The 224,398-nt window shown below is 39.4% G+C and overlaps 3 protein-coding genes and 1 long non-coding RNA gene across 5 annotated transcripts in view; 1 reads left to right on the forward strand and 3 right to left on the reverse strand.

Annotated features, from left to right (window-relative positions):
• The first annotated feature begins 39,096 nt into the window (after positions 1–39,096).
• Positions 39,097–176,893, forward strand: LOC146692790 (uncharacterized). Its single transcript, XR_014915288.1, has 3 exons — positions 39,097–39,224; positions 40,207–40,831; positions 176,436–176,893. It is a non-coding gene; the product is annotated as an uncharacterized LOC146692790 (long non-coding RNA).
• On the reverse strand, positions 63,982–72,324 carry LOC146692791 (uncharacterized). 2 transcript variants are annotated; one of them, XR_014915287.1, is made up of 4 exons: positions 66,133–66,399; positions 65,850–65,966; positions 65,630–65,733; positions 63,982–65,527 (listed from the first exon to the last, which is right to left on the reverse strand). XR_014915287.1 is itself a non-coding variant. In XM_085432978.1 (4 exons), exons 1-2 carry the CDS (start codon positions 72,285–72,287, stop codon positions 65,946–65,948), a joined length of 4,782 nt encoding a protein of 1,593 aa, XP_085289104.1. In that variant the 5' UTR covers positions 72,288–72,324; the 3' UTR covers positions 63,982–65,527; positions 65,630–65,733; positions 65,850–65,945. The 2 variants fall into 2 exon arrangements, 1 of the variants encoding a protein (XP_085289104.1); XM_085432978.1 differs by lacking the exon at positions 66,133–66,399 and adding an exon at positions 67,527–72,324.
• Positions 72,710–77,491, reverse strand: LOC146692792 (uncharacterized). The gene is made up of 5 exons (XM_085432980.1): positions 77,244–77,491; positions 76,813–76,952; positions 76,049–76,076; positions 73,547–75,620; positions 72,710–72,714 (listed from the first exon to the last, which is right to left on the reverse strand). Exons 4-5 carry the CDS (start codon positions 74,811–74,813, stop codon positions 72,710–72,712), a joined length of 1,272 nt encoding a protein of 423 aa, XP_085289106.1. The 5' UTR covers positions 74,814–75,620; positions 76,049–76,076; positions 76,813–76,952; positions 77,244–77,491.
• A 43,521-nt stretch (positions 176,894–220,414) lies between the features above and the next one.
• Positions 220,415–224,398, reverse strand: part of gja1b (gap junction protein alpha 1b) — a 4,665-nt gene continuing 681 nt past the window's right edge. The window contains exon 2 of the mRNA XM_085432984.1: positions 220,415–223,586. Coding sequence (XP_085289110.1) covers positions 222,404–223,570 — 1,167 coding nt within the window. The 5' untranslated portion in view covers positions 223,571–223,586 and the 3' untranslated portion in view covers positions 220,415–222,403. The remainder of the gene's footprint in view (positions 223,587–224,398) is intronic.

Consider the following 224,398-nt stretch of genomic DNA (forward strand, 5'->3'; position numbering starts at 1 on the left):
TCATTTATCAGAAACATGCAACTGAGCACACCTTGTCTTCTTACGTTCAGACAAATGTAGTGGAGCCAATATATTAAAATAACAACATTTGTCTCTTTTACATGCAATACATCCAAACATATTGTGTATGGATGCATTTATCTTTGAGATGAAGATATAAAGTGATATGAAATAGAAATAAATGCACCTTGAATTTGCACTGAAATCTAATGACTGCTGAATCTGTGGTGAAAAAACATGTCAAATGTTTGTGTTTTTGATTATTAATATTCTTCAGTTTAGTTAGTTTCTGGTTTTCTTTAATGATTTTTAGATCTTAGGTTGTGTCATTGTGCCTCTCTTGTGCTCCATGTGTCACATCTTAATCAAGTTATGTTTTCATGTCTGTGCTTCTCGTGGTTTCCTTGTCTTTTTTTTTTTCCCCCCGCCTGTCCCGTTTGGCTCTTTTGCCATCAGAATTATTGTCTAAAGGCAAAGAAAGATGCCCAACGGATTTACTTTACCAAATTGACCATCCCAGCCTTGCCATAATGGTCCATTTGATTCACCTTTTATTGTTTATTTTATTTTCACTTGCTGAATACGGGACAGATTTGACTGGGGGAAAGAAGGGGAGAAAGAAAGAGGGAAAGAAAAACAGCTGAGAAGAGGGACGGGGGAGAAGGGCAAAAAACAAAAACCAACAGAATGGGCAGAAAAAAAAATGCATATATCAATCACCTGGATCACCTGTTGAGAAAGAAAAAAGAAAACAAACAGAAGAGAACAAGAGTAATAGAATAAACAACATCACAATGATATATGGGAATATGACAGTAAATACTAAATATTAAACATTATTGTGCAGCACATAAGATCAACAGAACACAGTGTGCTTTGAGGTAGGAGCCAAAAAGGGTGTAGTTTGTGGGTGTGATCACCCGTGTGTACACCTGTGAGCATGGACGCGCTTTTTTTTTTCAAAAGGTTCCTTCATGTAATGATCTGCTAGAGGGTGTGGGGGGGCCACAGCCCCGTCCTCCAGGGCATGAAGCAGGTATGGAGGAGATCAAGACTCCAGACATCCAGAGGCCCCCAGAACACAAGAGACCAAGGAAGACCGACAGAGGGGCAGCCGCGCCACTGTCCCAGAAAGAGCTGAGGAGAGTCCCAGATGAGGGCTCACTCAGCAGCCGCGGAGCAGAAGCCAGGGGGAGTTGCAGTGACGCGCCCGTGAGCTCCGCCGGCAGCCAGCTGTGCCTGAGTGACCGAGCCCCAGGCCGAGAGGCCGGGGGCACCCCACCTCCGAAGTGGCCCGAGCGAGCCCCAGGCTCCAGGCCCCGATAAGCGGCCGCCAAGGAGTGAGCCGGTGTGTACCCGGACGCCCATCCCCAGACGTGGTTTCCTTGTCAATTCTGCGTCTCCGTGCCTGTCTTGTGTTTCCTGCTCTACTTTGATAGTCTTGTATTCAGTGTTTTCAGATTTTGCCTCCACCTTGTCTCATTATGTCAGATTAGTCCCAGCTGTGTTTCCCTCCTGTTTCCCATTTCCTCATTACTCTCTTGTGTATTTAAGCCCTGTGTTTTCCTCTGCACTTTGTTGTGTCGTACACCTTCATTGCTGTGTGTCTCCTTTGTGCTCCTGGTTTGTTTCCTAATTTTGAGTTTTGCATTTCTAGTTCCCAGTTAGGTTTTGTATTCAATATCTGAGTTTTTTTTTCCAGCAAATAATGCTTCTGTGTTGAGTTCAACCTTTTGTTTGAGTCCTGCGTTTGGGTCCTCATCCTGGCTGCTACACAGCTACACATGACAAAAATGTTGAATGAGCTGAAACACACTGAATCATTCATCTCAAAGCCAAAGTGCAGAACTGTAGAAAGCTGAAGTTCACATAGAAGTGGAAAGTAGCTGAACATCTTTAAAATGTACAGTAGAAAAAGCTAACTAATGACAAAAGAATAATTAGTCGGAAAACATCTGAATGAATAGTCTTTTAATTACTAGAAGAGTGGGATTTTAAATGTCTAAACTAAGGAATCTTAAAGTTACAAAAGTAAAACCAGACTATTTGCTTGTCTACTATAATCCGCTATGTTTAGATCAGTGACTTCCTCTCAAACAGGAAGTCAGTAAAATAAGGCTGAAGCGGTGGACAGCAGCCTCTTGCCAGAGGACAGTGTGACAAACAGTTCATGTGAGGCGTCATCAGCTTTTGTTGCTTCCTTTCAAACAGGAAGTGAGTGATTCACCTGAAAGTGGAAGTCCACAAACAGTAGCCTGACATAAGTTCCTTCAGAGTCCAGATTCTCTGTCAGAAAAGAACTCAACCAAATCTTTGGAAAGACATCAACTGACACTGACTAACCTGCTGAGTTTATGTCTGTGTGCGTATGCGTTTGTGTTTGTGCGTGTGCATCTGCGTGTTTTTGCAGGTAAAATAATTTTTTGATTTTAACAGTTTTTGTGGGTTTTATTTTCACTCTGAGTGTTAGTGGGGGGATAAACTATACAGATTAATAACAGAGACATTAAATTCAATTGGATGAGTTGAAATGTGGGAGAATCCACTATAGAAAGGTAAATGGTTTCATTTCTGATCATCCAGTCAGAAAAGATTATTCTAAAAGTCATCAACTGACTCAAACTGCCCAGATTTGAACTAATTATCTGCTGAAGACAAATCCACAATAAAAAATTAGCATGAATTTACAGTGGCTTGCAAAAGTATTCGGCCCCCTTGAACTTTTCCACATTTTGTCACCTTACAGCCACAAACATGAATCAATTTTATTAGAATTCCACGTGAAAGACCAACACAAAGTGGTGTACACGTGAGAAGTGGAATGAAAATCCTACATGATCCCAAACATTTTTTACAAATAAATAACTGCAAAGTGGGGTGTGCGTAATTATTCAGCCCCCTTTGGTCTGAGTGCAGTCAGTTGCCCATAGACATTGCCTGATGAGTGCTAATGACTAAATAGAATGCACCTGTGTGTAATCTAATGTCAGTACAAATACAGCTGCTCTGCGACGGCCTCAGAGGTTGTCTAGGAGAATATTGGGAGCAACAACACCATGAAGTCCAAAGAACACACCAGACAGGTCAGGGATAAAGTTATTGAGAAATTTAAAGCAGGCTTAGGCTACAAAAAGATTTCCCAAGCCTCCAATATCCCACGGAGCACTGTTCAAGCCATCATTCAGAAATGGAAGGAGTATGGCACAACTGTAAACCTACCAAGACAAGGCAGTCCACCTAAATTCACAGGCCGAACAAGGAGAGCGCTGATCAGAAATGCAGCCAAGAGACCCATGGCGACTCTGGACGAGCTGCAGAGATCTACAGCTCAGGTGGGGGAATCTGTCCATAGGACAACTATTAGTCGTGCACTGCACAAAGTTGGCCTTTATGGAAGAGTGGCAAGAAGAAAGCCATTGTTAACAGAACACCATAAGAAGTCCAGTTTGCAGTTTGCTACAAGCCATGTGGGGGACACAGCAAACATGTGGAAGAAGGTGCTCTGGTCAGATGAGACCAAAATGGAACTTTTTGGCTAAAATACAAAACGGTATGTGTGGTGGAAAACTAACACTGCACATCACTCTGAACACACCATCCCCACTGTCAAATATGGTGGTGGCAGCATCATGCTTTGGGGGTGCTTCTCTTCAGCAGGGACAGGGAAGCTGGTCAGAGTTGATGGGAAGATGGATGGAGCCAAATACAGGGCAATCTTGGAAGAAAACATCTTGGAGTCTGCAAAAGACTTGAGACTGGGGCGGAGGTTCACCTTCCAGCAGGACAACGACCCTAAACATAAAGCCAGGGCAACAATGGAATGGTTTAAAACAAAACATATCCATGTGTTAGAATGGCCCAGTCAAAGTCCAGATCTAAATCCAATCGAGAATCTGTGGCAAGATCTGAAAACTGCTGTTTGCAAACGCTGTCCATCTAGTCTGACTGAGCTGGAGCTGTTTTGTACAGAAGAATGGGCAAGGATTTCAGTCTCTAGATGTGCAAAGCAGCAAAAGGTGGTTCTACAAAGTATTGACTCATGGGGCTGAATAATTACGCACACCCCACTTCTCAGTTATTTGTAAAAAAATAAAATAAATGTTTGGAATCATGTATGATTTTCGTTACGTGTATACCACTTTGTGTTGGTCTTTCAAGTGGAATTCCAATAAAATTGATTCATGTTTGTGGCTGTAATGTGACAAAATGTGGAAAAGTTCAAGGGGGCCGAATACTTTTGCAAGCCACTGTAACTGGCCAATCAGAATGCTCTGTCTAGTTGTGGCCTACTCTGTGGCAAATGCCTGTCAAATCTTCCTCGGTACACCTGTTGAAAAACTGCTTCTAAATCCGAGATGGTAACTCCTATCAAGTCTGTGAAGGTTCTCAGTCATCCAGGTCATCGTAGTCAAAGGAGCTTGCAAAGAAAAGTAACCCCCCACAGAGCCCCACAGGCTGATTGGGACCCACGCCCAGTTTCACACCTTGGCTCAGGCGATTAGAGGATCATCAGGGGGTCCTTTTGTCCCTCTGTGGGGGGTTACTCCCACTAGGTTTATATCTGGGACTCGCGGATGAGAGGTGAAACGTCTTCAAGCAACTTAAAGAAGTCCAGACGCTTTTCTTTGCAAGCTCCTTTAACTCCTATCAAGATGACCTTTGAACCATCAGGATCCAGAGGACTTGTTTTAAACAACAGTGTTTTTTTTTTTTTGTTTTTTTTTTTAATATTCCTGGTGTCAAAAAGTGGGGTCTTTCATGCTGTTGAGCCAAACTCCTGACTGAAAATCCAATGTATTTCTATACATTTAGATAGATAGGTTAGAAGGTACTCCCTACACTTGGATCCACACAGTTCAAAAAGTTTACATCTCTTAACTTTAAGAGATGCATCGTTGGAAAGAGAGCAACAATGGCTACGTTTTGAGTGTAAAATGATGGGTGTAGAACGAACACTGTGGATACAGCAGCAATTGAAAAAGCCTCTGATGTAATATTTTTTTTCCCCATCATTTATTTTGTAAAATTACTGGCCTTCAGTTATCCAGGTATGGTATATTTCTTTAGTATATATGGAGTAAGTGTTATCACTCCTTGTTTATACTGGAAGTTAACTTTCACCAATTAGTTCTTGGAATACAGCAAGCAGAAAAGAAGCCAACTCTGTGATGAATGTTTTGTGAAATTCCCCTAGTAATCCATCATTGCTTGGTTTCATATAGAGCCAGTTACTTCAGGATGCTTAATTCACTGTCACATATTTCACCTGTCTGTGTATTTACTGTCAGTTCTCCTTGTGATTATGACAGGAGGGAAACAGTATGTGTGGAGAACAAATGAGATAACTTTTGGTTTGCATTTCTAAAAAATAACTGAATAGAAAGACAAGATAAGACAATACTTTTAATTATTTCCAAAGCTCGGAAACTACTGTTACTTTCTTGTAACACTGGCATGTTGTTTGAATCTGCAGTTTTGGTTATAGTGAACCTGCAGCCTCTTGTTGTTTATGAGATATTTGCACCAGAAGCGTCAGTGGGAATAAAAAAAGGGAAAAGAAAAACTAAGCAACAGACTATAGTGAGGATGAGGTCACTTAATGCTGCAAATAACATTTTCTGTTGAAAGCAGAAAAGAGACGGAGTCAGAGCTGGAAACTCCTCCTGTTTTATTTCCCCTTGAACACAGGGGCATTTTTATTAAGATATTTTAATGAGTTTACACCACAGCGTGCCAGTCTCTCTCTGCTGATGTGAGTTAATGCAGCTCACCCACCAGTCTCCTTTTTTCTCAATTTCTTATATTATTTATATACCTATGTCATATTTATTTAATTACACTCTTCATTCCAGTGGATGGCCAGTAGTGGTCAGATAATGAAAGATGGGGTATTGTTTTATTTTACACATGTGCATGTGAGAAATCCAAACGTAAGTGCCAACAAACATTAATTCAGTAATTACAAATGACTCTGGCTCATAAAAAAAAATGTAATCCTTGCACCTGGCACTGCGTAGAAACAGCAGGTGCGCCATCTGTTGAAACTGGTATGAAGCGCACTAAAACCTCCTTTAGTCGTGGCCACTTGATCTGGGTGTTTTGAACAATGCTTTGGAGCAGTTTTTCAAAAACCTTCAACAGCTTGACACGGTGTTTCTTTCGAGCTTTCCATCCCCACTGTTACAACAGGGAAAACACAAAATGACCTAGTTCAGTAAAATGCATATAATATCAAAGAACAAAACAGTTCAGAAAATTATACAAATGAAGAAAGTAAAAAAGAACCAAAAAAACTCCCAACATCTTATGGGCTGATTGTTACATAGAGCGCTTCTACTCTCCCTCACTCAAAGCACTTAATACAACATGCCACATGTTGCCACAAGTACTTTCTTCTACGCTTTTAAGTGCTTTCTGTCTAAGCACACATTCATACTTGGGGTTAATATCTTGCCCACGGATACTCTCCGTGGCAGACGAGGATTGAACTACCAACCTTACGATCAGTAGGCCTGCTTTACCACCTGAGCTACAGCCACCCTGAATGGGAACGTTACAAGTGAAATCTAACAAATAAAGTAATGTACTGTGGAGGCAGGAAGGATTTTTACTGATATCAAAACATTTAAAAAATGTATGCGATCACTTGGCCACTAGATGGAATAATTTGTTCATTTAAAAACAAGACTGAACACAACAGCCAGAATTGTTGTATTTAATGTACAGATTTATTTTTTTTTAGTGTTTTAGAGTCCCTCTGCTATAAGTAAATATGCAATTCCTTGCCTTCATTTTTGTGCTTACAATCTGCCTTTGTGAACTTGAGTTGGTCAGAGGCTCTGTATATATTATATTTTTAAATTTGAATTTATATATGTTCCATTCCTCTGATCTTTATTAGACTTTCAGAGAAATAGCAACATGCTAACTATAGAACTAAATATAGATATAGAGCATTTATTGCGTTATTTAATCTGTATGACATGTAATCCCTAGTGTCTGATAAACCATACAGAGTAACACACACTCAATATAAATACAAAACTAGGTAGGGTTTGATTGGTGCAGTTAATCAGTAGAGGTAGTCCAATGTGAATTTGAAAGAACCAGTTGCTGCCTGGAACTAACTTCCAGGTTAGCATAAACTGCTCATCAGTGTTGAGTAAAGTTGACAAGTGTTGGGCTAATTGGATTGGAGGGTAATGTTACATCAAAAGATGTCACCCGCTCCTGTAAAATGGCAGTAATTAGTACATTCTTTAACTCAGACACAGGGGAGATTATGGCAGGGCAGGAATCAGAATGTATTAGAACCACCCAGGTGATCCATAGAAGGGAGTTTCACTTCACATTGCAGTTATTCCTAATGCTACATCTCTCTCTGTCTACATCTATATATACAGATAGAGTGGGTAAAATAAATATTGAACATGCCACCAAATCAATATAAATACTTAAGTGTGCATGCGTCAACCAACATACTAACCTTTCTTCCTTTTTCCCTTTATCTTTTACTTAGTATTTCTACGGTTAGTTTTTTTAACAGCTTTCTGAGATGCTATTGACATGAAGTTCTCACCATATATTTGTAACAGACCATCCAATCCACACTTGCAAAGAAATCAAACCATAGATGTCCATACATTATGTGTAATAATGAGAAATGAAACAGGTAAACAAGTATTGAACATGCTTATTGAAACATATTTTTAGTGATGACAGCTTCAAGACTTCTCATGTATAGAGAAACCAGTGAGATGCATTGCTCAGGCGTTATTTTACCCATGATCACTGACAAGTTCTCCCAGCTTACCTTCTAGCTTACCTCTCATTATATTAAGCAGTTCATCCCTATAGGCGTTTCCTAACTTATCTTTAATTGTAATCAAATTACAAGTCTACTTAATATGATGAATGAGAAATGCAGTTTTGAGTAATGAAAATAATGAAATAATGTCAATGTCTGGATTTTTTTTGATGATTCAAAAGGCTTCTCACTGAGATTCTGTATGGAGTGGCTTGTTTGTGCTAAATGTGACCTCGGAGGCTGTGTGTGAAAAGGATGGGAGGGTGTCTGAGACATTGAGGAGACATTAATCTCAAAAGAATTTCTGACATTAACATGAATAAGTATACTGTGACTGACAAACACAGAGTTATGAAGAGAAAAAGTGAGAAAAAGTATTTCTGTGTAATTGAGTTAAAAACATGTTGGAATCATACACAGTCATGATACTCATATAAAAATTGAGCCAATGATAAATCCTATTGAAGTAAAATAGCATAAGATGAATGAGACATGAAGAAAAGTATATTCACAAGTGACTGAATGTTCATATGTAATGACAGCTCATGTTAAAGTACAACATAAAAAAGAAATATACATAAAAAGGAGAAACAGAGCATATATGACTATAAAAGAGGGATCCTAGCAGCATTCAGTGTTCTTCCCTTCCTCTCCTGTGAGGTTTTCCAGAACAGAAGATTGGATCAAAGAGTTCACCGTTCAGCACAAATGTCAGAGGGACCAAGTGCTGCCGAATTGTGGACTTACAATTAAATAAAATACAAAATACAAACATGTGTTCCTGCTGGATTACAACTTTCAAGGATTTCCATTGTTATCCTGTGGATTATAACTTTGAGAGGATTGGGATTGCCACTGTATTCCTGGAGAACTGAATATCCAAGGGATGCCGCTTTCCTGTTTGACTATATCTACACAGAACAGAGATAAGTGCACCTTCAGGCCTGGATGTGCCCATTCTCTCCTCAACCTCTCATCTTTGAAGATTAGCTGCTGATAATGGATGTGACTGAGGGGAGGGCTTGACCCAGGGGTGCCCAATCCCAGTCCTCGAGATCTACTATCCTGCAGCTTTTAGATGCATCCCTACTCCAACACAGCTGAATCAAATGGTGTGATTACCTCTTCAGCATGCCATCAAGTTTGGCAAAGGCCTGATAACAAGCCATTCAGTTGATTCAGGTGTGTCAGAAGAAGGATGCGTCTAAAAGCTGCAGGACGGTAGCTCTCGAGGACTGGGATTGGGCACCCCTGGCTTGACCAAAGAGCCATAATGGCAGGCATGCCTCCAGAGGCAGCAGGATCAACATCCACAAGCCCTTCTGTAATGCATTTCATGAAGACGGGGCAGATAAGAACGCCTTCTTTGCGAGCTCTGTATGAATAATGAAATAGTAAATGTAAGGCTGTCCTAAGACCACAGACTATGACTAAATTGTTTGCTTAACATGTATTCTGATAAATAAGAGGGGAGTAAACCAGAAAGCGATTGAAGATAAAAATGATACCAATGAACTGTCTACATAAGGCCAGTGAGGACCAGTCAACCAGAGAATATAAAGTACAATGGTGTGTTAATGGTTTAAAGCCGGTTATAACTCTTAATACCTTGTAATAAACAGATTCTAACAGAGAGCGAGATGGGCAGAGGCATTCATGTAAATTATATCACCGTAATCCAGGAGAGGTAAGAAGGTGAAAGCAGCAACCCTTGCAGTGAAAGAAAATACACAATCTGTTTTGGAAGAGGAACCATTGGTCTCTCTTCCAGTTTTTTTTTTTTCCAATGTTATGAACTGTTTGCGGTCTGAAAGGTCATTAGAAAACCAGCCAGCTGATTGATTTGACAGGCCTATTTCCAATAGCCTCTGACATAAAATGCCATGGTCAAAAGTGTTAAAGACACTGAATAAAGATTGAGAGGAAGACAGCACTATAGATATACAATGGTAATTAGGCAAAAAGGAAACATGCTGCTAGCAACCTTTAAGTGTTGAAAGGCTGCTTTTTCTCTGACCTCATGATGGCACTGTTGTTTTTGCTATTAGAAAATTAATATGGCCAAGCCACAGCAATAAGAAATCCAATTTTATTTGTTTCTTTTTCTTTTTTGGATACTGGACTTCATGACTTGAAGATAAAGATGTAGAAGAACAGTAATGGAATAAATAACCTGTCACATCTTTCCAACCGAGTAAAGAAAGCTAAAAATAACCTCTTAACTGTACTTCTTACAGAAACTGAAGAAGGCCTCAGTTTGATTTCCATTCAGTGACCCCTTATGCATTATGAAAGAGATAAAGAACAACTTGCTCTTAATTGCTTGCTCCTCTTCTTTCTAAGAGAACAAATGGGCCAAAATCATCAAAGCGTCATGGTTGCTGTACCTCCCTGGTTGGCTCAGCGCGGCCATAAATGTTATTGTTTTGATTTTGCCTTTCTCTCTCTCGCTTGCATCACTCTGCCTGTGCAGAGCTCATCACCGGCTCCTGCCTTACGGCCCACACACCTGCAGCTAATTAACTCACCTGTGGTTCATCACTCTGTTGGCTGGCCACTTCATAAGGCAGTGGCTCTGATCTACTCGTCGCTGGACTATTGAGTAACCCATGTTAGGTTAATCCCGGCTCTGTAAAACTTCTGTGTAGCTTCATATTTTATTTGGTTGCAACTGTTTGTTTCCGTACATAGATTTCATCTTGAACCCTGAACCCCGGAACCCTGAGTGCTGGCAGTTTGGCGTGTTGTGTGTGTGAGGAGGGATTCTCTGTGAGGAGCAAGCGAGCTGGCAGTGGAACGTGTGCAGATGAGTGCAAGTGTAAAGATCCCGCTTTTCCGAACCCCCCATGGATCCCTGGAATCCTGGCATTTCCCCCAACTTGTATATAGAGCACTTGGTGTTTAAATAAAGAACTGTTTAACTGCTGTTTCCAGTCTGCGCTTGAGTCTGTCACGCCTGTCATGACACAAAGTATATAAAAACAATAATAGAGCAACTACAGGCTCTCAACTGCAAAGTCTTTTTTTTCTTTTCTTTTTAACATAAAGGTACATAGTGATCATAACAGATATGAATCCTAATAAGGTATAAATACACACAACAGGCAATGTTTTCTTACTAAACACTGGCTTTTTAAAAAGTAATCTCCAGATCATTTCGTCACATCCTAAGATCTCTATATAACTATGTATAAACCTGTTAATATATTAATTGTAAACTAATTTTCACTGTATTTGCATTTGCCACCTGGAGTGTATATTGCTGAATAAGATATTGTGGAATGGCAGCGACAGAGCAGTTCAGGGGGCCAACCGTGTGGGAAGCGGCAGCGATGCAGGTGAATCACTACGGAGGCTGACCGCATGGGAAGGGGCGGCGGTTAAGCTGTCCGGAGGCTAAGCAGGATGTGCCGGCATGCTGACCTCTGGTGGAGGCAGAGCAGGACCAGATGATGTGCGTTTGGCAGAGATGGAGCTGGAACAGAGGGCCTGCTGACCTCTGGTGGAGATGTGGCTAGGCCAGACGGTGGGATCGACGCCGCAGACGGGTGAGTAAGGGGTTGAGCTTCAGGCGGTGGCATGGGAGCTGTGCGTGGCTGGACAGACTTTCCCGAGCCCCTAGTGGAGATTTGTGGTGGTATGGGAGCCGTGGGTGAAGTCACCAGAGCCCCCAGTGGAGACAGGTGGGGTCTGCATAGATTCCGCTCAATCCGCCGGGAAGGATGACGGTGGCTAGGCAGACTTTCCTAAGCCCCCAGCAGGAACAGGCAAAGGCTGGACAGACTTTCCAGAGCCTCCAGGTGACGAGGAAGATAGCTGGACGAGTTCTCCTGAGTCTCCAGGCAAGTCAGGTGGCAGCTGAATGGGTTTTCCTGAACCCCCAGCTGGCACAAAGAACTGACTCAACAGAAAGTGGGGTGTTTGAAACAGATTCCATTGTACTCACTGTGGTGGCTGTCTTGGATGATGAAGTAGCAGGTGGAACTTGGTACCCGAGGAATTGACAAAAGAATTGTCCTGCAGTGAGACCACCGTAATCAGACTGTGGCATGAACACTGGCGTGCTGCTTCCACTGGGAGGAGGGAAGTGGCGGGCCGGGCTGCGAAATCTCCAGCGGACTGGGCAGTGAAGCCTCCAACGTGCATAGCGGAGGCATCCAGGCTGGAGAGTGGTCCCCGCGGTGCTCCCTATGCGAAGGTGGAGGTCCAAGGATTTGGAGAAAGTCTTTTAACCAAGCCGGCAATAAGTGTGCATACTGGGACAAGGCCCGAACCAAACTGAGATCTTACCGCAGCTCTTCCTTTCTCCTGTCACAAACCTGGGGGTCAAAGTGGACTCTGAACTGAAGCTTGACAGTCACATTAAGGCAGTGGTAAAGTCAAGCTTCTCAGCTGGCTAAAATAAAGCCAAATCAAGCAATTCTTTCATGGCAGCACTTTAAGACAGTTATCCATGCCTTTGTTACCACTTGGCTGGATTACTGGAATGCACTTTAATGCCCTCCATGGCCTAACCCCATCTTATAGCTCTGAGCTGCTACACCGACCCGCTCTCTCAGGTCAGCTGATCAGCTGTTCCTGAATGTACCCAGGGCTGAGTATAAACTTAGAGGAGATTGTGCTTTCACTGTAGCAGCTCCCAATGTGTGAAACGGTCTGCCTTTAGAGTTTAGACAGGCCTCTTCTCACATGGTTTTTAAATCACTTCTGAAAACCCAACTCATCACCCTGGTGAGATGTTGTTTTTTAGTTTATTTTTATTTTAGTTGTTATTAAGTTGATTGGATGTGGTTTTATATTGGTTTTAATATGGGGCTGTTTTAATATTTATCTATTACGTGTTTTATTTATTTTTTATTTGTTGTTGTTTCGTTTTATCCATTGTTCTTAACTTATTTACTGTGTGGTACTTTGGTCCTGTGCTGGCTGTTTTAAAGTGCTTTATAAATAAAGTTTGATTGGATTGCTGGACTATGGAGATGTAATTTATATTTATGCTTTGTCAAAGTGCTGAAATTCTCTTGTGACAGTCTATCATGGAGCCTTGAGATTCATCACAAACCTCAATAGTCTGACCCATGATTGTATGTTGTAGCATATGTTCTATCGTTTCTATAGCATTACACCAATTACAGAAACCAGTTCGATGTTTTCCCAACCTAAAAAAAACGTGATTCAGAAAACAATGACGTGCTCTTATTCTATTTATAATTATCTCCTCCCACCTACTTATTCCTCTATTTCTTATAACTTTAACTGTATTTTGAACTTTATATAAATGTCTCCCTTTTACTTCATTATTTTATGCCATTTTCCATAAAAGTTTACTTTCTTTTCCAACCATAATTTTTGCCTTTGGATTTAAAGAATATCTACTCTTTTTAATAGCTTCTTTAACCAACCTATCTGCTTTTTCATTACCCCAAATATCTAGTCACTGTACTTGTTCTCCACTCTATTATAAAATTCTTCATAAATATCTGTTGTAAATTTCCTCTTCTTAATATCTGATAGTGATGTGTCTACATTAATGTATTTCCATGTCCATGTAGGCCTTAAAGGCCACAACACTGTCTGACTAAATTCTTTGCCATATACTTTAAATCAGCGGTCTCCAACTCCAGTCCTCGAGAGCTACTGTCCTGCTGCCATTATATTTCTTGACTCTGAAAATGATACCAACCACTAATTCACCACACTTTCCATCAATTTACTCATATTGGAAGTCAAAGTAATGGGTCTATAATTCCCAGGATTACTATGGTCTTTTCCAGGTTTCTTAATTGGGATAATTATTGCTACTTTCAATATCTTCTTAAATAACACGAACAATTTATTCCACGCTACATCACTTAAATGTTTCAGCATAATATAACATACTTCGTCTTCGTCTTTGGAGCACTATTCCTGGTTCTACCCAGAGCTCTTTTCATTTCTCCAATGGAAAAGGAACAATTCATTGTATCTTCAGTATTCTCTTTCCTTCTTAAAGCTTCAAGATTTCTTCTTTTAGTTCTCTCCCTTCGTCATTTATCCTCATCTGATAAATTTCTCTCACCATGTATTTCAACAAAAGTACTTGCTAATACAGACCTTCCCAAAGTGTGGGGCCCGCCCCCTGGGGGGGCACAGAGCCATTGCAGGGGGGGCGGGAGGGCGCGGTGTGAAAAGGGGAAAAAAAACAAAACAAGGCTTGGACACAGCTAGCACAGGCGCCTACACAAATGCAAACCAGGAGATGAAGCATCGCTGAATATGTTTCCAAACCAACTTCATTCTAAGCCAAAGACTAGAAAATATGATGAAGCATGTCTTCTGCAGAAGTGCCAAGGTAAGTCTCCCCTGCATAATTTGTTTTCCCTTCGTTGGGAGCAGCGCTGGGCTGTTTAAATCACGGACAAACAGTATCCCACGGTTGTTTATGTTTTTAAACCCATTTTGAACAGAGAGGCATTTTTTGACAAATGTATTGATAGCAATGTTGAATATTATTACACAGGAAAAAAATAACTACACGTAAAATAATCACATCGTGACGCCTCAGCCTTTCTAAATAGAGGGACAGTAACTGGGTGTGTATACGTAAGCCTGTAAAACCTGAAGATAGAGACAAAATACTGTTAATCTGACTATCTGCCATTCTGCAATTCATCTCATGTAAACAACGTGGCGCACAGCGTGACGTGAAAAAGGCCCATACCTTTGACGTTGCGTGACTAACTCTGTATTCCTCGTCCACACGTAAACGCAAAAAAGGAGTTTTAAAAAATCTCAGTTTTCGGTGATTCGAAACGCTGTTTATGTGTGGACGAAACGGCTGCGTTTTCAAAAATACCCGTGTAGGTGCGGACGTAGCCTAAAAGAGTTAGTAGTTTATTTTATTACTACCTGTAATTTATTGCAGATTACTTGTATTTGCTTAATTGTTTACTAAATGTTTGAGGTGGGAAATAAACTGCAATGGAGCAAAATATGGGTGTGTGTGGTTGGAGGATATGTTTGTGCGTGTGTGTGCGTGCGCGCGTGAACATTTTTCTTGTGCTAATAAATCGACTTTTCCCTGCTACTTGATTATTCTTATTAGGTATTGGATAACTCTATTCTCTTCTGTCTCCCCATTTTCCTGAACATCCCCCAAACTTCCCCTAGTTATCTATTACGACCAATTATATTATAGAAATCTCTCTAATATGTTCTCTTTGTACTTCTTATTTGTACTCCTGTGTTTTTTTGCATTCAATTAAATGTTAAAAATGATGAGACCTTTTGACCAACTTAAATGCTCTATTTCTTTCTCTTACTACTAACTTACACTCATCCTTCCACCACAGAACTGACCTCTCCCTAACTTTACCTGATGTCTTTGGAATAGACTCCTCAGCATCTATTCAAATGCTTTGACTAATCTCTTAATTCATTCCTGCAACACTCAAATGATCTTGAACCCGTAAGAGCTTCCTTTCACATAAACTATTAAAATTCCCCAATTCTTCTTCTTATCTTACCTCCTATCCATACCTCACTTCCAACATACTCTAAATCTCCTTCCCTGTCAATTATTTTATATGGAATACCTTCCATAAGACACCCAATTCCATTCTTTCCTATCATGTCTAACTGCAATATATTCATATACTCTAAAGTCCAAAAAAGGCTTCAACGATGTTTCCTGTATACAAATTATCTCAGGTTTTCTGTCTGATCGTATATAAACTGTTTAAAATCTTTACCATTTGACAAAAGACTCCACTGTAGGATTCTCCGTCGTGGACTTCTCGTGTTGCATTTATTACTTCTGCAATTAAATGTCACCATCTTCTTCTTCTCTTCCTTTAACCATAATTACTTGTTTAGCCCTGTCATTTTCCATTCTGTCTCTCTTGCTCAAAGATTTTACACACCTCTGCATTGGTCACTTTCCGTAGTACCCTTGTTTACTGAACAACTGTCTGCTGCCTCAGCACTTCACACCCCCAAAAAGCAACACTATGTTCTCCTTCACAACTACACTACAAACTAGCTCGAGGACAGAGGGAATTATTCGGTTTAGAGTGGCTTAGTTGGCAGGCAGAGCACAGCAGGCTCAGAGGGGGAGGTAAGGGTCCAGGTGAAGGGATTTCAAGAGAGATGGTGGCAGGAGAGCAGGCAGGCGTGTGTGATGGAAAAAGCGGCGAAGTGCCAAGCAGAGGGAGAGTGAATTCTTGCTGTGTTGACCACCATTCAGAGAGAACGAGAACTTAGTAAGCAATACTCTTCATCAGGAGAGGGGTAACTCCTGGCCTCGAGGGCCGGTGTCCTGCAGGTTTTAGATGTGTCCTTGATCCAACAGAGCTGATTTAAATGGCTAAATTACCTCCTAAACATGTCTTGAAGTTCTCCCGAGGCCTGGTAATGAACTAATCATTTGATTCAGGTGTGTTGACCCAGGGTGAGATCTAAAACCTCCAGGACATCGGCCCTTGAGGCCTGGAGTTCCTCACCCCTGCTCTACATGAAACATACATGCATAAAACACAGTGGAAAACTACTGGCAGCTCATCCAGACCATGACACCGTTGTGTTTAGGAATTCTCTCTGAATCTTGCACTTTTTTATACACTTACGTGCTTTCTAACATTCTTGCATATTCACACTCCGATTAACTTATACTGAACCCTGAGTTGGTTTGGATATTTCCTTAGGAGACTTATGTAGACTACAGCAGCAGGGGAATCCAGCCAACCTTTCGATCACACTAACTATACTGTTGCTCTCTCTCCCCACTCCCACAACTTTCCCCTCTTCCTAAGCAACCAAATGCCACGTGTTGCCACAATTTTTTGATCGATTGGCATGATGTCACAAGGCCAAATGGACAGTGTGATTAAGGAGCAGACCCAAAAACAGAAACACAAGTGACAGAACTGAACTTTAACAAAAAGCCAACCATTTATTCAAATAGCAAAGGCAAAAAACTAAACCATAACTTGAAATGGGAAAACTAAAGCTAGACATGGTAAACCTCTAAATATAAACGTGAACATGAACCCGAGAAAACATGAATTCCAGGAACATCAGGTGAGTAAGACAAATGACCTGACGATAAAAAAAGGAGTCAGAGGACTTAAATACACTGAAGGGTGAAACAAATTAGTAGAAACACACGGGGAACACAGCTGACACAAATGAACATGAGGCCACAGGGGAAGCAAAACTAAACACACTGAACATGGAACACAAGACTGTCAAAAATAAAAAAGGAAACGTGGAGGGACATAAGCTGGGAAGCGCAAGCTTGACACAAGGGTCGAGGGAAAGCAGACACGAGAGAGAGAGGGAGCGGGGAAAACGAGAAGAAAGAAGCACGAGAGAGTGAGAGAGGGAACGAGACATGACAGGCTGAAGAAACTTACACATGACAGGGGAGACGTGGAACGGACAGGGAGCAAAACATGTAGAGGAAACAAATATAACTAAACATACAGCAAATGCTAAGAATAACTTCATACCAAATAATAGAAAACTAATACATTACAACACAAAGAAATTACGAAAAGACCACGAACTCAAAAGCTGGGTCAAATGACCCAGAACCATGACACATGGTGCACTTTTCCATCAATGGGAGAGGTTTTTTTTGTTTTTTTTTTGGGCTTGCAATGACTTTGAGCTTGTGTGCTTTCCTTAGAAAATCCAGTTTTTACCTTTTCTTCCTGCACCAAATGTGACAACAGTATTCAGAAAAAGTGTAGTGCAAAATATTTATCATAGCTCTGGTTTTACTTGTCCTGTCAGCTCAATTTAAAAACTGGTCATTTGAAATCTGCACTCTAGACACAAGTTGAAATGGAGAGTCAGAGAGGCTGCGTCTTGCTGCTGTCTTAAATAGGTCATGTGATTTGGATGTGCTGACACAATGGCGACTCAAGAGAGTTAAATCACATTTTTTGGTTTTTACAAAAATGCTCTATGATGACGGCAAATGTATTTATTTTTCTCTTCTGGATGAAAATACAGTAAAAAAAAAAATAACAGTGTTCCTAATATGAATTATATGCAACAATCTTTTTCAGGTTTAATCTTTTTTTAATCTCTTAAAAGCATCGAGACATCCAGTGATGCCTGATGTCTGATCCTTGAAAACATCAGTTGTCAAAGGTGGACTCTAGACAGACTTCCCGGATCAGTAACAGCACTTGCAAAGACAGGGCGGCTTTAACAGCAATGTCAAGTGTGTTGATATGCTTTTTGGAAACTACAAATACATCTTCTCTTCTGTGGATGGAATTCGGCAGGTGTGTCACTACTGCCATACTGACTTCCCTAAACTCTGAGACATCCAGCTCATCCAGCTAAAGGACATTTTGGCCCAGATCCGTACTCGTTCCTCAGCTTTGGTTTGATGCAGTGCAGACACTTGTTAAACATGTTTCGCTGCACTCATTTCACAGCAAAGGATCCACTTAGGAGACTACAGTGAGAACGTTGAACACTCCAAACATGTAACATAGTGGTCATATACACAATAGGAGAATTCATAAAAACATATATGTGCAATGGATAAACTGGTGCAATTTGATGTTGCTCAGCAGTTAGATGATGGCGTTGTTGTTTATTAGTGAGAAGAGAAATTGTGTCCATGCCTGTGTGTGTGTGTTAAATGTGGCTCATGTCTGTGTTAGTGGAAAAGAAGTATCCCTGTTCTGTCGAAAACAAGCAGGCATGCGTAGTGAACGTGCATGTCAAGGGGCACCAGAGGCCAGTATATGGAAGTGGACCCAAAGCACAGACACCAAGCAAAAAAGTTTGATTGTGAACACAAGGATAACAATGACAAGGCGTGGGTGCGTAAAATCAGACGAGGTTAGGGGGTGGAGAATCACTGACGTGAACAAGAATGTAGTTAGATTTAGGGAATGAGGAGTGAGTACCAGAAGGTGAGAAGAATAATGAATTTAGTGGCTTACTTGCAGGTGGAGTCATTGAAGCTCTGGGGCAGGCAGCCAAGTGAGCGTCTGACAGGTGAGTGAGTGTATGAGGTTCCAGATGATTCAGAGAAGACAGTGGGCATGAGGACAGGCGAGTGAAAATTAAAAGGATTAGACTGGGGCAAGGTTTAACTGCAAGTAGTGATGTTACGTCTGACACTATAGCCCTGTATCGAGTAAAGGGGTCGTGTCCAAATGAAGTCTGTGTTGAGGCCTGCCTATTCTTCAGAATATCACCTGACCTTGGCCCTGTTTCTCTGAAGTGACATCACTGCCTCATTATGTGGTTCAAGCTGTTGAAAGGACACAGGGGTTCGGTTTTTCGTGTTTACTGGATCTGAGGTGATTCTGAGTATCATCACAAGCTTGCATGGAGATTGTAAGCACATTGTGGAGCCACTAAAAAGGTGAAAAATATCAGGAGTTAGTGAGCATGTTGACATTATCTCTCCCAATAATAACAGATCTTAAATCGGTCTCAGAGAGGATGGTTAGTTAGGGGTGTTTGTATATATAAAACAGGACCTCATATGTGTATTCTGCGATTTGTATGTCATTACGTTTACATATCCACTGGTATGTATCCCACATGTATTGTCACAGCAGGGATGCTGTACATCAAATAACCAGCAGATGTCAGTACTTCCAAATGAGCTGTTAAACAGGGCGTTTTGGTGAAGGCTTCATCACACCATCACTAACTGCAGATGAGCAAAGCGGGGACAAGATGAGGAGAACTGTAAATGCAGGTTTGAAGGGATGTTTTATTCCTTGGGAAAAAGATTAGTACTTGAACAGTTTGTATATAGTTATAAGCTCCAAACGCTAAAGAGCAGCATTTCAAAGCTGTGATCCACTGAAACATACACATTCAAGTGTCTTGATTTCTTTTTCTGCTTTTGTTACAATATATTTTGAGGGTTAGTTCTTACGATACAGAAAACGTCTTTAACTTACAAACATTTAAAACAGGGAGTCCCTTACCTTTAAAGGATTTGTTCTTTCTGTGACAGTGTTGGTAATGAGTAGCTCCCACAGAAAGCTACTGTGTTGAATAACTGACTGTAAACACTCAGGGAATGTTAATTAAGCCTCTCACAAAACCAAACAGATTCAGTGGATAATTATGCTCAGGGGACAGGGAAACCTCAAACAGTTCAGTACACTGCAACTTTGTTGAAAGCAAAGTGCTTCTATCAGTGTATTATGTAGTATTCTACTGAGCACTGACAGGTTAAAATGGTCTGAAATGTTTAATAAATTTAGGACCTCAGCCAGAAAAACATTAGAAACCACACTGTACAGACTATATAGATTTAATGGAACGTTTAGAGACCTGAAGTTTAGATAAAAGTGTAAAGATGATTTAGCTGTGCACTTAGTCAGACCTGGTGCACAGACCAAGTACTTAGCATTACATTCAAGCATGTTCTAACTTGTCCTTTTTAATGTGTGCACCTTTTTTGTGTGCCTTCCTCTTGATTTGTATGTGTTCTCCTTGCTTTGTTATTTGTTCCTGTTGTCTTGCTATTTATATTTGTTGCACGGTTGGGTGGCACACGCACAATTTCATTTTACATGCACATGAGCTATTTCTATTCCTATTGCTAAAAATGGTGGTGCTTAGTACAAACCATAAGGAAATTCAATGTCTGACATGGGAATTCAAAGCATTGCAGAGAAAGTGATTGTCACTAAAATAGAACCTGTATCATGATTCTTAAAACTTCTGCACTGAGAATCTCTGTGAACAAATACCTGAGTTCTCCATTTTCAATTCAATTCAGTTTTGTTTATACAGCTCCAAATCACAACAACAGTCGCCTCAGTGAACAGATGATCTGTTAGCTGTTTCACAACTACTCTTTCAAGAATTTCAAGAATTTTTGAAATAAAATGAAAGTTGCAATTAGTTGAAACATCTGCGTCAAAAGATGGCTTTTTAAGTAATAGTTTTAAGAGTAGGTGTACGTAATGATATGTCTGTGAGTTGTTATTAATATTATTTTCTCTAGTTATTAAAATTGTATTTATTCAGGACCACTACTACCAAGTAGTGTGTCTCATATTTCTGGTTTTAGTTTTATAGTCCCTTGTTTTGTGTTCACTGGTTTGCTTCCTCCCCGTCTTGTTATGTCCGATTAGTCCCAGCTGTGTCCCCCTCCAGTTATCCCCTTGTTATCCTCTGTGTATTTAGTCCTCACCCATCATTGCTGTGTTGTTCTCTGTGTTCCACGATTTTCTGTGCACTCAATTTCCAGTCTCAGTTTCCCTGTTTTTCTACGTCCTTGTTTTTGGTTTAGGTTTTTCCTTGTATGAAATGTTCGAGTTTTCTAACAGCAATAAAGCTGCCTTCTTTTGTTCATCCCTTTGAGTTAAGAGTCTTGCCTTTAGGTCCTACCTCTCCCTGCCACACAGTGCTACTTGACAGAATGGTGTGAGCATGAAATACAGCCAGCAGACATTCCTGAGGATCCATGGCAGCCATAGATGCGATAACCAGCAGGGAGCCGCACCTTCTTCAGCTTCTGACTGTTGTGAAGGCACTTAACCATCTGGTTCATCTGCAAGAGGGACTCGCAGGGGAGCAGGGAATCGCGCTCAAGCCCTGACTCAGGCCATCAGGACTTCCTCCTTAGCCACGCATCCACCGGTACAGTAGCAGCAACCCTGTGTGCAATTTTCACCTTCACTGCCTTGGTGCTCAGCAGCTGTTCTGGTGTTGCATGAGGTGGTCAGCACAACCTCACAGCTGCTATGCAATCCTTCAGCCGTCACTTCGCCACATGAGTGAGTTCGCTCTCCCTTGCCATGTTCTATCTACTCCTCCCCTGCCTCACTGCTGTCAAGAATATGGTCGGAGGATAAGGAACCATTCACCTCTCCGTCATTGCCTGTTTCCCTGCACCGTTTTCCAGGAAGAAGTGGCATCAGCGCCACCCACGCTCATCACCCTGGCCAGAACTTAGGACTTCCTCAAAGCAATTGGCCGTGGTGAGTGATTTTATCAAACTCCTTCAGAGCTTGGAGATAAAAACACTGAGGCCTTTTATTCCATGTTGGTGGATTTGAAAGACTCTTTTTCTTTTCAAGCCTGGAATTATTACTTCAAAGACAGTGTTACTTGTTTTCGGGCCTGTGTTTGAAAAAGGCTGTTTTCCAAGCCTGGAAATGAAAAGAAAATGCAAAGACAGAGACCTGTGAACAGATGATAAAACCTTTTGACAGGCCTGTTTTTGAAATCTTTTTTCTGGTACTGCTTGTTGCTGGGAGCTCAGGCAAGCCAACCCAGCCTCCTCTATCATCAGCTGGGGGCTGTCTCTGCCAGTTAGCCGGCGGAGATCCAGAAGAAAATATGTATTGCATGTAAAAAAAAGAAGAGGCAATGAGACATTGGGTTTTTTTTTTTTGTTTTTTTAAAGATATGTGGGTCCTAATCTGGTCCGTAAAAATCTATATTTCAAAAAATAAACGAAAACAAGTCAGTAAACGGTTCAATTTACTACAGTGACAAACATCTCTCCTCAGACTCCCCAAAATGCTAGTCTGTTAGCTCTGCAGTACTAACATTTCAGAGTCTTTGGAATGTTAAAGTAATTTTAAGATGTACTCTTGATCTCATGATTGCTTTCATTTCCTTGGGCCCTAAGGCTGCACATTCTAAAGGAAACTTTAATAAAAGAATAAAAAAATATCCTGTACATTTGACTCGGGCATTTTACTTTCAATTCAATTTTATTTATATAGCACCACATATCAACAACAGTTGCCTCAAGGCATTTTATATTGTAAGGTAGACCCTACAATAATACACACAGTGTCATGTTTCGGCTGTGTGCAGGCAGTTCACGGGGAATAAACTCAAAAGCACTGCTTTATTGCAGGCTCGAGGAAAAGATACAAAACTAAACTGGGAAAATACAAACTAAACTTCACAGTGAGGCACACTATTGAACACACAGCATGAGGGACGACGCGACATGGAACAAAGGGAGACTCTGACATAAATACACAGAAGGTAATAAGGGAAGTGGAAGCACACGGGGAACACAGCTGAGGACAATTACACATGACAGCGCGGGGAGGACATGAAACTGAAAATGCTGACACCAAGACATGGACCTTAAACATAACAGAGAGAGTACACAGAGAGAGGCAGAGAGAACATGACGGAAAGAGGAAAACGCAGAACACAAGTATGAACAAAGCACAATAACTCACACCACTATATACACGGCCACACAGAGGGAGACAAGGGGGATAAAGACACGAAGGGAAATCCAGTAAATTAACCTGAACAACTTGGGACCCATAGAATAACAAATGAACTTAACATGACACAGGAACACAGGAAAACTAAGAACGCTGGGTCAAATGACCCAGGATCCTGATATACAGAGGAAAAACTCGACAATCATATAATCCCCTATTAGCAAGCACTTTGGCAACAGTGGGAAGGAAAATCCCTTTTAACTGGAAGAAACCTCCGGCAGAACCAGGCTCAGGGAGGGGCGGCCATCTGCTGCGACTATTTGGGGAAAGAGAAGGAAGACAGGTGTTGCATCTTCAAAAAATAAAAATGAAATGACTGAGCCTCACACAGGAATATCGTTGCGACTTGTTTACTGAACCTTCTTTTTTAGTCACATGTACATAACATCAGTGTCCGTTCACTGCCTCCTACAGGACACTCTCTTCTTCCACTTTCTTACAAAACATTAATGTAACACAGAACCGATACTGCCTCTCCTGGCATTACCAGTGTAACACACACTCAATAACTATTATAAATACCAATATATTTATATAAACAACTAATTTCTTGCGATACCACAACAGGATAAAAGACATGCTCTGGTAGAGAGCCACATATTAGTAATAACTAATAATTAAATGCAGAGAGGTGTATAAACATATAGTGAGTGAAAAAAGGTTACTGAAGAAGAAATATTCAATGCCCCAGCAGCCTATTGCACCTATTGCAGCATAACTAAGGGAGGATTTGGGCTCACCTGATCCAGCCCTAACTATATGCTGATAATAATGAATTACAGTAGTCCAGCCTAGAAGTAATAAACGCATCAATTCGTTTTCTAGCATCACTCTGAGACAGGATATTTCTAATTTTAGAATTTTGCACAAATGGAAGAAAGCAGTCCTGTTTAATATGTGCGTTGAAGGACATATCCTGGTCAAAAATGATTCCAAGGTTCCTCATAGTGTTATTGGAGGCCAAGGTAATGCCATCCAGAGTAAGAATCTGGTTAGATACCATATTTCTAAGCTTTTCAGGGCCGAGTACAATAACCTCAGTTTTATCTGAATTAAGAAGCAGAAAGTTAGCGGCCATCCAGGTCTTTAAGACATTCCTGCAGTTTAACTTTTTTTTTAAAAAAAGCTGGGGGCTTTTTTTTTTATTGGTGTGTGTTATCTGGCTTCATGGATAGATAGAGCTGGGTGTCATCAGCATAGCAGTAAAAATCTATGCTATGTCTTCTGATGATACTGCCTAAAGGAAGGATGTACAATGTAAACAGAATTGGTCCTAGCACTGAACCCTGTGGAACTCCATAATTAACCTTAGTGTGTGAAGAAGACTCAACATTTACATGAACAAATTGGAGTCTACTAGATAGATATGATACAAACCACTGCAGTGCAGTACCTGTAATATGTACAGCATGCTCTAATCGCTCTAATAGAATATTATGGTCGACAGTATTGAACGCTGCACTGAGGTCTAGCAGGACTGAGATGAGTCCACTGTCAGAGGCCATAAGAAGATGATTTGTAACCTTCACTAAAGCAGTTTCTGTGCTGTGATGAGCTCTGAAACCTGACTGAAACTCTTCAAATAAGCCATTCATCTGCAGATGATCTGTTAGCTGTTTGACACCTACTCTTTCAAGAATTTTTGATATGAAAGGAAGGTTGGAGATTAGCCTATAATTAGCTAAGACTGCTAGCTCAAGGAATGGCTTTTTAAGCAACGGTTGAAGGCCTGTGGTACATAGCTGATTATTACAGATAGGTTGATCATTTTTAAACATTTCATACAAAAGCCTTTGTTGACAGGTTGGCTCTAGCTCAGTAGGTAGAGCAAGTCATCCACGAGCTGCAAGGTTGATGGTTCAATCCTGTCAGAATTTAGTTTGTTTTGTTTTTTTTCAAAAACCAAAGTTTCTTTTCAACATTGATTGCAATTTATGCTCATAAAAGAGTTGATGCACTCCTCATTAAAAGGTAAATTGCTGCATCCTTACACAACACAGTATCAGACAGGACAGGCTGCTTGGCCTTGGTGTATGATAACAGGGTGCTCTAGTCAACAAGAAATAGAGACTTCATTGTGTCAGATAAAGCTGACTTTAGCATGAAAATAAAATCATGATAACAACTGTAAGCAGGGAGGAGTTTTCTCACACAGGACAAGATCCCTGACTGGAGGTTAATGACTGTTGCCATGCAGAACGACCCCAAGCAGAACAAGTCAGAGAGCGCTAATTCTAAACCACAGCATGTCTTAATCAATAGCCAGTCACAAATATTTCCTGTTTCATTGTGTCAAATATATACTTTGAAGTATGAATTATACTTCACTTCTTCATGCACAGGCTGTCTGACATTGAGTGCTTGCAAGTCCACAGCTGTGGAAGGCAAATCTTTAACTGCCTGATAATAAAATAGTGTGAACTGGTAGATTGTCTCCTTAACTTCTCTCAGCAAAAGGAGAACACGACAATCCCTGGCTATTCGCAGTCTGCATACCAAGTTTCCTTAGCCAAGAAAAGTGCTTGTATGAATGAGTAAACGAGGCGCGTTACATAAAGAGCTCTGAGTGCTCAGGTAGGGTAGGAAAGCTTGTCTGTTTTCCATTTACAGATTCAAGACACCTCCTGTATGGAGACAGTCAAGTCACACGCATTGCACAGGTTCGATTGTGGCTTATTCTTCCACCTGAAGACTCTTCAGATCTTGAAGGTTCCATGGGCCCCTTCTTTGAAGTCTGAGGTTCAAGTCTTTATCCATAGATTTTCACTTGGATTCAGGTCAGGTGATTGGACCAGCCAATCTAGTAGCTTTATGTTCTTTCTCTGAAACCAACTAGTTTACTTGTGTGTGTGTTTGGGGGTCATTGTCTTCCTGAAATATTCACCCTCATTTCACTTTCATCATCCTGGAGGATGTCAGTTGATTTTTTTTTCAAGAATTACTTCTTACATGTTGCCATCCATTCTTCCTTCAATTATATGAAGTGTGCTAGTGTATGCTGTATGCTAAAAAGCAGCCCCACAACTTGATGTTTCCACCTTCAGACATCACTCTTGTTATGTTTGTTTTGAGATGATATGCAGTGCCTTTTGCCCTCCAAACATGGTGTGAGTTATGGCACCCGAAGACTTCCATTTTGGTGTCATCTGAGCAGGATATATTCTCTCAGTATTTCACAGGCTTGTCTAAATGTTGATCAGCAAACTCTAAATGCACTTCAACAATCATTTTCTTCAGCGATATAATCCTGGTGAGTGTATATACAAGCCATGGCGGTCGAGTGCACTACTTATTGCTTTCTTTGAAACAGTTGTACCTGTTTCTTCCAGGCCTTTCATTTAGCTCTCCACAGGGGGTCCTTGGCTCTCGGAAAACTCTTCTAATAATTCTTTTCACTCCTCTGTCTGAATTGGCTTCTTTCAAAATGTAAAAGAAACCACCTATATAACATAGAAACTGAACATTTACCAGTATTTTCTGAAAACCCTCTTTTTTCTGATCATTTCCTAATAACAATTACATTTACTGGTGGTGGTCAATTCTTGAAAAGGTAGTTTACGAGCAATTAATGTCATTTTTAGAAGAACATGGTATGTTAGAGGTTTTTCAATCTGGTTTTAAAGCTTTAGACAGTGCTGAATCTGCCCTTTTAAGAGTTTTTAATGATGTGTTTTTAGCAACTGACTCAGGTAACTGTTATTATTGTGCTTTTAGATTTAACTGCTGCCTTTGATACAGTGGATCATAAAATCTTAATTTCTCGTTTAGAGCAGTTGGTGGGTGTTAGGAGTATTGCAGTGCAGTGGTTCAGATCTTATATGGCAGAGTGAACTTTCTCTGTGAAACTTTGTATCCTCTGCTGCTTCTCCTCCATGTGGGGTCCAAAAGGGTTTAGTTTTTGCCCCCTTCTTTTCTCCCTATATGTGCTACCCCTTGACTCAGTCTTCAGGAAACATGGGATTTCTTTCAACTGTTATGCCGATGACTCCCAGATTTATTTCCCTCTTAAAAAGATAAATGGCAACATATGTATATGTTGCCTCAGCCTTCCTTTGTCACTTGTTATGCCATACTGTGTTCTTGCCCTGTCAAGAGCCTAGCATGTTTCTATCCTTGTTATGCTGCATTTTTAAAAATTCTGTTTGGCTTTTGTTTGGGATTTGTTATTTTTGGACATTTAAAATGCACAATAAAGGCTTGCTTTCTGTTAAGCAGTCTACATTTGGGTCCTCCACTTTGATACACCCCATTCCTGACAGGGAGAATCAAACAAAAATACCATAATCTGATACTCCAGAGAGACAGTTAGTGTTACAATTGGGATAGTTAAATGATGATTACATATCTAGAGAGGACTCCACTGAATTTGAATGCAGCAGACATTCAGTGTTATTAAAGAGCTTTTTATTCTTCTAAATAGCTGGTGTTATGCAACACTCTTTGGTAACCTCATGTTTTCAGCTCAAGTTTCCCAGCATACATGAAAAGCCCATCATTGAGAGTATGGATAGTGTGTGTATGTGTATTACTCTGTCCGTGTGTGCGTGCGTGCATATTCCCTGTGGATCAGTGCACTTTGTACTATTTGAGTTTGGCCAACAAGACAGAGACAAAGCAGTTGCTAAGCTGAATCGTTTGCTGCAGAAGCAATGCAGTGTTTGTGCTGGGTTGTTTCGGTGCCACTTCCCTGGTGATGCCCTGGGCACTAGCACCCTATCCAGGCCTCTCTTGGCTTTGTGATACCTCGAAAAGTATGTGTTCTTGTCTTGTTTATGTAATTTCAGTTATCAGATCTGGGTTAAATTGTAAAACAAATATTTGAATATATAGTATAATAATAATATTATAATAGACTGTGGGAACCCACCAAACATTTGGGGCGAAAAAGCCAGCTCCCTTAACATAAATAAATCTGTTTTGCATTTGTAATGGGGCTAAGGGCCCTTCTGGCTGTGATTTTGATACCCTGGGCAGACAGTTGGCACCATGGGATACATGCATCATTTGCACAATTTGAACAAAAGGGTATTTATGGGCACATTTATAGAGTCCTAGACATTCTTATATGTGCATCCATGTCTGCACATATATGACTGAAAAAAAGAGTTTTTAATCATGAGCTCATTCTTATAAGTACAAACAACAAGATTTGCATGTCTCGTGTTTGTGTTTTTCTGTGCCGAGACAGCCACACTTCCACACACAAATCATTTTGAAAAATATCTCCATTCACATGAAGTACAATATCAAGCAAGTGTTACTTAGCAGCAAGCCAAAACAATAACTGGCAAGACTTCCTTCACTGCATAGAAATGTTGGCCAATCGACAGCCTGCAGCCAATAACACCTACAAAGGGAGAAAAAAAAGTGTACACATTTGATGTTGCGAGCAAAAAAAAAGAGTTATTCTTGTCCTTATGTAAAGACAGAAGAGTACTGTGCAAAAGTCTTGAGACATCTCTTATGTTTCAAGAATATTTTCTACGTAAATGGGGGGAAAGTGCAGGTATTTAGTGAAACATGCATATATACATAGAAATACAGAATAAAAGGGAAAAACAGAGATGGACAATTCAAACAAATTTTAAAGTCAATTTGTAGTATAACAAATCCTCCATACAGTCTGAAGGATCTTAGGAAGGCTTTCTAGGACTTAGAAAAAAAATCTGCTGTACTCTTCAGCGTAGTGCTGAAGAGTACAGCAGATAATTTAATTTTTAAATTATTAGTATTACTAGTAGTAGAAGTAGTAGTACGTCTTTTGTGGGAAATCACAAAATTGACTTGACTGCTCCATTCCTGGATGTGTAAAGCTTGTTAAAAAGTCCTTGTTGCTTTGAAGCTTGTCTGGTTCAGATCACTGTTTCTACAGCATAAGTTTTTTATTTCTCTGTTCAAATGTAATTGTTAAACACAGCAACGTCTTCTCCACAAACTAATGGCTTTACATCTGACTTCAGTAAATAAATTATTTTCCTCTTTATTTATAGAATATGTCTATAAATATAGAATTTATAGACATAACAAGCTCAAAAAACAAATACCAAAGTGATACAAAGATATACATCAATACAGTTTAAGCCTTTAACAATTTTGAAGCTTCTTTTTGAGAACTACGGAAGCATCCCAAGGTCCAACCCAATAAAAGAAAAAAAAAAAAGCAAGCACACACACACACACACACACACACACACACACACACACACACACACACACACACACAAACTTCAAAAAAGCCCCCCCATATTGAAAAAAAAAAGTCCTTTAATAAAGCCTGTGTGTTTGGGGCAACTACAACTCCCTCTGCCATTATCAGTGACGGAGGCTCCATGAGGATGCAGTGAGGTGGCTGCACCCCGGGCCTTAGGAGTGGGAATTGCAGATGCTGGGGCAGGTGGTCTTGAAACAGTTTATGGAGGGGCTTCCTCCACAAACCGGAGGGAGTGGCATGTCGGAGAGCCATGGTGGGTTCGCTGCCACCGGTTGGTGAGCTTGGAAGCTTGCAGTGCGGGAGGTAGCCAGGCCTCCACAGGATTTGCTCCCTTACTCCCAAAGTTACTTGCCAAGAAGCAAGCAGTTTCGGTGCTGGGGAAAAGCCAAACCGAGCGACCAGGTTCTTCAACACTTTCGTAGTCAGACCACACCTCCACTACAATGAGTAATAGAAGAAACACACATTGTGTGGTGTAGCCCCATAGTTCTTGTAGTGAAGAAACATGGGTCTATAGAGTTCTGTATTGACGCAAGGTAAATGAAGTGTCACAGTTTGATGCTTATTCCGTGCCCCTGGTTGCCAAGCTCTTGACACTTCGGTTAGGCACTTCTTGCTTTTTTACGGCACTGGACTTAACCAAGGGCTACTGGCAGATTCCCTCATCTGCAGAGACCAAGGCAAAAACAGCTTTCTGCACTCTATACAGTTTGTCATGCTTCCATGTAGCTTGTATGGAGCCGTGGCCACTTTCCAGTGCCTCATGGAACAGGTCCTGCGCCCATGCACTGCATATGCTGCTGCGTACTTGGATGTTGTCATCATCCACAGTGATGTGTGGGCAGAGCATATGTAGCAGGTGGCCACAGTCCTGGAGTCCCTGAGGAAAGCAGGGTTCATGGCCAACCTGAAGAAGTGTAATGGGGGGACTGCCCTGTTGTGTACATCAGCCGGAAACTGTCGAACACAGAGACCAGATAGACCATGATGAAAAGGAGTGTGTGGCTGTAGCAGTTTAGTCTCTTCGTTATTATCTTCTGGGCTGCTTATTCACTCTACGCTCAGACCACGCCCTGCTGCAGTGGCTCTACACCATGAAGGATACCAGTGCCTGGATCACCCAGTGGTATCTGGCTTTGCAGTTCAAGGTGGTTAAAACCATCTGCCTGGTTTTGCACAGCTGACCAACTCCACTGAGGGATCTCAGCCAAAAAGGGTAGCCCATATCTGGTCCAGGGGACAGAGCATTGTGGTGGTGTTTGTCAGTGTTGGGACTAACGGGTTATTAAGTAACGCGTTACAGTAACTACGTTATTATTGTGGTAACGAGCACAGTAACTAGTTATTATGCCAAAACCGGGAACGCGTTACTCGTTACTGGGATTTAGATAGGCTCGTTATTCGTTACTTCGTGTGGTGGCTATTGCAGAGCTTCCACAGATTCAATAACATTAGCGAGTGGTAGAAGCCAGCAGGTGGATGAAGGAAAAGGGAGGCAAGAGGAGAGACCCGAAGCGGCCGCCGGTCCGAGAGTGTCAGGTGAACTGAACTTCAGGTAAGAAGTTATGACCTGCAGTCCATCTGGGTCAGATATGAACCAAGTTTAGGTGGAGTTTATTTTCGTTATGCTGACTTTTTCGTACTGCGTGCTAGCTAGCATGACGGAGTTTCTATACAGCTGGGTGGGTGCTATGTTACTGATGTTGAACTTTATTTTGTTCATAAGGTTAATTATTAGAGTTGCCAACCGTCCCGTAAAAAAGGGAATCGTCTGATATTCAGAGAAAATATTACGCATTTCGTATTGAGGTGAAAAGAAACACAATTTGTCCCGGACTTCAGCTACAATGAAAAAGACACAAAGCTGGATTTATTCTGTGTTTACGCTGCACAGCTGCCTCTTCTTCTCTCATCCTCTCACCCTCCCTCTCCTGTTTCTACTTCAATCATGAAACTGATCAATGATCAGCTGATTGGCTTTTCTCTCTTGTTTGTTTATCGCTCACTTACATCTTCCTATTCAGAAGGCAGAATTTCCGAGTTCTGAGTGCAATCGAAAGCACCACGACTGCAGTTTTTGTGTTGGATGTAAAAAGCAGGCTAGGATAGAATCAGGCGTGGGATTTCTCTCGTGGAAATGTGCACATTATTTTTTTCCTTTCTATTGGTAGGTGGCACAGTGCACCTGTGGCAAGTAAGCAAGCTAGAAGACTGGCAATCTTGCTGGGTATCCAGTTACGGAAGCAACACATTAACAAGAGAATTCTGAGTTAAACCAAAGTTACTTTCCCTAGTAACTGGTTACTCTGAAAGTAATGAGTAACTTGAAGTAACTGAGTTACTTTTGATAGAAGTAACTAGTAATGTAACTAAGTTACTAATTTAAATTAACTTACCCAACACTGGTGTTTGTGCAGGTGAATGAGGCTCTCTTTGGGTAGTAGGACGTCTGGTAATAACGAATTACAGCGGTCCAGCCAAGAAGCAAAAAATGCATAAGCTAGTTTTTCAGCATCTCTCTGAGACAGGACTGTAGCAGGGTTTGCTGCTGTTAGCAACACTGAGGCAGAAGTGTTGGAGATATGTAGGTTTTTAAAATTAACAATTTATATTTGCATTTAAAGTTATGAAATTGATTCGTTAAACATGTTTGTGGTTTTAGTGTAAAAAATATAACTTTTTTTCTACTCAGTTTCATGTTTTTTGTCTGAATTTGCACTGTTACATTTTGTGAAAGATGGTTAGATGCAGGGAAACTGGCATTCCAGTGGTGAAAGCTTTCTGGTACATTTCTGAAAGAGGGATACAGGGAAGAGAACCTGGCATCCCAGTGCCAGAAAAGTGTTTCTACAAATTGCAAAGGTGGGGTAGTTGAGCAATTTTTTACGTATTTATTTTTTATATTTACAAATGATAGATGGCAGAGAACTGACATCCTGAAGTCACAAGGGTTCCCTGCTGCTTTTGCAGTGATAGATGCAGAGAAGCTTGTTGCTGCATTTTGCGAATGACGGCCAGAGAAAAGATTTGGCATCCCTGTGCCGCAAGGTTTCACTGCTTTTTTGCACTGCACTGATGTGGAAAAACAAGCATCCCAGTTGCAGAAAATTTGCTGCTGCATTTGCAAAGAAGGGAAAGAGGTCCTGGCAACCTGGTGCCAAAGCTTGCTGCTGTGTTAGCAAAGGAAGGATAGTGAAAGAGAACCTGGCATCCTACTTCCAAAAGCTTGCTTCTGCATTTGAAAAGGAGGGATAGAGAAAGAACCTGGCATCCCGGTGCCCAGGTCCAGATAGTTTTCAAGAAGAGTTTTGCAAAGAATTTTGGCCTATCCTGGCCTACTTTTTTCTGAATGGTTACACAGACTCTATTTTCAAACATGAACTCTGCCATCATTAGTCTACATCTTAAACCCGACAAGGACCCTGCCATACCATCCAGCCACCACCCAATTTAATTTATACCTTAAAATACTTTGCAACGTCCATGCCAGAAGATTAGGAAAAAAAAATCACTCCACTGACAATATATTCTGACCAGACAGATTTTCTCAGAGGTAGACACTCAATGAATAATACACACAGACTAATAAATATAATAGATTATTGCTCTATCAACAAATTAGAAACCACAGTCTCCTTAGATGCAGAGAAAGCATTTGACTACTTATTTTCACTGATCCTTAATAAACCCTTTCTTACTTGTTTTAAATAAAGATTTCTATGGAAAAATAAACCATCATGGACAAGTCTAAAAACTCTACAAAAACCAAAACACAACAGTGGTCTAGAACTACCAATTTTTTATCATTTCTTATCCAGTAGATTTATATATGTCTCAAAATGGGTTAAACCAAGCTAATTAGACAGCCCTTAGCTGGACCAAGGACAAGCATTCTGTGGAAAAGTAAAAGTCTCTAATTTGCCTTTCATCAGCTCCAGTATTAAGCAATGTAACTGCTTTAAAAGCTTCAACATAAACACCTCTCTGACAGCTTGGTGGGAATTCTTAAAAATAACTAAAATAAACTAAGTCTAAGTCACCCATGTGGAACAATCCAGATACATATGAGAAAAAGAAAATACTAAGTTGTTCATTGTGGCATCAGAAAGGGTTAAAAAAAACAAGAACATGTTAAACATGAAGGAAAGTGTATTTCATTTGAAGAACTTCTATCAAAATATGGAACCAGCAACAGTAAGTTTCTTGAATATCAGCTACTGAGTCCATTGTACAGAAAAAATTCAATCCCAATCAACTGAATCTAGAAATACTTTTTTGCTGGACAGAAATATGCTTGAACACCTTCAAAATGACTAAAGGCTTCAACTTAAAATTTACACAATACAACATTCTCTATAGAACAACCGTACAGGGCAGAGGTTATTCCAAATGTGTCTTAAACACTCAAACTTATGCTCCCATTGCAAAGACAACTCTGCTGAGAACTACTTTGCGGTCCTGCATGCCTGTTTTTGAGGTTTTGGCAGGGAATATGTGAAGACCTATCCACATGGTTTAGTTGTTGTATCCCAACCAAACCCAAGCTGTGCATCTTAGTGAACTACACGTGGAAGGAAACACATCACATATACTCCTTACTTCCTTATGAATCACTAAGAAAACTATCCTCATGAAATGGAAATCAAAAAACAGTTTATGTATCAATCAATATAGAAATGACCATCTAGATTACATTAAGAGAGAATGTCTGCCTCTTCAAAAAACTAACTGGATGAATTTGTCTCTCTCTGGTCCCCAATGATCAATTCCATTACTGACGACTGTAGTCTTGTTTTCCTGGATGCCTTGCAGGTGGATGAGGATGGTCTCCAGTTGTTGCAGGCCCTAAGCCGACTTTTACTGTTTATTATGGCATCCAAAGAGTTTTTTGGTCTTATCTGACCCAGACTATATTCTCCCAATATTTTACAGGTTTTTGTAAATGTTGTTCAGCAAACACACTTCAACATGCTTTTTCTTCAGCAATGAAGTCGTAGTGCGTGTGCATACAGGTCATTGCAGTTGAGTGCATTACTTATTGCTGGCTTTGAAACAATTGTGCCTCCTGATTCCAGGTCTTTCTGTAGCTCTCCACAAGTGGTCATTGGCTCTTGAACAACTCTTCTGATAGTTCGAGTACTTCGAGTCTAAAGTTTTACTTAAATGTTGATGCAGGAAAATCACCAACCCAAACAAACAGGCTTCAGCAGACTACCTTGGATGCTGTATGATGCCACGTATGATCCTCACCACAACATCCCAAGAAGAATATCCAAGTCATATAAAAAGGAGAGAACTACAAAGGCAGCGTTGTTAAAAACAGCACTAACTCTCTATACTGCACCAACTCTCTTTGGAGACTACTGGATTTGACTGGGTAACCATAACTACCTCTGAGTTAAAAAGCATTTTTGTTAAGGTCCCTGTGGCTTGGACCCAGGGTTTTGAGTTGGGGTTTTTTTGTGAGTTCTGTTTTGGTTTTGTTTTACGTTCAGCTCTTTAGTTTTCTGATTGTTGATCATTTGTTCCTGTATGAATTTTGAGTTTTGTTATTTCATGCCCTAGGCCCTTGTCTTGCTCTTGTTTATAGGTTTGTTAGTTCCGTTTTGTGATTGCTCTGTTTCCCAATATCTGCCTGGTTTTCGATGTGTTCTGTCTCTGTGGTTGTTTAGTCTCCCTGATTAGTTGTGTCAAGTTAGTCTTTTATCCCCAGTCAGTCATATCTCTATGCTAAGTTTCTATATCTAAAAACTGTTTCATGTTAACAGTTCATTTGTAGATTCTGTTCAGCTGTGTTCCCTAGGTGTTTCCACCCTGCCCTTACCTTACATGTGTATTTAAGTCTTTGGCACATCATCATCATGATCACGCGGACTGGGAAATGTTTCACGTGGCCGCCAGAGACATTGATGAATACACAGACTCAGTCTGTGGATTTATCAGGAAATGCGTGGAAGATGTCGTCCCATCCAGAACAGTCAAATCCTTCCCAAATCAAAAACCCTGGATTAACGGAGATGTTCGCGCGGCACGGAGCACCGCCTTTGCCTCCGCGAACACATCGGACTACAAACACGCACATTACCAACTCCGGAAGACGATCAAAGCAGCCAAACGTGAGTACAGGGACAGGGTGGAACAACAGTTTGACAACCCTCGGAGTATGTGGCAGGGACTAAACACGATCACAGACTTTAGAGGGAAAACCAGCACACCGCAGACCACGGCCTCTCTGTGTGAGGATCTAAACGTATTCTACGCTAGATTCGACACAGCGAACACCATGAGACCGGACAGTGTGCGCACCGCGGATGACGTCAGTGCGCACACTGTGTCTGAGGAGGATGTGCGGAAGTGCTTCAGGAAGGTGAACGCACGCAAAGCTACTGGTCCGGACGGGATTCCCGGCCGCGTCCTCAGGTCATGCGCGGCTCAGCTGGCTGGAGTGTTCACGCACATCTTCAACCTTTCCCTCTCTCTGTCTGTAGTCCCAGCCTGCTTCAAAATGGCCACCATCGTCCCTGTACCCAAATCCTCCACCATCTCCTCATTGAACGACTGGCGACCTGTAGCCCTGACCCCCATCGTAAGCAAATGCTTCGAGAAGCTGGTCAGGGACTTCATCTGCTCTGCACTACCCGACTCACTGGACCCTCTACAGTTTGCATACCGCCACAACAGGTCCACTGATGATGCCATAGCCCTGACACTACACACTGCCCTGTCACACCTGGAGAAGAGAGACACGTATGTGAGGATGCTGTTTGTAGATTACAGCTCAGCATTCAATACCATCGTTCCCTCGAAGCTGGACAGGAAACTGCAGGATCTAGGACTGAGCAGCTCCCTCTGCAGCTGGATCCTTAGCTTCCTGTCTGACAGACGCCAAGTGGTCAGACTGGGCAGCATCACCTCATCCCCCATCACACTGAACACTGGTGCTCCACAGGGGTGTGTACTGAGCCCTCTCCTGTACTCACTCTACACCTACGACTGCACAGCCACTAACAGCTCCAACATCATTGTGAAGTTTGCGGACGACACTACAGTGGTGGGTCTTATCACCAACGGTGATGAGACGGCTTACAGGGAGGAGGTCAGCGCCCTGACCCACTGGTGTCAAGACAACCATCTCACCCTCAACGTCGCAAAGACAAAGGAGTTGATAGTGGACTTCCGGAGGTGCAGAGAAGTACACACCCCCATCACCATCAACGGCGCTGCTGTGGAGAGAGTGAGCAGCTTCCGGTTCCTTGGAGTACATCTGGCTGAGGATCTTACGTGGTCAGTACACACAAACAAAACAGTGAAGAAGGCGCAGCAGCGCCTCTTCTTTCTCAGGAGACTGAAAAGATTCGGCATGAGCCCCCGCATCCTCAGGACCTTCTATCGCTGTGCCATTGAGAGCATCCTCACTGGATGCATCACCACCTGGTATGGCAACAGCACCGCCTACAACTGCAAAGCTCTCCAGCGAGTAGTGCGGTGCTCTGAACGGATAATTGGAGGTGAGCTTCCCTCCCTCCAAGACATCTACAGGAAGCGGTGCCTGAGGAAAGCGGGGAGGATCATCAAGGACTCCAGTCACCCCAGCCATAAACTGTTCAGACTGCTTCCATCAGGAAGGAGGTTCTGCAGCATCCGGTCCCGTACCAGCAGACTGAGAGACAGCTTTTTCCATCAGGCCATCAGACTGCTGAACACGTCATAGACACCTCAGCTTCACTACTGGAACTTCAACATTATGCACTCCACACTGTATATAAATGCCACTTGTTTTGCACATATTCAACTCTGTATATTTTATATATTTTATTATTATTATTATTATTATTATTATTATTATTATTTTATTTTTTTACTATTTAATTTGTAAAAATGTGTATACACACACACACACACACACACACACACACACACACACACACACACACACACACACACAAACACACACGTAGGAAAATATTTAGTATACACATCCAGAAATGCATACACTATTATATATTGTACATATATTTATTAGTTTCAGGTTGGCCATTCTTGTATTTTGCTCGTTTGTGTTGTTGTGTTTGCACATCTCTGTTGCTTGTGGGGCTCGCACACAAGAATTTCACTCGCATGTGCTGTGCCAGTGTGCCTGCACATGTGATGTGACAATAAAAAGTGATTTGATTTGATTTGATTTGATCATATCTGCTCACGCTGTTCTCTCCTTCTGTGCCCGAGTATTTTGCATTTTTGAATGCTTGTGTACTAGCAATAAAGCTGCCCTTTAAGTTTATGTTTAGTCTCACAAGTCCTGGATTTGGCTCCATTCCCTGCCTACCACACAGCAGCACTGTGACAATTATATTGGTTAACAGTGGGAGTTGCATTCACATGCTCTGTAATGAGAACAGAAGAGAGAGACGTTTTGCTGAATCAGCAGAAAACATTTCATTCACGTTACAAAGCAGTTCAATATTTTTTTTAAAAAGTCAGCACACTTGGAACAGATAGCACAAGACACATAATTACTGCTGTTTGACCACGTCCCCTATCAAAAAGCTGTGTTGTGCACTTTCTTCAGCATTCTGTCACAGTATCTCTGCAGAAGAGGGACAATGTCCTGGCCAAATGCAGAAAGTATTGGGCTACTTTAAACACATTCCAGTAAGTGGTGCAGAATTAGAACGGCAATAAATTGAACATGGACAAAAGAAACAGTCACTTATACAAGGCATTCCAACCAGAAGTAATTTGACTCTGAACATGGCAAAAAGCATCCACAGAAACGAGCAGCCACTGCAGGATGTCCTCTCTACAAACAACACCAAGACTGCCAAACTATAGCTGCAGAGGTTGGAAACCCAGAATATATATTTTACATAATTTATTTTCCACTGTATTGTCTGACTGCATGTAAGAGAGAAATAGTGTCCGTAAGTTAGCAATGTGTCCGTCAGGAACAATTGGCTCTGGGAGCTGGCTTTTTAAAAATGGGATCTAGTTCCTGCCAGATTCAGAGAAGCTTTTCTTTTCTTTTCTTTCCCTGATGCCCCCCCACGTAATTGGCCAACTACATAATGTGTTCACACCAAACAGCCATTGGTCCGTGCTGAGCAGGAAGGGGAGGGGCAGAGTTACTAACTGAACGCACACACATGCGTGTGTGTATGTGTGCTGAGACTTGTGTGTGTGAGAGAGATTGAGAACAACACATGCTACATAGATAACAAGCTGGCTATAGGTTCCTCTTGTTTCTTCTCTTCTTTCTGGGGGAGAACTCGGCCATTAGTATGCTGGCAGATACACCAGTTCCTCATCAGATTCCAATTAATTCCCAATACTTAAATACCAGTTGGTGTTCCAGAATCTGCCAGATAATCTGCTACTGCCAAATGGTAAATCAGCCTCCAAAGATTTTTTTGTGGTTATTATTTTTCCTTCACGCTGACCCTTGTATGCCATTTTCAGTTATCCTGCCTCAAGAGCAAATTTAGATGACCCAGCAGCTCCCCAGAAATAAAGTCAAAATATTTCTATCACCCACTGGGGTCTGGCTGCAATATACATCATAAACCTCACCTTCTCCATGTTAGTGGATGGGACTTGGGTCAAAGTAAAACAAAAATGTTCTCCTCAGACACATTTCTCCTAAAGATGCTTGCTGTCTTTACTAATAGTTCTTATCATGTTGATTTGTGTTCAAGGGGTATTGTTTTACTTGAGTTTGATTCTAATTACTAACTTGCTATAATCTGCGTGCAACGTAATCATGACAGCTTTGACTGGCAGCGGCATTCACAGAGAAACTTGTGTGTCTCTCTCTGTTCGAGAACGGCAGATAGAACGGGACACTAAGAGAGAAGGTCCAGTGTTTACTTTCTAAAACCATGGCTGACTGTTTCAAAGTGACAGCATGAGTTGTTCTGCAGTAAACTGAACTAACCGACAGAAGGACCCGAGGCTCCACCACACTTTTCTGGTAAGTAAAATGTGTGTTTTTAAGCTAATCAGTAATTATTGTCAGCTGTCAGGGAAAGCTGTGCTCATCTGGTAATCTGTGGGGGTCTTTTCTCTGTATGTATTATTGTAGGGACTACTGACTGTTGTTGTGATTTGGTGCAGTATAAATTAATTTAATTAAATTTAATTAAATTTAATTTATTGTATAGGTAGATATATAGGTATATATATATAGGTACAGTGTATAGGTACATATATATAATTTATTCATTGGGAATGAATAGCAAAAAAGAAAAGATGTATACAGTCTAGAGAAATATGTACAAAACAATAGAAAGGCACACAATGGAGAGCAAATAGCTTGGAGGAAAAGCAAAGAAAAGAGTTGGTCTGAATAGAGTCTGTGGCCTGAGTGATGAGGGTGAGACCATGGTTCAGATTAGTGAGGTGGGTGATTGTGTTTGTTTGCAATCTCAATGGCCCAGAGGAAGAAACTGTTAGCGAGTCTCGAGGTGTGGGACCTGATTGACCTGAGCGATCAGAGGGCAGTGGGTCAAACAGGTGGTGGGCCGGGCCATTATCACCCATAATGGCCCAGGTTTTCCTGAGACAGAAGGATCTGGCGACAGCCTGCAGGGTTGGCAGAGGGTAGCTAATGATTTTTTGGGCAGTGTTAATTACCCTCTGTGCAGCCTTCCTGTTCTCTGTAGTGGCCCTTGAATACCAAACACTCAGGCAGTAGGAGGGCACTCTCTCCACTGAGGAGCAGTAGAAGGCCAACAGCAGCTTGTGGTCCCGGTTCTTCTTTCTCAGGACAGGGAATAAGTTCAACTGCTGTTGGGCCTTCTTTACCAGGGCGCTGGTGTTGTGGGTTTGGGAGGGGAGGGGGGGGGGATCTGTAGGTGGTCCAGTTTGGTGTTGAGGATGTCTGATATTATGGTGTTGAACACTGAGCTGTAGTCCATGAAGAGCATCCTCACATAGCTCTTTGTGTTCTCCAGATGGCTCAGCGCTCTCTAAAGGGTCATCGTGATGGCATCCTAAGTGGACCAATTTGCTCTGTCTTTTTGGGAATCAGAATGCTGGTGGATGCCTTCAGACAGGGGGGAACCGTGGCATGAGTCAGGGAGAAGTTGAACAGAGTGGTGAGGATCTCTGGCAGCTGGGATGCCATCAAAGCTGGCAGCTCGCCTGGGGTTCACTGCTCTTAATCTCCTCCTGACCTCATGTTCCTGGAGGAGGAAAGGGGGTGAGCTGGGTGGGGGGTAGCTGCAGGTGGAGAACCTCTCCTGGTCCCTTAACACCAGCTCCTTAACTAAAAAGTCCCAACAGCATCTCTACTTCCCGAGGAACCCGAGAAAAGCCCATCTCCCACCACCCATTCTCACCACCTTTTACAGAGGGACTATCGAGAGTGTCCTGAGCAGCTGCATCACTGTCCGGTATGGTAACTGCACTGTATCAGATCGCACTACCCTACCAGGAATAGTGAGAACAGCTGAGAAGATCACTGGAGCCGCTCTTCCCTCCATCACAGACACCTATTGCACCCGCTGCATCTGCAAAGCCAATAACGTTGTGAAAGACCTCACACACAGTCTTCACCCTGCTGCCTTCTGGAAAGAGGTACCAGAGCATTCGGGCCCTCACTGCCAGACTGCGAAACACACACGCATACCTTCATACATCAAGCTACTTTTTGCACAATGCTCAGTGTTTTGCTCAGTTTGTCATTGTTGCACTGTTCTATTGTACTGTTATGTTTGCACACTCTTTTTTGCATCGTTCTGTTATGCCTGCTGTTGCACTGTCTTTGTTTTGGGGTTTGTCTTTTGCAGTTTTTGCACACTTGCACTTTATGTAGTCCTGTGTTGATTATCTGTTATATGTAGCACCATGGTCTTGGAGGAATGTTATCTTGTTTCACTGTGTACTGTACCACTGCACCTGGCTAAAATGACAATCATCCAGCCTTGTTTTAATGACCCATGTGCTTTGACAATCCAACCACCTCTCTCTGCTCCTCATCCCTACCTACATCCCCCTCAGGAAACAGACCCTCAAAGTCAAATAACTGTTGACCAAAGTGCTGTACATTCAAAATAATTGAAAGAGATAAAAACATAGGAAGTCATGAATTTTTAAAAAAAGTATAAAATGTGAAGATTTGATTAAGAAATACGATAAATAAAGTACAAACTCATTCTGATTTAGAAGAAAAGGAATAAAAGTGGGTTTTCACACAGGTTTTGAAAGTGTCTTGGGGAGGTCCTGATGTGAAGGGGCAGTTTGTTCCACAGTTTAGGAGCAGTCACAGCAAAGGCCCGATCTCCTCTGTGCTTTAACCTGGACCTCGGGACAGCTAGGAGCATTTGATCCGCAGACCTCAATGATCTTGCGAGAGTGTACCAGTTCAAAAGATCAGAAAGTTATGAGGGTGCTAATCCGTCCAATGCCTTGAAAAATGAATAATAGAATCTTAAAATCTGGCAGCTATTGTAAGGATGCTAGTATAGGAGATATGTGGTCTCGCTTGTGTGTGCCAGTTAGTTACAGTACAAGTTATTTGGATGCGTTACCATTTTGTCAAGGTCTAAAAGGAGAGTCGGACTGTTACCCGCAGATTAGAGGAAACTGAACTGAAGCATCAAGGCTAAAGTCTGCCATGAAGTGGAAACTGCTAAAACACCAGCATCATTGTCACAAAAAAACTAATTTTGTATTCACATGAACTGATAATGGTGCCAAAGAAGATTTTGCTACAAAATCAACACCTTCAAGTGAAAATTGTGGAAGAAATACCTTCTGGACAAGTTTTATGGTTTGACAAAAGTCAATGCAAACATCTACGTGCCTTTGTTTATTTAATTTTTGACTGTGCAGATTTGTCAGTGTATAAATTACATTACAATGCAACAACTACTACTGTGCCCCAGACAGTGAACTTTGAACAGACTTCCAAGTATAACAGAAACTATTTGGGTGTCCAGTCTGCAGCCCTGAAAAGGACTATATTTAAGACTTAAAGATGAGGCTTTTAAACTTAAGAACACTGGCAAAATGTGTTGTGTTCCTTTAAATTGGTTGGTCTCCCATATGTATAATTAAAAGTTAAAGAAAGAAATAGAGTTTAGAATGTATTTGTTACCAAAACTTAAACAAGTGTAAATGTCTTTCATTGAATAGAGGAATCCACATTAAAGGGATAATCTGCCAAAAGGGTTATATGCCCTACTTGAATGATGATCAGCGATAGAGACAAATGTAATAAAATAAAACTCATATTACAGACTGACAAAAATGTATCTCTGTGAGAAACAAAATAAATTAGAAAATGGAAATTAAAAAAAAACTTTGGTTCTTTTATCTATTGATAATGATACTATCTATTAAAACTCCTTTTTAAAAGGAAGACTCAGGGAGAGGTAGCCATCTGACCGGTTGGGGGAGATGGGAGGAAGACGGGATAAAAGATACACTGTGGAAGACAGCCAGAGATTAACAACACAACACAAATCGATTAATTAACAAATTATAAGGCAACAGTATTAAAAGCTCCAAAAACTAAAGATACCTTTGGTTTAAGTATTTGCTTCATAAAACTGAAAAAATGACAAATTTGGTTAATTTGTCATTTAGGCCAACTGTTATTCCATCAGCTTGGAAGGTGGCTACTGTGACCCCAATTATTAAATAAGGGAAAAAACAAATACGATTTATTTACTGAAATCATGTAATGTAATTTTATGAACTACTGACAAAGGTGAAATATGGTTTTTACCAAGAGTCATGAAAGAACACCGTCATCTCTGAAGAAACTACTAATACTACTACTTTGCAGTCTTTGTCCCGTCTAGGAGTTAACAAAAGTTCTTGCACTCAATTTAAATGCTTCATGTCCATGAAAAAACACTAGACATCCACGCTGAAGTTGTGCAACCATCAGCAAAACAAGCACTGTGGGACTTTTTTGTATGCGCTTGGGAAAATGTGAAAAGCACAGAGTGAAGCCCAACCTCTATACTGCCTCTTTTAAGATTCGCTTTGATAGATACTGTGCCAAAGTTGGAATGAAAAGCTCATTTTGTCTCTTCTGAACAGCTAAGTACCCAGAAACACCTCTGAGGTCTCCTCTCAATCCCAGTTCTCTGTTTTGTGAAAAAGCAATATGCTTTTAACATTGTCTGCTTGTTTGGCTTAGGGTGTAATCCTTTTTTTATTTAAAAAAGCTCAAAGCAGTTGTGTATTACAATAGTGGTTCTGAGAAATGCCAAGTGTCTTTGCAACCTTTGCATCTGTCTCCCAGCCAAAGTGAAGCATCAAGGTGCTGTAAAGCTATGCTTTCTTTTACAATGTAAAGAAAGGCACCATTTACAAAGGCAAGAAAATAAAACCTTATATGTCAGACGATATAGTCTCTGGTAATTTACATGCAGTTTCAACATATCCCACCATTCAAATTCCATTTCTAAGTGTACTGTCATTGATTTTAACATGTAAAATGCTAAATGAGGCCTATAGAGAAGGTATGTAGCTGTTGTGTTTTTGCACATTGAAGCATTTAATGGACTGACCTCAGAGTGAGTTTATATCCAGCACTGGGAAGACTGGCAACTGTCTTGAATTGTGAATAATCTTTCAGAATGACAGGATTCAACATGTTTGGAAATGATAATATAAAGCATCCCAACCCCAACAATTTCTTCTCTAAGGTCATTGGTGATATCTTTGACAATGTCTTAACACAGTTTGATGCTCCAGATGAACCAATTTCCCAAACTTTTGCTTTTATAGATGTGGTCACATAAATTTACTTGCTTTCCCTTGCTCCTCCTTTCCCCCTTAATTCCTATGGAAGCAATATATGTTGGGGGGGGAAAGAGTGGAGTTCCATTCACTCCATCCTTTCAACTCCCAATACTCCGTATTGGTGAAGAGTTTTCCAGTACCACGAATTGGATTGCAGATGGAAATGCATTTTTCCTACAAATGTGGCACAATTTAAAGGAAAATAACCAGGTTTTCCAGCAGTAAAAGATTTATCTCCAAGAAACATTGTTGGAACAAAGAAATAATCTACCAAACACAAATTTTCTTACTATTCGCGCTAAGTTTTTTTCCAGCACTTCTGTTATCAGTCACTCACTCAAACTGCAGGCTTGCAGAATATCAGAACCTTACAAACACACTCTAATATCTGCATCTTATCATCTATTGTAACGAAACAGTCATTATATTACAACTAAATGCAGACTGACCCACAACCAAGCAGCAGCTGAAGGTGGCTGCAGTAAAGATCTAAGAGTGTAGGGAGAGGAAACATTTGTTGATATCCATGGGTTGTAGACTTCAGGCAACTCTCACTGTGTGTGTGTGTGTGTGTGTGTGTGTGTGTGTGTGTTTGTGTGTGTGTAATTGGGTCAACAAGAAACACAATGTGCTTTTCTAATACCCAGCTAAAACCATTGCTGCAGGCCAAAAGAGCAACATTGTAATTACCAGTTGCAAAGATGCCAATACTGGTAAAAATGAAGGTGAGAGACTGACACTGATTTTACTAGCTACACTATTCTACTTTCTGACGTTCCTCGAGAAAGGATGTGGGAATGGTAATGAGTGCTTTAACTAATTTACTTGTCATTGTTATTTTAGACTCAGCTGTATAATTTAAAGTGTTTATACTCAGGTGCAGGTGTCCATATGTTATTGTCTCTCCCAAGCCACCTCTTTCAGCTTATCTGGAGAAACACAGAGGTGCTCCCAGGCCACCCGAGCATATCCTGTGCTTGCCCCATGGCCTCCTCCTGGTGGGACATGCCTGAAACATCTCATTCAAAAGGCACCCAAGAGGGATCCTAGTCAGAAACCCGAACCACTTCAATTGTCTCCTTTTGATGGGAGAAGAGCATCTCTACTATGAGCCCCTCTCAAAAGACTGAACTCCTCAACCTATCTGTAAGACAGAGGCCAGCCATACCATGATGAAAACCACTTTTTGGCACTAATATCTGCAATCTGTTTGCTTTTAAGCTCAGCTCTCTCTTCACCATGAGGGACCAGTACAGTGTCTGCATCACTGCAGCCATGCCCTGATGCATTTGCCAGTCTCTCACTCCCCTCTCCCCTCACTTGTGAACAAGAACTCAAGATCCCAAAACTCCTCCATTAGGGATAGCAACTCATCCATGCTCCAGGGCAACCTAATATCATGGCAAAGCTTGTAATAGACATGCTAGTCCACCATGTCTATTTGACCCTTTGCCTTTGTGAAATGGGTATGCATGCAGATGTTGCATTACCAGCATAGGGAGATTAAATGAAAGCCAAGAAGTGGTAAGCAAAAAACTAAAACAAATAAAGTACATTCCAGGATCCTTAATCACCAAAAACCATTAAGCTGCAATAGGCCTGCAGTCTGAGTAATTGAGTAATAGCATAATCACCTGGCTAGAAATAGTTTGTATTTCTGTTCATTCTTTTGTAAATGCATTTTATTAAAACTTTTACTAGCTACATTTAAACACAACAATCTGTACTTTCTACTCCTCACGGACTCAACAGTGTCATGTACAGTGTTTATACCAGGGAGCTAAACTGGGCCAGAAGGAGTGCAGGTGTCTATATGTTACTGTCAGTTTCTAGCTAGCGCTATAGAAGAGGAATAAACATAAAGGGTGTAACGTTTCTACACAACATAATGTTTGTAAAGTGTTTGGATCAGCTCAACAAACATCAGGAAACGCACAAACTGTTCGTGTGTGGTTTGTCGTACAGTGTGTTGCTTGCTAAAGCTCCAGATACTGGATTTCCAGGAAGAGAAAGAAATGAAAGCTAATTTCACTCACAGATGGAGAAAGATGTAAGAAAAGACAGGAGAAGAGCAGAAGAAGAGAGGATTTATATATCCATAGACCTGGAAATGAGATGCCCAACACGACACAATTACTGGGGTTCTTAATGTGCTGTCTTATTGTCAGTGAAGACAGAATAAACAAAAATGTCTCTTTTTCTCTTTACACATGTCCAACAAGAAGAATATGGATTTGTCCTAAACTTTGGCAGCAAGAGATGAAATGTGGCAAATTAACAGAATGAAAAATAAATAAAACAAAAAATGAACCAGAGAAATACAAGATATAAAAGAAATACAAGAAATATGGCAGTGGCGTCGGATTCCACAGCAATATCTCCGCTCACCCTGGACACTGGAGTACACTGATGATCTTGCAACTTATTCCCTACATGAAGAAAATGGCCGCCCTGCAGTACGCATGCAGGTCTTCGATTAATTGCCAAAAATATGACGTTTTCTTGACAATCAAAAAACAGGAAGTCCCAAGATGCATTGTTTTGGGGGAACTGCAGTCAACTTTTAAGCACAAAACATCCAGATCACAAAGAAAGTAGCACAAACAATAAAATTAAATTACTCAATAACATTGTTGCTGTAACATACACCTTAAAGGAATATTTATTTAACTTAAGTGAACTTTAACAGGAAGAAACCTTCAGCAGAACCAGGCTCAGGGTGAGATAAAGAGCAGCAGGTCAGCTGATCACAGCCTGTACACAGAAAATCTACTGGAGCTCACATTAGAAATTATTGTAAGCTGTTAGTATTTTCCCAATGCTGTGCCACAACAACAGATTTCAGTGTTCCCCCATTTGCCAAATCTCACTATAAACCCTGATTTTACTCATTAAGGTGTGGAAGCAAATTCTCTTTTACTGCTTGTATCCTAAATAACACATTCAAGCTGAGTACATTAATTTGGCTTAAGATTCTCATGCATTATTATTATATTTGTTTTACATTGAAATAAGAGAAGGTCCAGTTACCTGTGCGTAAAAATAGCTGGTGGAATTGTCCTTCAAGGAGCTATTTTTTATTGTCTTACATTGAGTACAATTCAGAGACTGCACTTTTTGACTTTAGTTTAAGTAAAGAAGTTGAGTAAGTACTTTACCTTTTACTGGAGTATTTTTAAACACAAGTATCTGTACTTCTACTTAAGCACAGAATGTCTGTATGTTTGTCACCTCTGTGTAGTTAATGTCATAATTAAAATTGAAAGGGTATGGTGGGATGCATATGGTCTTACTGCTAAATCCCAAGTAAGTTAAGAGTAAGTTCAGTTGTGCTGAGGGCTTGGGATCTATCCTTAGATGCCCTTAGAAGAAATTGTGTAGCTTTAAGTTATACACCTCTCTCTCTCTCCTCTCTCTCACATACACATCCCTCCTTAGGTATATAGATAAATACAAGCAGACTGAAATTCATGACATCATGCAATTTCTGTCTTTCTCATGTATGTATACATGACCACACACAGCTACACAGGAAAATGTTTTAATGTAATGTCTGGTTCTGTTAAGTAGTCTACAAAAGGGAAAATACTAGTTCTCTTTGTACGTGCCTTGTCCTCTGTCTCATTCGCCGGGTATGTGGTGTGGCTGCTTGTAAAGTCCTCCCACCCCAACATGACTTTCAGACTGGCATGCTAATTGAAAACAGTACTGCAGCTTCCTGCCTTTTCAAGTACCTTACACACACACACACACACACACACACACACACACACACACACACACACACACACACACACACACACACACACACACACACACACACACACACACACACACAGAGAGAGAGAGAGAGAGAGAGAGAGAGAGAGGGAGAGAGAGATAATACCACATAGACTACATGAAATTCTGCAGTAATGGTAATAGCTTAAAATCACTCCACAATAAATCTGTCCGATATAGTTTGTTCTGCTTGCCTGCATGCACATAAAATACTTTCATTCCTAGATACATTTGTATTAACTGAAACTATTAACTACCAACCTATCCAATATCCACAATATCCAAAACAAGCAAAAACCTCAAATACCTGAGTCACTATACCTAGGTCTTAGAAACTGGAGAAAGAAAAAAAACACTGTGTCGGCCACAATGAAATCACCCACTGGTTTGGACATTTTAAAGCATTGTGTTTGTGCTTTTTTTACTATAAAAAAAACTATAAAATAAAACTAATTTTTAATAAAAGGGGAAAATATTCATAACAGGCAAAAACTGCTTTTTTGTTGCAGGCTGTAAACATGCTTTTAATGGCATAAATCCAGACCTTTTTAATGTGTGAATCTTTGGGGTGTGACTCCCTTTTAAGGCCAGCCGGAAATGCAACTCATGCTCAGAAGCAACTGTTTTGGTAAATGAGGTTACATCATAGGCTAAAAAAAAACCAAACCTGAATAAATATTGAACATATCACCAGTTTTCTAAGTAAATATATTTCTAAAGGTGCTACTGACATGAAATTCTCACCAGATGTTGGTAATAAATCATTCAATCCACATATGCCAAGAAATCAAACCACAGATTTTCATAAATTAGGTTTTGTATAGTAATGAGAAATAACAGAGGGAAAAAGTATTGAACACATGAAGTAAGGGAAGCACAAAAAGGCATGGGAGGTCATGACACCAGCTGAAATCTATCAGTAATTAGAAAGTAATCCTACCATGTAGTGCAAATTAATACCAGCTGGTTCAGTCCTGATGGCCTATAAAAGGGTATCTCATTACCAAGGAGTCTAAAAAGAAACATCTCATGATGACCATGAGCTCTCAGAGAACATTTGCCACTAACTATTAGTAAAACATACTGATGGCATTGGTTGCAGAAGAATTTCTAAACTACTGAAGGTACCACCGAGCACTGTTGGGCCCATAATCCAGAAGTGGTAAAAACATCATGTCACCACAAACCAGCCACAACCAGGTGCTCCCCACAAGATTTCATACAGAGAAGTGAAAAAGAGAGTTGTCCAAGAGCCAAGGAACAGTTGTAAAGAGCTACAGGGAGACCAGGAATCAGCAGGTAGAACTGTTTCAAAGACAAAAACTAAGTAATGCAAACAACTGCCATGGCTGCTATGTGTACTCACCATACAAGACTGTATTGTTGAAGAAAATGCATGTTGAAGTGCGTTTAGAGTTTGGTTAACAACATTTAGATAAGCCTGTGAAATACTATGAGAACAGAGTCTGTTCTGTTTGATGCCATAATACACACCATGTTTGGAAGTCAAAAACAGACTGCATATTACCCCAAATACGCCAAACCAACAGTGAAGTTTGGAGTTGGGGCTGTTTTTCAGCATACAGTAGACTTGTTGTCAAGACCGCCTAAACCAAGACCAAGATAGACCAAGTTAAGACGAGACCAAGACCGAAACCGAGACAAAAAAGTCTTTAAACTGCAGCCAGATGCTGCTTCATTTACGGGTGTCAGGCATATTTATGTGTTTTTGTGATGCACTCGCACAGCCCTCCTCACCGCTGTCTACTCTCTCACTTACTGAGAGGACAGATGCACGCTCCACTTGACTGTCACGTCTCTCACCCTCGCTGTTTTTCACATAATGATATTATCCTGTATCCTCCCATGTGATTGGCCACAATATGGAGGGATTGGAGCATAGCTGAGCCACTGTGTGAGAGCTGAGCAGCGAAAGGAAATTAAGTGAGGAGCCGGCTCTCGCTCAATGGGAGTCAACTCTTCTGATTCACTACAAAGCACTCTCTAAGCACAGCTCTTAGAGCTGATGTGTAGCAGCCCTTGGCATTAAGAATGATAGAAGAGTCTCTAATGGGTGCAGCCATTTATTTCCTCACCAAACACAGCTCATTCTCTGGACATCGTTGAAAACTATAAAATAAGAAAAAAATGATACCCGTACAGTCCTTTTGAACCGTAACAATAAACAACTAGAAAGTGCATTTTCTGAAGAAACTGCAGTGTGAATGCTTGAATCTGAATGTATGCACTGAAATGAATTAATTACTGAATTTAAGTTAAAAATCTTGAATGAGATAAAAAAAGAAAACCCCGAATTTAACCTGAAAACAAAAGTGCTGAACTGCTAAAAGCTGAAGGTTACACAGAAGAAGAAGTTGGAAAAAAGCTGAAAATGTTTTAATTGTAAATTAGAAAACCCTAAGAAATGAGAAAAGAACATTTAGAGTCAGAAAACATCTGAAAGAATATTAAAAGGTCATATTCTTTGAATCACTGAATGACTAAAATGTGATCCCTCCACTTGGACCCACACAGTTTAAAAAGTTTACATCTCTGAGCTTTGAAAGACAAGATGTTGGAAAAAGAACAACGATGGCGACGTTTTGAGGGTAAAATGATGGCTGTAACACTGTGGACACAGCAGCAGTTGAAAGAGAAGTGTTTAAGATGAATCTTGGTACAGTGGCAGGCAGAGCTCGTTAAGCAGGCAGGTGTGAGCCTGGTTGCTATAGTGACCGCACCCAATGGCTCCATACACACGCACACAGACATGCACCTCACTTTTGCTGCTTAAAATGAACAGAAAAGTCAGGCCGAAACAAATCGCTCCCAAATGAAAAGTAAAAGTCGTATTGACAAAATTCTTTCACCGTGAGCGACAGCAATGTCTAGTCTACCTAATTCTCAGTTTTCATGCCTGTGGAGCTTATTATATGGACGTGGTGACAGTGGAAAGACACCATGCTCTTCTGATTTTCAAACGAACCTTCTGAGCCATTTTAACATTAGAGTCTATGGAAGAGTTGGAGGGAGGAGGCTGTGCATTGGTGACATTTATGAAAGAACCATAACACCTAGTACAATAGTAAACACATTGGATGAAAGAGGACAGCCATGGCTACGTTTTGAGGGTAAAATCATACCTGTAGAGCAAACGCTGCGGACACAGCAGCAGTTTTAAAAAAGATTTTAAGATTATTTTTTTTGCTCCTCTCACTCTAGCAGTTGAGCTGCCTCACTCTAGCCCCAACATTCCGTCCCATACACACCCATTATAAACTCTGAAACGGGTGAAAAAACATCATGAAACTTAAACTGGAACTGAAGAAAAAGTATAATAGATATTGAAAAGATAAATACAAGTTGAATAGTTGAATGTCTTGTCTTCGTTTTAAAGTTTGAATGGTGGCTCTATGTCAATGTATGTGGAAGTAGTAAGAGTTTAAAAATGAGTAAGTTGAATGAGAATTTGAAGGGTCTCCCCATTGAAATACATGGGAAATTTTTGTTGAATAAAGTTGAATAAAATTAAAAATATAAATGTTAAAAATGAGAAAAATAGAAGCAGTCATGTCCAAAATAATAGGAATCTAACGATGTTTGAATGGTTTTTCTAAGTTGAACGGTTTTGAAGGAGTAGGCTTTCAAAAAACGTACGGAAGAATAAAATAGAACTAGAAAGTGCATTTTCTGAAGAAACTGCAGTGTGAATGCTTGAATCTGAATGTATGCACTGAAATGAATTAATTACTGAATTTAAGTTAAAAATCTTGAATGAGATAAAAAAAAAAGAAAAACCGAATTTAACCTGAAAACAAAAGTGCTGAACTGCTAAAAGCTGAAGGTTACACAGAAGAAGAAGTTGGAAAAAAGCTGAAAATGTTTTAATTGTAAATTAGAAAAACCTAAGAAATGAGAAAAGAACATTTAGAGTCAGAAAACATCTGAAAGAATATTAAAAGGTCATATTCTTTGAATCACTGAAGAACTAAAATGTGATCCCTCCACTTGGACCCACACAGTTTAAAAAGTTGACATCTCTGAGCTTTGAAAGACAAGATGTTGGAAAAAGAACAACGATGGCGACGTTTTGAGGGTAAAATGATGGCTTTAACACTGTGGACACAGCAGCAGTTGAAAGAGAAGTGCTTAAGATGAATCTTGGTACAGTGGCAGGCAGAGCTCGTTAAGCAGGCAGGTGTGAGCCTGGTTGCTATAGTGACCGCACCCAATGGCTCCATACACACGTACACAGACATGCGCCTCACTTTTGCTGCTTAAAATGAACAGAAAAGTCAGGCCGAAACAAATCGCTCCCAAATGAAAAGTATAGGTCGTATTGACGAAATTCTTTCACCGTGAGCGGCAGCAATGTCTAGTCTACCTAATTCTCAGTTTTCATGCCTGTGGAGTTTATTATATGGACGTGGTGACAGTGTAAAAACACCATGCTCTTCTGATTTTCAAACGAACCTTCTGAGCCGTTTTAACATTAGAGTCTATGGAAGAGTTGGAGGGAGGAGGCTGTGCATTGGTGACATTTATGAAAGAACCATAACACCTAGGACAATAGTAAACACATTGGATGAAAGAGGACAGCCATGGCTACGTTTTGAGGGTAAAATCATACCTGTAGAGCAAACGCTGCGGACACAGCAGCAGTTTTAAAAAAGATTTTAAGATTAATTTTTTTGCTCCTCTCACTCTAGCAGTTGAGCTGCCTCACTCTAGCTCCAACATTCCGTCCCATACACACCCATTATAAACTCTGAAACGGGTGAAAAAACATCATGAAACTTAAACTGGAACTGAAGAAAAAGTATAATAGATATTGAAAAGATAAATACAAGTTGAATAGTTGAATGTCTTGTCTTCGTTTTAAAGTTTGAATGGTGGCTCTATGTCAATGTATGTGGAAGTAGTAAGAGTTTAAAAATGAGTAAGTTGAATGAGAATTTGAAGGGTGTCCCCATTGAAATACATGGGAAATTTTTGTTGAATAAAGTTGAATAAAATTAAAAATATAAATGTTAAAAATGAGAAAAATAGAAGCAGTCATGTCCAAAATAATAGGAATCTAACGATGTTTGAATGGTTTTTCTAAGTTGAACGGTTTTGAAGGAGTAGGCTTTCAAAAAACGTACGGAAGAATAAAATAGAATAAAGATTAGAAGAACAATACTGTGAATGCTTTTCAAGCATTCACACTAACTAGAAAGTGCATTTTCTGAAGAAACTGCAGTGTGAATGCTTGAATCTGAATGTATGGACTGAAATGAATTAATTGCTGAATTTTGAGTTAAAAATTTTGAATGAGATAAAAATAAAAAAAAAACAACCTGAATTTAACCTGAAAACAACAGTGCTGAACTGCTAAAAGCTGAAGGTTACACAGAAGAAGAAGTTGGAAAAAAGCTGAAAATGTTTTAATTGTAAATTAGAAAAACCTAAGAAATGAGAAAAGAACATTTAGAGTCAGAAAACATCTGAAAGAATATTAAAAGGTCATATTCTTTGAATCACTGAATGACTAAAATGTGATCCCTCCACTTGGACCCACACAGTTTAAAAAGTTTACATCTCTGAGCTTTGAAAGACAAGATGTTGGAAAAAGAACAACGATGGCGACGTTTTGAGGGTAAAATGATGGCTTTAACACTGTGGACACAGCAGCAGTTGAAAGAGAAGTGTTTAAGATGAATCTTGGCAGAGTGAGAGAGAGAGCTCGTTAAGCAGGCAGGTGTGAGCCTGGTTGCTATAGTGACTGCACCCAAGGGCTCCATACACACGTACACAGACATGCACCTCACTTTTGCTGCTTAAAATGAACAGAAAAGTCAGGCCCAAACAAATCGCTCCCAAATGAAAAGTAAAAGTCGTATTGACAAAATTCTTTCACCGTGAGCGACAGCAATGTCTAGTCTACCTAATTCTCAGTTTTCATGTCTGTGGAGTTTATTATATGGACGTGGTGACAGTGGAAAGACACCATGCTCTTCTGATTTTCAAACGAACCTTCTGAGCCATTTTAACATTAGAGTCTATGGAAGAGTTGGAGGGAGGAGGCTGTGCATTGATGACATTTATGAGAGAACCGTAACACCTAGGACAATAGTAAACACATTGGATGAAAGAGGACAGCCATGGCTACGTTTTGAGGGTAAAATCATACCTGTAGAGCAAACGCTGCGGACACAGCAGCAGTTTTAAAAAAGATTTTAAGATTAATTTTTTTGCTCCTCTCACTCTAGCAGTTGAGCTGCCTCACTCTAGCCCCAACATTCCGTCCCATACACACCCATTATAAACTCTGAAACGGGTGAAAAAACATCATGAAACTTAAACTGGAACTGAAGAAAAAGTATAATAGATATTGAAAAGATAAATACAAGTTGAATAGTTGAATGTCTTGTCTTCGTTTTAAAGTTTGAATGGTGGCTCTATGTCAATGTATGTGGAAGTAGTAAGAGTTTAAAAATGAGTAAGTTGAATGAGGATTTGAAGGGTCTCCCCATTGAAATACATTATAAATTTTTGTTGAATAAAGTTGAATAAAATTAAAAATATAAATGTTAAAAATATGAAAAATAGAAGCAGTGTTGTCCAAAAGAATAGGAATCTAACGGTGTTTGAATGGTTTTTCTAAGTTGAACGGTTTTGAAGTTATAGGATTACAAAAAACGTACGGAATAGATAAAATATAATAATAATAATAATAACTAGAAAGTGCATTTTCTGAAGAAACTGCAGTGTGAATGCTTGAATCTGAATGTATGCACTGAAATGAATTAATTGCTGAATTTTGAGTTAAAAATATTGAATGAAATAAAAAAAAAAAACCCAATTTAACCTGAAAACAAAGGTGCTGAACTGCTAAAAGCTGAAGGTTACACAGAAGAAGGAGTTGGAAAAAAACTGAAAATGTTTTAAATGTAAATTAGAAAACCCTAAGAAATGAGAAAAGAACATTTAGAGTCAGAAAACATCTGAATGAATATTAAAAGGTCATATTCTTTGAATCACTGAATGACTAAAATGTGATCCCTCCACTTGGACCCACACAGTTTAAAAAGTTTACATCTCTGAGCTTTGAAAGACAAGATGTTGGAAAAAGAACAACGATGGCGACGTTTTGAGGGTAAAATGATGGCTTTAACACTGTGGACACAGCAGCAGTTGAAAGAGAAGTGTTTAAGATGAATCTTGGCAGAGAGAGAGAGAGAGCTCGTTAAGCAGGCAGGTGTGAGCCTGGTTGCTATAGTGACTGCACCCAATGGCTCCATACACACGGACACAGACATGCGCCTCACTTTTGCTGCTTAAAATGAACAGAAAAGTCAGGCCGAAACAAATCGTTCCCAAATGAAAAGTAAAAGTCGTATTGACAAAATTCTTTCACTGTGAGCGACAGCAATGTCTAGTCTACCAAATTCTCAGTTTTCATGTCTGTGGAGTTTATTATATGGACGTGGTGACAGTGGAAAGACACCATGCTCTTCTGATTTTCAAACGAACCTTCTGAGCCATTTTAACATTAGAGTCTATGGAAGAGTTGGAGGGAGGAGGCTGTGCATTGGTGACATTTATGAAAGAACCATAACACCTAGTACAATAGTAAACACATTGGATGAAAGAGGACAGCCATGGCTACGTTTTGAGGGTAAAATCATACCTGTAGAGCAAACGCTGCGGACACAGAAGCAGTTTTAAAAAAGATTTTAAGATTATTTTTTTTGCTCCTCTCACTCTAGCAGTTGAGCTGCCTCACTCTAGCCCCAACATTCCGTCCCATACACACCCATTATAAACTCTGAAACGGGTGAAAAAACATCATGAAACTTAAACTGGAACTGAAGAAAAAGTATAATAGATATTGAAAAGATAAATACAAGTTGAATAGTTGAATGTCTTGTCTTCGTTTTAAAGTTTGAATGGTGGCTCTATGTGAACGTATGTTGAAGTAGTAAGAGTTTAAAAATGAGTAAGTTGAATGAGAATTTGAAGGGTCTCCCCATTGAAATACATGGGAAATTTTTGTTGAATAAAGTTGAATAAAATTAAAAATATAAATGTTAAAAATGAGAAAAATACAAGCAATCATGTCCAAAAGAATAGGAATCTAATGGTGTTTGAATGGTTTTTCTAAGTTGAACGGTTTTGAAGGAGTTAGATGCCAAAAAACGTACGGAATATATAATAATAAAGATTCGAAGAACAATACTGTGAATGCTTTTCAAGCATTCACACTAACTAGAAAGTGCATTTTCTGAAGAAACTGCAGTGTGAATGCTTGAATCTGAATGTATGCATTGAAATGAAATAATTACTGAATTTAAGTTAAAAATTTTGAATGAGATTAAAAAAAACAAAAAAAAAAACCCGAATTTAACCTGAAAACAAAAGTGCTGAACTGCTAAAAGCTGAAGGTTACACAGAAGAAGGAGTTGGAAAAAAACTGAAAATGTTTTAAATGTAAATTAGAAAACCCTAAGAAATGAGAAAAGAACATTTAGAGTCAGAAAACATCTGAATGAATATTAAAAGGTCATATTCTTTGAATCACTGAATGACTCAAATGTGATCCCTCCACTTTGATCCACACAGTTTAAAAAGTTTAAATGCCTGAGCTTTGAAAGATACGGTGTTGGAAAGAGAACAATAATGGCGACAATTTGAGGGTAAAATGATGGCTGTAACACTGTGGACACAGCAGCAGTTGAAAGAGAAGTGCTTAAGATGGATCTTGGTACAGTGGCAGGCAGAGCTCGTTAAGCAGGCAGGTGTGAGCCTGGTTGCTATAGTGACCGCACCCAATGGCTCCATACACACGTACACAGACATGCGCCTCACTTTTGCTGCTTAAAATGAACAGAAAAGTCAGGCCGAAACAAATCGCTCCCAATTGAAAAGTAAAAGTCGTATTGACAAAATTCTTTCACCGTGAGCGACAGCAATGTCTAGTCTACCTAATTCTCAGTTTTCATGCCTGTGGAGCTTATTATATGGACGTGGTGACAGTGGAAAGACACCATGCTCTTCTGATTTTCAAACGAACCTTCTGAGCCATTTTAACATTAGAGTCTATGGAAGAGTTGGAGGGAGGAGGCTGTGCATTGGTGACATTTATGAAAGAACCGTAACACCTAGTACAATAGTAAACACATTGGATGAAAGAGGACAGCCATGGCTACGTTTTGAGGGTAAAATCATACCTGTAGAGCAAACGCTGCGGACACAGCAGCAGTTTTAAAAAAGATTTTAAGATTAATTTTTTTGCTCCTCTCACTCTAGCAGTTAAGCTGCCTCACTCTAGCCCCAACATTCCGTCCCATACACACCCATTATAAACTCTGAAACGGGTGAAAAAACATCATGAAACTTAAACTGGAACTGAAGAAAAAGTATAAAAGATATTGAAAAGATAAATACAAGTTGAATAGTTGAATGTCTTGTCTTCGTTTTAAAGTTTGAATGGTGGCTCTATGTCAATGTATGTGGAAGTAGTAAGAGTTTAAAAATGAGTAAGTTGAATGAGGATTTGAAGGGTCTCCCCATTGAAATACATTATAAATTTTTGTTGAATAAAGTTGAATAAAATTAAAAATATAAATGTTAAAAATATGAAAAATAGAAGCAGTGTTGTCCAAAAGAATAGGAATCTAACGGTGTTTGAATGGTTTTTCTAAGTTGAACGGTTTTGAAGGAGTAGGCTTACAAAAAACGTACGGAAAAATAAAATATAACTAGAAAGTGCATTTTCTGAAGAAACTGCAGTGTGAATGCTTGAATCTGAATGTATGCACTGAAATGAATTAATTGCTGAATTTAAGTTAAAAATCTTGAATGAGATAAAAAAACAAAACAAAAAATTTAACCTGAAAACAAAGGTGCTGAACTGCTAAAAGCTGAAGGTTACACAGAAGAAGAAGTTGGAAAAAAGCTGAAAATGTTTTAAATGTAAATTAGAAAACCCTAAGAAATGAGAAAAGAACATTTAGAGTCAGAAAACATCTGAATGAATATTAAAAGGTCATATTCTTTGAATCACTGAATGACTAAAATGTGATCCCTCCACTTGGATCCACACAGTTTAAAAAGTTGACATCTCTGAGCTTTGAAAGACAAGATGTTGGAAAGAGAACAACGATGGCGACGTTTTGAGGGTAAAATGATGGCTGTAACACTGTGGACACAGCAGCAGTTGAAAGAGAAGTGTTTAAGATGAATCTTGGCAGAGTGGCAGAGAGAGCTCGTTAAGCAGGCAGGTGTGAGCCTGGTTGCTATAGTGACCGCACCCAAGGGCTCCATACACACGTACACAGACATGCACCTCACTTTTGCTGCTTAAAATGAACAGAAAAGTCAGGCCGAAACAAATCGCTCCCAAATGAAAAGTATAGGTCGTATTGACAAAATTCTTTCACCGTGGGCGACAGCAATGTCTAGTCTAACTAATTCTCAGTTTTCATGCCTGTGGGGCTTATTATATGGACGTGGTGACAGTGTAAAGACACCATGCTCTTCTGATTTTCAAACGAACCTTCTGAGCCATTTTAACATTAGAGTCTATGGAAGAGTTGGAGGGAGGAGGCTGTGCATTGGTGACATTTACGAAAGAACCATAACACCTAGTACAATAGTAAACACATTGGATGAAAGAGGACAGCCATGGCTACGTTTTGAGGGTAAAATCATACCTGTAGAGCAAACGCTGCAGACACAGCAGCAGTTTTAAAAAAGATTTTAAGATAAATTTTTTTGCTCCTCTCACTCTAGCAGTTGAGCTGCCTCACTCTAGCCCCAACATTCCGTCCCATACACACCCATTATAAACTCTGAAACGGGTGAAAAAACATCATGAAACTTAAACTGGAACTGAAGAAAAAGTATAATAGATATTGAAAAGATAAATACAAGTTGAATAGTTGAATGTCTTGTCTTCGTTTTAAAGTTTGAATGGTGGCTCTATGTCAATGTATGTGGAAGTAGATACAGTTTAAAGAGGAGGAAGTTGAATGAGAATTTGAAGGGTCTCCCCATTGAAATACATGGGAAATTTTTGTTGAAAAAAGTTGAATAAAATTAAAAATATAAATGTTAAAAATGAGAAAAATAGAAGCAGTCATGTCCAAAAGAATAGGAATCTAATGGTGTTTGAATGGTTTTTCTAAGTTGAACGGTTTTGAAGGAGATAGATTACAAAAAACGTACGGAATCCATAATAATAAAATAGAATAAAGATTAGAAGAACAATACTGTGAATGCTTTTCAAGCATTCACACTAACTAGAAAGTGCATTTTCTGAAGAAACTGCAGTGTGAATGCTTGAATCTGAATGTATGCACTGAAATGAATTAATTGCTGAATTTTGAGTTAAAAATATTGAATGAGATAAAAAAAAAAAACAAAAAAAAAAAACGAATTTAACCTGAAAACAAAGGTGCTGAACTGCTAAAAGCTGAAGGTTACACAGAAGGAGGAGTTGGAAAAAAACTGAAAATGTTTTAAATGTAAATTAGAAAACCCTAAGAAATGAGAAAAGAACATTTAGAGTCAGAAAACATCTGAATGAATATTAAAAGGTCATATTCTTTGAATCACTGAATGACTAAAATGTGATCCCTCCACTTTGATCCACACAGTTTAAAAAATTTAAATGCCTGAGCTTTGAAAGACACTGTGTTGGAAAGAGAACAATAATGGCGACAATTTGAGGGTAAAATGATGGCTGTAACACTGTGGACACAGCAGCAGTTGAAAGAGAAGTGTTTAAGATGAATCTTGGTACAGTGGCAGGCAGAGCTCGTTAAGCAGGCAGGTGTGAGCCTGGTTGCTATAGTGACCGCACCCAATGGCTCCATACACACGTACACAGACATGCGCCTCACTTTTGCTGCTTAAAATGAACAGAAAAGTCAGGCCGAAACAAATCGCTCCCAAATGAAAAGTAAAAGTCGTATTGACAAAATTCTTTCACCGTGAGCGACAGCCATGTCTAGTCTACCTAATTCTCAGTTTTCATGCCTGTGGAGCTTATTATATGGACGTGGTGACAGTGTAAAGACACCATGCTCTTCTGATTTTCAAACGAACCTTCTGAGCCATTTTAACATTAGAGTCTATGGAAGAGTTGGAGGGAGGAGGCTGTGCATTGGTGACATTTATGAAAGAACCATAACACCTAGTACAATAGTAAACACATTGGATGAAAGAGGACAGCCATGGCTACGTTTTGAGGGTAAAATCATACCTGTAGAGCAAACGCTGCGGACACAGCAGCAGTTTTAAAAAAGATTTTAAGATTATTTTTTTTGCTCCTCTCACTCTAGCAGTTGAGCTGCCTCACTCTAGCCCCAACATTCCGTCCCATACACACCCATTATAAACTCTGAAACGGGTGAAAAAACATCATGAAACTTAAACTGGAACTGAAGAAAAAGTATAATAGATATTGAAAAGATAAATACAAGTTGAATAGTTGAATGTCTTGTCTTCGTTTTAAAGTTTGAATGGTGGCTCTATGTGAACGTATGTTGAAGTAGTAAGAGTTTAAAAATGAGTAAGTTGAATGAGAATTTGAAGGGTCTCCCCATTGAAATACATGGGAAATTTTTGTTGAATAAAGTTGAATAAAATTAAAAATATAAATGTTAAAAATGAGAAAAATACAAGCAATGATGTCCAAAATAATAGGAATCTAACGGTGTTTGAATGGTTTTTCTAAGTTGAACGGTTTTGAAGGAGTAGGCTTTCAAAAAACGTACGGAATACAGAATAAAATATAATAATAAAGATTAGAAGAACAATACTGTGAATGCTTTTCAAGCATTCACACTAACTAGAAAGTGCATTTTCTGAAGAAACTGCAGTGTGAATGCTTGAATCTGAATGTATGCACTGAAATGAATTAATTGCTGAATTTTGAGTTAAAAATATTGAATGAGATTAAAAAAAAACCAAAAAACAAAACCAAATTTAACCTGAAAACAAAGGTGCTGAACTGCTAAAAGCTGAAGGTTACACAGAAGCAGAAGTTGGAAAAAAGCTGAAAATGTTTTAAATGTAAATTAGAAAACCCTAAGAAATGAGAAAAGAACATTTAGAGTCAGAAAACATCTGAAAGAATATTAAAAGGTCATATTCTTTGAATCACTGAATGAAGAAAATGTGATCCCTCCACTTTGATCCACACAGTTTAAAAAGTTTAAATGTCTGAGCTTTGAAAGACACTGTGTTGGAAAGAGAACAATAATGGCTGTAACACTGTGGACACAGCAGCAGTTGAAAGAGAAGTGTTTAAGATGAATCTTGGTACAGTGGCAGGCAGAGCTCGTTAAGCAGGCAGGTGTGAGCCTGGTTGCTATAGTGACTGCACCCAATGGCTCCATACACACGTACACAGACATGCGCCTCACTTTTGCTCCTTAAAATGAACAGAAAAGTCAGGCCGAAACAAATCGTTCCCAAATGAAAAGTATAGATCGTATTGACGAAATTCTTTCACCGTGAGCGACAGCAGCTTCTAGTCTACTGAATTCTCAGTTTTCATGCCTGTGGAGTTTATTATATGGACATGGTGACAGTGGAAAGACACCATGCTCTTCTGATTTTCAAACGAACCTTCTGAGCCATTTTAACATTAGAGTCTATGGAAGAGTTGGAGGGAGGAGGCTGTGCATTGGTGACATTTACGAAAGAACCATAACACCTAGGACAATAGTAAACACATTGGATGAAAGAGGACAGCCATGGCTACGTTTTGAGGGTAAAATCATACCTGTAGAGCAAACGCTGTGGACACAGCAGCAGTTTTAAAAAAGATTTTAAGATTAATTTTTTTGCTCCTCTCACTCTAGCAGTTGAGCTGTCTCACTCTAGCCCCAACATTCCGTCCCATACACACCCATTATAAACTCTGAAACGGCTGAAAAAACATCATGAAACTTAAACTGGAACTGAAGAAAAAGTATAATAGATATTGAAAAGATAAATACAAGTTGAATAGTTGAATGTCTTGTCTTCGTTTTAAAGTTTGAATGGTGGCTCTATGTCAATGTATGTGGAAGTAGTAAGAGTTTAAAAATGAGTAAGTTGAATGAGGATTTGAAGGGTCTCCCCATTGAAATACATTATAAATTTTTGTTGAATAAAGTTGAATAAAATTAAAAATATAAATGTTAAAAATATGAAAAATAGAAGCAGTGTTGTCCAAAAGAATAGGAATCTAACGGTGTTTGAATGGTTTTTCTAAGTTGAACGGTTTTGAAGTTATAGGATTACAAAAAACGTACGGAAAAATAAAATATAATAATAATAATAACTAGAAAATGCATTTTCTGAAGAAACTGCAGTGTGAATGCTTGAATCTGAATGTATGCACTGAAATGAATTAATTACTGAATTTTGAGTTAAAAATATTGAATGAGATTAAAAAAAAACAAAAAAAACCCAAATTTAACCTGAAAACAAAAGTGCTGAACTGCTAAAAGCTGAAGGTTACACAGAAGAAGAAGTTGGAAAAAAGCTGAAAATGTTTTAATTGCAAATTAGAAAAACCTAAGAAATGAGAAAAGAACATTTAGAGTCAGAAAACATCTGAAAGAATATTAAAAGGTCATATTCTTTGAATCACTGAATGACTAAAATGTGATCCCTCCACTTGGATCCACACAGTTTAAAAAGTTTAAATGTCTGAGCTTTGAAAGACAAGATGTTGGAAAGAGAACAACGATGGCGACGTTTTGAGGGTAAAATGATGGCTTTAACACTGTGGACACAGCAGCAGTTGAAAGAGAAGTGTTTAAGATGAATCTTGGCAGAGTGGCAGAGAGAGCTCGTTAAGCAGGCAGGTGTGAGCCTGGTTGCTATAGTGACCGCACCCAATGGCTCCATACACACGTACACAGACATGCGCCTCACTTTTGCTGCTTAAAATGAACAGAAAAGTCAGGCCGAAACAAATCGTTCCCAAATGAAAAGTAAAAGTCGTATTGACAAAATTCTTTCACCGTGAGCGACAGCCATGTCTAGTCTACCTAATTCTCAGTTTTCATGCCTGTGGAGCTTATTATATGGACGTGGTGACAGTGTAAAGACACCATGCTCTTCTGATTTTCAAACGAACCTTCTGAGCCATTTTAACATTAGAGTCTATGGAAGAGTTGGAGGGAGGAGGCTGTGCATTGGTGACATTTATGAAAGAACCATAACACCTAGGACAATAGTAAACACATTGCATGAAAGAGGACAGCCATGGCTACGTTTTGAGGGTAAAATCATACCTGTAGAGCAAACGCTGCGGACACAGCAGCAGTTTTAAAAAAGATTTTAAGATTAATTTTTTTGCTCCTCTCACTCTAGCAGTTGAGCTGCCTCACTCTAGCCCCAACATTCCGTCCCATACACACCCATTATAAACTCTGAAACGGGTGAAAAAACATCATGAAACTTAAACTGGAACTGAAGAAAAAGTATAATAGATATTGAAAAGATAAATACAAGTTGAATAGTTGAATGTCTTGTCTTCGTTTTAAAGTTTGAATGGTGGCTCTATGTCAATGTATGTGGAAGTAGTAAGAGTTTAAAAATGAGTAAGTTGAATGAGGATTTGAAGGGTCTCCCCATTGAAATACATGGGAAATTTTGGGAAATTTTTGTTGAATAAAGTTGAATAAAATTAAAAATATAAATGTTAAAAATGAGAAAAATAGAAGCAGTCATGTCCAAAAGAAGAGGAATCTAATGGTGTTTGAATGGTTTTTCTAAGTTGAACGGTTTTGAAGGAGTAGGAGTACAAAAAACGTACGGAATACAGAATAAAATAGAATAAAGATTAGAAGAACAATACTGTGAATGCTTTTCAAGCATTCACACTAATAAAGATTAGAATAACAATACTGTGAATGCTTTTCAAGCATTCACACTAACTAGAAAGTGCATTTTCTGAAGAAACTGCAGTGTGAATGCTTGAATCTGAATGTATGCACTGAAATGAATTAATTACTGAATTTAAGTTAAAAATTCCGAATGAGCTGGAAAATACAGAAATTTTCACCTGAAAACAAAAGTGCAGAACTTTTGAAAGCTGATGTTCACACAGAAGAAGTTGGAAAAAAGCTAAACATGTTTAAAATGTAAATAATAAAAAGATGAGTAATGACAAAAGAAAATTTAGAGTTGAACAAAAATTCTGGAGAAAATACAAACTTTAATATACAGCATAATGTTTTTCAGACATATACACATGTGTATATCATGTTTAATAGTATTACATACATCAATTTATTTTGTATGTCATAGAAAATAACATAAAAATCTTAAGTCATATTTTACAGCTTCTTTCTGAAAAGGACTAGTAGAATAAATAAAAATAACTAAATTAAATAACTAAATAAAAAATAATAAGCAAGATATGAAATACATGAAAATTCAACTTTTAAAACCACAATCCTGAACCTTTAAATTGTGTTGGTTTCTTAGAACATGGCTGAACAGCTGTTTCTATCGTCCTACTTAATCTGTCTACACATCTTTTTATTACTCATTCTTCTTTATGTTTTAATGTAAACAGAGTCCACACAGTGGTAAAAGAGAACTGTATAGAGATTTTTGAGTAAAGTCAAATGAAAGCGTAAGGTGGTGACACAGTTTAACACATGCAAATAATCAAATAAACACATTAGTCCTTTTTGTGAACATGGATAAATAAGTATCAATACAGCATTGTTCAGCCATGCCACTAAATGCTTTTTTACACATTGTTTTAACCTGGGCTCAGACACAAAGTCCCAAAATTAGTTAGTCCCTGACTTTGAGTTGTGATTATGACTAATTATTATACACAAGGCTTTATCTATCTGAACTCTAAGGACACAAATATGAAAAAAAAAAACCTATACTTACCAGCTGATACCCCACACTACACACTAGGTGTGCCATGTGACCTGAAACTTTGGTACAAAATCATCATAATCATTCTGTTAACACTGTTTTTTAACGCTGTTTGTGTTGCTGTTCAGCAGTTTAAAATGTTTTAGATTGGATTACATGGAATGAATTTGAATTTTCTTGGGGGGTTTTGTGTGTGTTTTGTTCTTAGCAGATTTTTTCTTCCATACTGTTGAATTCCAGTTACCACATTTCTGGTCATATGACATCCCGAGTGCCCACTTAAAAAAAATCCCCACAGTTAATTCAACATTAGAACAAAATAAAAATATCCATCCATCCATCCATTCGCTTCCGCTTATCCTTTCCAGGGTCGCGGGGGGCGCTGGAGCCTATCCCAGCTGTCATAGGGCGAAAGGCAGGGTACACCCTGGACAGGTCGCCAGTCTGTCACAGGGCCAACACACAGGGACAGACAACCATTCACACTCACATTCACTCGCACATTCACACCTAGTGACAATTTGGATTAATCAATTAACCTATCCCCACAAATAAAAAAATAAAAATATGTTAAAGAAAAAAAGGTTTGCTCTGTGATGAAATACTAAATAAGCATACATTGTACAGAGCACTAACAATGACAACAATCCTTTAGCCTGTTGATCAGAGAGAGGCAGTCATTATGTCCATTTAAAACCTGTAATCACAGAGCACAACGTTTCTGTGAAACTATGAAGTCCCATATGATCCTCATCATGTCCAGTGACTTCAGAGTGGATCCTCCCTGTCATCCGGCCAGTGTTTGATGTGTGGCAAGCAGCACAGAAGCAGGATAGCTGAGGACTTTAAAAGAAGAGCAGAAAACAGGAATATGTAGTTGTAAATGTAAATATCAGTGATACTTGTCTTGTCAAAGGGAATAAAATAATGAAAATGTTAACTTACACACTCATTTAGGGAGGATCTTGACACTGCACAGAGGAGGCACAGTCAGTCTGACAATGATGGTGATCTCCAGGGATGTTTTCCTGCAGCAACATTCCTGCCAACTGGCCGTATGATCCAGAGTAGTTGGTTTGTAATAAACAGAAAGGTGTATATATTAGGTAGTGTGCACTCAGAGCTGGTCCTAAGAAACAAACACATCCTGTAATAAACTGAATACCTGTAGTAGTGCTGCTGCAAATATGAAGCCCTTCTATCATGAGTGGTTTCAAAGAAGGTGTTTTGGAGGCTCAGTCACAGAAACTGTGCAGTCTGTTCAGTCCTGAGTGTCTCGGCTCTGAAGGGGATGGATCACAGAGGGAAACACCTGAGTACAGACATTACAATACACTCTAACACTCCTAAGGTCAAGTGAAAACACAATTTAAACACTTCACAAAGAATGAATACATGTTTTCATGGAAATAATGTCATTAACCCTTTTTGTTGTTAGTAAACCTCACCGACTGCTTGTGGGACAAGCTAGAAGGAAGACTTATCACAGAATCTCTCCTGTGCTCCAGATGTGAAGTCTCACGCTCTGATCGTATGGCGATGAAGATGGTGATGATGAAGTTTCTCTGATCTGTGGCATTACAGTTTCTGGCTGCTATGTGCTTCACATTGTTGGATTTTACATGTGAAGCTTGGAGAAGACACAGGAGGACTGTGTCTCTCTTAAAAAGAAAAAAAAAGAAAAACAAAGGAAACCTAACAGGAAAGGAAACCCCCCCCCCTCGACTCCCACCGTACCCTCCCCCCCCCCCCCCCCTCCCACTCAACTCCCCAACCTCACACCATCAAATGTCTATACAAATGTAGGGTATCAGCTGGTAACAGAAAGCAAGTGTAACATATGCACTACATATGTAACACTGCTGAAACATTTCTGGCCAGAAATGTGCAGTTATCAACCCAGACCCACCCTGATGATTGCACTGGCCAGAAACATGATAAAAGCTCATAAAAATTTATGTTTCATAGAAAAATTTGTCCAAAAATATAATTGTGTACTTTTGAAAAAGTTTAAAGTTTATAACAAACCAAAATAATAATATTTTTGTAAATATTATTTCAAAATAGAGGCACACATAAAGTGGCTTAACTGTCATTATTGCTGTAATTAGGTTTGTTTGTTTGTTTGTTTGTTTTTTTAAAAAGCAACCTTTAGTCATTATTGTTCTCTCAGAAACAATGAAGAAGCTGTTGAACATTTATGTGTTGTGTAGGCAATCCTCTGGTCCACCCTCCCTCCCTCCCAGCCACAGTGAGACTGGGGCAGCCTGGCAGGATGTTGAAGCCTGGCTGCAGAGAGGATATGCCTACACTGTTCGTTTCAAACTGCTATATTTGATTTTTCTGACATTTATAGGTTACTGTTAGTGAATTTTAGATTTTCTGTAATAAATAAAATTGTCATCTTTTACTGATATCATTACTTAATTCATGTAATTGTATTTTATGTAAACAATTCAAACATTATACTGCAATGCAGGGCGTCAACTTTTAAATATCGCTCTACTTTCTTAAGTCATTCAAAAATATAGATATTACTTACTGTATTCAAAGATCTAGATCATGAATCATCACAGGACAATACACAGTATACTGGGTCATGGTAACTATGGTATGTCTTCATGACTCCAGAATGGAGACATCGATCTGACTGAGAAATGAAAATTAGGTCAAGCAGTGTGTTCTTCTCTGTGGTAGGGGCAGTGATGACCTGTGCGTATCCCCTAGACTCAAACAGCTCCAGGATTGGTTTGTTTGCACTGGATAAAACATTCTCATTAAAATCACCACAAACTATGATGGGATGACAGTCCATGATCTCCAATGAGTCTAATAGGCTTACCAGGTTTTTCAGGAATGGCCTCAGAGTGTAGTCTGGAGGTCTGTATACAACTGCAATCAGAGCACTGACTGGTGCTTCAACCTTTAAAGCCAGAAATTCAAGGTCAGTTACATTATGGATGTACTGTTTTTCATGCACTTGAATGTCACTTTTCACATAAACAGCAACTCCACCACCACTTCTGTTTGCCATCTGGGGAAAGTTTGTGTAGGACAGGTGTCTGTTGCGTTTGAACAAATTGTAATTTTCCAAGTGGAGACTCTCTGCGACAAAAGAGCCCCGCAGGTGTGTTTCTGTTAGGCACAAAACATCTGCTAGACACAATTCATGGTGACTTTTGATGTCATTAATGTGAGCTGGCAGTCCCTCTGTATTATGATGAACAATGGTGAAAACCTCTGACCTGCTCAGTGTTTGCCTCACGTGTAGAAGAGGCATCATGTCATCAAGGTTGGCTTGTCTCATGTTCTCAAGCGCTGCAGTGATTTCTGGGTTGGTGAATATTTTTTTCTCCTCCATATCAAGAAGATACAGTCCACTGAGAGACGTCACTCTACTGACAGCTACGTAGGCCATGCCGGGCTCAAAAATGCTCTTAAGAGAGACAACAGCTGATGTAGTTGTCATACCCTGTACCTTATGTATTGTACATGCAAAGGCCAGCTTCACTGGGAACTGTCTTCGTACCACTCCTTTCTGCTTCAGATTCTCCTCTGCTCTCTCAATGTACACCATATCGTCTGCTGGTGTGCGGTTATTCTTTCCAGATGTCTCATTATCCATTTTAAGTCCAAGCTTGATGATGTGTTGGTCATTTTCAGAGTAAACTACTCTAAGTAGTATTCCAAAAGCTCCATTAACCAAACCATTTTGTATGTCAATGTTTCTGGTGAGCATGACACGAGCTCCTTCTGCAACTTTCAGTGTGTCTGGTAACTCGTTTTTACCTCCTTTCAATGGTCTGTCTTGAAGTGCCATTCTGCCAGTTCTAGGATCTTTTCTATAATCATCTGCATGGATGTCAATGATATGAGTGTGGAGCAGAGCCAGTGTTGAAGAGTTGTGTGCATCCACTTCTTTATTAGTTGCAAAAATGTGCAATGCATCAGTCGGACAATGGGCTGGTTCAGTTATGGCCTGTAACAACAAATTTCTATCTGCTTCGCAAAGCTCATCCAACTTTCCTTTTACACGAATTCTGTTCAGCATCTCAGCAAAGACAACATCATCTTTCTGACGCATAATCTCAGTCAGAGTGATCATCTGAAAATGCTCCCGCCACAGGTCGATCTCAGACGGGTCGTGCACACAGAGAGGTTTAGACTGTCGCACTGGGGGTAGCTGATAGAAGTCTCCGACAGCAATGACTGACATGCCTCCAAAGGGTCTCCGAGTCCCTTTGATCTGTTTGAGTCTTGCATCTACATATGCAAACAGATGTCTTGACACCATAGACACTTCGTCAATGACGATTATTTCAGCATTCAAAAGTTCTGATCTGACTTCATCCAGCTGATTGCCAAGTCCCTGAATGGGAGGTTTTAAGCTTCTAGGCAGCTTGAGAAGAGAATGCAGTGTTGTTCCAGAAATGTTAAAAGCTGCAGTCCCAGTGAAAGCAGTTAACAGGACGGTGGGTTTTGATATGTCAACGTCGTCTGCATATCTGGGCACTTTGCTCAGTATCTTAGATGCTTCTGAGTAGATGCATTTGATAAGATGTGATTTTCCTGTTCCAGCACCACCATTAATATAAAAGAAAAACTGCTCTGGATTTAGAGCACAGACTCTTTTAATGCACCAGTCTCTAACTGCATAAAATATGCAGGCTTGCTTCTTGTTCAGATTCTGAAACATCTGACGTAACAATGTGGGATCAATAGCAGGGGGTTCCCTGATGGCTCTGACTTCTGTTGAAGCATCAGCCTGACGGCTGTAGTCGGGCACATCTTCCTGTTCATTTTCATTGTCTCGCTCTCTTTCTTGTTCGACAAGTGGCAACCTTACGAGATCTGATTCAGGTGCCAGATTACACCATTCGTCAGTCACACCTCTGTTCTGCTCATATTCCTCAACAGCGCTCTCGATCTCCTCACTGTTTTTCTCATATTTTTCTCTGTTTCTTTTGACAATGTGTTGCACGTACTCAAGATGGTCAGTACCTGGTAGCTGTACACAGCCAGCACCATAGAAAGCCTGATAGGTTGGCAACGATGGTGTTTTCAGTTCGTGGTCTGAACGATGAGGAAGGTACAGTTTAAGCAGTCTTCCGTAATATTGCTCTGGATGTTTTTCTTGTGAGCAGCGGTGAAATCTGATGATAGCAGGCTTATTGTTTTTGCGCCTTTGCACAAACCCCATCTCATTGAGAAGGGGCAAAACATCTTTACCTTTTTTCTGTTGGCCATAGACAATCCTGCAAGTAGCAGCAAAGTCTGCCATGCACATCTCCTCATACTCTGGTGTTTCAGGTCTGGCTTTGTATTTGTCATTCAAAGATGTCATCCAAACATTGGAAGACTCAGGTGTTGTGTTGTCCAGAACTGACAGGGGACGACTCATTTTCACAGGATTATCATCAGTTGGAATGAATATTACAGCACGTGAGCATTGCTTCATGTGAAGACCACATGCACGAGCAACACACTCCTGTGCACTGATCTCTCGCTTCTTTGAATATGCCTGCATGACGGCTCTCATTTCATCGCACTCATTTACACTGTCCTTATGGGAGTTCTCAATGACAGTTTTCAGGTACTCAGATAGCCCGCCCTCTTTTTTTGATATATATTTCATTAAATAATTTGCAGCACCAAAAGCATCTAAAACAAAGCTTATGTCGATATTACTGTTCCAGGCTTCAAGCAGATGTGGATTATAGCCGTTTATCCAAGAGTCTTTTGGATCACGCTTTAGTATGATCGTACTCCTCATGTTCATTTTATTCAGGTATCTCTCATATTCTGCATGTGTCAACTTGCATCTTTCCAAGAGCTGCTCTAAACTCATGGAAGCAGTTTCAGGTTCATTCAGCAGCTGGTTCAGTGGTCTGAGCTTGTTCTTTGCCGTTTCTACTTCCAGTGCATCATCCTCACTGGGTCTTGTGATCATTGTCTCATTGCAGGGTGGTTTGGGAAAACCAAAACGGCACCCGGAGCTTAAACTCCTAAAGCACGTCTTTGTGTGGTTCTTACTGTGTTTTTGCACTTCTGTTACTTTTTTGTACAGTTCAGGTTGTTTATGTGGATCAGGCAGCTGAGCTGTGATGTATTTGTTTATAAAATCAAGAACAGTTTGCTCATCATCCTCCTCAAACACAGGAGCACCTTCTACCCACAGGAGGCAGTGTATGTGTGGGCTTCCTCTGTGCTGAAACTCAACTCTGTAAAAGTAGTCAATGACTTTGCCAAGTGGCTCTGCAGGAGATAAGAGTAAATCTCTGAATAATGCTTCAACTCTCTTGTCAAACATGCGCATTGTTGTGACAGGATTGCTTCTCAGGATGTCACACTTTGCTGACCAGTCGAGTCCTTCAAAATTCACTTGTTCACCTTGCTGCCTTGTTATTGCCTCGATCACTTCAGGCCAGCGCATTTCAGCAGCTGAAAATGTGCAAAAGAACGTGGGAGTTCCCAACTGTCTGATCATGGCAAAAAGATCTCTTGTTGTTTTCTCCCAATAGGCTGGGGTTCCTCTCAGAGGCTGCATGAATCTCACTGCATCTTTATTTCGCACCAGTTTCTCCACCTCATGTTTATCTTGTAACATGCCTGAGGTTATTTTTCTACCATCTCTGGTCAGAGGCTTTGCCTTCCTTAACTGTACTGTCATGCTGGATGTAGCCAAGTGTATTTCAGTCACAAACTGTGCAAAGAATAAATAGTTTGTGTCTTTGGCAAAACGATCATCAATGCAGAAAAGTCTTGATTTGAAATACCCACTGGGGGATACTTTGATCAGCCTTCTTTCATCAAGTGTGTTTTGGCCTGTAGGAAACTGCACAGGGAAGGCCATGGCCTCCAGTTTAGGTGTTTTGAAAAAACTTATTGGATTGTTTCTCTCTGCAGGAGCAACAGAGTAGATTCCTTCACTGAAACATAATATCTCCTCAGCCACATCAGGGGGCTGCAAACAGGACTCGAGTGCAAAACCACCATTAGTCAGTCCATCTGCTTGCTCTGAATCATCTCTCATCTGTTCATGCGATTGTTCACCATCACAGGGTAACATGTCAATGTCCTGTTCATTTATATTTTGTGCTTCACTCAGTGCATTTTTCTCACAGCTGTCAATTTCCATTAAATCAGCCTCATCATAATCGTCCTCATTCATGTTTTCATCATCATCATCCTCATCATCTTCATCAGGAAGAGTTGGATCACACAGCTCAGCATCATCTCTGATGCTCACATCCTTATACTGTGGATGAATCTGCTTGAGTTTATGCAGTGCTTGCACAAGTTTAGACCAGCTTACAGTCTGAAACAGCTGATGACCTTTGTAAGACAAGCGTCTCTTCAATTTTACTCTGATCACCTGAGAATTAATTCTCAGTCGAGGTAGTGTTTCAACAGTTTCCTGTACCTCTGATGGGACACAGACCACATTTCCTCTAATTGCTCTTTGTCTGCCTTTGGGAAGAGGAATGATCTTGGCAAATGGTATGCACTTGGCTATGAGATGTCTCTCCAGTATGTTGAGATCAGAAAGTTCAGCTGGAATATCAGCAAGATCCAACTTATTGGCAACAGCAAGTGCTGGCATGGATCCATTTTTAAGATGATCGTGGCAGGTGTGACATATCCACTCACTCTTTCTCTCATCAGGCACTTTGCACTGCTCATTTCTGCAGTTTTCATCACAAACATGAACAAACTTTCCTGTCAAACATGTTGCAACTACATGTGGGTTTTTGACATACTTTGACCTTGTGCAGGGTCGCACTTGGTTTGGAAATGAAGCCTTGAAGCATACAGTACATGGGTATGATGGTCCAGCTTTGATTTGTGATTTGAACACAGATATGGCCTCGTTGATCACACTGTTGTCACTCTCTTGGGTTTGTCTGTTCACCCATCTGTATTTCCTTTTTATTTTCATTGCACATCTCATGTTGTGCATAATCCTGAATGCAAGATTACTTTGATACCTGTCTCGCATTAGTTGTTTCATTAGTTGTCTGTGTCTTACTCTGAATGCATTGTCACGTGCATAACGCTGAGTCACTCGAGATCTCTGTCTCTCTCTGAATTCAGGGTTTTCTTGATACCTTTTAGTTATATAGTTTTTTTGTTTTTGTCTAAAGTCAGCATTGTCACAGTAGCGTCTTTTAATATATTGTTGTTGTTTCTTTCTGAATTCATCGTTCTCACAGTAGCGTCTTTTAATATATTGTTGTTGTTTCTTTCTGAATTCATCGTTCTCACAGTAGCGTCTTTTAATATATTGTTGTTGTTTCTTTCTGAATTCATCGTTCTCACAGTAGCGTCTTTTAATATATTGTTGTTGTTTCTTTCTGAATTCATCGTTCTCACAGTAGCGTCTTTTAATATATTGTTGTTGTTTCTTTCTGAATTCATCGTTCTCACAGTAGCGTCTTTTAATATATTGTTGTTGTTTCTTTCTAACTGTAGCATTCTCAGAAAAACGTTTTTTAACATATTGTTTTTGTTTCTTTCTGAATTCATCATTTTCACAGTAACGTCTTTTCATATACTGTTGTTGTTTTTGTTTAACTTCAGGATTGTTTTTATATGTCTCGCTTGCGCAAGATTTTTTCTTTTCTTTGTAATCTTTATTTGAAGCATACTTTTGTTGTTCTCTCCTTTTTTGGTTTTCTTTTCTCTGATTTCTGGGTTTCTCTGATGCCATTAATCTTCTTTTCATTTTGTGCCTTTGTTGTTTATTAACTTTTTTCAGTTTTTGTAAAACTATATCAGAAAGGTCACAGGCAGCAACATTTGTTATGGCAGCATTTGATTGACATGAAAAAGCATCACTTGATGGAAGGAAACTTAATTCACTGCATAGTTCTTCAGTTGGTATATTAGGAGGTTCATTCTGATCTTCATATGATGTGAACTGAGTCACGTAAACTTCTTTTTGTTTCACCGGTGGCGTACAAATGGACATTTGACAAAAGATGTTCTCAGTCAGATCAGTCGTTGTGTTTCTCCTTGGAGTAGAGGAGTTTGCTTCATCAACAGTTGTATCAGAGTGAGTAGATGCCACAGCAGTGGCAGCTGTTGGTCTGCAGACTGTGTCTGTGATAGTATCACTCAGGTTGACTGTGCTCATACTGTAGAACTGCACAGGCTTCAGTTCATAGTTACAAGAGGGTGATATCTCCATCATTTCATAAGAATCTTGGATCCTCTTAATCATGTCACTGAGGAGTGTGAATTTCAGCATCACAGCTGTACCACGATTACGTGACTGTAGTAATAGAGGAAGACCACTGGGTGTTCTGGAGTGTGGATCAAAGAAACCATATTTGCCTGATGTGGATCTGAACACTGCGATACACAATCCACTCATAATCAATAAGGCATACTGCACATCTGACAACAGGCAGCTCAGTCCTGCTTCTAAGCTGAGAAAGGTATCTACTGCTTCCTCTGGAGGTTCTTCAAATGTCCCATACCGGGAAGGCTGTGTCATGTCGACATCATACATAGACCAGCGAGCATCAACTTTGTCTGGCAGCTCATCGGTTGCCAAATGAATATTTTTAGGAAATCTTTTCTTGGCCTCTTTGTACATCACATCACCTTTATCCAAGACCAGATTAAGGTCAGCTGTAGTCATGTTTTCATTCTCATGAAGGAAAGCAAGAAATGTGAGTGAGTTACATGTGCACTGCTTGTTTCTGGAGTCTCCATATTTAGGATGAGCCTGGCTGCGAGATGCACAGACATGTATAACAGAGGGCTGGTTTTCAAGGTTCACTCTTTCTGCATGAGATGGTCCTGCCACATCACTGTGACAGCCTCTTTTCAAAAAGTCAGCATAACCCACCTGTGGGGCACTTGACACCTCATGTTGTTCATTAACTTTATGCTGCAGTCCACTCTTTACAGCATCAGCATAAGATACCTGTTGTACATGTGCAGGAACATGTTGACCTGCCTGTTTGACACTGTCAGAATTGGTCTTTGTAGACACACTGTCTTCTGCAGAGCTCTGAGGAAAATCAAACTCAGCTTGTTCACATGTTGGTACTTTGTGAAACTCATGAAACTTTTTCCAGCGTTGTTTTGCAGCTTGTGACTTTTTCTGCTTCCTTGGCATTTTCACACACCTGCAAGTGTTTCTTAGTCTTTAGAAAATATGTTCACAAGATAAGAGTGGCACACACCAGGAGATGTTGTCTTTGTTTTTATATTTCAGTTTTTATTTGTCTTAAACAGTTGTCTTTCGTTTGACAGTTTGTTCTTCAGTTGAGAGAATATTATGCACTCTCTTTATTGGCTTGGCATTTTTCAGCAGCAAGCCAAGAGTGAAAAACAGGTAGAGAGAAAATTTAGAAGAGAGAACAGGCAGAGCAGGAGAGACACGGCTGGGAAATCACAATCAAACCGTGAATTAGTTTTCTTTGTTCAGTTTGTTCTCAGGTAGAGGCAATATATGCACTCTTTATTGCTTTAATGGCTTGGCGTTTTTCAGCAGCAAGCCAAGAGTGAAAAACAGGTAGAGAGAAAATTTAGCAGTGAGAACAGACAGAGCAGGAGAGACACGGCTTTAAATCAAACCGCAGATTTTTCTTTGTTTGTTCAGTTTGTTCATAGGTTGAGGCAAAATATGCACTCTTTATTGCTTTGTTGGCTTGGCGTTTTTCAGCAGCAAGCCAAGAGTGAAAAACAGGTAGAGAGAAAATTTAGCAGAGAGAACAGACAGAGCAGGAGAGACACGGCTTTAAATCAAACCGCAAAAGGATTGTTGGTTTGGCAAAATTTCTCACAAACCACAGAGTGAAATACAGATGGAAAGAAGGCAGAGACAATAGGTGGAGCAGGACAGAGGATAGAGGGGTTGGGGGGTTGGGATGTGAGAGAGAAGACTGGAGATCTGGTCCTTGTTCTTCTTCTTCTACACACTCTGAACAAAAAACAAGAAAAAAAAATAATTTTATTAAAATTATATCACATGGTAATTGTATGAACTAAATGTGACTACTGCAAAAGGACAAAACAAATATTCAAGCTAAACTGTTGTCGGCTGCCATGTGCAAAAAGTTGCATAATTGGGCACTTTTTAAAAGAATAAATATTTAATTAAATTCAGCAATAATATTTTTAAATACAAATATGATTGAGTGAATCATTAATTAATCACATGTAGTGTGACTACAAAAATGTACGAAAAAAATATTTTAGCCCAATTGTTAAGCTGCACTTATGTGTATTTATTATAAAATTGTGTTTAAAAGGTCTAGCACAAAGTTTGAACCCATCACTTTACAGCTTATATTAGTCATATAATTTTTTTATTTTGGTCTACTTCTCTTACAGTATGTGCACACCTACCAGGCAAAGCACAGTGTCAGTCAGGTTCCTGAAAGAAACGAGAAATAATACGTTAGTTGTCTGTACAGTGTTATCAGACTAACAGAAATACAAAGCCCACACGACATGATACACTGAACTTCTAGTCAGCAGGGTAATTATAGAGTAATATAGCACACCAACTGATACAGCAGTCATTTTACAATTCAAACTAGTTAACTGAAGTATTGCCACTTATGTAAGGCTACTGTTAGACTGTTACTAGCCTTAGCATTGCTGCTAGCGCTAGCATTCCAGCTAGCATTAGCACTTCAGTTAGTGTTAGCATTGCAGCTAGCGTTAGCATTGCAGCTAGCGTTAGCATTGCAGCTAGCGTTAGCAATGCTGCTAGCGCTAGCAATGCTGCTAGCGCTAGCACTCTTACTGTTAAAACTGAGCCACAATGGCAATAATAAAGCTAATTTCTTACTTTTGTCTCACTGACCGGCAAGAAATATCACAGGAATATTATTTTTGTCAGTTAACAACTGCTAAGGCTAGTGTTAGCACTATAGCTAGCGTTAGCATTGTTGCTAGCATTAGCATTGAAGCTAGCGTTAGCACTGCTGCTAACAGCAAAACGTAATAAACGTATATAAATGATAGCGAAGGTTATTCTTTTTTCTTTCTTTCTTCTTTGAATTGTTTTTAACTCTGTTGGACTTGATATGTGAGTTTAAATGTCAAACATGTATTTTTTCCATCATAAAAATAAAACACTGCAGTACTGAGTGTACTGTACTTACCACAGCAGAGAGCAAAGCGGAATGACGACAGTTGGTCCAGTGATAGGTTAAAAACAGATGAGGCGTTCAGGTGGTGCTTGGAAATTTGACCATCAGTTTGAACAGCAATAATGAGCATATACATGTCTGTGTGTTGGTCTCTGTGTGTGACAGACATAGAGAGATAGAGGGAAAAAATACACTATACTAGTGTAAAAATTGGTCCTTTTTGCCCAAGTATAAGCGAATGAGTGACATACAGAAAAACAGGGCAACTGGCATTAAATGAGCAAATAAAAAGTATTAAATCTTGAACTGTTTTGTGGGTTTTATTTTAAGACTACTTTGAGTATATTCGTGGGGAGATAAACTATACAGACTATAAACAGAGACATTAAATGAGATTAGGTTAGTGAAACGTTAGTTAAAAGGTGGGGAAATTAACTACAGACCGATAGATGCTGAGAGCTTTAATTATCCAGTCAGAAAGGATGATTTTGAAGTCATCAACTGACTCCAACTGCCCAGATCTGAAAAACCTTTGTGCCAATCACAATGCTCTACTTAGTTGGCATATACTAACTAGTGACAAACTATTAATCTGTGGCAAAACCCTGTCAAATCTGTCTTATTGTACTTTTGAAAAAGTTAATCTTACTACAATCTAACATTTTTAGGTTTAACCTTGGCAGAGTGAGAGAGAGCTCGTTAAGCAGGCAGGTGTGAGCCTGGTTGCTATAGTGACAATGGCTCCATACACACGACACAGACATGCGCCTCACTTTTGCTGCTTAAAATGAACAGAAAAGTCAGGCCGAAACAAATCGTTCCCAAATTAAAAGTACAAGTCGTATTGACAAAATTCTTTCACCGTGAGCGACAGCAGCTTCTAGTCTACCAAATTCTCAGTTTTCATGCCTGTGGAGTTTATTATATGGACGTGGTGACAGTGTAAAGACACCATGCTCTTCTGATTTTCAAACGAACCTTCTGAGCCATTTTAACATTAGAGTCTATGGAAGAGTTGGAAGGAGGAGGCTGTGCATTGGTGATATTTATGAAAGAACCGTAACACCTAGGACAATAGTAAACACATTGGATGAAAGAGGACAGCCATGGCTACGTTTTGAGGGTAAAATCATACCTGTAGAGCAAACGCTGTGGACACAGCAGCAGTTTTAAAAAAGATTTTAAGATTAATTTTTTTGCTCCTCTCACTCTAGCAGTTGAGCTGTCTCACTCTAGCCCCAACATTCCGTCCCATACACACCCATTATAAATTTTGAAACGGGTGAAAAAACATCATGAAACTTAAACTGGAACTGAAGAAAAAGTATAATAGATATTGAAAAGATAAATACAAGTTGAATAGTTGAATGTCTTGTCTTCGTTTTAAAGTTTGAATGGTGGCTCTATGTCAATGTATGTGGAAGTAGTAAGAGTTTAAAAATGAATAAGTTGAATGAGAATTTGAAGGGTCTCCCCATTGAAATACATGGGAAATTTTGGGAAATTTTTGTTGAATAAAGTTGAATAAAATTAAAAATATAAATGTTAAAAATATGAAAAATAGAAGCAGTGTTGTCCAAAAGAATAGGAATCTAACGGTGTTTGAATGGTTTTTCTAAGTTGAACGGTTTTGAAGGAGTAGGATTACAAAAAACGTACGGAATAGATAAAATATAATAATAATAATAATAATAATAAAGATTTGAATAACAATACTGTGAATGCTTTTCAAGCATTCACACTAATAATAATAATAACTAGAAAGTGCATTTTCTGAAGAAACTGCAGTGTGAATGCTTGAATCTGAATGTATGCACTGAAATGAATTAATTGCTGAATTTTGAGTTAAAAATTTTGAATGAGATAAAAAAAAAAATCCGAATTTAACGTGAAAACAAAAGTGCTGAACTGCTAAAAGCTGAAGGTTACACAGAAGAAGAAGTTGGAAAAAAGCTGAAAATGTTTTAATTGTAAATTAGAAAAACCTCAGAACTGAGAAAAGAAAATTCAGAGTCAGAAAACATCTGAAAGAACATTAAAAGTTCATATTCTTTGAATCACTGAATGACTAAAATGTGATCCCTCCGCTTGGATCCACACAGTTTAAAAAATGTAAAAGTCTGAGCTTTGAAAGACAATGTTGGAAAGAGAACAACGATGGTGACATTTTGAGGGTAAAATGATGGCTGTAACACTGTGGACACAGCAGCAGTTGAAAGAGAAGTGCTTAAGATTAATCTTGGTACAGTGGCAGGCAGAGCTCGTTAAGCAGGCAGGTGTGAGCCTGGTTGCTATAGTGACCGCACCCAATGGCTCCATACACACGTACACAGACATGCGCCTCACTTTTGCTGCTTAAAATGAACAGAAACGTCAGCCCTAAACAAATCGCTCCCAAATGAAAAGTATAGGTCGTATTGACAAAATTCTTTCACCGTGAGCGGCAGCAATGTCCAGTCTACCAAATTCTCAGTTTTCATGCCTGTGGAGTTTATTATATGGACGTGGTGACAGTGTAAAGACACCATGCTCTTCTGATTTTCAAACGAACCTTCTGAGCCATTTTAACATTAGAGTCTATGGAAGAGTTGGAGGGAGGAGGCTGTGCATTGGTGACATTTATGAAAGAACCATAACACCTAGTACAATAGTAAACACATTGGATGAAAGAAGACAGCGATGGCTACGTTTTGAGGGTAAAATCATACCTGTAGAGCAAACGCTGCGGACACAGCAGCAGTTTTAAAAAAGATTTTAAGATTAATTTTTTTGCTCCTCTCACTCTAGCAGTTGAGCTGTCTCACTCTAGCCCCAACATTCCGTCCCATACACACCCATTATAAACTTTGAAACGGGTGAAAAAACATCATGAAACTTAAACTGGAACTGAAGAAAAAGTATAATAGATATTGAAAAGATAAATACAAGTTGAATAGTTGAATGTCTTGTCTTCGTTTTAAAGTTTGAATGGAGGCTCTATGTGAACGTATGTTGAAGTAGATACAGTTTAAAGAGGAGGAATTTGAATGAGAATTTGAAGGGTCTCTCCATTGAAATACATTGTAAATTTTTGTTAAATAAAGTTGAATAAAATTAAAAATATAAATGTTAGAAATGAGAAAAATAGAAGCAGTCATGTCCAAAAGAATAGGAATCTAACGGTGTTTGAATGGTTTTTCTAAGTTGAACGGTTTTGAAGGAGATAGATTACAAAAAACGTACGGAATACAGAATAATAAATAAAATAGAATAAAGATTAGAAGAACAATACTGTGAATGCTTTTCAAGCATTCACACTAATAAAGATTCGAATAACAATACTGTGAATGCTTTTCAAGCATTCACACTAATAATAACTAGAAAGTGCATTTTCTGAAGAAACTGCAGTGTGAATGCTTGAATCTGAATGTATGCACTGAAATGAATTAATTGCTGAATTTTGAGTTAAAAATATTAAATGAAATTTTAAAAAAACAAACAAAAAAAACCACATTTAACCTGAAAACAAAGGTGCTGAACTGCTAAAAGCTGAAGGTTACACAGAAGAAGAAGTTGGAAAAAAGCTGAAAATGTTTTAATTGTAAATGAGAAAACCCTAAGAAATGAGAAAATAACATTTAGAGTCAGAAAACATCTGAATGAATATTAAAAGGTCATATTCTTTGAATCACTGAATGACTAAAATGTGATCCCTCCACTTGGATCTACACAGTTTAAAAAATGTAAAAGTCTGAGCTTTGAAAACCAGTGTTGGAAAGAGAACAACGATGGCGACGTTTTGAGGGTAAAATGATGGCTTTAACACTGTGGACACAGCAGCAGTTGAAAGAGAAGTGTTTAAGATGAATCTTGGCAGAGAGAGAGAGAGAGCTCGTTAAGCAGGCAGGTGTGAGCCTGGTTGCTATAGTGACTGCACCCAAGGGCTCCATACACACGGACACAGACATGCGCCTCACTTTTGCTGCTTAAAATGAACAGAAAAGTCAGGCCGAAACAAATCGCTCCCAAATGAAAAGTAAAAGTCGTATTGACAAAATTCTTTCACCGTGAGCGACAGCAATGTCTAGTCTACCTAATTCTCAGTTTTCATGCCTGTGGAGCTTATTATATGGACGTGGTGACAGTGGAAAGACACCATGCTCTTCTGATTTTCAAACGAACCTTCTGAGCCATTTTAACATTAGAGTCTATGGAAGAGTTGGAGGGAGGAGGCTGTGCGTTGGTGACATTTATGAAAGAACCATAACACCTAGGACAATAGTAAACACATTGGATGAAAGAGGACAGCGATGGCTACGTTTTGAGGGTAAAATCATACCTGTAGAGCAAACGCTGCGGACACAGCAGCAGTTTTAAAAAATATTTTAAGATTAATTTTTTTGCTCCTCTCACTCTAGCAGTTGAGCTGTCTCACTCTAGCCCCAACATTCCGTCCCATACACACCCATTATAAACTCTGAAACGGGTGAAAAAACATCATGAAACTTAAACTGGAACTGAAGAAAAAGTATAATAGATATTGAAAAGATAAATACAAGTTGAATAGTTGAATGTCTTGTCTTCGTTTTAAAGTTTGAATGGTGGCTCTATGTCAATGTATGTGGAAGTAGTAAGAGTTTAAAAATGAGTAAGTTGAATGAGAATTTGAAGGGTCTCCCCATTGAAATACATGGGAAATTTTTGTTGAATAAAGTTGAATAAAATTAAAAATATAAATGTTAAAAATGAGAAAAATAGAAGCAGTCATGTCCAAAATAATAGGAATCTAACGGTGTTTGAATGGTTTTTCTAAGTTGAACGGTTTTGAAGGAGTAGGCTTTCAAAAAACGTACGGAATAAGAAAATATAATAATAAAGATTAGAAGAACAATACTGTGAATGCTTTTCAAGCATTCACACTAACTAGAAAGTGCATTTTCTGAAGAAACTGCAGTGTGAATGCTTGAATCTGAATGTATGCACTGAAATGAATTAATTGCTGAATTTTGAGTTAAAAATATTAAATGAAATTTAAAAAAAACAACAAAAAAAACCAAATTTAACCTGAAAACAAAGGTGCTGAACTGCTAAAAGCTGAAGGTTACACAGAAGAAGAAGTTGGAAAAAAGCTGAAAATGTTTTAATTGTAAATTAGAAAAACCTAAGAAATGAGAAAAGAACATTTAGAGTCAGAAAACATCTGAATGAATATTAAAAGGTCATATTCTTTGAATCACTGAATGACTCAAATGTGATCCCTCCACTTTGATCCACACAGTTTAAAAAGTTTAAATGCCTGAGCTTTGAAAGATACGGTGTTGGAAAGAGAACAATAATGGCGACAATTTGAGGGTAAAATGATGGCTGTAACACTGTGGACACAGCAGCAGTTGAAAGAGAAGTGCTTAAGATGAATCTTGGTACAGTGGCAGGCAGAGCTCGTTAAGCAGGCAGGTGTGAGCCTGGTTGCTATAGTGACCGCACCCAATGGCTCCATACACACGTACACAGACATGCGCCTCACTTTTGCTGCTTAAAATGAACAGAAAAGTCAGGCCGAAACAAATCGTTCCCAAATGAAAAGTAAAAGTCGTATTGACGAAATTCTTTCACCGTGAGCGACAGCAATGTCTAGTCTACCTAATTCTCAGTTTTCATGCCTGTGGAGCTTATTATATGGACGTGGTGACAGTGGAAAGACACCATGCTCTTCTGATTTTCAAACGAACCTTCTGAGCCATTTTAACATTAGAGTCTATGGAAGAGTTGGAGGGAGGAGGCTGTGCATTGGTGACATTTATGAAAGAACCATAACACCTAGGACAATAGTAAACACATTGGATGAAAGAGGACAGCGATGGCTACGTTTTGAGGGTAAAATCATACCTGTAGAGCAAACGCTGCAGACACAGCAGCAGTTTTAAAAAAGATTTTAAGATTAATTTTTTTGCTCCTCTCACTCTAGCAGTTGAGCTGCCTCACTCTAGCCCCAACATTCCGTCCCATACACACCCATTATAAACTCTGAAACGGGTGAAAAAACATCATGAAACTTAAACTGGAACTGAAGAAAAAGTATAATAGATATTGAAAAGATAAATACAAGTTGAATAGTTGAATGTCTTGTCTTCGTTTTAAAGTTTGAATGGTGGCTCTATGTCAATGTATGTGGAAGTAGTAAGAGTTTAAAAATGAGTAAGTTGAATGAGAATTTGAAGGGTCTCCCCATTGAAATACATGGGAAATTTTTGTTGAATAAAGTTGAATAAAATTAAAAATATAAATGTTAGAAATGAGAAAAATAGAAGCAGTCATGTCCAAAAGAATAGGAATCTAACGGTGTTTGAATGGTTTTTCTAAGTTGAACGGTTTTGAAGGAGTTAGATGCCAAAAAACGTACGGAATATATAATAATAATAAAGATTCGAATAACAATACTGTGAATGCTTTTCAAGCATTCACACTAATAACTAGAAAGTGCATTTTCTGAAGAAACTGCAGTGTGAATGCTTGAATCTGAATGTATGCACTGAAATGAATTAATTGCTGAATTTTGAGTTAAAAATATTGAATGAGATTAAAAAAAAAACAAAAAAAACCCGAATTTAACCTGAAAACAAAGGTGCTGAACTGCTAAAAGCTGAAGGTTACACAGAAGAAGGAGTTGGAAAAAAAACTGAAAATGTTTTAAATGTCAATTAGAAAACCCTAAGAAATGAGAAAAGAACATTTAGAGTCAGAAAACATCTGAATGAATATCAAAAGGTCATATTCTTTGAATCACTGAATGACTCAAATGTGATCCCTCCACTTTGATCCACACAGTTTAAAAAGTTTAAATGCCTGAGCTTTGAAAGACACGGTGTTGGAAAGAGAACAATAATGGCGACAATTTGAGGGTAAAATGATGGCTGTAACACTGTGGACACAGCAGCAGTTGAAAGAGAAGTGCTTAAGATGAATCTTGGCACAGTGGCAGGCAGAGCTCGTTAAGCAGGCAGGTGTGAGCCTGGTTGCTATAGTGACTGCACCCAATGGCTCCATACACACGTACACAGACATGCACCTCACTTTTGCTGCTTAAAATGAACAGAAAAGTCAGGCCCAAACAAATTCTTCCCAAATGAAAAGTACATGTCGTATTGACAAAATTCTTTCACCGTGAGCGACAGCCATGTCTAGTCTACCTAATTCTCAGTTTTCATGCCTGTGGAGTTTATTATATGGACGTGGTGACAGTGTAAAGACACCATGCTCTTCTGATTTTCAAACGAACCTTCTGAGCCATTTTAACATTAGAGTCTATGGAAGAGTTGGAGGGAGGAGGCTGTGCATTGGTGACATTTATGAAAGAACCATAACACCTAGTACAATAGTAAACACATTGGATGAAAGAGGACAGCCATGGCTACGTTTTGAGGGTAAAATCATACCTGTAGAGCAAACGCTGTGGACACAGCAGCAGTTTTAAAAAAGATTTTAAGATTAATTTTTTTGCTCCTCTCACTCTAGCAGTTGAGCTGCCTCACTCTAGCCCCAACATTCCGTCCCATACACACCCATTATAAACTCTGAAACGGGTGAAAAAACATCATGAAAGTTAAACTGGAACTGAAGAAAAAGTATAATAGATATTGAAAAGATAAATACAAGTTGAATAGTTGAATGTCTTGTCTTCGTTTTAAAGTTTGAATGGTGGCTCTATGTCAATGTATGTGGAAGTAGTAAGAGTTTAAAAATGAGTAAGTTGAATGAGGATTTGAAGGGTCTCCCCATTGAAATACATTATAAATTTTTGTTGAATAAAGTTGAATAAAATTAAAAATATAAATGTTAAAAATATGAAAAATAGAAGCAGTGTTGTCCAAAAGAATAGGAATCTAACGGTGTTTGAATGGTTTTTCTAAGTTGAACGGTTTTGAAGGAGTAGGCTTTGAAAAAACGTACGGAAAAATAAAATATAATAATAATAATAATAATAATAATAATAAAGATTCGAATAACAATACTGTGAATGCTTTTCAAGCATTCACACTAACTAGAAAGTGCATTTTCTGAAGAAACTGCAGTGTGAATGCTTGAATCTGAATGTATGCACTGAAATGAATTAATTGCTGAATTTTGAGTTAAAAATATTGAATGAGATTAAAAAATAAAACCCGAATTTAACCTGAAAACAAAAGTGCTGAACTGCTAAAAGCTGAAGGTTACACAGAAGAAGAAGTTGGAAAAAAGCTGAAAATGTTTTAATTGTAAATTAGAAAAAAACATTTAGAGTCAGAAAACATCTGAAAGAATATTAAAAGGTCATATTCTTTGAATCACTGAATGACTAAAATGTGATCCCTCCACTTGGATCCACACAGTTTAAAAAGTTTAAATGTCTGAGCTTTGAAAGACAAGATGTTGGAAAGAGAACAACGATGGCGACGTTTTGAGGGTAAAATGATGGCTTTAACACTGTGGACACAGCAGCAGTTGAAAGAGAAGTGTTTAAGATGAATCTTGGCAGAGTGGCAGGCAGAGCTCGTTAAGCAGGCAGGTGTGAGCCTGGTTGCTATAGTGACCGCACCCAATGGCTCCATACACACGGACACAGACATGCACCTCACTTTTGCTGCTTAAAATGAACAGAAAAGTCAGGCCGAAACAAATCGTTCCCAAATGAAAAGTACATGTCGTACTGACAAAATTCTTTCACCGTGAGCGACAGCCATGTCTAGTCTACCTAATTCTCAGTTTTCATGCCTGTGGAGTTTATTATATGGACGTGGTGACAGTGTAAAGACACCATGCTCTTCTGATTTTCAAACGAACCTTCTGAGCCATTTTAACATTAGAGTCTATGGAAGAGTTGGAAGGAGGAGGCTGTGCATTGGTGACATTTATGAAAGAACCGTAACACCTAGGACAATAGTAAACACATTGGATGAAAGAGGACAGCCATGGCTACGTTTTGAGGGTAAAATCATACCTGTAGAGCAAACGCTGTGGACACAGCAGCAGTTTTAAAAAAGATTTTAAGATTAATTTTTTTGCTCCTCTCACTCTAGCAGTTGAGCTGTCTCACTCTAGCCCCAACATTCCGTCCCATACACACCCATTATAAACTCTGAAACGGGTGAAAAAACATCATGAAACTTAAACTGGAACTGAAGAAAAAGTATAATAGATATTGAAAAGATAAATACAAGTTGAATAGTTGAATGTCTTGTCTTCGTTTTAAAGTTTGAATGGTGGCTCTATGTCAATGTATGTGGAAGTAGTAAGAGTTTAAAAATGAATAAGTTGAATGAGAATTTGAAGGGTCTCCCCATTGAAATACATGGGAAATTTTGGGAAATTTTTGTTGAATAAAGTTGAATAAAATTAAAAATATAAATGTTAAAAATATGAAAAATAGAAGCAGTGTTGTCCAAAAGAATAGGAATCTAACGGTGTTTGAATGGTTTTTCTAAGTTGAACGGTTTTGAAGGAGTAGGATTACAAAAAACGTACGGAATAGATAAAATATAATAATAATAATAACTAGAAAGTGCATTTTCTGAAGAAACTGCAGTGTGAATGCTTGAATCTGAATGTATGCACTGAAATGAATTAATTGCTGAATTTTGAGTTAAAAATATTGAATGAGATAAAAAAAAACAAAAAAACAAACAAAACGAATTTAACCTGAAAACAAAGGTGCTGAACTGCTAAAAGCTGAACGTTACACAGAAGAAGAAGTTGGAAAAAAACTGAAAATGTTTTAATTGTAAATTAGAAAACCCTAAGAAATGAGAAAAGAACATTTAGAGTCAGAAAACATCTGAATGAATATTAAAAGGTCATATTCTTTGAATCACTGAATGACTAAAATGTGATCCCTCCACTTTGATCCACACAGTTTAAAAAGTTTAAATGCCTGAGCTTTGAAAGATACGGTGTTGGAAAGAGAACAATAATGGCGACAATTTGAGGGTAAAATGATGGCTGTAACACTGTGGACACAGCAGCAGTTGAAAGAGAAGTGCTTAATATGAATCTTGGTACAGTGGCAGGCAGAGCTCGTTAAGCAGGCAGGTGTGAGCCTGGTTGCTATAGTGACTGCACCCAATGGCTCCATACACACGTACACAGACATGCGCCTCACTTTTGCTGCTTAAAATGAACAGAAAAGTCAGGCCGAAACAAATCGCTCCCAAATGAAAAGTATAGGTCGTATTGACAAAATTCTTTCACCGTGAGCGGCAGCAATGTCCAGTCTACCTAATTCTCAGTTTTCATGCCTGTGGAGTTTATTATATGGACGTGGTGACAGTGGAAAGACACCATGCTCTTCTGATTTTCAAACGAACCTTCTGAGCCATTTTAACATTAGAGTCTATGGAAGAGTTGGAGGGAGGAGGCTGTGCATTGGTGACATTTACGAAAGAACCATAACACCTAGGACAATAGTAAACACATTGGATGAAAGAGGACAGCCATGGCTACGTTTTGAGGGTAAAATCATACCTGTAGAGCAAACGCTGCGGACACAGCAGCAGTTTTAAAAAAGATTTTAAGATTAATTTTTTTGCTCCTCTCACTCTAGCAGTTGAGCTGCCTCACTCTAGCCCCAACATTCCGTCCCATACACACCCATTATAAACTCTGAAACGGGTGAAAAAACATCATGAAACTTAAACTGGAACTGAAGAAAAAGTATAATAGATATTGAAAAGATAAATACAAGTTGAATAGTTGAATGTCTTGTCTTCGTTTTAAAGTTTGAATGGTGGCTCTATGTCAATGTATGTGGAAGTAGTAAGAGTTTAAAAATGAATAAGTTGAATGAGGATTTGAAGGGTCTCTCCATTGAAATACATTATAAATTTTTGTTAAATAAAGTTGAATAAAATTAAAAATATAAATGTTAAAAATGAGAAAAGTAGAAGCATTCATGTCCAAAAGAATAGGAATCTAACGGTGTTTGAATGGTTTTTCTAAGTTGAGCGGTTTTGAAGGAGTGAGATGCCAAAAAACGTACGGAATATATAATAATAATAATAACTAGAAAGTGCATTTTCTGAAGAAACTGCAGTGTGAATGCTTGAATCTGAATGTATGCATTGAAATGAAATAATTACTGAATTTAAGTTAAAAATTTTGAATGAGATAAAAAAAAAACAACCCGAATTTAACCTGAAAACAAAAGTGCTGAACTGCTAAAAGCTGAAGGTTACACAGAAGAAGAAGTTGGAAAAAAGCTGAAAATGTTTTAATTGTAAATTAGAAAAACCTAAGAAATGAGAAAAGAACATTTAGAGTCAGAAAACATCTGAAAGAATATTAAAAGGTCATATTCTTTGAATCACTGAATGACTAAAATGTGATCCCTCCACTTGGATCCACACAGTTTAAAAAGTTTAAATGTCTGAGCTTTGAAAGACAAGATGTTGGAAAGAGAACAACGATGGCGACGTTTTGAGGGTAAAATGATGGCTTTAACACTGTGGACACAGCAGCAGTTGAAAGAGAAGTGTTTAAGATGAATCTTGGCAGAGTGGCAGGCAGAGCTCGTTAAGCAGGCAGGTGTGAGCCTGGTTGCTATAGTGACTGCACCCAGTGGCTCCATACACACGACACAGACATGCACCTCACTTTTGCTCCTTAAAATGAACAGAAAAGTCAGGCCGAAACAAATCGTTCCCAAATGAAAAGTAAAAGTCGTATTGACGAAATTCTTTCACCGTGAGCGACAGCAGCTTCTAGTCTACTGAATTCTCAGTTTTCATGCCTGTGGAGCTTATTATATGGACGTGGTGACAGTGTAAAGACACCATGCTCTTCTGATTTTCAAACGAACCTTCTGAGCCATTTTAACATTAGAGTCTATGGAAGAGTTGGAGGGAGGAGGCTGCGCATTGGTGACATTTATGAAAGAACCATAACACCTAGGACAATAGTAAACACATTGGATGAAAGAGGACAGCGATGGCTACGTTTTGAGGGTAAAATCATACCTGTAGAGCAAACGCTGCGGACACAGCAGCAGTTTTAAAAAAGATTTTAAGATTAATTTTTTTGCTCCTCTCACTCTAGCAGTTGAGCTGTCTCACTCTAGCCCCAACATTCCGTCCCATACACACCCATTATAAACTCTGAAACGGGTGAAAAAACATCATGAAACTTAAACTGGAACTGAAGAAAAAGTATAATAGATATTGAAAAGATAAATACAAGTTGAATAGTTGAATGTCTTGTCTTCGTTTTAAAGTTTGAATGGTGGCTCTATGTCAATGTATGTGGAAGTAGTAAGAGTTTAAAAATGAGTAAGTTGAATGAGAATTTGAAGGGTCTCCCCATTGAAATACATGGGAAATTTTTGTTGAATAAAGTTGAATAAAATTAAAAATATAAATGTTAAAAATGAGAAAAATAGAAGCAGTCATGTCCAAAATAATAGGAATCTAACGATGTTTGAATGGTTTTTCTAAGTTGAACGGTTTTGAAGGAGTAGGCTTTCAAAAAACGTACGGAATAAGAAAATATAACTAGAAAGTGCATTTTCTGAAGAAACTGCAGTGTGAATGCTTGAATCTGAATGTATGCATTGAAATGAAATAATTACTGAATTTAAGTTGAAAATTTTGAATGAGATAAAAAAAAAAAACCCGAATTTAACCTGAAAACAAAGGTGCTGAACTGCTAAAAGCTGAAGGTTACACAGAAGAAGGAGTTGGAAAAAAACTGAAAATGTTTTAAATGTAAATTAGAAAACCCTAAGAAATGAGAAAAGAACATTTAGAGTCAGAAAACATCTGAATGAATATTAAAAGGTCATATTCTTTGAATCACTGAATGACTCAAATGTGATCCCTCCACTTTGATCCACACAGTTTAAAAAGTTTAAATGCCTGAGCTTTGAAAGATACGGTGTTGGAAAGAGAACAATAATGGCGACAATTTGAGGGTAAAATGATGGCTGTAACACTGTGGACACAGCAGCAGTTGAAAGAGAAGTGCTTAAGATGAATCTTGGTACAGTGGCAGGCAGAGCTCGTTAAGCAGGCAGGTGTGAGCCTGGTTGCTATAGTGACCGCACCCAATGGCTCCATACACACGTACACAGACATGCGCCTCACTTTTGCTGCTTAAAATGAACAGAAAAGTCAGGCCGAAACAAATCGCTCCCAAATGAAAAGTAAAAGTCGTATTGACAAAATTCTTTCACCGTGAGCGACAGCAATGTCTAGTCTACCTAATTCTCAGTTTTCATGCCTGTGGAGCTTATTATATGGACGTGGTGACAGTGGAAAGACACCATGCTCTTCTGATTTTCAAACGAACCTTCTGAGCCATTTTAACATTAGAGTCTATGGAAGAGTTGGAGGGAGGAGGCTGTGCATTGGTGACATTTATGAAAGAACCATAACACCTAGTACAATAGTAAACACATTGGATGAAAGAGGACAGCCATGGCTACGTTTTGAGGGTAAAATCATACCTGTAGAGCAAACGCTGCGGACACAGCAGCAGTTTTAAAAAAGATTTTAAGATTAATTTTTTTGCTCCTCTCACTCTAGCAGTTGAGCTGTCTCACTCTAGCCCCAACATTCCGTCCCATACACACCCATTATAAATTTTGAAACGGGTGAAAAAACATCATGAAACTTAAACTGGAACTGAAGAAAAAGTATAATAGATATTGAAAAGATAAATACAAGTTGAATAGTTGAATGTCTTGTCTTCGTTTTAAAGTTTGAATGGTGGCTCTATGTCAATGTATGTGGAAGTAGTAAGAGTTTAAAAATGAGTAAGTTGAATGAGAATTTGAAGGGTCTCCCCATTGAAATACATGGGAAATTTTTGTTGAATAAAGTTGAATAAAATTAAAAATATAAATGTTAAAAATGAGAAAAATAGAAGCAGTCATGTCCAAAATAATAGGAATCTAACAATGTTTGAATGGTTTTTCTAAGTTGAACGGTTTTGAAGGAGTAGGCTTTCAAAAAACGTACGGAAGAATAAAATAGAATAAAGATTAGAAGAACAATACTGTGAATGCTTTTCAAGCATTCACACTAATAAAGATTCGAATAACAATACTGTGAATGCTTTTCAAGCATTCACACTAACTAGAAAGTGCATTTCCTGAAGAAACTGCAGTGTGAATGCTTGAATCTGAATGTATGCACTGAAATGAATTAATTGCTGAATTTTGAGTTAAAAATATTGAATGAGATTAAAAAAAAACCCAAAAAACCCGAATTTAACCTGAAAACAAAGGTGCTGAACTGCTAAAAGCTGAACGTTACACAGAAGAAGAAGTTGGAAAAAAGCTGAAAATGTTTTAATTGTAAATTAGAAAACCCTAAGAAATGAGAAGAGAACATTTAGAGTCAGAAAACATCTGAAAGAATATTAAAAGGTCATATTCTTTGAATCACTGAATGACTAAAATGTGATCCCTCCACTTGGACCCACACAGTTTAAAAAGTTTACATCTCTGAGCTTTGAAAGACAAGATGTTGGAAAAAGAACAACGATGGCGACGTTTTGAGGGTAAAATGATGGCTGTGACACTGTGGACACAGCAGCAGTTGAAAGAGAAGTGTTTAATATGAATCTTGGCACAGTGGCAGGCAGAGCTCGTTAAGCAGGCAGGTGTGAGCCTGGTTGCTATAGTGACTGCACCCAATGGCTCCATACACACGTACACAGACATGCGCCTCACTTTTGCTGCTTAAAATGAACAGAAAAGTCAGGCCGAAACAAATCGTTCCCAAATGAAAAGTAAAAGTCGTATTGACAAAATTCTTTCACTGTGAGCGACAGCAATGTCTAGTCTACCAAATTCTCAGTTTTCATGCCTGTGGAGTTTATTATATGGGCGTGGTGACAGTGGAAAGACACCATGCTCTTCTGATTTTCAAACGAACCTTCTGAGACATTTTAACATTGGAGTCTATGGAAGAGTTGGAGGGAGGAGGCTGTGCATTGGTGACATTTATGAAAGAACCATAACACCTAGTACAATAGTAAACACATTGGATGAAAGAGGACAGCGATGGCTACGTTTTGAGGGTAAAATCATACCTGTAGAGCAAACGCTGTGGACACAGCAGCAGTTTTAGAAAAGATTTTAAGATTAATTTTTTTGCTCCTCTCACTCTAGCAGTTGAGCTGTCTCACTCTAGCCCCAACATTCCGTCCCATACACACCCATTATAAACTCTGAAACGGGTGAAAAAACATCATGAAACTTAAACTGGAACTGAAGAAAAAGTATAATAGATATTGAAAAGATAAATACAAGTTGAATAGTTGAATGTCTTGTCTTCGTTTTAAAGTTTGAATGGTGGCTCTATGTCAATGTATGTGGAAGTAGTAAGAGTTTAAAAATGAGTAAGTTGAATGAGAATTTGAAGGGTCTCCCCATTGAAATACATGGGAAATTTTTGTTGAATAAAGTTGAATAAAATTAAAAATATAAATGTTAAAAATGAGAAAAATAGAAGCAGTCATGTCCAAAATAATAGGAATCTAACGATGTTTGAATGGTTTTTCTAAGTTGAACGGTTTTGAAGGAGTAGGCTTTCAAAAAACGTACGGAATAAGAAAATATAACTAGAAAGTGCATTTTCTGAAGAAACTGCAGTGTGAATGCTTGAATCTGAATGTATGGACTGAAATGAATTAATTGCTGAATTTTGAGTTAAAAATATTGAATGAGATAAAAAAAAAAAAACTGAATTTAACCTGAAAACAAAGGTGCTGAACTGCTAAAAGCTGAAGGTTACACAGAAGAAGTTGGAAAAAAACTGAAAATGTTTTAATTGTAAATTAGAAAACCCTAAGAAATGAGAAAAGAACATTTAGAGTCAGAAAACATCTGAATGAATATTAAAAGGTCATATTCTTTGAATCACTGAATGACTCAAATGTGATCCCTCCACTTGGATCCACACAGTTTAAAAAGTTTAAATGCCTGAGCTTTGAAAGGCACGGTGTTGGAAAGAGAACAATAATGGCGACAATTTGAGGGTAAAATGATGGCTGTAACACTGTGGACACAGCAGCAGTTGAAAGAGAAGTGCTTAAGATGAATCTTGGTACAGTGGCAGGCAGAGCTCGTTAAGCAGGCAGGTGTGAGCCTGGTTGCTATAGTGACTGCACCCAATGGCTCCATACACACGTACACAGACATGCACCTCACTTTTGCTGCTTAAAATGAACAGAAAAGTCAGGCCCAAACAAATTCTTCCCAAATGAAAAGTACATGTCGTATTGACAAAATTCTTTCACCGTGAGCGACAGCCATGTCTAGTCTACCTAATTCTCAGTTTTCATGCCTGTGGAGTTTATTATATGGACGTGGTGACAGTGTAAAGACACCATGCTCTTCTGATTTTCAAACGAACCTTCTGAGCCATTTTAACATTAGAGTCTATGGAAGAGTTGGAGGGAGGAGGCTGTGCATTGGTGACATTTATGAAAGAACCATAACACCTAGTACAATAGTAAACACATTGGATGAAAGAGGACAGCCATGGCTACGTTTTGAGGGTAAAATCATACCTGTAGAGCAAACGCTGCGGACACAGCAGCAGTTTTAAAAAAGATTTTAAGATTAATTTTTTTGCTCCTCTCACTCTAGCAGTTGAGCTGTCTCACTCTAGCCCCAACATTCCGTCCCATACACACCCATTATAAACTCTGAAACGGGTGAAAAAACATCATGAAACTTAAACTGGAACTGAAGAAAAAGTATAATAGATATTGAAAAGATAAATACAAGTTGAATAGTTGAATGTCTTGTCTTCGTTTTAAAGTTTGAATGGTGGCTCTATGTCAATGTATGTGGAAGTAGTAAGAGTTTAAAAATGAGTAAGTTGAATGAGGATTTGAAGGGTCTCCCCATTGAAATACATTATAAATTTTTGTTGAATAAAGTTGAATAAAATTAAAAATATAAATGTTAAAAATATGAAAAATAGAAGCAGTGTTGTCCAAAAGAATAGGAATCTAACGGTGTTTGAATGGTTTTTCTAAGTTGAACGGTTTTGAAGGAGTAGGATTACAAAAAACGTACGGAATACAGAATAAAATATAATAATAATAATAAAGATTAGAATAACAATACTGTGAATGCTTTTCAAGCATTCACACTAATAATAAAGATTAGAAGAACAATACTGTGAATGCTTTTCAAGCATTCACACTAACTAGAAAGTGCATTTTCTGAAGAAACTGCAGTGTGAATGCTTGAATCTGAATGTATGCACTGAAATGAATTAATTGCTGAATTTTGAGTTAAAAATATTGAATGAAATTAAAAAAAAAATCAAAAAATCAAATTTAACCTGAAAACAAAGGTGCTGAACTGCTAAAAGCTGAAGGTTACACAGAAGAAGAAGTTGGAAAAAAGCTGAAAATGCTTTAAATGTAAATTAGAAAACCCTAAGAAATGAGAAAAGAACATTTAGAGTCAGAAAACATCTGAATGAATATTAAAAGGTCATATTCTTTGAATCACTGAATGAAGAAAATGTGATCCCTCCACTTTGATCCACACGGTTTAAAAAGTTTAAATGCCTGAGCTTTGAAAGACACGGTGTTGGAAAGAGAACAATAATGGCGACAATTTGAGGGTAAAATGATGGCTGTAACACTGTGGACACAGCAACAGTTGAAAGAGAAGTGCTTAAGATGAATCTTGGTACAGTGGCAGGCAGAGCTCGTTAAGCAGGCAGGTGTGAGCCTGGTTGCTATAGTGACCGCACCCAATGGCTCCATACACACGTACACAGACATGCGCCTCACTTTTGCTGCTTAAAATGAACAGAAAAGTCAGGCCGAAACAAATCGTTCCCAAATGAAAAGTAAAAGTCGTATTGACAAAATTCTTTCACCGTGAGCGACAGCAGCTTCTAGTCTACTGAATTCTCAGTTTTCATGCCTGTGGAGTTTATTATATGGACATGGTGACAGTGGAAAGACACCATGCTCTTCTGATTTTCAAACCAACCTTCTGAGCGATTTTAACATTAGAGTCTATGGAAGAGTTGGAGGGAGGAGGCTGTGCATTGGTGACATTTATGAAAGAACCATAACACCTAGTACAATAGTAAACACATTGGATGAAAGAGGACAGCGATGGCTACATTTTGAGGGTAAAATCATACCTGTAGAGCAAACGCTGCGGACACAGCAGCAGTTTTAAAAAAGATTTTAAGATTAATTTTTTTGCTCCTCTCACTCTAGCAGTTGAGCTGCCTCACTCTAGCCCCAACATTCCGTCCCATACACACCCATTATAAACTCTGAAACGGGTGAAAAAACATCATGAAACTTAAACTGGAACTGAAGAAAAAGTATAATAGATATTGAAAAGATAAATACAAGTTGAATAGTTGAATGTCTTGTCTTCGTTTTAAAGTTTGAATGGTGGCTCTATGTCAATGTATGTGGAAGTAGATACAGTTTAAAGAGGATGAAGTTGAATGAGAATTTGAAGGGTCTCCCCATTGAAATACATTATAAATTTTTATTGAAAAAAGTTGAATAAAATTAAAAATATAAATGTTAAAAATGAGAAAAATAGAAGCAATGTTGTCCAAAAGAATAGGAATCTAACGGTGTTTGAATGGTTTTTCTAAGTTGAACGGTTTTGAAGGAGTTGGCTTTCAAAAAACGTACGGAATAGATAATAATAATAAAATACTAGAAAGTGCATTTTCTGAAGAAACTGCAGTGTGAATGCTTGAATCTGAATGTATGCATTGAAATGAAATAATTACTGAATTTAAGTTAAATTTTGAATGAGATAAAAAAAAAAAACCCGAATTTAACCTGAAAACAAAAGTGCTGAACTGCTAAGCTGAAGGTTACACAGAAGAAGAAGTTGGAAAAAAGCTGAAAATGTTTTAATTTTAAATTAGAAAAACCTAAGAAATGAGAAAAGAACATTTAGAGTCAGAAAACATCTGAATGAATATTAAAAGGTCATATTCTTTGAATCACTGAATGACTAAAATGTGATCCCTCCACTTGGACCCACACAGTTTAAAAAGTTTACATCTCTGAGCTTTGAAAGACAAGATGTTGGAAAAAGAACAACGATGGTGACGTTTTGAGGGTAAAATGATGGCTTTAACACTGTGGACACAGCAGCAGTTGAAAGAGAAGTGTTTAAGATTAATTTTGGCAGAGTGGCAGAGAGAGCTCGTTAAGCAGGCAGGTGTGAGCCTGGTTGCTATAGTGACCGCACCCAATGGCTCCATACACACGGACACAGACATGCACCTCACTTTTGCTGCTTAAAATGAACAGAAAAGTCAGGCCGAAACAAATCGTTCCCAAATGAAAAGTAAAAGTCGTATTGACAAAATTCTTTCACTGTGAGCGACAGCAATGTCTAGTCTACCAAATTCTCAGTTTTCATGTCTGTGGAGTTTATTATATGGACGTGGTGACAGTGGAAAGACACCATGCTCTTCTGATTTTCAAACGAACCTTCTGAGCCATTTTAACATTAGAGTCTATGGAAGAGTTGGAGGGAGGAGGCTGTGCATTGGTGACATTTATGAAAGAACCATAACACCTAGTACAATAGTAAACACATTGGATGAAAGAGGACAGCCATGGCTACGTTTTGAGGGTAAAATCATACCTGTAGAGCAAACGCTGCGGACACAGCAGCAGTTTTAAAAAAGATTTTAAGATTATTTTTTTTGCTCCTCTCACTCTAGCAGTTGAGCTGCCTCACTCTAGCCCCAACATTCCGTCCCATACACACCCATTATAAACTCTGAAACGGGTGAAAAAACATCATGAAACTTAAACTGGAACTGAAGAAAAAGTATAATAGATATTGAAAAGATAAATACAAGTTGAATAGTTGAATGTCTTGTCTTCGTTTTAAAGTTTGAATGGTGGCTCTATGTGAACGTATGTTGAAGTAGTAAGAGTTTAAAAATGAGTAAGTTGAATGAGAATTTGAAGGGTCTCCCCATTGAAATACATGGGAAATTTTTGTTGAATAAAGTTGAATAAAATTAAAAATATAAATGTTAAAAATGAGAAAAATACAAGCAATCATGTCCAAAAGAATAGGAATCTAATGGTGTTTGAATGGTTTTTCTAAGTTGAACGGTTTTGAAGGAGTAGGCTTTCAAAAAACGTACGGAATAGATAATAATAAAATAGAAGAATAAAGATTAGAAGAACAATACTGTGAATGCTTTTCAAGCATTCACACTAATAATAATAAAGATTAGAAGAACAATACTGTGAATGCTTTTCAAGCATTCACACTAACTAGAAAGTGCATTTTCTGAAGAAACTGCAGTGTGAATGCTTGAATCTGAATGTATGCACTGAAATGAATTAATTGCTGAATTCTAAGTTAAAAATGTTGAATGAGATAAAAAAAAAAAACAAAAAAAAAAAAAACGAATTTAACCTGAAAACAAAGGTGCTGAACTGCTAAAAGCTGAAGGTTACACAGAAGAAGGAGTTGGAAAAAAACTGAAAATGTTTTAAATGTAAATTAGAAAACCCTAAGAAATGAGAAAAGAACATTTAGAGTCAGAAAACATCTGAATGAATATTAAAAGGTCATATTCTTTGAATCACTGAATGACTCAAATGTGATCCCTCCACTTTGATCCACACAGTTTAAAAAGTTTAAATGCCTGAGCTTTGAAAGATACGGTGTTGGAAAGAGAACAATAATGGCGACAATTTGAGGGTAAAATGATGGCTGTAACACTGTGGACACAGCAGCAGTTGAAAGAGAAGTGCTTAAGATGAATCTTGGTACAGTGGCAGGCAGAGCTCGTTAAGCAGGCAGGTGTGAGCCTGGTTGCTATAGTGACCGCACCCAATGGCTCCATACACACGTACACAGACATGCGCCTCACTTTTGCTGCTTAAAATGAACAGAAAAGTCAGGCCGAAACAAATCGTTCCCAAATGAAAAGTAAAAGTCGTATTGACAAAATTCTTTCACTGTGAGCGACAGCAATGTCTAGTCTACCAAATTCTCAGTTTTCATGTCTGTGGAGTTTATTATATGGACGTGGTGACAGTGGAAAGACACCATGCTCTTCTGATTTTCAAACGAACCTTCTGAGCCATTTTAACATTAGAGTCTATGGAAGAGTTGGAGGGAGGAGGCTGTGCATTGGTGACATTTATGAAAGAACCATAACACCTAGTATAATAGTAAACACATTGGATGAAAGAGGACAGCGATGGCTACGTTTTGAGGGTAAAATCATACCTGTAGAGCAAACGCTGCGGACACAGCAGCAGTTTTAAAAAAGATTTTAAGATTAATTTTTTTGCTCCTCTCACTCTAGCAGTTGAGCTGTCTCACTCTAGCCCCAACATTCCGTCCCATACACACCCATTATAAACTCTGAAACGGGTGAAAAAACATCATGAAACTTAAACTGGAACTGAAGAAAAAGTATAATAGATATTGAAAAGATAAATACAAGTTGAATAGTTGAATGTCTTGTCTTCGTTTTAAAGTTTGAATGGTGGCTCTATGTGAACGTATGTGGAAGTAGTAAGAGTTTAAAAATGAGTAAGTTGAATGAGAATTTGAAGGGTCTCCCCATTGAAATACATGGGAAATTTTTGTTGAATAAAGTTGAATAAAATTAAAAATATAAATGTTAAAAATGAGAAAAATACAAGCAATCATGTCCAAAAGAATAGGAATCTAACGATGTTTGAATGGTTTTTCTAAGTTGAACGGTTTTGAAGGAGTAGGCTTTCAAAAAACGTACGGAATAGATAAAATATAACTAGAAAGTGCATTTTCTGAAGAAACTGCAGTGTGAATGCTTGAATCTGAATGTATGCACTGAAATGAATTAATTGCTGAATTTTGAGTTAAAAATATTAAATGAAATTTTAAAAAAACAAACAAAAAAAACCACATTTAACCTGAAAACAAAGGTGCTGAACTGCTAAAAGCTGAAGGTTACACAGAAGAAGAAGTTGGAAAAAAGCTGAAAATGTTTTAATTGTAAATGAGAAAACCCTAAGAAATGAGAAAATAACATTTAGAGTCAGAAAACATCTGAATGAATATTAAAAGGTCATATTCTTTGAATCACTGAATGACTAAAATGTGATCCCTCCACTTGGATCTACACAGTTTAAAAAATGTAAAAGTCTGAGCTTTGAAAACCAGTGTTGGAAAGAGAACAACGATGGCGACGTTTTGAGGGTAAAATGATGGCTTTAACACTGTGGACACAGCAGCAGTTGAAAGAGAAGTGTTTAAGATGAATCTTGGCAGAGAGAGAGAGAGAGCTCGTTAAGCAGGCAGGTGTGAGCCTGGTTGCTATAGTGACTGCACCCAAGGGCTCCATACACACGGACACAGACATGCGCCTCACTTTTGCTGCTTAAAATGAACAGAAAATTCAGGCCGAAACAAATCGCTCCCAAATGAAAAGTAAAAGTCGTATTGACAAAATTCTTTCACCGTGAGCGACAGCAATGTCTAGTCTACCTAATTCTCAGTTTTCATGCCTGTGGAGCTTATTATATGGACGTGGTGACAGTGGAAAGACACCATGCTCTTCTGATTTTCAAACGAACCTTCTGAGCCATTTTAACATTAGAGTCTATGGAAGAGTTGGAGGGAGGAGGCTGTGCGTTGGTGACATTTATGAAAGAACCATAACACCTAGGACAATAGTAAACACATTGGATGAAAGAGGACAGCGATGGCTACGTTTTGAGGGTAAAATCATACCTGTAGAGCAAACGCTGCGGACACAGCAGCAGTTTTAAAAAATATTTTAAGATTAATTTTTTTGCTCCTCTCACTCTAGCAGTTGAGCTGTCTCACTCTAGCCCCAACATTCCGTCCCATACACACCCATTATAAACTCTGAAACGGGTGAAAAAACATCATGAAACTTAAACTGGAACTGAAGAAAAAGTATAATAGATATTGAAAAGATAAATACAAGTTGAATAGTTGAATGTCTTGTCTTCGTTTTAAAGTTTGAATGGTGGCTCTATGTCAATGTATGTGGAAGTAGTAAGAGTTTAAAAATGAGTAAGTTGAATGAGAATTTGAAGGGTCTCCCCATTGAAATACATGGGAAATTTTTGTTGAATAAAGTTGAATAAAATTAAAAATATAAATGTTAAAAATGAGAAAAATAGAAGCAGTCATGTCCAAAATAATAGGAATCTAACGATGTTTGAATGGTTTTTCTAAGTTGAACGGTTTTGAAGGAGTAGGCTTTCAAAAAACGTACGGAATAAGAAAATATAACTAGAAAGTGCATTTTCTGAAGAAACTGCAGTGTGAATGCTTGAATCTGAATGTATGCACTGAAATGAATTAATTGCTGAATTTTGAGTTAAAAATTTTGAATGAGATAAAAAAACAAAAAAAACAACCTGAATTTAACCTGAAAACAAAAGTGCTGAACTGCTAAAAGCTGAAGGTTACACAGAAGAAGAAGTTGGAAAAAAGCTGAAAATGTTTTAATTGTAAATTAGAAAAACCTAAGAAATGAGAAAAGAACATTTAGAGTCAGAAAACATCTGAATGAATATTAAAAGGTCATATTCTTTGAATCACTGAATGACTCAAATGTGATCCCTCCACTTTGATCCACACAGTTTAAAAAGTTTAAATGCCTGAGCTTTGAAAGATACGGTGTTGGAAAGAGAACAATAATGGCGACAATTTGAGGGTAAAATGATGGCTGTAACACTGTGGACACAGCAGCAGTTGAAAGAGAAGTGCTAAAGATGAATCTTGGTACAGTGGCAGGCAGAGCTCGTTAAGCAGGCAGGTGTGAGCCTGGTTGCTATAGTGACTGCACCCAATGGCTCCATACACACGTACACAGACATGCGCCTCACTTTTGCTGCTTAAAATGAACAGAAAAGTCAGGCCGAAACAAATCGCTCCCAAATGAAAAGTATAGGTCGTATTGACGAAATTCTTTCACCGTGAGCGGCAGCAATGTCTAGTCTACCTAATTCTCAGTTTTCATGCCTGTGGAGTTTATTATATGGACGTGGTGACAGTGTAAAAACACCATGCTCTTCTGATTTTCAAACCAACCTTCTGAGCCGTTTTAACATTAGAGTCTATGGAAGAGTTGGAGGGAGGAGGCTGTGCATTGGTGACATTTATGAAAGAACCATAACACCTAGTACAATAGTAAACACATTGGATGAAAGAGGACAGCCATGGCTACGTTTTGAGGGTAAAATCATACCTGTAGAGCAAACGCTGCGGACACAGCAGCAGTTTTAAAAAAGATTTTAAGATTATTTTTTTTGCTCCTCTCACTCTAGCAGTTGAGCTCTCTCACTCTAGCCCCAACATTCCGTCCCATACACACCCATTATAAATTTTGAAACGGGTGAAAAAACATCATGAAACTTAAACTGGAACTGAAGAAAAAGTATAATAGATATTGAAAAGATAAATACAAGTTGAATAGTTGAATGTCTTGTCTTCGTTTTAAAGTTTGAATGGTGGCTCTATGTCAATGTATGTGGAAGTAGTAAGAGTTTAAAAATGAGTAAGTTGAATGAGAATTTGAAGGGTCTCCCCATTGAAATACATGGGAAATTTTTGTTGAATAAAGTTGAATAAAATTAAAAATATAAATGTTAAAAATGAGAAAAATAGAAGCAGTCATGTCCAAAAGAATAGGAATCTAACGATGTTTGAATGGTTTTTCTAAGTTGAACGGTTTTGAAGGAGTAGGCTTTCAAAAAACGTACGGAAGAATAAAATAGAATAAAGATTAGAAGAACAATACTGTGAATGCTTTTCAAGCATTCACACTAACTAGAAAGTGCATTTTCTGAAGAAACTGCAGTGTGAATGCTTGAATCTGAATGTATGCACTGAAATGAATTAATTACTGAATTTAAGTTAAAAATCTTGAATGAGATAAAAAAAAAAACCCGAATTTAACCTGAAAACAAAAGTGCTGAACTGCTAAAAGCTGAAGGTTACACAGAAGAAGAAGTTGGAAAAAAGCTGAAAATGTTTTAATTGTAAATTAGAAAAACCTAAGAAATGAGAAAAGAACATTTAGAGTCAGAAAACATCTGAATGAATATTAAAAGGTCATATTCTTTGAATCACTGAATGACTCAAATGTGATCCCTCCACTTGGACCCACACAGTTTAAAAAGTTTACATCTCTGAGCTTTGAAAGACAAGATGTTGGAAAGAGAACAACGATGGCGACGTTTTGAGGGTAAAATGATGGCTTTATCACTGTGGACACAGCAGCAGTTGAAAGAGAAGTGTTTAATATGAATCTTGGTACAGTGGCAGGCAGAGCTCGTTAAGCAGGCAGGTGTGAGCCTGGTTGCTATAGTGACTGCACCCAAGGGCTCCATACACACGACACAGACATGCACCTCACTTTTGCTCCTTAAAATGAACAGAAAAGTCAGGCTGAAACAAATCGTTCCCAAATGAAAAGTAAAAGTCGTATTGACGAAATTCTTTCACCGTGAGTGACAGCAGCTTCTAGTCTACTGAATTCTCAGTTTTCATGCCTGTGGAGTTTATTATATGGACGTGGTGACAGTGGAAAGACACCATGCTCTTCTGATTTTCAAACGAACCTTCTGAGCCATTTTAACATTAGAGTCTATGGAAGAGTTGGAGGGAGGAGGCTGTGCATTGGTGACATTTACGAAAGAACCATAACACCTAGTACAATAGTAAACACATTGGATGAAAGAGGACAGCGATGGCTACGTTTTGAGGGTAAAATCATACCTGTAGAGCAAACGCTGCGGACACAGCAGCAGTTTTAAAAAAGATTTTAAGATTAATTTTTTTGCTCCTCTCACTCTAGCAGTTGAGCTGCCTCACTCTAGCCCCAACATTCCGTCCCATACACACCCATTATAAACTCTGAAACGGGTGAAAAAACATCATGAAACTTAAACTGGAACTGAAGAAAAAGTATAATAGATATTGAAAAGATAAATACAAGTTGAATAGTTGAATGTCTTGTCTTCGTTTTAAAGTTTGAATGGTGGCTCTATGTGAACGTATGTTGAAGTAGTAAGAGTTTAAAAATTAGTAAGTTGAATGAGAATTTGAAGGGTCTCCCCATTGAAATACATGGGAAATTTTTGTTGAATAAAGTTGAATAAAATTAAAAATATAAATGTTAAAAATGAGAAAAATACAAGCAATCATGTCCAAAATAATAGGAATCTAACGATGTTTGAATGGTTTTTCTAAGTTGAATGGTTTTGAAGGAGTAGGCTTTCAAAAAACGTACGGAATAGATAATAATAATAAAATGGAATAATAAAGATTAGAAGAACAATACTGTGAATGCTTTTCAAGCATTCACACTAACTAGAAAGTGCATTTTCTGAAGAAACTGCAGTGTGAATGCTTGAATCTGAATGTATGCACTGAAATGAATTAATTGCTGAATTTTGAGTTAAAAATATTGAATGAGATTAAAAAAAAACAAAAAAAAAAACGAATTTAACCTGAAAACAAAGGTGCTGAACTGCTAAAAGCTGAAGGTTACACAGAAGAAGGAGTTGGAAAAAAACTGAAAATGTTTTAAATGTAAATTAGAAAACCCTAAGAAATGAGAAAAGAACATTTAGAGTCAGAAAACATCTGAATGAATATTAAAAGGTCATATTCTTTGAATCACTGAATGACTCAAATGTGATCCCTCCACTTTGATCCACACAGTTTAAAAAGTTTAAATGCCTGAGCTTTGAAAGATACGGTGTTGGAAAGAGAACAATAATGGCGACAATTTGAGGGTAAAATGATGGCTGTAACACTGTGGACACAGCAGCAGTTGAAAGAGAAGTGCTAAAGATGAATCTTGGTACAGTGGCAGGCAGAGCTCGTTAAGCAGGCAGGTGTGAGCCTGGTTGCTATAGTGACTGCACCCAATGGCTCCATACACACGTACACAGACATGCGCCTCACTTTTGCTGCTTAAAATGAACAGAAAAGTCAGGCCGAAACAAATCGTTCCCAAATGAAAAGTAAAAGTCGTATTGACAAAATTCTTTCACCGTGAGCGACAGCAGCTTCTAGTCTACTGAATTCTCAGTTTTCATGCCTGTGGAGTTTATTATATGGACGTGGTGACAGTGGAAAGACACCATGCTCTTCTGATTTTCAAACGAACCTTCTGAGCCATTTTAACATTAGAGTCTATGGAAGAGTTGGAAGGAGGAGGCTGTGCATTGGTGACATTTATGAAAGAACCGTAACACCTAGGACAATAGTAAACACATTGGATGAAAGAGGACAGCCATGGCTACGTTTTGAGGGTAAAATCATACCTGTAGAGCAAACGCTGCGGACACAGCAGCAGTTTTAAAAAAGATTTTAAGATTAATTTTTTTGCTCCTCTCACTCTAGCAGTTGAGCTGCCTCACTCTAGCCCCAACATTCCGTCCCATACACACCCATTATAAACTCTGAAACGGGTGAAAAAACATCATGAAACTTAAACTGGAACTGAAGAAAAAGTATAATAGATATTGAAAAGATAAATGCAAGTTGAATAGTTGAATGTCTTGTCTTCGTTTTAAAGTTTGAATGGTGGCTCTATGTCAATGTATGTGGAAGTAGTAAGAGTTTAAAAATGAGTAAGTTGAATGAGGATTTGAAGGGTCTCCCCATTGAAATACATTATAAATTTTTGTTGAATAAAGTTGAATAAAATTAAAAATATAAATGTTAAAAATATGAAAAATGGAAGCAGTGTTGTCCAAAAGAATAGGAATCTAACGGTGTTGGAATGGTTTTTCTAAGTTGAACGGTTTTGAAGGAGTAGGATTACAAAAAACGTACGGAATACAGAATAAAATATAATAATAATAATAATAATAATAAAGATTAGAATAACAATACTGTGAATGCTTTTCAAGCATTCACACTAATAACTAGAAAGTGCATTTTCTGAAGAAACTGCAGTGTGAATGCTTGAATCTGAATGTATGCACTGAAATGAATTAATTGCTGAAGTTTGAGTTAAAAATATTGAATGAGATTAAAAAAAAACAAAAACAACAAACAAATTTAACCTGAAAACAAAGGTGCTGAACTGCTAAAAGCTGAAGGTTACACAGAAGCAGAAGTTGGAAAAAAGCTGAAAATGTTTTAAATGTAAATTAGAAAACCCTAAGAAATGAGAAAAGAACATTTAGAGTCAGAAAACATCTGAATGAATATTAAAAGTTCATATTCTTTGAATCACTGAATGACTAAAATGTGATCCCTCCGCTTTGATCCACACAGTTTAAAAAATTTAAAAGTGTGAGCTTTGAAAGACACTGTGTTGGAAAGAGAACAACGATGGCGACAATTTGAGGGTAAAATGATGGCTGTAACACTGTGGACACAGCAGCAGTTGAAAGAGAAGTGTTTAAGATGAATCTTGGTACAGTGGCAGGCAGAGCTCGTTAAGCAGGCAGGTGTGAGCCTGGTTGCTATAGTGACCGCACCCAATGGCTCCATACACACGTACACAGACATGCGCCTCACTTTTGCTGCTTAAAATGAACAGAAAAGTCAGGCCGAAACAAATCGCTCCCAAATGAAAAGTAAAAGTCGTATTGACAAAATTCTTTCACCGTGAGCGACAGCAATGTCTAGTCTACCTAATTCTCAGTTTTCATGTCTGTGGAGTTTATTATATGGACGTGGTGACAGTGGAAAGACACCATGCTCTTCTGATTTTCAAACGAACCTTCTGAGCCATTTTAACATTAGAGTCTATGGAAGAGTTGGAGGGAGGAGGCTGTGCATTGGTGACATTTATGAAAGAACCATAACACCTAGGACAATAGTAAACACATTGGATGAAAGAGGACAGCCATGGCTACGTTTTGAGGGTAAAATCATACCTGTAGAGCAAACGCTGCGGACACAGCAGCAGTTTTAAAAAAGATTTTAAGATTAATTTTTTTGCTCCTCTCACTCTAGCAGTTGAGCTGCCTCACTCTAGCCCCAACATTCCGTCCCATACACACCCATTATAAACTCTGAAACGGGTGAAAAAACATCATGAAACTTAAACTGGAACTGAAGAAAAAGTATAATAGATATTGAAAAGATAAATACAAGTTGAATAGTTGAATGTCTTGTCTTCGTTTTAAAGTTTGAATGGTGGCTCTATGTCAATGTATGTGGAAGTAGTAAGAGTTTAAAAATGAGTAAGTTGAATGAGAATTTGAAGGGTCTCCCCATTGAAATACATGGGAAATTTTTGTTGAATAAAGTTGAATAAAATTAAAAATATAAATGTTAAAAATGAGAAAAATAGAAGCAGTCATGTCCAAAATAATAGGAATCTAACGATGTTTGAATGGTTTTTCTAAGTTGAACGGTTTTGAAGGAGTAGGCTTTCAAAAAACGTACGGAATAAGAAAATATAACTAGAAAAATTTGCATTTCCTGCGAAAATGCAGTGTGGATGCTTAAAGCTGAAGCTGTATGCAAAAAGTAGCTGAAAAAGCTGAAAAGTTGCAGAAATTGTAAAAACTTTGCAGAAGCAAAAGAAGTTTGCTAAAATGGAATAACTTAGCAGAACTGCAATATCTTAGAGGAAACATAATACTTGGCAGAGATACAATAGCATAGCAGAATTTAGCAGAAATATTGTAACTTACCAGAAACATGATAACTTCTCAAAAATACAAGAATTTAGGAGAAATAGTATAAGATAACAGAAAGAATATATTTAGCCAAAAATACTTAAACATTACAGAAACACTATGATTTAGAAAAATAGTACAACAGAGCAGAAATATTGTGATTTACCAGAGACACTGTGATGAACTATGAATATTGTAATTTTAAATTAAGACTATGTTTTAGCACAAATATTATAATTTGGCAGAAATACTATAATTTAGCACAAATACTATAAAAAGCAGAAATACTATAATTTAGCAGAAATACTATATTAAGCACAAACCCTATAAAAAGCAGAAATACTGTACTATGATTTGGTAGAAAAAACTATAATTAATCAGAAATACTATATTTGGCAGAAATACGGTATTTGGCACAAATCTTATAAAATAGCAGAAATAGTATGATTTAGCACAATAGTAATAACTTAAACAGAAAAATTGGAAAAGCAAAAATGGACAGCTGAAAAAATGATGAACATGCTGAAGGTCCCTCAACTATACTTGTTAAATGAAAAAAATCAGCAAAAAAATCTATAACAGCCACACAATCACAAATATGTACACATAAGAAAACACACATGCACAGAGAGACACACACACAAGATCCAATTCAGTCAACCAGTCTAAATATATTGAATTTGAATCTTAGAATGAGATCATCCCATTAAAAGCCTTTCTCTCTCTCTCTCTCTCTCTCTCTCTCTGTCACACACACACACACACACACACACACACAGGGAGAGAAAAGTGAGTTTCTAGGTCAGCCTGGGAGCTGCTGAATTTGAATCCACCAATCAGAGAGCCTGTGCACTCTTTCCCTCCAAAACAGGTGCATCCTTTTTACACACGCAGCACAGAGAGACACAGGATCATTGCAGTCTATTTCTCATAATGACGACTCCCCTCAAACAAATGACCATAATTTCCTAACCGTAGGAGCTAGAACGGTCATTCTTACACCGTTTTGTTCAGAAGAGATGGGGGAATCTTCAAGTGTTGACAATTTATCATTAAAATATGAATTTTTAGAGATATATGACATGGATGACTTGTTGACTTAGAAGCCACGAATTCCCCAATATGCAAATTTGAATGCCTGAGACCACATATGTGATTGGCTGGCTGGGAAGCCGTGCAGGCCCTGATTTGTGGATTTGAATTCTTCAGCCCTCAGATATGATTGGCTGGCTTAGAAGCCACGAAGGCCCCAATATGCAAATTTGAATGCCTCAGGACACTTATTTGATTGGCTGGGAAACTGTGCAGGCCCTGATTTGAAAATTTGAATGTCTCAGTCCTCACAGAGGATTGGCTGCCTGGGGACCTGGCAGAAATATATAGAAATACTATTATTAAGCATAAATACTACATTTAGTAGAAATACTATGTTTTAGCACAAATATTATAAAAAGAAGAAAAACTATAATTTAGCAGAAATACTATATTAAGCACAAATCCTATAAAAAGCAGAAATACTATAATTTAGAACAAATAGTATAAAAAGCAGAAATACTATAATTTAGCAGAAATACTATGTTAAGCACAAATCCTATAAAAAGCAGAAATACTATAATTTAGCAGAAATACTATGTTAGGCACAAATCCTATAAAAAGCAGAAATACTATAATTTAGCAGAAATACTGTATTAGGCATAAATCCTATGAAAAGCAGAAATAGTATGATTTAGCAGAAATACTGTATTTAGCACAAGTACCGAAAAGTACCAGAAATACTATGATTTAGCAGAATAGTAATAACTTATTGAAACACAAATGCACAGAGGGACACACAAACACAGGTTCTAATCCAGTCAACCAGTCTAACTATATTCAATTTAAATCCTACAATGACATGCTGCCAAATAAGGGCAGGGTCCTCTCTCTCCCACTAAACACACACACACACACACACACACACACACACACACACACACACACACACACACACACACACACACACACACACACACAGACAGACACAGAGGGAGAGAGCTGCCGAATTTAAATCCACCAATCAGAGTGGCTGTTTACGTTTTCCCGCCAAAACAGGTGCATCTTTTTACACACGCAGCAGCACAGAGAGGCACAGGATTATTGCAGCCTATTTCTCATAGTGAGGACTCCCCTCAAACAAATGACCATAATTTCCTAACCGTAGGGGCTAGAGCGGTCATTCTTACACTGTTTTGTTCAGAAGAGATGGGGGAATCTTCCAGTGTTAACAATTTATCATTAAAATGTGAATTTTTAGAGATATATGACATGGATGACTTGTTGACTTAGAAGCCACGAATTCCCCAATATGCAAATATGAATGCCTGAGACCACATACATGATTGGCTGGCTGGGAAGCTGTGCAGGTCCTGATTTGTGGATTTGAATTCCTCAGCCCTCAGATATGATTGGCTGGCTTAGAAGCCATGAAGGCCCCAATATGCAAATTTGAATGCCTCAGGACACATATATGATTGGCTGGGAAGCGTGCAGGCCCTGATTTGAAAATTTGAATTTCTCAGTCCTCACAGAGGATTGGCTGCCTGGGGACCTGGCAGAAATATATAGAAATACTATGATTAAGCATAAATACTACATTTAGTAGAAATACTATGTTTTAGCACAAATACTATAAAAAGCAGAAATACTATAATTTAGCAGAAATACTATATTAAGCACAAATCCTATAAAAAGCAGAAATACTATATTAGGTACAAATCCTATAAAAAGCAGAAATACTATATTAGGCACAAATCCTATAAAAAGCAGAAATACTATATTAGGCACAAATAGTATAAAAAGCAGAAATACTATAATTTAGCAGAAATACTATGTTTGGCACAAATCCTATAAAAATAATAAATACTATAATCTAGCAGAAATACTATATTAGGCACAAATCTTATGAAAAGCAGAAATAGTATGATTTAGCAGAATAGTAATAACTTACAAAATTACAAATATGGAGGCATATTGAAACAGAAATGCACAGAGGGACACACAAACACAGGCTCTAATCCAGTCAACCAGTCTAAGTATATTCAATTTAAATCCTACAATGACATGCTGCCAAATAAGGGCAGGGTCCTCTCTCTCCCACTAAACACACACACACACACACACACACACACACACACATACACACACACACACACACACACAGAGGGAGAGAGCTGCCGAATTTAAATCCACCAATCAGAGTGGCTGTTTACGTTTTCCCGCCAAAACAGGTGCATCTTTTTACACACGCAGCAGCACAGAGAGGCACAGGATTATTGCAGCCTATTTCTCATAGTGAGGACTCCCCTCAAACAAATGACCATAATTTCCTAACCGTAGGGGCTAGAGCGGTCATTCTTACACTGTTTTGTTCAGAAGAGATGGGGGAATCTTCCAGTGTTAACAATTTATCATTAAAATGTGAATTTTTAGAGATATACGACATGGATGACTTGTTGACTTAGAAGCCACGAATTCCCCAATATGCAAATATGAATGCCTGAGACCACATATGTGATTGGCTGCCTGGGAAGCCGTGCAGGCCCTGATTTGTGGATTTGAATTCCTCAGCCCTCAGATATGATTGGCTGGCTTAGAAGCCATGAAGGCCCCAATATGCAAATTTGAATGCCTCAGGACACATATATGATTGGCTGGGAAGCCGTGCAGGCCCTGATTTGAAAATTTGAATTTCTCAGTCCTCACAGAGGATTGGCTGCCTGGGGACCTGGCAGAAATATATAGAAATACTATGATTAAGCATAAATACTACATTTAGTAGAAATACTATGTTTTAGCACAAATACTATAAAAAGCAGAAATACTATAATTTAGCAGAAATACTATATTAAGCACAAATCCTATAAAAAGCAGAAATAGGATGATTAAGCATAAACACTACATTTAGTAGAAATACTATGTTTGAGCAAAAATCCTATAAAAAGCAGAAATACTATATTAGGCACAAATCCCATAAAAAGCAGAAATAGTATGATTAAGCATAAATACTACATTTAGTAGAAATACTATGTTTTAGCACAAATAGTATAGAAAGCAGAAATATTGTAATTTAGCAGAAATACTATATTAGGCACAAATCTTATAAAATAGCAGAAATAGTATTATTTAGCACAATAGTAATAAGTTAAACAGAAAAATTGGAAAAGCAAAATGGACAGCTGAAAAAATGCTGAACATGCTGAGGGTCCCTCAAATATACTTGTTAAATGAAAAAATCAGCAAAAAAATGCACAGGGAGAGAGAAGTAAGTTTCTAGGTCAGCCTGGGAGCTGCTGAATTTGAATCCACCAATCAGAGAGCCTGTGTACTTTTTCCCGCCAAAACATGTGCCTCTTTTTACACACGCAGCACAGAGAGGCACAGGATTATTGCAGCCTATTTCTCATAGTGAGGACTCCCCTCAAACAAATGACCATAATTTCCAAACCGTAGGGGCTAGAGCGGTCATTCTTACGCCGTTTTGTTCAGAAGAGATGGGGGAATCTTCCAGTGTTTACAATTTATCATTAAAATATGAATTATTAAAGATATTTGACTTCTAATGCACCATAACTGAGTAGAGCGAAGCAAAAACTGCCTTGACTTGCCCTCAAACAACGCTTTGTGACTTGAAATCTATTTGGAGTATCGATATCATTCTTTCACCGTAAGAGACAGCAGGCTTTGGTGAACAATCATGGAAATTTTCAGGTCTCTGTGGAAATCCAACAAAAAGTTATGACGAGAGAAAAAAGTGGTTCATTTCCACAGTTTGAAATCTGAAGAAATCTGAGCGAAGGACGAATTTCCTACCCTCAAACAAGTCCAACTCATTTCAGAACGGTAATAGGTGAGAAAGAAATTCTTGAATTGTGAGCGTCAGGGGTGTCTGAAGATATTCGGGGACAAGCCTCATGTCTTAACTTTGCTTCGTTAAGGAGATATGACGATTCGAATATGCCTCTCATTACAGAAATCCAGCGGTGATTTTGAACAAGCTCTCCATTCACTTTATATGGAGAGTTTTCTGACATTGTGTTGGTCTGAGGAGATTTGCGAAAATTCTATAAATCCCACAACAATGATAGTGACATTTCCTGAAAGCCAGCAAAAATACCTACGTTTTGATGTATAATTTGTGGAAGTTGAGTGAAAATTGAGCAAGTAGCAAACAGTTGTTCGGACATGAAGAGAAGACTGCAAAACCTTCAGTGACACACTGGAAGCCAAGAGCATAGCAACCATAACAACGCATGTATTTTGTGAAAAATCACAATTTTGCAACTCAAAACTTTAAGAGGCATAAAAGTAAAACAGTAGAAGATTTGAAAAAGCTGAATCATACCTGAATAGCCCAATAATTTGTGAACATTTTAAAATTTGAATGGTTGTTCTAGGTGAAAATATGAGGAAGTAGTTAAGTTTCAAAAACAAGCAAATTTTAGCAGAATTGCAGAAGTTTCCCATTCATTTCAATGGGACAAATTAAAGGAAAAAAGTGGAATATTTTAAAAAGTATAATAGTTAAAAATAGCAAAAATCGTAGCAGGAAAGAGCAAAAATAGCAGAATAGTTTAAAATTTGAACGGTGAAAATCGGCTGAAAATTGTGGAAGTAGTTAAACGGCGAAAAGTGTACGGAAGCAACTAGAATAATAACTAGAAAAATTTGCATTTCCTGCGAAAATGCAGTGTGGATGCTTAAAGCTGAAGCTGTATGCAAAAACTAGCTGAAAAAGCTGAAAAGTTGCAGAAATTGTAAAAACTTTGCAGAAGCAAAAGAAGTTTGCTAAAATGGAATAACTTAGCAGAACTGCAATATCTTAGAGGAAACATAATACTTGGCAGAAATACAATAGCATAGCAGAATTTAGCAGAAATATTGTAACTTACCAGAAACATGATAACTTCTCAAAAATACAAGAATTTAGGAGAAATAGTATAAGATAACAGAAAGAATATATTTAGCCAAAAATACTTAAACATTACAGAAACACTATGATTTAGAAAAATAGTACAAAAGAGCAGAAATATTGTGATTTACCAGAGACACTGTGATGAACTATGAATATTGTAATTTTAAATTAAGACTATGTTTTAGCACAAATATTATAATTTGGCAGAAATACTATAATTTAGCACAAATACTATAAAAAGCAGAAATACTATAATTTAGCAGAAATACTATATTAAACACAAACCCTATAAAAAGCAGAAATACTGTACTATGATTTGGTAGAAAAAACTATAATTAATCAGAAATACTATATTTGGCAGAAATACGGTATTTGGCACAAATCTTATAAAATAGCAGAAATAGTATGATTTAGCACAATAGTAATAACTTAAACAGAAAAATTGGAAAAGCAAAAATGGACAGCTGAAAAAATGATGAACATGCTGAAGGTCCCTCAACTATACTTGTTAAATGAAAAAAATCAGCAAAAAAATCTATAACAGCCACACAATCACAAATATGTACACATGAGGAAACACACATGCACAGAGAGACACACACACAAGATCCAATTCAGTCAACCAGTCTAAATATATTGAATTTGAATCTTAGAATGAGATCATCCCATTAAAAGCCTTTCTCTCTCTCTCTCTCTCTGTCACACACACACACACACACACACACACACACACACACACACACACACACAGGGAGAGAAAAGTGAGTTTCTAGGTCAGCCTGGGAGCTGCTGAATTTGAATCCACCAATCAGAGAGCCTGTGCACTCTTTCCCTCCAAAACAGGTGCATCCTTTTTACACACGCAGCACAGAGAGACACAGGATCATTGCAGTCTATTTCTCATAATGACGACTCCCCTCAAACAAATGACCATAATTTCCTAACCGTAAGGGCTAGAACGGTCATTCTTACACCGTTTTGTTCAGAAGAGATGGGGGAATCTTCAAGTGTTGACAATTTATCATTAAAATATGAATTTTTAGAGATATATGACACAGATGACTTGTTGACTTAGAAGCCACGAATTCCCCAATATGCAAATTTGAATACCTGGAGCCCACATACATGATTGGCTGGCTGGGAAGCTGTGCAGGCCCTGATTTGTGGATTTGAATTCCTCAGCCCTCAGATATGATTGGCTGGCTTAGAAGCCATGAAGTCCCCAATATGCAAATTTGAATGCCTCAGGACACATATATGATTGGCTGGGAAACCGTGCAGGCCCTGATTTGAAAATTTGAATGTCTAAGTCCTCACAGAGGATTGGCTGCCTGGGGACCTGGCAGAAATATATAGAAATACTATGATTAAGCATAAATACTACATTTAGTAGAAATACTATGTTTTAGCACAAATACTATAAAAAGCAGAAATACTATAATTTAGCAGAAATACTATATTAAGCACAAATCCTATAAAAAGCAGAAATACTATATTAAGCACAAATTCTATAAAAAGCAGAAATACTATATTAAGCACAAATCCTATTAAAAGCAGAAATACTATATTAAGCACAAATCTTATAAAATAGAAGAAAAAGTATGATTTAGCACAATAGTAATAAGTTAAACAGAAAAATTGGAAAAGCAAAATGGACAGCTGAAAAAATGCTGAACATGCTGAGGGTCCCTCAAATATACTTGTTAAATGAAAAAATCAGCAAAAAAATGCACAGGGAGAGAGAAGTAAGTTTCTAGGTCAGCCTGGGAGCTGCTGAATTTGAATCCACCAATCAGAGAGCCTGTGTACTTTTTCCCGCCAAAACAGGTGCATCTTTTTACACACGCAGCAGAGAGAGGCACAGGATTATTGCAGCCTATTTCTCATAGTGAGGACTCCCCTCAAACAAATGACCATAATTTCTAAACCGTAGGGGCTAGAGCGGTCATTCTTACACCGTTTTGTTCAGAAGAGATGGGGGAATCTTCCAGTGTTAACAATTTATCATTAAAATGTGAATTTTAAGAGATATACGACATGGATGACTTGTTGACTTAGAAGCCACGAATTCCCCCAATATGCAAATTTGAATGCCTGAGGCCACATATATGATTGGCTGCCTGGGAAGCCGTGCAGGCCCTGATTTGTGGATTTGAATTCCTCAGCCCTCAGATATGATTGGCTGGCTTAGAAGCCATGAAGGCCCCAATATGCAAATTTGAATGCCTCAGGACACATATATGATTGGCTGGGAAACCGTGCAGGCCCTGATTTGAAAATTTGAATGTCTAAGTCCTCACAGAGGATTGGCTGCCTGGGGACCTGGCAGAAATATATAGAAATACTATGATTAAGCATAAATACTACATTTAGTAGAAATACTATGTTTTAGCACAAATACTATAAAAAGCAGAAATACTATAATTTAGCAGAAATACTATATTAAGCACAAATCCTATAAAAAGCAGAAATAGGATGATTAAGCATAAATACTACATTTAGTAGAAATACTATGTTTTAGCACAAATAGTATAAAAAGCAGAAATATTGTAATTTAGCAGAAATACTATATTAGGCACAAATCTTATAAAATAGCAGAAATATTATAATTTAGCACAAATAGTATAAAAAGCAGAAATATTATAATTTAGCACAAATAGTATAAAAAGCAGAAATACTACATTTAGTAGAAATACTATGTTTTAGCACAAATACTATAAAAAGCAGAAATACTATAATTTAGTAGAAATACTATATTAAGCACAAATCCTATAAAAAGCAGAAATACTATATTAGGCACAAATCCTATAAAAAGCAGAAATACTATATTAGGCACAAATCCTATAAAAAGCAGAAATACTATATTTAGCAGAATAGTAATAACTTACAAAATTACAAATATGGAGGCATATTGGAACACAAATGCACAGAGGGACACACAAACACAGGCTCTAATCCAGTCAACCAGTCTAACTATATTCAATTTAAATCCTACAATGACATGCTGCCAAATAAGGGCAGGGTCCTCTCTCTCCCACTAAACACACACACACACACACACACAGACAGACACAGAGGGAGAGAGCTGCCGAATTTAAATCCACCAATCAGAGTGGCTGTTTACGTTTTCCCGCCAAAACAGGTGCATCTTTTTACACACGCAGGACAGAGAGGCACAGGATTATTGCAGCCTATTTCTCATAGTGAGGACTCCCCTCAAACAAATGACCATAATTTCCTAACCGTAGGGGCTAGAGCGGTCATTCTTACACCGTTTTGTTCAGAAGAGATGGGGGAATCTTCCAGTGTTAACAATTTATCATTAAAATATGAATTATTAAAGATATTAGACTTCTAATGCACCATAACTGAGCAGAGCGAAGCAAAAACTGCCTTGACTTGCCCTCAAACAACGCTTTCTAACTCTAAATCTATTTGGAGTATCGATATCATTCTTTCACCGTAAGAGACAGCAGGCTTTGGTGAACAGTCATAGAAATTTTCAGGTCTCTGTGGAAATCCAACAAAAAGTTATGACGAGAGAAAAAAGTGGTTCATTTCCACAGTTTGAAATCTGAAGAAATCTGAGCGAAGGACAAATTTCCTACCCTCAAACAAGTCCAACTCATTTCAGAACGGTAATAGGTGAGAAAGAAATTCTTGAATTGTGAGCGTCAGGAGTGTCTGAAGATATACGGGGACAAGCCTCATGTCTTAACTTTGCTTCGTTAAGGAGATATGACGATTCGAATATGCCTCTCATTACAGAAATGTAGCGATGATTTTGAACAAGCTCTCCATTCACTTTATATGGAGAGTTTTCTGACCTTGTGTTAGTCTGAGGAGATTTGCCAAAATTCTATAAATCCCACAACAATGATGGTGACATTTTCTGAAAGCCAGCAAAAATACCTACGTTTTGATGTATAATTTGTGGAAGTGGAGTGAAAATTGAGCAAGTAGCAGGAAGTTGTTCGGACATGAAGTGAAAATTGCAAAACCTTCAGTGGCACACTGGAAGCCAAGAGCATAGCAACCATAACAACACATGTATTTTGTGAAAAATCACAATTTTGCAACTCAAAACTTTAAGAGGCATAAAAGTAAAACAGTAAAACATTTGAAAAAGCTGAATCATACCTGAATAGCCCAATAATTTGTGAACATTTTAAAATTTGAATGGTTGTTCTAGGTGAAAGTATGAGGAAGTAGTTAAGTTTCAAAAACAAGCAAAATTTAGCAGAATTGCAGAAGTTTCCCATTCATTTCAATGGGACAAATTAAAGGAAAAAAGCTTAATATTTTAAAAAGTATAATAGTTAAAAATAGCAAAAATCGTAGCAGGAATTAGCAAAAATAGCAGAATAGTTTAAAATTTGAACGGTGAAAATCGGCTGAAAATTGTGGAAGTAGTTAAACGGCGAAAAGTGTACGGAAGCAACTAGAATAATAATAATAAAGAATAAAGAGAAACAGGAACTCAATAGTGTGGATGCTTAAAGCATCCACACAACTAGAAAAATTTGCATTTCCTGCGAAAATGCAGTGTGGATGCTTAAAGCTGAAGCTGTATGCAAAAAGTAGCTGAAAAAGCTGAAAAATTGCAGAAATTGTAAAAACTTTGCAGAAGCAAAAGAAGTTTGCTAAAATGGAATAACTTAGCAGAACTGCAATATCTTAGAGGAAACATAATACTTGGCAGAAATACAATAGCATAGCAGAATTTAGCAGAAATATTGTAACTTACCAGAAACATGATAACTTCTCAAAAATACAAGAATTTAGGAGAAATAGTATAAGATAACAGAAAGAATATATTTAGCCAAAAATACTTAAACATTACAGAAACACTATGATTTAGAAAAAAAGGAAAACAGAGCAGAAATATTGTGATTTACCAGAGACACTGTGATGAACTATGAATATTGTAATTTTAAATTGAGACTATGTTTTAGCACAAATATTATAATTTGGCAGAAATACTATAATTTAGCAGAAATACTATATTAAGCACAAATCCTATAAAAAGCAGAAATGGTATGATTAAGCACAAATACTACATTTAGTAGAAATACTTTGTTTTAGCACAAATCCCATAAAAAGCAGAAATACTGTACTATGATTTAGTAGAAAAACTATAATTAATCAGAAATACTAAATTTAGCAGAAATACTATATTAAGCACAAATCCTATAAAAGCAGAAATAGTATGATTAAGCACAAATCTTATAAAATAGCAGAAATAGTATGATTTAGCACAATAGTAATAAGTTAAACAGAAAAATTGGAAAAGCAAAATGGACAGCTGAAAAAATGCTGAACATGCTGAGGGTCCCTCAAATATACTTGTTAAATGACAAAAATCTGCAAAAAAATTTATTACAGCCACACAATCACAAATATGTACACATGAGGAAACACACATGCACAGAGAGACCCACACACAAGATCCAATTCAGTCAACCAGTCTAAATATATTGAATTTAAATCTTAGAATGAGATCATCCCATTAAAAGCCTCTCTCTCTCTCTCTCTCTCTCTCTCTGTCACACACACACACACACACACAGGGAGAGAGAAGTAAGTTTCTAGGTCAGCCTGGGAGCTGGTGAATTTGAATCCACCAATCAGAGAGGCTGTGCACTTTTCCCCACCAAAACAGGTGCATCTGTTTACACACGCAGCAGCACAGAGAGACACAGGATTTTTGCAGTCTATTTCTCATAGTGACGACTCCCCTCAAACAAATGACCGTAATTTCCTAACCGTAGGGGCTAGAACGGTCATTCTTACACCGTTTTGTTCAGAAGAGATGGGGGAATCTTCAAGTGTTGACAATTTAATATTAAAATATGAATTTTTAGAGATATATGACATGGATGACTTGTTGACTTAGAAGCCACGAATTCCCCAATATGCAAATTTGAATGCCTGAGACCACATATGTGATTGGCTGGCTGGGAAGCCGTGCAGGCCCTGATTTGTGGATTTGAATTCCTCAGCCCTCAGATATGATTGGCTGGCTTAGAAGCCACGAAGGCCCCAATATGCAAATTTGAATGCCTCAGGACACTTATTTGATTGGCTGGGAAACTGTGCAGGCCCTGATTTGAAAATTTGAATGTCTCAGTCCTCACAGAGGATTGGCTGCCTGGGGACCTGGCAGAAATATATAGAAATACTATTATTAAGCATAAATACTACATTTAGTAGAAATACTATGTTTTAGCACAAATATTATAAAAAGAAGAAAAACTATAATTTAGCAGAAATACTATATTAAGCACAAATCCTATAAAAAGCAGAAATACTATAATTTAGAACAAATAGTATAAAAAGCAGAAATACTATAATTTAGCAGAAATACTATGTTAGGCACAAATCCTATAAAAAGCAGAAATACTATAATTTAGCAGAAATACTATGTTAGGCACAAATCCTATAAAAAGCAGAAATACTATAATTTAGCAGAAATACTATATTAGGCATAAATCCTATGAAAAGCAGAAATAGTATGATTTAGCAGAAATACTGTATTTAGCACAAGTACCGAAAAGTACCAGAAATACTATGATTTAGCAGAATAGTAATAACTTATTGAAACACAAATGCACAGAGGGACACACAAACACAGGCTCTAATCCAGTCAACCAGTCTAACTATGTTCAATTTAAATCCTACAATGACATGCTGTCAAATAAGGGCAGGGTCCTCTCTCTCCCACTAAACACACACACACACACACACACACACACACACACACACAGGGAGAGAGGACTAAGTTTCTAGGTCAGCCTGGGAGCTGCTGAATTTGAATCCACCAATCAGAGAGGCTGTTTACGTTTTCCCGCCAAAACAGGTGCATCTTTTTACACACGCAGCACAGAGACATAGACCTGCTTCTTTCAGTTTATTTCACATAGTGAGGATTCCCCTCAAACAAATGACCATAATTTCCTAACCATAGGGGCTAGAGCGGTCATTCTTACACCGTTTTGTTCAGAAGAGATGGGGGAATCTTCAAGTGTTGACAATTTATCATTAAAATATGAATTTTTAGAGATATATGACACGGATGACTTGTTGACTTAGAAGCCACGAATTCCCCAATATGCAAATTTGAATACCTGGAGCCCACATACATGATTGGCTGGCTGGGAAGCTGTGCAGGCCCTGATTTGTGGATTTGAATTCCTCAGCCCTCAGATATGATTGGCTGGCTTAGAAGCCATGAAGTCCCCAATATGCAAATTTGAATGCCTCAGGACACATATATGATTGGCTGGGAAACCGTGCAGGGCCTGATTTGAAAATTTGAATGTCTAAGTCCTCACAGAGGATTGGCTGCCTGGGGACTTGGCAGAAATATATAAAAATAGTATGATTAAGCATAAATACTACATTTAGTAGAAATACTATGTTTTAGCACAAATACTATAAAAAGCAGAAATACTATAATTTAGCAGAAATACTATATTAAGCACAAACCCTATAAAAAGCAAAAATAGTATGATTAAGCATAAATACTACATTTAGTAGAAATACTATGTTTTAGCACAAATCCTATAAAAAGCAGAAATACTGTACTATGATTTAGTAGAAAAACTATAATTAATCAGAAATACTATATTTGGCAGAAATACTATATTTTGCACAAATCTTATGAAATAGCAGAAACAGTATGATTTAGCACAATAGTAATAACTTAAACAGAAAAACTGGAAAAGCAAAATGGACAGCTGAAAAAATGCTGAACATGCTGAGGGTCCCTCAAATATACTTGTTAAATGAAAAAAATCAGCAAAAAAATCTATAACAGCCACAAAATCACAAATATGTACACATAAGGAAACACACATGCACAGAGAGATTCAGTAACCCAGTCTAAATATATTAAATTAGAATCTTAGAATGAGATCATCCCATTAAAAGCCTCTCTCTCTCTCTCTCTCTCTCTCTCTCTCTCTCACACACACACACACACACACACACACACACACACACACACACACACACACACACACACACACACACACACACAGACAGACAGACACAGAGGGAGAGAGCTGCCACCAATCAGAGTGGCTGTTTACTTTTTCCCGCCAAAACAGGTGCATCCTTTTTACACACGCAGCACAGAGAGGCACAGGATTATTGCAGTCTATTTCTCATAGTGACGACTCCCCTCAAACAAATGACCATAATTTCCTAACCGTAGGGGCTAGAGCGGTCATTCTTACACCGTTTTGTTCAGAAGAGATGGGGGAATCTTCCAGTTTTAACAATTTATCATTAAAATGTGAATTTTTAGAGATATATGACATGGATGACTTGTTGACTTAGAAGCCACGAATTCCCCCAATATGCAAATTTGAATGCCTGAGGCCACATATATGATTGGCTGGCTTGGAAGCCGTGCAGGCCCTGATTTGTGGATTTGAATTCCTCAGCCCTCAGATATGATTGGCTGGCTTAGAAGCCATGAAGGCCCCAATATGCAAATTTGAATGCCTCAGGACACATATATGATTGGCTGGGAAACCGTGCAGGCCCTGATTTGAAAATTTGAATGTCTAAGTCCTCACAGAGGATTGGCTGCCTGGGGACCTGGCAGAAATATATAGAAATACTATGATTAAGCATAAATACTACATTTAGTAGAAATACTATGTTTTAGCACAAATACTATAAAAAGCAGAAATACTATAATTTAGCAGAAATACTATATTAAGCACAAATCCTATAAAAAGCAGAAATAGGATGATTAAGCATAAACACTACATTTAGTAGAAATACTATGTTTGAGCAAAAATCCTATAAAAAGCAGAAATACTATATTAGGCACAAATCCCATAAAAAGCAGAAATAGTATGATTAAGCATAAATACTACATTTAGTAGAAATACTATGTTTTAGCACAAATAGTATAAAAAGCAGAAATATTGTAATTTAGCAGAAATACTATATTAGGCACAAATCTTATAAAATAGCAGAAATATTATAATTTAGCACAAATAGTATAAAAAGCAGAAATATTATAATTTAGCACAAATAGTATAAAAAGCAGAAATACTACATTTAGTAGAAATACTATGTTTTAGCACAAATACTATAAAAAGCAGAAATACTATAATTTAGTAGAAATACTATATTAAGCACAAATCCTATAAAAAGCAGAAATACTATATTAGGCACAAATCCTATAAAAAGCAGAAATACTATATTTAGCAGAATAGTAATAACTTACAAAATTACAAATATGGAGGCATATTGGAACACAAATGCACAGAGGGACACACAAACACAGGCTCTAATCCAGTCAACCAGTCTAACTATATTCAATTTAAATCCTACAATGACATGCTGCCAAATAAGGGCAGGGTCCTCTCTCTCCCACTAAACACACACACACACACACACACACACAGACAGACACAGAGGGAGAGAGCTGCCGAATTTAAATCCACCAATCAGAGTGGCTGTTTACGTTTTCCCGCCAAAACAGGTGCATCTTTTTACACACACAGGACAGAGAGGCACAGGATTATTGCAGCCTATTTCTCATAGTGAGGACTCCCCTCAAACAAATGACCATAATTTCCTAACCGTAGGGGCTAGAGCGGTCATTCTTACACCGTTTTGTTCAGAAGAGATGGGGGAATCTTCCAGTGTTAACAATTTATCATTAAAATATGAATTATTAAAGATATTAGACTTCTAATGCACCATAACTGAGCAGAGCGAAGCAAACACTGCCTTGACTTGCCCTCAAACAACGCTTTCTAACTCTAAATCTATTTGGAGTATCGATATCATTCTTTCACCGTAAGAGACAGCAGGCTTTGGTGAACAGTCATAGAAATTTTCAGGTCTCTGTGGAAATCCAACAAAAAGTTATGACGAGAGAAAAAAGTGGTTCATTTCCACAGTTTGAAATCTGAAGAAATCTGAGCGAAGGACAAATTTCCTACCCTCAAACAAGTCCAACTCATTTCAGAACGGTAATAGGTGAGAAAGAAATTCTTGAATTGTGAGCGTCAGGAGTGTCTGAAGATATACGGGGACAAGCCTCATGTCTTAACTTTGCTTCGTTAAGGAGATATGACGATTCGAATATGCCTCTCATTACAGAAATGTAGCGATGATTTTGAACAAGCTCTCCATTCACTTTATATGGAGAGTTTTCTGACCTTGTGTTAGTCTGAGGAGATTTGCCAAAATTCTATAAATCCCACAACAATGATGGTGACATTTTCTGAAAGCCAGCAAAAATACCTACGTTTTGATGTATAATTTGTGGAAGTTGAGTGAAAATTGAGCAAGTAGCAGGAAGTTGTTCGGACATGAAGTGAAAATTGCAAAACCTTCAGTGGCACACTGGAAGCCAAGAGCATAGCAACCATAACAACACATGTATTTTGTGAAAAATCACAATTTTGCAACTCAAAACTTTAAGAGGCATAAAAGTAAAACAGTAAAACATTTGAAAAAGCTGAATCATACCTGAATAGCCCAATAATTTGTGAACATTTTAAAATTTGAATGGTTGTTCTAGGTGAAAGTATGAGGAAGTAGTTAAGTTTCAAAAACAAGCAAAATTTAGCAGAATTGCAGAAGTTTCCCATTCATTTCAATGGGACAAATTAAAGGAAAAAAGCTTAATATTTTAAAAAGTATAATAGTTAAAAATAGCAAAAATCGTAGCAGGAATTAGCAAAAATAGCAGAATAGTTTAAAATTTGAACGGTGAAAATCGGCTGAAAATTGTGGAAGTAGTTAAACGGCGAAAAGTGTACGGAAGCAACTAGAATAATAATAATAAAGAATAAAGAGAAACAGGAACTCAATAGTGTGGATGCTTAAAGCATCCACACAACTAGAAAGATTTGCATTTCCTGCGAAAATGCAGTGTGGATGCTTTAAAGCTGAAGCTGTATGCAAAAACTAGCTGAAAAAGCTGAAAAGTTGCAGAAATTGTAAAAACTTTGCAGAAGCAAAGGAACTTTGCTAAAATGGAATAACTTAGCAGAACTGCAATATCTTAGAGGAAACATAATACTTGGCAGAAATACAATAGCATAGCAGAACTTAGCAGAAATATTGTAACTTACCAGAAACATGATAACTTCTCAAAAATACAAGAATTTAGGAGAAATAGTATAAGATAACAGAAAGAATATATTTAGCCAAAAATACTTAAGCATTACAGAAACACTATGATTTAGAAAAATAGTACAACAGAGCAGAAATACTGTGATTTACCAGAGACACTGTGATGAACTATGAATATTGTAATTTTAAATCAATACTATGTTTTAGCACAAATACTATAATTTGACAGAAATACTATATTTAGCACAAATCTTATAAAATAGCAGAAATAGTATGATTTAGCACAATAGTAATAACTTAAACAGAAAAATTGGAAAAGCAAAATGGACAGCTGAAAAAATGCTGAACATGCTAATGGTCCCTCAAATATACTTGTTAAATGAAAAAAATTGGCAAAAAAAATATAACAGCCACACAATCACAAATATGGACACATATGGAAACACACATGCACAGAGAGAGACACACACAAGATCCAATTCAGTCAACCAGTCTAAATATATTGAATTTGAATCTTACAATGAGATCATCCCATAAAAAGGCTTCCTCTCTCTCTCTCTCTCTCTCTATCTCTCTCTCTCTCTCTCACACACACACACACACACACACACACACACACACACACACACACACACACACACAGAGAGAGAAGTAAGTTTCTAGCTCAGTCAAGCAGCCTTGGAGCTGCTGAATTTGAATCCACCAATCAGAGAGCCTGTGCACTTTTTCCCGCCAAAACAGGTGCATGCAGCACAGAGAGACACAGGATTTTTGCAGTCTATTTCTCATAATGACGACTCCCCTCAAACAAATGACCATAATTTCCTAACCGTAGGGGCTAGAACGGTCATTCTTACACCGTTTTGTTCAGAAGAGATGGGGGAATCTTAAAGTTTTGACAATTTATCATTAAAATATGAATTATTAAAGATAATTGACTTCTAATGCACCATAACTGAGTAGAGCAAAGCAAAAACTGCCTTGACTTGCCCTCAAACAACGCTTTCTAACTCTAAATCTATTTGGAGTATCAATATCATTCTTTCACCGTAAGAGACAGCAGGCTTTGGTGAACAATCATGGAAATTTTCAGGTCTCTGTGGAAATCCATTAAAAAGATATGACGAGAGAAAAAAGTGGTTCATTTCCAGAGTTTGAAATCTGAAGAAATCTGAGCGAAGGACGAATTTCCTACCCTCAAACAAGTCTAACTCATTTCAGAACGGTAATAGGTGAGAAAATAATTCTTGAATTGTGAGCGTCAGGAGTGTCTGAAGATATACTGGGACAAGCCTTATGTCTTAACTTTGCTTCGTTAAGGAGATATGACGATTCGAATATGCCTCTCATTACAGAAATCAAGCGGTGATTTTGAACAAGCTCTCCATTGACTTTCTATGGAGAGTTTTGCGACTTTGTGTTGGTCTGAGGAGATTTGCCAAAATTCTATAAATCCCACAACAATGATAGTGACATTTTCGGAAACCCAGCAAAAATACCTACGTTTTGATGTATAATTTGTGGAAGTTGAGTGAAGATTGAGCAAGTAGCAAGAAGTTGTTCGGACATGAAGAGAAGACTGCAAAACCTTCAGTGGCAGACTGGAAGCCAAGTGCATAGCAACCATAACAACGCATGTATTTTGTGAAAAATCACAATTTTGCAACTGAAAACTTTAAGAGGCATAAAGGTAAAACGGTAAAAGATTTGAAAAAGCTGAATCATACCTGAATAGCCCAATAATTTGAGAACATTTTAAAGTTTGAATGGTTGTTCTACGTGAAAATATGAGGAAGTAGTTAAGTTTCAGAAACAAGCAAATTTTAGCAGAATTGCAGAAGTTTCCCATTCATTTCAATGGGACAAATTAAGCTTAATATTTTAAAAAGTATAATAGTGAAAAATACCAAAAGACATAGCAGGAATTAGCAGAAATAGCAGAATATTTTAAAATTTGAACGGTGAAAATCGGCTGAAAATTGTGGAAGTAGTTAAGTGCCAAAAAGTGTACGGAAGTCCCAAGAGGAACTCAATAGTGTGGATGCTTAAAGCATCCACACAATAATAATAATAACTAGAAAAATTTGCATTTCCTGCGAAAATGCAGTGTGGATGCATGCAAAAACTAGCTGAAAAAGCTGAAAAGTTGCAGAAATTGTAAAAACTTTGCAGAAGCAAAAGAAGTTTGCTAAAATGGAATAACTTAGCAGAACTGCAATATCTTAGAGGAAACATAATACTTGGCAGAAATACAATAGCATAGCAGAATTTAGCAGAAATATTGTAACTTACCAGAAACATGATAACTTCTCAAAAATACAAGAATTTAGGAGAAATAGTATAAGATAACAGAAAGAATATATTTAGCCAAAAATACTTAAACATTACAGAAACACTATGATTTAGAAAAATAGTACAACAGAGCAGAAATATTGTGATTTACCAGAGACACTGTGATGAACTATGAATATTGTAATTTTAAATTAAGACTATGTTTTAGCACAAATATTATAATTTGGCAGAAATACTATAATTTAGCAGAAATACTATATTAAGCACAAATCCCATAAAAAGCAGAAATACTGTACTATGATTTAGTAGAAAAACTATAATTATTCAGAAATACTACATTTAGCAGAAATACTATATTAAGCACAAATCCTATGAAAAGCAGAAATAGTATGATTAAGCATAAATACTACATTTAGCAGAAATACTATATTAAGCACAAATCTTATAAAAAGCAGAAATAGTATATTAAGCACAAATCCTATAAAAGCAGAAATAGTATATTAAGCACAAATCTTATAAAATAGCAGAAATAGTATGATTTAGCACAATAGTAATAAGTTAAACAGAAAAATTGGAAAAGCAAAATGGACAGCTGAAAAAATGATGAACATGCTGAGGGTCCCTCAAATATACTAGTTAAATGACAAAAATCTGCAAAAAAATTTATGACAGCCACACAATTATAAATATGTACACATGAGGAAACACACATGCACAGAGAGACACACACACAAGATCCAATTCAGTCAACCAGTCTAAATATATTGAATTTGAATCTTACAATGAGATCATCCCATTAAAAGGCTTTCTCTCTCTCTCTCTCTCTCTCTCTCTCTCTCTCTCTCTCTCTCTCTGTCACACACACACACACACACACACACACACACAAACACACACACGCACACACACACGCACACACAAACACACACAGACAGACACAGAGGGAGAGAGCTGCCGAATTTAAATCCACCAATCCGAGTGGCTGTTTACGTTTTCCCGCCAAAAAAGGTGCATCTTTTTACACACGCAGCACAGAGAGGCACAGGATTATTGCAGTCTATTTCTCATAGTGACGACTCCCCTCAAACAAATGACCATAATTTCCTAACCGTAGGGGCTAGAGCGGTCATTCTTACACCGTTTTGTTCAGAAGAGATGGGGGAATCTTCCAGTGTTTAGAATTTATCATTAACATATGAATTTTTAGAGATATATGACATGGATGACTTATTGACTTAGAAGCCACGAATTCCCCAATATGCAAATTTGAATGGCTGAGGCCACATATATGATTGGCTGGCTGGGAAGCCGTGCAGGCCCTGATTTGTGGATTTGAATTCCTCAGCCCTGATATGATTGGCTGGCTTAGAAGCCATGAAGGCCCCAATATGCAAATTTGAATGCCTCAGGACACATGTATGATTGGCTGGGAAGCCGTGCAGGCCCTGATTTGAAAATTCTAATGTCTCAGTCCTCACAGAGGATTGGCTGCCTGGGGACCTGGCAGAAATATATGGAAATACTATGATTAAGCATAAATACTACATTTAGTAGAAATACTATGTTTTAGCACAAATACTACAAATTAAGCAGAAATACTATATTAAGCACAAATCCTATAAAAAGCAGAAATACTATATTAGGCACAAATCCTATAAAAAGCAGAAATACTATATTAGGCACAAATAGTATAAAAAGCAGAAATACTATAATTTAGCAGAAATACTATGTTAGGCACAAATCCTATAAAAAGAATAAATACTATAATTTAGCAGAAATACTATATTAGTCACAAATCTTATGAAAAGCAGAAATAGTATGATTTAGCAGAAATACTGTATTTAGCACAAGTACCGAAAAGTACCAGAAATACTATGATTTAGCAGAATAGTAATAACTTACAAAATTACAAATATGGAGGCATATTGAAACAGAAATGCACAGAGGGACACACAAACACAGGCTCTAATCCAGTCAACCAGTCTAACTATATTCAATTTAAATCCTACAATGACATGCTGCCAAATAAGGGCAGGGTCCTCTCTCTCCCACTAAACACACACACACACACACACACACACACACACACACACACACACACACACACACACACACACACACACACACACACACACAGACACAGAGGGAGAGAGCTGCCGAATTTAAATCCACCAATCAGAGTGGCTGTTTACGTTTTCCCGCCAAAACAGGTGCATCTTTTTACACACGCAGCATAGAGAGGCACAGGATTATTGCAGCCTATTTCTCATAGTGAGGACTCCCCACAAACAAATGACCATAATTTCCTAACCGTAGGGGCTAGAACGGTCATTCTTACACAGTTTTGTTCAGAAGAGATGGGGGAATCTTCCAGTGTTAACAATTTATCATTAAAATGTGAATTTTTAGAGATATACGACATGGATGACTTGTTGACTTAGAAGCCACGAATTCCCCAATATGCAAATTTGAATGCCTGAGGCCACATATATGATTGGCTGGCTGGGAAGCCGTGCAGGCCCTGATTTGTGGATTTGAATTCCTCAGCCCTCAGATATGATTGGCTGGCTTAGAAGCCATGAAGGCCCCAATATGCAAATTTGAATGCCTCAGGACACATATATGATTAGCTGGGAAACCGTGCAGGCCCTGATTTGAAAATTTGAATGTCTAAGTCCTCACAGAGGATTGGCTGCCTGGGGACCTGGCAGAAATATATCCGGTTGTTCAGTCTGACGTCACTAGCCGTGTCTGGGTCTAAACTCCGCTGTAGGTCCATATATCAAACGATCACTATGGGATTACTGAGAGTTGAAAAACTGTCTAAAGTCTTTCATCTTTAATAAAATGATCAGCGTTCTGCTCTACCAGGTGTAACAATTGAGTTTAACATCCAGGCATCCATGAAAACGGAATTTATGACATTTAACGGAGTTAGAAGTTAGCAGGGAGTTAGCTTGCTAGCTTCTATCTAAATACAATATAGCATGTCCTGACTGTGGGGTTTTGGAAACAAATTAAAACGTACAGCTCTGCTATCACTTCCAGCATAAATGAAGACAGAAAACTAAACAGCAGTGACGTTTGTAGGGTTACTGAAGTTGGGCTAGCTGGTATATAATGATGTGCTACGTGACCGCTAGCGACACAGCTATGTTAGCATAATATAAACAAGCTAACTTTTTTTCCACTCGATAAAAGTTAATGTGAGTGTTCTCGGTGGTCAGGAACAAATGTAATCGCATGGCAGGATGCTGTAAAAGGACCAAACTTCAGCCAGGAGAACAACTGAGATAATCCATCCACAATACGAGGTTAGTCATTCATATACTGCTGCATGGGCTGGGCTGTAGTTACATCGTAAGGTTTTAAAAACTGAGCTTAAATAAATGATTAGCGGTAATAAAAGCCGAGGGAGGTCAACAGGGATCACTGACTGTTTTAGGAGCTTTTTGAGATCAAATAGAAGAAAATACATAACATTAAACATGTTAACAACACAAAAGCCATATTAAACGCAGACTACTTTAGACCCGGAAGTAGGATTCGTCGCGTCATCACTGAACAACCGGATAGAAATACTATGATTAAGCATAAATACTACATTTAGTAGAAATACTATGTTTTAGCACAAATACTATAAAAAGCAGAAATACTATAATTTAGCAGAAATACTATATTAAGCACAAATCCTATAAAAAGCAGAAATAGGATGATTAAGCATAAACACTACATTTAGTAGAAATACTATGTTTGAGCAAAAATCCTATAAAAAGCAGAAATACTATATTAGGCACAAATCCCATAAAAAGCAGAAATAGTATGATTAAGCATAAATACTACATTTAGTAGAAATACTATGTTTTAGCACAAATAGTATAAAAAGCAGAAATACTGTAATTTAGCAGAAATACTATATTAGGCACAAATCTTATAAAATAGCAGAAATAGTATGATTTAGCACAATAGTAATAAGTTAAACAGAAAAATTGGAAAAGCAAAATGGACAGCTGAAAAAATGATGAACATGCTGAGGGTCCCTCAAATATACTTGTTAAATGAAAAAATCAGCAAAAAAAATGCACAGGGAGAGAGAAGTAAGTTTCTAGGTCAGCCTGGGAGCTGCTAAATTTGAATCCACCAATCAGAGAGCCTGTGTACTTTTTCCCGCCAAAACATGTGCATCTTTTTACACACGCAGCACAGGATTATTGCAGTCTATTTCTCATAATGACGACTCCCCTCAAACAAATGACCATAATTTCCAAACCGTAGGGGCTAGAGCGGTCATTCTTACACCGTTTTGTTCAGAAGAGATGGGGGAATCTTCCAGTGTTTACAATTTATCATTAAAATATGAATTATCTCATTACAGAAATCAAGCGGTGATTTTGAACAAGCTCTCCATTGACTTTCTATGGAGAGTTTTGCGACTTTGTGTTGGTCTGAGGAGATTTGCCAAAATTCTATAAATCCCACAACAATGATAGTGACATTTTCGGAAACCCAGCAAAAATACCTACGTTTTGATGTATAATTTGTGGAAGTTGAGTGAAAATTGAGCAAGTAGCAAGAAGTTGTTCGGACATGAAGAGAAGACTGCAAAACCTTCAGTGGCACACTGGAAGCCAAGTGCATAGCAACCATAACAACGCATGTATTTTGTGAAAAATCACAATTTTGCAACTGAAAACTTTAAGAGGCATAAAAGTAAAACGGTAAAAGATTTGAAAAAGCTGAATCATACCTGAATAGCCCAATAATTTGAGAACATTTTAAAGTTTGAATGGTTGTTCTACGTGAAAATATGAGGAAGTAGTTAAGTTTCAGAAACAAGCAAATTTTAGCAGAATTGCAGAAGTTTCCCATTCATTTCAATGGGACAAATTAAGCTTAATATTTTAAAAAGTATAATAGTGAAAAATACCAAAAGACATAGCAGGAATTAGCAGAAATAGCAGAATATTTTAAAATTTGAACGGTGAAAATCGGCTGAAAATTGTGGAAGTAGTTAAGTGCCAAAAAGTGTACGGAAGTCCCAAGAGGAACTCAATAGTGTGGATGCTTAAAGCATCCACACAATAATAAAGAATAAAGAGAAACAGGAACTCAATAGTGTGGATGCTTAAAGCATCCACACAATAATAAAGATTAGAAGAACAATACTGTGAATGCTTTTCAAGCATTCACACTAATAATAAAGATTAGAAGAACAATACTGTGAATGCTTTTCAAGCATTCACACTAATAATAAAGATTAGAAGAACAATACTGTGAATGCTTTTCAAGCATTCACACTAATAAAGATTAGAAGAACAATACTGTGAATGCTTTTCAAGCATTCACACTAATAACAACAAATGAGCTTAAATTAAATCAGGTAAATTCAAAACAAGTAATTCTCAGATTTACAGTCACTGATTAAATAAAACAAAAAAGGGCTGCTTTAAATGGCATTAAGGTGTTCCACATAAAAGTTAAATAAAATATAACATCAGATCACATCACATACCTCAGTCCGCTTGCCAAGGGTGCAAACTTCCGTGAACACTTAAACATTCGGCCCGTTTCTCATGGGGCGCTGCTAGCTTGAGTGACACACATGTCTAAGCTAAAAAATAGCATAGTATGTAATGTGAGTACCAAATGAGAAAGTTTTCAGATAGCTTACAATACAAACACAGTAACATACATTACGTTAGAAACAAACTAAGCACACTTTATCCAAGTATTATTACAACTTACATGGACTTTATACAGCTTATTCCTGTGCACGACAGACTGCTCTATACAGGTTACAGGGCACGCCTCTGAGTGCATCTATCATTAATGCTACTGCGCATAAAGCTCCGACAACTCCCGTAATGATAATTTATGGTACAGACCAGCGGTTCATTACATGATGCTTTTGTGAACGTTACGTTGTGTGTCATGGATACTGTTGACTCCAAATCTCCTGACCACTATGTCGATCTGAGACAGCAAGACTGAGACAGCGAGACCAAGACAAGACCGAGGGATCCAAGACCAAGACACGTAAAAGTGGTCTTGGTTAGTGCTGTATTCTAGAGTTGGATGTCTCGAGACTGGTCTCAAGACATCCAACTCTAGAATACAACACTGTGATTCCTAAAACTGAAGGAAGGATGAATGATTTTTCTAGAGAAAAATCTGCTGCCATCTACTCAGATGATGAAGACGAAACAAGGTTGGACAGCAAGACAATGATCCCGAACACACAACCACGGATACTCTCAACTGGTTTCAGAGAAAGGAAATAAAGTGGTACAAATATTAATTAAATCTCATCAGTAAGCATGTTCAATACACTTTTCCTGTTTCATTTACATACATACATACATACATACATACATACATGTATATGTATGCATATTTCATTGTATATAAATAGTTTGGAGGACTTGACATAACAGAAAGATCCAGTCTGAGTACTATGTCAGAAAATTACTAGGGATGGTTTTGTATCTAACTGAACAGTGTGGGGCATTCTTGAAATACATGTCTCTATATTGTGGTAAAAGTTGAGAATAGCTCAACTATTTTGCCAGATGACCTTTACTCTTTCTGACATGTCAGTTTGAATGAATGGCAGTGGCTGAGATATGCCATATTTTTATTCATGTCACAAATTAATAAACATGAAACAACACCAATTAGTGGACAATGTTCAAGTTCATTTGGCATGGAAAAAAAACCATTTATAACACTTTGATGACAAAATCACTTAAGGCAATAATAACTGCCTTTTAAAATGAGACCATGAATTCAGTGTGCATCACCATAAGCCAAAAAGTCTAAACAGTAATTGTCTTTTTCCCAGAAAATGACTGTTTACAGAAAGTCTGAACATGTTGAACTCAAGAAAGTAGTGGTTTTGTGTTCTTGCTGGTCACGAATAGGGAGTTTACACATACACACACACACACACACACACACACACACACACACACACACACACACACACACACACACACACAGTGTATTTACCACTTTAGTAGTAGATACTACATTGACTCACATTCATTTCCTGGAGTTTAGTTTGAAAATTAGTTGATATTAAAAAACCCAATTCCCCACTCGGTCTGTGGGTGGTCTTTATCCATCAACCTCTGGTGTGGTCCTATACTAGAGGCCTAGAAGCTTGAGAATCCTGCAAAGTATCAATATTTGCTGTTCTTACTCTTCTGGACAGAGATCTTGGATTTTTTTCTGGGATCCCCTGGAGCCATTCGACCAGTATGGGGGTCACTGCCTTGACTGCTGTTGCCTTCACCTTCCATTTCTTCTCTAGCTCCTTTCTCAGCCCTTGGTATTTCACCAGCTTATAGTTTTCCGTCATTCAGTCACTTGATATAGCCACAGCTATCACGACAGCTGCCATCCTCCGCTTGTCCACCACTACTATGTCCCGTTGGTTAGCCATAAGTAGTTTGTGCATCTGTATCTCAAAGTCTCACAGGATCTTAGCTTGGTCATTCTCAACCACCTTGGGGGGCGTATCCCCATTTTGGCCTTTGGACTTTGAACTCATATTCGGCACAGATGTTCATGTGCACTATGCTAGCCACTTACTATTTATGTCATTTTTAATGTATGCCCTGCCTGCTAGCATCTTGCAGCCTGCTGGATTGTCAGCCTGAACCTGGGGCTGTAGAGTATGGTAAACCTCTACCAATCTTGAGCTTGTTCCTTTGCTGCTATGATTATTGTGCTGTTTTTCAGTCTAGCTTTCTCTAGCCAGTGGTAGGATTTCACAATATCAGATAACTTTTCTATGTGTTGGTGGTACATGGGGCCTGTCCTTCAATGATGGTACCTGTTCTTGCTCCTCTTCTCCCTCCAGTTACTGCTGCCTGAGGTATTCAGTAAGGACATCATCACTCGTGGCCACCTTTCTGATGTACTCATGGATCTTTTCTGTATTATCCAGGATAGTGTTTTTGACACTCATTAGTCCTCATCCTTATTCCTTCCTTCCACTTATCATACTGTCTCAGGGTGCTGGACATGAGGTGAAACCCTCCATGCATGGTAAGGAGCTTTCTTGTCTTGATCTCACTGTGTTCTGTCTCTTCCTTTGGTCAGCATATTATCCCAGCAGGAAATCTGATTACCAGCAGGACATAGGCGTGGTTGCCCGGATCTTGTTCTTTCCATCCTGCTGACTTTTCAGAGGAGATTGGAGTATCCGCTTAATTTTTTTTAAATGGAAAACATTTACGTTTGCTTGTTCTTTTTATAACCACCCTATTTGGGCGAATTCATCATGTTAAAATCCAATATCAGCTGAAGAGTAAACAGAGCCTCTACTAGAGGGGATTGTAGCTTTTAGACAGGGGAGGGAAAGGATGTCCAGTAATATCAGTAATGAAAGTTTGTGCAGAAGAGATAATTGTCCATCCCTTTGTCTCCTGTGAGATAAGCAGTTCAGAAGATTGGACCTAAGATGTTCACAGTTGCCACAGGGATCAACTGTCGCCTAAATTGTGAACTTAGAACTTCCAACAATCTTTCTTTCTAGATTACAACTTCCAATGGATTTCAATGTTTTCATGGGGATTATAACTTTGAGAAAATTTGAATTTCTGTATTCCTAGGTGACTGAATTTCCAAGGGACACTTGCAAGGAATCCCTGTTGGATTATTATTATCAACACAAAACAGAGATAAGTGCATGTTCAGGCTTGAATGTGTCTGTTCTCTCCTCAATCTCTTGCCTCTCAAGATCAGAATAAAATCAATATTACCTCAAAGTAGGTTAATTAGATTAGTATAATTCCAGTTATTTGATTCTGTAATCTATGTGGCTATTTATTATTATTAGTTGGATAAGAATTATTCCATTCTGTAGTAGATATCCATAGCCATGCAGAGCAGCAGTGGGGACAGAGTATCTTCTTGGTAAATCCCACACTTAATGACAACATGCGGAATTGGCTTTAAGTTGGCTTCTTGATGAGGATGTTTTTCACCACATCCCCATCGAATTCTCAGTGAATGCTCTTAGAGTCCTATTGATTGTACAGTTCCAGAATCTATGCTTGAGGCATCGAGCCATTGGCTTTCTTGTGGTCAATCTAGTCTCAAGTGGCTATCGGGCGACCATGGTTCAGCAGGTTGGGAAGCTCATCATGTAACCGGTTCGATCGCCTGCTCTGTCTTGGTCATTGTGTCCCTGGGCAAGACACTTCACCTACCGCCTACTGTTGTTGGCCAGAGGGGCCGATGGCGGGATATGGCAGCTGTGGCTACAACTGTAGCTGCCTCCACCAGTGTGTGAATGTGAGAGTGAATGAATAGTGGAATTGTACAGCGCTTTGAGGGTCTCGAAAAGTGCTATATAAATGCAATTGTAGCAGCGGCACTCCGTCTCTGTTTTACTCTTCTGTACCACCTTTAGGAGTCAGTCCGGCAACATGCATTTGAAACACGAGCAAGTCCAGGTATTTTCCTTCAAAAAAGATGTTTATTAAAACTTTGAATTTACATGGCAAGACTCGGTCAAAAAACTGTGTTGCTTCCAGCTTATCCGACTCCCCAACTACATAATTACAGTGTGCCGGAAGCCCAAAATACCAAAAAGCGCATTAGAATGTCGCACTTCTATATTCTATACTTTTAGCAAAACAGTACCGTATTTTACACACTATAAGGCACACTTAAAATCCTTTAATTTTCTCAAAAATCGGCAGTGCGCCTTATAATCTGGTGCGCCTTATCTATGAATTCTGGCTGTGTTTACTGACCTCGAACTGATTTTATCTGGTACACGGCACTCAAAAATCTGTCAAAAAATGTTTTAGTAGGACTTTGCTAAGCTTTGAAGCCGCACCGCTTGATGGATTGTCTGAGCGTTATGGCTACCGTAGTCAGCCATAGCAAAAATTTACATAGCAAAGTTACATAGCAAAAATTAGAAAAACACGGGAACAACATATACTGTTGTTCCAGTGTTTATAGAGCAGCTACCAGAGAATTCAACATTAATGAATCAATGGTACGGAAGTGGAGGAAGCAAGAAGAATAAGTTGAGTAAAGTTTGACTTATCTGACTGTTTTGTTTCGTTTAATGCGAATAATGCGTTATAATCCGATGCGCCTTATGTATGAAAACAGACCCGTTTGTCGACAGTGCGCTTTATCGTCCAAAAAATACGGTATTTTGAAATTAACTGGAAATTATATACTTAACAACAAAGATGTATATTTCTCCTTAAATCATTTTACCAGTACCAATAAAATTAACCTTTAATTGGCTCTTACAGCAATCTGTTATTATTATTATTATTATTATTATTATTATTATTATTATCTACCAGTAGCTAGTATTTCGCCCCTCTGGTGTTTGTGCCAATTATTTTATGGAGGCCCTCTCACATGCAGAATCATGTGCCTATTCATCTTGGAAGCTCTTGTCAGGCATCATGGCAGCTAAGTGGTACTGAGGCAGGTTATTGGCTGATATTTGGATGGCACCGTCCCTTGTGGGGATCCTTGGGGATTAGGACTGTCTTGGTCTTTTGGTTGTTGGATTATTTGTGCCGTCAGACATTCATGGAGAGCAGTTAACTTCTTTAGCCAGTAGGGGTGAATCATGTCAGTACCTAGTGCTGTCAAGCTATTCATCCTTGAAACTCTTTCTTGGAGGTCTGCCACTGTCATAGTTACTGGGTCCTATAAGGGAGGTTGCTGTGGTCTTCACTTCGATCCATTAGCCACTGAGCAATGTTGTTATGTGTTGCGTCCTTCTCCCATGTGGTCTTGCAGTATTGCTCCATCTTCAGTCTTTATTGGGCTGTTCTCATATTGTTCACAGCTGAAAGTGTGAACGTGAAAGTGTGAAAGTGAATACCTCAGGTAACAGATACAAAAGGAAGAAGAGGAGCATAAAAAGGAGCAATCATGGAAGGACAGACCTCTGCAAGGCAGGTAGAAAAAGTGGCTGATGTTGAAATATTGATTAGTGCCCCTGTACTTGATTAGTACAGGGGCACTAATCAAGCTTAAAGCACAAGATTGGTAGAAGCTAAGGTCTACCACACCAGGCAAGATTCCAGGTGCAGGCTGTGTGTGCAGAGGTGGCCCTGAAACATTCCAGCACATAACAACAGGGTGTGAGATTCTAGCAGGGATGGCATACATGCAACACCATAACCAAGTGGCTGGCATAGTATACAAGAATATCTCTGCTGAGTATGGCCTGGAAGTCCTGAAGTAAAAAATGGGTTATTCCTACTGCTTATTTTGCCATACACTACTCTATAGTGCAGTATTCCCCAACCTTTTTTGCGCTACGGACCAGTTTAATGTCAGACAATATTTTCATGGACCGAACCTTAAGGTGTTCGAGATAAATACAACAAAATAAAATGATATAAAAAACTGTGGTAGTTTTTGTAAATTTAATAATAAACGCAAATTCACTGTGTAATTGTATAACTTTATTAGCAGCATCCTCCTGAAATGCGCCAACAACATTGAGAGTAAGGTCCTCCTCTCTGCCCCTTAATGCTCTCTGGTTGCTATAGTAACATGTAAATATCTCTTTCAAAATAGGACACACAACTACAACACGGGAAAAGACCCAGGGAAACCGAGTTAACGATAAAAACCCTGAAAACCATAAATTTCACACCCAAGCCTCAACACTCGCGGCCCAATATCAAATGACTCACGGACTCGGTCCGTGGCCCAGGGGGTTGGGGACCACTGCTATAGTGCCTACCACAGGGCAGATGCTGGAACAGACTGTGATTAGGGTTGATGTGTCTGCAGTGATGTTCCTTGCTTGTTTCTTGATTCCGGATTTGTACAAATTCTGAATCCATGGTAAGTTGGCACCAATGATCCCATTGTCCATTGCAGTCTGTTCTTGTCCTGTTTGGTGGCTGATCTAAACCAGACAGTGATGGATGAGCAAAGAACTGACTGGACTATTGCAGTGTACAAATGAACACAAGCTACTGAGGCGGGTTCAGCTTTCAGAGCTGGCGCAGGAAGTACATCTGGATCTTTTTGATGATAGTGTCTATATTCTATGACTACTTCAGATCCTGGGAGACTACAGAACACAGAACCTGAAGATTTCCACAGCTCACACAGTTATCTGTTATCACTACAGTTTTGAGAATATGCAGGTGTATGTTGTTCTGAAGTCGACGATTAGTCGACTAGTCACGATTATGTCAACTATCAAAATCGTCGACGACTAATTTAATAGTCGACGTGTCGTTTGAAGCTTTGTAAGATCCCAAAAGATGCAGGAATAAGTAGTAGGATTTAAGAGTGTAATAACGGACTGAACCAGAAGATGGCAGCACTGCATGTACAAGGATGCCAGCTGCCGTTAAACCCCGAAGAAGAAGAAGCAGTGTCCGGTATCGTAGCTGTGTCTAAATTCAGGAACCGCATCCTCCTGTGCCCGCATTTGTAGGCCGATTACGTTACAGCAACATGATGAAGACTGTCCAAATTCGAAGACTCCGACAAACGCAGCCTTCATTTCCCCATATTTGAAGGATGGGTTGGGTGTATACTTCGTGGCCCAACCTATCCCAGAGTTCATCGCGCAGCCCTGCTCAGTTTCCAACAATGGCAGCAGCTAGTTAGTTTTAATATTACTCTTATTATTCTTTCTGGGTCAAAAATAAACGTTTAACATATTTTGAAGTGAGAATGTAGCTGTGTAAACTTAAAACATCTGCTCAGTTTGCCAAGACACCACATATTTTCAAAAGCGCTCCGACGTTTTCGGAGACGTCTGTTACCCACCAGCTCGATAGCTAGAGGGTTCAAGGCTCACTAGAGCCGGCGAGAACAGCGAACTCCCGGCCTATAATTTTCAAACCCACCGCCGTCTTTCGCTACTCAGGTTAAACATGATATACAAGTCACTTAGATAACTTATAAGAGCAGATGGATGCTGGTGCAATAAGCTGGACGTTTTACCTCCAATGAATGCATGATCTAATTGGTCGACTAATTGCAAAAATAATCAATGCCTAGTCAACTATCAAAATAATCGTTTGTGGCAGCCCAAATGGGAACCATCATCCCAGTCTGCCAATCCAGAGGTACCGCCTCTGATCTCTACACAACATTGTAGAGCTGTGTCAACCAAGCCTTCAGGAACTCAGGGCAAACCTCTTCCACCCCAGGGGCCCTGCCACCAAGGAATTGTTTACCTGTCTTAAAAGTAGTGTAAAATTTCGTCCTTTATCCAGGTTAGCAATAAGTCCATAAACCTGGGGTTCTTGAGGCTACCTGTGTGAGTCGCCTGTATGCTGCCTCAATGTACTCAATGCCACAATGTAAGAGTCTCTTGGAACATAAATACCATTTCTTGCTCAAAGCGCTCCAACTGCTCCTCTGAATTTAGGTTTGCAGGGTCTCTGGTCGCGTCATTCTTTCATAGTTAGGAAGAGCTAGGACCCCAGTGCAGAATCAAAGCTGACTTGAAACTTAGAACAACATTTTATTCAAGGCTTATATAATCCATGGAACGTGGGGACAAAGGAAAACTAAAACAGGGCACTAAGATCATGGAAGCAGGCAAACAGTATGAACAAAATGCCACAAAAGGCTAATGGGAGGAAAGGGGTATAAACAAACACAGATTACAAATTAGAAGCATTAATTTGTAATAATAATAACAATAATAATAATTATTATTATTATAATTATTATATATTTTTTTAACACCAAGTCGAATTACAGAAGCAGAGTGTGAGAAATTATACACACTCTGCTGCTTGCAGAGGAATTATGACGATAAGAAGCAGCCAGTTGCTGCTAATAAAAATGAACTTAGTGAAGTGTCACCACCTCTGTAAAAGCTGATGTTTTGTCAGGTTGCTGATCTGGAGCATTTAAGTATGTGTTAGCACAGTGCCAAGGAAGAATGACAATAAAGCCATACTTCAATAATAATAATTTTGAGATGCAGCTGTTGCAGCCCATACGAGTCATAATAGGGTCATTCTCAAACAATTTGTCTATCAAGTCTATCATACTCAAATGATAAAGACTGTTCACAAGTTGACAATATTTAAGAAAACTGCCAGTTTTCAAAATTAATGCATGTCCTAGCACATTCACACCATCCCGACATTGTAGTACAGGTTAAGTTTCAAAAGGTCTGCATCCGAACAAACCACAAGAATTCTTTGTGGCATGGTTATGGTGTGGCTGTAGGAGACGCCGACACACCGGAACTGCAACGGCTCATCACATTGCCCTGCATAAACAGTACTGGGTCCTGAGTGTGTTGTTGTTGTTGTTTGTGTGTTTGGCTGGCGGATGAAACGCTGCAGCTGTGCAGGAACGACAACCGTATATAGAAGCGAGTCAATAAAAGTATGCTGAAAAACATTGAATTGTGGAGTTACTACATTCTTCAATGAGGTCTGAAAGACAAAACAAGACCAAAGTGGAAATATGTGGCTATCATGCACAGCATGGCACATAGTGAAAAGCTGTCATGGTCCCTGGGCTTTCTCATGTTGGCTTACCTTTTCTCTCTTTTTCTTTCCTGTTTGTGTTTGTGTATATTTGTCTGTGGCTCCTCCTGTGTCTCAACCTCCTTTTTCACTCGTCACAGAACTGCTGATTAACTCATTTGCTCCTCATCGAGTTGTTATGTTGGCTTCTTAAGGAGGAAGAAAACTCTCACTCCATGTCAGATTGTTGTGTTAGCTAGGTAACAAATCTGTCCAGCTAGTATAGCCGTCAGTTTCCATTTGGATTTTAACCTCTTTCTGTGAAAAATTCCCAGTGTTGGGTTCTTAGCTTCCTGCCCACGGACAGCGAGCATATCTCCACCATCTTCTCTCTGTATTACAAACAGTAACTTCCTCTGTTTATAATAGTTTGTAAATAAACCTTTTGAACTTTTCATGATGCTCTGCACATGGGCCTATTATTCTGTTAGTCTTATAAATACAGCATATCAGCACAAGACCTCATGCCAACTGTGGGGCACAGTTGTGGAAGGATAATGATTTGGGCTTGTTTTGCATACACAGGATCTGGGCAACTTGCAGTCACTTAGCTGACTATATACAAAATCATTCTAGAGTTAAATGTGAGGTCACATGTTTAGCATTTAAATTTTGGCCTAGAATTGGGTCATCCAACAGGACATTCCAAAGCACAAAACCTGTTATGATGTGTGTTTATTTTAGCTGCTGAAACTACAATGCAGAGATAATGTCCAAGTCTGTCCGAGATACCTTAGCGTGTGGGTTTCTTTTCGCATGTGGTAAAGGATAACAAAGAACTCACAACTGCCTGCCTCATTTTATATATGGCACTGTTACACATCTGGTACTACTCAAAAAAGGCCACCTTGCTCTGAGGTAGAGGCTCACTGGTTCTCAGCTGACACTGTGCCACAAGCCCTGAATTATACTTTAGTGCGAGCACAGTGTGGGGCTTAAAAGTCAACAATACAGTATTAAAAAACGGCTAATTCACCTTAACTGATTACCACACTTAACAGGGATATAGTCATCAGGCAGTTCCCATTTTAGCTGAAGGAAAACAGTTGTTCAATGCGGGATTTTTGACTAAAATAGTAACGCTGGCTCTCCACACATCTGATCATTTGTCTCCTTATGCTGGGCAGACACTGTGCGATTTTTTTCAGTCGCGCGATTCAGCTCCTGCTCAAACTATGCGATTGACTTGCAGGAGTTAGAAGTTCATAGGTCACGATGCAGGGTCTCACACTATACGGCCCGATGCTCTGATGCGACCTGAGTGCTCACACTGTGCGTCCATAAAATGAAGGTTAGAACAGAAATTCTGTCGCTCGCTCTCCCTCTCTGTCTTTCACTCACACAGACACACACACCACCATCAACTTTGCTAAATTGCTAATGAAAAACATTGATCAGGCAGCTGTGATTGAGCAGCAATGTATAGATCCAACTGTTTTCACGGTTGTTGTGGTCGTGATAATTTTGTGAGGCCACATCGAAAAGTGCCATAGTTGCCATAGTTCGACAAGTTGTGCCTCCATCGCTTGTGTCCAGATCACATGCTGCACTGCCGTGCTGCGCCGTCTTTTTCGCTGACATTTGTGTTTGCGCGAGCGCAGTGTGAGAAACTGCGGTGAGACCCTCACGACGGTTGCAAGGATTTCAAACAGGTTTGAAATCCTCACGACCAAGCGATTGATGATCGGGAGCTGGTCGTGAGGTGTCAATCGCTTCTCGTTACCCCACGTATACTACATGATGCACGACGCACGATGAAGGCCAAAATCGGGCCGATTGCCAAAACGGTCGCACGACTCAAAAATCGGCTCAAAATGGGCCAAAAATCGCACAGTGTAAGCCCAGCATTATGCTTGCTTTTTCTTTGCAACTTACCTTCTCCTTTCTGCACAGGAATCCTGGACTCTGGTAAGAGTGTACTTGGAGTGTCTGGACTGAGTGAGTTTGGGTACAATTTCTGGTGTTGTTGCTGACCTAACCTATGGTGACCTAACCTATGGTGTAGACAGTGTTGGAAAGGCTACTGTTAAAATGTATTCCACTACAGATGCCACTATACATGCCCCAAAATGTATTTTGTAATGTATTCCATTACGTTACTCAATGAAAGTAACGTATTCTAAATACTTTGGGTTACTTAATATATTATCATGCTTTTTTACCACTACATGAATGTTCTATTGCTGTGTGATTTATTACTGTTACTGAAGGTTACTCGCCATACCAATAGCAACTAGATTTTTAAACCTTAATATAAAATGAGTAACAGTAGGGTGGACATCAGGTAAGGCTGCACATTTTGCAGCGATCTCATATAGAAAACTATTCCGGGCATATATAAAACAGGTCCGCAGCTCCGAACCATAGTAAAAGGACCTCTGGCTAATACGTTGGGTTCTGTGTTGGGGTCGTAGCCGAAAACTAGCTTTACTTTGTCTGGGTCAACTTTGGTAGCGAGACACAGACAGAGGCGTTGAAAGGCTGTTCCTACTGAACTTATTGTATCGGAGGAAAACACGAACACTGTGTTCAGTCGAGTCTTAATAGTTTACTTACAACTGGGCTCATCAGGCACTCTTTTTGGCTGCAGTGGTTATTATTATATCTACATGCTTCCAGCTCCCGTTTCTGGTCGGTGACAGCTCATACTTTTCCGCTCTCCTTTTTCTCCCTCCTCGCACTCACAGACACATAACGGGTATGGCAGTCCATTCTCCCTGCAGCATGGACTACACCGCCCATGAGGCTACATTCTTTATGGCGATGCCTGTAACACTCTGACTATTGCCTTCATATTAACTCATTTAAAAAAATATTTCTTCACGTCACTGAGACCCCGGCATTTGAGCCTCTTAATGCGTGTCTTGTTTGGGTTTCCATCAGCATGGAATTACCAAAAATAGAGAGCATAGCCGTATGTATCAAACAGGAAAAGACCGCAGTGTAATCCCTTTATTTCAACCAAGTAACTGTATTCTGAATACCACCTTTTTAAATGGTAACTGTAACGGAATACAGTTACTCAAATTTTGTCATTTAAATACGTAATGGCGGTACATGCATTCCGTTACTCCCCAACACTGGCCACTTCTATCAAGCCCCTGTGTAGTTTGTCACTGCTAAGTATAACTCTTGTGTTGATCAATAAAACGTTGTTAAAACTTTTCCTCTGCCTCTGCTCTGGGTTTTCTGCTCTTGGGTTCAGTTTTAGTTACCGGCCTTTCGCAACTTGTCACATGGAGTTGTGTGAAATGAAAATTATTTTTTACTTTAAAGGGTCTTTGCATAAATACTAAACATAGGTCATTTTAGCCCATTGCTATGTGGTTGTAATGTAACTTGATAACATAGCATTTGTGATTATAAATACCTACCTGAGATGCATCTTTGTGCCAAGTGTTGCTATTCAACTCCTGATTTGGTAGGAGTTTGCAAACCGACAGATTTCATTTATTATAATAACATACAAAATAATACTCTGAGGTACATAGGTTTTTTGGAAGATTATGTTATTTTTGTAAATGCCTCTGTGAAATTTAAAAATCAAACAATGAAGATCCAAATTAACATGACAATTTGTGTTAATTTGTCACTGGAGCTACTTGGTATATGTTATGTTTAGTTAATTTGTTTTAACACACTTTATGACGCTATTCATAATTCTATATGATGACATGCACATTTGGTTGACATTATGTTGTCACTGATTTTTATTAGTTGCATTCAATAGCTTTTGTCGGTTTATTTAGTTCTATCTCAGCAGCTCTAGTTCATCAGTACAACATTAAAACGATTACTTTTTGAACAGGATTTTTCCTATTCCTGTGATTAACATTATCATCAAAAGTCATTTTACTGAGTTTTCATTTCTTCAGGTGACAGGACAACATGATGGTGTTGTTCCTGGGACCACTCACTCAGATTGGGGGTCCCTGCTCTGAGTACGCTGGATAGCATGGGGACCACTGTTGCCTTCCACCTCCACATCTTCTCAAGCTCCTCTCTCAGCCCTCTTAAAGTGAAGTCAAGTTTTATTGTCAACCCAGCAATATACACTCAAGTATACAGTGAAACACATATGGTCCTCCTGGATCAACGGTGCAAACTATAAAAATAAAAATGAAAAAATTTAAAATGATGTGAACACCGAGGAATTTGGTGCTCTTCAGTCTCTCTACTGTGACAAAAGCAATGCTGAGCGGGAGATGGACAGCCTTGGCCTTGCTTAAGTCAACAATTAGCACTTTTGTTTTGTCAACATTGAGACATAGATTATTGTCCTTGCAACAAAGTGCCAGCCACTGCACCTCCTCTCTGTATGCAGCATCATCATCATCGTCCCTGATGAGTCCCACCACTGTGGGGTCATCTCCAAACTTGATGATGTGGTTTGTGTTGGACCTGGAAGGTGCAGTCATGGGTTAGCAGCTTGAAGAGTAGAGGGCTCAACACACATTGCTGTGTGGCACCTGTGCTCAAGTGTGATGTTGTGGGATCTCATATTTCCAACCTCTACTGTTTGGGGTTTTTCAATGAGAAAGTCCAGGATCCAATTGCAGGTGGAGGTGTTGAGTCCAAGCAGGTCCAGCTTGCTGATCAGCTGTTGAGGGATGATGGTGTTGAATGCTGAGCTGAAATCAGTGAACAGCATTCTTACATGGGCATTACAGTGATCCAAGTGATCACTGACTTTCTTTAAGTACTCAGGCTTTCCTTGCTTGATGCCCGGGACAGATTGGTTCTTGCCAGTCTGAGTGCCACCTTGTCTTTGGCTTTGAAGGTAGCATCCCGTGTTTTCAGCAGTTCATGAATATCTGCTGTAAACCAGGCTTCTGGTTAGCGCGTGTTGTGAGTGTTGATGACGGTAACATCTCCAGTGCATTTATCTGCATATCCCGTCTTTGCCTCAGCCTGCTCATTTATGTCTGTGTGATAGTCAGTAGTCATCGCTTCTCTGAAGATGTTCCATTCTCAAAACAGTCCTGCAGAGCTTCAGTAGCTCTGCCCCGACGTCATGCCAGCGCATTTTGGGAATGGCATAGGCACCGATCGGTTTTCTATCACCCATTTGCTGGGAGTAAGGGCACCAACTGTCTGCCATCTATAATCCAGTTTAGAGTTCCCTCCCCAGACGCCTTAATGCCCACTCACATCCTGGGCCATCTGACCTCAGGAATTCGCATGATAAGGCGGGGCCAGGTTTCACAATGAGCTCACCCGAAACCCTGGCTGATTGGGACCCACACCCAGTTTCACACCTTGGCTCAGGCAATTAGAGGATCATCAGGGGGTCCTTTTGTCCCTCTTTGGGGGGACACTCCCACTAGGTTTAAATCTGGGACTCCCCACCATTTGACCTTAGAGCTGAAGAAGCTTCTCGGATGAGAGGTGAAACATCTTCAAGCAACTTTAAGAAGTCCAGACACTTTTCTTTGCAAGCTCCTTTGAATACATTATGTTACACATTTTAATATTAATTAGTCATTGTCAATTGTTGATTTGTCCTGTTCTCATTGTATGACGAATTATGATGGCTCTTTGGTAGCCGTTTGCATACTATGCATACTCTCTCTCTCTTCATATATGTGTGTGTGTGTTTCTCTGGTGAAATTCAGTATGGTTCCGACAACAGCTTTATGTTAATGTACAGTCCTTAATATGTTTTGTGTGTGTGTGTGTGTGTGTGTGTGTGTGTGTGTGTGTGTGTGTGGGGTTGGGTGGGTCGGTGGGGGGTGGGTGGGGGGGGGGGGGGCAGAGGGAGTGTTCGCCAAACAGGCTAGGAGTGTATACCAAGTCCAGTTTATTATCTCCTCTGGTCATTCAACATGTAGGTGGAGTTTAACCAGAACAGTTTTTAGTTTTGCTTGGTTGAAATTCCCAGCAATAATGAAAAATCCCTTCGGGTCTGGTGAGATTCCAGATCACTGATGACCTCGTACAGCTTGTGTAGTGCCTCCTTAGCATTAGCATTGGGGGGAATGTACACTGGCACAATAACAATGATACTAAACTCCCACGGCTAATAATAAGGCCTGGGTGGAAGATAAACACACAGCAGTCTCTTAGTTTGCTCTTCTTAGTTTAGAAACCTGCAAAGGTAATTTGTTTTTCATTGGTGCTAGTTTCGTGCATTGTACAATAGGCTGTGAGGTCAGGACAGTGTGTGAAAAATTTGTCAGAAAACTCACCCAAGCAGAGAAAAACTTCCTTGCAAAAAGGTTAAACTTTGCTGTGACTGCGACAAAACTCCTGCTAGTGGAACTGATCACAGCCACAGAAACAGCAATTCGAAACAACAACATTGTAGATGTGGAAGCAGAATAACTGCGGACGAAAGTTTCAGCCTGTTTCAGCAACCCAAGGCCCCCAGCATCCAACATCAGCGAGGAGAGGAAGGCACTCACATCACTTAGTAACAACAACATTATCACCCTCTTGTACATTATCACACCAAGAGGGTGATAGATTGTCTGAAGCAGTTAGAACAAGACAATGCCATTGACCGGAACTCATACCACAGGCTGTACCCAGGGCAATCTACACCAAGTCAGTGTGGTTTACCAAAGATACACAAACAGGGTGTACCTTTAAGACCAATTGTCTGTATGATTAACTCGGTCACCTATAACATCTCTTAGTTTCTGGCTTCGATCATCAACCCATTGGTAGGCAGCTCTGAACACCAAATCCAGAGCACCTTGGATTGTCTTGAGAAGGTGAGAGATGTCTTTATAGAGGCCGATGAAACAATGGTCTTGTACAATGTTACATCTCTCCTTACTTGTTTTTTGGTCATTGAAGCAATTCAATTCAATTCAATTTTATTTATATAGCGCCAAATCACAACATAAGTCGCCTCAAGGTGCTTCATAGATACAGAGAAAAACCCAACAATCATATGACCCCCTATGAGCAAGCACTTTGGCAACAGTGGGAAGGAAAAACTCCCTTTTAACAGGAAGAAACCTCCGGCAGAACCAGGCTCAGGGAGGGGCGGGGCCATCTGCTGCGACCGGTTGGGGTGAGAGATGGAAGACAGGATAAAAGACATGCTGTGGAAGAGAGACAGAGGTTAATAACAGATATGATTCAATGCAGAGAGGTCTATTAACACATAGTGAGTGAGAAAGGTGACTGGAAAGGAAAAACTCAATGCATCATGGGAATCCCCCGGCAGCCTATGTCTATTGCAGCATAACTAAGGGAGGATTCAGGGTCACCTGGTCCAGCCCTAACTATATGCTTTAGCAAAAAGGAAAGTTTTAAGCCTAATCTTAAAAGTAGAGATAGTGTCTGTCTCCTGAATCCAAACTGGAAGCTGGTTCCACAGAAGAGGGGCCTGAAAACTGAAGGCTCTCCCATTCTACTTTTAAATACTATAGGAACAACAAGTAGGCCTGCAGAGCGAGAGCGAAGTGCTCTAATAGGGTGATATGGTACTACAAGGTCATTAAGATAAGATGGGGCCTGATTATTTAAGACCTTGTATGTGAGGAGCAGGATTTTGAATTCAATTCTGGATTTAACAGGAAGCCAATGAAGGGAAGCCAAAACAGGAGAAATATGCTCTCTCTTTCTAGTCCCTGTCAGTACTCTTGCTGCAGCATTTTGGATTAGCTGAAGGCTTTTCAGTGAGTTTTTTGGACATCCTGATAATAATGAATTACAGTAGTCCAGCCTGGAAGTAATAAATGCATGAACTAGTTTTTCAGCGTCACTATGAGACAGGATATTTCTAATTTTAGAGATGTTGCGCAAATGGAAGAACTCAGTCTTACATATTTGTTTAATATGTGCATTGAAGGACAAATCCTGGTCAAAAATGACTCCAAGGTTCCTCACAGCGTTACTGGAGGCCAAGGTAATGCCATCCAGAGTAAGAATCTGGTTAGATACCATATTTCTAGGCTTTTCAGGGCCGAGTACAATAACCTCAGTTTTATCTGAATTAAGAAGCAGAAAGTTAGCGGCCATCCAGGTCTTTATGTCTTTAAGACATTCCTGCAGTTTAACTAATTGGTGTATGTTATCTGGCTTCATGGACAGATAGAGCTGGGTGTCATCTGCATAGCAGTGAAAATGTATGCCATGTCTTCTGATGATGCTGCCTAAGGGAAGCATGTATAATGTAAACAGAATTGGTCCTAGCACTGAACCCTGTGGAACTCCATAATTACCCTCAGTGTGTGAAGAGGACTCTCCATTTACATGCACAAACTGGAGTCTATTAGATAGATATGATACAAACCACTGCAGTGCAGTACCTGTAATACCTACAGCATGTTCTAATCGCTCTAATAGGATATTATGGTCGACAGTATCGAATGCTGCACTAAGGTCTAGCAGGACAAGCACAGAGATGAGTCCACTGTCAGAGGCCATAAGAAGATCATTTGTAACCTTCACTAAAGCTGTTTCTGTGCTGTGATGAGCTCTGAAACCTGACTGAAACTCTTCAAATAAACCATTCCTCTGCAGATGATCTGTTAGCTGTTTGACAACTACTCTTTCAAGGATTTTTGATATGAAAGGAAGGTTGGAGATTGGCCTATAATTAGCTAAGACTGCTGGGTCTAGAGATGGCTTTTTGAGTAAAGGTTTAACTACAGCTAACTTGAAGGCCTGTGGTACATAGCCGATCATTAGAGATAGGTTGATCATATTTAAGATCGAAGAATTAATTAATGGCAGGACTTCTTTGAGCAGTTTTGTAGGAATGGGGTCTAAAAGACACGTTGATGGCTTGGAGGAAGTAATTATTGAAGTTAACTCAGAAAGATCAATTAGAGAAAAAGAGTCTAACTTAACATCAATGGTACTAAGAGTAGCTGTAGATAATATTACATCTGTGGGATGATTACTGGTAATTTTTTCTCTAATGATAAAAATTTTATTTGTGAAGAAGTTCATGAAGTCATTACTTGTTAACGTTAAAGGGATTGTTGGCTCAAAAGAGCTCTGACTTTTTGTCAGCCTGGCTACAGTGCTGAAGAGAAACCTGGGGTTGTTCTTATTTTCTTCAATCAGTGATCAATAGTAAGATGTTCTGGCTTTGCGGAGGGCTTTCTTATAAAGCAGCAAACTATTTCTCCAGGCTAAATGATGATCCTCTAAATTTGTGACACGCCATTTCCTCTCCAGCTTACGAGTCATCTGCTTTAGGGTACGTGTTTGAGAATTATACCACGGAGTCAGGTACTTCTGATTAGAGACCTTAGTTTTCACAGGAGCTACGTACCAGAGTCGTACGTAGTGAGGAGGTGAAATTATTAACAAGATAATCGACCTCTGTTGGGGTAGCGTTCAGATAGCTGCTCTGCTCTATGTTGGTACAGGGCATTGAAGATGATAACAGTGGGTGGATTATATTCTTAAACTTAGTTACAGCGCTTTCAGAAAGACATCTACTTTGATAAAGTCTACTCTCCACTGCTGTGTAACCAATTATTGTAAATGTAAATGTTATCAGGAAATGATCAGACAGGAGAGGGTTTTCAGGAAACACTGTTAAATGTTCAGTTTCTATGCCATATGTTAAAACAAGATCTAGAGTGTGATTAAAGTGGTGGGTGGGTTCTTTTACATTTTGAGAGAAACCAATTGAGTCTAATAACAGATTAAATGCCATGTTGAGGCTGTCATTTTTAGCATCTACATGGATGTTAAAATCACCCACAATAATTATTTTATCTGAGCTCAGAACTAAATTAGATATAAAGTCTGAGAAATCAGACAGAAACTCTGTGTAAGGTCCAGGTGGACGATAGATGATAACAAGTAAGACTGGTTTCTGAGTTTCACAGCTGGGGTGGACGAGGCTAAGCATCAGGCTTTCAAATGAATTAAAAGTCTGTCTTGGTCTATACTATACGCATAAAGCAGTGGAGGTAGTTTGTAATATATTACAGGATAGCCCCAACCTCAGCAACAGGACCACTCTCAGCACCGACCAAGTGTGTTTGCTTTTGGAACTGTGTCTTAATTCCACCTATTTCACATACAAGGGTCACTGAAAGAAAGAAAAAAGGTTGAGTTTTTAAATTTAGTTCAACATTAACTGTTGTCTGTGTTCTTCAGTTGTTTGAGAGAGCACCATTTTAACAAAAATGTTCGGGTAGAATATTGCCTTTAAATATGGGCGTTATATTCGTATCTGGAATCTTTTGGGAAAATACAAGTTATAGCTCAAAAATGATTCTTTTTTTTTTCTTTCTACTGTGCTGCAATTGATTACCAGATTATTTGTGCAATTAATTAGTGCACAACTAATTTTTATTGAATCTCCACACAGGATATGCTTGTGAAGGTGGAATATGGGGGAGAGCAGAAGTGATGAATCGAGGACATGCATATTGTATTGAAGAAAAGAACAATGAGCATGCTGTTGCATTTACCTATGTCAGACTGTTTGATAAACAATATTCTAATGAAAGTGAGAACATGTACATTGCTCCATATTGTTACATGTTTCAGAAAATGTTTTGAAATTGTAGTGCACAGTTCAAAATAAATGTTTTTCAAAAACCATTGCCTCTTTTTAATAAATGTTTATTTCCAAAGGAATTTCTAGAAGTTCAGAAGAGTAAAATTCAAACCTTTTAGAATTAATTAGACGATAACTCGTAACTAATGTAGTTAAACTAGAATACTCTGTGAGAGTTAGTATATAAACTCTTAACATCTAGTTAGTAGGGGTGCAACGATACACAAAATTCACGGTTCGGTTCGGTTCGGTTCGATACTTTGGTGTCACGGTTCGATATTTTTTCGATACAAAAAATGTTCATGCCTTTTTAATTTGTCATTTATTAAATTTTCACGGCACATTCCGCACCACATCTCTGTGCATTCATCATTTGTTTGAAGCCAGCTCACCTCCTGCAACTACTTTTCCGAGAATACGTGCTTCTTTTGTGGTTCGGACTCCTTCTGACATTTCTTTGGAGGTGGAGGAACATCACAGTAATTGCTTAAAGGAGCTTGCTTCTTCAACATCTTTAAGAGTTCTAAACAAATGTCTGTCCTCCTCCTGAAAATCTTATGTACGCAAACACGCGTTGCAACTTCTTATCTTGTGTGCGTGTGGTGGTGGGGCAGAAAGAAGGCAAAAAACCTCATAAAACATGTATGTGTGGTAATCAGGTTGTTAGTTTTTAACTGTTGCAAATTGGCAACACCTGCCTTGAGAGGGTTAAGCTACAAAGCCAGTAGAGTCTCTCTTTGTTCAAAAACCATTTGGGACATTTTGGACCTTTAACAGCAAATGTCGAGAAGCTTCAGCTGTTACCAAACATGACTTTGCTCAGAGAAAAGTTTTGTCACTCATCCAAGTGACATGTTCAGTCTCAGCTAACTGCAGGTTTCCCTGTTTACAAGGTTTACAAGACTGAGCACGTCACTTGGATGAGTGATGAAACGTTTCTCCCACTAAAAACGCTACGTCCAGATGAACAGAATCAACCTTGTCAGATTTACTTACCTGGATGATTGAGCAAGCATCAAGACAATGTGTCCCTATGGCTTCTACAGCGGAAGATTAATAACACACAATGTTAGCGTTGGTATGTTTTTCTAATCCAGCAAAGGCACAAGTGTCCTCTGTATGCCCAGTTTGGAAATGGCATACAGGGTAACTGGCATATAAACCAAAGCAGTGAAGGCATCTATACAGTCAAGTTGAAAGTTATGGAAGTATTTTCTCTTTGTATTCTTATTTTATAATATGCAAACATTTTAGTAGTATTTTTAGTAATTTCACTTCCAGAACCAGAACACATTGTTCAAAATAAGTGGTCCTTCACAGATAGACAAAGAAGCTGTGTCATGTGCTGCCTGAGGTTTAAACCCTATTTCTTTAAAAATGCTTCCCATTTCTGATTGGGCCGTTTCATGAATCAACCTCTGTTAGCTTTAGATGTCTCCAAAGCCTGCCCACACATATTAACCCTTGTCAGCTTCTTTACAAGTGACTGGATGACGTCTGCAACAAGATTAACTAATATCTTAAACAACTTTGAACATGTCAGATTTATCATAGTCACTGCCTCTAGAAATGACTGCAATACGGGGGAGCTCATGTGACCTGAGCTCATAAAAAGTGTGTGTGTGTACGTGTATGTGTGTGTAAAAACCTCCAAGCAAGCTGTTTTAGTTGGCGTTGCGGTTTTAAGTAAAAAGCTAAAATAAAATCCTTCTGTTGAGGTTTGTCTGTGTAGGTTTTCAGTCATCCCAGTCATTGTAGTGAATCTAGTTTGGAAACTTGGAGCAACTGAACTTTTTTAAGCTTCATGAAGAGGTTTCACCTCTCATCTAAAAGGCTCTTCAGTTCTAAAAACCTAATGGGTCCCAGGTTTCTAAACCTTAGTGGGGATTGTTCCTAAAGAGGGTCGTTGACCAACTATTGATCATGTGCCTCAACACATGAGCCAAGATGTGAAAAAATGCTTCGGTCATTACCACCAGAGGTTTTGGGTGAATACACTATAACTGTGTCCAAATTCATGGGCTGCATCCTCCTAAGGACGCATTTGTAGACCGATTACGTCACAGCGACGCGCCAAAGGCTGTCCAAATTCGTAGACTCCTCCGAATGCAGCCGACAAATCGGTCCTCCTTTTCCCCGAATTTGAAGGATGGGTCGGGTGTGTCCTTCGTGGCCCACCATATCCCAGAATTCATAGCGCGGCCTATGAGTTTATTAAACTCCACCGAGACAGCGGTGACGCTAATCAGAAGGCTAGACCATCTAACTTCCCCAGCCGTTTCCCCACCGCGAAGGCCGGGTCCTCAGGAGGATGCAGCCCATGAATTTGGACACAGCTTATGAGATCTTGCCTCACTCTGTCATGTGACAATATTGAGATCACCTGACACAAGATGTGAGTGGGGATTAAGGCACCTGGAAAGGGATCTAAAGATTGCATTGTAGGTGGCTGAAGGTTGGTGTCATAAGCCAACCCCTCTGTTCAGCGACGGTCGTTCACAGTGGAAATAGATGGCGTCTTTTAGTCCTCTCTTAAACCATCTGTCTTCTTGGTCCAAAATGCGAACAACTGGCATCCTTGCATGCTTGAAAGAGTGATCTTTGTCCTTCGTGAAGATGAAGTATGACCTTTGTTCTCATGTAATCTCTTGTGAACCCCCGACGGTTTCAGTAACTGGAACATAATTTAAGACAGATGTAACATCATTCCTTACCCTCCTTACAGAAGGGTTGAACTTTGCTGTGCCACACCAAGACAAACCCTGTTAGTGGGACTGATCACAGACTCAATGGTATAAAACAACACTGTATAGCTGAGGCAAGCTGAAACTTTCATCTAAAGTTGCTTTGCTCCCACATCTTCAAAGCCCAAAGCATCCATAGTAGCATATCAGCACCACAGAGAGCAAGACACTCATGTTGCCCAGTAAGGAAATTTTGTCACTGTTTAGTGACAAAATTACTGAACACACCATACCACAGGTTAGAGAAGTTACACCTAGTCTGGATGGTTTACCAAAGATGCATGAACAATTTTCTTATCTAGTCTTTAGGTTTCCGTTGTCTTGCCTCCCTGTTGTTCCATGTCCCACGTAGTCTTGTCTCTATGTTTATTCTCTTGTCCCCCAGTCGTGTCTGTGTCGCTCCTGCTGTTGCCTGTACCTAGTCAGGTTGCGTCTCAGTGTGTGTTCCCTGTATTTCCTGTTTTACTTTGATAGTCTCCCGTCGGTGTGCGTCATGTTCTGTTTTGGTTTTGAGTTAAGTTCTGCTTGTTGAATCTGCTTTTTGGGTCCAATATCTTGGCTGCCGCACACAGCAACACTTGACACTTATGAGTGTTGATTATGACACATCAAGTTTATTATTCATAAAATCATCTTGCTACAGGTTCTAGTGTATACTACAACATGTTTAAATAGCCTTATTGGAGTGGATCTATTGATTGTACAGTAACTGCCAGGCTGTGTATGGGTTTGTTTGTGTCACTCTCAGGACTGAGCATGCAGTTTGTGTACGCCAATGGGCCTGACAGGCCTCCTCCAGCCTCTCTCTAATAGGTGCTAATTGCATTCCATCCTCGCTGGTCAGTAGCCTGAAGGAATGTGGCTCTTATTATGGTGAAGCTTTGCAGCCTTGGGCCATCAGCACATTCTTCTGAAAGTCATAACATGCTTCATGCACCACAAAGGTGTGAACCAGGCTGCTGAGAAAGCAGCTCCAGGGCAAAGCTTTGTGATTGTATACCAGTCGGGGATGGGAAATAGCACAGCAATGGAAAAAAATGTAAAATACCAGTAAGTCTAATAACACAAACTGCCCTACTAGCTTGCGAGATTGCTTGAGTTTGATATTTTTAAGCAGCAAGCTGGTGCAGTTCTAAGACTTCAGAAACTGTGGCATTAAAATTTGTGATTGTTATAATCTGTTGACTACGCTGATTGTTGTAGAGAGAGAAGACCCAAAAGCAGATACGCAAGGCTGTGATAAACTTAGAGCGAGCTGTTTACTTGGATGAAGGCAAAAAACAAAACAAAACAAAAAAAACAACCCAGCCCTGCCAAAACAAAGGGTTTTTTCCCCCTCCTTTTCCTTTTAATCAATTGCAGATACGATTACCTGATTGACCCTGGGTGTGGTTTTCATCCTGGGTCAGAGTTCCTGGGGTTAGTAACACTCCGCACTATTGTCAATTAAGCCGTCTGGCAAGCAGGTCCCTTAGTCCTCTGTACAACTGTCACCACCATCATAATTGCGTCTTTTTTCTTAAATTTGTTTGCCTCACCCTCACCTGCTTTTTCTGCTCCATCCACCGTCACTTGTCTGTAAACCTTAATTTGTTTTCCACCACAATAAGTTCTATTTGCTGGATACCAGGCTAACATCCTTTCTCCACTTTGGCAAAGATCCTGAGCCCCGTTATGCTCCCAATTCACCTACACCCTTTATACCCGTTCTTTCCACAATAAAGTTAGTTTAACTGCTAGCTCTATTCCAAGTCTCCCTCTATTTTAGATAGCAAGGAGTAGACGGCTGAGTTTATTAAACTCTAATAACAGCTGTGATGCAAATCTGAAGGCTAGACCGTCCCAGTCACAACCTCGCACTTGCAGCCTTCTCGTTCTTCGGAGGACCCCGGCCCCACGTAGACTGTCCTCCAAAGGATGCAGCCCCTGAATTGAGACACAAGTAATATATATACCAGAGAATAATCAGGAGAAGAGACACATGGGGAAAACACACAGCTGAACTGAATCTAACTAATGAGGGCAAAGGATGCAAAACTGAATTTAATTCACATGAGACCTGTCGCAGCAGACCGCCACCCCTCCCTGAGCCTGAGGTTTTTTCTTTTTAAAAGAGAGTTTTTCCTTCAAATGTCACCAAGTGCTTGCTCATGGGGTCTGAATGTTGCGGTTTTCTCTGTTCTACTGTAGGGTTGAATTGGCCTTCTATAAATAAAATTGAACTGAACTGAATTGAGACAAGAGACCATCAAACATAACAGGAAGCATAAACAGAGAGACTAAGACACACAAGCTTGACAAAGACTAAAGGCAGAACAACATGGAGGCATGATGGACTTCATCTAGACACAAAAGGACAAAACTTATTTCAAGAAGAGGTTATGTCTAACGTCTGATTTAGTCTTTTAAAGGGAATCTTTGTCGAGCCAATGATGTAACCTATGTAAGTAGCTGATATTGTTGTGGTTATTTATGCTTGAACCCAAACATAAATGCTTGCAACAACACAATTAGAATCAGAATACTTTATTATTAAAACCGGTGTATTATACATTACACCGGTTTTAGAATCGCTGCATTGGCTCCCCGTGTGTTTCAGGATCGATTTTAAAGTTCTTTTATTGGTTTTTAAATGTCTTAATGGTCTTGGGCCTTCTTATCTCTCAGATCTGCTTTTACCATACGAACCCTCGCGGACCCTGAGGTCCTCTGGTGCTGGCCTTTTAATTGTCCCTAAAGTCAGGACACATACTCACGGAGAGGCAGCTTTTCAGTGGTATGGTCCTCGTCTGTGGAACAGCCTGCCGGAGGAGCTCAGGGCCGCAGAGAACGTACATGTTTTTAAGAACAGGCTCAAGACCCACCTTTTTAATTTAGCTTTTACTTAGCGTTTATTTATTTTATGCTTATTTATTCTATCCTGTTATTCTATTATTAATTTAGACTTTACCTAATATTTATTGATTTTATTCTTATTCATTTTTTAACCTTCTTACTCTATTTATATTTATATTTATATTGTATCCTGTTCTTATTTATTTTATCATTTTACCCTGTATATATCCTATTGTGTCATATCTCCAGTGTTTCCTCAGAGGGCGCTCTCTGCACCGGGGCTGTGATCGACTGTGGCTGCTGGGTCTCTGGGGGTCCTCTCAGCCTGGCTGGGGGGCTCCTTGGCCTCCCTCCTGCTGTCTGCCCAGCCTGGAGGCTGCGGTCTGTGACCGGCTTCCGGTGCAGACGGCTCCCTGTTATAATGTTTCCTCACTTGGCTCATGCGAGCCCAGCCCAATTTTTACTCTTTAAGTGTGCGCGTGTGTGTGTGTGTGGGGGGGGGGGGGGATATGTGTGTATTCACATCATTTATGTTAATGAGAGTGCGGGGAGTGAGTTGGAGGGTGGGGTGGGCTGCTTTTAACTATGTAAAGCACTTTGTGCTACAGTTTTTTTTTTTGTATGAAAAGTGCTTTATAAATAAAGATCGATTGATTGATTGATTAATCCCTAAGGAAATTATGTGGGTTACAGTTGCCCCAGGACAGTATCAGACTAAACTACTTAAATAATACAATATGTTATAGAGTTTACAAATTTAAAAAATAGCACTGATAATAAATATCAAGAATATTACAGAGTTGAGAATATTACAGGGGTGGAATATATATGATTGCTATTTAACTCTAACCTGTGAACTTTGTCAATTGTTATTTTACTGGAGCGCATGTGCAAAAAGGGTGTTGCTATTGCAGTGTTTACAGTGTATCAGATGGAGGAGTTGTACAGGGAGATGTCCACGTGATTTCCTGTGTCGTTCAGTGGTGCTTTTAGGTAACCTCAGTCTCTCACTGAACGTGCTCCTGTGACTAACCAGCACGTCATGGAGTGGATGGGAGGTGTTGTCCAGCATTGTCTTTATCTTGGACCACATCCACCTCTCAGACACCACCCTAAGGGAGTCCAGCTCGGTCCCCACAACATTACTGGCCTTGCGGATCAGTTTATTTAGTCTGTTGGCATCTGCGATCCTCAACCTGCTGCCCCACCATTCAAAAGCATAGAAGATGGCACTGGCCACAACACACTCATGGAAAATCGTGAGCATTGTCTGACAGATGTTGAAAGACCTCAGCAGCCTCAGAAAAAAGGGATGACTCTGGCCGTTTCTGTAAAGTGCAGTGGTGTTTTTAACCCAGTCAAAAGGGAGAGGCTAGGATAAATGGTGGAATTTGAAGGAGGAATTTTGGGAATATTTCAGAATATTTCAGGAAGGAGTTGAGACAGATTGTGGATGGTAGAGAAAAATTACCAGATGAAAGGAGAAGTACAGCTGCAGTGGTGAGGGAAATCTTCTTAATACATCTGTGGTCTGAATATCAAGCCAAATGTTCTTCATATACACTTCTTAGAAGTGCAAATCTATTGGCACAAACAGCAGTATAGAAAAATTCAGGCATCCAGCCTGTGCCTTTTGTCCAATCAGAGAGGTCATTATGCTGCACTGAAGTGGCAATTTTACATTTTACAAAAACAGTCATGGTAATTCTAAACAGGATGGTCAATACAATAGTTAATCTGTTAACTAATTTTACAGCTAATCTCACAGTTAATCCCGAAGCTAATACATTAGCTAATATTCTACTTAATCCCATAGCTAATGTATTAGACTTACTAGTTAATGTATTAGCTATGGGATTAGCTAACAGGAAACGTAAATGCAGTGAGCAAATGGATTTGAAATTGAGTAGAAGAATTATTTTTTATTTTCAAAAATAAATCAGTATTCATAATTTGATTTTTGCATTTACTTCTTTTTTTTAAATAGTATTTTTAAAGACTAAAGATGTCCTTTTAAATTTGGAATACGATTTTAATTCTTTTTAATGTAACATCCATTTTAGATTTGAATCATTTATTATCAATTCATTTAGAAATATTGATTTATAATCACTCTTTTTATTTTCCATTAAATTAAAAAATAATGACTTGCTTTAGTAATGTCTAATCAAATTTAAAAAATGAATTCGTAAATGAAATTTGCTAATGCACATTTTTACTTTTATATTAATTATTGAAGTACAAAATTATTATTAATTTGTACATGTGACTCTTCTGGTCCTCCACAGTTTACAGAAAGAGAATGGAAGCCAAGACTTTGCTGAGTGTCTTTGTCCAAAGTCGTCGTCCCCCAATCTTGACTTCTTCTCTTCCTATAGCAGCACTTATGTGGCAGTATTGTATAGGTGATCACACCTATGTTTAAGAACAACACTGCAGTGGCTTCCTGCATGTTAACTGTGGGCCATAAAGTGATCATTTAATATTTGGTGGACTTTTTTTTTTACCCTGTGTACCACAGATTCACTTATAGTAAGATAACTGACAATAAGTGAAACATAACTGGGGATAGCCTTTCTAAAACCATAACCATGTCCACATTTTGGTAAGGTTCAGAGTAAGACTGTGTGTTGTGTTTCAGACTGCCAGCCGCTCCACCTCTCTTCTGTATGCTCTTGGATCTAGATTGATAAGCCCCAAACTACTGTATGAGTAAACTCCAGGAAATAATTGGTGTTAAAATATGCAGAATAATCTTGTTTCATTATCTTGAACAATAAGTTCAGTACACAGCCTGGGACATTCCTGGATCCTGTGGTGCTTCTAATTCTGCCTTGTGACAGTGTTACTGTCTGGAAGCCTGGTCCAGGAAGATGTTCAAGTCTATTCCCAGCACTTGGAGCTTCTCTACCAACTGCTATGACAGGACTGAACTGAATGTCAAGCAGAGATAATTTAGCGGGATACTGGGAACTGTTTCTCTTTTCTAACTGAGTCAGAGTGAGCTGGAACAAGGTACACGTGGCTCTTATGGTCCTGGCATACCTTGGGTTTTATTCCTTTCCGCTTCCTTTTCTCTGTGTCTCCTCATAGTGTATCACTTTCTATAGGTCTGTACAATCTGTGTGTGTATATACACACACATACATATACACACACACACACACACACACACACACACACACACACACACACACACACACACATATATATATATATATATATATATATATATATATATATATGTGTATATATGGAATGTCGTTCGGACTGGAGAAGTGTAGTCGGATGGTAACAAAGAGAGGGAAGGTAGTCAGAACTGAGGGGATTAAACTACCAGAAGGCAACATTGCAGACATAGAGGACAGTTACAAGTACCTGGGGATCCCGCAGGCAAATGGGAACCATGAAGAGGCCGCTAGAAAGGCTGCAACCACCAAGTACCTGCAGAGGGTCAGGCAAGTCCTGAGGAGTCAGCTGAATGGTAAGAACAAGATCCGGGCCATCAACACATACGCCCTGCCCGTGATCAGGTACCCTGCTGGGGTAATAGGCTGGCCAAAGGAGGAGATAGAAGCCACTGACATAAAGACAAGAAAGCTCCTGACCATGCATGGAGGGTTTCACCCCAAGTCCAGCACCCTGAGGCTGTACGCTAAGCGGAAGGAAGGGGGCCGGGGACTGGTGAGTGTCAGCACCACAGTCCAGGATGAGACAAGGAACATCCAAGAATACATTGGGAAGATGGCCCCAACTGACCGAGTGCTCAGTGAATACCTCAGGCAGCAGAAACCCAAGAAAGAGGAGGGAGACGAGGAACCATCATGGAAGGACAGGCCCCTGCACGGTATGTACCACCGGCAGATAGAGGAGGTGGCTGATATCCAGAAATCCTACCAGTGGCTGGACAAAGCTGGACTGAAAGACAGCACAGAGGCACTAATCATGGCAGCACAAGAACAAGCTCTGAGTACAAGATCCATAGAGGCTGGGGTCTATCACACCAGGCAAGACCCCAGGTGCAGGCTGTGTAAAGATGCCCCAGAGACAATCCAGCACATAACAGCAGGGTGCAAGATGCTAGCAGGCAAGGCATACATGGAACGCCATAACCAAGTGGCCGGCATAGTGTACAGGAACATCTGTGCCGAGTATAACCTAGAAGTCCCGAGGTCAAAATGGGAGATGCCCCCAAGGGTGGTGGAGAATGACCGAGCTAAGATCCTGTGGGACTTCCAGATACAGACGGACAAAATGGTGGTGGCTAACCAACCGGACATAGTGGTGGTAGACAAACAGAAGAAGACGGCCGTAGTGATCGATGTAGCGGTTCCGAATGACAGCAATATCAGGAAGAAGGAACACGAGAAGCTGGAGAAATACCAAGGGCTCAGAGAAGAGCTCGAGAGGATGTGGAGGGTGAAGGTAACGGTGGTCCCCGTGGTAATCGGAGCACTAGGTGCGGTGACTCCCAAGCTAGGCGAGTGGCTCCAGCAGATCCCGGGAATAACATCGGAGATCTCTGTCCAGAAGAGCGCAGTCCTGGGAACAGCTAAGATACTGCGCAGGACCCTCAAGCTCCCAGGCCTCTGGTAGAGGACCCGAGCTTGAAGGATAAACCGCCCGCAGGGGCGTGCTGGGTGTTTTTTTTTATATATATACACATACATATATACATACACACATATACATATGTGTATATACATGTGTGTGTATATATATATATATACATATTAGGGGTGCAACGATACACAAAATTCACGGTTCGGTTCGGTTCGATACTTTGGTGTCACGATTCGATATTTTTTCGATACAAAAAAATGTTCATGCCTTTTTAATTTGTCATTTATTAAAATTATAAATATATATTTTAACTCAAAAGTACAGTTTTTAAATTTAACCCTAACCCTTGTGCGTGTTTTTTATTTTGACAGCGAATGCGCACCTGCGGACCACTTATGTGCAGCCCTGGTTATTTAGCTCGTCATATTGCAGCCACAGAAATTATTTTGTCCATGAAACCATAAAGCTGCACTTTCTTTTTGCCTTATAGTCTGATTTGTCATAACTTCTCCGTTTTGTGGTAAGCTTTTCTTTGGCTGTCACTTCTTCACCCTGACCTGTCTTATTTGGCTCAGCAGAACTAAAATATATATCTGTCTGTGAAGGTTCTCAGTCATCCAGGTCATCGTAGTCAAATATAAATCCTGCTGCTTTTACACACGCACTCACATAAGCTCAGCGATTCTCTGCGATCAACCTCTCACATGTTTAAGCTGCGGGAGATTTCACTTGTCATGTTTGCATAGTAAGCTAACGATTAATAAGACGATGTCAGAGGAATTGGTGCACAAATTATCATCACTCACAGATCAGTGCTGTCGCTCTCTATACACAGTTCGCGCAATTGCAAAGTGAAAGCAAAAAAACAAGCGCAAATTCAAACGCGATTGCAATATGTCACATATTGACAGTGGCTCACCGATGCCAATGACATAATTACCCAGCTACATTTCTGAAAGAATGCAAAAGCATTGACATATATTTTTCCTTCCTACAATAGCCTGACGGGCAGGGCAGAGATAGCTTTTGGTAGCCCGACTGAAAAAAATCGCTAGCCCCGGGACGTCGGGCTAGCGATTTTGTGAGCCCTGTATCTGATTGAGGAATCACTCATCTTTGGAAAAGAGAGTTTATTACAGAGAAATGGCTCTTTCCAAAATAAAAGCTATACTATCCGCTTCTTCTGGGCTATATTCTCAGCAGCATATTAAACATATAAGGAGAATCATGTGCTAACAGCTGTCTAAATGACTCTGCGTTCGACTACTCCGCCTAGGCTCGACAGTGCAGCCTAGGCGGAGTAGTCGAGTGCAGATTCACTGAGCGCTCAACACAGACAGCATCGTCAGAAGGAAGAGCGCAGGGCAAGCTAGCGAGACAGAAGTTAAGCTCTCCTTGCAACATTCAGATCATTCAGATCTGGCGTTTGGAATTATTTTGGTTTTCATGTGACGTATGACCCTGAAGGTAAGCGAGTCATGGACTAAAGTAAAACAGTATGTTGGATGTGCCATGCAATGCTCAATTACATGGGTGGGAACTAGTGTGTTAGCGCCAGTGGCGTGTCTAGAAAATTTTTGTTGGGGGGGCCAGGTAGGGGCACAGATTTGGAGAAGGGTGGCAGATGTAATTGACAGATAATGTTTAAAAAAAAATTCTACCAACCGTTAACCATAATTCAATAATCCTATAAACCTAATAACCGAATGCGCTTTTAACTCTTATTAGAATGAGATTTTAACCACTACGGTGCAAAGTTTTTAGATACTGCGTTGATAAAGTACAAGAGATACAATCAGTGCTTTGTCAGTGCTTACTCAGCATTCAAGGACAGCAATATTTGCATAGTATTTTTACTGACATATAGTGCACATATGTTTTGGGCAAAAACATTTTTGAATATTAAAATACGAACATTTGTAACAAACAATTGACAAATTAGCCAGTTCCAATGTAAAACTTTATCTGCTTATTAAAAAAAGAAGATAATCTTCTCACAAACTGGTGTTTGATTTTGAAACAGGAAAAAAGTGGCTACTGACGAAATGAGCTACTTCTTGAGTTCAGATCGGATTTGCAGAAACCAAGCAGATAGATATTTCAGAGTTTATCTGTGAATGATTTCCACTGTAAATAAACATTTCACTGGTCTAATTTTCTGGATCCACCTCTGTGACACGTCACATTTTATGACTAAACTAGAGACATAAAATACAGTAGGGAACTAACATAGCTCAGAAGAAAATCATAAGCACAAGGAAACCAAAACATACTTAAGATCTAGAAACAAAAGCCATATCTCACAACCAAAAAAGATTTGAAAAGATTTAAAACAGACTTAAAAGTTAAAACACAAATACTACAAGTTGTTCACAGCTGAGGCCTTTGAAACTGCCATCACTCTAGCAGTCCAAAACCAAAAGGCAGTTGAGGTGGCCTGTCACAACAGGGACGAAGGTACTCAGGGAGCTGGCTTCATACACTTCACGCAATTTAGCTTTTTTTAAATATATGAAAAAAAGTTTATATGTTCTGTGGGTTTGGTTTTGATCGAAAGAAAACACAAAGCAAAACTTGCAAAACAAATAAGAGAAGCCTTAAATTGGAATTTTTTGTAATTAAAAAGAAGAGAATAAAAAAGACACAAAGAAAAAAAGAAGTCAGCATGTAATATTTTCTGTTGACTGACCTAATAATCATTTTTGGCAAACATACTGTGCATTGGAAACTTGCAAGCTGAGGACAGCAGAGGATACAGCTTAATAAAACATGAGATAATGTTCATATTGTGTAAATGAAAAATAATACTTTCTTCCATGAAAATATTAGCTGTGTTAATACTTGTGGGAACTCCTCTCCTACCTGAGTGGTAATTTCATAACTGAGCTATGTTCAGTAGGATACGTGGAGGGCCCCACGCTCTTTGTGTTTATATGTTTGGGATTGTTACAGCTGAAAGCAGGATGAACCCAGATCAGAGTACCCCTGTGGAAACACTATAGCTGTCTTGGTGCTTTTCTCAGTTAGCCTCTGAGCCTTTTTCTGTGTGTCTTTCTGTGTGTGTCTTTTCCTTTCTCTGTGTGTTTCTCTCGCTGTATTGCTACCATAATGAGTCATTGACCAGACAGGAGAAATATCTGCTCTTTTATCCTTCCTGCCTCTGTACACCTATTTCCTAGTATTGTTTGGCACATGCAGTAGATGAGTAACAGGGAAGCAAACATGCATGCACACACACACACAGACACACTTATGGGAACCACAATTTTCCGTGCCTTCTATATTCCAAGGAAAAAGAACCAGTGGTTGCATGTATGCAATCCCTTCAAATTAGGTTATTATACGAGTACCAGGTTAAAATTTCTCCAAATGAGCAAAAATGAACTTTTAAAAAGCAAATGAATATGACAAAATCCAAAATATAACAAATTTCCCATTAGACTACTAATTTAATGTTAACATTCCAGTCTACAATTCAAGAACTCGAAAACAACAGTTTGCTCACATACAATTTCTTGTTATACACCTTGACTTTTCAGTAAACAGTATCCCACTGGCTCACAAGATCTCTTTATCAAACTCCCTGCAATCACGTCTTAATTCCTAAAGCTCCTACAGACTGCCATCAGATGCAGCCTTGCTGACACCACTTCTCAATCTCTTATTTCTTTCAGATTGCACCTTCTGGGTAAGATTTCTGTATAATTCATCTGATATTTATTTACTTGATATTTATTTATAATCACCTCTGTTAATTCTTGATATTTATAACTGAGTGATTTGTATATATTAGTGCTGTTTCTTAAATTTGTCAAATCTGTAACATATTGTATTGTTTAAATCAGTGGTCTCCAACCGCCGGGCCATGGACGTATTGGTCCGTGAGTCGTTTGGTACTGGGCCGTGAGAGTTGAGGCTCGGGTGTGAAATTTATGGTTTTCAGGGTTTTTATCAGTTTTTATTGTTATTTTTTTAATCGTTTTTCTTATTAACTCGGTTTCCCTGGCTCTTTTCCCTCCCGTGTGTTATGAATAAATCTTCTTTTTTGGTACCGGTACTGGTTATTTTGTTGTATTCATCCACGAAGCCTTAAAGGCCGGTCCGTGAAAATATTGTTGGACATAAACCGGTCTGTGATGCAGGTTGGGGACCGCTGGTCTTAATAGTTTAGTCGGTTACTGTTACAGTCTTGGAGCAACTGTTACCCACGTAGTTTTTTTTAGGGATTAATAGTATTCTGATTCAGATTAAGACTTCCTTCACTCTTATATGTTACGCTATAGTCCTCACACAAAATCCACAACATCTATCCTTCTACATATTTCTCCTTAACACCTACCCATGCAACACTTCTGTTTCCTTCCCCTACTTGTCTGTTCTGTCCCCCAGAGGGACACTCTCTACCACTTAATCCAACTTATTTCAGAATAAGGCTTTCTCTTCTAACTGGCATGTGTGTCACTGACAACATTCAACATCACCCACTTTCAAATTTGTGATCCTGACACTTTGCTCCATCCACAACACCATTCATATACTCTTCCTTCAAGGGTAAATCTACTCTCTACTTTCATTTCCTGTCTACATGGTAGAACAGCTTGAATCCACCTCCAGTAATCCAGGCCTTGCTTTGCTTCCACCTGGTTCCTGAACAAATAATATTGTATATCTACCATCCTTCTCTACATCATATCAGCCAGCTCATTCTGTTTAGTAATAGTCCCTATATTTAACCCTATAATGCCCTTTGTCATATTTGAAGCATGAGTTTCTGAGACCTCTATCTAATCAGTATGATCAATACTTGCCATAACGTCAAAATGTTGTGAACAAAAAAACCCCAACATGATATAGCAAAAAATAAATGTGGATTTTTTTTAGAAGGGTTAATAAATATCTCAGTTCCCAAAAATCAGAATTTTCTGGCTTATTTTGATGGGTTGGGTCTTACAGGGTTAAACTCCCTACTCCTGACCTTCATACTCCTGCCTTTCTTCTCCAGCTGACTCTTAGCATTCTTTCCTCTTCTTTCGTCTCCAGCCAAGTAGCACAGTTCCCACCAGCACCATGTTGGCCGTTGTTAACCTGTGCTTCGACAAATCTGGGATGGAAGTCTCATTCTTGATAAGCTACATGTTTGATTTGAATTTTACAATGATTTACACAGATTTTACACTGGATTTCATTCCTGATGCATGGACGTGTATCCTGGCTTTCTAGATTTCTAGAAATCTGGTCCATCCCCCAAAATGTGACTATCCAGTGTTGAAACCAGGAAGCAGAGTTGCAGTCTCACACACCTCTATGTGTTTCTCTTCTCCAGTTATCCCCCCAGACCCCATCCAAAAAACCCTAACGTCTCTACTGCCACAGATGTTAATTATCTTGTTATCAGTATTACATTATCACATGTAACTCATAAACTGGAGAGGAAATGGCATCTGGCTAATTTAGAAAATCTTCATCTATCCTTGAAAAATACTTTATTGCTCCATAAAAAGCCCTCTGTAAAACTCGAACATCTTACTATTTATCAGTGATTGAAGAAAATGAAAACAGCCCTAAGTTTGTCTTCAGCACTGTAGCCAGGCTGACAAAAGAGTCAGAGCTCTGTTGAGCAAAGTAAAACTTACATATAATGGCCCCTATCATTTGTCTTCAAGAAATGATAGGGGTGAGGAGAGACAGACAGACTAAAACCACAGTGCAAGTAAATATTGCAGGGAGAGAGACAAACTGTCTTATGGACACAAGTCACATCTCTACTCCAGTCCTTTTATGAAGAACATCTTGCAGATCTGACCAATCAAATGATCTACTTGAAGTGGAGGTTGCTTGTTATCAGTCTGTCCCCTATTTATGATATATTGAGCTTACCATCACGTTTTCTAAATAGTTTGTATGCTCTTATATTGAAATTTACACTTTGGCCTTGGCTATTTCCCACCTCCGCTCTGCAAGCCATGAGCAGGCACTCATAAACACACACTCGATGTCCTCTATTCTGACTACCAGAAGCTCCCACCCTTTCAGCCTTTATTGAATTGACATCAGGCAGTTCTGAAAACACTTGAGATACGAAAAAGAAACTTAAAGAGCTGTTGTCCTTGAACAGCCATGGCTTAATGGTTTCAGTGATTGCAGTCACTTTACGATGCCTATGGCTATGTCACCTCCCTGTTGTATTAAGAAATGACGAATCAATCATGAAATTATCATACCCCCCAAAACAACATTAGAAAAATATGTTAATGTTAGTGATATAGTGCAAGTGCTATACAAAAAACAAACTGTTAGAAAACATAGTGACAAAGTCAAACACTATCAAGCTCAGTGATGTGGATGGTGCGAGACAACACTTACCGGAACGCCTTCATTCTGATGTCATACAAGAGTCTGAGTCCCCATTGTTGCTGTTGGCACAAAGAATAGTTCTGTTCGTCTTTGTGTAGCCTACATAAAGCTTAATCTGCAAACCATAAAGGATGCCTACGCTCTTCCAAAATTGCTCTTGTCGGTTTTGTGGTTCTTTGTTCTAGACCTCAGGTGCAGTTACTCTCAGGCCGAAATAGAGGAAGCAGACAACCCTAAGACTGTCATGATGTGCTGTGGAGGCAGCCAGGATTGGACCCAAACGCTGGACTCGTAAACTGGAGGTTAAACTCAAAACACGACTTTATTAACAGAAAGGTAAAGGGCGATATGAAACTACACTGGGAAGAACTAAAACTAACTCACAAGGCGGCATGGGGAAATGCACACAACACTGAGGGACGACGCGACACAGAACAGAGGGAGATTCTGACATAAGTACACAAAAGGTAATGAGGGATGTGGGAACACACGGGGAGCATAGCTGAGGACAATTACGCATAACAAGGCAGGGAGGACACTGAAAATACTGACCCATACTGACCTTAAATGTAACACAGGAAGAACACAGAGATGCGGAGAGGAGGGGAGGGCACAGAGATAACGGGCTGGGGAAACATGGAATAAAACACAAGGCACAGGAACTCAGAGCTATATGAACACAGATACACAGAGGAAGACACAGGACCAAAGACATGGGGAGATCTAACAATCAAAAGCTAAACATAACAACCTAGGGACTAAGACTAAACTTTAAACTAACAATGTGGACTCAAACCAAAACACAAAATGACAAAAAAAAAAAACCCCGAAAGCGCTGGGTCATAAGACCCAGGATCATGACAAAGACTTTATTTGTTTGCCCAATTTAATGGGATGCCGCAGGGGTTGAGAAATACACCTTCAACCTTCAAGATATTGATGAAGATGTGCATGGGCCATATGAACCTAAAACTCGGTAAAATACCTTGCCATATTGTTTCTGAAAGAGGGGTGGAAACTGACCCCGAGAAAGTTGAGGTCCTAAAGACCTGGACAATCCCCTCAAATCTTATAGAACTTCAGTCCTTTTTAAGATTTGCTGGATATTACCAGAGGTTTATTCATGGGTACACCATCATTGCCAGAGCACTTAATGAACTAGCCTCCGGCTTGTCACCACTTAGGAAACTGAATAACAAACCAAGGACAATTGCAAACTCAGATTATAACAACCAAAGGGAGCCCTTTGGTCACTAGTGGACACCCCTACATCAGGAGGCCTTTGATAATAACAAAGCTAAAATAAGCTCCAGTCTTTGGATTTGCGGATTATATACGGATGCCAGTACCACTGCCCTAGAAACTCAATTGTATCAGGTACAAGATGGTCAGTCATCTTTTGCAAGTCATAGGCGTTCAAAGAGTGAGAGAGTGTAAGGTAGTACCCAGCTCATAGGTTCGAGTTCTTGGCCATTAAGTCAGCAGTCACAGAAACATTATCTGACTACGTATTAGGTTACAGACTTCACGGTATTGATTGACACCAACATACTTATGTACATTTTGACATCCACAAATCTTGATACAACAGGGTATAAGTGGTTGTCCAGTTTTTTCACCTAATCATTCAGTACAAAGAAAAACAAAATCTGGATGCCAATGCAGTCTCTTGCTATCCTTATGGTATTCCATAGAATGATTACGCAGCCAAGAAGGAAGGCAAGAGAATCTGGCAGTTCACAATGTAACATCATGAACATTAGCTGTAGCTATTGTTGGAGCCACCACTTCTGGGTAGACCTTAGTTAAATCCCTCACTCACCAGTCCATAGCCATTCCCGACTGTTTCAAGCAGGAGTAAGTGGATGGCCTTCCCATTGCCCATTCATTTTCAGAGGCACTAAGGCAAAAGCAGACATTACAAACTGCTATCAATGCAGTAGTTGGACTCTTAAAGTGCTAATCACTCTGAGTACTCTTAAAGTAAAATTCCATCTCCCAGCCTTAGGCTGGAGGTACCTATACTTACCTCGTTACTTCCGGTAAGGTAGTCCTAACATCTTACATCAAGTTATGCTACCTGAGGGGTTAAGAACCACAGCACTTAGACGCCTTCATCAGATATGGGCTACCTTGGAGCCAAACGAACAGTAGATTTGGTAAGAGCCATTTTAATGGGTGAAGATCTACATGGCCACAGAAACTTTTTTTTTTTCTGGGTAATGTGGCAGTATGGGCTCAATGTATTATCTAAGACCTGAACTTGGAAAGAATATAAAAGAAATTAGCTGGTCTGTTACTGTGTCTGGGTCTTCAGGTTAGTAAACAGTAAGGGTATCTTCCTTAAGTCTTGAATTAATATTCTTTAGCAAAACCAAGGAACCGTAGGAGCTGCTTACAATTAGGAAGAATAGGCTAGTCTACTACTTCTTTAACTTTGGTCAGGTCAGTCTGTCCCTTCTTGACAAGGAACCAGAGGAATAATACTGAATCAATGTGGAACTCACATTGATTTAAACTCACTTTAAGGAGTTTACTTTCAAGGAGACTTTGGCGCACCTGATGGATGCAGAATTCTTGTTTGTGGGGGGATCATGAGAAGATGAAGCTGCATCAGAATAAACAAAGATGAAATGAAGTCTTGGAGGATTTTGTTTACAAGGGCCTGGAAACAGTTGGTGTTTTATTTAGACCAAAGGACATTACAAAATATCCTAAGAAGTCCAAGTGAGTGTTGAACGCTGATTTCCACTTCTTCCCCTGGTTTATTCTCACCAAATGGTAGGCATTTTAATGGTCCAATGAGAAGATGATGGCTCCCTGTAACAATTCAAAAGATGAAGAAAGAAGATAAAGGATATTTGTTCTTGACAGTTATTTTGTTGAAACCATGGAAGTCTGTACAGGGACAAAGAGGCTTGTGTTTCTTTTCAACAAAAAAAAAATAATCGAGCATCTACAGGACCAGAATATGTTTCAATTATTCCAGCTACAATACAGGCAGTTTTATTGTTTTCCATGGCCTCTCATTCAGGCTTTGTTAGACAATAGAGTCTGCTAGTTGACAAGGTGGCCCCAAGGAGCAGATCAAAATGAATCAGCAAGGGTTGGCAAGTTGGGCAAGATAGAGAGGTGAGAAATGGGCCCGGCCAAGCTACATAGGCTACGTTCACACTGCAGGCGAAAGCGCATCAAATCCGATTTTTTTGACCCTATGCGACCCATATCCGATCATGGTGTGACAGTGTGAACGGCACAAATCCGATATTTTCAAATCCGATCTGGGTCACTTTCGTATGTGGTACTGAATCCGATACATATCCGATGTCTCAGAAAGCGACTGCTGTGTGAATGGTCAAGTCGCATTAAATCCGTCTTTTACGTCACTGACACAAGACAGACGCCAATTATCAGCACCCGAGACGACATCGCGAACGCTTCCTGGCCATCCGGTGAAACTGCTGGGAAGACAACGTTGGAGAAACGTTAACATTTTATTTGTACTGCATAACCTGCAGGTTCTGACAGAAATCTGCAACTATCCTTTGAAGCACCGCTCCTCTAAAACAGCAATAAGGATCATTATTAGGTTATCTACATTATTATGTAAATAACAAAATAACTTAAAGCAAAAATCGGGAAACATGAAGTCCGAAGTCTTTATATTAAGGCCATCAGTCAAACAATATAGTTTGTTCTGGGTCTAAACAGAGCGCGTTGTGTATGACGTCTTCTTTTGCGCATGCGGGCCACTTTGAGCGTTCACACTAGAGAGCGTTTGCTGTCGCATTTTATTTGTAGTGTGAACGAGCAGACAAAAAAATCGGATTTGATCAAAAAATCGGAATTGAGCATTAAGACCTGCAGTGTGAACGTAGCCATAGACTGTACATCACTCTCTCTTGACTCACTTTCACTTCTGTCTTTTAGGTCCACTCCTCCAAAACAGGAATACAGTCAGTCCTGCTGACTGCTTTCCTTTTCCTGACCATTGAAGTTGTAGTTTCATGTTCTCAGATGCTCCTGAATGTGGTCATCTGATCTGATACACATAGAAATTAACCTATCTAGTGAGTAAGGGAAATCTAGTTAAGCCTTTAATTTATCATACAAACTATGAAGAAATGTGCCTTGGAGGGCCTTTTCATCCCAGACTGTATCCAGAAATCCACAGAAAAATCTGTCACACTTCTCTTAACTTGTGTGTGCAGGTTCTCAGTTATCCAGGTCATGATAATCTAAGGAGCTTCGAAAGAAAGCAACTGGACTTCTTTAAATTTCTTGACGATGTTTCAGCTTTCGTCTGAAAAGATTCTGAGAAGGGTGTGAAGAAAGGCATGGGTCATTGTCAACAATGGCTTCAGGTGAAACCATTGTGAGACCTTGCCTCACCCTTTATGTAACCTATTGGGGTCACCTATAACAAGTCTTGTAACAGGACTCAGTAGTACAGATGCACCTAAAAGATAAATGTGACTCTTTGGAGAATGATAATGTTCACATTTTGGTCAGAGAACACAGATAGTTTGCAAGATGAGTGAAACAGGCAATTTATGTCCACCCCCTCTGTTCAAAGGTGGATGACATTTGAACAGAGGGGGTGGCTTATGACACCAACAGTCTGCCACTTACAATGCAGTTTTGAGATCCCCTCCCAGACACCTCAAACACTGCTCACATCTTGAGTCAAGTGGCCTCAGTAGATCACATGATAGGGTGAGGCAAAGTCTCAAAATGGTTTCCCCTGAAACCTCTAATGATAATAACCCTTTTTCACAACCTAGCTCATGTGTCACACGATTAATAGTGGGTCCCTCTTTCGGGACAACAGCTACTAGGCTTTAAATACCAGGGAGTAACCACCATGTGGTTTTAAAACTGAAGAAGCTTCTTGGATTAGAGGTAAAACATTTTCAAGAAACTTAAAGAAGTCCAGTTGCTTTCTTTCCAGGCGTCTTAGACTCCTCTTAGCTCGTTTCAATGTGAAGAGTGGCTGTGTCAGGGTTCAAGCCTTTATGAAACACATTTTTGAAATTGGCAATAAGTGCACAAAAGAAATATTTGGATTAGTCTTTAATACCACCTGTCCCCATCTTAGTGCTTATCTCTACAGCAGTTTTACCAAAAAGGCAATTTTAGCACTGTAAGAAGCACCAACTCCTCTCTGTCCTACCTAGAGAGACTTCTGATGTGGGTAAGGTTCTCTCGAGAGGATCTGAAAATAGTGGTGATCTGCTCATGTCTTCTAAGTTGAGCCTCCTGGATAGACCGTCCACAACGCAATGGTTCCAAGTTCACTGAGTCCATTTCTTGGCTGGATTTTTCCATCATAACAGCTCAGATGGATTGAATTAAAACACATGACTTCAAACTAAAAGTTCAACAAGTTTATTTACAAACACACAAATATTGAAATGGTTCAAGCAAAAGAGTAGTGCGATCCAGGGTTCCAGATAAAAAAAAACAAAAGTGGATCCTCATTTCCTTTTAGTATCTCTCTCACCAGATACAAGTTCAGCTCACTAGCCTCCAGACAATCTGCACAGAGGACAGCACGACTCATGGAGGCTAAAAAGTGCACTCAACACAGCTTTATTACTAAACACAACAAAAATAACTAAACAGAACACACAGTATGGGATGAGGTAGATCACAATACAGACCAATGGAAAAACAAGGCTTAAATACACAGAGGAAGCAATCAAGGAATGGGAGACAGGAGGGAAACACAGCTGGGACAAATCAGAGCTAACAAGACTCTGATTTGTTAACCAGACACACTGCACACAGGACAGGGACTATCAAAATAAGACAGGAAACACACAGAATAAACTCAAGACACGCAAGCTTAACACTAGGGACTGAACGAATGAAACAGAGACAAGATTCACAAAACATAAGACAAGGCTAGACACTGAGGGAGGTACACATAATTACTGACAGCAAGGAATAAACAACCTAACATAAACCACTCAGAGAACCTAAACTTAACATAAGATCAAAACAGGGATAGGTGAGTTCTTTACTACCAGATGTGGAACCAAAGAGCAGGAACCCTAGTTCCTCTCCTGAAACACAGGGATGAGGTCAACTCGCACACATGTACAAATAGACAGAGTAGAGGAGAGAGAGAGAGAGAGAGAGAGAGAGCGCAAGCAAAAAGGAAGAGAAAGACAGGAAGAGGTGAGCCAGGACAGGAGGACCAAGAGACCATAATTTGTGGTCCCAGCTCAGAAACTGTATTTAGCTTCGCATAACTTCTCTTTCTAAAGACTGTTGCTACTTGGGACATCCTCAGAGACTGTTGCACCAAAAAAGACTGAGCCTGACCCTATACCTGTCCCTGTTCCCAGGGTCCTGGGCAATCCCATTTCTTCAGCCATGAGCGGGCCTCTGTTAAGTTGCTCCTACTCAGGGCCTCTCAGCAGGCCCCTGGAGTTTCTCTATATTCACCACTGGGCTCCCACCCAACCCCCCTACGGAGTTGTACTGCCTCTGGGAAGCAAGAGTGTACTGGGTTCAAATCCAAAGACAGTGGATATTTGCACAAAGTATTTCTTTATCTCAAGAGATTACTGATTACGGATTAGGGTTAATAAAAGAGTGGTATTATCTTAATAAAATGGCCAACAATACATTTACCGTTTCAGAAATGTATGCACATTAGGTAATATTTTGCAAAGTCTCTCCTAAAGTTATAGATGATATAATGGCCAACACATGGAAAAGAATTGAGTCAAGAAAACCACTGTGGTTATGTATCTGGTGGAAAGTGTAAATATATGAATTTGTTTCTAACTGCATTAAATATCTGCTTCTCCCATTCAAATGTACATGTAGACAAAACTATGCCTAACTGCAAAGCTTTCTGCAATTATGTTGGACACAGTCCATTGAAGAGAAAAACTTCATGGCAGTTAGTTATTTGAAAAGTTAATTTTATTCCTCACATTGCTGAGTGGATCATACAATCATCATTGTATACTAATGATTATAATAACTAGTTTGCTATCATTTCTATAATCTTCACTTATTATTTTCAAATTCAGAAAACATACAGCCCCTGTACTTCAGTTAAATGAATAAGAGGCTCTGCTGTATCACTGTCTACATCCCAGCTGATCCAGTGGAATGCAGCAGCATGGTGCCAAAGCTCAGTGGTAACTGCACTGTTATGTATTTCAAAAAGAGGGGGATTCACCCTACTTTTATTGTTGTTCCAGAGGCCCCTACGAACCTTGGTTTTAGGGGAGATAACAAAGCTCTTAGCAGTGCAGATGGTTCTGTCCATCAATAAACAATATCTGGTCTGCGTTTTTGGCTGTTTGAGCAGATGTGTGAAGTCAAATAAATAGAAGGGATAGTTCATTAGATCCAGATTTCTCTCCAAGTCAGAGAACAACAACAAAAATTTCTATACAATGTTTGCATTGTGTTGATAGCAGAGGTCGGAAGGACTGTATTATAAACTCTTATAAATGCTTGTACTTGCTATGAACTAAAGAATACCTTTTTTTTAAATTATAAACTGGACCTTAAACATTGTAGCTTCTCATCATAATATTCACTGAGATCTAGAAATACAGTTTGAAAAGTATAGAAGCATAATCATTATGTATTCAAAGTGGACAATTGGGTAAAAAATAAATAATAACCCCTCACTATTATTTTTGCTCTTACATTTTGCTAAATACATTCGTTTATAAAACCAGTTATAAATAATTGAAAACCCTCTCTAGCCACTAATAGTAATAATTATCTCAGTAATCTTAAAGATGACTTACTCTGTTCTTATGCTGGATGTCGGCACACCAACTCTACGGTCAGTGTTAATGGCTGATTGAAGCATTGCATTTAACTTTATCTTTTTTAAATTACTATTCACTGTAAACCAAAAACGATGGAGCTTTTAGACATTCATTTATTACTAATATAGTTTAAATTGATACTAAGTTTGCATGCAAGCATCTGGTTAATGTGCTCTGTTGTCTCCTTAAGACTATGTGGTTCATATTACATACCTTGTACATACCTAGTAAGGGTGCGTTTAAATTGAAGTTAGATGTCAGTGATGCAAAATGCATTGCATATCCTGACGTATTTCACTATATGCAAGTAGGCCCCAAGTTGGCATCAGTTTTCCTTTCTTAAAGGAGTGAAATTAAAACTGGAAGTTGTGTGAAAGGTTCAGGATTTCATCTTAAGATTTCTTCATAACTTGACACACACAGACAATAATACACAAAAAGTGCAGTAGTCATATGACACGCTATGAACAAGAAGGGAAAAGGTCCCTTTAAACAAGAAGAAACTTTGTAGAACTATACTCAGCCATCTGCCATGACTGGTTGGGGGCAAAGAGAGGGAGATTTGACAAAGGACACACTGTGGAAGATATCCAGAGATTAGTAGTAACTAATGATTAAATGTGAAGTGGTGTATAAACCACCACTCTTAGTATTAGAGAGTGAAAAGAGGTGAATAAACAAGAAACTGTGTATCGTGGAAAGCCCCCAGCAGTTCAGGCCTATTGCAGTGTAAATAAGGAAGGGTTCAGTCAGATGAGGTTTCATACAGTACTTTCAGAAATTAAATTTGTGTCTTGTGGCAACTGTCAGGCAAATTCAACCAAAACCATTTTTTTTTAAAAAGTCACAGACATTAAAGACATTAACAACAAAGAAGAACTGCAGAAATATTAGCAAAAATCATTGAACAACTGTTGAACAAATGGGTTCAACAGTAGCTGGGTGCTACTTAGCTCATTTAGCTCAGCGGTTGCTGAGCTAAATGAGCTAAGTAGCCACATAGCTGGAGTGCAGCAGCTTGGGTTTGAGTCTGACCTGCGTCTTTGCTGCATTTCCTCCCCTTCTCTCTTTCTCTCTCTCCCTACTTTCTTGTCCATCTTCACTGCTCCACTATTCATGCAAAAATGGCAAAAAAATAAAACAAAACAAAAAAGGTGGAAGTTGTTTTCAAAGGTGCCAAAGGTGGTACTCTGCACCTGCTTTTGAAGGAAGAACAGGAGGGGTAAAGCTCCAAAAGTTCACTGTATTATTTCCATCATGTCTGTCCTCATATTACGTCAGTGCAGAGCCTGGGGTGGATAGAAGCTTGGGAACCACTGTCTAACTTTGTTCTCTGCTATTGTTCTCTTTCAGGATGTCCTTCAGGAATGTTACACAAGAGGTCAAAGGAGCAGCCCTGTATTACTGTGTGGAAGGGAGCCACTCGGGCTCAAATGCTCTGATGTCTTTGCGAGACAACAACAAAACATACTGCTTTTCTTTGACTGGAACTGGACCTTTGTATATACATTGACAACTGCATATCAGAATCAGAATACTTTATTAATCCCTAAGGCAATTGTGTGGGTTACAGTTGCTCCAAGACAGTAACAGTAACAGACTAAACTATTTAAATAATACAATATGGTACAGAGTTTACAAATGTAAGGAATAGCACTAATATATACAAATTGCACAATTATACATACAATTATTAAGAATATTACAGAGGTGATTATACATAAATATCAAGACTCTACCCTGTGAAGTTTGTCATTTTCTACACACACACACACACACACACACACACACACACACACACACACACACACTTAACCCAAAGTCCCCTTAAAATTAAACACAACTGTCACCCATACAGCTTTGGACTATAAGATGTGCCTCTGTAGGTTCCTCCACAGTCTAAGGAGCAGGAAAGAAAGTGACTATAGTTCTCTATACGATGTGTATATGCAACCCATGAGGTTCATGGGGTTCAACCATTTACCACATTTTTTTATCAAAATAAAATAAAGTATGTCATTATAGCAATGACTGTTATTTGGTAAAATTACAAATAGATTTTGTGAATAGTTACTTTCATTTGACAAATCGTCGGCATGCTACACGTTCAGAGTCATGAGAGCCAGATGGAATTAATGTATAGATGTAAATGTCTTTTACATTCTGATCATTAATTGCTTTGGAAAACACTATGTGGTAGGGTTAAGGTTAGGGGTGTGGTTATGGCTGGAGTCTCTGCTTGAAGCGTGTGTTACCACCGGCATTCTGTTGGATTCAACAGAGGACCCGGAGCGTCCCATAAGGATGTGGAAGGGTACTTTTCGTGTTACTATGAGATGCCTCGGTATCGTCGGTATGTTACACATTGGGAATTAGAATGCTCTCTGTTAAAAAGACACATCGGCCCTAGAGGTAACAATATTATACAAGTACTTTTTCCTGAAGACTGATGATGAAAGGCTCAGTCAGTTATATTATTTTATATTATACAGCAGGGGTGGGCAACTCCAGGCCTCGAGGGCCGGTGTCCCTGCAGGTTTTAGATGTGTCCTTGAACCAACACAGCTGATTTAAATGGCTAAATTAGCTCCTCAACATGTCCTGAAGTTCTCCAGAGGCCTGGTAATGAACTAATCATGTGATTCAGGTGTGTTGACCCAAGGTGAGATCTAAAACCTGCAGGACACCGGCCCTTGAGGCCTGGAATTGCCCACCCCTATTATACAGTATATCATCTCATAATCTTTTAGGTCTATCTTTCTAAGTAGATTTGGTTTTATTTTTACAGTTTTATAAAAATCTTTGTCTCTATCAGTATAATGGAGGTAAATGAAGCGTCTATTACCTCTATCCATACTGTCATGCGTACTGTCATTTTGATCTTAAATTATTTGTAAATCAAGCTATACCTTCTTGGCTGGTTCTTTCTGACTGATAATCCCTTAAGTCCCTTAATTCCCTATAAGTGCTGCTGAGAGCAAAATAAACATAGATATTATGCTGGTTTTGACAGCTGGATTGATTAACACAAGTAGACACAGACAATGTGCTATTGGAATCCAAATTACAACCAGTGATGGTTGGAAACATCTGTCTTTGGTGTGGTTTCCTCTGATCTCTGTTCCCTGTTAATGGAGCGTGCTCTGCTCTGTAATTTGTTCTCAATGAGTCAGGGGTACTGTGACATAGCAAGAGGGCATGATTTGATAATTTATATTTGCGTGTATTTTTGTGTAATACTATGTAATACCATGTTGTGGGAACATACATCTGTTTACAGTCACATTATGAAGTAACCACGACATTATTCATTGTGTTTTAGTACACAGACTTGGTTTAAGGTTAGGGTATAAGTTAGGTTACAGTAAGTAGTAATTGTGTTTACGGTTAGGAAAATTTTCCAGGAAATGGAGGAAATTCATTATAGAGGAAGCATAACTGTATGTGTGTGTGCATCTGTGGTATTACTGAGTATTTCTTATGTTGTGGGGACCTAAATCAACTCACTGTCACATTACGGAGATGTGCCTTCCTTATACAGGGGGAAAAAGCGGTGGAGGTAAAGGTTAAATTAAAGTTAAATCCTTTGAAACTCTGCCTCTCTTTGTGTGTGTGTGTGTGTGTGTGTGTGTGTGTGTGTGTGTGTGTGTGTGTGTGTGTGTGTGAGAGAGAGGGGGGGTTTCTCATGTATGTATGTTAACATACATACATGAGAAACACACACACAGGCTCACACACTTTATGCATACGCTTGTAGGACCAGGCTAGACAGTGTTCTTCTTATCTGTCTATTTTTTTTTCGGTCAGCAGTGAGACAGTGTAATCTGTGCCATCTCATCATCCAGCCTAAGAACAGTAATTATCCACGTATGTAGATGTCAGTGCAAACATCAAACCCCCTTTTTAGTGCCTGGCTAGCTGCTGAAATCACACAGTAAATAATTATATTTTTCATTTCATGTCCTCATTGGCTTATGTTGTGGCCAAATTACTATTCTTCTCCCAACTCACTTAATTACAGTATAAAACCTGAAGAAAATGATAGTAATTATCTTAATTACTTTAATAGCTAGGAGTACAGTAAGAGACGCTGTGACTAATCTGAAGCTGTGTTTTCTTGTCAACAGTGAAGCAGATCTAAACAGCTAAAATAAGAAATACGAAAATTTTAGCCACCCCTGTTAGATCTGACCATTTTCCCTGTGTTTAGTCACTTTAGACTTCAACATTCAATGTGCTTGTTTCAATTTTACACAATATTTAATTCTCCACTCATAACTGGAACAATGATTCCATTCAACAAACAGGCTGCTGAGAAATGTGAAAAAGTGTACCTCAATCATTTATTATGTTAAAAAAACATTGCATTGGAACGGAGGTGCTGCAGAGCTCACCTTCATATGAGAATTTTCATGCACAAACGGTATGGACTGAGTGTTGCTTTTCACACTGCCAATTATGGCTTACTTATTGAGCATTTGGAACACTATGCAGGAGTCAGTGGCTTCAGTTCAATGTGATTTTAATTAGGGTGCTTTATACTGTAAGGAAAATACTTTACAGTAGTAGAGAGAAAACCCCATCACTCAGACAATCATCTACTGCAACCAGCTGGGGTTGAGGGGTGGAAGACAAGATAAAAATTACACAAGTTAGCCAGAGATGAATAATAATTGGAGATTATGCATCGGAATTTCAAGAGCGGGACCACGCCTCCAAACACGTGCCTTCCAGTTCTTATCTAGGTTTCCCCAGTTCTGCAAGCTAATCATTCTCGTTTACGTGCTCACCCTCCCTCCCCTTTTTAATTCTTTAAGTACATGAGGATCTGCCAGGCCCGGAAGCCGTCACCAGTCGCCTTCGAGGCTTCCCCAAACCACTGCTCAATTCATGTCCAAGCATTCACCTTTTCCTACTGAAACGCTTTCAAACCTAAAATGAGGACGTGGGCCCAGCTAGTGAACTAATAATTAAAGGAGAGTGGTGTATAAATGCAAAAAAGGTGAGTGAAGAAAAAATACACCAGCCTAAGCCTGTTAGCAGGGGTAGCTGCAGCTCAGGAGAATCACGTACTAATCCCAAAGTTGGTGGTTCAATCCCTGGCTCCTTCATACTGCATGCCAGATACCCTGACTACAGTGGGGCAAAAAAGTATTTAGTAAGCCACCGATTGTGCAAGGTCCCCCACTTAAAATGATGACAGAGGTCAGTAATTTGCACCAGAGGTACACTGCAACTGTGAGAGACAGAATGTGAAAAAAAAATCCATGAATCCACATGGTAGGATTTGTAAAGAATTTATTCGTAAATCAGGGTGGAAAATAAGTATTTGGTCAATAACAAAAATACAACTCAATACTTTGTAACATAACCTTTGTTGGCAATAACAGAGGTCAAACGTTTACTATAGGTCTTTACCAGGTTTGCACACACAGTAGCTGGTATTTTGGCCCATTCCTCCATGCAGATCTTCTCGAGAGCAGTGATGTTTTGGGGCTGTCGCCGAGCAACACGGACTTTCAACTCCCGCCACAGATTTTCTATGGGGTTGAGGTCTGGAGACTGGCTAGGCCACTCCAGGACTTTCAAATGCTTCTTACGGAGCCACTCCTTTGTTGCCCGGGCGGTGTGTTTTGGATCATTGTCATGTTGGAAGACCCAGCCTCGTTTCATCTTCAAAGTTCTCACTGATGGAAGGAGGTTTTGGCTCAAAATCTCACGATACATGGCCCCATTCATTCTGTCCTTAACACGGATCAGTCGTCCTGTCCCCTTGGCAGAAAAACAGCCCCATAGCATGATGTTTCCACCCCCATGCTTCACAGTAGGTATGGTGTTCTTGGGATGCAACTCAGTATTCTTCTTCCTCCAAACACGACGAGTTGAGTTTATACCAAAAAGTTCTACTTTGGTTTCATCTGACCACATGACATTCTCCCAATCCTCTGCTGTATCATCCATGTGCTCTCTGGCAAACTTCAGACGGGCCTGGACATGCACTGGCTTCAGCAGCGGAACACGTCTGGCACTGCGGGATTTGATTCCCTGCCGTTGTAGTGTGTTACTGATGGTGACCTTTGTTACTTTGGTCCCAGCTCTCTGCAGGTCATTCACCAGGTCCCCCCGTGTGGTTCTGGGATCTTTGCTCACCGTTCTCATGATCATTTTGACCCCACGGGATGAGATCTTGCGTGGAGCCCCAGATCGAGGGAGATTATCAGTGGTCTTGTATGTCTTCCATTTTCTGATGATTGCTCCCACAGTTGATTTTTTCACACCAAGCTGCTTGCCTATTGTAGATTCACTCTTCCCAGTCTGGTGCAGGTCTACAATACTTTTCCTGGTGTCCTTCGAAAGCTCTTTGGTCTTGGCCATGGCGGAGTTTGGAGTCTGACTGTTTGAGGCTGTGGACAGGTATCTTTTATACAGATGATGAGTTCAAACAGGTGCCATTCATACAGGTAACGAGTGGGGGACAGAAAAGCGTCTTACAGAAGATGTTACAGGTCTGTGAGAGCCAGAGATTTTCCATGTTTGAGGTGACCAAATACTTATTTTCCACCCTGATTTACGAATAAATTCTTTACAAATCCTACCATGTGGATTCATGGATTTTTTTTTCACATTCTGTCTCTCACAGTTGAAGTGTACCTCTGGTGCAAATTACTGACCTCTGTCATCATTTTAAGTGGGGGAACTTGCACAATCGGTGGCTGACTAAATACTTTTTTGCCCCACTATATACATTTTAGCAAAAAGGACAGTTGTAAGCCTGATCTTAAAGATAGAGAGGGTGTCTGTTCTACCAAATCCAAACTGGGTGCTGGTTTCACAGAACAGGGGCCTGAAAGCTTAAGGCTCTGTATTTTACTTTTAAATATCATAGGAACTATAAGAAAGCCAGCAATCAGAGAGCAAAGTCCACTGTTGGGGTGATATGGTGTGTGAGGTCTTTAAGACATGATGGGGTCTTTATGTTTGAGACCTTGTATGTGAGTATAAGGATTCTAAATTTGATTCTGGATTCTGGTTTGACTCTTTAAAGGTTTAAATCCTATCTTAAACAAATGACTTTCTGAGTTAACATTGTAAAATTTTAATCTGAATTAGCAGTTAAGACACTTGGAGTTTCAGAAATGTCTCTCTTGGGGCCTTATCCTTATCCTTCTACATGCTCATTCTATAACGATAAGTTATTTGCAAACATAACATCTGTTGTCATTGCTATGTAGAGGACTTACAGCTATATTTACTACTGACTTTTGTAAATCGCTGTAATAAAATGCACAGTGTGTAGAGGTGAGGCCCCAAATCCAAGATACTGAGTTCCAAAAGCAAATGTCCTGATTCAAAACACGGATGGCTTGAGGATAAAAGCTCCTCTTTAGCCTCTCTGTTTTTGCTCAGATGGTGCAGAACCTTCTGCCTGATTGCAGAAGCTGGAACAGTTTATTGCTGGGATTGGACGAATCCTTCAGTATCTGAGCAGCTCTAGTCTAGTATCTCCTGGTGTAAATGTCCTGTACGGAAGGGAGAGTAGACCTGCAGCAGCGTTCTGCCGTACGGATCACTCTCTGAAGAGCTTTTTTATCCTTGACACAGCTGTTCCCTTACCAGGATTTGATGTTCTGTGTGAGAATGCTTTCCACAGCGCCTGTATAGAAAGTCCTGAGGATCCCTGGAGAGACCCTGAACTTCCTCAGTTGTCGGAGATGATACAGGCACTGCCTAGCCTTTTTGAACTGACCTGAATGTGGGCAGACCATATCAGGTTTGAGGAGATGTGGGCACCGAGATACTTGAAGGACTGCACCCTCTCCACTGGAGCTCCATTGATGATAATGGGCTTGTAGTCTCTATCCTTACTCCCTCTGAAGTCCACCACCAGCTCCTTGGTCTTGCCGACGTTCAGCTGGAGGTGGTTATCCTGACACCACGATGCCAGATTCTTCACTTCAACCATGTAGGCCGACTCATCATTGTTGGAGATAGCACCCAACACCACTGTGTCGTCAGCAAGCTTCGCAATGGTGTTGGAGCCATGGGTGGCCACACAGTCTGAAGTATTGTTTTTAGCGCAATTAAGGTTCTCATTACACTCAGGGTATGGGGTGGCTGGAGCTCAGGAGGTAGCAGCAGGTCATCTACAGATCACACCCATTCATATATAGGTAACTGTGACAGTATTTTGTATAAATGAATGCACTCATTCGAATAAGTTTGTCATATTTTTAGATTGATGTTTCCTTGTTGATATCCACACAGCAAGGGCTATTGAAGATATGCCATAGGTCATATTATATTGAAATTTATGTAAATTGGTACTAAACAGATGAGAATCTGGGAATAACAATCTGGAAACGAACCTCTTCCTATGAGGCTTCATAAGCGCCATGGTTTTGTTATATCTAGACTACATTGCTATAATACACTCTGCATTGCACTTGGTGTGGCATTTACCTTTACATTTAGATGATTCACTAACTTCAACATAAAGAGTTGGTTGCAGTGGTGTAAAGCACACCACCGCTGGACTAAAGCATGACTTCACTGGACTCTAGAAGCCTGTTTTCTGAAGTGACAAATTGCGCTTCTCTGTGGCAATTTGATGGAAGAGTCTCGGTTTGGCAGTTGCCAGGAGAACTGCATTGCGCTTCATCATAACTGCACTGTGCTAAATGCAAACTCTGTTAGATGGGGAATTACGGGTGGGGTTGTTTTCAGGAGTTTTCCTTAGTTCCAGTGAAAGGACCTCTTCAGCATACCAAGCATTTCAAGTCCCCAAGTTTGTGGGACCAGTTTGTGTATTGTGTTAGTGTTCCAACATGACTGCGTTCTAAACCAAATTCACTCATCCGTGTCTTAATGGGTCTTGTTTTTTGCACTGATGCACAATCATGTTGGAATATGAAGGCGCTATTCCCAAAATGTTCGCACAAACTTGGGAGCATGAAATTGTCCAAAATGTCTTGGTATGCTGAACTTTGCACTGCACAGTCAAACAATTACTGTTCTCCTGACAACTGCCAATCCCAGACTCATCCATCAGATTGCCAGTCAGAGATGCGTGATTCGTCACTCCAGAGAACAGGTCTCCGCTGCTCTAGAGTCTAGTGGTGACATTCTTTATGCCCCTGCATCCAGCGTTTTGCAATGCACATGGTAATGTAATGGAAACCCATTCCATGAAACTCTCTACACATTTTTTTCTTGAGCCAATCTGAAAGTCACATGAAGTTTGTAGGTCTGTAGTGAACAACTGGCAACCTTTGTATACTATGTGCCTCATTATCTGCTGAGACTGCTCTGTGATTTTACGTGGCCTATGACTTCATAAGGATATTTCATGAGTGGACTTGTTAAACAGGTGGCATCCTATCACGGTATCACACTGGAATTAACTGAGCTCCTGAGAGAGACCTATTCTTTCATAAATGTTTGTAAAGGTGTCTGCATGCCTTAGTGCTTGATTTTATACACCTGTGGCCAAGGAAGAGATTGGAATAGATGGGTGAAGGAATTATTTTTGCAAAATATTATATATGTGGCATCTAGTGTCTTTATCCAGAGAAAATTGTGGAATTGGCTACATTTGGACCTCTTACAGAACAAAAGCTACATAATCGACTACTCCCAGTGTTATCTTTGTAGTTTTCCACAGTGAAAAAGTAGAGATTTATCCATTCCTGTGTTGTGTATTAGTGGTATGTGGATAAAATATATAAAATTTGAAAATTCTGAATTAAATTGAGGCAAGCAAATATTTTCAAATATCAAATCAAATATATATATCAATTTTCTACTCTTCTTGAGGACTCAAAGCACTTTATAAAACATCCTTCATTCATCCATTCACATGAGTACTTTTCTATATGCCTAAGTAGCTGTTTATGTGCCACTGCAAGCTAATGCTAAGTTAGCCATGGAGCTGCGTTAGCTTCTTTAAAAAATGGCTAACAGCACACCTGGACTGTGCTGTGATCGAGGCAGGAGATTTTAACCATGCAAACCTGAAATCTGTCCTGTCTGGATTCTTTAAGAACATGAGCTTTCCAATGAGGGAAAATAACACACTGTACCAGGTCTATACCAACTTTCCAGATGCTTACAGAGTAGGGTTGCCAACTCCCTGAAAAATAAATAAGGGACACCTCGTGGCCAGGGCCGGGCAACCCAGTTGTCTTCACCCTTCCCAGTGTGGTAGCTCTTTTTTTTGTGTGTGAAATTATTTTTTAAGCATTTGACTTGAATTTGATTTAAGCAGATGCATATTCTTTGTGATATGACCATATGGGAAACAAATGATCATTTAGCCATTTATTTTTAGCTCAAAATGACAACATTAACACAATAAAACAGGTCTCTTTCTTAAACAGAAGCCTGTCATGCTTAACTTTTGAGAATATAAGTAAATCTTTTTTTAAAAGAACTCCGTCCTGCTTAACTTAAAATTATATAAATTAATAGAAAGCAATAGAACGAAAAATATTCTTGTAACAGTGCACATATAGTGCATTTAGTACAATTGGCTTCAGTTGAGGTATTATTTCAGCTTTTATACAGCACTGAGCAGCTCCTTCAGTGGGAGACTGCGGCACCCACGGTGTGGGACGGAGAGATTTCGCAGGTCTTTCCTCCCCACTGCTGTCAGACTCCATAATAAAGACTTTAACTGATCAAGCACACACATCCATACATATGCAATAATACTAAGTGCAATAATCCTTTCTGTCATCGTTGTATTTTTACTCAGTTGTATATAGTATTTGTATTTGTATTCTATTTTTATCTTATTGTATATTTATTTTATTCTACTGTATATAGTATTTTATTTTATTCTATTCTGTACAGTTGTGTACTGTATTTATTCTTATTGTATTCTAATTTTTGCCTCATAACTTTTGCACTGTCCACTTCCTGCTGTGACAAAACAAATTTCCCACGTGTGGGACTAATAAAGGTTATCTTATCTTATCTTATCTTTTCTAATGCTAATCAGCTGCTCCTGTTTGTAAACCCACTTGTTCCCATGATTACGCATCATAACTCATCATCATTATTCATCTATGTATTACTTTTATGTATTAGTGATCTATTTGTTGTAATCATCTATCCTTGCAGTTGTTTATTACACAAAATAAATTATATTATCACACTTCTGGCCACATAGCGCTGATATTCACTGCACATGCCCATATTAACCTTAACCAGAGGGTTTAAAAAAATAAACCAATGTTTACATACCATATCTGCTTCTGCCGTGGCCTGGTGGACAAGAAATTGGTTAAGGGTTCCCCGAGCTTTCACGCCCCTCATGTTCTTCATGTGCCCACCACTAGAAGCATGCCTATGGAAAAAGTGCGCCGGCACACAGTGCAGTGCGCTGTATAGGTGTTATCGTGCACTTTTCCAGCCAGGTGTTTTCCTTTTCCCATTCCTCCCTGTACTTTTGCAGCCTTTTTTTTCTTTCTCTGAGCGAACAAACATTGCTGCTCTAATGCTGGGCTTACATTGTGCGATTTTTGGCCCATTTTTAGCCGATTTTTGCGACTGATTTGGTGATCGGCCCGATTTTGGCCTTCATCGTGCATCGTGTAGTATACGTGGGGTAACGAGAAGCGATTAACACCTCAGCACCAGCTCCCGATCATCAATCACGGGCAAACACGTAAACGTCGGTGAAAAAGATGGAGCAGCACGGCTGTGCAGCCTGTGATCTGGACCCAAGCGATGGAGGCACAACTTGTAGAACTTTGGAAAGCTCATCCGAGCCTTTTCGATGTGGCATCACAAAATGATCACGACCACAACAACCGTGAAAATAGTTGGATTTACATGCTGCTCAATCACAGCTGCCTGATCAATGTTTTTCATTAGCAATTTAGCAAAGTTGATGGTGGTGGTGTGCGTGTCTGTGTGAGTGAAAGACAGAGAGGGAGAGCGACAGATTTTCTGTTATAACCTTCATTTTATGGAGGCACAGTGTGCGCACTCGGGTCGCATCGGAGCATCGGGCCGTATAGTGTGAGACCTGCATCGTGACCTACCAACTTCTAACCCCTGCGAGTCAATCGTGCAGTTTGAGCAGGAGCTGAATAACGCGACTGAAAAAAAATCGCACAGTGTCTGCCCAGCTTTAGGTGTACTGTCGTCCGAGACTTGCACCGCAGTGTCGGCGTTTGTTTCCCTGTTGGCCATGCTTCTTGTTGTGGTCATCTGTTGTCTTCTGGTATTTTCTCCGCCAGCGACCTTTCCTCGACCAATGAGATAAGCGGTAATCTGAATTGTCATACTCGAATTGTCATAAGTGTGCTGTCAGCTCATTGGTCACAAAGCAGGAGAGGGTCTGGGAATTGTGTTTTCAAACAAAGCGTTAATTCCATTAACATTTATAGACTACTTTTGATTCTCACTGTATTACGGGACAAAGTGCGTCCCTTATTAGCTCAATACGGGACGTGTACTTTTGTTTCTAAATACGGGACGATTCCGTTTTTTAAGGGACGGTTGGCAACCCTATTACAGAGCCACCCTCCTGCCCCATCTCGGAACCTCAGATCATCTCTCTCTGTGCCTGATCCCTGCTTATATTGCACCTGCTCCTTATAGACCTCTAATTCAAAGACAAAGACCATCTGTAAAAACAGTACGAGTGTGGACCGTGGAAGCCACCACAGCCCTACAGGATGGTTTTGACAACACAGTATGGAGTATATTTGCAGAACGAACAGGAGGGCCACACATCTGCCGTACTCTCATACGTCAACTTCTGCACTAAAAGTGTTATAACTACAACTACTCTTAAAGTGCTCCTCAACCAGAAGCCATGGCTCAACAGCCAGGTGCGAGCTCTAGAAAGAGCACGTGACAATACCTTCAAACCAGGAGTCCAGCAAGCCTACAAGGAGGCACGGCAATCCCTGCTTAAGGTGTCAAAGAGAAATTAACAGTTATAATAGAAAATGCCTAATCAAGGTATTAATTAGGAGGATGAGGTATTAATGATTTAAAGTTAGCTGTTAATTATGAAGTCCACAATGAATCATACAGCATAGGAATGAGGCATATAACAGCAACAGTGTCTCAATACAAAAAAGGACAATTTGTTTCCCTTAGTCCATAAAAAATTACCATCTTACCAACTTCAGTTTTTTATATCTATTGCAGACCTGTTGATGACCCAAAGTAATCTATCACCTTCTAAACGTGTTTTTAGTAAATAAAGGCGAATGACTTAAACAAGAATTGAGCTGTGATTTGGAGAAGTCCTCGATGGGGCCTAGTGGCAGCTCCTGGGCCTGGCAGATCCCCATGTACTAATGAGAAGTGAAGAAGTGAAAGAACTGAAAAAAAGGGAGGGAGGGTGGAGCATGAAAACAAGAATGAACAACTTGTAGAACTGGGTGGGCATACATAGATAAGACCTGGAAGGGGCGTCTTTGGAGAGGTGGTCTCGCTCCTAAAATTTAGACAGTTTATCTCCAATTGATTTGTGGTAATGCAGAGAAGTCAAATTGGAATTAATGAGAAATGTAGGTGATAGTACAGACATTTAATTGAATAGACCCATGTTCAAACACAATGAAATTTATTAATATACATTTATTTGAAGAGACAAGAAAGAAAAAAGATTGCTTTCTAAATGCTTTCTTCCTACGTGTATGCCTGGTATTTAAATGTCTTTAGAGATCAGCAGACTGCAATTAAGAAAAACTAAACTTTAAATTAATCTAACTTTTCTACATTTTTTTAGTTTTTTAGTTTTTTTTAGTTAGTTTTTTTGTCCCTAAGAACAGTTTCTGCTTTAATGGTAGTATATGCTAGTATACTAGTAGATGACCAGAACTCCCGTGTAGTACTTCAGGTTGAAAAGTGAGTAGTTTTTTCCCCCTATTATACCTTGTTTAGTATTCCTCCTCCAGGGAACAAAAATAAAAGACTTGCCACTGTGTTTTTTTGTGTATAAATGTTTGGGTGGGTAAGTATAAGACCAAAGGGTATGATTTCTACAGTCTAAACAGTGTTTTGGTTCCTACCTACTTCCTTTTACACAGTATCTGTATATTGTAACCTTTATGGTATCAAGAAGTGCTATTTGGCAGGCAGGAAAAGGACCCCGATGCAAGACTCACAATCAGGCAGAAACTGGGAACTGACAAGCCTAAAAATGCTTGTTTTTTGAATATTTTTTTAAGAATGAACCACCCAAACACAATCAGCGGGCCCATTCTGCTGTGTGTAATAGACAGTTTAAATGGACTCTGGCGCTTTAAATTCTGAGGGGCTGTAACATGTATTTGCCAATTTACATGATTGACACCTCTTTTTAATCATTTGAGCCAACAGAATCCCAGTAAAGAGGCTGCGTTCACGTCACTTCCACCAACTAGAGGTTACAAGGCGTAATCCAGTCACGTGCGTAACTGGTCCTAAAATGGTGATTGTTGATGGAAGTGGCTCTAATGCGTTGTGTTAGCACTACCGTTATCAATAGCTACAGCGGCAATCGGTGGAGAACAATAGAGGAAACCGGTCCGGTACTGCTCTTTTAATCATTGCTGGTTTTCGCTGTGTTTGGTGCTTGTAGAAATAGTTTATATGACCATTTAGCTGAGATTCTAATATGTTGATGTTTGCATAAAAAAACTTGAAGTCATGGAGGCTTGCATACCTCTTAAGACATCATCATCATTAATATAATAATAATAATAACTATCAGGCCGTATTATTTGCCCAGGGAATTTACCCATGTAATCTTTGCTGCTAAGGGGCAGGGATAGCTCAGTAGGTAAAGTGGTCGCCCCATGATCGGAAGGTCGGCGGTTCGAATCCACTTAACGGCTACCCTGAGGTACCCCTGAGCAAGGTACCGTCCCTACACACTGCTCCCCGGGCGCCTGCTTAGTGGGCTGCCCACTGCTTCACTGAGTGAATGGGTCAAATGCAGAGAAAACAAGTAATTTCCCCATGGGGATCAATAAAGTATCCATTATTATTAACCGCACAGCTGCCTGTGACAGTATTCATTCTGCCATAGTTACAGACTCAGCACCGAAGTGTCTTCATTGCTGTCAGGGTGGCTCAAACATGTCACCTTGGACACTACACTGCCAACTTTCACACAGTATGTGCTCTGTCACACCAGGGAGGAGAGAATTTCAGACTTATTTAATTTCAATTTGAATTATTTAGCACCAAATCACAACAACAGCTACCTCAAGGCTCTTTATATTGTAAGGTAGACCCTACAATAATACATACAGAGAAATACCCAACAATTATATGACCCCCTGTGAGCAAGCACTTTGGTGACAGTGGGAAGAAACCTCCAGCAGAACCAGGCTCAGGGAGGGGCGGCCATCTGCCACGACTGGTTGGGGTGAGAGAAGGAAGACAGGATAAAAGATATACTATATGCTAATGTTAAGGATGCTTACAGTTCCTCCTCCTGCCCCCCACTGGGTAGGTCAGCTCATAACTCGATTCACCTTACCCTCTGCTATGTTCCTATTGTGAAAAGGGAGCCTGTGACCACTGGAAGTATTAGTAAGTGGTCAGATGAGGCCTTAGCAGAACTACAGACTGGGAGACTCTGCAAACCACACAGTGAGGACATCAATGGACTTACTGAGTGTATCACTGACTACATAAACTGCACCATAGACATCAAAGCCCTCCTCAATGACAGGAAGAAGGCCTTCAGTGTGGGCAATGGGGGGGGAGGTGAGAATGGGTGATTGAAGGGCAAAATCAGAGAGGCTAAAAATAATTACAGGAGAAACTGGAGTGGAAACAGCATGAGAGAGGTGTCAAGTGGAATGAAGACAATCACTGGATTCAGGCCATCCAACAGCAGGGGAACTGAGGGCAGTGAGGACAGAGCCAAAGAGCTGAATGTGTTCTTTAGCAGATTCAATACAGCAGTGAATGTTCACCTGACTTACCTGACTTATCTGTAATCAGCCTGCAATCCACTGTAATCACTCTCTCGCTGTGTCCTCAAGACCTGTGTCCGGAGTCCTTCATAAACTGTTTATGTTGAGTCTGAGTCTGCAGAGGGTCCCAGTGCTGTGGAAGATGTCATGCCTGGTTCCTGTACCAAAGACGCCGTGTCCCAGTGGCCAACAGGATTACAGGCCTGTGGCACTTACTTCCCAGGTCATGTTGGCCCAGGAAGACTTCAGATTACTCTGCGGTGGTTGGATGCATCAGCGAGGGTAATGAGACAGAGTAACTTGCTGTTGATGTGTCTTTTGTCACGTGGTGTGAGCAGAATCATCTGCAGCTCAATGTGACAGAACACCAAAGAATTGATTGTGGACTGTAGGACCAGGAAACCTGTGACCCCTGTTTCAATTCAGGGGGCCAATGTGGATATTGTGGAGGACTATAAATACCTTGGAGTACAAATAGATAATAAACTGGACCAGGTTAAAAACACCACTGCACCCTATTGGGTTGCCAGAGTCGTCTCTGAGTTCTTTTAACATCTGTCGGACAATGCTCAGGATTATCCATCAGTCTGTTGTGGCTGCTGCTATCCTCTATGCTGGTGCATGCTGGGGCAGCAGGTTGAGGGTTACAGATGATAAAAGACTAAATAAACTGATCCGCAAGGCCACTAATGTTGTGGGGATGGAGCTGGACTCCCTTAAGGTGGTGTCGGAGATGCAGATGTTGTCCAAGATAAGGACAATGTTGGAAAATACCTCCCACCCACTCCATGATGTGCTGGCCAGTTACAGTGCAATAGTTACACACCCTTTTGCACATCCTGTACAGTAAAATAAAAACTAGCAAAGTTTTACAGTTTACAGAGTAAATGGCAATCACATATATTTAATCTCTGTAATATTCTGGCTATTTGTATACATTAGAGCTATTTCTTATATTTTGTCTCTTGTTATATATTCTATTTAGTGCTGTCAAACGCAAACTAATCCACCATCACAGTCAACGCAATTAAAATTTTTAATGCAATTAACGCATCCGGAGTGCAAAATGACTTAAACTCCCCGAAATGTATCCACAATTGCCAAGTGGACTGCAACAAACTGCAGACCTATTAATATTGTTGAGAACAAGCGGTTTACATAACTTTGGTACTTGTTTCAAGGACTTGAGGTGCCTCCCCAAGAGTGACAGAGAGAGAGTGGATAAATGTTTACAGAGTTTTTTGTTAACATGAATGTGCAAGATGTTCAATAAACATGTTAAGTTCTTATATTTTCCCTTTTTTCCTCGAATCTGTTTGCTCACACAAAATGCAATGCAATTAATATAGAATAAAAATGAATGATATTTAAACGTGATTAATCAAAATTAATCCACTATATTCCTGCGATGAATCTGATTAAACATTTTAAATTCTTTGACAGCACTAATATATATTTTATATTAGCGTACACTTGCCTATTGGTATATAGATTTTTTTTTAAAAAGTTGTATTTCACAGGTAAGAACCAGTGTTAAAAGACTGAAGAAAACCCAAATAATTATAAAAAAGTGGGCGTTATCCAGTAGTAGCAACATGCATCTAAGAAAAAGGCCATTGAGTATATGTTAAATAGTGGTTTAGCGGGTATAATAATAGCATACGGTATATAATTATTAGTATTAAATAAGCTGATACAGGTTGTTAAGTGATTACATCAAAATGGAAATGAGTTTAAATGTAGACATTTCTATGTCAGTCAGACAACTATGAAGACTTGACAAGAATAAAATACACAATAACGTAAGAAAATCATTCTCATTTAATACATAAGAATTCTGCAATTATAGCATAGAAAAATAAGGCTGACAAATATAACTTTATCGTGTGCAACAAATGTATGTAGGGTTTTTAGTATAGTATCATGGTATGTGTGGTATCCTGGCTGTGTCTAAGAGCATCAGAAAGAACTGGAAGAATATCACTCAAAGCCCACACACACTCAACAGAAGAAGGTCGAAGAATTTCAGATGGTAAATGAACTGGATACGATATTTGACTGTTTCTTGCAAGATGAGAATTTCAGAGTTGTCTTTCGACGATAAAAACTTGCAAGCAGTAATCGGTTTTACTCCCAAGGCCAGCCAATAAGTTTACTACTTTAGCAACTTGCTGACTCAGTCTTGTTAGTTAGAGTCAAGCCAGGCCACAAAAAGAAAGAACAGCTCTCATGTAAAACAACTGGATGCTATACAAGATCTCTCTCTCACATTCTCTTTGTGTGTGTGTGTGTGTGTGTGTGTGTGTGTGTGCGCGTGCGTGTGGGTCTTTGCTGCTCAGTCAGTGCTGTTCTTGCAATTGATTGTGCTGTGGTTTGCCAGCCAAAAGCAGTTATAAATACCCAGCCCAACCAAATGAGGTGCAATTTGTTTGTTTCTCTTCAAGCCTGTAAAGTGGAACCATGTGAAGCAAAGACTTATATCTGCTTAAGGTTCTTTTTTTCTTGTCTTCTTTGAAACTAATTGGAAATCTCGATATTCAAGTTACCACATTTCAAACATAATTACAAGCTGTGGGCATTGTTTTCTTGTCTGATGTGGTGCCATGCCTTTTTTTCCTCGTGTATAAAGAGGCTAAAGAGGATTGTACTTCATTTTTTTCTCTCTTTTGTACTATCCTTTTATTAAAACTGTGCATCAGAAAATATTGAAAAAAAATTAAAAACCTCATTGTAAAAGCAGTGATTTTATAATTTATATAAGTTTAGTCTTGATCTTTATGTCTGTTGGCATGAGTTGAGTCAGCCTAAACAAAAAATCTGTCTAGTCATGAACCCCACACTTCTGCTGACCAGAACCAAACGTGATGAAAGATGCTGGTCTGTCTGAGGATACTTCCTGGTTGCTTGTTCGACAACACCCATGTAAAGTGGTGAGATGGCTGAGATGAAGCTCAGCAATAACCCTATTGAAAACTATAATCAGCAAAAACTGTAATCACAGTAATCTGGTGTGAGCTGTTCTTTGACTCCTCTGTCAGGCCTGGAGCAGCTTTACTACTGGGTGAAACAGCAGAGGAAGGAACATAGTTTCATTTGTAGTTTAAGCATTGTAAGCTTGGGGGGGGGGAATTATGTGGAAATGGAATATTGGGAAAATATAGCTGTAGTCCTGAGGAAAAGTGCCAAGGATCAATTCAGTTAACTCATTCACTGCCAGCCATTGGCAGTGAATGAGTTAAACCCATTGACTCATTCACTGCAATTGATGGCTATAGACGTCAATGGCAGTGAATGAGTTAAGTTTATATATATATATAGCACCAAATATTTATATAGCAGCAAATCACAACAACAGTTGCCTGTTCATTATGAGGTAAAGACCTGTTAGGTGTATCCAAACAGAAAGAGGCCAAGGAGACTTGGTAGTGGGATGAGAAAATACAGAAACTTGTTGAAGGAAGAGGAAAAAGCAGGACAGTCAGTGAAGTGAAGAAAGTACACAGGAATACTTTAAGTGTACGGCAAAGAAAGAGGTGGCAAAGGTACAGGAATAAATTATAGTGAGGTTAGATATACAAACGCACTTGCATCGATTGGCTAGGCAGAGATTAAGCTAGAAAGGATGTACAACAGGTCAGGGTGATTGATTATCATCAGAATGATGCTGAATAAATATCTTGTAAATTATTGAAAAGTCGTTCCCTTTCCAGCTTAGGGGTTATTGTCATGTGTAATGAAGAGAAGAATCTCAAATATAATTAACCCTTCTCTAATAATCAGCTATGTAAGACAGGCCTTTCAAGCTGGCAGTAGTAAAGCCATCTCTAGATCCAGCTGTCAAACAGCTAACAGATCAGAGGAATAGCTTATTTGAAGAGTTTCGGTCAGGGTTCACAGGTCATCATAGCAGAGAAACGGCTTTTGTGGAGGGGACCACATAAAATTTCAGGGTCCAACATTTTTTGACTTCTTTTGGTTCTTTGGGTTCCTTCAGTGTCGCCTGCTCTGGTCCCTTAAAGACAATGAACAATGGCTGCTGGTGCCTCTAACTTCATGACACCGAAAACAAAGTAACCAATAACCAGAGTGTTTTCCTCATTGGGTGTGGCAGAGTAGGAAAAAGATTAAAACATGAACAAGTCCGGGGCTTCTGTTGAGGGCACTACTTTCGGTTTGATACATTTGAGGGGAGTTATTGTTTATATCACTGCAGGCCTTCACACATCAAACCGATTTGAGCCTAAACAGTAACGCATAAAAGGCAAACCTGTTCATATATTAATCGCCAGAAGATGTCCCAAAACATGGTTGAAAGAGGGAAAACCACGTGAGAGCTAAATCTACTCAGAGATGGAGAAAGACAAGAAAGGAAGGACAGGAGAGGAAGAAGAGAGGTCAGATTTAGAGGCAAGGACTGCTCAGTCGTATTTGATAAACTTGAAATTTAAAGTTTACATGTAAGTCCATGTGACATTATGTTTTTTCATATTGTGAAACATGCTTAAAACAAACTGCGATAGATGAACTGTGTTATCTAAAGGTTGCCTGAAAAAACTCTGCAGGTTAGTTTATATTACTTTGATTATACTGCCTAGTATACAGTTAGTGTAAACAGTATATTTCTGTGATCTTTTTACCCACAATGAGCCATTTTGATTATTTTTAGGGCTCCTCCACCTGCTGAAACCCACTTTAACCCCTTCTCTACTCATTTTCTTGTTTAGAGGCAAAGTCACCTTCTACAGTGCAGCCAGCTGGGGTGGCTGAAGCTCAAGAGGCAGCACAGGTCACCTACTAATTGGAAGGTTGGTGGTTCAATCCCCATCTGCTTCAGTCTGCGAAATGCCAAATATCCTTAGGCAAGATACTAATACCAAGTTGCTCTCTGATCCCTCCATCAGTATGTAAGAGGAAATGATAGGAAATATGCAAATGTTAGACATCAGCAATATATAGCAAGCTCTTACCTAGGAAGAGCATGGGTTAGTGAGGTAAAGTGCTTTGAGTGCTCAGATAGAGTAGAAAAGTGCTGTATAAAAGCCAGTCCATTTACCAAAATAGAGCTGTACATTTTCAGTTTTGCTTGAGAAAAGAAGTTGAACTCATGTATACACATGTGCAAAATAAACTGGCCAATATTTCTGCAGTTCAGTAGCCTGATGGCTTTTCCTGAACCTGCTGGTGCGGCTGTGGATGCTCCTGTACCTCCTGTCATTAGGTAGTAGGATGAAGAGTTTATGGCTGGGGTGGCTGGGATCAGGGAAGATCCAGTGAGCTTTCTGGCAGTTCAAACCTGGCGATATGTTGTACAGACCTGGCCACACTCCACAGAGCTTTACAGACCATTACAACTGCTGTACCAGGTCATGAATCAATAGATGTTGGTGAGTATTCTGGGGTCCATGCCAAACCTCCCTTAGCCTTAAATGCAACTGATGATGGTGGTGATATCTGCATCTGTTGGAGCTGTGTGTGGCCTCACAGTTGTGGAGCAGTTTGTACAGCAGGGGACTGACCACACATCCCTGGGGGCACTGATGCCGAGTGTCAGTGTAGATGACATGACATGTCCAATCCTTACCACCTGTGGTCTGTCCGACAGGAAGTCTAGGACCCAGCAGCATAAAGAGACACTGATGCGCAGATTCCGAGCTTCGATAAGCCTGGATGGAACTGTGGTGTTGAAAGGGGAGCTGTAGTCTTTTAACTGGTAATTCTAAATTGGTGCAAGTGGCTGTCTGTCTCTCTGTGTTATCCCTGCGACAGACTGGTGACTTGTCAAGGGTGTACCCTGCCTTTTGCCCTGTGGTAGCTGGAATGGGCTCCAGCAACCCTGACAAGGAAAAGCAGAAGAGGATGGATGGGATTCTTGTTGATTTGGGTTTTTTTTTTTCAAACCATTAACAAGCTGGCATGGGGTTTTTTTCTTAGAAAGCAGAGACTTCCTCTTGGCAAGCATTTCAAACACTCAAAGGTCTTTATATAACATGCCTCTTCCACCCATTCACAGTTTCTTCTATGTTTAAGTGTTTTCTATCTACCAATCACACACATTCATTCATACATACTCCGATGGATGCATTGGAGAGCAACTTGGGGTTAGTATCTTGCACAAGGATATTTGGCACGCAGACTGAAGGAACCAGGGATCAACCTACCAACCTTTTGATCAGTAAATGACCTGATCTACCACCCCCAAGTATAAGTCAATGTCTTTTACTCTGATGTGATGGAAAACTGATTTTGTTTGTGTGTGTGTGTGTGTGTGTGTGTGTGTGTGTGTGTGTGTGTGTGTGTGTGTGTGTGTGTGTGTGTACAGTCAACAGCCAAAAACATTTAACTGGAAAAGGATAATTTCTTTGTTTCTGTTTCATGCTGACTGCATTGCCTGGAAACACCAATTTCACAAGGCATTTACGACCCAGGAACATGATAACTACAAAATCAAATAAACAGTCTCAGCTACAGGCAACGAGTCTCAGACCTTTTATAACAATTTCACCGTCCAACCTTTTTAAAGCATAGGCATTTTTACACAAGTCAATTTAAACTTTATTATCCTTCATATGTTTAATCCTTCACTACTCATTTTGACACACTATATTGCCAAAAGTGTTTGCTCATGTGCTTTCAGACACATATGAACTTGAGTGACATCCCATTCTTAATCTACCAGGTTTATGATGTCAGCCCACCCTTTTCCACTATAACAGCTTCCAATCTTCTGCTATGGCTTTCCACAAGGTTTAGGAATGTGTTTATGGGAATTTTTGACTATTCTTCCAGATGCATATATGTGAAGTCAGAAACTGATGTTGGACCTGGCCTGGCTTGCAGTCTCCACTTTAATTAATCCCAATGGTGTTTTACCAGGTTGAGGTCAGAACTCTGTGCAAGCCCATAAAGTTCTTCCACACCACTGTCGCTTATCGTCTTTGTAGACCTTTTCTTGTGCACTACGTCGCAGTCACGCTGGAATAGGAAGGGGCCGTCCATAAACAGTTTTCCACACAGTTGGGAACATAATATCATCCAGAATCTCCAAAAGTTGATTCTGTTCATCTGGATGTAGCGTTTTGTACTTACCTGGATGATTGAGTGTGCATCAAGACATCATCCAGAATGTCTCAGTATCCTAAAGCATTATCAGTTCCTCTCACTGGAATTAAGGGGCCGAGCCCAACTCCTGAAAAATAACCCCACACCACAATCTGCACAACCACACAAAAAAGGGTTGTTGTGTTTTCATGTATGTTGTTTTTGGCCAGATTGAACAGTTATACTGTGCTGTCTGATCTGAATAAAAACAACCTCAGCAACACCACAGCACTCAGCTTGGCCAAAGTGGTTATTGATTTAACGCCACAGAATGACCAATCAGGTACAAAAGGTAATGGCATTGTAGCTCCACTGGTGGTAGCAATGAATTCTTGTGAATAGTAACTGAGGAGTGGGTATGTTGGAGGCCTCTGGGCCTCCTATTGTTCCCCACTTGAAAAAGATGTTTAATTCTTTTTTATTAGGTGCAAGGAAGTCTGTTACACTTAACAGCAGCACATAGGCATTTAAAGACACATAAATATTTATTTCACCTTTATAAAGCTTCACTTTAAAATATAAGTTAAAGTTGGTCTCTGACATTTGTATTTCTCTCTTTCTCTGTGTGTCACTTGGTGCATGTTTTGTACTATAACATTACACAGATACCTCTAGTAAGAAGTTATTTTATCAATGTAAGTAGATCAGGTAAGATAAGATAGACATGTGAATGTCTTATCTTAACTCTCCCATAACTGCTAAACAATTAGCTTTACTCTTTCAAAGTTCGACAAAGATAGTAATAAATGTGTTCTGTGGAAGCAACTTCTTCTTTCAGCAGCTTCAATTAGGGATCACCACAGTAGATCATCTTCCCCTATCTCACCCTATACCTAGCATCCTCCTCAATCACACCAATCCTCTGCATGTCCTCCTTACTACAGCCATGAACCTTCTCTGGGGTCTTCCTCTTTTCCTCCTGCCTGGCAGCTTCATACTCAACATGTTTTAACTTTCTTCAGTAAATCCAGAATCCCTCCTCTGCACATGTCCAATCATCCACCATTTCAGTCTTGCCTCCTTAACTTTGTCTCCAAACTATTTAACCTGCACCTCTGATAAGCTCAATTCTAATCTTGTCCATCCTGCTCAATTTAAAAGAAGATATCTTTAATTCTGCCACATTCAGCTCCAAACTCATTTTTTTGTGAGTACCATTGTTTCCAAGCTATACATAATAGCAGATGTCTACTGCTGAAATCTAGTAAACCATCTCTTTTGTTCTTGTTGCTACACACAAATCACTTCTGACACGTGTCTCTATTCGCTCCACGGTGCCTGCACTTTCTTCTTCACCTACTCTCAACTGTATGTTGTTTTCAATGGTGTAACACAAAATGAACCAACGAGTACAACCAAATTTGTGATTAGTAGCGTTATTTTCTGATTCTGCTTTATTCTGCTTTACTAGCATTAAGCAAAAAGTATAGATGAGTTTGTCCTGAAAAAGGCTCTTGCACCTCTCAAATGGTTGAAGTCATGACAGAGAGCATCTTAAGCATGGTCATCAACAGCTGGGAACATCGCCTCAAAAATAAGAGCAAGCCTCCAGAGCATGTCTTCTGCAATCGTAAATTCAAGAACTGAATTGTCTGTAACTTTTGGAAACTTGTTATTTTGGAGTGGAAAATAAAACCTTTTTTTTTTTTTAAATTTGACACTTTATTTGAACTTATATCTATTTGCACTTTTTTTTAAGCTTAAATACTACTAGCACTTTAATTTGTGTTATTCAATATTTTGTGTGTTGTTGCTGGACAGGTGGTGGACATGCTTCTTCTATGGTCACTCCTGGCTTTTTTATTCCCCTTTTCAGAACAGCTCAAGCAGCCCTGTACAGAGATCTGCTGCCTGACCTGAAGGCAGCATTGCGGTCTCTGAGAAGTGTGCCTGGCTGGTCATCTAGTCACAATATAGACCTTGATATATAGCCCATTGCTGATCCTGCAAATGTTTCTAGGACAGAGAGGTGGTTGGACTGGCTGAGGGAGGGGTATGGCTCTATATCCATGTTTAATGTTGGAGTAATCATGATCTAGAGTGTTCTCTCCCCTGGTGGGACATTTGACATGCTGTTAGAACTTTGGGAATAGAGTCTTTATGTCGGCCTTGTTAAAGTCACCTACAACTATGTGAACACCGTGAGGGTGCGCTTGCTGCTGTTTCTTAATTGTGTTCAGCAGGATGGAGAGCGCCATGTTTACATTGATATCAGGTGGAATGTACACAGCTGTGATGATCACTACTGTTAGCTCTGAGCCATGAGCAGCTGCAGCGGTCATATTAGATAGAAAAAAGTGCTGGTGTGAATAAGGAAAAGTGTGTTAAACTGCTTTGAGTGCTCAGACAGAGTAGAAAATGGTATATAAGAACCAGTCCATTTACCATTAAAAGTCAGTGTTCAGTGTCTTTTGACATGGCCACATCATGGTAACTTCTGCTGACCACATAGCATAACTGTGTTTTTGAAAAAAGATTAACTCAACTTATAAACTAATCCTGCTAGATAATGGATTCACCTAAAGATTTATCAGTTGCATTAGTAGGCTCTCGAGTGCCAGTAGTTTTCAATCCCAATTAATTTCACTTTGATCTGATGACAAACTACAGCTTTTTGATATTATGGAAGAGTGTCACAAATAAACACTCCAAATCTATCAATTATCAAGCTTAAAATTACAGTTTCTGATGCGTAACTAGCACTTCAGAAATAAACTGCATCTAAGAGTGCATCCCATGGTACAATAAATCCATCCATCCATTTTCTACTGCTTATCACAAAGGCATCCTGAGAAATCTAAACCTCACTCTGGTCACACAATCAATTCAGTTTATCCACTGCAACATTCCCAAGTAAACCATAAGATGTAATCACTCCTGGGTCTACCTTAGGTCCTCCTCTCAGTAGGGCAAGCCTGGGACACCTTGCCCAGGAAGCTTAAACCACCTCAGCTGGCTTATTTCACAACCAGATTCTTTTGGTTATTATCATAGGGTTGTAAACATAGGTGAGGATGGGTGTAGCTCAGGAGGTAAAGCAGGTAATTGAAAGGTTCGTGGTCTAATCCCTGGCTTCTCCAATCTGCATGCCAAACATCCTTGGGTAAGATATTAACTCCAAGTTGCTCTCTGATGCATCCATCAGTGTGACCATGTGTCAGTGTTGGACAAAAAGCACAGAATTAGCGACTGCCTTTAGTTTTCATTATATTTTAGTTTTGTTAAATGGAAGTTCAGTATACAAGGGTAGAAAATAGGAAAAGAGAGAGTTTTCCACATTCTTATATTCTTTATTCATTCTTTATCTGGTTCAATATCATTAGTAAAACACACTAGAAACTATGAAATTAAAACAATAAAGTTAGATATGAAAAAGTAGAGAGAAGTGAAATACACTATAGATTTGGGGGGAACTTTGGCAATATAATATGAAGTATTTGCCATATGAGAGGTTGACCAAGCTTTTCTCTTTTGATAAACACAGAGAATGGATCCTAAATTTAGAAGGCGGGGGGATGTCCATGCCAGTCTCTTTGACACAGAAGAGACTAAGAAAGTAAAGGTGGAAAAAGGGGCCATGGGTCTGAACTTTCTCACTTGAGAAGATAAAAGAGTCAGCGAGGATGGCTTTTCTGAGTCATGGTGGGGACGCTGATAATAAACAACATCTCCTTGGGCAACATCAGCTGCAGACTGGAATCTTCAAGAGCCAGACTTTTCAGTTGTTGGCTGAAAATGCAATGGGTTATGGTGCATATGTGGTTGCATCAGATAAGTCTGGAGCCTCTGATTATTGTATTAACATGTGAATAAAAGAGCCTTACAGAAGAACATGTCAGACTATCCTGAGGGTGGCTATACTATTCAGTTCAAGATAGAGGCAAGAGCCTCAAAAAGCCAGAGACAAAGCTGCTTCATTTCAAGCTGCCATTTCCTCACAGCCCTCCACTTCCTAGCAACAACCTTTACTATCTTTGTCTGCATTGTTTGTTAATTAATTAATATTTAATCATCAGCTCTGTCTGCTGAATCCAACTTAGATCTACTTAAACTAGAACTGCTGGCACTGACAGTGGGGTTTTACTGCTGTACAACAAATTAGGCCGTATGTATTTTTATGAAATATTTTTTCTCTTTCACACTCTCTCCCTCTCTCAAAAAACTTGAACAGATTTATCCCAGGTAACGATTGGACACTGTGACTTTTCCATATAATTTGTAAGTGAAGAATGTGCATCACATTTTCTAAATATTGTCATGCAAGAAATTACAGTCTACACATTTACTGCACAGAAACCCTGGCAAGTGACTCCTTTTTCTAGTGATATCTGGTTGATGGTATTGCAAGGTGCAGTGAGGACAGGAAAGCAGAAAGGAGAGAAGGGACACACTCATATAGTGGCCTTCTTGGGCATGCTGTGAAATAGTGGAATACACAGTGCCATGGAAATACATCAGTATGAATGTTGCTTAGGAGGAGCTTTGTTTGGAGCCACTTCATGTGGAGAATCCAACTGTTCAATTTAATGCAGTTCAATTTTATTTATGCAGTGCCAAATCACAACAATAGTCACCTCAAGGAGGTTTATATTGTAAGGTAGACCCTACAATAACACATGCAGAGAAAAACCCAGCAATCATATGACCCCTTATGAGCAAGCACCTTGGCCACACTGGGAAGGAAAAGGGGGAAGGAACTCCCTTTTAACAGGAAGAAACCTCCGGTAAAACTAGGCTCAGGGAGGGGTGGCCGTCTGCTGTGACCGGTTGGAGTGAGAGAAGGAAGACAGGATGTCATGGTCTGAGTGAGCAGCTGGAAATTTCCATATGTGCCTAAGCATCCTTGGATCCGCCCGTGGGAAGGGCTACCTCAGCTTCACGCATCTGGAGCTAATTGGGGCAATCATCTCCTCCCGGCCAGTTCATCAGCTACCTGATGTTGGTAACTGGCTCTCACACACGATCTGATATCCTCGTGTCGGTATTGTTCCCACATCATCATAATAAATGTTGTTCCAGGTTCACCATTGCAAGTGACCAATCACATTGTTGTGACGTAATACTTTTGCGACTTTGGAAAAAACTGCCTTAAAAAAAAATCTGCTTAACTTGCGAGAAACCGCCTCTGTCCGCCAATCCAGCAATTTGAATTCTTTGCATTTCAGGATACTGTTCTTTAATAAATGGTAAGCATTATACATATTGTCCTTGCAACATTGGAATTTCATAAATGAATGAATCGCTTGGCTTGCAAAAGTATTATGTCACAACAATGTGATTGGGCACTTGCAATGTTGAACCTGGAACAACATTTATTATGATGATGTGGGAACAACACCGACACAAGGATATCAGATCATCCGGCTCGGCACGTTCATGCTTCTGTTCTCAAGTAGATTGACTCACATTGTTTCTTGTGCTTCAAGACTTTTCTCCAGTGTCGACTGCTGCTCACCAATTGGATATTGGTTTGTTTCCACACACTGGGAAATATCTCCAAACCTCACCTGCCTGCCCTCCTGCTCACTCACCACTTTGGATCCAACGAACCCCAGGTCAGCCGTTTCACCTTTTCCAAACTCTGAGGAATTACATCACCTCCCCCTCAATACCACACCTCCACCTCCTGCAAGTAAGCTGGAAAGACTGTTATACTCACCCTCTCTGGTAATCCACTTTAACCCAGCTCTAACTCTGCTCTCCTCTCTCCCCAGTGTGACCATTACTTACCTGCCCAGATCCAGGTGTCCTTACGTTCATGCCATTCTAATTCACAGCTACGCTTCCAAGCCACAGTTTGCCACGTCTCTGTGTTTACACCTGTATTGTACATTCACCAATAATTTGTGTTAAAACGCGCCCTTGCCTCTGCTCTGGGTGTCTGCGCTCGGGTTCTGTTCAAGTTGCTGGCCTCCGTCCAGTAGAACAAAGGATAAAAAACATGCTTGGAAGAGAGCCAGAGATTAATAACAAGTATGATTCAGTGCAGAGAGGTCTATTAACACATAGTGAGGGAGAAAGGTGACTGAAGAAGAAATACTCAATGCATCATGGGAATCCCCATTTAAGGTCATTACGATAAGATGGGGCCTGATTATTTAAAACCTTGTATGTGAGGAGCAGGATTTTTAATGCAATTCTGGATTTAACAGGAAGCCAATGAAGGGAAGGCAATACAGGAGAAATCTGCTCTCTCTCTCTTTCTAGTCCCTGTCAGGACTCTCGCTGCCGCATTTTGGATTAACTGAAGGCTTTTCAGGGAGTTTTTAGGACATCCTGATAATATTGAATTACAGTAGTCCAGCCTAGAAGTAATAAATGTATCAACTCGCTTTTCAGCGTCACTCTGAGACAGGATATTTCAAATTTTCGAGATATTGCGCAAATGAAAGAAAGCAGTCTTACATATTTGTTAAATATGTGCATTGAAGGACAAATCCTGGTCGAAAATGACTCCAAGGTTCCTCACAGTGTTACTGGAGGCCAAGGTAATGCCATCCAGAGTAAGAATCTGGTTAGATACCATATTTCTAAGATTTTCAGGGCCGAGTACAATAACCTCAGTTTTATCTGAATTAAGAAGCAGAAAGTTAGCGGCCATCCAGGTCTTTATGTCTTTAAGACATTCCTGCAGTTTAACTAATTGATGTGTGTTATCTGGCTTCATGGATAGATACAGCTGTGTGTCATCTGCATAGCAGTGAACATGTATGCTATGTCTTCTGATGATGCCTAAGGGAAGCATGTATAATGTAAACAGAATTGGTCCTAGCACTGAATCCTGTGAACCTCCATAATTAACCTTAGTGTGTGAAGAGGACATGGCAGCACGGTGGCACGGTGGTTAGCACTGTTGCCGCACAGCAAGAAGGTCCTGAGTTCAATTCCACCATCAGGCCGGGGTCTTTCTGTGTGGAGTTTGCATGTTCTCCCCGTGTTTGCGTGGGTTCCCTCCGGGTACTCCGGCTTCCTCCCACCGTCCAAAGACATGCAGCTTGTGGGGATAGGTTAATTGGATAATCCAAATTGTCACTAGGTGTGAATGGTTGTCTGTCCCTGTGTGTTGGCCCTGCGACAGACTGGCGACCTGTCCAGGGTGTACCCCGCCTCTCGCCCTATGACAGCTGGGATAGGCTCCAGCGCCCCCCGCGACCCTGAAAAAGGATAAGCGGAAGCGAATGGATGGATGGGTGTGAAGAGGACTCTCCATTTACATGCACAAACTGGAGTCTACTAGATAGATATGATACAAACCACTGCAGTGCAGTACCTGTAATACCTACAGCATGCTCTAATCGCTCTAAGAAAATATTATGGTCGACAGTATCGAACGCTGCAATTAGGTTTACCAGGAGAAGCAAAGAGATGAGTTCACTGTCAGAGGCCATAAGAAGATCATTTGTAACCTTCACTAAAGCTGTTTCTGTGCTGTGATGAGCTCTGACACCTGACTGAAACTCTTCAAATAAGCCATTCATCTGCAGATGATCTGTTAGCTGTTTGACAACTACTCTTTCAAGGATTTTTGATATGAATGGAAGGTTAGAGATTGGCCTATAATTAGCTAAGATGGCTGGGTTAAGAGATAGGCTTTTAAGTAACTCTTTAACTACAGCCAGCTTGAAGGCCTGTGGCACATAGCCAATTATTAGAGATAGGTTGATCATATTTAAGACTGAAGCATTAATTAATGGCAGGACTTCTTTGAGCAGAATTCACTATGTAATTGTGTGACTTTATTAGCAGCATCCTGCTAATAATCATAATAATTGAGAGTAAGATATGTTACTATTCTATTGTTTTTCTTTTGCTGCTCTTAACTTTGTACTGTGCACTTTATACCACAACCAAGCAAATTTCACACTTGTGGGACTAATAAAGGTTTATCTTATTTCATCCTATCCTATCTTATCGTAATAATAATAACCAATCTTTTTGTTTGTTTGTTTTGCAGTGTTAATAACGATTGTTTCATATTTTACATAGGTTTTTTTTTTGCTTGTTCTTTGCAAATGAGGGCCAGAGTATTTTGTTTTTGTGAGAAGATTATTATAGCCCTCTAATGTCTTTGACTAAAGTAAGCAGTGCTTAACACAGCAATTGGTGGAATGACAAACAGAGCTAAAAATTAACAGATGGAATTAAAACAAGGTAGAGTAGAGCTTCTTGAAGGGAACTCCGTTGCTAAAATAGCTTCAAATGGTCTGGCTCAGTTTTTACTCCAAAGCACAAAACACACACACATGCATGCACACACCCGGTCAGCAGTGGAAGAATGAGAGCAGTAGCACCAAGCTGAGAGAGAAGGCAAAAACAGGACTATACTTGTAACACAAGTCTTGTGTTAAATCACTCATTCTGTACAAAGACCCGTTTAATGATGAGCCATTAGAATTTGTAAGAAAATGACAAATGGAGGCAAGAATATTTCCTTTTGTAATCCATTGAAAAGAAAAAGAGTCACTTATTTGGAATTCTTCTGTATGAGTTAGGTGATTCCGTATGAGAGAAATTTTCACTGAACATCCTTTAACTAAATTTGTGCCTGTTTCCATTTTCTGCTCCTTTACAACAGTGGTCTTGTGTTTGGACTTAAATGTCATGTGGTTCCTCCTAATGCACTTAAAGCCCTTTTCAGTGCTTTGACACAGATGCATTGTTTGTTGTTACTGTCACTCTACGGGTGACACTGATAATTTTCTGTCGCCCATCAATCATCTACCAGTTAGTTCAGGAGGTAGAGACAGGTCATCTGCGAATCGGAAGGTTGGTCGTTCAATGCCTGGCAGCTCTAGTCTGCAAGCCAAGTATTCTTCTTCAAGATGTTAACACCGTGTTACAGCCTTTAGAGCACAGGTGTCGGACTCCAGGCCTCGAGGGCCGGTGTCCTACAGGTTTTAGATGTGTCCTTGATCTAACACAGCTGATTCAAATGGCTAAATTACCTCCTCAACATGTCCTGAAGTTCTCCAGAGAGCTGGTAATGAACCAATCATTTGATTCAGGTGTGTTGACCCAGGGTGAGATGGGTACCCCTGCTTTAGACTGTGAATGTTAGAAAGTAATCAGTGAATGAGGTGTCTTTAAAGTGCTTTTTTGAGTCCTCAGAGTAGAAAAGTGCTAAGTTTGCAGCACTTCATTGCCCCAAACCTTAGCACCTGGGTTTCTTGCCAAGATTCCAGCTCAATTTACCATTAGCCAGTTTTGATGCTCTTCCATAACCATAAAAACATGTACAGGGAGTGCAGAATTATTAGGCAAGTTGTATTTTTGAGGAATAATGTTATTATTGAACAACAACCATGTTCTCAATGAACCCAAAAAACTCATTAATATCAAAGCTAAATGTTTTTGGAGGTAGTTTTTAGTTTGTTTTTAGTTTTAGCTATTTTAGGGGGATATCTGTGTGTGCAGGTGACTATTACTGTGCATAATTATTAGGCAACTTAACAAAAAACAAATATATACCCATTTCAATTATTTATTTTTACCAGTGAAACCAATATAACATCTCCACATTCACAAATATACATTTCTGACATTCAAAAACAAAACAAAAACAAATCAGCGACCAATATAGCCACCTTTCTTTGCAAGGACACTCAAAAGCCTGCCATCCATGGATTCTGTCAGTGTTTTGATCTGTTCACCATCAACATTGCGTGCAGCAGCAACCACAGCCTCCCAGACACTGTTCAGAGAGGTGTACTGTTTTCCCTCCTTGTAAATCTCACATTTGATGATGGACCACAGGTTCTCAATGGGGTTCAGATCAGGTGAACAAGGTGGCCATGTCATTAGTTTTTCTTCTTTTATACCCTTTCTTGCCAGCCACGCTGTGGAGTACTTGGACGCGTGTGATGGAGCATTGTCCTGCATGAAAATCATGTTTTTCTTGAAGGATGCAGACTTCTTCCTGTACCACTGCTTGAAGAAGGTGTCTTCCAGAAACTGGCAGTAGTACTGGGAGTTGAGCTTGACTCCATCCTCAACCCGAAAAGGCCCCACAAGCTCATCTTTGATGATACCAGCCCAAACCAGTACTCCACCTCCACCTTGCTGGCGTCTGAGTCGGACTGGAGCTCTCTGCCCTTTACCAATCCAGCCACGGGCCCATCCATCTGGCCCATCAAGACTCACTCTCATTTCATCAGTCCATAAAACCTTAGAAAAACCAGTCTTGAGATATTTCTTGGCCCAGTCTTGACGTTTCAGCTTGTGTGTCTTGTTCAGTGGTGGTCGTCTTTCAGCCTTTCATACCTTGGCCATGTCTCTGAGTATTGCACACCTTGTGCTTTTGGGCACTCCAGTGATGTTGCAGCTCTGAAATATGGCCAAACTGGTGGCAAGTGGCATCTTGGCAGCTGCACGCTTGACTTTTCTCAGTTCATGGGCAGTTATTTTGCGCCTTGGTTTTTCCACACGCTTCTTGCGACCCTGTTGACTATTTTGAATGAAACGCTTGATTGTTCGATGATCACGCTTCAGAAGCTTTGCAATTTTGAGACTGCTGCATCCCTCTGCAAGATATCTCACTATTTTTGACTTTTCTGAGCCTGTCAAGTCCTTCTTTTGACCCATTTTGCCAAAGGAAAGGACGTTGCCTAATAATTATGCACACCTGATATAGGGTGTTGATGTCATTAGACCACACCCCTTCTCATTACAGAGATGCACATCACCTAATATGCTTAATTGGTAGTAGGCTTTCGAGCAAATACAGCTTGGAGTAAGACAACATGCATGAAGAGGATGATGTGGACAAAATACTCATTTGCCTAATAATTCTGCACTCCTGTAGTTTGTCGTCAGTTCAAAGTGAAATAACCTTTAAGGTGGTTTTAGAGTTCTCCATGGCAACTAAGACTAATTTTTATAATCTTTGCAAAAAAACAAGCCTTGTCCATTTCTCTACACCACCCTTACGATTGCGAAATCCGTGATTCTCCGGCCAGCTAAAGTCTACAACCTCCCACATCCCAATAGAGAAGGAATGGAAAAGTATATCAAGGAGTCACTGGCAGCAAGAATAATCCAATTATCTCCTTAAATAAGTGGATTAAGAATGTGCTGTTTTTTTCACTGTTAAAGTGTGCTGTGATTTTTTTCTTTGTGAAGAATTAAGAATAAGCCACTCAGGCCATGCGCAGACTACTGAAAACTGAATCATATCACTGTTAAAAACAAATACCCATTTCTTCAGCTTTTTGAAGAAGATGTGTAATGCATATCACCTAGTGTGGATAAGGGCAGACTGCTTTCATCACCCCCTTTGGACACTCTGAATATTTATCGATGCCCTTTGGCCTCACCATTGCTCCTGCAGTCTTCCAAGACCTTGTGAATGCCATTTTGAGAGATTTTCTTAAAGTTGTGCTAAAACAACTTCACTGAAGAATTTTCTGAGTGCCTTTCCTGCTGGGCAAAAAAGAATCGGTTATGGCCTTTAAGGACTGCAGCAGAGACACAAGCCACACCCTACCACAAGTAGATTTAGACAACAAGATATTCCAAAACCTGACTGACATGAATTATTTAAACTTTGAAAATTCTCCATTTTGCTTATTATGAAAGAGTTGCAAAGTCTGCTGTATTACAGAAGTGGACTGTTTTCTGGAATAGGAACCTGGATGCATTGGCCCTGTCTACTGATGATCATCAGTGTTGTCATAATGGTAGTAAGCAATAGTTAACAGAGGAGCTAGAGTTGCTATTGGCTCTTGTACACTAGAAGGAGGATCAATCAATCAATCAATCAATCTTTATTTATAAAGCACTTTTCATACAAAAAATGTAGCACAAAGTGCTTTCCATAGTTAAAAGCAGCCCACCCCACCCTCCAACTCACTCCCCACACTCTCATTAACATAATTGATGTGAATACACACATATCCCCCCCCCCCCACCCACCCACCCACCCACACACACACACACACACACACACACACACACACACACACGCGCACACTTAAAGAGTAAAAATTGGGCTGGGTTCACATGAGCCAAGTGAGGAAACACTATAACAGGGAGCCGTCTGCACCGAGAGCCGGTCACAGACCGCAGCCTCCAGGCTGGGCACACAGCAGGAGGGAGGCAAAGGAGCCCCCCAGCCAGGCTGAGAGGACCCCCAGAGACCCAGCAGCCACGGTCGATCACAGCCCCGGTGCAGAGAGCCCCCTCCGAGGAAACACTGGAGATATGACACAATAGGATATGTACAGGGTAAAATGATAAAATAAATAAGAACGGGATACAATATAAATATAAATATAAATAGAGTAAGAAGATTAAAAAATGGATAAGAATAAAATCAATAAATATTAGGTAAAGCCTAAATTAATAATAAAATAACAGGATAGAATAAATAAGCATAAAATAAATAAACGCTAAGTAAAAGCTAAATTAAAAAGGTGGGTCTTGAGCCTGTTCTTAAAAACATGTACGTTCTCTGCGGCCCTGAGCTCCTCCGGCAGGCTGTTCCACAGACGAGGACCATACCACTGAAAAGCTGCCTCTCTGTGAGTATGTGTCCTGACTTTAGGGACAATTAAAAGGCCAGTACCAGAGGACCTCAGGGTCCGCGAGGGTTCGTATGGTAAAAGCAGATCTGAGAGATAAGAAGGCCCAAGACCATTAAGACATTTAAAAACCAATAAAAGAACTTTAAAATCGATCCTGAAACACACGGGGAGCCAATGCAGCGATTCTAAAACTGGTGTAATGTGGGCCCGCCCTCTGGTCTTCGTCAGCACACGAGCTGCCGAGTTTTGCAAAAGTTGTAAAGTTGAAATATTCTTCTTAGGAAGACCAGAGAGCAGGGCATTACAGTAATCAATGCGACTGGTAATAAAAGCATGCATCAGCATCTCCATGTTGGCCCGAGAGAGAATAGGGCGGACTCTGGCTATATTTTTTAGATGATAAAATCCAATTTTGGTTACATGTTTAACATGTGGGATAAAACCAAGCTCAGAGTCAAAAATAACACCCAGGTTTTTCACTTGTAGCGAAGGACATAGTGAAAATGCCTCTGAGTTTCTCTCTCTGAGCCTCGGGACCGACGATTAAAACTTCAGTTTTGTCCTGGTTAAGCTGTAAAAAGTTTTCTGCCATCCAAGATCGTATATCCAAGATACAGTTAAAAAGGGCATCCATTGGTCTGGTGTCATCAGGAGACACGGAGATGTACAGCTGCGTGTCATCAGCGTAACTGTGGAAGTTCACTCCATGCCTCCCGATGACACTGCCGAGAGGGAGCATATACTCATATCTCTCTCCCCACTCTCCTGCCTCCCTCGCTTCCCCTCCTTCCTGACACCATGACACCCCCCTCCTCCAATCCCTCTCTCAGCAGCAAGACATCTCCCCCCCTCCCCTCCTCCCAAACATCTCCCAGTGTCACAGTGGATCAGGTCAGGAGGCAACTGAGGAAGCTTCGCCCCAGAAAGGCAGCAGGCCCAGACAAGGTGTGTCCTAGGATGCTTAAGACGTGTGCTGCTGAACTTGGGGAGCCGCTACAACGAGTCTTCAACCTCAGTCTGCGACTGGGGAGAGTGCCCGCCCTATGGAAGACATCCTGCATCGTCCCAGTCCCCAAAAAGAACCGGCCCAATGAGCTGAATGACTTCCGACCGGTGGCACTGACGTCACATCTTATGAAGACTCTAGAGCGGCTCTTCCTCAACCTCCTCCGACCACAGGTACAACATGCCCAGGACCCACTACAGTTTGCATACAAGGTGGGTGTCGGAGTGGAGGATGCCATCCTGTACCTCCTACACAGAGCCCACTCACACCTGGATGGGGGAAAAGGCACGGTCAGGATCCTGTTTCTTGACTTTTCCAGTGCCTTTAATACCATCCGGCCCTGTATGCTTCAGGAAAAACTGAACAGGATGGAGGTGGACCCCTGCCTGGTGGCTTGGATCTCCGACTACCTCACCGACAGACCACAGTACGTCAGGCTGAAGGACATCACGTCTGACACAGTGGTCAGCAGCACAGGAGCACCACAGGGAACTGTGCTGTCCCCTCTTCTCTTCACCCTGTACACCTCTGACTTCTGCTACAACTCTGAATTATGCCATATTCAGAAGTTTGCAGATGACACGGCCATCATGGGGTGTATCTGGGATGATCAGGAAGAGGAGTACAGAAGTCTGGTGAGGAACTTTGTCGCATGGAGTCACATAAACCACCTGCAACTCAACACCTCAAAGACTAAGGAACTGGTTGTGGACTTCGGGAGGTCCAGAGAAGGTCCACTGCCAGTTCAGATAGAGGGGGAGGAGGTGGAGGTGGTCAACAAGTACAAGTACCTCGGGCTGTGGGTGGACAATAAACTGGACTGGTCATGCAACACAGAGCACCTGTATAAAAAAGCCCAAAGCCGACTGTACTTCCTCAGGAGGCTGAGGTCTTTTAACATCTGCAGGAAGCTCCTGAGGATGTTTTACCAGTCAGTGGTTGCTGGAGTACTTTTCTATGCTGTGGTGTGCTGGGGGAGCAGCATGAATAAATTCTTTACAAATCCTACCATGTGAATTCATGGATTTTTTTTTTCACATTCTGCCTCTCACAGTTGAAGTGTACCTCTGGTGCAAATTACTGACCTCTGTCATCATTTTAAGTGGGGGAACTTGCACAATCGGTGGCTGACTAAATACTTTTTTGCCCCACTGTATATATATATATATAAAAACTTGCATCGTGATATTGAGTCTGCTTTTTAGGTTCATTTACAATAAAGTTATTAGATCCATCTTAGCTTTTCTTCATGCCTCCTTCTTTATGCCTCCCTGTTAACCCTCTCCAGGCAGACGTTGCAGATTTGCAACAGTTAAGACCTAACAACCTGATTACGCCACATACATATTTTATGAGGTTTTTTTTACTCAGAAGTACCACTGCAGGACTTGGTTGTGCATTAGCAACAAAAAACTTAATTCGGGCCTGAGAGGGTTAAAACAAGAATTGAATTTAAAATCCTTCTCCTCACAAGGTCTTAATAATCAGGCCCCATCTTATCTTAAAGAGCTATCATATCATTCCAATAAAGCAGTTTGCTCTCAGACTGCAAGCTTACTTGAGATTCCTAGGGTCTTTAAAAGTAGAAAGGGATGCAGATTCTTTAGCTTTGGTAAACATCTTATACAGCGCTTTTCTACTCTCCCAGAGCAGTCAAAGTGTTTTATACAACATGGCACATTTGCTCATTCACACAATTACTACGCTTTATGTTTGCTTACTTAACATGCAGACTGGGGGAGCCAGGGATCAAACTACTAACCTTCCAATCAGTAGATGACCTGCTCTACCTCCTGAGCAACAGCCACCCTTCTAAGCTTTTAAGCCCCACTTCTATGGAACTAGGCCACAGTTCGGATATCAAAATAAGATCAGAATACTTTACTAATCCCATAGGAAATTATGTGGTCACAGTTGCTCCAAGACATTAAGAACAGTAACTAACTAAACTAAATTACTAAACTAAACTAAACTAAATATCCCAGTATAGGGCAAAATGAAAAGCAATTTGGTTTCGAAAGATTTGCCTGGTACCTTTTATCAGCTTGCTTCTATTTGTGTGAGACTTAATGAACACCACCAAGAACCTCAGCATTTCCCAAGCCTGTCAGTCGAAGTAGGGACCCTGGGGGGGGTAAACTCAAGAATGAATCTTCCCTACCTCAGCTAATGAGTCCTGCAACTCAGGAATTGAAAATTGCTCTATTCTTCTATGTGCTTTTAATGATTCTGGGGCAAAACAAAACTTTTTGCATATAAATCTGCCTTAAGAGCTTAACATCCCTCTTACATCTTTTTCCTAAGATCTTGCTACAACCAACCATAATACAAAACAATTCTTGCTTCCGCTCTTGGGTAACCATTGTGAGTACTTAACTCTGTTCATTTTTGATGCCCCCCACACCTGTTGTCCTTGCACACCCCTTGCTTCAAAAACATAATCACTGATTGGTCCAACAATAAATGTCTGGCAGAAGCCCCCATCTGCAAGATCTTCAACCCCCACTTTTGACAGAGCTTTGACAGCATTCTGAGGGAGACTGAGAACATTGAGCCTGAATGGTCTTAACATCCCTCTTACATCTTTTTCCTAAAATCTTGCTACAACCAACCATAATACAAACCCCATCTTGCTTCTGCTCTTGGGTAACTATACCCATCACCATTTTATATAACTATAAAATCACCAATACACGTTCACGCTGCCATATATTGAACACACCTTGATTATCCCCAGATCGTGGCACCTAGTTTTGAACCTTCCCCATCTATCATGATCTTGCTGAAGTTTTTGTAAGAATCTGACTTTCTCTCTCCCTCCACATGAACTGTGACTGTGCAAGAGACCTTCTCCCTGGCACCCCACAACCCAAAACCTGAAAGAGAAGCCATGGAGCTTCTCTTTCAGAAGCACGTTGTGTAGCTCATAAAGCTTCTCTTCATGAGCCATGGCTCATAAATCCATGATTCATAAGCCATGGCTCTTGTGTCCTAACTCAGTTGAAAATAAGGGCTGATCACAAGTGAAGGAATGTGCAGAGCTATTTCAGCTCCACAAACAGCCAATCTGCAGTTTGTGGCAATACCGCAGACCTTGTCAAACGCAAACAAAAGTAAATCATGACACATAATATGATGAGTTTATGATGAGGTGAGCTGAAAAGGAGGAGAGTACAGAAAGAGAAAATATGGAACTGTTGGCAACATGTAGCACTGTTCTTGAATTTTAGAACGTGACTTAATGTCTAGGCAAGGTGTGCGTGTGGTGATGTCTAACCAACGGGAATTCCCCACATCCCCAAAACTACAGAATCCCCTTAGTTCAAATGTACATTTTAAATAAGTTATGAAATAAATACATGCTGGAATAAATAGTTGCATGTGTTTAGCTTGGAGTAATATGTGTGTCACAATGTGTGTCACAAATGTGAGGGTAACCTAACCTGCTGGCTCACTGAGCAAGGGGCCAGGTGTCAGCTGGGATGTGCAACAGAGGTCACTTCTGACTGCTACTTTGGCATTTTTGGTATTGAGTCCTGGTTCATTAGAAAGGGATTAAATGGGCTTAACCCTGCTGGAAATGCCAAATCTGTGCAAAATAACCGGACACTTCCAGGCAAGGTGTATGTCCAATATAAAGAAAAGCACACATGAGCGGGGTGGCTATCCGACTGTCATGGTGACTATGTTGGACTTGGACTGCACACAGACCCTGGTCCACCAAACCCTTGTTCGGGCAGGGGCATTGTTGGAGGCAGAGTGGGTGGAGGTCAGGTGTGTGCCTTGGGTCATACACAAATGTCCCATAGTGTCGCTATAAAATATAAATAAAATATAAGGGTAGAATATATAGAGTCAAGGCAGCAGTTAGCTCGCACCTGACACATTAATTCTGGGGACAGACTGGCTGGGATTTCATAACCTGTTGGGGTAATATGTGGGGATGTTTTTGTGACCAATTGTGCAGTGTAGTGTCTGTGTTGCACTCAGTGGGGAGACGAGGTTGTCCAACCTTGACTCTGTGGAGGAGACAGCAGGGCCTTCTTGCGAGGCCCTGCCACCTCTAGCAATTTACTCTAAAGGAAATTTCCCACTAGAGCAATTTTGTGATGAAAAAGAGATACTGATTTGACCAGGGGACATTGTTCAGGTTTCACACACTAAAAGAAATGTACAAATTACTGGGCATTAAATCTTTTTAGACCAGTGACTACCACCCTCAGACTGAAGGGTTGCTGGAGCAGCTGAATAAGACTTTAAAATTCATAATTCGTACGTTAATTAACACAGACGAACGCAATTGGAACTGCTAATTAGATCCTACGTTGTTTGCAGTGTGGGAGGTTCCTCAGGCCACCATGGGATTTTCGCCCACCGAGTGACCGTTCAGCTGGAAGTCACAGGGGATGTTGGACCTAATTAAAGGAAACTGGAAGAAAGCTCCAAGCCCAGCTAAAAATGAAATTCAGTGCCTCCTGGACCTGAGAGCAAACCTGCACATGTTGGAGAGGTTGTCACAAGAGAATGTGCTCCAGGCCGAGGAACATCTGAACATCTGCACTGTGGTGCGGCCACAAGGTGGTTGGTGCCTGTCGTGGTGGTAACCCCCGAAACAAATGGTGGACACTAGAGGTGAAGGAAGCCAGTAGGCTGAAGAATGACAGGTACTGACAGGCCAAGTGGAATGCGGATCGGACAGTGGCTAAGGCCAAAACTTGAGAGTGAGAGGAGTTTAGAGAGGCCAAGGAAAAAGACTTTCAGACTGCCTCAAAGACATTTTGGCAAACCGTCGGGCAACTTGGGAGGGGGAAGTGGCGTTCTACCTGTACTGTGTATAGTGCAGGTGGAGCGCTGCTGACTTCGACTGAGGACCTCCTTAATCCCACTGGCACGTCTTCCGTGGTGGAAGCAGGGTCTGGGGACAAGGGGGATGACTCACCTAACTCTCGGGGTGAGGTCACTGAGGCAATTGGATGGATGTTGTAGGAATGTCTTGGTTGACACAACTCTACAATGTTGTGTTGAGATCAGAGGCAGTGCCTCTGGATTGGCAGACCGGGGTGGTGGCTCCTATCTTAAAGGGGGACTTGGAGGTGTGTTCCAACTATGGGGGAACACACTCCTCAGTCTCCCTGGGAAGGTCTATAGCAGAGTGCTGGAAAGGAGAGTGCATCTGTGAGTCGAACCTCGGATACAGAAGGAACAATGCAGTTTTCGTCCTGGTCATGGAACACTGGATCAGCTCTTTATCCTTTCAAGGCTACTTGAAGGTGCATAGGAGTTTGCCAAACCAGTCGACATGTGTTTTGGACATGTATAAGGCATGTGACCGTGTGCCTCAGAGTGTCCTGTGAGAGGTGCTTCAGGAGTATAGGGTGTCTGGGCCCTTGCTACGGGCAATTCAAACCATATACAACCTTTGCAAGAGCTTGGTCCGCATACCCTGCAATTAGTCAGATTCATTTTCAGTGGGTGATGAACTAGGTCAAGGCTGCCATTTGTTCCCGATTTTGTTTAGAATTTTTATGGACGGAATTTAGGAGTAGCCAAGTGGTGGAAGGCTTTCACTTGGGTGGTCTCAGAATCTCAACTCTGCTTTTTGTAGATGATGTGGTTCTATTGGCTTCATCTAGTGATGGCCTCCAGCTCACACTGGAACAGTTTGCAGCCAAGTGTGAAGTGGTCGGAATGAGAATCAGCACCTCCATCGTCCTCAGCCGCAAACGGATGGAGTGCCCATTCCAGGTCAAGGACGAGTTCCTGCTTTAAATGGAGGAGATTAATTATCTCAGGTTCTTGTTCACTAGTGACGGGAGAAGGGAGCAGAAGATCAATAGATCAATAGATGGATTGGGGCTGTGGCCACAGTGATGCAGACGCTGCACCGGTCCGTCGTGGTGAAGAGAGAGCTGAGTGTGAGAGCTCTTCATTTTCCAGTCAATTTACATCCCCACCCTCACCTGTGGTCACAAGGTGTGGGCCGTGACTGAAAGAACAAGATCGCAGATACAAGCGGCGGAAATGAGCCTCCTCCAAAGGGTGGCTGGCCTCTCCCTTAGAAACAAGGTGAGGAGTCCAGTCACCCAGGAGGGGCTCAGAGCAGAGTTGCTGCTCCTCCACATCGAAAGGAGCCAGTTGAGGTGGTTTGGGCATCTGTCAAGGATGTCTCCTGGGCGCCTCCTGGGTGAGGTGAGGAGGAGGACTCAGGGCAGACCCAGGACATGCTGTAAGGACTATATCTCTCTGCTGGCATGGGAACACATGGGAACCGGTGTTTCCACGGACAAGCTGAAGGAGGTCATCATCGGTGTCTGTAATAAAGCAACAACACATGTACCAAGCTGAGTATCTAATAAAGTGGCAACATGAGTATCTGAACAGATATGATTACGATTAAGTGCACTGCATTCTCTGTTGTGGCTATGGGTTGTTTATAACTCCTGAAGGTCTGTCTAATAATTTTACAATAAATTTTAAGTATGCTGGTGTTAGATTTGTTGAAACTGACTGTGTGATTTGCTGTTATTTGCTAATTTCTGAGGCAGGATTGACGGACTGGTGATAGAGAAAGTGATTTTTTTAGAGCATAATATATTATTTCGGGGATTCCCTTCTATTACATAATGAACCTTATAGAATAATGTTGTTGTATTATGGAAGTTGGGCGTTTGCCATTTGTAGTGAGACTAGTTCTTAAACAGCACTTTTCTACTTTACCTAAGCACTTACATGCCTCATTCACACAAGCACTTTTTCCAAAGCGTTCCAGCAAACATTCTCTCTGATGTTAAAACTGAGAGTGGACCACTATTATTCCATTAGTCTTTTTGTTAACTTTGATGTGTGTGTGTTTTTTTAAGGTGTAACATACAGACAAGACTGTGAGAAATTTTGTGGAGGCACCCAGTGAAAAGTTTTTAGATAAGTATACTCAAGACTATCTGTTAAACAACTGCTCAGAATTATAAAATAGGTTTTGGGAATAAAGTCTTAAAAGAATGTGTGAAAGTACATTGTAAAAGTATTTTAATAATAATTAAATGTGTTGTGTGAGGCTTTAGATATTGCTTCTTCCTCAAGGACACTGAGGACTTACCATTGTTAAGCCCTGGAGTTTTGTTTTGTGACTTTTTTTGAAGAAACTGGAATTGGAAAAAATAAAAGAAGCTTTGGAAAAGGAAAATCTAAAACCAGTAAAAACCAGAGGTGGAGTTTAGTTAAAGAAGGCATGCTGAATGATGGTGTTGTGCACATGGACGTTGGGCATTAAGTGTCTGGTATCTGATTTTCTGCATAACTTGTAGTTGTTCCCTAAATTTAATAAGAGCGATTCAGAGAGTTTTTTTTCAGTGTTTGAATGTTTGGCTGTGGCTCTGTTGCACTGGAGTTTTTACCAGCAATACACAAGGAGGTTATTCTTCTTTGAGCAACACAGACTGTTTTAATCTGCTGTTCTGAAGTAGTACTAGATGAAAGTAGCCATGTGACAGATTTTCAGGTGAGACAGAATTGGCTGTAGCAGAGGAATGCTCAGATTTTGCTCAGTTCAGGTAAAAATTTGTACATTTTGTCAAAAGTGAAGAAAAATGGTTCTGGCTCAGAAGGCTAAAGGAAAGAATAAAAAGTTCAGCATACCACTGACCCCATCACAAGACACACACACACACACACACACACTTACACTTCTTTGTCTTTTTAACTTGAGTCACATGTGGTCTTCAAGCTGCACCTTAGCTCTCTGCACACATGTGGTTTGATTTAGTGCTGTGGAAAGATTAAATGGGAAAGTTGGAAATGTGAAAAAGAGCCATGTCCTTCCTATTATGAAATTTAACTCAATTTGTCAGAAACCAAAGGTACCCTTTAAGAATAACTACCTCTGGAGCCAAACAACTCTCATGGATCTGGATTATGACTTGGTTTAAGAGGTGATCAGAAAGTGTTGAAAGCATTAAGTGTAGACTATTCTACAAATGCCATCACAGTGACGTTATAAAACATCTAATCTTAAAATTGAAAATGTATGTCTGTTTATATTTGGTAGCGCAAGTCACATGTCACATTCTTTGTAATCTTGCCTCTGTACACCACAAAAGTGGATTTTAAATGAAACAATCAAGATGTATGTGAAGTGAAGATTTTGATCTATAATTCAAGGAGTTAAATTTTTATGCATAGTAATACATTTTAGCAATATATAATTCACCAAACAAGTGAAACAAACTACAAAAAACATAAGCATATATCCATCCATCCATTCGCTTCCGCTTATCCTTTTCAGGGTCGCGGGGGGTGCTGGAGCCTATCTCAGCTGTCAGCTGAGGCGGGGCACATTTTTTTATTCAAAAATAATAATTCAAGAACTTTAGCTAAGGAAAAAATATTAATTTTACTTGGCAAACCTTTTGACAGCTCTAGCAATAAGAGCTGTCAAAAATATAAATTAGTCACACTGTCTGACAATTGACCTGCTCATCTCCAGCTACATGCAGGACTTGCAATTGGCAAGTGTTATTTCTCTTTAAGCTTGTAAAACAAAAAATAAAGATAGAAAAAACTGAAACCTAACTTACCATAAAAGTAAACTGTAATGACATGTTGTACAATAAAGGGCTATTCTATACATGTCTAAATATGTCTGTTCTAAAAATGTTAAAGATGAAAAATATTTTTTGTAGAATAAACCTTGACTAACATAACATTAATCAACACCAAAAATTTTATGTGAGGTAAATAAGTATTTTTGAAAACATCTTAACATAGATGACATAATGTACTTTAACAGTTCTTTATTGGCAGGTGTTTAGTTCTAACAACAGCAATGGCTAATAATGGCCACATATTAAAAAAAAATCAATCACTGCTTAAGAAAGAAAAATGTTTATTGGTTAAAGAAGTATTTAAAAACGTTTTATTTTACCGTCATATACTCACACTTTACAGCAGTGGACCCCACACATGAGCATTGTCTGAATACTTGCAAGCAGTAATTATTGCTTCTCTTCTGTCATTGAACAACATTACTGTACCTCACCGAGATATTTGGTGATTAAAAGTCTGATGTTATTGATTATAATAATGTCTGTGTTATAAAATAAATTAGTAACATGTTCATCATGTCATCAGAAAACCACATACTATGTGTATCATAATGCTTCTCAGTCTCCCATGTCTCAGTGCAACTCCTATTGTAGCCAAAATATCAGTTACATATGCAAATACTCCAAAACAATGACCAACTGGCAATTGAAGCAAAATCGCAGTAAAAGACATTCAAATTGAGATTTATCTTAGTGTTTGGTAGTTGTGGAGCTACACTGGCATATCTTTATTAGAAATGACTAAATATTAGTCCGCATCTATAAGCAGTCTTCTACAAACTCACATTTTGATTGCGACACAGTTAGCTTGATTTACATTCCTAAATATCTACTTCTCAAGCAGCAAATTAAATTGAGCTACACTAAGTTTGAAAAACAAAAAAAAATCGAATATGTAAAATGCAGAAAATCATTCGAGTGTCTTTGTTTCTCACAATAGGTTAAAAAAAAGGAACACATTTCAGCAAATGACTGACAGTAATAAAGCCTTTCTTAATAGAACAAACATATTTTGCTGAGTGACAGCAGCTTGCTACCATCATCCCTGCCACCCCTGTGCACACTTCAAAACATGATAAAAGCACTAAAACCTTACACTACACAAATTCAAAGTTTATCAGATAATAAACAATATTATCTGACATATTACCTGATAATAAACGGCAATAAACAGTTTGTGGGGGACTTGTTTGCTTTACTGAGTAGTAGTCAATTTTCTGTCTTAGTGGTAGTTCTCCTAAAGATCCTGGCAATAAATATTAATTTACAAAACATATAAACCCTTTACTGTTAGTCACTGTCAAAGAATTAACCAAGTTATTTATACAACAGCATTGAGCAATAACTTTGTGTTGTGACTAGGGCAACTGACAAATTAGAAGAAATCAACACATCTTTGGGTGAATGAAAATGAGAATGAAAGTAAAGAAACTGAACCAAACTGCACTGATTGGTTGTGGTACCACACTTCATAACTGCACTACAAAACTCAATTTTAAACAGTGTGTTTTTGTTATCCCAAATTCTCTATTGCATGACATTTATATCATTTGACAACATTAGGAAATTTAGATGCACAGGTATGAAGATTTGTGGCTCGCTGTCGTTTATCAGACAAATACAGTGTTCACTGATCTCGACTAAACATAAATGAAACTGAGTGTGTAGTAGCCACTTTACAAAACATTAATGCTGCAAAGCTACTAATGCTTCATACTATCGTATTTCATGAAAAAGGACATCATCAACTGGAAAAACATGAGGAACATTGAAAGAAACAAAAACAGTAAATCTTTTATGTAATATCAGTAAATTGAAACCAAAGCTGTCAACTTATGGGGCTGTGTTCTTGAACAGATTATTAATGTTGGTTGTGTTATACTCTTTCAAATCCCAATTCGTGTGGCTACAATATTCTCTTGAGGCTGGGTTAAAAGCACTAAAAAGTAAAACTCAGTCAGAAAATACTTGTACCTTTGATATTATTACATAATGGTTTTAATGTTTCTTGAACTGACTAAAAGTCTCTATATTGAAGACGGTGATTGAGATTAGTCACACCTCTCAAATAAACCTATGTGATAAAGTGTTTCCTGATGTTTCTGGCTTCAACCAGAAATTCTGTCAGCCAGAGAGAGGTGGAAAGAGACGAAACCGTGTTTTAAACATCCAGGTCATCTGGCCTGGCTCGGCTGCTCATTCTGCTGCTGGCCCTGCTACAAGGCCTGGCATCCATCAACCCTATCGGCTGCAGCTCGTGTCCTGCTGAGGAAGACAGTTTCTTATGCTCGTGGGTATCATCTGGGAAATCAAAGGCTTGTGCGTGGGAGTTTGAAATAGTGCTTCCTCCACCAGTCTGTCCAAGACGGTTCTGTTCTGTAGAGTAGTTAGCCCAGTTCTGCTCGTTGGCCTGCTTATTATAATTACGGCACGAGCCAGTTCCCCGCTCCCCTGTGGCAAGCTTGTAGCCAGGGGGGGACATTGGTGAGAGTGGGGCAGTTGGGGATGAGCAGCCATTATAGTAGGCATACTTCGTAGTAGAGAGTTCTTTAGGGGTAGGGCTTAAGGTGCCTCCGCTGGGGTAGAGTGTGGGTTGTTGTTTGCCTTTTACACGATCTTTGATCCTCTTAAAGAACACATAGAAAAGTTCAATGACATTGAGCAGCAATGACACCAGTGAGACCACCAACATGAAAATAATGAATACGGTCTTCTCTGTGGGACGAGACAAGAAACAGTCCACTCGGTGTGGACATGGGTTCCTCTCACAGGTGTAGACTGCACTCAGACTGAACCCATATATGTACCACTGAATAACCAGGAAGCCCACTTCAAACATAGACTTGAAAAAAATGCTCACTATATAGGTTCTAAGGAGGGCTCCTTTCATCTTGACTTTGCCATGTTCCTCAATACCATACTTTAGCTTTTTCATCTCAATTTTCTTTAAAGGTATGTCGACGTCACCTCCGTCATTTTGCACAGCTTTGAGATCCTCTTCTTTCCTGTTGAGTTTCTGCTCTTTCCTGTTCAGATAGAAGACATGAGCCAGGTATAGAAGTGTAGGTGTCGACACAAAAATAATCTGGAGAACCCAGAAGCGAACGTGGGAAATGGGGAAGGATTTATCGTAACAGACATTTTCACACCCAGGCTGCTGGGTGTTACACTTGAAGGCTGACTGCTCATCTCCCCAGGCCGATTCGACTGCAGTACCGAGCACCAGGATCCTGAATATGAAGAGCACCGACAGCCAGACCTTCCCACCAGCAGTAGAGTAAGCCTGAACTTTGTCCAGCAGACGACCCAGAGCACTCCAGTCACCCATGTTCAGGGAGTATTAGCTAGTGGGAAAAAAGAACAATGTTGAAGTGGTTGCAGTGTACAAACTGTGTTACACAAACAGTTATCAAAGTTAGGAGCAGGAACCCTGTTTTTAGGAAAGATCCCTAAGATTCTTGCCATTAGCTTTATTTTGGGTTATTTTTTCCACAACTATCCAAAAAACTAAATTGCGCTGAATAATACAAAGTCTGATGTCTCATCAGTACTCAAAATAATTTGGTATATTCAGTTTAATGTCGCCTTTGAAAGAGGTCATACTATTTTAAGACGTCACGGAATCGTTTTCAGCAGGCACACCAAAAAGTAGACTGTACTGTTAATTATACTACCAAATGATAAATCACATGCTTGTAACACATAATACACACACATTAAGACATGTTACTTCAGAGAGCAATGGCAGCGTTGGATATATGTTTGTAAGGCAACTTTTGCGGGGAAGTGTGAAACAGCAGCCTAATCCCCATGGTGCCTGTAGTAAGTAAGTAACTGCATGTGATCTCACTTATACATGTAAATGGTAAATGCACTGGTGCTTTCTATCTAATATTACACACATTCACACTCCAGTGGACATGTCTCACGCAGACTAGTGCAGCCAGGAGTTGAACCACCAGTCTTCAAATTAGTAGATGACCTGTTCTGTCTCCTTAGCTGACAAGTTATACACAATGCAATGTATTTCTGTGAACATTAATTGGAAATGTGAAAATTAACTTTAGTTTGGGAGTGTTTGGCCTTTATATTTAAATATAAGAAGTGCAAAATTTGAGCTACTAAGAATTTAAGGTAAATTAAGCTTTCATTGGTA

This window comes from Copadichromis virginalis, linkage group LG15 (genome assembly GCF_057382275.1).
Source record: "Copadichromis virginalis isolate Kocher_CV1m ecotype Utaka linkage group LG15, C_Virginalis_male_GT1.1, whole genome shotgun sequence".
Lineage (NCBI taxonomy): Eukaryota > Metazoa > Chordata > Actinopteri > Cichliformes > Cichlidae > Copadichromis > Copadichromis virginalis.

Bases quoted from the DNA above. Each gene is read 5' to 3' on its own strand.
- LOC146692791 (XM_085432978.1), bottom strand. From the start codon at position 72,287: ATGCCAGCACTTGCTGTTGCCAATAAGTTGGATCTTGCTGATATTCCA. The intron at 65,967-67,526 runs GTAAGCCTATTA...CATCCCCTTCAG, and splicing joins GGCCATTCCTGAAAAACCTG to AGCCGAGACACTCAGGACTG.
- LOC146692792 (XM_085432980.1), bottom strand. From the start codon at position 74,813: ATGCCAAGGAAGCAGAAAAAGTCACAAGCTGCAAAACAACGCTGGAAA.